The 258,427-nt window shown below is 40.5% G+C and overlaps 2 protein-coding genes and 1 long non-coding RNA gene across 3 annotated transcripts; 1 reads left to right on the top strand and 2 right to left on the bottom strand.

The window, feature by feature from the left end:
• Positions 25,140–201,268, bottom strand: SPEF2 (sperm flagellar 2). The gene is given in 38 exon segments (NM_001044561.1): positions 25,140–25,229; positions 32,065–32,187; positions 32,972–33,211; positions 34,589–34,768; positions 40,093–40,185; positions 47,121–47,303; positions 47,987–48,093; positions 60,793–61,022; positions 64,319–64,377; positions 64,380–64,456; positions 67,532–67,657; positions 69,541–69,688; positions 76,897–77,077; positions 80,845–80,996; positions 87,558–87,695; positions 92,100–92,238; positions 92,322–92,449; positions 97,307–97,455; positions 105,413–105,487; positions 110,552–110,725; positions 115,676–115,833; positions 117,387–117,495; positions 124,999–125,255; positions 128,078–128,181; positions 129,166–129,221; positions 130,529–130,589; positions 132,037–132,191; positions 133,693–133,912; positions 153,404–153,572; positions 158,987–159,174; positions 164,934–165,122; positions 169,481–169,667; positions 174,581–174,645; positions 176,345–176,485; positions 178,421–178,591; positions 181,170–181,422; positions 187,880–187,982; positions 201,211–201,268. Coding segments are annotated over 38 exon segments (5,436 nt in total).
• LOC106508146 lies at positions 49,039–51,456 on the bottom strand. The gene is made up of 4 exons (XM_021076632.1): positions 51,163–51,456; positions 50,837–51,045; positions 50,617–50,740; positions 49,039–50,526 (listed from the first exon to the last, which is right to left on the bottom strand). The coding sequence occupies exons 1-4, from the start codon at positions 51,447–51,449 to the stop codon at positions 50,172–50,174; spliced, it is 975 nt and encodes a 324-aa protein (XP_020932291.1). The 5' UTR covers positions 51,450–51,456; the 3' UTR covers positions 49,039–50,171.
• On the top strand, positions 201,506–233,388 carry LOC106508148. Its single transcript, XR_001304735.2, has 3 exons — positions 201,506–201,608; positions 223,652–223,749; positions 232,984–233,388. It is a non-coding gene; the product is annotated as an uncharacterized LOC106508148 (long non-coding RNA).

The following is a 258,427-nucleotide window of genomic DNA, read 5'->3' as shown; positions in this document are numbered from 1 at the left end:
GGTAGATGAATTAGGAAGTTACCTAAAATTAGTTTGGTTCTGCGAGAGCTTCTGTTAAACAGGAGATTCCTGAAGAGGTCCTGTGAGTCCTAAATGCCCAGCCCCTTCTGCTATAACTTGCCTTTGTTCCTGTCCATGCAGAGACTGCACTCTGTTTTTCTATCCACAGAGAATGCTTTGACTTTCAAGAGATGTGATCCTCCATTTCTGTAACTCAATTTTTTTACCTTGAGACCTCTGTCTACCGATAGTGAAAAACTTGACCCTGCCAATTCAGAATACAATCCGTATGTTGAAATGACAGTTAGGTTCCAGGCTTAACAGTGATCTGAGTTTCAGGAGATGGACATATCTTAAAAAAAAAAAAAAAAAAAGTAAATCTGAGAAAGGCAAGAGATTTGTTTAAAGCAAGGAGATCTGTAGGTTTCCCTGAATTCCCAAGAAGTCTGTAACCAAGAAGATGTTAAGAACAACTGCCTGTGTGGCTTAAAGTGGATGGTGGGAGGTTGAACACAAGGAAGTCAGGTCAAGGGCTCAACCTGCCACAATTTCTTCTGACCCCCCTGACTCTAGGATTTCCTTTTTTAGTGGTTTTCAATCCTGGCTGAGCATTGAACTCACCTGTGGTACATGTAAGACTTAGGCAGCCCAGTCTTACCCTAGACCTGTGCCTCAACTTCTGCTAGAATGGAGCTGGGGAGTCTACTGGAGATTCTGGCTACAGGGATGATGGAGAGCCACTGCCTTTCTCTTTTTCCACTGGCTCCTTCAAACAAGCTGAGCTGTGGTTGAAGCTTTGACCCTTGATCTTGAATGCTGGTGCTTCTGGCCACTCTTTACTCTTTCTTCTTTTCTTTTTTTTTCTTTTTTTTTTTTCCTGGCTGTGCTCATCTGTAGCATGCTTCTATCCAGGCTAGGGATTGAACCTGCACCACAGCAGTGATGACACCAAATCCTTAGCCTCTAGGCCACCAGGGAATTCCATGCTTCTAATCTCTTTCTCTCAGTTTAGTAGAATTGGACTTTTTAAAAGGGATCTTAAGTGGGAAATTTTTTTAAGGGGTTTAGGGAGCATAGTTTTCTTTTCCTTATTTAGATTTCCTAATGAAGCCTAATGAACAATTGACTAATAGTCACACAACTCAAATTGCTTACCCTTGCCTCCATCAGTCCTGACTGGCAAACTCCCCCCCCTCCCCCCGTGTCCTGGAAGGTCATTCCTACCAGCTTTCATTTCCTCTGGTAATGACCAAAGCTCTCCCCACTCCACTCTCCAAATAAATTCTGAAGAAGAATTGGGGCATCTACTTCCCCTCAGTATTTCCAGGTACCTGAGCCCCCTGGACCAATGATGCAGGGCTGGTCCACCCCCATCCTGGATGCTGTGCTGTCCTGCTCTTTCCTCCATCCTTCATCACATGCTCTCATGTGCAACCTTGTCACAGACATGTGACAAAGAGAGAAGGCCCTCTCTGAATCAGAATTTCCAACTAAATCAGCCTGCCTAATGTGATACTTTCTCTAGGGAGGGTCATGGAAATATTTCCACAGCTTAGTTGGAGAACATCTGTGTGTTCTTTGCTACTGGTAAGCATCTTGTATCCTCTCACCCACTTTCATCCATCCCCCTTTCCCTCTCCTCTCTCACCACCGCCCCCCTCCAGGCCAGGCTGGTGGCAGCCTTTGTTTCTCTTACTGAAAAGTCTTATTGGTGGAGACTCAGCATATACCAGCAGTCCCAAAGTTCTCCTCACCATTTCTCTAGGGAGAATTCTACCACATACCAAATGAAAAAGAATACAATCTTTGGCATATGTATATACAGTCTTTGGAAAGTCTATTTGTTGCAAATACTTTTCTTTCATTTGTCTTGGCACTCTTGCCTGAAATCAATTTTTTTATAAATATAAGCTTATTTTTTACGCTCTCAATTCTATTCCATTAATATATATATTTATCTTTGAACCAGTACTACTTTCTCTGTATTACTACAGCTTTGTGGTAAGTTTTGAAATCAGTAAGTGTGAGTCCTCTAGCTTTGTTCTTTTTTTTTTCTTTTTCTTTTCTTTTTTTTTTTTTTGGCTATTTTGGAGCCCTTGCATTTCTGTGTGAATTTTAGAATCAATTGGCTAATATCTACAAACAAGGAGGCTGGACTCTGATAGGATTACACTGACTCAAAAGTCTATTTGGAGAGTATTGGCATCTTAACAATATGAGGTCTTCCGGTACATTAATAAAAGGAGTTTTTCCTTTTTAATGTTTTCTTTCATTTCTCTCAAGAATGTTTTATAGTTTTCAGTGTAAAAGTCTTACACTCTTTTTTGGTATATTCCAAAGTCTCAATCTTTTTGATGGACTTGTCTTCTTAATTTCCCTTTCAAATTGTTACTTGCTTGCATAAAAATGCAGTTGCTTTCAGAATATTGATTGTACATCCTGCAGTGTTTTTGGACACATTAGTTCTAATAGTTATTTTTTTTTCCCTGTGGATTTTTAAGGATTTTCTCCATAAAAAAATCATGTCATTTGTAAATAGATGGTTTTACTTTTCTCTTCCCAATCGGTAATACTTTCATTTCTTTTACTTGACTAATTGCTTTGGTAGGATATCCAATACAAAAATAAATAGAACTGGAGAGAGTGGACATCCTTGCCCTGTTTCTAATCGTAGGAGGAAATCATTCAGTCTCTCATCATTAAACATGACTTTAGCTATGGATTTTTCTTGGATAACTTTTATCAGGTTGAGTAATTTCCTTCCAATTCCTACTATGTTGAGTATTTTAATCATGAAAGCATGTTGTATTTTGCCAAATGCTTTTTCCTGACTCTATTGAGGTGATTATGTGTGTTTTGTCCTTTATTTTACTAATTTGAATTATTACTGTTATTAATTTTCCAATGTTAAACCAAACTTCCATTCCTTGGTCATGGTCTTATTTTGTTGTTGGATTCAAGTCTGCTAGTATTTTGCTGAGGATTTTTACATCTATATTCGTACAGAACATTGATCTGTAGTTTTCTTTCAATGTCTTTGGTTTTGGTGTGGAGTAATGTTGGCATCATAGAATAAATTGGAAAGCCTTCCATCTTCTATTTTTTGGAATAATTTGTGAAGAACTAACATTAAATCTTTGGTGGAATTTCTCCTAGTAATGGTGAAGCCATCTAGGCCAGGGCTTTTCATTGTGGGACATTTTAAAATTACTAATTCATTATCTTTACTTGTCTGGGGTTAATCAGATTTTCTGTTTCTTCTTGAGTCAGTTTTGGTAGTTTACATCTTTCCAGGAATTTGTCCACCATCTCGGTTATCTAATTTATGGGCATACAGCTGTTTATAGAATTCCTTTACAATCTTTTTTTTTTTTTTAATTTTAAGACCAATAGTTTCTTCTTCCATTCCTGATTTTAGTAATTTGAATCTTCACTCTGTTTTCTTGGTCTAGTTAACAGTCTGTGTAAATTTTGGTTGATCTTTTCAAATGTCTTTCTATTTACATAAATAGTTTTCTTTCTTTTTTTTTTAAGAGAATAGTTAGCAGGAGAAAAGAAGGGAGTGCAATATCTTTGTGAGACTCTCCCTTAAAGTCCCATTCTGATATCTGGGGAAATTGTTACCAACAAAAGAGTCATATTTTAATATTCCAGTGTGATTAGCTAGAATCACAACACAAATACAGGAAGAGATGAATCATGGTTCAGATGATGTGATTTGGAGAATTATATGTTGTTTATGCGACTCCAGTGAAACTGATTGAAAAATCTCTCGTTGATTTTTAAGTGATAAGCTCACAGAGGTGCACAGGGGATGGTGATCTCCCTTCTTTGTTACTGTGAGTTTTTGTTTTTTTCCGTGGTAGCTACAAGCATGGCGGAAAGCATTTTGGACTAATAGAACACTGAGCTGCTCTCTTTGGGTCTGAGAAACCGGACAAAACTAGTGTGTGGCTGAAGGAATGGTGGCTGACTCTCCAGGGGCTTTGTCAGAGGCACAGTGATCATGTGAGGCTGAAAACCAGGTGTTAGTATTACTGGACAGCTGGCTCTCTCTCTTTTACTTAAGAGAAGAAATGGCTACTCTGTGTATGTGGGGGGAAATATGGGCATGGATGTGGAGAGCTTGTGTAGCCAGAGAAGAGAAGGGATTAGGGGAAGAAGGAGAAAGAGACACACTGAGCTGATGTGGAATTGCCATATGGCACAGACTTGGATAAATTTTGTCTTATGCTATGTAATGGTGTGTTGTAGCATATAATTGTTCTGCTCCAAATTCCCAGGAAAATTTATATATTGGTTATTGATAGGTTCCCAGGAGGATGGAGACAGACCCCCACCCCCCAAATGTGGCTGTTCACCTTGGAGACCTGCTGTGGACACGGGTAAGGCCCAGCACAAGGTTTACACTCTTTCCCAGAATGTGGGGCTCAAGTTGGGGAGCAAGAAACCATGGTCTGTGGAAAACAACTGCCTGCATAGATTAGCCACCTACAGGGATTAACTGCCCTCTGTCATGGGACTTAACCCCTCCCTTGATCATCCCCTCCTTCTTCATCATTCCCACCACAAATTACCGCCGTGAACTCCAGCCACAGATCCTTTGTAAGCCTAGCACCTCCTCACAGTCAGAGCTGGCGCCATCTTGATTTCAGCCCCCCCACCCCCACCCCCACCCCCCAATGCCTTAATAAATCTCTCTTGCTTTACCAATTTGGCCTTGTACATTCCTCCCTTGGCAAACCTAGCAATTACCAGTGTCTGTTCCCTGTGTGTGTGTGTTTAATTTGATTAGTTGTAGACTGGCTCTTTGGCAGGAAGAGGGTTATGAAATGTGTTTGATGGTTTTTGCAGAGCTCTAAGCTTCTGTAGAGGTCCTCGGGGGACAGTGGGAGAGCGTGGCAATAACACCACCTGCTTTCTCTATAATTAGTACAAGTCCCTTATTAATTTTTTTAATATATTGCAATTCCTTTTAAAATTACCCTTTGAAGAGAAAATTTTCACTCTTAAAAACTTTTGACTGAAAAATATGGAACTAGATGATCTCCAAATTCATTGCTGTGGCATTGTGGAATAAATGTGAATATATGAACGAAGGAAAGCAGAAGGTACATCCAAGCTTTTGAATTTTCTGGTAGTTTCCTTATTAGCAATAGTAAGGGAGAAACAGATGGGGGCAGTGAACACTCAAGGGTGATAATTAAAAGTCTTAAAGAGGTAAAGTTTACTTCTGCAACTTATCCGTTCCCTCCACTTTTTGGACCCTCTTCTTGGTCTTCTAGAAGCGTTGGCACTGCCTGTATCTTCCCATCTGCCTTCCTTTGCATTTCCTCTTGATATTTGATGTGAAAATCAGAAGGTACGGCAGTATCTGAAACCTGGTAAACTGATCCAAGAAGGTAAAACTTGGCTGTATTCTCTTCTTCTTCTTCTTCTTCTTCTTCTCCTCCTCCTCCTCCTAACCCTAACCCTCCCCCTCCTCCTCTTCTCCTCCTCCTCCTCCTCCTCCTCCTCCTTCTTCTGCCACTCCCATGGCACAGGGAAGTTCCCAGGCCAAGGATTGAATCCAAGCCACAGCTATGACCTTTGCCACAGCCACAGTAATGCCAGATCTGTAACCCACTGGGCCACAGCAGGAACTCCCTGTCTTCTCCTCTTTTTTTTTTTTTTTTTTTGTCTTTTTGCTATTTCTTTGGGGCCGCTTCCACGGCATATGGAGGTTCCCAGGCTAGGGGTCTAATCGGAGCTGTAGCCACCGGCCTACGCCAGAGCCACAGCAATGCGGGATCCGAGCCACGTCTGCAACCTACACCACAGCTCACGGCAACGCCGGATCCTTAACCCACTGAGCAAGGGCAGGGACCGAACCCGCAACCTCATGGTTCCTAGTCGGATTCGTTAACCACTGTGCCACGACGGGAACTCCTGTCTTCTCCTCTTTTGACTCTAGTCTTTGATACATTCTCTCCTAGGCTGTGTGCAAAGAGAAAGAATAGATAGTAATAACAGCCTTGTATAACAGATGCTTTCCATAACTGACTCTTCAGGTTAACCAGTGGTTTCTGTCTTCTCTGTAAACACAATATTTAGGGCACACTGACCATTCCAGATGCATTGCTTTGACCAGTGGATTTGTTTACTGAAGATAAATTTTACTTGTTGCCACCTTGATTGTGCCAAATGTATTTGTTACACCTGTTAATTACATACTATATGAACTAATGAACTACTAATATAATATACACGTTGTTATTTCTATAAAAAGACATTTGAATTGTTTGAAAAAGAAATTGATTCACTCATTGCACCGAAATATTACGATCAAATTAGGTGTGAGACAATTGTTAACGATCGTCAGGGAAAATCATAAACCTCTAAGCACATTTTTCACATAGTTTCACAAATGTCACTAGTTTACTAGTTCTTCTCCAAATTGAGACAGGACTACTTCCCATTTCAGCAGAAAGTAGTCAGAGCAGTCATTGCCACATTCCCAGAAATATTTACGGAAGGTCGAAATAAGAGTGGGGATTGAAACCAAGTCCCCTAAAACTGAGTTCTTCTGCAAAGTTTATGATTATCCTCTCCACCCACAATGTTATTCCACTTCTTGTTCAACATCTGTTCTCCTGAAGATGGAGGAGTAGCAAAGAAAAGGGGGGGGGGGCGGCAATTGAAACCCAGTGGGAACTTGAGGGGCCCTCCTGGGTACAAAAATCTTTCTGTGTCCCTCATTTCTTATTTGTAGGGGAAAGGCTTCAGCCTCCTAGAACTTCCCTGAGTTCAAAAGGGCAGATTTCAAATTGTGAATAATTAGGGAAGTGAGGGAATGCAGAAACAGGAGAAGGAGTCCAACAACAGTGCAATGGTAAAGCTGAGTCCTAGTTCCTCCTCCAGGAATGTACACAACAATATATCTTCGAGTTGTTGTGCAGGAACTAAAGTCCCCACCCACGTGGAAGATAGTAACTGAGACCCCAAACTGGGTTAAACAAGAAGGCCGAAGATTGAGCTTCCTGGATCACCATGCTGTTATCTCACCACCAACTAACTGGAAGAAAGTCTTACCCCCTACAGCTCTGACTTCAAATTTTGCTCATAAACACCCTTCCCTGAAAACCAGTGGGGATTTTGGGTTTTTTGAGCAGGAGCCACCTGTTGTCCTTGGTTGGCCTTGCAATACATCTTTTTCCTTTCCACACACTGATGTTTGACAAGAGATGCAGGCTTTGAGCAGTGTCTCCAAACCTGGCCCCACGAGGTTAGAGAAGGTGGGTATCTGGGGAAGAAGGAACAAAGCTGTTTACCCTCCGGAGTGACTTTGAAAAGTCAGCTTTCTGCCAGAAGGAGAGTATTAAGTAAGCTGTCTTCAGTACAGGCATTTATGTCAACACTTCATGGTAGACACACATTCCCTACATGAGTTTTTATTTGCCCTTCATTTGGTAAAAAAAATTTTTTTTTTTCGGTTGTCAGATTGTCAGTTTTCCTGAACATAGATATATTTCCCCCTCCTCTCTTGTGTTCACATAAATTTTGGCTCACTGTTGTGCTGTTATCGTCCTTTTTGGTCATCAAGATGATAATTCATAGTTCATCACTGTGTTTCACATTCACAAATGAACTGAGAAAGAAGAATCCAAAAGTGTATTTCACTATGTTGAAAGTTAACATTGCTCAGAAATTTTACACTTCATCACTTGGAAAATTTAACCAAAAATTTATTCAAGATAATAAAAAAGAATGTTGGACGTGTGTACTTAACACCAGCCACTAACTCCAGACCAAGACTTCATCAACTTGAATAGTCTCATTTCTTCAAACGATTAGTCATAAGGCATCACTTTCAGTCTTTCTCTGATTAACTCTGAAAAGAGAAACCAGTGTCACTACACTTTTCCCTCAACTTTCTAGGTAGATGTTTTGCAATTACAAGAAATGTTTGTTTACGAAGTTGTTAAGGGTTGACGGTGATGAAAAATAAGAATCCATTATGAATGCCTCAGGCCATTAGGAATTGCTAAGACGATAACAGAGGGTGAGGAGTCCTGAGTACGTTCATCAAAAGAAAAGTCTCAATGTTCTGAAAGGTAAGTCAGTGGAAAGAACCTCAGGCAGGAGAGAGAAATACAGCTCACAAGTAGGAAAGCTACCCAGGAAAAAGCAGTTTCGGGAAGGGCTGCGCTGCTCTGAGAGAAGGGCAAATCTTGACAGCCTTCCAATTAGCAATGGCTCCTAAAAGAGCCCAGTGAGCAGGTGTGTATATTCTGGGCTCACTATCCTATATCCTTATTGTCATCATTTTCTTTTTCACGAAAAGAAACATGAACTTTATTTAAACTTCCCCAAAAACTGAAAACATACTGCTATTCAGAGTATAAAACACTATATTTAAATTTTCTGTTTCTAGGTACCCTTAATATGAGCTAAATAAATTCAAGACTGTGCTGGCTTGGTAAAATCCATTTCACTGTTTCAGTTATCTACACAATCATACAAGTGTAAACGTGGTCATCTATTAACATTTTTTAAAAATGTACTCCTTAGGATCATTCCCCCTCATTGCTAATAAGGGCTGGGCACCTCGCTATATCTGTTTAATTATTACACCCTCATTTAGTAGGGAACTGAGACTTTTGAGATGTTCAATAACTTCCCAGGACCACACGGCCGTTTTAAGGAGAATGCAGATCTGTGTGGTTCTAAACCCATCCTCTTAACTGTTCTACTGATCTGCCCCAAAGAACACAGTCTAGCGAGGATCTATACCTTGGATTGAGCCAAACTCTAAAAGTTAGTTTGGACCTAGAGAGACTCTCAAAACCAGTAAGAGAAAGCGGAATTCCGTCTCAGAGAAAGAGAGTCCATCAACTATTCTGACTCCCAGGCGAGACCATCCTCCTGCGCGGTCTCTTCAGTTGTCCCTCTGCTGAATTCCCATTGCCTGCTGAGTGCTCACGGTACAGGTGAGGAATGACCTGTTTATTCCTCAGTGCCCTTCCCTAAGTCAGGAGTTCCTGAAAAAAACAAACACACAACAAACAAAACAAAGAGACAAACCAAATTTGATGTCTTGTCCACTTCTATATCACAGTCATAGTACCCGGTGCATGACTGGTACTCAATAAGTATTGAGAAAACGAATGCATGGGTGAGTATTTGTAGTATCGGTTGTGAAGTAGGAGTCACAGAATCATAACCAATAGGGAACTGCATTGGATGGAGGTCTGCCCGTTCAACACCTCGTGAACGTTTGCTGAATAAAGAAAGCTTGAAAATTAAGCAAATTCCTTGCTGCCGTAGTTTAGGCTCATTTTCTCTTGTTAAGCTCCGTAAACATCAAGACTGGCTAGGCACTGATTTTTCAGAGGAACCTTCACATACATGAAGAACATAACCAAATTATGTGCAAATCTCAAAATCCTTTGTTTTTTTTTACTGCTGCATCATCTTCCAGCCCCAGCCACCGTGTTAAGGAGAATGCAGGTCTGTATGGTTCTAAACCCATCCTCTTACCTGTTCTAGCCCCAGCTACCTGAATGGTTTTTCAATGTCTCTCCCATTTCTTCTGTCCCTGCTTAGTTTAAGATCTCAGATTAGAAAGTGGAATGCTAGCAAATGCATGTCAGCGCACTAACTCTTTTGAGAGTCCTATGGTAATTACTACAATCTGAAAAAAATACTTCTGTACCTTTCACAGGGGCAAATGCATTATTGTTGATATTATTTTAGTGGGCAAGGTAGCTTCTGGTGTAAAGATTTTGCATATGAAAGTAAATGGGTTGATATCGAGTTTAAAAAGAATTTTGACATGCATCAACCTGATGTCAAAATGTCCTCTCATTCTTATTTCAATTCATGAAAGCAAGTCATAGTCTTAAATGCATTTTTGTCCCTCTTTCTTCCTCTTTGGCCCCTTCCCTTTTTCTGTTACAGACAATACACAGTTGGCTCAGGTCTGATTGGCTACAACTATTCCTGTCTGGTTATCTTGCTATGGTTACTGTGCTTTACTATGTCAAAGAAGCAATATTTTAACCACTGCAGGCAGCCTCTTGATTTACCAGCATGCTTGCTGAACAACAACAAAAGGTGTTCAGGTAGGAAACTTTAGAGAGATTAGGTTTTCCTGTTTACGTAGTTTAGACAACAGTTCTGTCTTGACACACTGGCTTTTATTTGTGCGATAAAAATTCATTTGGGTTTAGCTACTTTGAAACAGGTGTATGCCATGAGACTGAGTTCATACGTATAGTATTTGATCTTGTTTTCCAGGGATTAAAACCAATAAATATCAAGCCAATTTTGAAATTAAAAGGAGCCCCTATACTTCACTTCTGCTTAGTCTTTGAAGGCCAGTGAATCCTTAACACTTTATTTCTATAGTCTCGCTATTTTTTTGAGCTGTTAGCCAGCATCGACCTCAGCACTTTGGGCCAGAACGATGTTGCTGTCAGTTTTTGCTTACGGATACAAATTGTTCTTGAACAAACTACGGGAACAAAGAGTTTGTTTAATCTGACACTCTGCTTGTGGTTTATAGGTGTCAAAAACATTCTCCCCAATAAGGGAACACCCCAAATGTAATTAGCACTTTGGCAATTATATAATAAAAATGAATGGATGGATGGTTTATCTGGGTAATTCTAGAACTTACAAAGACTAGACTTATAAAGACCAAAAGCTTATCTAGTGCCATTTTGAGTTATATTTCCATTTCTTAAAGAGATAATATTTTATGTGCATCAGTGTTCAGCGAAAAAGTGATAGCCAAGCAGTGTTTTACGTGATACTAAAAAAGAAAACAAAACAAAACAACCTTGCCAGATAATTTGACCCAGTCCTGCAAACAGTTTTTTAATTCAGGGATTAAAAAAATTCATTCACCTATGAGTCATCATTCTAGAAAGATGAATTAAGCCGGTCACTTAAGAGGAGGTAAGAGTTGACTAAAGGAGAATCTGGTTCTTAAGAATGACTCTTAATGAACCATTAAGAACACAGCAGGAGGAAAAAGAGGAACACCCAGAAGATGTTGCCATCTCAACAGCAGAGTAGAAGAGGCTTTTGTAGCTTCTGTCATTTTGCTCCTGTTTGATTGAAGGGGCAATTCCATAATGGTTTTAATTCATCCTCCCTCTCAATAAACGTTTCAGAGAAGCCCTATATAATTGGAAAGAGGTGCCAGTGTTGGTAAGTGATCCGCAATCATGCAACCCATTCCCATCCAAGTAGGTCAGGCCAGTATCCTATAAAGCATAATTCTACTTGTGTAAAGAGCTCAGGTCTTGCAGTAAAAAATCTATGTAGGAGCCCATTGTGGCGCAGCGGAAGCAATTCCGAAAAGGAACCATGAGGTTTTGGGTTGCGTCCCTGGCCTTGTTCAGTGGATTAAGGATCCACTGTTGCCCGTGTGCTGTGGTGAAAGTCGCAGATGCAGCTCCGATCTGATCTGGCATTGCTGTGGCTGTGGCATAGGTTGGCAGCTGTTGCTCCAATTTGACCCCTAGCCTGGGAACCTCCGTACGCCTGGGGTGCGGCCCTAAAAGGCAAAACAAAAACAAAACCCACAGAATCTATGTAAAATTGAAAACAAAGAGGAATAAAATTCGGGTTATATAGCTAGCTCTTCTTTCAAAGGGATGCAGTGTGAGTTGCAATCCATCCAATCAATTGGGTAGAGTGACAAGCCCAGCCATTCAGGCTTCAAGCCAAGACAGAAACAGATAGACAAAAATGGTACCAGTAAATATTACCTTTAAAGAAAAATATCTTTAGTGTGGCACCAAATACTTCAGAAGGCTGGTAAATTAGATAACCCGGAGGGATTTTAATTAGGTACTACCAATACAGAAAATATTTCCTAGGTCAACACGTTAAAAAAAAATGAAAAAACCTGAGATGATTTTGAGAACAGTGTATTTTATGAGTGCTAATAATTCCTTTAGAACAAAAAACACTGACACGTGAATTTCGTATTATTTACTATAATTCACAAAATCTAGATGACATTAATTTTAAGGCTCATTCCAATTTCAGAGATGTTAACTTGTGGGGGAAAAAAAAGTTAATTGTATGAAAACTGTCTTTTGCTCAGGAAGCACTTTTGTCACCCTAGTTCTTGTAAATTTATGTTTTCCATATGTGTAAATACCAGGAGTTCTCTTGTGGTTTGATGGGTTAAGGATCTAGCATAGTCACCGCAATGGCTCAGGTTGGTACCATAATGCGGGTTTGATCCCTGGCCCAGGAACTTCCAAATGCTGCCGGCGTGGCCAAAAAATTTTTGTAAAAAATAGAATTGTATTGCTTAGAGAACATGATCTTGCTTATTCTTGTCCTTAGTTCCGAAAGAACGCCCTACTACATCATGCTATGTACCATCATTCCTATGTACCAGGCTATGAAGTTACTAGACAGGGAGCACTCCAGTTCAAAGCACATGGCTTGTGTGTGCACCACATCTGATGTCTTACTGTGGGATGTCCTTCCTCATCCATGGATCACCTTCTATTCCCCGGCAATACCATTTGGCTACATTTCCAGGAAACAGCAACAGGTTTAGAACTGCAAATTCTCAAATAACCTTAATGCTCTTAGGGTGCTGGGGAAGAGTCAGAGTGGGACTTTGTCTTCCTGGTATCTTCTCTACCTTTCAAGGCTAATGCTTTGTCGGGGAGGAGTGGTCCTGGATACCTACTGCATAGGGGCTGTTCAGTTTGGCTGGAAAGAGAAGTTATGATGGTTGAGAGGCTGTGGTTCTTCCAGTTGCCTTGGTGATGGCTCCCATCATCTTATTCAGACAGGCTTGGGGATTCTTGCGGTACCTGATGTTTCCCACAGATGGAGAGAGTTATTTGCCAAGGAAGACAAAATGCTTTCACCTAGTAGGCATCTGAAGCCCTCAGAACATCAACTTTTACAGATTTGCCTTAGCAAACCATGAGTAAACTGTATGCTACCCATCAACATGATTGTGAGAAAAACTAATGCAGGGACAAGAAAAATGAAGTGAGGAAGACTATTGTGTCCTAATCTTTGACTAGAACTTTGCTTTATGAAGGAAACTTCTCAGAAAAGAAGGAAGCAGAGAGCAGATGTTTCATGTTTGGGATGTCTGGGTGTCTTAGTACGTTTTAATTTGCCATAACAATACATGGTTTGGGTGATAATAACTGGATTATTAGTGTACATATTTGTTTAGGGTAGCTAATTTGTTTAGCGTCGGCATTGAAATCAAAGCCAAACCTGTTCTGCATTTCAGACGGAGAAAGCTAGCAACCTATATCTTGCTCAATGTTTGAAATGGTTAAAGCATTGCCCTGGACTATAAAACCAGGACTGTGGCTTGGAAACAATCTTTGATATTATCTGAAAATCTTCAAAACAAAATGCAAGTGTGGCCCTATTTTTTTTCTCTAGCTGATCTGCCATACGTGTGTTTTAGGTGTCTGCCTGATTGATTGTGCTCAGATGTGGCTAAGTGGTGGGGAGGAAAAAATACTGTTTCTTAACTCTGCGGATGAAAAGACTTGAAATTACGTGCGCTTCACATAGTTTGGTAACCTGCCCCACATTCTACATCGTGATGGGGATGGATGCTGCTAATTTGGTGTTTATGTCTTTGGGGGACAACAAGCTTTGAAAAAAGTGCTGTTATAGACAGGTGGCAACTGTGAGCTATAGGAAGAGAAACTGATGAGACTGCTCAAGGAAGACCTCAAGGCTTTAATCAGCTGTGGTGCCTACTATTATGAGCAACCGATTTGGGGACACTCAAATCTTGTCCTCTCTGACCACTATTGAGATAATCTTCATGACTATCTGCCTTTTTTTTTTTTTTTTCTGCTGAAAGCAGCGTAACTGAGAGGTACCACATAAGTACCAATGAGCTAAGAAAGGCCTCTCAAACATTCATACCAAAGCCATCGTACGGCAATTAAGAAGAGGAAGACCATGTTAGAAGCACATCAAAGGCTCATGTTTTATCTTGAAACATATGCATAGTTTATTCCTTCTGAGCTTGAGCCTCAGAACAGGATTGCTGGGTTGAAGACTTTCAGATTTTTAACTCTAATAAATATTGTGAGATTACCTTCCAAAAAGCATTTGTTCACATTCACGTTTCTACCAGGCTGTAGTAGAGTCAATACAATGTTCTAAATATTGCTATTCAAGGTGTGATCCGTGGACCAGCCGCCTTGGCATCACCTACAAGCTTGTTAGAAGTGCAGAAACTTAGCCTCACTCAAGACTGACTCAATCAGAACCTGCATTTTTAATAAGATCCCTGGGTGATTCACACATAATTTACCATGTGAAAAATCACTGTTTTTAATCACTTGCAATCTGTGTTAAATTGAGAGGGCTGATATTTATCAAATATCTTCTCTGGAAGGATAATTAAGAAATCACTAACGCTGGTTGACTCCTGGGTGGAGCATTGTGGGACTGGCAGATGGAGGTGGAAACTTGCTTTCAACATACATTCTTATAAGCTGTGAACTTTTCCACGCATGCATGATCTGGTTTTTTTTTTTTTTAAATTATGAGCAGCTTCTTGCAAATATAACGATTACTTTCCACCCACAAATCTCCAGGGAGATGGCAGCCGTGTGCGTCCAGGCATTCTCATCAGATTACCGCTGACTCTGTCATGTTAATATGCTCTGGTTTAAGAAGCATGGCAGAAAAGGAAAACCTTCCAAGCCACACAACTCGCTTTTTGAGGATATGAAAATCTAATGATGTCAGTGAGGGTTTATCTGATGGGGGAACATTTGACGGGGCAGACTGAGTGAGTCAGTGTCATAGGGCACTTTGAATTTTTCCTGTAACATCCCCATAGTTTGAGCTGTGATCACCATCCCAGTGTTTGTTTTGCAATAACATGCAAATCTCCAACGCCAGAAAATTACATTGAAGATGTTACCGCTGATCCAACTGCTTGAAATACAAGAGTTCTCGGGGTTTTTTGTGAATCAGATAGCTGGCTATTAGGTTTGGGACATCTCAGTTTTAGAGTCCACACTGGATCTGCTGCCCCCCCTCCCCGGGTGGGGTCAAGGGTCAAGGACTAGAGGAGGTGCAAGCATCCTCACCCTGTTTGTCCCCAGAAGTTGTCCCAGACAAGAATCCCCTTCTCCTGCAACGAGCCATTGTACAGAGTACAAGTTGCTCTTAGGAAATGTTTCATGCTGGCTAAACTGAAAGGACATGGAAGTGCCGAACAGGTTCCGAAGATTAAAATATGTGAATCTTCTAAATCTAATTTCTCCAGATGTCGCCACCTAAGTGGCTTTATAGTAAGAACACTAGCTTGACCTTCTCTGCCCTTGAACCCACCTACTCTCTCAGGACCGCCAGCCTCTTGAAAAATGTTGCCCAAATATTCTGGGGAATATTTGGGAGGGTGGAGGTGGCTCCTACCTGTGTTCATAAGCAAATGAGGAGAGCCACCAAAAATCTGCCATCCTCTACTTTTTATAGATTTTGGCCCCTTCCTCTGAGCATTACCACAATAGTCAGGAATTCTTTTTCCTTTCTTTTTTTCTTTTTGCAGGTTGTTTTCTTTCTCCTAGTGGGCATCTGTCTCTAGCTGCATCTGGGGCACCGGCACCCTAGCGTGTGTGGAGGGGATCCAGGCTGCAGGGTTTCTTCTGGATGGAAGGAAAGAACTTGGTCTTCTTTTGATGTCATTCTTTTTTAGAGGCGCTGTGTCACAGGGTTTTAGTGAAACAGCCCTTTTAGTATTTACTTTCAGTCCACAGTGTTTTAAGTCCATGGCTGTCACATTATTACTGAATCTAGCTGCTCTAGCTCCTTCTATGCTCAAGATTTTGTCTTCTGCAAAGAGTCTTCTGAGTCCCATAAGCCCCAAGTTTATGTTGGGGTATAAACAGCAGAAACTCTAGGTACCTGATAAATAATGGTTTATTGCCTAGACCTCTCTGGGCCCTAAGACCAGAATAAGAGGGTCCCCTGGCTAAGCAGAAACCACCTCCTTATCTCTCAAGGTGCTTCCTGGGGCAGGGGGCCCAGCCAGCTGTTCAGTCTCTGGCTCCATGGCAAGGCCAGCCCTACCTAATCTTCAGCCGCTTCTCTTGCCCTCTCTACCCTGGAAATGCAGATCTGTCCCACCCTGTTTGGGAAAGAGCAGCCCCATCGCCTGGTGGGGGAAGTTCTAGGAGGGGAGACTGCCCTCCATCCTCAGGGCCTACGATGCCTCAGAGCTGCTGTTGTGTATGGCTCAACAGAGGGGATGCTTGGTGTCCGTGGGTGGGTGTGCTGGGACCGAGGTGGGGAACCAGAGGGTGGGAGGAGAATGGGGGTGGGGGTGCCTTCGCCCAGAGGACCCCTCGCGTCTGTAACAAGGCTTTTCAAAAGCTGTATTTTATTTTCATAAAGTATCATTTTATTTCTCCAAAGAATCGCGGTGCTGGGATGCGGGCAGTGAAAGGGGATGGGGTGATGGGAGCGCGCCATGGTAAACACATCTCCTGACCATATTCTTCTGTCTCTGGGAATTTCTGTGAAGGGAGCGGGGTGCCTTACAAAGCAGTCAGTTTGGAGAGAGATCCACCAGCTGTGGTTTTCCGGATCGATGGTGTGAGCACAAGTGATATGTGGGTTGTTAGTAATCACCACTTAGGTAACCTTGCCTGTTCCCAGTCCTAGGGGGAGGGGTGGCTACAGGAAGCCATGCTGGCTTTTCCATTTCAATTTCATCTTGCAGGTAAAACTGAGAGTTAGGTTAAGAGGTGCAGCTAAGCAACCTCCTCCTCACAGGAACATGCGGGCAGTTGCCAGGACAGATGAAGGGAGGCGTCTGTGTCTCTTCAAGGCTCAGCCTAGTCTCTCTCAAGCATATTGTTTCTTACTCTCCTGTGTCTAGCATGGATGGAAGATGCAGGTGATGAGAAAATGGGCTGCAGAGAGGGCTGTACCTCTGAGCTTGGTCTAGCTGTGCACTCCTAGCCCCCCGCAGGGTGGGATGTCTGAAGGCCAGGAATGGCAGAAGAAAGCTGGAGAACCCTGGTCACTGACTGCCTTCCTTCTTCAGATTATTTTATTTTTTCATCCACCTGGTTTGAGTGTCCAGGTGTGCTGGGAGGGGCCAAGTCAAGGCTGTTGTGCACGGTTGGGCGGTTTGGGCACTGCGAAAATGTAGCCGCTTGAGAGGAGGGTGGGGACTGGACTCTATTAGCCCTGAGCTAGATTTGTCTTGCCCCACCAGGGTGCTCTATCAGCCTGCGGTGCCTTGTGGAGAGTCACACGGAGGTGAAGGTGCCGTTTGAGCTGGTGGTGGCCCTGGGCATGAGGTTTCATTTAAACCATGAAGCCTTGGGTTTGACAGCCTCTGCTTCTGCTGCCACTACCAACCCTCTAACTTGCTTGGAGCGGCCCCTTTGGGAAACTGCTGGTGGAACTGATAGGGCCACACACAAGGCCCATGGATGTAATCATTTGGCTTATACAGAGTTGGTCCACACAGCCTTTTAAACTATTGGAGTTGATGGTCAATATTTACAACTTAAGAGATTTTGCATAAGGAGCAGAATTTCTTGCCTCCCACTGTACCGTCAGGTACCACTGGATCGCAAACAATTAGCGTGTGGACAGTTCTTACAGCCCTGTGGTTTCTCCAGCACTGAGGATGAGGGTTAATTGCCATTTATCACAGTACTAGAGCTCTGTTTCCTTGTAGTAAATTTAAAAGAAAAGTGAAATCTATCTTTTGCTGTCTTGAAAAAGCAGGAAAAATAAGGATTTTTATAAAAAATCTGACCTGCTCTGTATTTTAAAAATTGCTGCCATGTCCTTCCTGAATTTGTGTCTGTAGCCAGTGAAATGAAATCGTCTCATAAGCACGCCGTCGAGGAAACTGGAGAAATTCACCAAGAGCCCAGGTTCCTTCATTTGGCTGTTAAATGAAGCTACTAGGCTGATAGGAGCAGCTTGGTTTATCACGACCCCCCTGCCGTTGAGGGCTTAGCTTGGGAGGTGTGTTCTGGGGGCTTATTTGTCACTTTGTTTCCAGTCTAAAGGGTTTGTCAGGACAGAGGGTTTAAACTCTTCCTACTGAGCCAGGGCGCTGGCTGGTGAGTGGACCACGTGTGGTCAGATCAAGGGCCAGACAGAGGGATACTGTGATCAAACGTACGGAAAGATCGGAACGGGAGGGAGGAAGGACAGCGAAGCTGGGAACCCGGGTCAGACAAGCCAGGTGGCCCCCAAAGTGTCAGGTATGTAGGGCAATGGCATCATATGTCATAAGCCATGGTGCTGATGGCAAAGTTGGGTCCGTGGGGAGGCAATGCTCAAAGGGCAGAGGGTTGAAGAGACCAGTCCTTAACTGAGGAGAATTATTGGGAATTTTACACATGCAGTTCCACCCGTGATGCCTCTACCTGACCCTCATAGGACAGAAAAGCAGCCCGTTCAAGGGTCAAGGGCAAAGACTCTGGAAACAGATCCCATTCGTCCAGGGAGCCATCCTCACCTCTTGCTGGCTGTGCAAGTGAGGTGAGCTCCTCACCCCTTTCATGTCTCAGCTTCCTTTGCTTTAGAAAAAGGATAGTACTATACCTGCCTTATAAGGTTGCCTGTAGTTGAGAATTAACTGAGTTAATTCTTAGAAAGTACTTAGAATAGTGGCTGGCCCACGTCAAACACCCCAGCAGTATTTAATACAACCTACTTGCTACCTGTCCCACCTCCCTTAGGAAAAGGCAATATTTAGAAACATGCTTATCAGCTTGGAGGAAGTGGCCCTCTGAAATAACAGCAGCATATTTTTAGGGTAGCAACATTCAGAAGTTGCGAAGTTCTTCTGGAGCACGAAAAACCCAAGAGATGTCTTCCAGTCCAGTGCACTCTTCCTGCAGACACTTTTGCCAGGAGCACTGTGGCAAAGGTGCTCCCTGATTTAGAGGAACTTGACCATGAAAGGGGCTCAAACGGCGGCGACACGGGTGGGAGAAGAGTCGGCCCTCGCCTTCGGGAGTGCATGGCGCAGTCTGCCGAACCAGAGCAGAAGGATGTTGTGGTTTCAGCCTGGTTTGTGGGGGCACAGTGGGGTGAGGCTGCTTCAGACAGTGTTCGGAGTCGCTGTCTCCCTGCGGTTAGCATGAAGTGAGCAAAGACACAACAGTGTTTGCTTGGAGCTCAAGTGCTGGGGTGCTGCTCTGAGCCCTGTGCGGCCCTTCTGGGGCTTTCAACTGCGGCCACGAGACGCGGGTGGCATCTCTTTCCAGATTTGTTTTGACATACTCTTGAAAACAAAATTTCACTCCGTCCTTCTGCTAAGAGTCTGACTGTGAATGTGCTTTTAGATTTGTTTGATGCTAGCTCAACAGAAGCTTTGGTGATGCCTCGAGTCACAGGAGATGCCTGCTAAGTCTGTGTCAGAGAACGTGGCAGAAAAGCCATTGAAGGAGGAAGGAGCTCTTCCAATAGGCAACACACATTTTTTGAATTGTCAAACATGCCAGCAAAATACGAGAAGTGATAGAATGAGTTTCAAAACGTGCTGAGGGGCAGAGTTAAGACAACTTTTGTCTTTTTTTTTTTTTTTTTTTGGTCTTTGGAGGGTCACACCCACGGCACATGGAGGTTCCCAGGCTAGGGGTCAAATTGGAGCTGTAGCAGCCGGCCTATACCACAGCCACAGCCACACCAGATCCGAGCTGCATCTGTGACCTACACCAGAGCTCATGGCAATGCCGGATCCTTAACCCACTAAGAAAGGCCAGGGATCGAAACTGAAACCTCATGGTTCCTAGTTGGATTCGTTTCTGCTGCGCCACAACGGGAACTCCACAGCTTTTGTTTAGACTAGAAAAGGATAGGCAGGGGGGAGGGCAGCCCAGATACTGGGGCGGGGTGACCCGGCTGACCTGTTTAGGGTTAGACCAGGCTCCCAGTCCTGAAAGAAACTGAGAAGGCAAGGACACAGCCCCAGTCCCAAGAGTGCGAGACTAAGAACCACAGGTGTTGCCATTAGTACAGATGGGAGGTTGGCGGGAGGAGCTCAGGAGAACCTCAGAAATGGATGGGGCTACACAGTCATCCAGCTGACTGCTGTGTCCACTGTCTGTATCCCCTCTGCTCCCATTGAATCTTTCCTTAGGGAGCCCCAAGCTGGCAGGTGTGGCTGGAGTATGGTACTGGATGCCATGGGTAGGAAATCTAGTGAGATTTTGGGGTGCTCAAACAGTGGGATGGGTCTGGTCAAAGTGCTAAAGAAAGATGAGAGCCATTCGTGACAAAGACCAAGCTGAAAGAGCCCTTTGGGGTGGTGGAAATTGGGGTAGAAGAGCAGGGGAGCTGCTCCAGTAGAGGTAGAAACAGAACAGGACAAAGGGGTAAAGTTCTAGGTCCCTGTCATAGCCACCAGCTTCCCTGTCGTCTGGGACCTTGCATCTGGCAGAATGCTTCTGGCAACAGGGAGTTTGCAGCTTCTCCGGGTCAGCTGAAATCCACCATGCTGGAGTGTTCACCACCAGTGATGGTTCGTCCCCAAGCAACATAGAAAAGCACTTCATCTGGACGGCTCTTCAAATGGTTGCAGATGCTTTCTTTGTCCCTTATTTTGGAAACATCTCTACTCAAGGCTAAGGCTAAGGGGTTTTTTGAGTTACCTCCCTTCTGAATATATATGTCAGTTCCTCTACAGATACACATTGTGCATATGTTCAAGTGTGTGGCCATGAACTACACCCAGAATTGCAGGTGAGTTCTACCCACCACAGGTCAGAGAAAAATCAGCACCCGCCCTGCCTTCCTACATTGATGCTCTGAGGACACTAGATTCCTTATGGAGTCACATCACCCAGCAAATTAGGTTCCATTTATTTTTAGTAAAACCATTTGTTTTTATTTTTCAACACTGCTAAGTCATACTTCCTCTCTCCTGGTCTTGTGCAATTGGATATTTGTACTCAAGGTGAGCAAATTGGGAAAGAAGACGATGTGGGGGTGGGGGGGTTCGTATTGGATTCCCAGCCTATGCCTATAATTTACCAGTTGCATGACTTTGGGCAAGTTATGCAATCTTTCTAGTTGTCATTTTCACTTTGTGTAAATGGGAATCTTAAGAGCACTTACTTCACAGAGTTGTGAGACTAATGCCTGTAAAGCTCTCAGCACAATGTCCTGAAAGTACCACGAATAACCCTGTGAAATGCCACACTGACATCAGAGGAGAGCAGCTACGTTTAGATTCAGATCCTTCGCAAAGATGCAGTAGCAAAGATGCATAGTAATATTCAGTGCAAAAAAGGCAAAGAAAAGAGGAGATGGAGTGAACAGTGGGAGATGCTGAAGAGGGTGGCAATTTGGCGGGTGAGCTTATTGAGGATGGAGAGAAAGTGGGCACATGGCTGGCAGGCATGTCCAATGGGCCAAGGTTACATTGGGAGGACATGACTCTGGAAGTAGCTCTTTCAGGCAGTCCATGCTGACACTTCCTTGACCTATGATTTCGAAGAAAGGGTGGTCTCCTTTTGGGCTTCCCCATGAATTAACCTAAAATATCAATAGTCTTTGCTGGAGTTCCCGTCAGGGTGCAGTGGAAACGAATCCGACTAGGTACCATGAGGTTTCAGGTTCAATCCCTGGCCTCGCTCAGTGAGTTAAGGATCTGGCATTGCTGTGAGCTGTGGCCAGCAGCAACATCTCCGATTGGACCCCTAGCCTGGGAACCTCCAGGCGCCGCTAGTGTGGCCCTAAAAAAGGACAAAAGACCAAAAAAAAAAATAGTCTTCTTTAAAGAGGAAGAAATGAATCTTTGAAATAAGTGGACGTTGATAGCCAGGCAGATGGGAGGAGGAGATCTAGTCAGGGGAAGTAGGAGAAAAGAAATTCATGGCAATGTAGTGAACTTTCCAGCTTAGATGCAGGAACCATGGCAAGTAGTAAAGGAGGCTTTTTTTTTTTTTTTTTTTGCTTATACCATATAGGAATGGACATTCTGCTTTTCTTGACCATCTTTTATTCAGGTAATCTCTTTGTTGACATTTTATTGACACATCACTAGTGTTATATTTATTTTAGAAGAAAAACAGCATCAGCTTCCTTTTCTTTTCATAGGAAAAATATCCTATACTATTCTTTTTTGGACAGTTTTCGAATGCAATCTGGGTGATCCCCAAATCTTGTAATCTAACATATACAAGCGCAACAGCATCCATCAGAACCATTGCCTGGCAGAAGGGTTGGCCCAGCTGTTCATCATGGGACATGATGGCCTCTTGAGGACTGGCTTTTCAAGACTGGTATTCAAGTTGAAGGTGCAGCCTTCTTTGGGAGATTTAAAATCAGATTAACTCTTCAGTTTTAAATTAGATGAGGACTTCAGGGGAGCACAGGTGCTACCTCAGGGGAAGGTAGATGGTTTGAGGCCCCAGGAGTTTTTCAGGAGGGACAGTGAGGAGCCAGCCTCTCCCGGGACCCTGGGACAGGGACAGCTATGCTGCCATGTAAGTGGATGGTACACAGGTACTGGATGGTGGAATTGGATTATAAATTGTCCATTAACACCATGACACTAGAATACAAGAACATATTTGAAAGATGAATTTAATAGGCCTGTGTGTAAATACCTGTACTTTAATTTTTTTTTTTTTTTAGTGGAAACTATTCAGTGGAAATGTGGTTGAACTAAAGCCCACGAAATACTCAGAGGTTTTAACTATTTGTACGTTTAATATAAGTCATCAGTTTCTTCTGGTCACCATGGACTCCTCAAAATCTGCAGGTGTGTGTGTGTGTGTGTGTGTGTGTGTGTGTGTGTGTGTGTGCACATGCACACGTGCACAACGGCTCTGAAATCCTAGGCTGCATTAAGAGAGGTATCTTGATGGTGTATCCAGAGGAGAACAACTAGGATAAGAGACTTCAGACCCAGCTCACAAAAGCACCAGCAGGAGGACATGGTAACAGGTAGGGCAAAAGAATGATCTGAAGATGGCTGGGCATTCACTGGACTTCTAAGACTTGAAAGGCCCTCGGGGAGTTGAGCTTCTAGGGCATTCTTTCTCTCTCTGGCAGAATCCCATGCAGCCTCTGGTTTCAGTGTGAAATTCCACCCTGGCCGACTCCAGAACCTGCAGTGCCAGAGCTCTCTCTGTCTCTGGGTCATGCTCCACCACCAGCTCAGCTCAATCTGATGATGATTAAGAGACTGACATGGTGGCCAATACCCGCCAGGGAGACCTTTGGTGTGGTGGTTGCCCTCCTCCTGTTTAGATGAGTTCACAGGCCTAGGAGGGAAATTCTGTAGTTTCCTTCTTTGGCAGCGCTGTGCAAGAACATCACTACAGCAAGGAATTACAGGGAAATACAAGGAATTATTACAGAGCTGTTCTTTCCTCTTTTCATTTTATTCCCATTGCAATGTAATGTTGCCTTGTCTTATTCAGTCCTTAATAAAATGTGCGTTGGTTCACTGCCTGTGTCCTTACCGTGATATCTGATTTATTTGAATTCTTTTTTGTCTCTTTATCTTTTCTAGGGCCGATCCCATGGCATACGGAGGTTCCCAGGCTAAGGGTCCAATCGGAGCTGTAGCCGCTGGCCTACACCACAGCTCACGGCAACGCGGATCCCTAACGCACTGAGCAAGACCAAGGATCGAACCCGCAACCTCGTGGTTCCTAGTCGGATTCGTTAACCACTGAGCCAAGATAGGAACTCCTTATTTATTTGAATTCTATTTTCAGGTGTCCTCTGCTCCCCTCTCTAGAATAACTAGAATTACATGAGAATCAGCTAAGCTGAAACTGTGAAATCACTGGCTGAGTTTCTTCTCCATCTCCTAAGCCTCTTACTTCATGCAACTTAGAACCTAGTGGAGTGACAGGCAAAACAAAACAAAGCAGAAGGTAAGCATGCAATTCGTCAGAAGTTGATAAGTTCAAAAGAACAAAAACATTAAAGTTGGGCTGAGATATGTGGGCATGATGGATTATTTCTATTTTGAATTATGTATTGAAGGAAGACCTTAGTAACAAAGTATTATTTGCACACAGACCTGAAGGAAGTTGGGGGGCAAGCCATGCAGATATTTGGGAGAAAAGCATTCCAGGCAGTGAGAAAAGCAAGTGCAAAGGCCCTGAGGTAGGGGGTGGGTCTTGCATGTTCCAGGATCAACAATGCAGATTTGTCACGTAAGCAGAACGGGCTGGGGGAGAAGAGCAGGAAATGAGAGCAGAGGTAGCAAGCATAGGATCAAGGAGAGAACCTGAACCAGACTCTGCCTGAGACGGATACCAACTGAGGGGGGGAGCAGAGGGTGACATGAAGGCCACCCTCTCTCTGACTTGGACATGTAGTCTGTTGCGCTGATGAGCCATCCACGTGACAATAAACTGGCCAGGAAGAGAGAAGTTTGGTCTTCTGAGGAAGATGGGAATAGACATTTCAACTTTGGCCCCACAGAGTCACAGAAACAGAGGGCTCATCTGGATTGACTGTGGTCAGGGAAGGCTGAGCAGAAGAGGAGGGGCCAGCAAAGGGGACCCAGAGGGGTGTTTCGAAGAGGCCCAGCCACTGAGGATACATTACTGCTCACTTACAACAACAACACACAGCCACAAAACAAAAGTACCACTTTCAGTATCACTGAATTTGAGTCATTAATCTCTACAAGAAACATATATATTCTCTTAAGAACGAATTCTGAAATAGATGACAGGCTCAGGACTGCAGCAGGAGGGGATAACACGGCCTTCTCCTTGGCTGGTGAGACACACCTCAGATTGTGCAGAGCAGGGATTACAAAATGTATGCAGCCATGCTGCCCTGATGTGGAGCTTTGGGGGGCTTTTCACTGCATCTGCTAATGAAGACACTTCTCACAGGGACTGTTCACGACTGATGTGCAGATTTATTTTCGAATGTATTGTTCTGGTGCCTTCTATTTTCAGAATCACTTTAACATGCATTCCTCCTGACTTTGAATTTTTGCTCTGAAATTTAAGGTTTATTGCAGGCTATTCTCTGAGTTAAGGAAGACTCCCTTTTCAGTGACCTCATGGCCCAGCAGGGGTCATTTTTATACTCACACCAATCATATACTCAGAAAACGTCATGTCTACATTTGACATTTGGAAGATTCACTGCCACTCTCATTCTCATTTCTTTTCCTCGGTAAGTCTTGAAGGGGAACTCTCTCCATCACTTCCTTGGATGTGCTCACTCCTTTGCAGAACTACTTTAATATCCTGAGAGAAGAGATTCGAAGAGAAGTTACTAAGTGACTTAGAAGTAATGATCAGCTAACGTGTGGTGATGATTAAACAGTAAGTCGGTTTTATTTTTATTTTCTTCCTTTGAGAAAATTGTTCTCTCTGTGGTCTGAACCCTTCCCTGCAACTCACTGGTTTCGTCCTTGGAAAGATATTGAAGATCTTGGAGTCTCCATCTCCTCATCTAATAATGGAGTTGTCACATCAGATTAAATAACATTTGTAAAAGCAATTACACAGAGCTTGACACAGAATGGGCAGGGCAAACATTAAATAATCAATGAAAAAATAATATTCACCTTATATGTTAAAGGAAAATTCCAATGCCAAATTAATTATGTCTACAAATTTGTAGAATTTTAGAAGGGCAGCTCATTTTGGGGAGGTGCTGATTTTCTCATTTCTTCATTTTTTTTTTTTTTTTTTTTTGCATTTTCTAGGGCTGCACCCGTGGCATATGGAGGTTCCCAGGCCAGGGTCTAATCGGAGCTGTAGCCGCCAGCCTATGCCACAGCCACAGGAACACGGGATCTGCTTCATGTTTTTTAATACTAGGGAGAGAAGGATCTATTTTTTTGTCCACTTAAAATACCCAGCTATGTTACATTTTAAATCACAGGTATTTTTAAATAAATTGGAAATATTATCACAATGTAGAAAGGGTACAAACACATGAAAATGGAGAATTATGTTTGTGCAATTTCTAGTTTTTTTTTTTTTCCTTTTTTTAAGGGGAGTACTTTAAGAGTATAGGTTTCTTTTCTTCAGAGCTGAGTTCCAAAGGTTTCAATTTGACTTCAGTTATTTTACACACAAAGACATGAGTTAGTTCACTCTCTGAACCAACTCCTGCCATGTGACACACACATCGCTGTATCAGTCACTGCCAGGAATCCTAGTGAATCATTTTCTTGAGGGAGGTTGTTCTTTGAAAATACAGATCTTCTACAGCTCAAAGGTCAATCTTTTTTTTTTTTTTTTTTTTTTGTCTTTTTGACTTTTCTAGAGCCGCACCCGCGGCATATGGAGGTTCCCAGGCTAGGGGTCGAATCGGGGCTGTAGCCACCAGCCTACACCACAGCTCACAGCAACACTGGATCCCCAACCCACTGAGCAAGGCCAGGGATCGAACCCGCAACTTCATGGTTCCTAGTCGGATTCGTTAACCACTGAGCCACGACAGGAACTCCCCAAAGGTCAATCTTGAGTGAACTAAGTGAAAGAGAAGAGCTGCTTGCCATTGACCTTTCTGGTTCTACCCCTCACAGCTCTTAATAACTCACCTTCTTTGCATAGTGTATTTATAATTAATTGCTAATGCTGACTCTCGGGTGTTAACTTGGGGATTAAGGGATGAGATGACCTGTGGTCATTTGACACTCCATAGCATGGGGGGAAATTATAAGCTCCAGATATTTAAATCTGCCTTGGCTAAATTAATAGCTGAAATCAAGAGCCATAATTGTTAGTAGCAGTTAGTGAAGAAAAGCCTGTGAGAGCCTAGAAATGTTTGACATGGTTGTTTGGAAACACAAAACACTGAAGCAGCCATTGTATTTTGTTATAAACATACAGGGGATGGAAAAGTCAGATACCTTGAAAACTTTACCGTGGGATAAAAGTCCTTTCAAGTCACATTTTTATTTACAGGCAGTTCTTATTTGTTTCTAAGACATTCTCCTGTGACATTTGGATTGTAAAACTAAAAGATTTACTATTATCTCCTGAATGGAAAGAATGGAACCCTTCATTTTAAAGATATACGCTCAACTTCTAGGCGTGTTAAAGGAAATTCACATTTATTCAGCATATGCTCACAAGAATAGTTTCTTTGTTGGGCTGGTATGGAAAAATCCAATGTGCCCTTACATGTGTAAAGCTATTTATCAGAGGAAATTGACTTTCCTCACTAACCATCCAGGTACTGTGTCCTCATTGGTCTTATCATTTAGCCAAGGCATTTAAAAAAAAAAAAAAAGTAGGGGAGTTCCCATCGTGGCTCAGTGGTTAACAAATCTCACTAGGAACCATGAGGTTGCGAGTTCGATCCCTGGTCTTGCTCAGTGGGTTAAGGATCCGGTGTTGCCGTGAGCTGCAGTGTAGGTCACAGACGTGGCTTGGATCCCACGTTGCTGTGGCTGTGGTGTAGGCTGGTGGCTACAGCTCGGATCAGACCGCTAGCCTGGGAACCTCCATATGCAGTGGGTGTGGCCCTAGAAAAGTTAAAAAAAAAAAAGAAATTAGGAGCATTCCTTGAAAATAACCTCTCTGTAAAAGGGCTGTGAAAGGAGAAGTTGAATAATTGAGTGTAAACTGATTTACTATAAAATTCAACTCAAAATCTGGATCTCCCATGGGAACTGACAACACAGGGCTTCTTGTGGTCGATGTTTGGACCCTCTGCCATTGCAGCACTGCACCAGTGAAAGCCTCCTTTCTTTCCAAAAAGCAGACACCTGCTTTAAGAGATGAAATGCCAGCTTTTCAGTACATCCAGGTATAATTTTGCCTGGCTCAGAAATATTTCCTATGCACTGCAACCACCAACAGTCCAGCAGTAATAATAATTATTATCATGTATTGAATGCTTTCTCTCTGCCAACCACAGAGCTATGCACTTTATATGGATTAAGTCATTCAAGCCACCCAAAGACCCTGTGAGGCTTGTTTAATAATTACTGCCGTTTTTCAGATGGGGAAACCAAGGCACCATGAGGTCGCATGGTTAGTAGTTGTGAACCCAATCAGTGTGGGTCCTGAGCCCACTCTCCTAACCACAAAGCCAGGCCACCCCCCAGCAGGAGCAAAAATAAAACATATCGAAGCAATTCTGCATCCTCGATTTTTTTTTTTTTGCAAATATGTATTTTAAAATGTTTACTGCTTCCCAACACAAACCTTGTAAACCCAGAGCTGTTAGGCAACAACCCTCACTTCCCACTGTTTATAACAGCAAACAACATTTTAACCTGAAAAACCACACTCTAGTTTTTGCTCTACTTATCTTGACAGATCTTCAAATAACATCGCTGTGGTTAAAGTTCATTTTAAAAATGTGATCTATTTACTTGTACATGGATATCTGGAGCAAAAAAATGATGACAGGACAGGACCAGGTCGCACTGGTAACTGAGGCCTCAGAGATTTTTTTTTTTTTTTCTTTCTTGGCCTTTCTTTCTTTTCTTGATTTGCTTAGTGAAAATGAGACTAGAGCACCTTACTGGAAAGGGGACCTCTTTCATTTGTGAACGTCAGAACTTAGGCTTTTCAGGTCAAAGGCTCAGTCTCCTGGGGTCACGGTCAGACAAATGCGTCTGGATGATGGTGGGTGATTTTCCTCTAGAGCGACAGGGAGGAGAGGTGAGGGACGAGGACGGGGAGGGTTGAAGAAGCTGACTTGGCAGAGGCACTCAGGCAGTGAAGGAACGGACTGTCGGACTGACAGACAGACGGACCGACCAACTCCCGTTCTGCGGTTAGAGTGTCGGCGGTACCAGCGCTATGAAGCCTGTTCGTGTGACACCCTCCAGCTGGGGAGGTCTCAGCCAGAGGGGGCTGTGCACCAGGGAGGTTTGGGGAACGTGGAGAGGCTGTTTTGGTCATCAGTGCATCCAGGTGCTCCTGGAACATAGCAGGCCTGTCTCCAGAACATTCGACATCCTGCCATGCCTGTGTCGGGCCTGTGTTGTTAAAATGCCAGGAGTGCTTCAGCCGAGGTGCATGTTGGAAGATGAAATTCCCTCCAAGATGAGGGAAATATGAAAACTAAAAAGAGCCCCGTGGACTCCAGCTTTCCCTGCAAGTTGGAATGCATCTTCAGGAGACGGACCTTTGAAGGCATTCAGTCATCTGTTGGCTGGCTTCTTTTTTCGGGAAAAATGCCAAGAAGACTCTTCTCTGCAGGTCCATCATACATAGTCATTCTGGCCAGAAAGACTATTCCCCCAATTGTCCTGCCTTTGTAGGGAGTTCTCGTCCCATTATAGGAATAACGGTGGCATTGTTTTTGGTTCCTAGTTGTTCTTGGTAATATAAGACAAATCCTTTTATATGTAGTTCTGGTTTAAAATAAGAGGGTTGTTCTTTGAGACGTGGAACAGAATGTGTTGGATGAAATGCAGTCTTAAGTGATGGGCTCTGGAATCCACCCCACACGGATGATGTTTGCCTGGAGGAAAGCAAAAGTGGGGAGACCACCCCCCCCCCGCATGTGACACCCACTCACCCACTTCTGTCCACCCCTTTGTCTAGTTCTGTCCCTACTAATTCCAGGGTCACACTGACTTATCCCCCTCCCCATCCCAAGTGGGGAAGAAAGCTGGTCTTTATTTATTTATTTATTTGTCTTTTTGCCTTTTCTGGGGCCGCTCCTGCGGCACATGGAGGTTCCCAGGCTAGGGGTCTAATCGGAGCTGTAGCCACTGGTCTACACCAGAGCCACAGCAACACCAGATCTGAGCCGCATCTGCGACCTACACCACAGCTCACGGCAATGCCGGATGCTTAACCACTGAGCAAGGCCAGGGATCGAACCCACAACCTCATGGTTCCTAGTCGGATTTGTTAACCACTGCACCACGACGGGAACTCCAAAAGCTAGTCTTTATGAGTGAAAGTATGGAGTAGAAGATGCCAGGAAGGAACCTGTAACAAATGGGTCTCTGCGAGACTAGTAAATGTTTGTGGGACATAGGAGTACAATGCCTTGGAGTATTAATAACATTTCTGCATATTTTGGGTCTGTGTAGATAAAGAGTCACAGATGGTTTAAAAATGAGGAATGTTAAAGGTTGAGATTTACTGATAATGATACACTTAAGAGGCAAAGAAACACTTAAGGGTGAAGAAATTAACATTGCAACATGCCCCTCTCAGAAGCCTCAGCCACTCTCCATTGTTTTTCAAATGGAATCTAAACTTCCCTGTGTGACATCTGGGTTCTTTGCTCTCTGGCCTGATCTTCCTAATTCATCACAGTCACTTTGAGCCCTTCAGAGCCTGTTCTCGGGAGTGCTGGGCTGCACCACCAAGCAGCCCTGCTCCTATGCCTGTGCCCAGGCCTCTCCTTCTACCCAGGATGCAGCCTCCTCTCCACCTAAAAAACACATAGGACTTCTCTCCCCTCCCTGACTTTCTTAAACCCCAGCCATCTTTGAAGTCTTAGCTTCTGGCACAATAAAGTCCAACATTTCTGAATTTCGGTCATTTTGTGCTTGGGTGGTTTACCTTCTGTCATTCTATGGTAAATCCTGTGTGGTAAGTATTATCTTGCAAACAGAAATGGAATTCGCTTGGGAGCAGCAACTGAGTTTGGTGCTAGTGTTTCCGTCTCCCCTGGAAACGTATGCTGGTAGCCTCAATTGTAAGTGCTCCGTGTTGAGTAGTTATCCTCACAGCCATCATTTCAGGAGCACTTGTCATGTGTCAGATACCGGGCCAAGTGATTTAGAGGCACCATCTCCTTCAGTCTCCCCTGCTCCCCTCCACCAGCCCTTTGACTAGGAATGGATGTTAATCCCATGTAACAGATGATAAAGTCAAGATCAAGGGAAAGTTAAGGTCAGGTATCTAATGAGGGATGGACCCGAGATTCAGTCCCATGACTTTCTGATTCCATAGACTATGTTCTTAATGCTATCATCGCACCTCACTATTGGAAGTGCTGAGTGTCTGCTAGCTGGTTAGAAATCAATTTCAGTTATTACCATAGAAGTAATAAAATAGCAAAAGGGTCATCAAGTCAGAATAGACAAATTTAGGTATAAAATAGTTAAGTCTGGATAGTCTCATTTCTAGGCATAAGAAGACTGCTGAGAAGTCAAGAGAAATGCATCTTAGGTCACCAGCATTTTATCAAAGTGAAAGTGCTTTCATCTTAAACTCAGCAAACTCTTTGTAGTCTAATAAGCAACTAACAGGAGCCAAACAGGGAGACTTGATGCTGTTAAGGGTTTGCACTATGTGAGAGGGTTGCAGCGAACTGCCACACTCTGCAAGGGTCACCGCCGCCTTCTGTAGCCTTGCTGCTGGGGACGCAGGGCTTGCTTGGTGGGTGTATGTTCAGGGTGTGTAGCTGAGACGTGCATGGTCATGGTTGGTGTGAGCTATGAGATGAAGCTCTTCCTCTCTTCCTTCCTTTCTTCTGCTGGCTTGGTCCAGTCTCTATGGGCTTTGTCCTCAGTTTCCCCAGCTCAAATGGCTTCTCTGATGAAACTGGCATCCATGCTTTCATAAGCACTGTCACTGCAAGCACGACCCAAATGATGTATGCTGTGATTTGAGGACGGTGAAACATCGGCCCTTGGCTGGGACCACGGTCTCCTTGGTTCTCTTTGGTTGGGGGTGCGGGAGTATGAAGACTATTCTCCATACTCTTCAGTCCTAGGCTAGGGTCACTAGATGGCTGGAATAATGCAGGACACAAATCCGGCCACCCAGCCATAGACCTCTAGCCTTCTGTGGTAGACCCAAGTCCTCAGTCCAGTGGGGCAGCTCCATGCATGGAGAGTACCCTCCCTAGGACTGATGGTCCTACTCACAGTACTGAGCCTGATATCCTCATACGGAGAGTCTTATCTGCCATGGTATCAACGGAGCCACCTCGGCCCTGCCTGATCTTACTGCTCTTTGGGTATTGCGGGCCGGCCTTTCTGGCCTAACGCTGTTACCAGCTTAGTGTCCCCAGACCCTGTTCTGGTCCAGGGCAGCTTCTTCCCTCCTTCTGCTCCTCCACATTTGAGATATCCCATCGAGCCCTGAACCTGAACTCAACTGAATTGGGACTATATTAGGACTTTTGGGTAATACTCACAGGAATTTTGTAGTCTGGATAACTCCGAATCAAGTCTTGAATAAAAGGATGCTTCAGAAGAACAGCAACTTCAATGGGCTCCAGGTTCTTGGAACCTAGGTCTTGAAATACTTTTATGAAATTCTTCAAAGGAAAAAAAAAAGGAATGAAGTTAATTAACTTTACAATCCTGATGATGTTAAAAATGGTTTTATTAAGAACGTATGTGTATGGTTTCCTTTGCTGTGCAGAAACTTTTAAGTTTAATTAGGTCCTATTTGTTTATTTCTGCGTGTATTGTCATTAGTAGGAGGTGGATCTGAGGAGATATTGCTGTGGTTTATGTCGGAGAGTTGTTTGGCCAATGTCTTCCTCTAAGGGTTTATAGTATCTGGTCTTATATTTAGGTCTTTAATCAATTTTGAATTTATTTTTGCGTATGGTGTTAGGAAGTGTTCTAATTTCATCCTTTGACATGTAGCTGTCCAGTTTGCCCAGCACCCCTTATTGAAGGGACTGTCTTTTCTTCATTGCACATTCTTGCCTCAGACTTTGAAAAACTTGTGGTTTTCAAAGGAGACAGGTTGGGGGCGGAGGGGGATGGGCTAGGGGTTTGGGATGAAACTGCTATAAAATTTGGTTGTGATGATCATTGTACAACTATAAATGTAATAAAATTCAGTGAGAAAAAAAAGAATGTATGTGTATGGATAACTAAAGCACTTTGCTGTGCAGTAGAAATTAATACAGTGTTGTAAATCAACCATACTTCCATAAAATAAACTTTTTAAAAGCGGTTTGTTTACTCAAGGAATCACCATAATTTCTATACAATGATACATTTGGGGAGAAATGCCATGAATGCTCAAAATTGAGGGAAGCTTTTCTTAGGTAGGAGCTGCCCCTTTTCTAAAATAATCTAACCAACCTCTGAATATATGCTCTCTGTCTTTGGGTAGCTGGCAAATCTGTTTGTGTCCTGTGGTTCGTTTCCCCCTCGGAACACTTTGAGCAGTGTTTCCATGGAAATCATTTCCGTGTTGGCATTTTCAGGGATGTCTTCTTCCTTTTCCTCCCCTTCCTCTTGTAATTCCCTTTCTTCACTAATAAAATTGTCCTCAGGCTCAGGATACTCCTCAGTAGGGCTCATATCAATAAAAGAGGAGGTCTGTGCAATTAAAAGAAGAGAATATGAAGTCTTTCCAGCACGAGAGGTATTTAGAAAATACCAATTTTGTCCCTCGCTTTTTAAGCCCTGCAGTGATAGTGCCACCAACTAACTAAATAAACTCTAGGAAGAGAAAAATGCTAGCTGTTCTGGAAATCACCTCAAACTCCCAGACCTGTTCCGCAGCAAGCTGACAGAAGCCTCAGTGTGGGCTGTGTCTTATTCTTCTTTATTTAGGCTTCTGCTTACGACCCCTGCCCTCGCTCCCATTCCTCGCACTCCCAATAAAAGGACATGGAAATGAATTCATGTAATCTCCATCAGACGTCTACACCATAATGTAGATTTTTAACAGGACTTGCTTTGGAAAGTGCCTGCAGTCAAGAGATTACAACAAGTTAATTACTCAAGTTGACAGATTCTAAGAGCTTCTAGAATGTTTGTTTGGCTACTGGAGGTTAAACCTGACTAAACGTTCAGAAGATAAAATAGAAAATAAACTGAATACAAACAGATTGGGATTCTTATTGCTGCTCTTTGAAACTTGGCCAGGAGCCATGAATTTAAGACACTGGCTTTCTGAGTGTGGGAAAGAGTATATGGTTTCCGATGTAATTTCTTCTCTATTAAAAGCCTGAAAAATATGTCTACCCTTTGATGTAGTAATTATTGATCTAGGAATTTATTCTAAAGAAATATCATGCACACAAAGACTTTTGTATATGGATGTTCATTCACCCTTACAGCAAAAATAGAAAAATGATTCCAAAAATGGTGACATAAATTACAGTATCAGTCCACCTTAGGATACCACACTTCCGTGAACATTTTGGTTTGGAAGGCTATCCAGCGCCAAGAGAAAATATTCATGGGATAAGTGCAAAAAGGAAACAGAACACAAGGTTATAAACACTCCAGGGTCCTCATTGTCTTATGTATTTATTCTTATTAATGAAAGAAAAAGAAACAGATGCATTAAAGAATCGACAGTGGTTACCTCCGACTAGTGAAAGGGGTCATTTGTTTTTCACTTTGTTTTGTACTTTCCAAATTCTCAACAGTAGATTTGTATTTATTACATTTACTGCAAATACAAATTAAAGGCTTTCCTTTACAGAGCAAATTTTGATTCCATCAAGAAACTTTGAGCCAATTTGGGATTTTACTACAAAAGCATTTTTTTGGATCGAGAGTCCCTAGTTCTTAATTCAGCTGAGTAAGGCTTTATCAAAGACCTAGTAGAGCAGCATTGTGTGAGGAACCTGGGAAAATATAGAGATGAAAAAAAAAAAAAAATCGTCTCTGCTCTCAGAAGTTTAGGGTCTTCTGGAATCCCCTCTAGAGCCCAGTGCCAGTCCATTTCTGGAGGACAGTTACCTTTTCTGCAACAAGAACAGGCGTTTCGATTGGTTGGAAGACATGAGACCCAGTGGCCACACTGAGGGCCCTGTAGACCCCTTCCATACCATCTGGATGGCAAGCAAAGTAAAGAAGCATCTCTGTGTAGTCGAGCCGGGGTGGATCTTTGTCGTGGTCTGCAAATAGCCTAAAGAAAAACTGTCACACACAAAGAATTTCAGACAGAGATAAAACACGTCCACTCGGGTAGTCAGTAGGTGGACAGGCAATGGAGAATCCTTTCGGGAGCTTTGAAATAAGGTCGCTTTCTGAGGACTGAATGATTAAAACCAAGGTACAAGGAGTAGTCTTAACTGAAGCGTATGCTAAGGTGAAAAAACATATATAAAAAGGAGGGTTAAAAAATGCAGCTATTAAAGAAAATCATCTGCTAATCAATAGTACCAACAGACTTGGGAACAAATGTGCTAAATAAGGTGGCGGGATGGCATGTTAAGTGGGAAAAGGGAGCCACGAGAACAAGGTCCTCGCTATCCGTCCTCAGCTCCATCCTGACAAACTGGCCCTGGCTCCCGACCATGAAGCCTCTGGTCCATCCCTCTCTGTGGGGACTGTGCAGAGCGGAGGGCACGACGCCCAAAGCCACTGGGACTAGCGCCATTAGAGTCTTTCCACCCGCCCAGCTTGCTCCGAACCTCCCCAGGGCGGACTCATCACTGAACAGCAGATCGCTTGGCAAGTCCCTCCCGTCTCCTGAATGACGGATTGCCAGTCAGCTCTATTCTTGAGGAGTTGGTACCTGGGAATCTCAGATCCTCTGCGGCCCTTCAAAGTCGAGGCCATACCCTGGGACCCACAGGCCACACTTAAGCACCTATGCGGGCCTGTTTAGGGAGGCAACTGACGCTTCTCAAATGTGCATTCAGTGACCTGGAGAATCTTTTCACTTTTTTTTTTTTTTTTTTTTTGTCTTTTTAGGGCCACACTCGTGGCAATGCTGGATCCTTAACCCACTGAATGAGGCCAGGGATGGAACCTGAGTTCTCATGGATACTAGTCAGATTCGTTACAGCTGAGCCACAGTGGGCATGCCTGGAGAATCTTTTAAAAATGTGGATTCTTATTAAGTAGATGGTCCTGGAGCCACCTAGTGTCCTGTATGTTTAACAAGCTCCTACTGATCCTGGTCTACACTTTGAGAAGCAAGTGCCTAGACCCAGAGACACCGTGTGAGTCTCTCTTACCAGCAATCCTTACAACTATGAGCAAATTTCAGTAGATGTCCATGAAATAACAGTTGGAAAAGTAAATTTCTGATTTTGGACAAATCTAAAAAAAATGTAAATAAAATCACTTTGATAGGAAAATACATAAAGTCTGTTACACTATGAATCAGAAAAGAATCTTAGAGGCCAGTGGGCTCTGCAGGTTCTTGCATTCAGCCACACTTTTACTGAGTGTCTGCTGTAAATGGGCACAGAGTTGGGCTAGATGCTTCAGAATGCTCGTTGACGGTAAAGCAGCCTTAGGTTTTTCAGGCGTCATGACCCAGCTGGTGGCTTCCTTTAGGACCTTGTATTTTCTTCTTCTTCCCACTTGTCTTTGAGTTGCCGCAGGGATTTCCAGCAGGACTACGAACAGATAACCAGGGCATTGTCCTTTCATGCTTATCTTCCATTTGCTTTACACGAATCCTTGAACTTTAGTATTATTTCCATTGAAATGCTCTTAAAAATGCTATGAAGGTGTGCAACCCATTTCCATTAACAAAGAGGCTGAATCTGATATACGAAGGATGATGTGCACAAATCAAATAAGCTGATGTGTGGACTCTTTCTGTAACGACACAGGCTTTATTTTATTTTATTTTATTTGTCTTTTTAGGGGTGCACCTGTGGCATATGGGAGTTCCCAGGCTGGGGGTTGAATCAGAGCTGCAAATGTTGGCCTATGCCACAGCTGCAGCAACGCCAGATCCTAGCTGCTTCTGCAAACTACACTGCAGCTATAGCAACATAGGCTCTTTAACCCACTTAGTGAGGCCAGGGATTGAATTGAACCTGCATCCTATGGACACTAATCGGGTTCTTTTTTTGCTTTTTAGGGCTGCACCTTCAGGACATGTACATTCCCAGGCTAGGGGGCAAATTGGAGCTATAGCTGCTGGCCTAGGCCACAGCCATAGCAATGTAGGATCCTAGCTGCATCTTCGACTTACACCACAGCTCATGGCAATGCTGGATCCCCGACCTGCTGAGCGAGGGCCAGGGATCGAACCTGCATCCTCATGGGTACTAGTTGGGTTCATGACCACCAAGCCACAAGGGGAACTCCTGAATTGATTTTCTTGATTTTTGGGAAATGACTACTGGGGCATTCAGAGGGAGATGCCCAACAGACAGCTGCCTCCAGCAGCCTAGCGTTTGGAAGAGAGGTCTGGGGTGGAAATTGACCTTTGGAATTTGTATTTCAAACCACGAGCCTGGCTTCAACAAGTATTAACAGCCTGATGTAACAGAAGGATTTCACATGGACAGAAACTGTGGCAAAGAGATTAAGACAAAAACCTATGCATTTGAATATGATGAAATTAAACTGCCCTTTTAAAGGGAATCTCTAAGGATTTTAAAAATACTGAAATAGTTGCTCTTGGTGTTGTGTGGAAAGCTGGGAAAAAGGACATGGTTGAACCTTGTCAGGTATACGGAAGTGCGTTGTCACTGTCAGGGGACAATGATGCGATTATAACCCAACCCTGTCTCAGGGTGCCTTTTGTGGATGCAACTGGACCTTTTACGCGCTGCCTGGGATTCTGAGGCCATCCGAGCCCGTGGACAGTGGTAATGGCCTGTCTCTGGGAGCTCTGCCGACACTGGATTGTAGAGAATGCAGGCGACAAAGCAGGGGGGCTGCGTGGAGTTAGGGTGTAGGGCAACGCCTCTCTTAGGAGGATGCAGAGGCCCCGGGAGGGGAAGGTCCCTGCTCAAGGTCCTGCAGCGAATCATGTCAGAAATGGGAACAGAGCCCAAGTTCAAAATCACGGGGTGATTTTTCTCCAGATTTCGTCTTTCCTATCCTAATTACAGACCAAAAAGGAAACTTCTTGTGTTGTTTGGTTTTCCCTTTGTGCTCCTTTAGTTAGCATGTTAACCATTAACAGTTGTTTCACCATGTAGCGTAGTAGAGTTGGCTTCTGTTTAGTGACATGTCCATATGCGCCCGTCACTGTTCCACAAGTACCACAGGAGAGTTCCCGTTGTGGCTCAGTGGTAAAGAACCTGACTAGTATCCATGAGGACTCGGGTTTGACCCCTGGCCTCGCTCAGTGGCTTAAGGATCTGGTGTTGCTGTGAGCTGTGGTTTAGGTTGCAGATACAGCTTGGATCTGGTGTGGCTGTGGCTGTGGCTGGCAGCTACAGCTCCAATTTGACCACTAGCTTGGGAACTTCCATATGCTCTGAGTGTGGCCCTAAAAATAGAATAGAATAGAATAGAATAGAATAGAATAGAATAGAATAGAATAGAATAGAATAGAATAAAATAAGGAATTCCTGTCGTGGCTCAGTGGTTAACAAACTCAACTAGTATCCATGAGGACTTAGGTTCGATCCCCGGCCTTGCTCAGTGGGTTAAGGCTCTAGTGTTGTCGTGAGCTGTGCTATAGGTTGCAGACATGGTTCAGATCCCACATTGCTGTGGCTGTGGCATAGGCCGGCAGCTATAGCTTCGATTCAACCCCTAGCCTGGGAACTTCCACATGCCTCAGGTGTGGCCCTGGAAAAAAAAAAAAAAAAAAAAAAAGACAAGAAAAAAGATAAATAAAATAAAATAATAAAAGTATAATAAAAGTACCACACATATAAATTCACTCTGGACAACAACCCCATCAGAGACGGATAAACATCAGCGCTGGCAGAGAAAGATTAAGCAACTCCGACGAGACCTCATAGCTTATCAGACGTGGCATGTGTGCATTTAATCCCAGTTGAAGAGCATTTAGACTTCTGTAACAGGGAGCATCCAGTCCTTGAGGCAGAGAGGGATGGAGACACCACTCTCTTCTGTCCCCTGGGCATCTCTCTCTCTCTCACGCGTGCGCACACACACACACACACACACATACACACACACACGCACACGCACACGCACACGCACACGCACACACACACACACACACACACAGCCCTCTCAGCTATCCTTTGCCCCATAAGAGCGCTTCTTTCACAGGCTTCACGGTCCTGCCTCCCCCCTCACTTTGTTCCTTTCCTCCGGGTCATTTTCCAGCACTTTGTGCAGCAGCAAATGGGAGCCACACCCTTCCCTGGTGCCTGAAGGCCCTTCCCAGCCACACTGTCTCTCAGGCCTCAGGGCTGACCATTCCCCGCTGCCTCCAGCCTTTAGGAGCTTCTTGAGCAACTGAAAGGCTCTGCTCTGACGGGACACCCCTCAACACTGCTGGTTGAAAAGGCAAGTGCCTTTCACTTGACATCCTATTTGGACCGCTGACTTCTTCCTGAGGAAGAAAGGATCAATTTACGTTGTTGGCAGATCTGTTCACAAAAATCACATAGAGACGCCTTCCAAAGTTTTACAGGAGAACAGATCTCAGCCTTCCAATTTCACATTATAGAATAACCGACAACAACCAATACAAAAAAGCACCCCTGCAACTGGCTGCCTCGTGTCTTGGACCTAATGGGTAACTCTCAGATCCTTTTCTTTTATCTGCTCTTCTGCTAGCATCTAGCAGACGTGCTCCAAGAACAGGCGTCCAGTTGAAGGAACTGCTCACTTTCAGGTTATACCTGGAGTCATGTTCAATTTTGCCTTGCAATTTTGCACTGATGGCTGGCTGGAAACTGATCAGTCAGTACACAGTTTGCTGTGATGTCTTAATCTACCGTTCGACTCTTCTCATATGAGTTTGGCTTTGTTAGGTGTAGTTTTATATTTTAAACATTTATCCTGAAGTCAGAGTGGTTTGCAGATTTTAAAGTCTTGCCTTCTACTGTGGCCTCAGGGATAAGAAGGTAACAATAATAACACAACGATATTTTTGATCGTCATAATAATCTGATGGGTGGTGGGCAATATTGATGCAAACTCTTGGAATATCATACAAGTTAGTAAAAAAAAAATCAAAGGGAAACGAGCAAAGACATATATTGGTGAAAGGCGGTTCTTATCAAAAGCTTTTACAATTGGAAGGGCATTTAGAGAAAAATGTCTTCAGTAATAGATTATTTGCCAGATGAGAAAAGTGAAACCCAGTGAGCTTACAGATCTTGTCGAAGATCACGTGGAGAGTTAAAGGGACTTGGTCAAAGACTGTGGCCTCTGCCTCATCTCTAGACTCCTCTACGCTGTCACATCAGTGAGGATTACACTCTGCACTTTGGGGAGATGGTAAAGGAACCTGGGGTAGGGGTGGGCTCTAAAACTTCATGACACAAGTGGAAGAAAAGACACAGAAATTGATCAGTGGTTTGGTACTACATTTTTAAAAAGATCTCAGGAATTACCTCTATAAGATGCTCTTGCCTATTGAATGGCAGAGGTTCAAGAGGATTTGCTGGAATTTTTATATCTTTGTCTCCCGTAAACCACAGACCAGCCTAGACAAAAAACAGAAATGAGAATCATTAAAGTTCGGCTGAGATATAATTATTCCTCTAAAAGCCACAAAAATTACATTCGTCTTTGCAGGTGTCTACGGCAGTGGTCCCCAAAGTAGGGTGAGGAGACCGTAGGGGTGCAGGGGAAAACACTAGAGCTTCCATTTGCATATATATATCTTTCTTTCTTTTTTGGGCCACACCCGAGGCATATGGAAGTTCCCAGACCAGGGGTTGAATCGAAGCTGTAGCTGCCAGCTTACACCACAGTCACAGCAACGAGGGATCCAGGCTGCATCTGTGACCTACACCACAGCTCATGGCAATGCCAGATCCTTAACCCACTGAGCGAGGCCAGGGATCAAACCTGCGTCCTCATGGACACTAGTCAGATTAGTTCTGCTGAGCCATGACAGGAACTCCCATTTGCATATATTTCATTTCATCCTTTTGTAATTTTTATTTTTAAAAATTTGATAATATCTAGAATGCATTTGGGGAGGAGTACACATGAATACTTTATAAGCGAAAACCCACACACTGGAGGGCTAACTATATTTTGACTGTCGGAGCATGAAGAGAAGCTTGGAGGTACCTGCCCATGGTGCTGCTTGCATAGCAGCACTTTGGCGGGGTCTGCGCCCTCCACCAGCTCACACTGCACACACCCTGGTCCTGCTGCTCTCTATCCTTGGAGCCTAGTGCAGTGCGGGAATTGGAAATCTTTGCTGAGCGACGAACTGACACAAGAGTTCAGTGGCTTTTTTTTTTTTTTTTTTTTTTTTTTTTTTTTGGTCTTTCTGTCTTTTTATGGCCCTGCCCATGGTATATGGAGGTTCCCAGGCTAGGGATCCAATCAGAACTGTAGTCGCCGGCCTGCGCCACGGCCAGGGCAACACGGGATCCAAACCGCTTCTGTGACCTACTCCACAGCTCACAGCAACACTGGATCCTTAACCCACTGAGCGAGGCCAGGGATTGAACCTGCATCCTCATGGATGCTAGTCACGTTCACTAACCACTGAGTCATGACGGGAACTCCTCAGGGGCCTATTTTTTAATGACAACCCTCACTCTCAGCCCATGTCTGATGATACCAGTTACCAAATCCCACTCAGCGATGCCTCTCCCTCTCTCCCTTCGTTCTGAGCCCACTGTTGCCCGCTGCTACAGAGCCTCATTGTCTCCATCACAAGCCACTTGAGTAACCTCGAAGCTGTATTCTCCAGTCTCCCTCTTATTTATGTCCGCTTGTATGATGCAACCATATCAATTTTCTCAAAACTTTGATCTTGTCATATTATTTTCTGCTCAGAACCATTTCCTACTCTTTTTCTTTTGCTCACATCATTACTCTTACTTGGGGTGACTTCCTGTCCACCAGTGTGAACATACTTATCTTTCCTGACCCGGTTTTGATCACACCTCCTCAGGGAGGCCCTCCTTGATTTCTCCTTTAAACTCCATTTGACTTGTTTATACCTCACATTTGCCACATTTGACTTGTTTATACCTCACATTTGCCACTCCAGTCCTTTGGGCGTTCTCATTTGTGTCTGCTGTTGAACGTCAGGTAATTTTCCCTGGGTTCAAAGAATGTGTCTTGCCAAGCTTGACTTTCATCCATGGCAAGCACTTCATAGATGTCAGCATTCTGTGCCTAGGTCTTGCTCCCTTACCATCTTCCAGAGTGACAACCTGCCCTTGGCACTGCCAAGAACGATTGGCTGGCCTCACCTGACTCTGGCCTATGTTCTGTGCCTCCTTTCATCCCAACAATCACCTGTGCTCTGAGAGAACGATGAAATGGCACTGGGCAGCTTGTAAGGGGATGCAGCCCCCAGAGGTGAGGACTGGGTTTTTTTCATTTAAAGCAGAGCAGCGCTGGTGGCAGACACTTGCCATGAGAAACCTGTAAGGGAGAAGACCCAGAAGGAGCTAAGGTCTGGCATGGGCTTGGGCTTTGAGTGTAAGTGCATTTGCACTGACCAGGAAGAGCCCTTGACCAATGGCTAATTTATGGATGGTTAAGTACCACTCTGTGGCAAATAGGAGATAGGAACACAGGTAAGATTTATGTGTCAGGCCATGACAGAGCAACAAGGCTCAGAATTACCCTCCTTCCTTAAACAATAAGGAGAGTGAACAACAGGGAACACAAGACAGTAATTCCTGAAATAAGGACAGCATATGAGGAGCCTAACTGTTGTTCAAGCTACAGTGCTTGGAAAGGCATCCAAATGGAATCTGGAAGTCTTGCTGAGTCGAGAAGATAGATGTGGAGTTGAGGAGGACTAGAGTTTGCAGGGCAGAATAACTAGAGATGCACTGAAAGAGGGGAGGAGCCCAAGGGATCTACTGAAAGATCCCCTTAAGTCTTGACTGAAAGTCAACCTGTGGATGTGTGTACGGAAACCACCTGAAGGTGGACAAAGAATCACAGAAAGGATTAAACTGAACAATTCCTGAGACTCGCCCAGGGCTGGGACTATGCTACCACCAGGGAAAATGTTACCACCAGGCAGCGTGAGATGACCTCCTGATACACAGGCATGGGTGGAGCCTCAGGAGGATACTGCCTTAGTAGTGAGGCCAGATTAGCCCTGCACTAGAGGCTGCTCTGGACCCATCCTTACCAATCTGGATGTAACCTTGAAAGAATAAAACTGATTGCAAATAACATTACGGCTTGCTGGACAATATTTAAAGGTACATAAAATTGGGCACCCAATAATATAAAATTTATAACATCTGGCATTCTATATAAAGGCATGCAAAAAAGAAGCCAGAAAATATAACCCACATGTCAGAAGAAATATCAATCAATAGAAGCTAACACAGACTTATAAGGAGTGCCCATTGTAGCGCAGCAGAAATGAATCTGACGAGTATCCATGAGGATATGGGTTCAATCCCTGGCCTAAATCAGTGGGTTGGAGATCTGGCATTGCCATGAGCTGTGGTGTAGTTTGCAGATGAGGCTAAGATCCCACATTGCTGTGGCTATGGTGTACGCTGGCAGCCGCAGCTCTGATTCGATCCCTAGCATGGGTACTTCCATATGCTGCAGGTATGGCCCTAAAAAAAAAAAAAAAAAGAAAAAAGAAAGAGGAAGAAGCTAACATAGATTTATACAGATGATAGAATGAACTGGCAAGGATATTCCTTTAGCTATTCTAAATCTATTTCATTTGTTCAAGGAGATAGAGAAAAATGCATATACTGAAGAGAGAAATGAAGGATACAAAAAAGACCCAACTTAAACTTCGAGATAAAAAAATATAATATTTGAAATAAGACCACACTAGATTGTATTAATAACAGATTGGATTCTGTAAAAGAAATGACTGGTTAACTGGAGGACACAGAAGTGGAAATGAGTCCAAAATGAAGGACAGAGGGAAGAAAAACACTGGAAAAAAAATGAATCCAGCATCAGCTACCTGTGGGACACACATGTGACTGGATTTTAAGAAGGGATAGAAAAAAATATTTGGGGAAAAAACCCCCAAACTTTCCAAATTTGACAAAAACTACAATCTCACAGTCAAGAAGCTCAGTGAACCCCAAGCAAAAGAAATATGAAAAAAAAAAACAAAACACAGTGAGGAATACAGTAATCAAATTGCTGAAAACTGATGATAAGGAGGAACTATTAAAAGAAACTAAAGGAAATAAAGAAAAGAGATGGGATTCCTACTCCTCCCCCGTTTCTCAACAACTGCTCATTCCACAGCCAGTTGTTTCAGTGCAAGGAATTTTCCCTGTTTCTTTAAACTAAGAGGTCATGAATATTAGTTTCTTTTTTTAAATAGATGATATTTTATAGATTAGGAAACTGCCTCAAAGTGTTTCACAAACAAGAGGACCATATGGGAAAGAAAAAAGAACCTAACGAGAGAAGAGCTTATGTTTTTGAAAATAGTCATCTGTGAAAATTTCTGCCGTGTAAAAGGTTAAACGTGAACCGAAGGGTTGGGTTTAAAATGATAGAGCAAAAAGGTTCAGTCAACCACATCCTGCCCTGCTGGATAATCAGGTGATTTCTCCTGAAAATGTGGAAATGTCCTTTGTACACGTTTGTTAAAATATGGCCAGAGAACTTCAAGTGAGTTTACTTTTCTTTGGAGACTAAGTGCCGTGCCATTTGGATCTGAGCGCATCTGACTCATTAAGCCTATAATAATGCCCATTCTCACCGCCAGAGGATGAGTCGTGAGTTCAACATCAAAGAATTCTGCCTGAGTGTGACTAAACATCCACAGGCGACAGGGGCCAGCGTGTGACGGCTGCAGTAGGACTGGAACAAAGGCAGATGCACGTTTCTGCTCACATTGCTCAGCTGAGGCACACAGCCCCACCAGCTTCGCAAACATTGTACCTGATTCCCTTTAAGAAGCTGGGGGACTTGGCACACTCTTAAGTGGTAGTTGCGGTGAACTTGCAATTAGTCAAAAGAAAAGAAAAAAGGACAAAATAAAAAGCAGAGTAGAGAACCCCGCCCTCCCCTTTTCCTCAGAGAACTTCATTTCAGCAGTGCAGTTGTACTATTTTACTCTACTAAGGTGGCATTTTCTACAAATCATAAATGTTTGCCCTAGCCACCGTGTTGATATTCCCATCAAAGAACTCTGTGTGTGGAGTTCCTGACGTGGCTCAGCGGAAATGAATCTGACTAGTATCCATGAGGTCCCGGGTTCAGTCCCTGGCCTTGTTCAGTGGGTTGGGAATTTGGTGTTGCCATGAGCTGTGGTGTAGGTCGCAGACACGGCTCGGTTCGGATCTGGCATTGCTGTGGCTGTGGTGTAGATTGGCAGCTGCAGCCCTGATTTGACCCCTAGCCTGGGAATTTCCATTTGCTGTGGGTACAGCCCTTAAAAAAAAAAAAGGAAAAAAAGAAAAAAAAAGTTAAAAACAAAACAAACAAAACCCCCTCTGTGTGTGTGATCTGGCCAGTGCTGGAAATCTGTAGTCACGTTGGGAGGTCAAGTGGGCCTTTCCAAATGGCCTCCTTGTCCCAGACTCCTACGTAGTGGACATTGGGTGTCTTTTTTTTTTCCTTTTGACTAATTGCAAGTTCACCACAACTACCGCTTAGGAGTGTGCTGATTCCCCCAGCTTCTTAAAGGGAATCAGAGCTCAGAAATTCTCCTGCTCCCAAAACCCAGGTGCTGTTCTCTTAGGTATTTCTGATTTTCTATTTAATGCATTAGCCAACTTTCTCTAAGAAATTCACACTTTTGGTGAGGGAGCTTTTCTGGTTTTGCTCAGCACCTTGGTACACATTACTAACACCTAAGTTTGTCTCCTGTTTGTGCAAAAAGATGTTTAAATTGATATCCTGTGTTAATTGGCACATACCATAAACAGTGAAGGTTGGTACTTTCACAGGTGCCCAGTTTTTAAAAATCTGAAGCCACGAAGATAATAGAGTCAGACGTGCTCTGCTATTTACGTTTTTAAACAAAATCATCTTTACAAGTTTTAAGTCCAGGTCCAGGGCAGTGAACGAATTCACACATTGCTCTCACTTGGGAAGTAAATCAGAGCCCAATCAGCTAAGCACCCTTCTTGTTCACCTTGAAGGTCCTCAGTGTATAAAGGACATTTCCTCTGGCTCAGTTTCCTGGGAACTGCAGGGCTGTCTCTGAGCATGTCTTCCTTTAATCAAGGAAGAAAAGAGAAATAAGAAGGGATGTCATCTCTCAATGGTGAAATATATATGAGAAACGGGGACATAGAGATGATCGCCCTGTTTCAAAATTGGCACCTCATACATGTTGCTACTTTTCGTGTCTACCAGCAACGTGAGATGATGAGCACTGGCGCGAATTCAATTAGTAGACAGAACGTCAAGTCGCCCAGGCCCTTCTTAGTTATAGCATTTCCCTCCCACTCCTTCCTTACTCAAACTTCTTAAAAATGCATCGAGGGGATTCCCTTCATGGCTCAGTGGTTCACGAACCCAACTAGCATCCATGAGGATGTGGTTTCCATCCCTGGCCTTGCTTAGTGGGTTGAGGATCTGGCGGTGCCATGAGCTGTGATGTAGGTCTCAGATGCAGCTCGGATCCCGAGTTGCTGCGGCTGTGGCAGAGGCCAGTGGCTACAGCTTCAATTAGACCCCTAGCCTGGGAACCTCCATATGCCACAGGTGCGGCCCTAGAAAGACAAAAAGACAAAAAAAAAAAAAAAAAAAAAAAAAAAAGAATTGACGGTTCTCATCTTCACCTCCTATTCATTTCACTAACCCTCTGCAATCTGGCTTCTGTATTCCACCCAAATTGTTCTGGTGAAGGTCACCAGGTACATCCTACCCGCAAGTCCAATGGTCGGGTTACGTTATTGGACTATCCATCCGTTTACACATCTCCCTCGGGTGATCTCGTCCATTCATAAATTCAACAGCCGCCTATATCATGGCGACTTTCTTCCGCATCCGCCACATCAGATGGGACGTTTCTGTCTGCATTTCCCACAGACATTCCAAACTCAACTTGTCAAAAGCCATCTCATCATGCACCATGTTCATGACCAAAAGAAAAAGAAAAAAAAAAAAAAAACCCTGTCCCTTTCCCCGTGTTCATTGTAACTGTTGTGGCTACTCTGAGAGTACTGGGTATTGGGTTTATTAAAAGCTCTGCAGGCGACTTTAACATACAGCCAAGGTTGAGAACCACTGGGTGAGAGCTCAGGAGGACATGAGGTTCCTGTGACTTCTTTCAGAATCCTTTGCTCTCCAAGCAGTTCTGACTTTTTCAGACCCTTCCCTGGGGTGGAAGGCAGACTTCTGCCTGAGACTTGGACAGTGCCTGTGCTGCTTCTGGGTGCTAGACAGGGACCATGAGAGCCGGCCTTGTGACATCAGAGTGTAACACATGGCTTAGGTTACAAGTACACTGGTAGGATGTATGCCACCGGGTGCTGGTAGTGACCTGCAGATACTGCTCGAAAGTGACTGTGCCCAACTGCTCCTCATCCACGGCCTTGAACCGCTGCAGGGTCTCCAGGAGCTCCTCCTCCAGAGGGATGGGCCATGGCAGCGCGGCCACTAATAAGAATTTCCGCCAGTCCACCAACTCCGAGTTGATTACCAGTAATGACGCTAACTCCTGCAGCTGGAAGAAAACAGGAAATGCCACTGGAACATCTGTATGCCTCCCTCCTGTCACTCTATCTGCTCACGCTTCTCAGTGAGGAAGGAAGCAAGATTCGAGCCTTGGCAGATAGAGCCACTTCTGATTTTTGTGCCCTCAGAATCTACCAACCTGTCCACACCAGATAGAACCTAGAGAGTGTTTCCATGCTTGCTTGCTTGACATTTGCGGTTTTTTGCTGACTATTATACAATGAATTAACACTGGTGACTACAGGACATTTTGTATCTTTCAACAAAGGAATAAAGATGACAGTTATGAATGTGGGAGGGCTCTACAGCTTGTAGGGAAATACTCCTTGTGTTTTCTGATGCATTTTTCAGGAGCAGAATATGATGAAAAGCAAGCACTGCCAGAATCATCGGCTATTACTAGCTAGGATCACTCCATCTGGTAGTAATAGATACAAACTCACTGGCTGAGCCTCAGGGTCTCTATGACATTTTGTTGACTGTCAGCATCATCACTCATTTTCAAATCCTGAGCATGAATGTGCCATGTATCTTAACTTGCAGTTCATTCATTAAGGTTTTTACTGGCTGCCTACTAAGACACTATGCAAGTATTGATGATTTTAAAATTACTGATTTACTGATCAAAGAAGGATTCGCAAAGCTTGAAACCCACACAAAATCAAAGCTTACTTCAGGTTGAGTGAGGTGCATCCAACTACTAGGAAAGTTGTTTGTTCCAAGGTTCAAGGTTACCAAGTCCAGCAGAATGTCAGCAAATGCTTTATTTCCTATGACGCCTACAACACAGTGAGAAGCATTTTTTGGTTTTTTAATGTGAAAGGGCCTTGTTTCTTTGGCTAAAATAGAATAAATAATGAATATCTGTATAATTACTTCAGTCATTTAAACTCTAACCCTTAGAGAAACAGAAGACATTTTGAAAATACAAAAATGTTTCAAATTTCCTGATGCTCTCCCATTAGTTTCTCAGCTAAGTCACACGTCTTTTTTTTTTTTTTTTTTTTGGGCTGAGTAATAAATCATTCAAGATTAGGCGAAAATACTGAAACTTTATGTTTTACTTTGAAATCTTCTTTAACCTTTTTCTTTGATTGGGTTGAATTTTCAAAAAATTCTCCGAGGGTTCCAGTTATACAGTAGGGCTCAAAAGTAAAATGTTTTGGTAGATGTGGGATGAAGATGTGTCAAATGCATGCACATAACCACTGATATCAAGGTAGCATACTTATCCTATTTTCTTTTTATTTCACTGCATCTGCAGCATACCGACATTCCTGGGCTGGGGACTGAACCTGCGCCACAGCAGCAACTCGAGCCACTGCAGTGACAATGCTGGATACTTAACCTTCTGAAGCACATGGAAACTCCCTCATTTTGCTTTTCTAGGTCAGAATAAATTTGTTTTTGTAAACCTAGGGAAATTTGAATGATTCTATTACTGGGTTGGAAGTGCTAATATAATCAGCCAGTAGGCTCAAATATTCTGACATATTTTATAAAAGATCACTAAACTTTTAAGCACTCTGCTCTTCAACACTAATCTACTTTACCTTGTCCAAAAGAGATTGCTATTTAGGCTGTTGCTAATTGCATGCACATGCATTAAAGAAAAAAAAAAAGAACTAAGAAAGCACAATAAATGAATCTAACTCCCACAGCAGAGATACCTTCTAGAGCTAGAAAACACTGCAACATGTATTCGGGTATCTTTCAGGTCCAGAGCTGAAAGAAGCTATTCTTCTTTGTTCAGGAATAAAATGAGTAAAACCTAGACGTAGAATCTCAAATGGTTCTTCTCATAGCTAAGTTTTTAGTGTTTCTAAAGTCCAACATAAACTTTGCCATTTCCTCTAACCCTTGGGAAAGCACAATAATCCTTTTAAAATTTCAAACGGTCAAACCAAATATACACGTTTAAGAGCTGGAAGGTAATGTTTCATGTAGCAAGAGCAGAACATTCCTTTCTTTGCTATGATTGGTCATCCAGCAGGTTGTTCAGAAGTAAATGCTCTGTCCTTTTTGATCAAACCTGAGCATCCAGTTTGAGAGCGATGAGGACACTTTCCTAGGTAGTGGAATTTTTGGCAAAATGATCTTTATGTGATACCATAGTGATTTTCAGGTAAGTTAGAAATAAATCAGTCATGTTCCTCAAGATCAAATCGTAAATAAACTCAACTGAAACCACGGAGAGGCTCAAAGCATTTAAAAATTCTGGTAGATATGTAAAATATGTCTACCGTCTCTAATAGCTAGGGTACAAGCAAAGCATTGTAAGAAACTACTGTCAGTTTACAGAGAAATTGTTTATCTGGGGACTTTGGTATGAAATGCGAAAATTATTTTAAGACTCGGCCTTGTTACTTAAATGACCAAGGCCTGTAATAATATGGCCTTCACGTAGAATGCAGTAACAGAAAGAGGTACGCTTACACATTTTATGGATCAAAAAAAAAGTTCTCTTTCAATTCGGTCTTAAGTTAGCTATCTAATACAACTGTCATTTGGAATTACCCAGAAAATATAGTTAATTGTAAGCCGGGTTTAAAGGAACTCAAATCATAATTATAGTCTGGAAACACTTAGGAATAACTCTCAGAAAGATGATGTCAAAATAGTACTACTGCTTGGAAGTACACACCTCCCCCAAAGAACGTGAACGAACGTGTGACTATAGAAGCAGAATTAGAAAGAGAGGACAATCACACTTTGACATTTTTGCTTTGTATGTCTGGAAGATGCCAAAAGCCTTTTGTGCTTGATGTGAAAACTGGTGACTTCTACTTTTAAATTTCAGGGTTTTGACAATAGGTTTTTTTGGCTACGATCCACGGTGAGGTCAACACTTGTCACGCTAGTAATCACTTTCGTCGGGGCTTTCTGAGCGGGATGAGCAATCCGAATTAGGTCTTGTGTCACCAGGTGAAGATGGTGTTCTTGTATTCCATAAATGAATGGCTTTCCTGGGGTCAAAGTTCTTAATGTCTGGAGAATTCAACTGAATTATCAGGAGATCCGTCATGTCATCAGCCTTGACCTTGGCGTGCACTTGGGAGTTGGTGCGCTCCATCTGACTGAAGCCGCGTTCTGCCTCAGCGGAACTGGCGGGGAGGCTCAGCACCAGGTCCACCAGGGTCAGGATGTTTGGATACTTGTGCAAATAAACAGAATTCACAAAATCCCAGGTCAGTTTGCGGATATTCTGAAATCTAGGAGGAGAAATGAAAAATGTAAACGTTGGCGACGCCTCAGTGTTACCAGATACGTGTTACGTGTCAACGGGGGCTGCTCAGGCTCACCTAGCGTAAATCTCTAATTTCAACATGCTCCATTCTGTGTCCACTTCGTCAATTTTCACCTGAGCAGCTTCCAATATTGGTTCGTAATGTGCAGTCAGGATGGACACCTCTTTTTCTCCAAATTCTGCCATCAACACACAAAAGGGAAAGTCACATTTCTGAAAGACGCTCTATGGACGATCAAGGAAGCAGAGGCTCTGAGCCCGTGCTTATAGGTTACCTTGCTTTATCTTTGCAGGCCACAGTTTAAAGCTTCCAATCGTGGTTGCCTTCACCACATCTTGGCTGGCATCTCTGAAACAGCCTTGCAGCCTCTCGATAAGATGAGTTAAAACCATGTTTCTCACGTCAGAAATGTTTCCCCTTCCTCCGAGGCAGTTACCATGAAAGTGTGTGACGGATTCCACCCGACGTTCTTTTGGCCCTGGTCTGGGTGGGAAAACAAATCCCCCCCCAAGAGACAATTAAATGCAAAAGCACCTGGCAAATGATTTCCCAAGTTGAACTGTCTAGTTCGACAGACCCTCCGCGTCCCTGACTCCTCACCTTGTTTGATATATTCTGAGCATTTCCAGTGTGGACTCTAAGGTGGCAAATATATCAGCAATTGAAGAATTTCTGTTCTGAATGACGTGGGACAGAAGGCTTAGGACGTTAATGACATCCACCAAGAAGTGGACAAATTTAACAATGTCTGCTTGGAGAAGGACATCTAGAAGTTCTTTGGCTTTCTGATGACTCGTGTCACTTCCGCCTTCATCGGTCTGTAACCAGGGGTTGGGAATAAAAGAGGGGTTTCTCTTTCTCACAGTTATGATGTCAAATTGCTCCATAAAAGGATTTTCTTTATTCTGAAAAACTAAAATAGTAAGGCGTTTCAAAATTACTTACCGAGAGCAGGTGCTGGACAATTGCTGGATACCCTTTGAGAAAGTTCTGGAGGGCAGCCTGTAATCCCCGAAGCCACCTCCGGCCATCTACTGGAGATGGCGTCCCAGGTCGAAGGGGAAGGCTTTTGAAGGCAGTTATCAGAGAACTCGTGGGAACGGGAGAATTGTGATGGAAGCGGTGAAGGCTGTGGAGAAGGCGCGTGACATCGTTGTACAGGGGAACGCTCTGGAACACCGCCTTGTAAGACAGCTCAAGATGATGGGCAAAGCAATAGACGGCCAGCACACGTGGCTGGAGGTCTCTTAAAAGCAGGGCCACCCTGCGACTCTTCTCTCCCTCCGGGCCAGGGGCACCGTCACTTCCGAAACCAACCAGTTTCTTTGCCCAGTCTTGGTTCGCCAGCCGAAGTTGAAGATTTCTCTCCAGGGTTTTCTCGATGGCCTTTTTGATCCCCGGGGGGTCCTTCTCTTCCACCGTCTGTACCCCAACGATTTGGCAGTGCACCTGCCCTGCGCGTGCGAACTGCACGTACACGAGTTCAGCCTCCTCAACTGAACTGTCTGTCATCCCGTCCCTGATGATGGAGAAGAACTTACTCGTCTGTAATTTCTCTCTCAGAGTTCTCCGTTCTACTTCAGCGATAAAATATGTAAATGTTCTGGCCGATGTGTTAGTTCTGAATACCGGCCCAAGATCCACGCCCTTCATGTCATCCAACGTGCACATCCAGATGAAATCTTCGAGGGGCCGTCCGGTCTTGGCGATGGCGTGGCAGGATCGGAACAAGTTCTCCACCCTCCCCAGGGTGACCTTGCTCATGGCCCTCACCATCAGCTCCGTGGGAGCTCTGCTCCCTGGAGAACCGCTTGTCGCTTCCGTGAGCGAAGCCTTGGCGTGAGCCTCGCTGAGATGATGCGCGTTGAGAAATTCAGCCCTGAAGTTGTCGGTGCCGTAAAAAAAGCTCACTTGATTTCCCTTCGACCTCACTCCATGCTTACGACACAGGCCGCAGAACATGATATTCAGAATCTCATCATATACAAGCCATGGATATTTTTTAAGCCAGATTTTCAAAAATTGATTGTTCCTCTTTGGAAGGTAGTGGTCAAGCGTCCGAGGCCTTTTCTGCTTTTTGGTGACTCGACGCCCGCCGTCTGGAGGATCCCTGTCTTTAAAATAACTCAGTGTTGTTATTTTAAGTAATCACCCCTACTGACCTGCAGTGTTGCTTAATCCCTGTCCCTCCACGTTTGCTCATCAATTCTGGGAAAATTCTAGCGAATGCCCACTACTTATCAGGTCAGTGCTTTATAGCTCTTAACCCTCAGGTTCCAGTATCTCGATTTTATAGCTAAAAAAGTGGACCAATTCCTAGGAACAATCACCATTTTGTGGATTAAAAAAAAAAAAAAACCCTAGGGCACAGAGAGGTTAATTAACGTGTCCAGTGTCACAGCGGCCATCCATGGGGAGTGGGGGTTCACCAGTAGGCAGTCTCACCCAGCCCCCCATATTTACACACTTCACAGGACAGGTTTCTCCTGTGGCAAAGGCTGCCATGGTCTCCTCTCCTCTAGAATCTGTTACTCTGCTCAGGAGAGGGACCCTTTGGCTGTCATTTCCTTCCCATGGTGAGAAGAAAGAGTCACAGGCGGGCCGTGCAGGGCAGTGTGTCTGCTGGGTTTGCTCTGACACCTCATCCCTCCCACCTCAGCCCCACCTTTAGTGGCGGTGGCAGAATCAACTTGCTACCAACAGGCGGTCCTTTCTGGGTGTTTTTGTAAAGGATGCCTCACGCCTCATCTTTTGCTTTTCCCTAAAGATCTCAGTTTTGATACTCATTGGATTATGTGTCAGAGAGAAGAATATTGATTTATCTGGATGGATGAAAGGACAAAATAATTACACTTACACAAAATGACATCCTAAAATCCCAGTTTCTCCCTGAAGGCAGGGAGCCTAGACCATCAATTTCCCTTCTCCTACAGCTTCGGTGAGACTCCTCATCAGTAGATGACACAGTACCTATTTCACAGCACAGTGCAGCTGGGAATGTGTGTTTGTGCAACGTTATATTAAAGCAGCTCATCTGGACACACACACTTGGTGTTTCGCTTCACTTCACTGCTTTAGGGTCTCAGGCTTTCACTCCTTGACTGGATTTTAAGCTCTTCTTCTTTTTTTTTTTTTTTTTTTGCTATTTCTTGGGCCACTCTCGCGGCATATGGAGGTTCCCAGGCTAGGGGTTGAATCGGAGCTGTAGCCACCGGCCTACGCCAGAGCCACAGCAACGCAGGATCTGAGCCGCGTCTGCAACCTATACCACAGCTCACGGCAACGCCGGATCGTTAACCCACTGAGCAAGGGCAGGGACCGAACCCGCAACCTCACGGTTCCTAGTCGGATTTGTTAACCACTGCGCCACGATGGGAACTCCGATTTTAAGCTCTTCTGACAGAACCACACTTGCTTCTTATTTGCTCCATCATGTGTGGGATGACCTCTGGTCACTAGGTGGTTGTTTAAGAAAATAAATCTCCTTTCCGAATTGATTTTTTTTTTTTTTTTCATTTTAGGCCCACACCTGTGGCATATGGAAGTTCCCAGGCTAGGGGTTGAATTGGAGCTGTAGCTGCTGGCCTACACCATAGCCACAGCAATGCCAGATCCGAGGTGCATCTGCGACCTACACTGCAACTTATGGCAATTCGAGATCCCTAACCCACTGAGCAAGGCCAGGGATCAAACCTACAACCTCATGGACACCGTGTCAGGTTCTTAACCCACTGAGCCACAACAGGAACTCCTGAATTGATTTTCTTGATTTTGTATCTCTCAATATCTTTGAATTGAAAATTTTGCTATTAGTTAATCTGCCTCTGCTTTTCTTAGCCTACTTGCATCTAACTTTCAGCTTGCCATTTACCTAGTCCTTTTATAGTTGTTGTTAAAACAAAGCCCTGTTTTTGTTTTTTTCGCAACTCCTAAGTATTGCTGTTTTCATTTAAACCAAGCCTCTTTGTGGTTGGTACCCACTGCCTCCATTGTCTCACCTCCACTTCGGGTACTTTTCTTTTCTTTCTTTTTTTTTTCCTTTTTTTGGTCTTTGTAGGGCCTCATCTGTGGCATATGGAGGTTTCCAGGCTAGGGGTCTAATCAGAGCTGTAGCCGCTGGCCTACACCACAGCCACAGCCAGCACCAGATCCGAGGCACGTCCGTGACCTACACCATAGCTCACGGATCCTTAACCCACTGAATGAGGCCAGGGATCGAACCTGCAACCTCATGGGTCCTAGTAGGATTCATTAACCACTGAGCCATGACAGGAACTCCTCGTTGGGTAATTTTTAAGCCTCTCAGCATCAGGCCTTTTGGGCCATGCCTGGTGCCCATACTGCACACAGGAACTCTGGTGGATCCATGAACAGATGCATGACCAAAGCAGACTCTTGTTGCTAAAGGAGCTTTCACTACTGATCTAGCTAGCTTTTATGTTTTTAGTTTTATGGGCAGAATTGTCCAAAGGATGCTCCCTTGAATTCTGAGCACACACTTTCATTTGCCTAAGGTGAATTCTCTGGCTTCATAAGAATATGTTTCCTCCTGAAGAGACAAGAGACACATAAAACTGCCCAGTCTTACTAGGTCCAAAGGCTTCTAGATCTGCTACTGCATTTCTGTGATCTGAACCCGAGCCAGCAGGAGGAGTCCACCCGCTGAGAGAACCACAGGGTGCCTGGAGGCCACACTCCTTTTTGCTCTAATTCCTAGATTTTGCCACCTAGCGAGATATACCTGTTACTAACATCGATCCATCTCTATTAGACCTTTTCTAAGAACTCTTTCTGCATTTCTTGATTTGTATAAACATCAGATTAATTTAATTTCTTTTTCAGATCAAATTAGGGGGCTTTTTTTACCTGCAAATAAATAGTATCATAGTTTGAAAATTTTCTCAGAGATACTGAGCCTAGGAAAACCTACAGAACTTTCTAATTACTCTTTTCAGGCAATGACCCAGGTGCCTCACCCCTGCCCCTTGCTTAGTTGAGGTTTTGGGTGGAGATGGTAGCACCTGATACTCTGAGATACAAATACAGAATATCCTCCTTCTAATCCAATTTCCACATCCTTTGGCCCTTAACGCCTTTGATGATTCTCTCCTGGAAGTCCTTTGGGTGCCACCTGAGTCTTAACATCTTGGCCACAAGATCTTTGTGGCCCTCATTTCCTGCTGCCCACCCTGACTGTCTGTTGTCTGTTCCCTAAATATGTCATGCAACCATAAAACCTCAATGTCAATTCCAATTTCCCCCATGCCTGGAATCCCCTGCCTCTGCTGCGCTTCCTGGAAGGTTCTGTCCGAAAGTTTCCTATGGGCTAAACCGTGTGCTGATCTCCACAGGCAGCAACAACTACTTCCTCCTTGAATTCCTGTAAAAACCATATTGCTGGGTGATCTAGTTTGGCCACTATAGCCTAAAGTTCCTGAGTCTATTCCCTTTGTCTCTGATACCAGTTACTGAGTCTAAACATCGCTAAGAGGGGTTTGAAGGAGGGATTTTTGTCAGCTTTTAGAGCAAAGTTACAGGCCATGAAACAACTACACACTGCTTCTCTTGAAGAAGGAGTGAAGGTATAGAATTTTCTGGATTGTGTTTTCTCCAGCTAGCTTCTCAGCAGAAGCCCAATAGCTAAGAACTGAATCTCTACAGACATTACATGGAGTACTGATGAGCTTACAGGGAAAAGGAGTTCTTATGGTTTAAGTGGGGAGATTGGAACTAAAGTGTTCTGGTTTCAACAGACTCCAAATTGCTTTCACTGGTGAAGGGCTGTCTTGCTGATGTGCTTGGTAGTTGATGTTTGGGACAAGATGTACCTGCCCGGAGATGACTGTGGTACACACACACAAAATGCTTTTGTTTTGGATGCTTACAGTCCCCAGGGAGCTATGTAGCTCATGGTTCAAGTTCCATGAGGTGTTGTGGTTTTTTTCTGGGATTGTTCTAGGGTAACACTGCAGGTGCCTCTTAGGATATGGGTAGCTTCAGGATACAGAGCTAACGTTTTGGATAATAAGAAGCATGGTTCATACCAATATTGTACAGTGTTACTTATGACATTATAATGTAATATGGCTGTTAATTATGTAATTAAGGGATGTGGTTTATATCACACTAAAATTTCACATTCTATGTGCCAGGCACTTTTAAAGCCCTTCAATTTTTAAAGCCTGTAATTGCTTTGATGCTTCAAACAACCTCATGAAATATCCCATTTTCTAGATGAGAAAAATGTGACAAAAAGAGATTAAATAACTTGCTCAAGATTATATCCCAGTCTTTGACAAGAGGTGGGTTTGAAAAGAGCCATCTGACTCTCCTCCCCATGGACGGGTCGTCTTCCTCATCCAGCCACGGGCAAGAATAAACACGGAAATGCTAGATGGGGGCTGACCCCATGTCAATATCCGCTATTGCAATTTCGAAAATACTCCCTAAATCCCTTCTGGGCTGGGGAGTATGCTCATGAGAATGACTCCTGGGAGAGTTAGGTGCAAAGAACGTCTTGGTGATTCAGGCTGTCTCTTACTTAAGCTGCTCCTAAAATTCCAAAGTATAGATCTTTGCTGGGTGGCAAGAAAAATGCTAGCATGACACGTTGTTTTATTACATTTTGCACGATCTTGTATGATTATCACCTGCAAGGTCATTTTTTTCTGGCACATTCGTGACAATCAACAAATAGTATTTCATGTCTAATCACTACCTTTACCAAAAGAGATTTAGAGTGATCACAAGTGGTAGGAGAGGAGTGATGAATATGAACATGGTCGAATATGATGCATTTTCAATTTTACATGATTTTCAGTAAGGACTGTCTTAATGAAGACTTAATTTTCATGTGGGTTAACCAATGCTCAGCAAAACTCTTAAGCTTTAGTTCTTTCCATTAGTGCCCTGATACTAGTTACTCAAAAGCATTATCCAGTCACTTGTTTTAATGAAAGATTATCCATTTCCCTCAATAATTTTATTCATGTAGCAAGGTTAAAAGTTACAAAAGGTAACTTAATGACATTACCACTGGTAAAATAGCTAAAATATCTTGCTGTAGCTATAGCAACATGTTGGCTGTATGTGCAAATATGTGTTTTTCCCTAGAAAAAATTCACTTACTCATCATATTTTAATATATTTTAGTGAAGTTTGCATTTTAGATATCATAAGTTGCATAGGCATATATGAAATACTATAAGAAAATGCTCATATTTCTCGGCTTAGAAATAGCAGCAATTTTCAAGGTCAAGCAGGAAGTTTTGAAGGATTACACATTTAGAAATGTACCATTTTCAGCCAGTTGCTCTCCACTTTCGAAACTGCTATCACTTCAACTAAGACTGCCGTTTGAAATTATAGATTTCTAGGGTAATTACCAAAAATTGTTTTCCAATTCTTGGAAGAAATATGACAAAATCTTCACGTGAAAGATGGATTGGTGTGTATTCTTTAAGGCAGTGGACAACAATCACAAGAACGAGGAAGAAAGACCAAAGCCAGAGGATGCTGTTGGGGCCAGGGGAATGGGGAAAAGGATGGGAGGTAATTTTGGGGCTTCCTCGGGGAGGAGCAACGCCCACGTTCACTGCCTGACATCTAAGATGTCATCAGAGAACCTCTAATTCTGTGACTCTGGGATGCAGAAAATGGAATGATTATGATGATGCCTTCCCTTTATACATTAGCCAATTCCCAACAATGAATACTACTTCTATGGACAGACTGCACAAAACTGTGCTAAGTATTTCACAAAAGGCACCATATGCAATATATACTCCTTTTTTTTTCAAATAGTATAATTGAGCTAATAACAAAGAAAAGGGTTTAAACTCTCTGCCTGTAGATTGTAACTCATTTTGAACCATCAAGATCCTCCAATTCCATTATTATTATATAACTTTGTAAGTTCTGTATTAATTACAACTGTGCTTCTTAAATCTGGGTTAATCCTCCAGCTTGGGTGGGCAAAGGTGGTTCCCCGGACAGAGAGGCCTCCTCGTCTGCTTTCCTACAGTTTATGCAGTTGGGGAAGGAGAAGCAGAGCAGTCCCCAACCTTCCCTTGAACATCCATACTCAGGCCTCCTATCTACTCATTTTCTAGCAGCTGTTCCTCCAACTTCAAATATCCCCTGTGTCCTTGCTGTCAAATCACTCTTTCCTTCTTTTAATTCCTCCCTCCAAGGTATTTTTCCACAATATTTTCCTGACAACCTCATGGCACACCGATTCTCCTTTGTATTCTTGAGCACTTTGATCAAGTTCAGATTCTATTCCAGAAAGAACCTAAATGAAAGTTTATATCTTCTTCTTCTTTGCCTGCTTTTTCAAATTACACTTGAACTCCCTAGGGCAAGTGGTTTTCCTTTTACATCTACTTTTCAATATGTATATATATATAACTATCTCCCTCCTCCTCTCCTTCCCTTTCTTTCTTTCCCCTTCCTTCCTCTTCCTACCATACTTTGAAAACTGTTGTATTCTACCATACCCTGAAAATAGATAAATGTATCAGTTGTCATCTTTTAGTCCCAACGGTTTCTAGGGCTACTCTTCTAAGACACACACATGTCAAGTTATAGCTGATATTTGCAATTTATTTTTAAACTTTTAGTTGAAATGTATATTCCAATTTTGAGACTGGACCTACGAATATACTGAGCCTATCGTCATGAATACCAAAGATCCCTTTTGAAAGGGTTATGTGTGGTCCATCATTTTCCACCTACTCAAATGCTCCCAAAACACTTTGAATTTTGACTTGCTTCCAGTCACCCTAGTTTAGGATTAAAGCAAATTATATTTCATGTTTTGAATTTTTATAGCTCTCTTATTATCTGTAAAAAATAGTATGGATAAAAGAAGAGCAAAAGCAGCTCTGAAGAAGGAAATATGTAATAAAAAGACATTGTGACGCCCACACAATGGAAAAGAGGATGGAATCTGCCTGACTGAAGGACTGGGGGGATCTCATGCTCTGGCTTTATAAAACTGAAATTTTTCTGTACCTGCTGATGGCGTTTTTTGTTTGTTTGCTTGTTTTTTTACCTGCTGCTTCCTTCCCAAATGCTGTCAACCTGAGTTGGTTACACCCACCACTGTAGTGTGTGTCTTTCTGTCTTGGAGGTATAGACCCACCCAAGCTGATGAACTGAGCTGACAAGTGCCAAGGTAAGGGTCTATCCAGGGACATATGGTTACCCCTATTTTACCCATTGGGCTTAGCAAGGAAGTCTCAGGCTTAAAGCCAAGTTTAGACTAATGAGATCTCATGTGGTTTTCTGGAAATTCTGAATTTTAAAAATCAAGTGAAATACAACCATGATGAAATTGGAATTGTGTTAGAACTAGACTATTGGTAGTTGATAATTCTCTAGGGAAACCTAATGATTTTTTTTCCAGTAAGTAGAAGATGTTGGAAGATAAACCTCTCTATGAGAGGCAACTTAGTTCAGTGAGAAGAGGCATGACCTTTGAACCTGAAGAGTCCTGAGTGATATGTGACCGTAGGCAAGTTCTCATGTGCTCCGTGACTCTATCCTGACCTACAAAGTGGAGATGATTACCCCACACGTTCTGTCTGAATTACTTGTGCTATCAATTGATGGAATTCATTGATGAATATCTGTGAGTAGAAGGATCCTGATTTTTTTAAAAAAAGCCTATGCAGATGCTACAGAGCCATAATGATAAAATACAAAGGGAATAAAGAATTTGTGTGCAGAAAATAACATGTACACTTACATGTGAACAGATTTAATCAATTAAGCAAATAGGTGTTAGGAAGTGTTCTGCTCCTGGTCAATGAGATATTGAAGGAAAAGGAAAATATAAAAGCGAAATTCCCTACTCTCTGGTCTCCCTGGACCAGTGCAGGAGAGAGAAACACAAAGTCATAATCTCAGTAAAAAACCTAAACTAGAAGTATGCACGGAGACTGTCTCTCAATGCCAGATGGAGACATTCTAAAATTTACAAAGCAGCCTGCGGTGGGGGTGGGGAGCAGGAGAGGAGAATGACCAGGACTAAGGACCACCATCCTGCCAAAGTAATAACCACTGGTTTTCTTGAGTTAATTCAGGTCTATGTTGTATGATGCGAACATGAGATGGACTAGAATGAAGCAAGAGCTTATATTAGTGCCACACAACCGTGCTGTTTGCCATCTTGGTTAATCTTAACCTTTTTTTTTGTGCTCTTTTCATAACAATTACTTCTCCTACCTTTAGGCGCTATATCTAAGAACTGATCTCGAAGGTTGTCAAGCTGCTCGATGGTCAGGGTGCCATTCTCCTCCTTTTCTACAGGTGGAGGACGAACAGGAGGAGGCGGGTCTGGAAAGACCTTGATATTGCCGTTAATGAAGAAGTCTTCTTGATCCAAATAAAGCTCATTCTGAATTTTGGTAGATGTTTCAATGTGATAGCGAGCTACCTCAGTTAATTTTTCCACACTGAAAGTGGAAAAAGGAACAGGGTGATCCCCACTAAAGATACTGTCAGATTATTAGACATACACACGGAGTTAACACATAACATAACTAAGTTAGAAAATCAATTAGCATGTTTAAAAATTCTAATTTAATCAGTATGGAGATACCTTAGAAATCTATACATAGAACTACCGTATGACCCAGCAATCCCACTCTTGGGCATATATCTGGACAAAACTTTCCTTAAAAAAGACACATGCACCCGCATGTTCATTGCAGCACTATTCACAATAGCCAAGACAGGGAAACAACCCAAATGTCCATCGATAGACGACTGGATTAGGAAGATGTGATATATGTACACAATGGAATACTACTCAGCCATAAAAAAGAATGACATAATGCCATCTGCAGCAACATGGATGGAGCTAGAGACTCACATACTGAGTGAAGTAAGTCAGAAAGAGAAAGACAAATACTATATGATATCATTTGTATCTGGAATCTAATATAAGGCACAAATGAACCTTGCCACAGAAAAGAAAATCACAGACTTGGAGAATAGACTTGTGGTTGCCAAGGGGGGAGGGGGAGGGAGTGGGGTGGTTGGGGAGCTTGGGGTTAACAGATACAAACTATTGCCTTTGGAATGACTTAGCAATGAGATCCTGCTGTGTAGCACTGGGAACTATGCCTAGTCACTTATGATGGAACCTGATAATGTGCAAAAATAGAATGTGTACATGTATGTGTAACTGGGTCACCATGCTGTACAGTAGGAAAAAAAAATTGTATTGGGGAAATAACTATTAAAAAATAAACAGAATAATAATAACAAAAAATTTCTAATTTCTCAAGTCCATTTGTAAAAAGGTAAATAAATGTAAATTAGGAACAAAATATATGCTTCCATTACAAGGCTAATAGTCACACATTTTATATAAAGCTCAACAAAAAGAGATTTCACTAAGATGGTTTCACTAGTATTAGAACATATTTTACTATAATAAGCAAGATTTTTTCAAGAGATAAATATATCATTCTAAGTATTAACTGAAATAAGGTTATACAACAGAAAAACCTGTAAAATATGGTTGTTAGAATAACACATGTATTTGGAATCAGGACAAATTATATGTAAAGTCAGTTAAATTTGATAATGGGTTTCTAGAAAAGTGGCTTTTCTCTGACTTTACATCAAAGAGCTTGATGCTACCTAGGATACACCTGACAGAATGGACTGACGAGGTAGTCCATTGACAGTGCTTTGCTACCTTCTTGGAGAATAACAGTGCCCAGCTACATCGTGTGGTATGAGCAGCAGTAGTTCAGAACCACTGTGCTATGGTGGGGAGACGCATAGAAGCTGAACTCCCATTCCAGACCCCTCTTCAGCCAGGGGTCCTTGGGTGTGTGACTCAAGCTGACTTCCTCATCTTTGCAATAGAGCCAGTAACACACAACTGCATACCTATGGTTATTAATGTGAAATCACACAGGGCATGGATTGAGGCTCTACTGGGGATTACAGTAATGGCCCTAATTAAAGGGCACTTTAAAGGCCAGAGAAGTTTTATACATGATCATAAATACAATATCATTGTGTTATAGAAAGAATCTTCTTTATATCTTGCAATCAAGTTTGAACATGGCAGAAAAAAAATGCCTATTTAATCTGCTCATATAGTTTAGGGATGCCAAATATTCATACACTGCAAACTTTAAAAAATAGTATGAGTTGTTTTCTTTCAAGAGACTATCTTGATGTCCACGCCAATATTCTGTATTTGTGAATGTCCACATAGTATGTTTGATCTAGGTAGTTTTGCTTGATGGTGTTTGTGTGCAGAGGAGAGGGGCACTGGGTAGCTGTTGAGTTTACAACCCTGAGTGAGGAGGGACCCAGCCACAACCAGAATATCAAAATAAGTGCGCCATCTAGTGGAAGGTAACCAAGAGAACCTCAAAAAGGGCTAGGGAAAAAAAATGCCAGGAAAATGAAAAGTGGAATTATAAATTCAAAGGATCTTCCTTTTCTTTTTTTTCTTATCGCTGGAGAATTTTTGCAAGAACCAGAACAGAAAGCATAACTGAACGGTTCTAGGTTTTAACTTCCTGTGGCCACATTCAGATGTCAGAGAGATAGCTACACGCAAAATAAATCTGAGAAACATGAGTCTCTCTGATAAAAAAAAGAAGCATTTAAACTCGACCACCACATAGATGGGCGCTGCGAATCCTAAGGAAGGAAGGAAGATATGTTTTCGCTTGCAAGCGACAGGCAGAGAACAGAACTGAGCATCACGGCTCCACGATGCTGATGAGTAACTGACCTGGCTCTTCTAGGAGTCAAATCATTTTAGGCATTACTGCAGCGAGGGCACCAGGCTGAGGGGTGTGTGTGCATGTGTGTGATTGCGTTTTCCTCTAGGGCAACAGATATAAACAACTAGGCTGAGGATTTTAGAATAGAACTTTCATTATGAGACCGGGATGGAGAAAACAAACCACAAGGACCTTCTTCAAGCTGGCCATTGTTGCTTCTGAGAATACTTGTCATTTGCATCCTAGGTTATGCAGCAGCTTCCAAATTTTCAGTCAATGTTTATTGCTAACTGTAGTGTAGCACAGAATCTAGATCTAGTAGAAACCTCTAAAATAGTCTGGTTGGAGTGTTTTCTTTCGTAGATGAGGCCCTGTGGGGCCCAAAGCAGTTATGCATGCTGTCATTTGTGGACAAGGACAGAATCCCCATCTGTCTCCTGACTCTCTGATGAGAGCTCTTTCTGCCCTGTTGACCTGCCTCTTTCAGGGGAGAATGAAGAGGATGAGACTCACTGCCCGTCACTAGCAAAGAGAGTCTGGAAAGCCTTTGGAACCCGACAGAAGAGCAGAACTGGCTGTCACAAGAGAAGCAGCCTCATGGGTCAGACATTCCAGTGAATGACTTCATCTCTCATTAACTGGCCCTGGCTAACAATACATCTTGCAGTAGCAAGGTGTGGTACATTACACTAGTCCTAAAAATTCTTTTTTAGTTACCAATAATCTCACCTTGCAAACCAAGGTCCTCACTGAGCAGTGTGAAAACCAAACTCATAAATCATGTGCAAAACCAGACATTGCAGCAGCACCCTTTGATACATGATTTACTAAAAAGACTCAATAGAAATGCAGATATGGTTTGCCAAAAGGTCAACATTTCTATCTGTGAATATAATTCACATTTGTAAACACCTTAAAAAATCTTCTCAACTTTGGTCTTCGGGAATTAACAAAGTAAACATTTTTAAAAAGTTAAGTCACATGTCCTTTACCTGGCCATTTCATTCAAGTACCTCTCACCGAGCCACTTTTCCATGAGTTTGTATACATCACCGCCTTCGTTACTAAATCTTCCAGGAATGCCAACGCTTTTGTCTTTATCAGCTCAAGTCGGAACTGTGTGGCTCTCTCTATTTAGAGAGGGAAATAAGGATTTTTAAAATTGTATTATAAGTCATGCATTTTCTGATGAACCAAATTCAACTTTGAACCAATTATGCTTTAATTGGTGAAGTGTTAGGCACACATTTAACACACCAACACGGATGACTAATACCCTATCCCACTCAGAAGCAAAACAAGTTGTGGTAGAGTCACTTGCCAGTTTATTTAAACTAAAATTATAACTCCGCTCCACATGTATTGACTTTAGAGCAATATACCCTTTGGTAAATTGGAATGGTAAAGCACAAACAGATCATTTCTGAATTTCAAAGAGGGGAACGCTACTGAGTCTCTTGATTTCCCTTCTTACAACCTTGGGAAGGTGATGCTATTGTATTTCTCAGCACTGCGTAGAGGAGCGTGAAGCCCATGGTCCCAGGGCTCATTGCTGTTCTGGGCACACAGCGAGGTCTGCAGATTTTCCTCTAAAACACGTCTGATCTTTCCTCTCTGCTTTTTCTTTTTTCTTTTTTTTTTTTTTTCTTTTTTTTGTCTTTTTTGTCTTTTGTTGTTGTTGTTGCTGCTATTTCTTGGGCCGCTCCTGCGGCATATGGAGGTTCCCAGGCTAGGAGTTGAATCGGAGCTGTAGCCACCGGCCTACGCCAGAGCCACAGCAACACTGGATCCGAGCCGCGTCTGCAACCTACACCACAGCTCACGGCAACGCCGGATCGTTAACCCACTGAGCAAGGGCAGGGACCGAACCCGCAACCTCATGGTTCCTAGTCGGATTCGTTAACCACTGCGCCACGACGGGAACTCCCCTCTCTGCTTTTTCTAGTGCCACGTTTGGGCACAGATTTATGTCTCACCTCGGCTACAGCAGTGGCTTCCATCCTGTTCGCATTCAGTTCTCTTCCCCACCTCAAATCCAAATCCACCTCCACCCACCCTAGAGTAACCTGTCTCACCTGCACGTGTGCTCACAGTTGCTTTCTGCTCAGAAGGCTTTGCTAGCTCCCAGAAGCCATAAGAGGGGGAATGCAACTTTCTTGGCAGGGCCTCTGTGACCCTCAGCCTGCCTAATCACTCACCCCTTCCCAGGATGGCCTCCAACTCCAGACCGGCTCCTTGGTGGTCACCGAGTTCTTCTCCCATCCCTGCCCCATTCCCCACGTCCTTCCAGTTCAGCTCGAGCATGAATTCACCTGCTAGAAAGCCCCCCCCCTTTTTTTGTCTTTTTGCTATTTCTTTGGGCCACTCCCGCGGCATATGGAGGTTCCCAGGCTAGGGGTCGAATCGGAGCTGTAGCCACCGGCCTACGCCAGAGCCACAGCAACGCAGGATCCGAGCCGCGTCTGCAGCCTACACCACAGCTCACGGCAACGCCTGATCGTCAACCCACTGAGCAAGGGCAGGGACCGAACCCGCAACCTCATGGTTCCCAGTCGGATTCGTTAACCACTGCGCCAAGACGGGAACTCCTAGAAAGCCTTTCTTGACTCCTTCTATGTTCCCTTTGTCCTGTCTGCCCACATCCAATGTCACAACATAGCATAAGTGCTTGTTTGTATTTCTCTTCCTCTAGATTGGGTTTTAGTTTTGTGTGCGTGTTTTGGTTTGTGTATTTATGAGTATATTTATTTCAGCTACTATAGGACCTGACACATACTGGAAACTCAGTAAACATTTACTGTGTGAACAAATGAAGTTAGCCACACTAGGAACCATGTACAGAATGAACTGAAGAGTGAAGTAGGCTTGGCTACTGAAAGCAGATGTGGCAAGGGGCAATGGGGACAAGTAAGTCCATAAGATGAAACCCAGTATCAAGAATTTGAAACAAAGTAGCTTGTGTGGAAGGAACAGAAAGAAAATGTTGGTAGTTTGGCTCGGGAAGTATTAGAGCAGCATATTGAATTGTTATACAAATTTTTGATGTGCTGTTTCAATTTTCAGCAGCAAATAAATGTGTGCATAGAGGATCTTATTAAAACTTGAGGCTTTAGAGTACTTTTAAAAAATGGGGAAGTCTGACTTCCTGTGTTCAACATCCTTCAGATTTTGCTCTTGGGATTATGAAAGCAGGTGGTAGGAGGATGGGGAGAGGGGGCAAAGGAGAGACTCAAGGGGTGGATAGGATTCTCAGTGGTCAATTGTCATTGAGTAGTTCATGGGTTCGAGTTTACCCAAAGCTGCCGTTTTCTGGTTTTGTCCTCTAGCATATGGACCACGGTTTCTTTCCAATTAGGATACTTTGTCTCAGTTTTTTTATCGTTTCAAATTCCATTTTGAATTGTATTATGAGACAGCAGGAAGAGCCAGAAGGAGACTATGTCTTGTAAAATTGTTGCTCTCTATAGAGAAAGAAGTCCTTGAACACTGTTGATCCATGACTGGCTCTTCCACGGTCACTTTCAGGATTTGTGAGCCATTAGTCAGGACTTATTTTCCTGATGAGAGGCCTAAATTATTATAATAGAGAACCAGCTCCTTAGGCAGCCCCAAACCTTCTTTCAGCCTGTAAAATCGTACCAACTCTAAAATATTCCTTTTGTTTCTATTCTCTGAGATTCGAATGACTGCTGGTGTTCTCTGAGACTCTTCTCAAATTCTGTTTTTGCGTTCCCAGCAGCCAATCATACAACAGCCAGGTCTAGTCTTTATATGGTCATATGAAAATAGCCAACTGAGTGTTATACCTTTTAGTTGGTTGGCTTTGTGTCCTCGTAAACACAGTTTGAGCCAGTTATGGGCTGTTTGCCTCCTGGTCTCTTTTATACCAAAAAATTTCATCTGGAGTTCCCTTCATGGCTCAGTGGTTAGCAAATCCAACTAGCATCCATGAGGACATAGGTTCGATCCCTGGCCTTGCTCAGTGGATTAAGGACCCTAACATTGCTGTGAGCTGCGGTGTAGATTGCAGATGCTGCTTGGATCCCACATTGCTGTGGCTGTGGCGTAGGCCGGTGGCTACAGCTCCAATTGGACCCCTAGCCTGAGAACCTCTACATGATGCCAGTATGGCCCTAAAAAGACCAAAAAAAAAAAAAAAAAAAAAAAGAAAGAAAAGTATCATCCTAGTCCTTTCCAATTGCTACCTTCAAATTGCAGGGCAGCGAGATGTTCTTCCTTTATTCTGAGCCTCAGTTCGTTTTTTCTTTCCATTTCGGCAATCTCCTCTACTGTTATTACAGGAGCAGATTCTGCCATAGGCGGGGATTTACCTGAAAGGGCAAGGAAACGTGTTGAGTTACGCGCCAACGTACAGGTATGCACAGGGAGACTTGGATAAAACGAGTACAAAGTGGAGTGTGCGGAGCTCTGTATGTGTAGTGACTTGGAAAGAAGAGACCCGGGTCCAGACAGTGTGAGTGAAGAAATATTGGTAATCTTTCCTTGAGAATTCTCCAGGCGGTATCTGGCTGGGCACACTATAAAAACACCCCATTCGTATAGCAGCATGGAAAAATGAGGCGGGTGGCTAATGCGGGCATGGTGACATGAGGGTGCAACTCAGAATCTGGGGAGAGGAATGAGCGATCCCCAGCATTCCATTAGCCACCTGGAGAAGCACTGCTCCAAAGGGATACCTGCACTGACCCAGTGTTTCCCAGGTCCTCATCTAGGAAAGGCCAGAGAACAACCTCAGATATGGCGCAAATGCAGCTGATGGTCAAGCATTTGTCATCTACTTCATTAACTTTTAACTAGTACTTAACTACAAGTGCTGCACTGATTACATAAGAGAATTGGAAAATAAGAGTTTGTCAGTGTTTGTCTGAGAATTTGCCCATAAGAAATAGTGGTGTGATTCTTTTGCAGGCCCAGCTTACACGATTCTACTTAGTTCGATACATCTTTCTCAAAGGTCTGATCTCTAGGGATGCAAATTTTGGGAAGAAGATACAAACTTTATATAAACAAAGAACTTATAAGAATATGTGTTCATTGCAATTGTGGAAGCAAGAGTAAGTTACCGAGGAGAGAGCTGTTAACCTCTCTGGGTTTCTGCTTTAACATCTGTAAAATTAAGAGATGGGACCCAGTTGATTATTTCATTAAAGTAAATGGAAGCATTACCTTCCAATGCTGCTTATTTCCTTTCTGTTTACCATCTGAGATGGACCAAATTCACCTGTTTTTTTATTGTGGTGCTACTCTCTCCTCTGCTTTAGGAGCCACCACTGCTCCTACCCGCGTCCTCAGGGCTTTGTCTGAACCCTACTCTGGCTGCTGGCGTGGACTGCATCTGGGAAGAATTTCCTCCCCTCCTTAGATGGTGACTGTGCTCTCCAGGGATCTGTACCTCCCCTGCTAAAGAATCATGATTGGTCCCTTGTCTGCCTCTGTTGTTAGACTCCAGCTCCGTCAGGGCAGGGACCACAGGGTTTTTTTGAAGTTCACCATGGTGAGTCGACACCCATTTTCATGGTGAGGGTAGCTAATAGACACATCATGAGCAATTGATTCATGGAGTGACTTTTGCTCATATGCTTGCATCTCTTCCTCACTGGCTTCAGGTCACCACTATGAGCAGAAACATTCAGAGGGAGGGTAATGTTTGCGGTAGAGCTCACTCCTAGGGTTCTTGGGAGGTCTCCCCCAACCTAAGGTTTCTTTCCTCTAGATGTTCCTGGCTGCCTCTGAGGCAGAGTTTCAGGCAGGAAGCCTCCAGGAGATAAAGCCTTGTTTGAATTAAACCTGAGACCTGAATTTAAACCTTGACTTAAACCTGAAACTCACCTACATAGAATTAGCTTTTAACCTTCCCCCGGCTACACTGCAGCTGATGTCAGGCCCCCTTGCACACACTGTTCAGATGACATGATATCATTTTAGAGATTTTTTTTTTATATATGTGTAAAACTGTCTTTCGGTTTAATTTATCCTGGATATACTTGGCTATTTGGATAAACAAATTCGAAGGGACTGGTATGCAGTATGATTTGCCAGCTAACACTGTGGCTCACAGAAGCCAGCGTCTCTAAGTATAGCCTAATGAGCAGCGCTCTAGTAGCTCAGAGGCTCTCGTGCCTGGTTAAATGCTTGTTTTCTACCAAGGAGAGGTTTAGGCAACCAGCTTTCTGGATATCAAAGACGTGAATACCTTTTCCTTTTTTGTCCTCTCTTTTTTTCTTGGGTGGCTCCTTTTTCACTTTTTTATTTGCAGCCGTCTGAGGAGGTTTTTCTTTTGTGTCTGCCGGCTGGTTTTCCTTTTCTTCTTCCATGAGCCTCTGATGAATTTCAGCAGCCACCTGGTTGTATAAGAGCAATATTTCAGTTAGTGCAACCTTTATGAAAGATGATAACCATTCGGATTTAGCATCATCCAATTCTACTGAAACCTCATTCCACTGTGAACAATCATGCTACGTACTCAATCTTTACAGGACACACTTGGATGTTTTACTTAAATGGAAACCCGTCTCTGTCCCAAGACATGATGTCCCCAAGGCATTTCCTTTTACTCTCAGACACTATGAATTTAATACTATTTTTCCAATTTCCTATTATCTCTTGGCCTTCAGTCTGGGGCATTCCACCACATCAGTGTTTCTCAATCTTTTTTTTTTTTCTTTATTGGTTGTTTTTAAGTCAGTTTCTCCTAATCACATTCTGTGCCAGGGAACATTAATACTGCAGAGGTGTACCTGCCTATGCATTTTATGTCTGCCTGTGCTTTATACATAAAATTGGTAAGAATGTTTCATGCCTTCCAACCAAGTTTGGGGAGTACACGCCCTGTATTAATTGGGCTCACAGACACTTGAATCCTGGGCTTCCCTTTTATTCTAACATCCCCCCAGGAAGGTGCCGTGTTTAGGAGGACGACCTGTCCCACAAGCTAAATGCATTGCTGGTTCTTAACTGAAAGTCCTCCCCATCTCAGCAACCCCATCCTTTCACTCTCAAAGGTTTCCTGGTAGGAGAGATTAGCTGTGTGGTCACTACACAAGAGCTGATGAATGGGGGTCAGGGGTGGGGGACATGCTGCTGGGATCCCTCCATCTGGCCTGTGAGGCTGCCTCTGTGCTACAGGCAGCAGGAAGACCTAGTCTTAGGGCTCCAGCTGGGCCTGCAGTTAGAAAGGCTGGACCTGCTGAAATAAGTCCAGCTTCCCCTCCCCCTGTCGCAAGAGGCGAAGGGTGTGTAGGGGTATAAATCTGAGAAAGGAGGGCTGAGAGAAGACTCTCCAAAGGAAGAAAGAAAACACACAACACACCATGGGGGGAGTAGCTACATATAGCTGAAAACTTAAAATCTCAGTCAGGCAACTGGTGAGGCATTGGAGGTCCATGGTCAGTTATTTATTTATTAGAGCATTTACTGTGTCCAAGTCTGAGGTTATTTCTGGGGAGAACTAGATGAGGGGCTGGAGGAGAAAGAGGAAGTTGGATAGAGGTGAACAGAAAGGTGAATAGGGGAGTTCCCATTGTGGCTCAGTGGTAACGAATCCCACTAGTGTCCATGAGGATGTGGGTTTGGTCCCTGGCCTCGCTCAGTGGGTTAAGGATCCGGAGTTGTGGTGAGCTGTGGTGCAGGTTGCAGATGATGCTCGATCCTGCGTTGCTGTGGCTGTGGTGTAGGCCAGCAGCCACAGCTCTGATTTGACCCGTAGCCTGGGAACTTCCTTAAAAAGCCAAAAAAAAAAAAAAAAAAAAAAAAAAACACTTGCAGTGTGTTGGGGGTGAGGGGCTGCGATGGACCAGCCAATTCCCACCCTCCCCAGCCTATCACACTTCCTACCCCGTGGCTTAGCATGTCACTGTCGCCAGTGGTTAACTTAACTGAGCATGAAATCTCAATGCCAATCTCCAAGTGGAGACCATGCTCCTGAGAGCTGAGCCAGCCCTGCTGCTTGGTTTTCTCCAAAGCTTTTAGCATCTGTGCTAGGCTCATAGAAGATACCTAGGAAATGCCCATGTTCTTTTAAAATAATCATGTGCCACAGAATTCACCCACAGCTGCTTCAGTATCAGCAGGACCTTGGAGGGATATAGAAAAGTTTCAGAGAGCAAGCCAGTTTCGCGCGTGTGCGTGTGTGTGTGTGTGTGTGTGTGTGTGTTTACCAGGTGCACTTTTGATAAAAATGGATTTCATGGCATATGCTGTACTTTGAAATTCCCGGTAAAGCTGAAAGCAGACTTATTAACATTCTCCCCTAAATTGCAAGCAATTCATTTTTTAATCTGTTCCTGCGAAAGCACAGTAAGTTAGCAATTTCCTTTAAAATTGGATTTTTCTCCGGTGTAAACAACCTTGTGATGATGATGATGATGATGATAATTATTATCCTCCACTTTTCTGGCCCACTTCCCTCAAATGTCTCTGAGTCTCTTTCCAAAATTAACATAATTCACCGTACACCCAGCAACCTAGCTGGTAAGGCTGAAGAAACTCTAGAAATCAGGTTTTGACATTGTGGGTATTAAACAGGACTTGTTTTCTGTGAAATCTTTGCAAACCTGTTAATTAGAAGAAAGTTTTGCTAAAAACTGACATAACATATGAAGTGGCTAGCTCTTGGTAAAATGCCTGTGTAGAAAACGGCTCATGTTAAACTGCTCTCGTTTCAATTGCCCTGATCTCAGCTGGTCCTGTTCTCCCTGTAACCATTCCCTGAATCAGGCCTGTCTCGTGTAAAACTTAAAGTTCCGCTAAGATCATGTAACATCAAAGTCAATTCAGGAACATAAAATCAGGATTCAAATGTAACTATTAGGAATATTAATTACTAAATAATCCTTCCTCCTATGCTTTCTAAATGGTTTTTAAAAGTCTACAAGCAAAGTGATATAATTCTGGATACATTTCTTTTTTTTTTTTTTTTTGTCTTTTTGCCTTTTCTAGGGCCGCACCACAGCATATGGAGGTTCCCAGGCCAGGGGTCTAATCGGAGCTGTAGCTGCCAGCCTACACCACAGCCACAGCAACATCAGATCTGAGCCAAATCTGTGACCTACACCACAGCTCACAGCAATGCTGGATCCTGAACCCACTGAGCAAGGCCAGGGATCAAACCCTAAACCTCACGGTTCCTAGTCGGATTCGTTAGCCACTGAGCCACAATGGGAACTCCTGAATACATTTCTTAACATAAAGATCTATTATAGTTAGTTTCTAAAAACTTGTATATGTACTATTTCACTGGATCTTTTCAACCATTCAAGGAAGGAAGGATAGGTAGAATGTCTCCCTTGTTACATATAAGGTATTGAAGACTCGAGAGAGGTTGAGTGATTTTCCTCAAATCACACTGCCTAATCAAGAGATGTGCCAATGTCCCTTGTGCTGTATGATAGTTTCTTTCTAATAATCTAATATTTAAAATCTCATTTCCCCAGGTAATTTTTTTTTCTTGCCTTTTTAGGGCTCTATCTGTGGCATATGGAGGTTCCCAGGCTAGGGGTCGAATCAGAGCTGCAGCTGCTGGCCTACGCCACAGCCACATCAATGCAGGATACAAACAGCATCTGCGACCTACACCACAGCTCACAGCAATGCCAGATCCTTAACCCACTGATCGAGACCAGGGATTGATCTCGCATCCTCATGGATACTAGTTGGGCTTGTTATCTCTGAGCCACAGTGGGAACTCCTTCCCAGGTACTTTTTAATGGGACTTATAAGACTGGTAAATTCTGTTTATGTTCAAGTAAGAGTAAGAATAGTAATTCTTTTTTTTTTTTTTAAGAACTTCTAGATCTGGTTTCCTACTCTCTGGTGCTTAGTAGTTGTGTGTGTGTGTGTTTTCCAGCTCTACCCAGAGCATACAGAAGTTGCTAGGCCAGGGATCGAATCCATCTGTGACCCACGCCGCAGCGAAGGCAACACCAGATCCTTAACCCACTGCACCACAGAGGGAATTCCCTGTAGGGATCCTCATTGCCATTGCCATCGCCATCACCATTAATAAGAACATCCCTGTCACCAGTACAGTAGCAGCAGCATCTCAACAATGTACTGAGGACCCAGTATTATGTTAGATGTGGGCATCATGCTAGGTGCAGTGTATACAAAACATTTTAGAATCTAATAAGTATTCAGGAAAACACTAATGAGATAACAAGTAGAAATGGTAACCTAGATACTAAAAGCCAAGAGTGGGAGAGACAATAACTGCTATGAGGATTGGAGGCGCACGTCATCATGGAAGGCTAGTGCTTCGGGCAGGTAGGAACTAGGTCTGAAGACTTGAAGAAAGTAGAGGATTGAAGCAATTGGAAGGAGGAGCTGATTTTAAGAAGGGGAAATGACATCAGCCAAGGGCGCTGGAGTGGCATCTGGGGGGGGGGGGAGGGGGATTGGGGTGGCGAGGGGAAGCTGATTCAATATGGAATAAGGAAAAAAAAAAAAAAAAAAAAAAAAAAAAAAAAAAAAAAAAAAAAAAAAAGGGAAAATGACTCAGCCAAGGCACTGAGATTGGCAAAGCCTTGGAATGTGTAGAAAGCAATATCTAGTCAGTTTATAAGAGGGTTTGACAAGTTGGTGCCAGCTAAGATTTGGAGCTCAAGTCAAGGGTTCAAGATTCCACGGTGGCTATGGAGGTCATCTCACGACCCCATTCTCCTCTCAGGCCAATAATGGAAAATCATCTCTGTATGCTTATAAGCATCTAGGCTTTAACGAAACAATCCTTTTCCTTTATCTGGATTATTCTGTCCTTTTAAATTTAATGTAGATATATTTGGGGTATAAAACTACCATCCTATTTTGTGCCTTTTATTTTGTTGCTCGACATGAATCTTTTTCTGTCTTCCTATTCTTTTCTTATTTTGGATTGATTAGTTAAAATTATTTCATTTTTTTCTTACATTAATTTGGAAGTAACACCCACTAATTCACTTAATGGTTACTCTAGGAATAATACCATGAATTATTGACTATAATATTTCAGACTCTGATGACTTAATAATTCACGATGTAATTCCTAGGGTAGTTACTAAGAGAATAGTAATGGAATGTGTTGTTTCCAAACTTACAAGGGGGAGAAAAAGAGCAAGAAATAAAAGATATAGAAAGTATTAAAACATATATAATATATAAATGATATCTAAAAGTATAATTCCCAAAGCATTATAGATAAAGATTATCCCATAATAAGAAAATGTTCAATTCACCAGAAAGATTTAACAATTTAAAATTTGTTTATACTCAATTTCATGGCCTCAAACATACAAAAAGCAAAAACTGATAAAACTGTAGAGAGAAATGAATAATACACTCTCACAGTAATTTTATCATACCTCTTTTAACAATTCAAGGAGAAATTTCATGAGGACAAAGAAGATTTATGTATTTATTTTTATATATTTTAAAGTATAAATATATAATAAATTAGATTATATGCATAAAATAGTATATATTTATAATGTTAAAATATAAAATATAATGCATATGTATTTTAAGAACACACAGAAAACATTTCCAAAATTTACCATGGAGCAAATTTCAAAAAATTTCAATGAGGAGTTCCCATTGCGGTGCAGCGGAAGCAAATCCAACTAGTATATTTGAGGACGCAGGTTCCATCCCTGGCCTTCTCAGTGGGTTAAGGATCTGGCATTGCCATGAGCTGTGATGTAGATTGCAGGCACAACTTAGATCCTGGTTGCTGTGGCTGTGGTGTAGGCCAGCACCTGCAGCTCCGATTCAACCCCTAGCCTGGGAACTTCCATATACTGTGAGTGTGGCCCTAAAAAGGAAAAATAAATAAATAAATAAATAAATAAATAAACAATTCAATGACAGTGTGATCTCTGATTAAAATATAAGTAAGCTTAAAATCACCATACAATTTTGAAAATTAAAAATATACTTCTAAAATGCTTTGAAGTGGATGATAATGAAAGTAACATTATTCAAACTTCTGAGATGGAGTTAAAGCAAGTCACAGAGGGAACTTTATAGCAACAAATGTATATATTAAAAAAGACTGGAAATTCACAAACTATCATCCATCTCAAAGCTCTAGAGAAGAATGACAGAAGAAACCCAGAGAAAATAAGCAGGAACCAAAAAAATTAAGGGAAAACCCACAGTAAAATAAATCAATGAGGTTTAAAGTTAGTTCTATGAGTGATAAGCAATGCCATCCTGCTGTGTAGCACTGGGAACTATATCTAGTCACTTGTGATGGAGCATGATAATGTGAGAAAAAAGAATGTATACCTGAATGTGTGACTGGGTCACTTTGCTGTACAGTAGAAAATTGATAGAACACTGTAAACTAGGTATAATGGAAAAAATCAAAATCGCTATAAAAATTTTTGAATGGATAAGCAATGAGGTCCTACTGTACAGCACAGGGAACTATAGCCAGTCTCTTGGGATAGAACCTGATGAAGATAAGAGGGGGAATGTACATATATGTATGACTGGGTCACTTTGCTGAACTGCAGAATTATTGCAACATTGTAAATCAATTATACTTCAATAAAAAATTTAAAAAATTAGTTCTGTAAAATGACAGATGTGATGAATAAACTTCTGGCTAAGCTAAGTAAGGAAGGCCAAAAAGCACTAAAACTCAATATCAGAATCTGCAAAGGGGGGCAACAAATATATACTGTAAATATTAAGACAAAAATAAGAGGATATTTTAAGCAACTGCATGTCAATAAATTTGATTAGAAACAGAAAATAAAAATTATGGAAACCAACTCAAGTAGGAACAGAAAATAGTAAGTGGTCATACTGGGCCCCATTCTTTTTTTTTTTTTTTTTTTGTCTTTTTAGGGTCTCACTCACGGCGCATGGATTCCCAGGCTAGGAGTCAAATCAGAGCTGTAGCCTATGACCTACACCACAGCCACAGCAACGCCAGATCCGAGCTGTGTCTGCGACCTGCACCACAGCTCATGGCAACGCCAGATCCTTAACCCACTGAGCGAGGCCAGGGATCGAACCCACATCTCATGGATACTGGTCGGGGACATTAACTGCTGAGCCACGACGGGAATTCCCTGGGCCCTATTCTTGGGCTCTATTCTTAAATGGCAGAGTCGGCTAGGGTGGAGAAGCAGATACCTCTCTAGATAGGGGTGCTACTTCACTTGACCACAGCCCTGTTTCTCCCCATTGCTTATTCTTGACCTACATTTGACTGACATTTCCTGCTTGGCCCTTCAGAGCCCTGTACTTGGAACCCTGGTCCTGCAGAGAAAATAATCCAAATATTGATTCACTCCTTTCTTGACCCCAGTGAACTCTTTTACCTGCTATCTCAAAAAAAAAAAAAAAAAAAAAAACAAAAAAAAAAAACCAAAAAACCAAAAAAACAAACCAAAAAAAACCCCAACAACAACAAAAAAAACCCCAAAACAAAAACCCCAAACCTTCTTGGAGGTATACATTTATGATGTGAATACTGTGTACATTTTCTACTCATAGCATATTACCAACTTTGGAGTTTAATGAATGGGTATTATTGAAAGGCAATGTAGTAACAGGCATTGCTTACCATGTGAGATACTGCTAAGGAAGCCTGCTGCCATGTGTCCATCACCACCTTCTCATCAGCCTCAAAGTTCAACTCGACATTTTCCAGTGAGTAATCAATGTTGCCCTTCAGCAGGGCTTTTATTTTGGGTTTGGATAGAGCTGACTCTGGAGAAATGGACCTTCGAGGAACTAGGGGAATCCTTGGGAAAACAAAAAAAAAAAAAAAGGAAATTTGAAGATTTGATTTAACAGGATTCTATTTTTATGACCATGTTACTTTGTGAATTTTGTTGTCTTGCTTTGATTGCAACTTTCAAAGTTTTCTTGGAAGAACTCTTCACATGGAGACAAGACTATGAAAAGTCTGTATTCAAAGTTTGATGGCCTAGAAAGTCTTATGAACAAGAGAGAACTAGAGACAAGCAATGCTAAAACATAATGTTTTGGTTTAATTCTCAGTCATTGTGAAGAGGGGGATCAAACAATGGTAATTGTGAAGAAATGCAATTTTGAAATGTATCCAGGGCACAAACTTCTGACAAGAAATACATGTCATGAAAAAGCAAACCGAATAGAACTGGGAATCACTTCTTTCAGGTGATCAGTGCTTGGCTTCCAGAAGCAGAGAGTTAATAAGGAGGGTATGATAGATGTGAGGTCTGCCAGGAGCTGGCCTGTAGAGGCAAGGAGAGCTCCAGTGGCCTCCCCAGCCTCGTGTATGAATGATGAAGGCTGTTTTCTGTTTTGTAAAGTGCTGTGGGAACAGAGAGTTAAGCTCTCTCTCCCCCTACTCTCAACTATATGGCTGCTCCTTTGCAGAGATTTTAGAGCTGACCCTGGGAATGTTCTATCCCTGAAGGATCCTGGGACCTCAGAAGCTAGCTGCAGGGAGAGATCCACGGAGCGGAATGGGATCCCGCTCAGTGACAGAACGTAGGAAGAGCTTTCAGTCTGGGCAAGGAATGGGCCGAGAGGAGCTCCAAGATGCCTTTGCTGAAACTTGAGAAGGAGCAAGCATTTGGCTTAGCAGACTCAAGTTGCTGGGGAACAGAGTGGTGACACAGTAATCTGGCTGTGAACCCCAGCAAACAATTGGTGTGACCTTGTTTTGAAGCATCAGATGAGGTTTTCTGAACTTGGCTTTTTGATGCTTACAGTGCTTGGATTTCTGACAGTGCACGGTGCCTATTAAGGCAATGTGTTGAGGGTTTACTACTCGGGATCCGTCTGCCCACAAGGACAGTTGGCATTTTAATAAGTAAGTAATGCTCAGTCTCAGTCACTGAGATACTTGAGATTCATGTGCTTAATAGGTTAAGGTAAAGGCTGTGTGATCATCTCTAGATGTTGAACATGGGACAGCAGGCATTTCCTAATACCTTGCTTTGGATGTCAGCAGTGGTGGTGTATCATTTAGAAAAGGAATCTGGGTTTAGAATTCATTTACTAGGGAAAATTCTGGTCTAGCTCTCTCTCTATGGGTAGGTATGAACTCGGGTATGGCACCTGACTTTCTGAGTCTCCATTCCTCCTGGAATAATACAAGTATAATAATGATAGTTGTAGTACTATCATTATTACAAATTATTGATTATTAGTGAATCCCATCATTATTATCATTACTGAGTTGTTGGAAGAATAAAATAGATAAGCTGTGTGAAAATGCTTAACACTGTGCTCGCCTCCCTGTACGTGTTAAAGAGACTGGTTGATTGGTTGGTTGGCTGATGCATCGATTGGCTGTGAGTTCCAGGAGAGTTTGCAGTGATTCGAGGTTGAGATTGGTGCAGAACTGTTTTGCAGAAAATAAGAACTGGCTGTTCTTTTGCCTGTTTCATTCCACTACCCAACATGAATAGCCTTCCCATTATCCCCAACTTGCGATTTTGTGCTAAGAACAGAATGTACTGCTGCTATAGACATTGAAACTTGGCCTCTTTTGATGGCTCTGATGGTTCCTATGCTTTGGGAAGTTTGTATTGTGTTTAATTCCAAAGTTCTCTTTCAGCTGTTTGCTGAGTTAAACATTTCTCTTGTATTTGTATCAAGAAGAGAGTACAGACTTTCCTTCTTGTGTTTTCTTGCTCATACATGGTCCAGACGGGACATGACGGGACCAGCTGGAAGAAGCCTAGAGAGAAATGGGCCTCAGATCACTGTGGAATCCTACTGTGTTCATTCCTTTTTTTTTTTTTTTTTTTGGAATAAGGGAATGTAAAACAAGCAAAACAAGAACATGTGATACAATTAAAACAGTGTATGTAAGGACAGTGTGTTGTCACATGATGCAATAATACAATAGTCACCACTTATTAAGAATTATTGGGACTAAGTCTCAAGCTTTCTGGCTCCCAGATGGGGAGCTACATGTTTGAAGGATTTCATTTCTGTTATCTTCTCAACCCTACTTTAGAGATAAGGGAAGGAAAGCTTAAGAGAGTTGGGGTGGCTTTTCCAAACAAATACACTATTTTAAATTACTTACATATAACTAATAAATAATAGACTGAGGATTGAAACTGAATCTATCTGACTCTAACACCTATTTACATTTAATTTGTGCAATTCCTGCTAGCTGCATTGACTGAGCAAACTACTAAAATAAAGTATGTACACTACTTTCAGTCTACAATATGTAACTCATCTCCTTGGAGATTTAAATTGAAGGTTCAGTGCCTGTATATTAATATTTTAAATCTAACGTCTTTCTTTCTTCCCCTTCTTTACATCTACGGTTTCTCATTTTCTCCTGACCTGCTTACTGGTCACTAAAAATATCACTTTAATTCTTGGTTCTATCTTATTAATTTATTTTTAATTAGTCCATTTAATTTTTAAGGATTTGAGATTTTATTACTTTATTTTAAAAATTCTTACTCTTTGCTCTCTTTAAAGGTTTTATCCTTGGGAACCATATCACAAGAGTGACCATCACTTCCCCCTGCCCCCTATTTCTTAAAGATAATTTTCTATCTAGTCATTGCTTCTCAAGGTTTGGAGTCTTACCCCTCCCCTGCCCTACCCATTGGGTTTATAAAAGAAATGATTTACTGGTAGTTTGGGGTTAGTAGATGCAAACAATTACATTTAGAATGGATAAGCAATGAGGGAACATATGGATAGCACAGGGAACTATATCCCATCACCTGTGATAGAACATGATGGAAGATAATATAAGAAAGGGAATGTATTTATATATGTATACATATATATATATACACATTCTGGGTCACTTTCCTGTACAGAAGAAATTGGCACGACATTGTAAATCAACTATACTTCAATACAAAATTTTAAAATTATTTACAAACTTTTGTCTTGCACGGGAATGTTTGGCTAAAAATATAATTTTCTTCCACCCTTACCACCAAGTTTATTTTCTTGCTGGCAGGAATTTAATGTTGGACCATTAATAAGTTTCAGTTTCACAAAGTCATAAACATATATGACTGAGTCTTTATGGTTTCTCAATTTCCTGACCTGTAAAAGAAGATTCATAATGCCTTCTATTTTCGTTTATATAAGTCATACACACACACACACACACACACACACACACACACACACACAAACACACACATACACACAGAACAGCTTGGGATCTTTCATAAAAGTGATGGAGGGTCATGATCCCTTGTCAGAAACTCTTGTGGTCAAAAATGTTCAGAATTCAGAATCTATATGCGTATATTCCCCGAGATCCCCAGCAGTCTATTGGAAGAACTCCATAACAAAACATACTATATCTCCTGCAGCAAAAATGAGTTAATATTCACTATAAGTGGGATAAATAATGCATATCAATTGTCTTAAGTCAAAATTAGAAAAAAAGTTTTAGTTTTTAGAGGTTTTTGTGGATTTTGGATTAGCAGATACAGGAGTGTGGTTTTTATTAGTGGTATTCAATTTAAAATCATAAAACTTTAAGTTCAGACCAATTACAATGCAACATGATAGCCTGCCTTACCTAAGCTGGAATTCCAGAGTATCTTTATTATCCAGTTGGACCAATGGGACGCGAGTAAGTCTCTTAGTGTCATCTGTTGGGATTTTACATTCCATTCCCCTGTAATAATCTTGAAGGAGTCTCTTTGTGTCTTGGAAACGGTTCAGTTCTGCCTTTAATAGCAAATGGGAATGTTAATACTCAAAAAAGAACAAGCTGATCTGTACATGTTTTCCATATAAGCTCTGTAAGTACTATTTTAAAACATTTAGGTTGAAATCAGTTTTCTGGAAATTAAGAAAGAGAATTGGCTTCAAGTATATGTCTAAAATTTCATAAAAACTAAAGAAAATTGGCAAGTTTACATTTTATGTCCTTATTGAGCATGATTCCACTTAATAAAAAGATGACATTTCCATGCCTTTTTTTTTTTCTTGTGTCTTTTGTCTTTTTAGGGCTGTACCCTCAGCATATGTAGATTCCTAGGCTAGGGGTCTAATGGTTGCTGCCGGCCTATGCCAGAGCCACAGCAACACCAGATCTGAGCTGCATCTGCAACCTACACGACAGATCCCAGCAACACCAGATCCTTAACCCACTGAGTGAGGCCAGGGATCGAACCCACAACCTCATGGTTTCTAGTTGGATTCATTTTCACTGTGCCACCACAGGAACTCCCCTCCATGCCTCTTTATATTGTGGCAGAAGATTACATGATGTCTGAAGTGGTGTATCTTATTCTTTATTATTATTATTATTATTTTGCTTTTTAGGGCCAAACTTGGGGCATTTGGAAGCTTCCAGCCTAAGAGTCTAACTGGAGGTGCAGCTGCCAATTTATACCACAGCCACAGCAACACAGGATCTGAGCTGCGTCTGTGACCTATACCATAGCTCACGGCAACATGGATTCTTAACCCACTGAGTGAGGCCAGGGACTGAACCCACGTCCTCATGGATACTAGAAAGATTCATTACCACTGAGCCACAACAGGAACTGTCTTATTCATTATTTTGACATCAGGCATTTTCCTGTCCTATACTCAATCAACCAATACAATAACAAACATTTGAGTGTCTTCTGTCATAGGCAACACATTGGTTGATTTGGGAGATACAAAAAATATTATACATACAAATACATAATACAGATACAAAAAAATGCAATACAAAATAAGACTAGGTTTTGGTCCTATGGGATTATGTAATGTAGTTGTGTAATGTAATAACAAATGGTGAGGTAGAGTGAAAATAAAGAGCTCTCTTTTCACAGTTTCTATTCTTGCTCAGCATTGAAAAGAAGGGAGATCACTCCTCCCTGCTCACAGCGAAACCCCTTTGCTGGCTTTGCAGTAGGCATCTTGAGGGAAACAGAGAAGCACAGAGGAGCATCAGTTATTCGTAAGTGACTCCCTACCAGCCAGGTTGCTTCCATTTGCAGTAACAATGACATGCGTGCACAGTGAGACCCTGTGACCTGCTCTCCCAATAGGTGTCAGGTCAGTTGCCATAACTGTGGTTCTCTCCGGTGGAGGAAACATGACCTCCATCCTTTGCCTAAGTTAGTGGGGCTACTTAAACCAGTATCTGAGGCTTTAAAGATGAAAGCTTTTATGCAGATCTATCCCAGGACAGTTAGTTATAGAAAGCATCTTTTCTAAAAAGAACAAAACCGAGCTGGTGTTCAAAGCCCTGTGCTGAACATAACCCAGGATATTGAAGAGACCCCTATATTCATCAAACAGTTAATGTTGCCATTTACTTAATAAAACATCAAGAATAGTCTTAAACTGATAATGTTTTCAGTTTGGAATAAATAAATATCTGCTGTGCATGGTAGTCTATGACAGAAGACAAGGGCAGTTTCAATAAATTTGGAGCTTTCTGTCTTTTTTTTGGGGGGGGGTGTTGTTTATAGCATGTGGAAATTTCTGGGCCAGGGATCAAACCGGCACCACAGCAATGACCCAAGCCATGAAGTGACAACATCTATTCCTTAACCTGCTGCACCACCAGAGAACTTCTCAATAGGTTTGTTTTTGATATGGAAAAGGGTACACCAAATTGCTCCCGCAAAGCTATTCTCTAAAGCTATTCTATTCTTTAGCTAAACTTTTCTACCTAAAAGACTGAAACAGGAAAATATTCATTTGGTTAATCTGAATCTGTGTTATAAATAAAATTACCAATCATATATTGTCTTAAATTATAAAACATGTTTTAAGCATTTGGCTTTTAAACACAGATATATGTTTAGGTAACTTTTCAAACTAGCATTTTGAAATGATTAGGAAAATGAAACATTTTTCTCTCTCCCTGCAGACACACCAAACTAGCTCTTAAATATTCACATATGAACTAATCATGTAGCTTGATAATACATATTTACAACTTCATGTTTAGATTTGATAAAACAGTAGAGAGAAAATGATTCTTGCAAACTATACTCAAGAGAGTCTGCACAATACCACATTCACAATACGTAGCATGCAAATATAAACCCAATTTGTACAAATTGGGTATTGATAAATAACTTTGGGGAATTGAAGAGAAGGTTTGTGAGGCTATAAAAAGTTATTAGTCATCAAGTCATGGCATTGCATTATTTGGTAAAGATATTTAGAAGTCAGAAAATTATCTTGACTTAAAGAACTGAACTCTTTAATTATAATTAAGTTTATTACATCCTATTTTATACAATTGGTATTTGAGACAGTACTGGTATCTATACCTTAGGCTAACCCTGTTATATGATTTTATGTAAAATGTTCATTTATTTGGGGGGACCTAATTTGATTCATTGTATAGCTAACTATGAATAAGATGCCACTATATATCCAGTACTCTCATATAAGCAGAATTGATCAAGATTCCGCTCACATTTATAACTAGTAAATAATGCTTTCTTACTGTTTCTCTTATCACAGATTCTCACTTTTGAAAGAAATCTTAGAAATCATCTAGCATAGCATTTTACGAAATTTATTTTGTAGAAACTTTGTCCTGTAGGCTGTTAATGAGCACCACGCTGGGGATAAAACAGACAAAAACTTTGCAAAGTCAAATAGTTTCAGAAATGCTGGGTTAACACACTGAAAGAGTTTCTTTATTGCAGAGCATCTTAATGTCTTAATATATCAATATGCTTGTTGGTCTCCCAGGGTGAGGGAAGGGGAGTAGCGTTTTACAAAGTCTTTTGGTTTCAAGTCTTTGTTTTATGAAACATCTTGTAGGACTGATGTTCCGTGGAATCCCCTTTGGGACCACTTATTTAGGCACAAACCCTTTATTAAACTGAAATCTACTACTCTCCTGTACTTTACAGCTTTGATTTTTTTATAGGATCCTGTCAATCAGTACAGAACAAGACTTTTTCTGCTTATATGTGAGCAATGAAAAGAAAACTCAGGTCAATGAAATCTCAGGTCATCTTCTCTAAAGAAGACAACAGATGGCTGAAAAACACATGAAAAGATGCTCAACATCACTAATTATTAGAGAAATGCAAATCAAAACTATTCTGAGGTACCACCTTACACCAGCCAGAATGGCCATCATGAAAAAGTCCACAAACAATAAATACTAGAGAGGGTGTGGAGAAAAGAGAACACTCTTACACTGCCAGTGGGAATGTAAATTGGTGCAACCCCTATGGAAAACAGTACGGAGGTTCCTCAAAAAAAAAATTAAAAATAGAACTACCATATGATCCAGAAATCCCACTCCTGGGCATCTATCCTGACAAAACCATTATTTGAAAAGATATATGCACCTCAATGTTCATTGTAGCACTATTTACAACAGCCAAGACAGGCAAGCGACCTAAATGTCATTGACAGATGAATGGATAAAGAAGATGTGATATGTATATACAATGAAGTACTACTCAGCCATAAAAAAGAATGAAATAATGCCATTTACAGCAATATGGATGGACCTAGAAATGATCATACTAAGTGAAGTTAGACAGTGAAAGACAAACATAATATGCTATCACTTAAATGTTGAATCCAAAAAAAAGGATACAAATGAACTTATCTGCAAAACAGAAACAGACTCATAGACTTTGAAAAACTAATGGTTACCAAAGGGGACAGGTGGGGGGTGGAGGGTTGGACTTGGGGTTTGGGATTGGCATATACTCACTGAGCTATATGGAATAATTGGCCAATGGGGACCTGCTGTATAGCACAGAGAACTCTACCCAATATCCTGTGATAATCTATGTGGGAAAAGAAGCTGAAAGAGAATGGATATATGTACATGTATAGCTGGATCACTTTGTTGTACAGCAGAAATTATCACAAACTTGTAAATCAACTATACTTCAATAAAACTTTAAAAAATAAAAAAGAAAAGAAAGCTTAGGGTTTTATCTAAGTCTAACCCAGATCAGGGGTTAAACTTCCTTGGTTCAAATCCCAGCTCTCCCACTTACTAGCGTGTGGCCCTGGGTAAACCACTGCATCTGTGTTTACCTGTTTCCTCATCTCCCAAATGAGGATTTGATAGAATTTACAGCCTAAGGTTGCTGGGAGGTTTTAATGTGTTGTACATGAAGAGTCCTTAGAACAGTGCCTGATGAGTACAGAGTAAGAACTTAATATTAAGAACTTCATAAATATTAGCCTTTGTTTGCAGCCCTTTCTTTACCCTCTTTTTTCCTAGTTGGTTGTACATGTGGGTTCTGTTTCTCAGGGTGAGGGCCTGAAATATCAGTACTATGCGGTGTAGAGTTATATGGTTTCCAAAAGAGGCCCATATTGCCTGGACTAATGAGAACGATTCACGAAAACTCTCTAATCCCTTTGCCTTCACTATTGGATTTCAGTGATTTCTACCATAAGGTTTTTGACACACCCGTTTCAGCGGTCAATCTCTGCTTATCCAAACTGATGTTGAGGATGTTACCCAGGTGGATTTAAGCTGCTGGGTGTCTCACCTTGACCCTCTGCACAACCCATGCTTTGTAGCTCCCACCCGGATCCCAGAGCTAGCAATTAAAGAGGCTGCTCCCGCCTCCCAGGTCTCTGCCTCCTGTGATCCAGCCTGTCCCTCAACCAGGGCCTTGCCCCTTTGAAGGATGGAAATACATTGACCCCACCCCTGCAATTTTTGCTGTACAGAGAAGTGACTCAGTTACACACACACCACACACACACACACACACTCACATATACGTACATACATATAAATACACATTCATGATTTTCAATCATGGTCTATCCCAGGAAATTGGATATAGCTCCCTGTGCTACACAGTAGGACCTCATTGCTCATCCATTTTAAAGGTAAGAGTTTGCATCTACTAACCCCAGACTCTCAGTCCATTCCACTCCCTCTCCCTGCTCCCTTGGCAACCACAAGTCTGTTCTCCATGTCTATGAGTCTGTTTCTGTTGTGTAGATAGGTTCATTTGTGCCCTATTTGAGATTCCATGTATAAGTGATATCCTATGGTATTTGCCTTTCTCTTCCTGACTTACTTCATGTAGTAGGATAATCCCTAGTTGCATCCACGTTGTTGTGAATGGCATTATTTCATTCTTTTTATGGCTGAGTAGTACTCCATTGTATATGTATACCACATTTTCTTATGGTGATGAACTTTGTTGAGCAAGGATTTATTGAACACCTACTATAAGCTAGCTCTGGTGATTGTCAGCTAAATACTCTCATTTTCTGCAGTAACGCCTCCTGAAAGCTGATCAGTTCAAGACCAGAAATGTAACATTTTTACTCTATCCTTACTGCTTTTTTCTTAGGAGAAAATACTCACGTAGACACAGCTGAGCTAAGACAATGTTCATATTCCCTCAGTGTGACTAAACTACAGACAGATTTCTTCCTAACTCCAGGCTTCTGAACCCCCCATTTCTTAGAGTATTTACTTTAGGAAACTTGTCTTTGCAAGTTCCTTCTCTGTCTCTTTGAGATGTAAATCTTTTCAAAATCTTCCTGTGGGTTTTAGAAACCAGAACGGTCTTCTCAAGGACCCAGGAAGCTTCTCTTTGAAATGTAAGCATATGAAGTGAAAATAAATGGCACCCTTATGTCCAGGTCTTCTGGGAGGAGAGGAGCGTGATTTGGAAGACGCCCTGCTCCAAGTTGTAAAACTACCTGTGTTGAGAAAGTTTACCTTTCCTTAGGTGAGGCCAACCAAGAGAGCATGACACCCACCCCGCCCCTGGAGAGTTTAGAAACTCTCCAGCCCTTATTCTTGGCAGAGCTGGGTATTCAGATTTGGTTCGTGATTTCTCCCCTATTGTTACCGGTATCTTGGGATAAAATCAATGTCGTCTCTTTAACTTGTCCAGTGCAATTCTTTATTGTAACAGGCTGCAAAAATAAGTTGATTGGGTGTTCTGACAAACGGTCTGTTTTTCCAACCTGGACACAACTTTTCAGGAATCAAGTGCCCACTGAGTCTGATCAGCCCAAGCTTTCATCAGGGCTCCTTCCCGGGTCACTTTGGCTGTCCATGACCCTCTCTGCTGCCCCCTCCATAGCTCGAGGCCACCTGGAAACAGCTGGTGAGCTGCTGCTTGGGATGCTCTCAGTTCTGGTGCTTGCTTGGCGGGGAGTTTATTTCAGCTAACTTCCTTGGAAGGCCGGAGCTCAGGCTGGGCAGAGTTCTGGGGGTAAAAGGAGCCCTGAATGGTCCCTCACGCTCCCAGAGGAGCGGTTCCAGGAGTGGCTGTAGGGGGAAGAGTCATCGTGACCGGCCGCTCTTACCTGCATTAGGGAGAAGAAATGGTTCATCGCTATTCCTGTTGAGTCCTGCAACCAGCTCTCATTAATGATGTCCAGACGCTCCTGCTCCGCCTCTTCCTTGCGGGCATCACAGATGTCCCACAGGCGGTCCCGTAAATCCTGAACAGAGAGAAACAGCGCTGGGAGGCTTTAGCCTCACAGCTCAGAGGACCTCCGTGAAGTAAAACTAAAATCCTTTGCCTATCCGAAAAATGTTCCTGAAGAAAATGTAGACCTAAAGCACTCATGTATTTTCTTCCTTTGCTCAACAAATACTCACTTTGCGTCTACTCTAGGTCAAGTCCTCCCTTCCTAAGACCCCCACGCCCATGTCCACCACAAACCCACTGCAGTTCATGTCATTCGTGGTGCTATGTTTCATGTCTTCCAATCCTTCCTCACAAGATTTGTTTGGTCCCAAAAGATTGTTCAGGGAGTTTTTGAAGAAATGGGGATCTGGGTGGTGGGAGAAATATGCAGCTTTATTGAGTCCAAGGGCATGGCTTGTTAATTGATCATGAGTGGAACATGTCTTGCACCAAGAAATGGTGTCTGAGCTTGACGGGATTGTCTGAAAATAAGCTTTGTACTACAAAGCTAGCAGTTAAACAAACAAACAAACAAACTTTTAAACATCCAGCCCTGCCACTTACCAGAGTCTGAGCCATAATGATTAGAATACCTTTGTATGTGTGTCAATGTGTCAGAATAAAAATTAACTACACTTACATTGACTCATCTAATGCTTCACCAAAACCTTAGGCATTATTATTATCTTCATTTAGCAGATGAGGATACTGAGTCACAGAGAAGTTATTTTTCCTAGAGCCACCCAGTGAGTGGGCAGCGGAGCCAGGATGTGAGCCTGTGGTCTTGACTTAATAGGCACCACTAGATTAGGGCTTAGTTCCTTTATTATAAAATGGGAATATTACTTACCCTTTGGTGGTGTTACAGTTAGCCTAAGCATGTAAAACAGCACAGTATTTAGCACACAATCATTCCTCAACGATGAAAACTATCATAATCTTATTCATAGTGATAAAATATCTGTTTAATAAAAATCCCATGAATAGGAGTTCCCACTGTGGCAGAGAGGTTTAAAAATCTGCCTGCGGTGGCTCAGGTTACTGAGGAGGCTCGAGTTTGATCCTAGGCCTGGCTCAGTGGGTTCAAAGTTCTGGCATTGCTGTAGTTGTGGTGTAGGTTGAAGCTGTGGTTCAGATTCGACCTCTGACACAGGAACTTCCATATGCTGCAAGTGTGGCCGTAAAAAAATAAAAATCCCATTAATAAAATAGAGGTAGTCCAGTAAAACTTGACAGTTTTCATAATCATCATAATTTGCTGAATTTACTATGCATTGGGCATTGTGATTACCTCACTAATCACCATTAATAACCAAGAGGTAAGTTTGTGAGAAGAAATGTGATGCCCAGAGAGGTTAAATCATTGCCTATGGTTTCAGTGTGGTAGAGACAGGAATTTGAACATATGTAGTTTGATTCCAGTGCCTGTAGTAGATTGTATTTCTGCGATGCCGTGTTAATGGAACACTTCGTGTTTTGGTTTGTTATCTTGTGGGGGCTGTGCAGGAAAGGAAAACATCCCAGCCATTTGCATAGCTGTATGCTAAGTATCAGAACTATACACCATTATTTTAGAGCTGATCTTGAGAGCGCCACGGTCTTTCCACATATGCTGTCTCAGACATTCAGTGAGTACTGGCTTGTGCTTATCAAATATTTATACATTTTAAAAAGATGAGGGGGGAATGCAGCAGAGGAGAAACTACAGAAGCAGGAGCCTGGGGCTTTGTTTCTAGTTCTCATTCTTCTCCTAACCCACTGTGAGGGCCTAGCAAGGGCCAGTGTCTCTGTGGCTTGGTTTCCTAACAGTAAAATGAGGACACACAATAGCAGAACCTCTCCAATAACTCTTAGGATTGAACTCAAGCCAAGAACAAGGACCGTGCCCAGGAATAAAGAGGCTAACTATTGGCAAATGGGATTATGGATTTGTCATGTTAAATTTGCTTCTTTTAAATATCCAATTGAAATACATAAACAGGTGGTGCTTTTAGAATGAGCAAAAAAATCACATAAGATATTTTAAAATCTAAAAACCTTCCCATTCTACCAAAAAGCACCTGACCATTATGGGGAAGGGGTTTACAGGAGGGCTGGCATTAAGAATAGGGAAGAAGAGTTCCCATCATGGCACAGCGGAAACAAATCCAACTAGGAACCATGATGTTGCATGGTTGCAGCCTGGCCTTGCTCAGCGCATTAAGGATCGGGGTTGCTGTGAGCTGTAGCGTAGGTCGCAGATGTGGCTTGGATCCTGTGTTGCTGTGGCTGTGGTGTGGGCCGGCAGCTGTAGCTCTGATTTGACCCCTGGCCTGGGAACCTCCATATGCCGTGGTATGGCCCTAAAAAGCAAAAGAAAAAAAAATAGGGGATAAAGAGACAGAAAAGGCAGATATATTTAAGGATTCCTGTTTGGGGAATGTCTAAGAACAGGTAAAATTCTTCAGTTTCCTAGGACATTTGTTAATGCGATATCTCCTAGATTAAACCTGCCAGCACCCGCTCATCCACGTCACCATAACCCCTTTGCTTCATTTCAACAGCTTCGCAGCTGTTGAATGCTCTCCAGCTATTCTGTTTGTTTGTTTTATTTTGTTTTACAGACAGATTCTTTTTAAACTAGAAGCAAGCCTTCAACTCTCATTCAGGTGGACACCAATATCCCGATAATGACCTCCAAGGCATCGGGTAATCTGGTCCCCTAGGACCTCTCTGACTTCATCACCAACCACTCTGGCCTGTGCTGACTCGGCTCCAGCCACACCAGGCTCTTTGCTGTTCCTCACACAGACCAAGCATCCTTCCCCCTTCAGTGCCTTTGCTCTTCCCTATGCCTGATACACTCTTCCTTCCCCGATCTGCATGGCTCAAGCAATCACTCCTGTCCTGAGTTTGCTCAAATATCACCTTCTTGGCGTTCCTGTCGTGGCTCAGAGGAAAATGAATATGACTAGCATCCATGAGGACGCAGGTTCGATCCCTGGCCTTGCTCAGTGGGTTAAGGATCCAGTGTTGCCGTGAACTGTGGTGTAGGTCACAGATGCGGCTTGGATCCTGCTTTGCTGTGGCTGTGGGCCAGCGGCTACAGCTCCGATTCGACCCCTAGCCTGGGAACCTCCATATGCCATGGGTGCAGCCCTGAAAAAGACAAAAAAATAAAAAAATAAAAAGTCACCTTCTCCTTGGGCCTTTCCCCAATCACCATATAAAGTAGGCCAGTGTTCTTTTCCCACCAGCCCTACCTTCCTTCTTCACATGCTCTTATTGCCAATGACACCTCACGATATGTTTACCTCTTTATTGCTTATTCTTTGGCTTCTGGCTTCCAAACATTAACATCATGAGGTAGAGTCTTTTTGTTCACTGTTGCACCCAGAAGCCTGAGCAGTGCTAGGACCATGATAGATGCTCAGTAAATATTGACAGAACAGATAAATGGGGCATGGGATAGAGATGGCAATTTTTTGGTTGTACAAATAAATATTGAGATTATAATCAGATTTGGCTACTAGTGCCTACACTTAAGGTTAGTGAGTGGCAAGGGAAAGAATTCCCCTGACAGGATAGGGGGCTCTGCAAATCTACGCCAGAAAGATAAAAGGTAAGAGACTGAAATCAGCTTCTAGAACATCAGAGGACCTTTTATTTTCTCTTTAATTTTTTCCTTTTTATAGCCATACCTGTGGTGTAAGGGAGTTCCTGGGCTAGGGGTCGAATCGGAGCTGCCGCTGCCAGCCTACACCATAGCCACAGCAAGGTGGAATCTGAGATGCATCTGTGACCTACACCACAGCTCAGGGCAACACTGGATCCTCAACCCACCGAGTGAGGCCAGGGATCTAACCTGCATCCGCAGAGATTATGCTGGGTTCTTAACCCATTGGGGAACTCCAGAGGACCTTTTCTAAAGCATCAGGGTAATATACTCCATTTATGAATTTATAAAATAATCCAGGCACTCTGCTTGCTGGAGATAACAAAGATGTCTGTACAAGATTTGGTACCTTCCCTCAAGGGATCTAGTCAATGGAGGCAACACCTTAGACTTTGTGTGATGTTCCTCATTCCCTTGCTCCCTGACATCAACCAACCATAAAGCTGCCTCAAAGATACTTAATACCAGCCCTGGACACCCTTACATGACCCAACAAAGGGGTAAGGAGTCCACACAACAGGTGCCTAGAATGCTCCTGTGCTGGCCTTGGCTCCTTCCAGAACATGGGCATTGGAATAGGATGGCATCGGCCACCATATTCCCATTTGGAACTCAAAGTGCAGAAGAGCCATTGCTCTTGAAAGTTGGCAGGTAAGTGTTCAAACCATTTCCCTCCTCATCCTCCCACCCCAAGAGATAAGAAGGGGATGGATTAGGCTTTTTCACTACAAGATATGAGAGTGTGGCGACCCTGGCCCAGCAGGTTACAGATTCCCTTACATTCACTCTTTGGTGCAGTTCCGCCTTCGTTTCCTCATCTTCCCACAGGTCATCAGGAAGAGAGTTGAAATCAGCCTGCCACTGAGACACAAAATTTTGCTTGTGGTCCGGACGCCTTAGAAATTGCTGGAAACCTGTTCTGTAAGGGATTTGGAGAATGAGATGGAGCTTCCACGTCACATCTGACAACAACGCAATTGTAACTTTGGAAATGTGACTTACCTGGTATCATATAAGTAAGCAAGCACGGTGTGCTGGCCTTCTCTCAGGTGCCTGAGTACTGTTTTGATGGAATTTATATAGGAATTTTCTATCAGTTTCCAGTAAGGTACTAAAAATAAGGGTATTTCCTGTTAAATGGTAAAGCACAAAAATCATAATTTCAAAGTGAAAATTCTTCTGAATAATTGAGTCAAAAGGGCACTACAAAGCGAGAAGATCAAGATGGAACTGCAGCTACTGAAAGCATTTCTGTGAAACTTCTTTCTCCTCCTTCCTCCTGCTCCCCCAGCTAAATCCTATTCCAAATCATTCTTCAGGTCCCAGCCCAGACACAATTCTTCCAGAAATCCTGCCCTGATCCAACAAGCCTGTAAGGACATCCTCTGAAGTTCTGAAGTTCCATTTTTGCACCCTGTACTTCTCCCATTAGAGTATCGATGACATTAATTGTAATTGCTTATTTATTTGTCTATGTTCACCTCTAGAATAGCAGTCTCATAAAACCAGGAAGAACGGTTGTCTAATTCACCACTATTCAGTTTTTCCTATAATTCCCACAGGGTCTGGGAAATATTTATTGAATGAATGAATTGAATGGTCACAGATGTCACACTCTGCCTCACTGAGTGAGGCCAGGGATCATGCTGGTGCCCTCATGGATACTAGTCAGATTCGTTTCCACTGAGCCATGACGGAACTCCAAAATCTGGGCTAACTTCCTCTCTAACTAAGAAATGCTAAGAGATCCAGAGAAGATTAGCCATTCTCTCTGTGGACCTCACTCATGCATCGAGCATGGCATTTCAAGGCAACCCCCTCCAGGGTCACACAACCTGGGTTAGTGGAAAATTCTTTCTCGTTGAGCAGAACTCTGCCTTCCTGCAGTTTCCATGTATAAGCCCTAGCTGTGCCCCTTGGAGAGGAACAGGCTACATTCGGGCTGTCTTCCCTATGACAGCCTGCTAAGTATTTGAAGACATTAGTGAGGAGAGGTAGGCTGGAATTCAGGATGAAACTTGCTTATTTTCATATTCCCAGCATCTATTACAGCATTGGCAAAGAACAGGTACTCAACAAATGTGAATATGGGTGTGTGTAGACTCATTTGAACCTGATTTTATCATCGGTTACATTTTTAGATGGAATGGCTCCATCAAATTCTAAAGACTCATGATTTTACATCCAACCATCTTCAAGTATTCATTCATCTAAATTAAAAATTTACAATTCCTGGAGTTCCCATCATGGCTCAGAGGAAACGAACCAGACTAGTATCCAGGAGGATGCAGGTTCAATCCCTGGCCTCGCTTGTGGCTTAAGGATCCGGTGTTGCCATGAGCTGTGTGTAGGTTGCAGATATGGCTCGGATCTGGTGTTACTTGGCTGTAGTGTAGGCCAGCAGCTACAGCTCCTATTCAACTCCTAGCCTGGGAACTTCCATATGCTGTGGGTGTGGCCCTAAAAAGACCAAAAAAAAAAAAAATTACAATTCCTTTAATGCTCCTCTGACATTAATACCTTAAAAAACAAACAAACAAACAAAAAAACCCAAACAAACCTAGATTTCCCCTCTGGTTTCAAGTTTTTCATCATCTCTGTACAAAATGTATATCCAGAGTGATGCCAAGATCATTTTAGTAGGCCCTCTACTAAGCCTCCATCCCCGTGACTTCAAGCCATTAATTTACACCCTGTGTGGGGGAGTTACCACTGAAGAATGGACCTTATTGACTTAACATCCTGCTGTCAGCTTCATTTATCTGCAAGAATTTCACTGAGAAATACTATTTTGAATTCAAGATATACTCTGTTTATGGTACTTTCCTGCCCCGACTTTGCTAACAAGGAAAAGGAAGAGGCCAGTTCAGCAAGGCTTAGCCTAGGGGACCTGTCTGAGCTCTGAGGGATCGTTTTGTATTTTGTAAGTGCTCAGAAGGCATGTGTTTAATCATTTCCTTCAGATTTTGTCAGGGATTAATGTCTAGATCACTGGTCTTAAATGCTACTAAATCCCATCCACCTTCTATTCAACATTTAGGCATTTGCCCACATCTGGGCTTCCAGATTCTCCTGGATCCTCTGTGATTTCTATGATTTATTGATGACTTCATAGCTATAGGTTCTTTCAGTCTCTGGGATATAATGTTTCTGTGTCTGGGGATTCGAACTTTATGCGATGTGACTAGATGTTCAGACCTATCCTTTCCAATGAAATAGTCTTCCGTTCTTTGGAGAAGACTGAGCATAAAAGGAAATTGGTAGCCAAAGCAAATACACTCCCAAGCTTCAGAAGCTGGAAAGCAAAGATCTCTCACATGATTGCCTCCTTGGTTTTCTCTGCACCTTCCCTGGTGGCCAGAAAAGGGAGAAGGTCCCAGGCTCTCCTTGAACTTGGCTGCTGACTCCACCTGAGAGAGCCAGGTATGGGAGCAATTTCTCTATCTCTCTTTCCCTCTGTCTCCTCCCAAAGGCCGACTGAGGTAAGGAACATCTGGGGCCCCTGGAGGGCCTGGACCTGGGATTACCAGGTAAGGTATAGGATGCCCACACACACCACACACACACACATAATGTATACATAATATATATACATTTTTTCATTGATTATCTGAAATTTGAATTTATTTAACTAGGTACCTGCCTTCCCCCTCCCTTGCCACATAAGCTCTGCAGCTCAAGTGTGAGAAGCTTAGAGGAAAAGGGCTAGAGTAGAGCCTGTGGTTTGCTTTGTTTCCAGGTTCTAGGCTCCTTCTAGTTGTAGCAAAAGGTGTTCTCTATATGGTTTCACTTGTGTAACTAGCGATCCAGGCTGTGTACCTTCCCATCGTCCCTCCAAACCAATTTCCCATCCTTCATTCTTTATCCTACTCAGCTCCTGGGAGGCTAACTTACTGAACTACTTCAGGAAACTCCCTTGCCCTCCACCTTCTGGGCAAGAGATGTGAGAGCAGAGAGGGCATGAAGTCTGGTTATGTGCTTCCCTGCTCCTCTATGCTGGGCCATTGTGGGTGGCTGGATCCTCTGGGAAGGCCACAGCCCCTGGCAGATAGCCCTCTCCATACACAGGCACACAGGCTTTCTTGAGGTCCCAGAATCTGCTCCAGGTCGGTCCTTGCCTTCTCAAGACTAGGGGCCATAATAGTTCCTGGCTATCCCTTGTTTGGGGGTAATAACCTCATCCTTGTAGGTTTCGTTATTTATTGCCCATCTGTATATGGATACATAGTCCTTTATTGAAATATATATACACACACATATATATTCAACTCCCCTTAAGTTGTCATCTGTTTTCTGCCAGGTCCTGACTGCTAGAAGATCTGCAATGGAAGCTGGTACCCTATCTCAGCGTGAATCTTTATTTTTCACTCATGTTCTCTATTTTCCTCTTGTCCTCTATGAATTTATTTCTCTCAAGCGCTTTAAGGTTTGGAGTTAAGGATTAGATTTTAATATTTTTGCCCCTTACTCTACAAGTCCTGCCAAATAATATCATTTTAATTTCAACTCCTTCCCAAGAAACACTTCTGTATTCTGTATTTTATATCTATATAAATTTATATATATATATATATATATATATATCTCTAATTTTTTAAAGTAGCTGCTCTTTGGCTGAGTGCTATTAATTACACACACCCATAATTACATCATGTAATGGTCTCACTTTTAAATATTTTCTGTTCTAATTTCACCCTCAGTGCTAATGAATTCATCAGAACCCTGTCAAGAATCGCTAATATTCTCTTCACTGCATTCGATTCTGTGTTGAATACAGGGAATTATCCCACATGTTCCTATCCTCACCCAAAGAGCTTATAATTTAATCAGGGAGATAAGTGAGACATTACCCTAGGAACATACAATGATAACTGCAATTCATGATTGGGTCTCAAATGCCTGGCACAGATGGTCAGGGCTGAGAGTTTATAAGAATAAGAAACCACAGAGGACTGAAATTAAGAAGATAGAGACTGTCTTTTTTTAAAAAAAAAATCTTTGTCTTTTAAAAAGTCTAAAAGAAAGACTGTTCTGTGTGAGGTTTCCAAGGTGATTTTATCTATTTAAGCAGCCAGATTGGCCTGGGGGCATCCGAGCTTTGCAGCTGTCAGAGAAGAAGGAACTGAATGGAACTTCCAAGGCTCACCTGGGCATCTCCTTGCCTGACACTTGGGGACCCATTTAAAGAGCTCAGACCAGACAGCTCTCTGTTCCTTTATTCGTTTAGTTAGCATCAAAATTTTCCTTCTGGAGTTCCCGTCGTGGCGCAGTGGTTAACGAATCCGACTAGGAACCATGAGGTTGCGGGTTCGGTCCCTGCCCTTGCTCAGTGGGTTAACGATCCGGCGTTGCCGTGAGCTGTGGTGTAGGTTGCAGACGCGGCTCGGATCCTGTGTTGCTGTGGCTCTGGCGTAGGCCGGGGGCTACAGCTCCGATTGGACCCCTAGCCTGGGAACCTTCATATGCCGCGGGAGCGGCCCAAGAAATAGCAAAAAGACAAAACAAAAAAACAAAACAAAAAAAAATTTTCCTTCTATTGCAGAAAGGTCAGGGGTTAAACTTCATTTGAAAGCATTATGATGTGGGTATGAGGACTGGCTGGAGGGCTGTAATTTGCTGAATATGTGTTCTCAGGGAGTCATTCTTCCAGGAACCTGCATCTCTGCTTGTCCTTGGGAACAAAAATTGGTCCTCACAAAACCCATTTGTTCCTCTGACTGCAGCACTCACAGCCGCTCAAAGCATGACTCAGAAACTCCATGGAATAGAGAAAGCATGGGACGTGCCTCAATGAATATTCTCAAAAGATCATCTCAGATATATATGTGTGTGTGTGTGTGTGTGTGTGTGTGTGTGTGTATGTGTGTGTGTGTATTTATATGTAAAACAAGCTATGACAGGCCTTTTGGATGGTGCAAATGATGGTGTAAATCACTACAAAGAGGACAAAGAATAGATTCTATTAGCTGGACTCGAAACTGCCATACCTCAGGAATTGGTTCATTCACGAACACCCACTCTTCTGATCCTGGCTTAGATGGGGGTGGCACTGCGGGAACAGGTGACACATCTGTGGAGTCAGCGGGTGATTTCTTTACTGGCGCCTTCCCACCTGGCGATTTTCCTCTAGGAGAACCTTAAACATGCAGAGTAAACCATTCCATTACAAGGAGATGAATGGGGCCAGATTCTGGTGGATGAATAAATCTATGACTGCCAGGGAATTCAGGCAATCCATTAACTACTTTTTAAGCAACTTTGGGCAATCTTATCAAATAAAAAAAAATCTCATTCTCTACAGACCCCAAATTAACCAAACAATACCCATAGCAGCTACTTTTTCTTTTTCTTTTTAGGGCTGCACCTGAAGCATATGGAGGTTCCCAGGCTAGGAGTGGAATCAGAGCTACAGCTGCCAGCCTACACCACAGCTCACAGCAACGCCAGATCCTTAACCCACTGAGTGAGGCCAGGGATCAAACCGAAACCTCATGGTTCCTAGTGGGATTCATTTTCACTGTGCCAGGACTGGAACTCCCCAATAGCAGTTTTTTTTTTTTTTAAAGCAATACTTCTCTTGTCAAATTAGCTATGGAACTTGATATTTTATGTTCATCTCTGTCCTTGCTTTCACAAGGAACACATGATTTTTTACAAAGTTTAGAGTCCAGAGAAAAGGATATTTCATTTCCTACTGCAAAGACTGGCAAATGAAACTTTCACCCTGAATAAGAAAGAGGGTAGCTATAACAGGAGCGGTGCTCTTGGGTGTTCCTTGAAACCCAGGGGAGGAGCAGGGAGAAAGGACCCTATTGTAAGAGTCAGCTGGAGTCAGTAAGGGCTGGAGGGGAGGGGAGGGGTGTTGCAGCTCCTGCACATTCCCACATATATCCCCACGTTCCCTGGATGAGACACAGGGTTTCTGAGCAGGCAGCTATGTTTCTTGCTACAGTCAGGGTGTGTATGGATGAAGGCAACTGCTTTGCTATAAGTTTGACTGAATTAAGGCATGAGAGACAGAGAGAAGGGGTGGGGGGAGAAGAGGAGAGAAAGGAAAGAGAGAGGAGGGAGGAGGAAGAAGTGGGAGAGGGAGGTGGGGAAAGAGGATGAGAAAGAGGCTTCATTTCAGTTCAGAATCCAGAGGGGACATGTGCTCCACTATCCGGAGAACATCAAGAGGGGAATCCAGACCAGTGAAGTGGTACCCTCATGGTCTGAAAGATCTTGCAACCAATCAAAGTACCTAAACTCAGGAAGCACCAATATTTCCTCAGAGATCCCCTTGTGGCTCAGCGAGTTAAGGATCAGACATTGTCTCTATGAGGATGCGGGTTTGATCTCTGGCCTCACTCAGTGGGTTAAGGATCCAGTGTTGCTGCAAGCTGCAGCGTGGGTCCCGGAGGCACCTCGGATCTGGTATTGCCATGGCTGTGGAGCAGGCCCCAGCTGCAGCTCTGGCCCAGGAACTTCCATATGCCCCAGGTTCTCCCGGAAAAAGAAAAGAAGAAGAAAGCACCAATATCTCCTTAAAGGATCAAAGTTATTATAGTTTAGAAATTCATTCAGTTTAAATCCCCTCACTCTCAGATTACTTATGAAGCTTTCAGATACAGTTTATAGATGCCTATGGAATTTGCAGCACTTTCTTTCCTCCAAATATATTTCTTTTTATGAGTATTAATGAATGATAATGCTGTTTAGAAAAATAAATAATCTTCCACATTTAGACTAGTTAAAACATATGTATTATAAGTAGGGGGAGAATTCTCAATTATGCCTTGTGGACAGCTTAGGTGACTTCTACTTATACATTTAAACAGTTTTGTTGTCTACTGTTTAAAGCTGTTTAAAGCTGTATCCAGATTTTATTTTTATTTTATTTTATTTTTTGTTATTATTATTTTTTAAATAGTTTTTTCCCCAATACATTTTTTTTCTACTGTACAGCATGGTGACCCAGTTACACACACATGTACACATTCTATTTTGCACATTATCATGCTCCATCATAAGTGACTAGACACAGAACTTCTTTGTTCAGGCAATAAACCAAAAATGTTCATAATTTGATATATTTTTCTATGCAATAATTTTTTATTCTCTGACCTGAATCTCTGGTGAAATAAAAGTGATAACTCTATAGCCACTTCAAAATGAATTATCCTAAGGAGGATTTCTAGGGAGATGTTGTAATTATAAATGTGAGATTGGAATGAAATTCTCCTTTTCTTACCTATCATGACCATTCAGTGAAAACTAAGAGAGCCAGAGAATAAATTTGGAGTATGTGCTTTGGTTTCATTTAATTTTATATAATTTTTAACAATGAAAATGCTAAGGGAAAAAGATTTGAATGAATAAAAATGTATCCATGTCACAGTGAGGGAAAATAGATGTCACTTTTGAATAAAACCTATCAACATCTCTTTTGTCTTTTTTTTTTTAGGGCCACACCTGCAGCATATGGGGAGGTTCCCAGGCTAGGGGTTGAATCAGAGCTGTAGCTGCCGGTCTATGCCGCAGCCACAGCAACGTGGGATCTGAGCCACATCTTCAACCTACACCACAGCTCATGGCAACACCAGATCCTTAACCCACTAAGCAAGGCCAGGGGTCGAACCTGCGTGCTCATGGATACTAGTCAGATTCGTTTCTGCTGAGCCACGATGGGAATTCCTCTACCAATATCTTAAATGTCACAAACCTATTCAACCATATGAAGGCTTCGGTTTCTAATAAGATATTTGTTTTCATTTGGAAGTTGGATTTTTGAGTCCTTAGTGTCCTTATTCTTCATGCATAAAAAGAATGGAGGATAATCTATGCTTAGCACATGGTAGTGATATATTTTAGCCATTTTTTTTTTTTTTGGTCCAGATATAAGAACCTAATGGTATCACACAGAAGCACATGGAACTAGAGCAAGTACAAATAAAATAAGGTCAAAAGAAAAAGTGCAATTTTAGGACATGGGGTTGATTTAATGATGTTATCTGTCAAAGCTGAAACGACCAAACTACAGGTTTCAGCAAAGAAAATAACATAGGAACTCAGTAAAGATAAGAATAAAGTTCATCAATTGATGAGAGGACATTAAGAAAACTACAGCACTTTCAGATTAAGTTGGCCCTTAAGAGTATAGGAAGAGAAGATGAGAAGATTGTAGGAAGGAGGAAAAGATATGGAATGTCTTCTGATTTTTTTTTTTAAAGAAAGGCATTATTATTACTTTTCAGTCCTAAAATATTTCCTACTAGTATCTGATTTAATTAAGAGCTTCACTAGGTAGATGCTAGAAGATTGGTTAACAATGATGGCTTTATTCCTGCTTTGATTCAGAAAAACAAACAAACAAAATCAACTCCACATCCAGCCAAAGAACAAAAAACAGGCTCTTTGTTATTAACACATGGTGGTAATGGCCATCTGGCTGCAAACAGTGACAAAGGAAGTAGTGACTCAGGATGCCTTGGATAAGATGAAAATTTTAGCTCTGAAGCAACGTGGCCAGGAAGAAAAGGGAGTCAGTGTCAAGTAAGAAGCCAGTGATGGAACATGAATCAGCTCATTCTCTAAATCTCTACTGAGAAGCTATTTGGGGAATATTTCCTCTGCTCTGTGTCCTAGCATTCATGTTGTTACTCTCTGGGGAGCTGGAGATGATGGGAAATGTGGACAACTATAAAGTAATGAGGACTGATGATCTGGGATTGCCTATCGGAACTGATTTTAGTGTAACTATATACTAAAGAACAATTTTAGTATGATTATACAGTGGAAAGCTTTGGGAAGTCCTTAAGCAAACTTTGCTATGGATTCCCCATTCTGCCCACAGTCTTTAATAATTTGGTCTGGAGCCAAAAAGTTATACTCCATATGTATTCACTCTGAGCCAGATCCTGTTCCATCTACTTTTTGTATATTTACTTATTCCTTGCAATAGCCACAGAGGAGTTACTTTTTTTTTTTTTTTTTTTTTTTTTTTTAGGGCCACAGGGTGGCATATGGAAGTTTCCAGGCTAGGGGTTGAATTGGAGCTGCAGTTGTCCACCTATGCCACAGCCACAGCAACGCCAGATCCGAGCCTCATCTGTAACCTACACTGTAGCTCACAGCAATGCCAGATCCTTAACCTACTGAGTGGGGCCAGAAATCGAACCTGTATCCTCATGGATAGTAATTGCGTTCATTACCTGCTAAGCCACAATGGGAACTTGTGAGAAGTTACCTTTATTACTTTTATGGCCTCGTTTTACATGTGAGGTTGCTGAGGCCTGCTAATGTCAAGTGACCTGCCCTAAGTCACTCAGATGGTAAATGGCAGAGTGAGAATTTCATCCAGGCAGGCTGGCTCCAGAGCCCATGCACCTGACGGTCACACTTTATTGACTTAGTGTCTATTGATGATTCATATTCAAAAGTGTTCATTAGATTGATACTTGGAAATCTCTATGCTTAGAGCAGTTCTTTTAATACTATTGACTTGGCTCATAAGTTCATTTTAAGACTGTATTCCATGCACACTGCATTGCAATTAAATTACAATTTAATTTTTCTACTCAGGATGACAAATTGATTAAAAACTATTGTCTGAGAAATCACTTTATTGAAAGACTTATACTTAAGAGTACAAAATAATATTATTTAATTCATTTAAATCAGGTAATGGTATTAAGGCAAAATCAAGGGGAGCGATAGTGCTGAGAGTTAACACAGCGGGTAGATTCAAAGTGTGAAGATGCTCTAGCTTTTCCTTTTCATAGGTTAATGATTACTATTAACAAAACACTACCTTATCTATTTTGACTCTCAGCTCCCTCATTTTGAAGCAGGAAATGATCATTTCTACTTCAGAGGTGATTATGAGCATTTAGTGAGATTATAGATGAAAACTATCTTGTATAGTGCCTGGCACAGGGTAGGTACTATGTAGTGTGTTGTTAAAATTATAAATTATATTATTTTATTATGATTATAAATTATATTATAAAATTGTTGAGTTTTGCTATCTGAACCATGATCGTAAATTAATCATCAACTTCCTGATGCCTAGCATCAATTTTCAGATGAAAGACATTTTGCATTTGCTATAAAATCTACTCAGACCTTGTACATGGTACCACATACTGTCAAGGCCCTAGGTGATAAAAAAATGTACCTTAGAAATTAATCTTAGAATATCTCTGGGCTTTTTATATCTATTTCAAGGTATTGTTATATACCTGTTGTGTTCTAAATTATTATCCAACTTAAATATTTTGGGGAAGAGGGTGTATTATAAATAATGCATTGGAAATAGCAATGTTTCAGATAGTCCAATGGCTAGCATAGTGCAATAAGCCTTTGGTTCCAGAACTATACTAGTTCTTCTTCAACTTTAGTGATCAGCGGAATTCCATAGAGGGCTTATTAAAACACAAACTGCTGGGGCCCTCCAGGAGTTTCGGATTCAGTAGGTCTGGGGTAGGACCAAGTATTTGTATTATTTGTATTTCTAATAAGTTCCCAGGTGATGCAGGTACTGCTGGTTCAGGACTGCACTTTAAGAGCCACTGCTTTAGTAGTTGCATCTAGGTATTTCAATTTCATTTCACTTTCATCTTTTTTTTTTTTCTCTGTTCTTCCAAGTCCTTCCAATTAAATATCTTTAACATATATAACATTGACATTGCATCTATTGCTAAGTGGCCTGATAGCACCTAAAATGTAAGTCATATCAGGAGGCTAGCACTAGAACAGCACCGATGCTAATATACAGGCAGGCCACAGAACTGAAGAGGACATGATTTCCAAACATTTGTTCCACAGAACTCTAGTCCTAAGGTCCACTCCCCCAAGAGAGGATGCTGCAGCCACAATGTCTGGGGATGTTCCACAGTCTCCCATGGCCTTAGAGAGACACATGGAAAGATCTATAGATATGTATCTCCTGTAATTAGAAATATTTTAATTTGGTATAACACAGCATTTTCTGAAATTGATTGATTAAAGAAAACTCTCCGTTTAGCTCCTAATTAACACCTTATAGGTAAGGTCACAGAGTTGAAAAGCCCTTATTTAATGAAGGAATAAAATGGGACGGTGGCAAATGTTGAAGATAGTAAGAAATATTTAAAGTATAAATAAATAGAGTTGTAAATGGCATTTCAGCGTCAATATTTTTGGGGAGAAAGGATAGGATTGAACTAATATGCAAAGAAAAATAGAAATGAGTCAAAGGTGCCAACAGCAGGAAATAATAAGTTTGAAAGAAGGGAAAAGGAGATGGTTATTCAAACCATAAGACATGCTTTTAAAATAATTGGCACCAAAGAGCCTATGAAGTAAACAGACAACCGATCGATGGTGTTCACCACAATGGTGTTCCAAATATTAAGAATTAAAATCATTTAGACTTCCTCTTGATGAAGGAAATTCTGCTATACACTCCAAAACAACAACAGCATGTTTACGTAACAGACTTTTAAAACTTGATTGAAAGTTCACCAATTTCAAATAGTTTTAAACACAACAGAAAATGAATTTATGGAAATAGAAACAATAATAAAAGCAAAAAAATGCTTTAAAGTCCTTTTAGTTACTTAAATTGAGCTAACCGCATGACTTCAATGAACATATATTTCACTGATTGATCTTGTTTTTGCTCATGGTTTCTTGGAGTGCGTATACTTTTATCTAAGGACACTCTTAAAACATGCACATTATTATGTAACTTGATGATTCGTACCCTAATATGCATGGTTATATTTAATTCCTATTTTTGATGATTCTATGTTGATTTTTCCTTTGCTTTTGCTGATCACAATAAGAAAGCAACACATGCATAATGTAAATGTGAAAATTATTCTCCTGCTTGTAAACAGGTGAGAACAGAACATAAATTATAGCCAAAATTTTAGCTAAAATTTTCAACTCAGTGTTAACTCACCAAATGACACTAGTTATATAAAACTATAAGGTCATACAATAAGAGAATAGTGAGATTCTTTGAGAATCATGGTTCTGTATCTTTGGAATGCCAACATAAAGATCCTTTTTAGCCATCGTTTCGTGAACATTGCACACTCTAGGACTGCTACTTTAATTGGTAATTTGTAATGAAAAATTAAACAAGGTATATACTTCATGACAGCTCTATTTCCACGGACCCTGGAAAAGTCAGCTGTATGTGTCCATAATTGCATTCCAATCCTCTCTTAATTGGCTGCTATTTGCAGCTTCAACATACAATATACCATTCAATCTAATACGCTTTTTAGAGCCTGGTATTTTCTTCTACCAACTATCAATTATTTAAAGAACTTTTATCCCCCTTATTTCAGAGAAATAGTTAAAATAAAAATAGGAAAAAAAAAAAAAACCACTGGAAATGAATTCTGGGTCAGGAAAAATACAATCTGACGTAGAAGGTCAAAACCAGGAGAGGAATTAGAAAGCACTGATGTCCTTGCCGAGATACTAAAATCTGAGATATTAATTTGGTTTTGAACTTCTAGACAGCCAAAATAGAAAAGGAATTGCTATCACCTCGAGGTGCTAATTATCTAGCCGCTCAGAGCAAGAACGATTTTCCAGTCCCTGGAAAATTCTGAATGAAATTTCCCACCTAGGATTTCACATAGGGGCCACTGAATGATGTCATGGGCATAGTATCCCTTCAGAAAATAAAATATCCTGTTATTATGGTATAAAGAAAGCTTCACCTCCACTGCTATGTTAGATTGGGAGCTTTACATCAAAGTGCTTATCAGTGAAAGCAATTCCATGGGTGGGGGGCAAGAAATATAGTTTAGTACGTAGATTTCTGATGGCATAGCTTAACTCAAGGATAGCACCTATACTATCTATAATGAATTCTGTATATTAGATATTTTCTAAATGATTCCCACAAGCTTCAGTTTTCTCAGGAGACTTTTGCTAAGAGCCAGGGTGCAGGAAGACTGAGGTTCTGTTTTTTTTTTTTTTTGTCAAGGGCTGATGTACAAATATCCGAGAGGAGTAGTCAATGCATATTACTACACAAATCTAGCTATTTTCAACTGAGAGTTATACAGTGCAGAATTATATTTAATCACATCTATCTTGATCTGTACCTTTTCTTTTGGGTGAAGTTTCACTTTTCTTCCCTTTTCCTTCCTGAGGAGATTCTCGATTACCATGGGGGGGTTCTAAACAAAATTCAATACATAAATATCTTTGATGAGTTTCTTCAATACCCTGGGCTATGATTTTAAGCAATCAAATGTTATTTCTCAAACAGTTGTATTTGTGACCTGCGTTAAATGGCTCAGGTCTTTACTGTGAGTTAAAATCGATCTGAAGGCAGGCTACGGATTGAAACTCTTGAATCACAACCCTGATAGTACTCTTCTATTCTGTCACACTGAGAGGTTGAGTCCTCAGTTTACTATCAACATTTGGGAGTAAATTTGATTGTAAACTCTTTAATGCAAAATAGCTGAGGAGTGTTAACAGTTAGTCATAAGTCCATTTGGATATAATTTACTGGAATGATCCTTATACAATGAGACAACTGGATCTGTAATAAAAATGATACCAAATCACCTTGAAGAAGCATTAAATAACCACATTGTTTTGATCTGGTGCATCCTTGAACTTCTCTTGACCCCATGTTTGGTTGCCTTGGGACTTCTACATTCCATTGTGCATTGACTTCAACTTGTAATGCAGGAGTTCCCGTGGTGACTCAGTGGTTAACGAATCCGACTGGGAGCCATGAGGTTGCAGGTTCGATCCCTGGCCTTGCTCAGTGCGTTAAGGATCCGGCATTGCTGTGAACTGTGGTGTAGGTTGCAGATGTGGCTTGGATCCCGCGTTGCTGTGGCTCTGGCATAGACCGGCAGCTACAGCTCCGATTCAACCCCTAGCCTTGGAACCTCCATATGCCATGGGAGCAGCCCTAGAAATGGCAAAAAGACAAACAAACAAACAAACAAACAAACAAAAAAAAACAAAAAACTTGTAAAGGATGGTTTGGGTGTGTGTATATATATATGTTGGATTCCCCAGAATCTAGTTAAAAACACAGTGGAAAGGGGAAAATGGGAAACTGATAACCTAAGGGTCAATAAGATGTCCCAAATAATAGTTCTTTGAAAATATCATTACATCCCACATAATTCACCAAATAAATTCAATCTCTTTGTCCTGGGCTATATTTGTTTGTTTGTTTTCCTTCATTGGAAGAATGCACATATGGGGTAATTTAAACGCCTGTGATGGAAAGACTGTCTGACCTATTCTTTGTATTTAGAAGTGATAGTTATAAGAATGTGTAAATGCATAGCTCACATCACTTACATTTAAACATCTCAGATCCAAAAACCAAGATTCCATTGAAATAAGTGAAGGAAAGAATCAATCTTGAAACTTTGTTAACCTCTATAAAAAGAACTTTTAAACATCCAAATAGTCCAACACCAAACTCATTCATAAATAAATAAATAAAATCTTTTCGTTGCTTTTTTTTTTTTTTTTTTTTTAGAAATAGGCTTAATAAAAAGTCTAGATATACTCTTAGTTGTTTTAATGACAATATTCTGGGTAAAAACTATTTTTTTAATGGTAGTTTTTAATGGAATGATCTTTTTCTGCTTTTTTCTATTTTTTGGCTGTGCCCAAGGGACTGAGCTTGAGCCACAGCAGTGACACTGCCAAATCCTAAGCTGCTAGGTCACCAGGGAACTCCCTGGGTAACCAACTATTAAACTAGCTCTAAACTGTAGCAAAAGGCAACAGAAAAGGTAAAAACAGACACCTAAGACACTGAACTTATAAAGTATTGTGAGCAAGCCCGATTTCTGCTGGGGGTAGTATGTACTCTGACTATTTTTAAAAATTGTTTCCAAAAATTTATTCTGAAATGTCAAAATATATTCTTTTTTTTTGTCTTTTTAGGGCCACACCCGTGGCATATGGAGGTTCCCAGGCTAGGGGTCCAATCGGAGCTGTAGCTGCCGGCCTACACCACAGCCTTGGCAACACCAGATCCGAGCCATGTCTGCGACCTACACCACAGCTCATGCAACACTGGATCCTTTACCCACTAAGCGAGACCAGGGATTGAACCCAAAACCTCATGTTTCCTAGTCGGATTCGTTTCTGCTGTGCCACAACAGGAACTCCCCAATTCTGCCATTTAAATTAAATTTGACATTAGTACTTGGTCATTAACCCTTTAATGGAACATAACTGAAGCTTTCCAAATTTAATCTCAACTGCATCTGAAGCAGATATAAAATGCAGAACTGTAGAACATTAATAAACAGAAACCACAATTATAGAGTTTGGAGACCAGAATGGGGAGCTCTTAGGCCCTAAGAGGATAGCATTGTCTATACAGGGGGAAGAAAGACTCTTTTTTTCTTGGCAAGAACTCAGCCAATGAAAAGCACCATTTACTTTGTCCCCTCAACTTCCTTTTCACTCTATAAAAGCATTCCCCTTCCCTGGCCATACAGGGACTTGTACATGGCTCCTCATGATTGCAGACCCTGCAGTACAATTCTCTGCTATTTTATTTTATTTTTTGCTTTTTAGGGTTGCACTTGCAGTACATGGAAGTTCCCAGGCTAGGGGTTGAATCAGAGCTGTAGTTGCCAGCCTACCCGACAAGCAATGCAGCATCTGAGCCACGTCTGTGATCTACAGCGAAGCTCACAGCAATGCCAGATCCCTAAGCCGCTGAGTCAGGCCAGGGATGGAACCCGCATCCTCATGGATACTAGTCAGGTTCATTACTGCTGAGCCACAAAGGGAACTTCCAATTCTCTTCTAATTCTAAATAAACCTATCTTTTTGGAAGAAATATCTGACAGTCTGTTTCAGGTCAAAGACCCAGATACAATGTACAACTATATTTGCACAAAATGACTGTTAGTACTCAGTATACTATGCCTCCTTCTTCACCCTAGTTCTCCTCTTTTTGTTTTTTTAGTAAAAAATTTTTCTCTTCTTTTTTTCTCTGCTTTTAAAGAAGATGATTGGGTATTTGCATTGGACTTGTTCAGAAGCCTCAGGGTTTCAATTCTGAAAATATGTTCTTTGGAAAAAAATTGTTATTCATGCTAAAATAACTAATCCAAGCTTCCCTAAGCTGTAAGGGCAGCACAGCCTGCTCTGTTGCCCCATCAATGGCTCCCTGTGCCAAGATCACCTTCCAATATGTGCTGCAGATGGAAGGCAGTAATTGGGCTTCTGGGTGGGGATTAACTCTGCACATTTTAAAAGATCAGGCACTAGCCCTGCCCTTGGTGGGAAAAAAGAGACGGATACAACCACTCTTTGAAGCAACAATAGCTTTATTATTCCTCCAGTGCATAGCATTCAAAACACAATTTTAAATTCACAGGCAAACTTAAGAAACTTAAAGACTGAACTGTGTTGTAACCAGAAAAGCTAAAGATCTGTTTCAGGGAATGGCTCAAATACACAGACACTCCTGATGTTGAGGCCAAGGAGAGAAAAGGGAGGGGAGGCCAAAGCCTAGTTGGGTAATTCCAGGCTCCCTTTGAGCCTCTGTGAAAACTGTCTTCCCAGTTCTAAACAGCATTTTATTTGCTTTTGTTTTTGTTTGTTATCTTTTTAGGGCTGCACCCACGACATATGAAAGTTACCAGGCTAGTGGTCAAATCAGAGCTGTAGCTGCAGGCCTACACCACAGCTACAGAATCTCGGGATCCAAGCCGAGTCTGTCATCTACACCACAGTGCACGGCAATGCCAGATTCTTAACCCACTGATCGAGGCCAGGATAGAACCCAAGTCCTCATAGATAATAGTCGGGTTCATACCTGCTGAACCACCAGGGGAACTCCTAAACAGCATTTTTAAGTTTTGCATTTGTCCTCCAGACCTCTGACTTTTTTTTTTTTTTTTTTTTTTTTTTGTATATCTGTCTTTTCTAGGGCTGCACCCTTGGCATATAGAGGTTCCCAGGCTAGGGTTCTAATGGGAGCTATAGCTGCCAGCCTACACCACAGCCATAGCAATGCGGGATCCGAGCTGTGTCTTCAACCTTCACCACAGCTTACGGCAACGCCAGATCCTTAACCCACTGAGCGAGGTCAGGTATCGAACCCGCAACTTTGTGGTTCCTAGTCGGATTCGTTAACCACTGAGCCAAGATGGGAACTCCCCTAATTTTTTTTTTTTTTTTAAACAGGAAAAGTGTGTATGTTTAGTTAATTGTTTTAAGGTTTATTGTTCATACGATAATTTTTTTTTTTTTTTTAGAATTTGTACATTTTGCCTTTAGTTAAGCCCAGTTTTATTGGAATACAATGGTCTTTAATGGACCACAATATATACAGTAAAGTTTTCAAATGTATTTGTTTAATATAAATAAATTTAATTAAAAATTCAGACCCATCTCGAATCTCCATGAAGCAGAAAGATTATGGAGTTTAGAAATGCATTCCAAATCAAGAACACCTAGGTAGTCTTGTGTAACTGCACAACCAGCTACTTACAAAGCTAACCGGACCCTACAGCCACATTTGTTTCCTATATATAGCACCAAACTGAACCTGGCATTCTTCCGCTATCATACATTTCAACAATTGAGCATTTTACCTTTGTCATTATATTGTCTGCTACCTAATGGTCCTTAGTGGTTAAGGGTCTAGAAAGAACAAGCTAAAATGCAGTCTCTACACAAACTCCATCTGTGTCTGTTATATACTATAAATGTACACGGTTACTGAGGTGGCAGGTGCTTGTTTCCAGCTGATGACAATCACACAGCACTGAAGATTAACAGTACATGCAAATTCTAGTCTCCAATGAATTCTATTGATTTGTACCATTCTTCTTATGGACAGCTGGCTATGCTAAATCTCATTTTCTTAAGATGGTCTCACTCTTCACATAAATTCAAATGTACTGCTCAGCCAAGAGATGTCTGTCCTCTTGATCTGCTCTAAGCTCCTTCTGCTTATGCTCTGTGCCTCCCTCCTCTCATCTGTGGTCTTGTTCTAATCAGCAGATCTGGGTGTGAGGACTCTGGCTTCCCACCCACACAGTCAGGTACCTGTGCTTTGTGCCAGCCCTGCTCTCAGCCACTACCGCTTTCCCCTCCATCTGAGCTTTCCTGTGATTGAAGGCACTCTAAGCCTGAATCTAGACATATGGACTGCTACTATAATTAAGAATTCTTTTCTAAGTGAAAATAAGAAACGAGCAAACAGGATTATAAACCATTCGGTCAATCACCTGATGCGGGCTTCCCTTTCGCAGTGGGAGTTTTGGACCGCTCATGCGGAGGATGGGCTTCCTTCTCTTTTTCTGGTTCGGAAGGAGGAGGGGCAGGTGGTGTGGGAGGTGTAGCCTCAGGCAGAGAAAATTCTTCTTTTTTCTCAGCTTCCTTTTCTTCTGATTTTTTTTTCGCTTCAAAAGGATAATAATAAGGGCCTTTATTAGCGACTCCAGACAACTACTATTTCACTTGAACGAAGATAAACCTAAATTAATATAAAATTGCTTTTACTCAGTTAAGGCTAAATTCATGTTTTAGGGCTTTCCTTTCAACCATCCAGTCCCTAAAGCTAAGATCTGAAGTCTTCTCTGCTGAGTTAGAAATGCTTTTTCCCCTGCCTCTGATGGTGATGATGATGATGACAATGACAATGATGATGATGACAATGATGATGACAATGATAATGATGATGACAATGATGATGATGATGATAACAATGATGATGATGATGATGATGATGCTGACAATGATGATGACAATGATAATGATGATAACAATGATGATGATGATGATGATGCTGACAATGATGATGACAATGATAATGATGATGACAATGATGATGATGATGATGATGTTGTTGATGATGTTGATGATGATGATGATGTTTGTGTGTGTATGTAGTTGGTAGAAAGGCTTGTTAAGGGGGGGTGCCAAATGTAAAACTAACAGTCTAGAAGTAGCTGATATCTTGGAATAGGAAAATAAAGAATTATTTCAAAACTTTCAGTGGAACAACAAAGTGAAAAAAGCATAAAGACAAGGTGAAGAGCAATGTGACAGAAGAGGTGGGGGTACGGAGGAAACGACAGGGAAAAGAAATGTGGGACACCAACTTGTAGGAGCACATACACATGAGCCATTTAGAATGGTGCTCAGGGCTCAATTCAGTCCTAGCGATTCACTCCTTCATGCAACAACTACTTATTGAATCTGAATTGTGATGCGAAGGAAAAGAAGAGCTATAGCAACAAGGTAAAACTACTACCAATACTGTCAATAAAATAATAATAATAATAATAATAATAATAATAATAATAATAATAATATAAACAACACCAGGCAGAGTTCTGGTTGCCAGAGATACAAAGGTAAAACAAAAGAGAAAAATCACTGCCTTGTGAAACTTGTGTTTTTAGTGGTGGGAGACTCACTGTAAATATGATCATCAAATTAATTCATATAAGAAGTTGGAGGGTGGTAAGTGTTAGAAGAAAATAAATAGAACAGAGTAAAGGGGATCAGGAGTGCCATGGGGCAGGTTTTAAACAGAGTGTTTTGCAGGGTAGGGCCACTGAGAAGGTGACATCCAGCCAAGACTTGAAGAGATTCAGGGAGTGAGTGTTCCGGGGTCGGCGTGAGGCTCATTCCTGATTGTCTAGCCTCCCATTTTTGTTTTGGCCCTTTGTCTTTCAGGGCTCAGGCTCACCCTTCCTGGAACACCCTCCTGCCCTCCCCACTTCCCAGGGCTCCATCCTAGAAATGGCCGCAACTTGACCACTGTACCACTGACAACCAATACTTGCACCCTTGTATGGCTATTTTCTTTCATACAGACTCCCTTTGCCCTCGGATTATTCTTTTCAATTCAGCAAGCCAAGGAGGCTTCTTTCTGCAACTGAACAGGGGCCTGTGGGGCTCCGGGGCACAAAAAGCCTTTGTGTCCCTCATTTCTTGCCTTTAGGAAATGTGCCTCCTTAAGCCTCCATAGACTTCCCTAAGTTCCAACGTTCAGACAGGTTCAAACAGTTGCTGGTCAGGGAAGGGAGGGGATGCAAAGACAGGGGAGGAACAGTCAAGCAACAACAGTGCAGCCTTGGGGCAGATCCTGGATCCCCAAGGAATACACATAATAATATAGGCATCTTACACACCTAACAGAAAAGTTATATTCCTTATGCTTCTTTTAGAAATGAATATTTTAAAATGGAACAGCTTAGAGTCCTTCCTTGTTCTTCTTCCTGACTTAAGTGCACCCTGAATACAATCACTTGTAAGCTAAAGATTAGGAACCCTGAGCATAATTGCCTGTGGGTTAAAGATTACTAGCACATAACCTTTCTCAGGAACTTTCCTAGTTTGTTCTAATCTCTGATCAATACGCCCTTTTCGAAAGTACTGTTATTCCAGGCAATAATCCAGGAGACCAGCAGCAGGATGGTGCCGAGATCTCCTGACTCCAGCTTTGACGACTAAGACTCACCCGCCAAAGAAAGAAGAATGTATGTTCACCCCAAACGTGATTCCTATTTGAAAACCAAACCTGTTTTTCTCCTTTTTACTGTAAAACGTCCTGCAATTCTTCCCAATGGAGGGCACAGTCTTTAAGGCATTAGCCGGCTGTGGCCTCTTTTGCCTGGCAAAGCAATAAAAGCTATCTTTTTCTCCTTCACCTAAAACTCTGTCTCTGCATTTCTATTCGGCACCAGCAGACAGAGGCCAAGTTTCGGCAACAATCCTATTCGATGTTTTTCCGAAGTGGAAATTAAGGTTTTTTTTTTTTTTCTGATTATAAAAGTAATACATAATTATTAGTAGTATTTATTTATTTATTTATTTTTGTCTTTTTGCCATTTCTAGGGCAGCTCCCTTGGCATATGGAGGTTCCCAGGCTAGGGATCAAATCAGAGCTGTAGCCGCCGGCCTACGCCAGAGCCACAGCAACGGGGGATCCAAGCCATGTCTGCGACCTGCACCACAGCTCACGGCAACGCCGGATCCTTAACCCATTGAGCAAGGTCAGGGATCGAACCCGCAGCCTCATGATTCCTAGTCAGATTTGTTAACCACTGAGCCATGACGGGAACTCCCGCAGTATTTTTTTAAATCCAACAATTTAGACAAGTAAGCAGAAAGGGAAATTTCCCGTTGTCTCTTTGTTCTTTTCCCTCTCGCACCCTAAAGGGTTGTATTATCAAAGAGAAAACCACAGGCCTATAATGGTGTTGCTGCTGTTAAAGAAAGCCCATGATACCAAACCTGGACTTACTATCTGCTTCAACATCAGTTCCTCTTTTCTCCAGAAACATCATCTTAATCACCCAGTTTGGAACCTTCTGGTCAGCACCAATGAGGTAATCTATCATGTGGGGCCTCTCTTGATCCCTTTCCCCTCCTACGCCACCCCCACAACTGCACCCCAAAAGAAGAAAAGGCACTTGCAAGGTAAAGACCCCCGTAGTTCCCTTCCTCGCAAAAAGAAGATGTTCTGGGCCCAAATAACTTTTTTTTTGGCCTTTTCCTTTTTTTAAATTTTTTTATTTTTTTGTCTTTTTGTCTTTTTAGGGCTGCGCCGGTGGCATATGGAGGTTCCCAGGCTAGGGGTCGAATCAGAGCTACAGCTGCCGGCCTATGCCAGAGCCACAGCAATGCAGGATCCGAGCCACATCTGCGACCTACGCCACAGCTCACGGCAACGCCGGATCCTTAATCCACTGAGCAAGGCCAGGAATTGAACCCGCAACCTCATGGTTCCTAGTCGGATTCGTTTCCGCTGCCTCACAAGGGGAACTCCTTCTCTTGCTTTTGTTAATGACATCCCTGGCCCACCCTCCCCTTTGTACTGCTCCTTGGAGAGACAGGATGGGGGGTTTGATGGGATGGTGGCCAGTTTAGGAACAGCGGAATAAGGCCAGTTAGAGCTTCAAATGTACTGGGCTGAATTTTGTTTTTCAGGAGGACACGCTGTCAGACTCTTCTCTGTGCCCATTTTCTACTTAACAGCATGCTAGGATCATTTTGAAACAGCAGGCTATACCTAGAAGTACTGTATGCTTTTTTAAATTTTATTTTTAACTTAATCAGGATGTGTAATACACAGTACTAGGTTAGGCAAATGTTTGTTATTTTAATTATAAAATATTTGTTAAAACAATTCCCTGATTGGAATGTAAGTCTGAAACAAGGGGCAGTTGAGCTTGTTAATACAGTGTGATTAGAATGTAAAAGCTTTAGGAAAATGTTGATGTGAGTCTGACAGCCGGCAAAGGCACTGATTCTGATCTGTAGATGTTTGACGCTACAGCTTTAAATCCGTTTGTTTTTGCCTCCCAAAATTAAGACTAAGATTTCTGTGGGAGGTTTCCTCTCTCCTCTCAGCCTAATGTCTGTCAAATAACACGTTAAGCCTCTTATATAATATAGGGTTGGTTTTTGTTTTGTCTGAAAGCTTCGCATAGGTGTTCTGGGAAATAGACACTTAGATGGGAAGCTTGTCTTTCTGAGTGTGAGCTCCTGGGTCCCCAAGGTGACTGCGGCTTATACGTATGTGCTACTTTGGTGTCAGTTCACTGAAGTGTTACAGCAGTTAGGTCATCAATCTAAGCATGGGAGACAACATACTCACAAGGCAGTTTTAGAATCTTTGTGAGATTATTAGTTCTGGTGATGTTTTATTACACCAAGAAACTGTAGTTAGCATTGTAGTTGGGGTGACTGAAAAACAAAAGGGAAATATTTATTTCTGAAATCACTTCTCCAAGGTAAGATCTCAACTGAAGTCTGGCATTGGCCACGTATAAGCCTAAGATCTTGTTCAGTAATAAATTCCGATAATACTATGAAAAGTTAATGGGCAATTACTATTGGTTGAATAAAGGGGGAAGGAGGTCAGGATGGCTTAATGTGGGTAAAATACACCCCAGAAGTAGACTAATAAATAGTCAATAGTAAATTCATACCAAAACAAGAAGATTTGGGGGAAATACTCTGCCTAGTATTTTCAACCTAGAAAGATAGTTCACTCAATGTTTCCTTCTAATGTTGAGGTCAACAGATTTAAATCTTTACCCTTCTCTAGAAAATCCTTAGTTTTAACTCTGCTTTTTTTTTTTTTTTCCCAAATGAAAACAAACTTTTAGCAAGGTAACCTCTTTTGATTAGATTAAATTAAAATGAAGAGAGCAAAATCTTTTATTTAGAAACATTTCCATTGGAAAGCTAAAATCAGAGGTAGAAGACACTGGTAGATGGTATAACCCAAAAAGAAGACAGAAATGTGCAATCACACATTCATTTCCTCCTCAACTCACTAAAACCACACATTTTTGTTATGTAAGCTCAAAATTATAAAGAACTGTAATTACCTTTATTCTCTTTTTTCATTATTTCTGCCATAAACATTTCCTTTACTTTTTGGCATAGGGACTGTTCATCTACTTCAGCGTTCATTTTTATCAAAATGTTTTCTGGCTCTGTAAACCATTGCTCCAATGAAGGCCAGTGGTCCCAGAAGCCTATAATTCTGCAAAATCCAAATATTATATGACTAGCACATACTGAGTGAAATATTAGAGTAACATTAAGCATGATTTATCTAATTACATGATGAAAAAGTAAGCTGCCAATATAGTTAAATCTGAAAAGTCAACTTCAAGAAATCTACAGGCGATGAAATATGATCCACTTTAAATGAGAAATCGTTAATGCCATCAAGCCATAGATTTTGAGATACATGAAAGAGTAAAAGAAGATTTGAAAGTTCTACCATTTCAGGAAATCTTTGGTGTGGGTTCACTTCTCTAAGTGGGAAGCTAAGGAAACAACCTCTACACCTCATAGTAGACAAATTCTGAGCATCCTTCTGATGGTAGGCCATACAGTCTGGGCCACTGAGGTCATCTCTAAAGTTGAAGAGAATTTTGAGTAAATGTAGATGATTCTGACTTACTTGCTTTACTCAAATATACTCTTGGAATGATTTTTGAAACTTTCCTGTTTCTGAAAGTAGATAGGCTTAATGTAGCTCAAATTCCTCTTCCCTGGCTTACTTCATATTTTCTGAGTTCTCAAAGTTTCAGTAAACGAAGTTTTCTTTTCCAGTGAACAAAGTGCTTACAACATAAATAAGGCCTTTTTTTTTAAAAGGATGACTTCATTTTAGTAAAACATAAGCACTAAACCACTATAATCTGATGTATATATAATTTATATACATAATTTATAATCAGATTATATAATCTATATAATCTGAGGTAAAGAATCTATATAATCTATAATCTGATGTAGAAACACTATAATCTGATGTATATAATCTATGTAATCTATAATCTGATGCATAGCTCTTTGAAAGTCCATGATCTTCACTGGTATTTGTTGAATGGGGGCTGAATTTGGATTCCATATAACAAACTTGTAAATTCATGTAGCTATAAAGGGAAGTGTTGCCTGATTTAATTCTCTTCTTCTCAAACTAAGATGACTTGTGCTCTCAGCATAAAAACTAGCACAGGAGTTCCCTGGTGGCTTAGTGGTTAAGGACCTGGCATTGTCATTGCTACAGCTCCTATCACTGATGTAGCATGGGTTTGATCCCTGGTCTGGGATGGCCCAGGAATGGCCAAAAAAAAAAAAAAAAAAAATCTCACCTTTGGAGTTCCCGTTGTGGTTCAGTGGATTAAGGACCTGACAGAGTGTCCATGAGGATGCAGTGTCAATCCCTGGCCTCACTGAGTGGGTTAAAGATCCAGTGTTGCCACAAGCTGTGACATTGGTCACAGATGTGGCTAGGATCCAGTGTTGCTGTGGCTCTGGTGCAGGCTGGAGCTGCAGCTCTGATTCCCCCTCTAGTCTGGGAACTTCCATATGCTAGAGGTGCAGCTGTAAAAAGGGGGGAAAAACATCAGCACATAAATATTTCACTCAACATCAAAGCTACTTAGTTTTCTTTTACCTGTAAAAGACTGAATGCTAGGAAATACATTTTTTTTCCCTGGATCTGATGATTCTAGAGTGACTAGCTGTCAGTCTATTCAAAGGATAAGAAACAAGAAGCAGGGCATTGAGCTTTAAACTAACCTGTGCTGTATTTGGTCTCTTAAATTCTGGTCTTCATCCATATCTTGGTTTTCAGCAGCTACACGTTGATTGATATTTTCATGAGGAGTTTCACTTAAAAATGCTTCAGCTATGATATGGAAATGACTTCATTAGATAATCTGCTCAAGAGTCAAAATTGCAGTGGCACTGCTAAAATGTACTGATTCAAGAAAGCCAAACAGATATGGTCCCACCATTGGTCTGATATTAATTAAAATGCTTAACAAGATGTTGCAAAAGTACAGTTTGGGGATCAGGATTCAAATTTACCTTGGCAATTGGGGAAAATGGGGTGAAGTACAACACTATAGAGAGGAACTATAATTTCAAGCTAAAAGGATCCCCTATGAATTGATTAGGAGGAGATGAGAATTAAAAATGATGGTTCATTATGAATAACAAACTAGGAAACAATTAGAAAATCAACACTATGATGTAAAACTAAGAATGAAATAACAGAATGGCCATAAAGTCAACTATGCATGCAAGTTATTTGCCAATAGTTTATTACAATAAGATAAAATAATTTCTTTCTAACTTGGTTTTTCCCCATAGAACAGACATAAAAGAGACCAATGGAGTTCCCTTCGTGGTGCAGTGGTTAACGAATCTGACTAGGAACCATGAGGTTGTGGGTTCGATCCCTGCCCATGCTCAGTGGGTTAAGGATCTGGCATTGCCGTGAGCTGTGGTGTAGATCGCAGACGCGGCTCGGATCCTGCGTTGCTGTAGCTCTGGTGTAGGCCGGTGGCTACAGCTTCAAACGGACCCCTAGCCTGGGAACTTCCATGTGCCGCGGGAGCAGCCCTAGAAAAGGCAAAAAGACAAAAAAAAAAAAAAAAAAAAAAAAGAGCGAGAGAGAGAGAGAGAGAGAGAGAGAGAGAGAGAGAGAGAGAGAGAGACCAAAACCAAAAACAATCTCAACTCCTCTGGCTGAGTCTTATTCAGGATTAATGTACAAAGTCCAGAAACTCACAAATTCAGGATAAATGGAAAATCGTAAAGAGGAAAAGAAAGACTTGACCTGGATTAAAAAGAACTAGAATTAATCAATACAAGAGGACATTGAAGAGTGAGTTAATAGTGTTCAAGAAAATGAAGGACCTTCACAAGATATGACAATCAATTGTTCTCCATCTACATTCACGGTAGAAAAAGAGGAAATTAATTTAGGACACAGAATATGCTTATAGGTTATTCATAAAACCCAAAGACCACTGACAGTAATGGGTGATTGACGACAACTGTGGGAGTGCATCTCAGGAGACGTCATCATGCACAATCCCATGGTCACTATCTCATGTCTGTCAAGGACTCCAGCGCAGGGATCAGCATCCTGTCTCCTCAAACCATACCCAAGCACTGGCCCCTTCCCCTCCTCTCTGCCTCCAGCCCTCACTACCATGGCCACGTCCTGGATTCTGTGATCCCTTGCAATGGCTCCATCTCTGCTATTTTAGTGACTTACACTCCTTTTATTTGTCTTCCCAGCACTCCTGTATAGCTGATGAACCTCTATGGGATCATCCAGCCCCCCAAATTCCTATATCCTTTCCCCCAAATTGACCAGCATTATCGTGACTTCACTTTATTTCATAACAAATCTGAGTTGCATGGCTGAACAGTTCAACTTCTCTCCGTCATCTGACAACTTCAGTTTGTGTCCTTCAGCTACACCAGCCTTAGATGACATTCAAATCTCTTTCTGGGGCTACACTTATACTGTAGACTTCTTTGAAGATAAATACACAATCTTTAGAGTTGTAATCTCAGTAATTCTCTGGCTCAAAAATCAGGTGAACTCTTTATATGCACACTTTGCTAAAGTATAGAGAGAGTGAGACAGAGACACACACACAGAGAGAGAGAGAGAGAGAGAGAGAGAGAGACAGAGACAGAGAGAGAGACAGAGAGAGAAAGGATGTTAATAATGATGAGAAATATCCTGTTGCCATGGCACTTTCTTTCAGAGACGAGCTTCTTGAGAGCTATCTCCACTCACACTCCACCTCCTCTCCTCCCATTCACACCTCCTTCCAGTGCAGTCCATGCTTCCCTGTCTCCTACTCCATTGAAAAAGCTCTTATTCTGGTTTCCAAAGATGTCAAAGCCAATGGACATGTTTCCGTGTTTATCTTATTTGATATCTCTGTCACATTTACGAGTAATATTTAGCACATAGTTCTTGAATGTTTTTACACATATAGTCAGTCCTCCATCCATGGATTCAACCAAACACGAATTGAAAATACTTGGGGAAAAAATTCCAGAACATTCCAGAAAGCAAAACTTGATTTTGCCATGTGCTGACAAGTATTTACATGGTATCTACACTGTGTTTGCAACTATTTACGTAACATTTACATTGTATTAGTCATTATAAGCAATCTAGAGATGATTTAAAGCATAAGAGAGGATGTGCATAGGTTACATACAGACACTACACAATTTCATGTCAGGGACTCGAGCATCCACAGATTTTGGTTCTGCAGGGATCTGGAACTAATCCCCTCTGAAAACTGAGGGATGACTGTATTACATTGTTTTATATTCACAACAAAACTTGTGAAGTAGGATTGTGATTCTATAACTGGTCCAAATTACATAGTTCACAAACCACAGAGAAAGCATTCGATTCCAGTCAATCTGATTCCAGGCTCTGAACTTCTTTTTAACTGTTAAATTGTTTATTGAACCACAACTGCCAAAAAGAACACACACATGAATATATAGCTCAGTGACCTCACCAAATGAATGCAGCATCCAGATCGAGAAACAAACATTACCACCTCATGTTTCTGTTCAGTCACTATACACGACGAAAGTTAGCCAGTAGCCAGGCAGAGCTTGAACTCAAAACCTCTCGGTATCTCTTATCATCTTATGAACACTGCTGTTCCCTCTCAGGCTGACCAATGGCTCAAGGCACTGGCCAAGAACCAGGCAGCTACTTACTCTTCCATTCTGACAGAGGCTTTTATGCTCCTACATTGACTATTTCCTCTCCTTAGGTCTCCTGGTCTCCTGCCTGCTGACTCCATTTCTCTCTGCCTAGCCTTGGCTGGACTGATGTTCAGCCTCTGAGCCCCCCCGACTTTGGCTGTAAGATGCTTCCCAGTGATGATGTTCTTTAGGCTTCTTCACAGACCCCAAGCATTGCAGGGCCACATGCTACAGCCAACCCTAGTGACTGGGCTCCCACACCCCAGCCAGACCTCAGGACCCCACTGGTCTGACACCCTTATTTTGAAAATCTGTCCTCCCTTGGCTTATGCGATATTAATCCCCTGGCTTTCTTCTTTTCGTTCTAGCTGCTGCTTTTAAACACTTCTTCCTTTGCTCTCCCTGTTAATCTGAAGGTTTCTTGGCTGTCATCCTGGATATTTTTTAAAATGTTTTTTTCTTCCTAGATGATTTGTCTTACCTTCGAATCCTTAACTTTAGTGCATGCTTCTCTCCTGACATCTAGGACCATTTATAGAACTGGTCTCTGAACATCATAGCTTAAAAGTCCCATAGGTGCTAGGTACTTCAAGTTCAACATGACCCTAAAAAATTTCCATGTTCTCTAAGTGAATGGTATCATCATTCGAAAAGTTGTGCAACTCCAAAACTTGAAGTCATCCTGTTCTCTCTGTACTAACACATCCCCCAAGCCAACAGTTCTATAGTTGTCCCCTCAAATACCACTCGGAGCTGACTCTTCCTACTCACTTCTCTAGCTGTCTTCATGCCTCTGTTGCTTTTCAGATGGTAATAGTCTTAACAACTCATTTCATTGCTTGCAGTCTCACTCCTCCACACTCCAGTTAGAGTGACCACTATGAAGAGTATATCCAAGTGCATTAAATCTCAGCTTTAATAGGATTTAGTGACTTCACACCGCTTCAGGATTAAGTTCAAACACCTCAACCCAGGACAAGACTCTTCAGCTGATCCCTGCCTGCCCTCCAGGCTCATTTCTGCCACTCCTCCACCCCTGCTGCCTCTCAGTCCTACTGATAATTCTGCTGTTCTCTAGATGGACCACGCTCACTTGCCCAGCCTTGCACACGCATTTCCCTCCACCTTCCTCCTGATCTTCACCTGGTAAATATTTTCCCATGCTGGGCTCACCTACTGTAGCTCATAAATGATGATATTACAATAATCAGTTTATTTTTGTTTCTTCTCCCTCTATATTGTCAACTATGTGAGGATAGGGACTTGCCCTTCATTTCTCTATCATCAGTTCCTGGCATATTATAAATGTTAGATCAATATTGACTAGTGGCACCATTTTAGCTCCCATCACTCTATACCAATGTTATCCAAAAGAACTTTCTGAGATAATGGAAATATTCTATTTCAGTTCTGTCCAGTATGGTAGCCACCAGACACACTCGTACATGAAATGTGGCCAGTGTAACTAAGGAGATGATTTTTTTTTTTTTTTGGTCTTTTTAGGGCTGCACCCATAGCATAGGAGGTTCCTAGGCTTAGGGGTCCAATAGGCTGCCAGCCTAGCCAGAGCCACGGCAACACCAGATCCGAGCTGTGTCTGTGACCTATATATACTACAGCTCACAGCAACGCCAGATCCTTAACCCACTGAGCGAGGCCAGGGAGCAAACCCACAACCCCACGGTTCCTAGTCGGATTGGTTTCTGCTGGGCCACGATGGGAACTCCCTGAATTTTTAACTTATCAATTCTAAATTGCTTAAATAGCCACATGTGGCTATTGGCTGCTATGTTGGACATAACTCGATTCTGTAATTCCTTGGTTCCTTATCTACAATTTCCACTAAACTCTTTGAAGACAGGATCCATTTCTTTATCATTCTATCACCAGTGCCCATCACAGTGTCTAGCATTTAGCAAGCAGGCAATATATAATAAGGGAAAGTTTGGATGAACAAGATACATAGAGGGATACAAGTTTCATCTGTCTAGAAGAGTTTGGGTGGGGTCTTGCTCAAGATGAGGAAAGTAAGTTGGCAAAATGATCTTTCAATGGCCATTCAAATTTTATATTCTAAGAAGGAAAAATTTAAGGGATGATTTTCTTAATTTAAAATACCTGAGTATAAAACTGCAGATACATTTTTCAAAGTTGTGGACATATTTAGTCTGCTTAGTTCTGACCAAAACAAGTAAGAACTATAAAATCAATGAGACAATACTCAAAATTCTATTGAAAGGATATTCAATAATCTTTTGTTCATTGCCAAGTCTTCCATTTTTCCTGAATCAGTCTCATGTGCCAGATTCTATCCTGAATATTCAACATTTATCTCATTTAATACCTTTGATATTGTGATATAAGAAGAAATATACGGAGTTCTAGTTGTGGTGCAGTGGAAACAAATCTGACTAGTATCCATGAGGATGCGTGTTCAGTCTCTGGCCTTGCTCAGTGGGTTAAAGGATCTGGCATTGCCGTGAGCTGTGGTGTAGTTTGCAGACATGGCTTGGATCTGATGTTACTGTGGCTGTGGTGTAAACTGGCGGCTGCAGCTCCAATTTGATCCCTGGCCTGGGAACTTCCATAGGCTGCAGGTATGGGCCTAAAAAAAAAAAAAAAAAAAAGGAAGAAATATATATTTTGTCTTTGTCTCTGGCTCTTGACACAGAGCTTTGAAAACCCTTGCAATTTCCTGAGTATAAAAGTAAAAGGAACATTTTTTTGTTATTCATAGTAAGTCCCTTTCAACCTTATCTGATTTCACGCCACAGAGGTGACTCTTAGAGGGTGGAGCCTTGTTGCCTGAGAAACCAAGTGACTAGTGGGCTGGAACTTGTGGTCCTTCCCCCCCCCACCCCCGCCAATCTCTAGGGAGGGGAAGGTGCTGAAGACTGCTCACCAGCACTCAGTGATTTAGTCAATCATGCCTACATGATGAAACCACCATGAAAACTCTACAGAGGGAGTTCAGAGAGCTTGTGGGTTGGTGAAAGCATCCACATGCCAGGAGTCTGGCACACCCCAAACTCCACGGGGACAGAGGCTCTTGAGCTCAAGCCTCTTCCAGACCCCACACTGTGTACTTCTTCATCTGTCTGTTCATTTGTATCTTTTATGGTATCCTTTAGAATAAAACAGTAAGAATAAGTCAAGTGTTGCCCTGAGCTGTGAGTCATTATAGAAAATTATTCGTTCTGAGGAAAGGTCCTGGAAACCTTGAATCTGTAGTCAAATCAGAAAGAAGTCACTACCTGAGACTGGCATCTGAAGAGGGGAGAAGTCCTGTGGGACTAAGCCCTTAACCTGTGAAAATCTGTGATAGCTCTGGGCAGTTAGTGCCAGAGTTGAATTAAATCATAGGATACCTAGTTTTCCAAGAATTAAAGAATCAGGTGATGTGGAAAAACTACACCTTTGGTATCAGAAGCATTGTATGTAAAGAAACAGTTTTCCAGAGTTCCCATCGTGGCTCAGTGGTTAACAAATCCGACTAGGAACCATGAGGTTGCGTGTTCAGTCCCTGGCCTTGCTCAGTGGGTTAAGGATCTGGTGTTGCCGTGAGCTGTGGTGTAGGTTGCTGATGTGGCTCGGATCCCTCGTTGCTGTGGCTCTGGCGTAGGCCGGTGGCTACAGCTCCGATTAGACCCCTAGCCTGGGAACCTCCATATGCTGCAGGAGCAGCTCTGGAAATGGCAAAAAGACAAAAAAACAAAAAAACAAACCCCCCCCCCCAAAAAAAAACCCAGTTTTCCTTTAAGATCCATAAAAATACCATATAAGCTGAGGTTTAGAAAAATGAGGTTTCTTTTCCAAGGTCATATACCTCATAACTTGGAAAGTCATATTTCAAGACTATGTGATTTTATTCACAACTTCTTAATTTGTGGAATAAAGTAATACTTTTCAACAATGAAAAGTGGTTAAATTTAACCCATGGACTTTGGCAGGACTGTTCAACCCACTGTGTGAGGACTTGAGTCGACTGATGCCCACTCCCCAGTGAACACACAATCCAAGGAAGGATGTTACCAGATCCTTGCTCCCACCCATGCAGCTTATGAACTTCATTAGGGTGACACACAAAGATGTACTACGTAGCCACAAGAAGCTCCTTCATGCATGCGAGTCTCTAAAAGGGCACCTGTGTGCCAGAGGAGCTGCCAAGTGGATGGAAGGGGTCAGTGAGGTGCCTATAGTAGGGATGGAATTCTCCGCCAACTCTGGGCTGGGCATAGGCTACAGTGCTAAAACTGAGAGAGCCGTGGGCAAATGAGCTATCCTGGATCATTCTTGTTTTCGGAGGGGGGTGTACCTGCAGCACACAGAAGTTCCCAGGCTAGGGGTCAAATCATTACAGCTGCAGCTGCCGGCCTGTGCCACAGCCACAGCAATGCTGGATCCTTAACCTGCTGAGCGGGGCCAGGGATCAAACCCGCATCCTTGTGTATATTAGTCGGGTTCATTACCACTGAGCCACAGTAGGAAATCCAGGTGCTGGATAATCCTTTGGAAATCCAAAATGGGTTCTTTATTACCCACTGGTAATTGTAAATTGGAATAGTCACCATTTCAGTCAAAGAAAAATGAACAGTTTTGAATTATCAAAAGCATGTTTTAAAAAAGGGACAAAATGTATGCAACTTACCCATGATGTCATTCATGCGATTCAGTGAGGTATTATCTGAAATATCTAATAACATGACAAAATCAAATGCAGAAGGGGGAAGAGGCACTTCTCTGGAAGCTGTGGGATCAACAGCCAACGTGGATATTTGTGACTTCTTTCCCTCCAGTTCTATGAGGTTTCTGTTGAAGCCTGTGAGAGCTTCTTCCAGAAGCTTTGCTTGGTTTAATGTCATTGGAAAGCCATCAAGGATCCAGCCTTTGTATATAGGTATTTGACTAAATTAGGAAAAGCCAAACCATCAACATTTTGATTACAATGAATCTTGCCTTTATCTTTCAATTCCATAGTAACCTCTTTCTGCGTGAATTTTACTTTTTTTTATCGTTAAAATTAGGTTTGCTAATGTACCACAATCACTCCCTTGTTTAACTTCCTTCTGTGGGTCCTTGCTATGGTCCAAATCTCTTCCAGAAACCACAACATGGTATTTAAAACGAATTGGCCTGGGAGTCTGGGGTTAATAGATGCAAACTATTGCATTTGGAGTGAGTAAGCAATGAGATCCTGCTCTATAGCACAAGGAACTGTATCTAGTCACTTATGATGGAACATGATGGAGGATAATGTGAGAAAAAGAATGTGTGGGTCACTTTGCTGTATAGTAGAAATTGAAAGAACACTGTAAACAAACTATAATGGAAAAAAAATCATTATACAAAAATAAAATAAAATAAAATGAACTGGCCACAACTTACGTCCCTATAACTTCTTCTCTCTGACAGTTTTGAACCATTTCACTTTGAACACACCAATCACCTCACTGTTAAAGTGAGTATAAATTGCACTTTCTGTGTTCATAGGCTGTTCTTCTTTGGAACCTCAATTTCCTCACCTACACAGCAGGATAATGTAACATACATCACAAGGTGCCTGTGAGGATGAACTGAAACGATGTATTTTAAGAACCCAGCACAGAGTTAGCATGTGGTGGATACCCCTCTACTAACCTGGAGAGTTCTTCCTACCGCACCCAATGGAGTCATAACAGCCTGATCTGAACTCCTCCAGACCCTCATTTAATTCACCATACAATTGAAAATTCTTATATTTCTTGACTTAGAAAAAATTCAATTAGATTATATGTTGCTGAAGGGCAAGGACCATTTCTTTAGGTTTTGTATTTAGCGCAGCATCCTCTACACAGAATTGGTGCTCCAAGAGTTATGATTTTAGTTCTTTGCATTGGAAAACAACTTTAACTTTGCTCTTCCAAAACCCTTAAATTATGCAAAATTGAGATTTTTATTTTTGCATGAAAAGTTATGATTTCATTGCTTTTTCTGTTAGCATGCATATGAAACAATTAGAATCCCCTTTCCAAAGGTTTGTCAGTCTGCTTTGGTGCCTGTACATGACAGTTGGCAAGGAAGGAGTGGGGGGGGGGGCGGAAACTGAAGTTCAGAGAGATTTTTATTACTTGCTCAAAGTCACAAAACTGCAAATGACCCCAATGCCAGTGATCCTTCCACAGTATCAAGCTATCTTCAGGTCACTGTCTATTTCTCCCATTAGTCTACAAGGAGCAGCGAAAGCCTGCATTTTGCTTTTATAACTTGTCCAGAGCTTGGTAAAGTATTCTGTACAGAATGGGTTTGTTGCTCTTAGATGGAGAAGAGAGATTTCTCGAGAACTTTGCCAGCTCTGGGGGACCCCCTTCTCCCATCTCTGGTCTCAGCAGCTACTTCAGATGGGGGAGGAGGTCAGGGCCGCACTTGCCCAGCTGTAGCATAAAGACACCAGATGACTGGGATTGAGGGGACCTGGGCTTTGGCTCTGGCTATGTCACTAACTAGATACATGACCGGCTTGCCTCACTGAGCTGCCATGTGCCTTCCTTTCCTTGTTCAAAAAGGATGCCTTTGGACTAAGTGAAAAGATGGCAAACTGATGACAGTTCTCTATGGGGGCCTCAGGGTCAAAAGGGATGATGGCAGTGGTGGCGGTGGTGGGAGGGGAGAGGGATCCTGAGTGTGGGGTGTAAATGCTCCAACTTCACCGAAACCAAAGCTAAAATCTGCTTTATAGCTGATATTTTTCATGTACGGCTTTCTTTGAATGAGGAGTCCCCCAGCTGGAACATGCTTTACACCAGTTCTGAAAAAGGTTGCAACTATTAGAGTGAGATCCTGCCCAGCTCTGAGGAAAGCATCCCTGTGGCCCAGGTTTTTCGGTGTTGTGTTCAAAGACAATCAGCCCAGGACACATCACAACTGAGAGGCAACTGAAATCTTTAATGAGATCTCTTAGGAAAACTCTAAAGGGGGGAGTCCATGCCAGACTCACAGTAAACCGTCTCTAAAAGCTCCTCTCCTCACATCTCTCGGTCTGAATGTTTCCCACACAGCACAGCTACCCAATTTCCTCACTTGCCTTAAGCTCTGCAAAACTCTTTCCCAGTAGCCAACCTACGCCCTATGGCCTCTTTTAATTTCTCTCTTCTCTGTATGGTAAAAGAGAGCGGAGGAGAATCCTTTATTCGTAGAAAGGAGGAAAGGAGAGGCTACAAAATTACAGCTCATTTAAATTTTTCCTTTACCCTCCGTTGCACATCATCTCTGTGCTCTGCATATATGCTATTCCTTGACTGGGCAAACTTTGCTTTCTCATCACCTTCCTCCCCAGCACTGCCCAGCCTTTGGCTCTCAGGGCGGGGGTGGGGGGGTCACTCCATCTTCCCGAAACACAAAATGAGGAAGCATGCTGGCCTGTGGCCATGCAGTTAGGGTCTCTCCTCTCATAATCTGTTCCTTGGCTTTTCCAAGTATGTAATTTCTCCTTGAATTCCTCACAGAGAATAGAAATTAACCTGAATTCACTTCTGGGTGAAGGAAGTCAGGGTTGGTGGAAGGTAAGAAAGTGAGATATGGGTGTGTAAATCACACGCTATCTGTATCTTGCTGTATATTTTTTCAAGTAGGTGAGTGAGTGGTATTCATTAGACATTAAAAATAAAAATTACTTCTATATCATTTTTATGCCTCTCTATCTGATAAAGAACCTATTAAACAGATACAAGAAAGAAAAGCCCGATACATACTTAATAGCATTTACCACAATGCTGACTAGCAACGTATCAGATATGCTCTTTCCTTTCTTCAGCAGCTTTTCTGATTTTGCGCCAAGCTGTGCACGCGTAGTGAGCTGTGAAAACAAGCAATGCATAGTAGAGAAAGGCTAATTTAACTATGTACAATTTCCTGGGATAGACCATGATGGAAAATAATATGAAAAAAGGGTGTGAATGTATATATATATACATATATGTATATATATGACTGAGTCACTTTGCTGTACAGCAGAAATTGGCCCCATGGAAATCAAATATACTTTAATAAAATATTTTTTAAAAATTAAAAAAATACTTGTAGCCTTTCTGCTATTTTATATTTCAAATACACAGAGTAAAAATTATAAGTCCCCCTTTATCACTATGTCTACACCTACTTCTCTCCCCATAGATCATCGTGTTTGCAGTTTGGTGTATATTCTTCCAAAACCTTTGCCATCTTTAAGCAGTTTTGAGATCTAAAATATAATATTTTTTTCTTGTTGAAATACATAATAAAAGGAATCAAATATACTTTTATTTATTTACCCTATTTTTAGTTAATAAAATCTCACTTGATTAACCTGACCATTCTATTTGATGACCAAAAAAAGTTTCCATCTACACAGTAAAGCAATACTATATTTGGAAATGTTAATTTCCATTAGAAGCAATAGTCTGTATATTGTTGGAAACATTTTTTCAAGGACTAGTGAAAAATTCTGCAATGTCACCAATAAGTCTAAGGATAAATTCTGGGAAATCTTTAAAGGTAAAGAGATTGTGAAAAGAAAGTCACAAATTAAGGGATAAAGAAAAACACAGAGATATCAATTTGGCATAACTCTAAAATTTTTAAAAGCATGTGTTTACTTTCTTACTTGGCAAAACTGAAAGCAATTTCCACTGCTTCAGATATAAAGACTATTAAGAATACAAAAATATCAAGTAAACACATGATTAGCTAATATTTCACCATCAGATTTATTATAAACCCAAGAGCACACTGCCGCTTCATTTCATTTGAAGATACACCAAAAGTCTAGAATCATAACGCAAAATTAGATTATAGTACTTACTTCAGAAAGACTAGCACTTGCTATAACTTCTTCGGCTTTTGGTGTTTTTTTGGTACCTGGCAATAGGAAAAGTGAGAACATATTCCGGTATTTACAAGCAACAGCCCTGTTAGTATTTGACTGACTACGGTTTTGGACATGTGGGTTATTGGATCCAGCTCTGCCTGAGATTCTCAGAGGAAGGAAGTACAAGTGTCAGCAGAGCTTGGCATTTATCTTCATTCCACAACATTAAGGTCCTGGCCATCGCGTGGCTTGGTGTTTTCTACTTCCTTCCTTCCAGTATGACTCACTCATAACAAGGTCATTAGAAATACTTGAATACAGCTTGGGTTTTCTTTTCGGAAAACAGGCCAAGCTCTCAAGAGCAGTTGTTAAGATGTCAATTCACGACATTTTTACTTTCCTGGATTATCACGCTAGAGGTAATAAACGTGTCTGAAAGTGGAGGATTTCAGAAGACAGAGAGTTTTTGAGTTAAAATTCTAATGGAAAAAAAAAGTTCTCAGAGTCCGTTTGTAATTAACTCAACTTTCATTGTAGAATATGTCACAAAATACTTATGATAGTTTAAAAAAAATCAATTAAAATTAGCTTGCAAGAAATAACTGAAACAAGGGGCAAGCTATATCTTTTTAAAGATGGGACACTTGACTCCTCTGAGAGAGTTGCCTGTTCATGATAAATGCACACATTGTCTAGTGGTGATGGATAGGAGCAACCAAATTTTATGCTAGACTATAAGGCCAGGTATTGAAAATGGCAAAGCCTTGCTAGCACAAAGAGGAAAGATATTGAAGACTTAAGACTGTTTTCTTTCGGTGGTTCTACCAAGGAGCTGAAGCACTAAAACCCAGATCCTAAGGGAGATAACTTTTTGTTGGTTTGGGAAGCTTGGTTGTATTTGCTTTTTCCAAGGCTAGAAACAGACCTACTATCTAAGGGACCGCTGTTCTGGTGGGTGGAAGAGACAGACCCACAGCCTCCGAAAGCATAGTGAACACAGCAGCAGCTGCAGAGAGCACCCCGAACTGCACGGGTAAGAAGAAACAATAAACCACTGGCTCCCTACAAGGCCAGGAAGAGTGACGGTGATTTAGCCTGGCTGTTTCTAAAACCACAACAAACCTGAGCAACTACTTGAAGGGGTGTGAGTAGATTCCTTTGAAATTCTCATCTCTCGCCCCCACTTGCAGATAGTAGTTAGGGACGGCTGTGATTATCTTGCTTTCTCTGTCACGTGACCATGTAGACACCGTGTAAACCGTCCCCTCTTTCTTTCCTTGAAAGCTTGGTGCTCACATCCCTGTGCTCTATCTGGCCCTCTTATGTAAATGATGGATGATGTGTTTTGATATCTTACTTAGTCTGGTTTCATCTTCTGTTTCTGGTGTTCCTTCAGCTGACAGTACATTGTGCAGATTCTTTGGGGAGAAAACACATGTGCACACACACACACACACAGAGAAATGTTAAAGTTGCCACATTTTAACAACATTCTTAATTTTATTTCTATAAGTAAGGTAAAAAATAGACTATTTTGTCCAAAACATTAATGATATTAAGAACTCAAAGTGTTCTGCATACAAACAAAATTGGATGGTAACTGCACTTGGAGAAACACACAGTAACCTGTGGTGTAATATGTCTTTCAATGGGCCTTCAGTTTCTACATAAAATACAGCAACTGCCATTTTGAAAAAATAATGGGGGTTGAGAAAGAGGTAGAGTTTATGGAAAACCATCTTAGAAAGAGCAATCGTAAGGTGTCAGTCTTAGCTATAAGGCATATAAAGAAAAAAAATGTCCATTTTCTATCACCCTAGAGGCAGCCCACAACGAAGACAAATTCTCCCAGTTATTTTCAGAATTCAACGGTAAAATGGCCTTATTTTGCAGCCTATACGAGTGGCCTGGATTTGTTTGTCTGCAAATGTATTCCATTCAGAGATAGCAGGAGGTAGGGAAAAGAGTACTGATTTCAGAATCTGGGATCCTAATCAAGGTCTAGCCATCGACAAGCCTCCAATCCCAAGCCAATCAGTTCATGTTAAGGGTCTCTACGAAGAGGGGTTTGGATCACATCACGATTCTCAAGGTGGGGCCATAGTGTCCCAGTTCCTACTCTAGAATCTGTGCAATAATGTAGCCAGACACCACACTCATGGGAATAGGATGCACGTAAACCATACAGAGACCTTCTCCCAGTCGTCTGCCCCTAAAACTGAGATGTATGAGTCTGTAACAGAGGTCTGCAAACTACAGTCCGCAGACCAAACTGGACAGGTGGCTGTTTTCACATGGTGTTTGGGCATTGTTCCACGGAGCAGTGTGAGAACCATGCCAGGCATTCCCCCCTTGGCTCCTGTCTGCTCCTCTTCAGCACCCACCTTGGCTGCTGCCTGGGACTGGTGTCGGGTGGCATCGACATGGTGGGGATGTGCTGTTGGCTACTGCCAGGCTCTCAGTAGTGGAATTCCACTCTGGAAGTCGGTGAACTTGTCCTAAACACCACTCTACCCCTCTCTAACCCCTCACGCTTTAGCCCCCCACCTCCCTGTGTCCCCAGCCTTACCAGCTGGTGGCTCTTTCCTCAGGCGAGGAAAGATCAGCCCAACACCCTGGATGACCCACCCAGGCAAACTGGAGCGTGTGTGTCTGGTGGAGGGGTGGGGATTGGAATTTTCTCTCTTGTTATGTAAGTACCCATATGTAATATCCTTGATGTTGCCTCTGGGCCCATAAAACTTAAAATATTTACTCTCTGGCCCTTCACAGAAAAGTTTGCCAACTTCGGGATCTCTTACATGCCATCCAGCTGTCAATCTTTAATACACAAGGTGCAGAAAAGAAAACTGAAATCATACTTGCCTGGCTCCTATCACCAGACTCCTGCCTAACTGGTGAAGCCTTTTCTTCAGCTGCTTTTTGAAGCTGTAGGGCCCCACTGACCTTTTCATTGTTGTGAAATGCCTGGATAGCTTCTTGGACAAGAGTGTCAATAGAAAGTACCTCAATAGGAAAGTCTAAAACACAAAAGACAATTTTCTTAACAGCTTTTCATTTAGGATATTGACATCATTGTCCTGTGCTGGCTTCACCCTTAGAACACTCTCTACTCTCTTTAGGGTCCCTTAAAAATGTCTTTGGAAGCAAGCATTTTCTTTTTCTTTTCTTTTCTTTTTTTTTTACCACTGTGGTAAAATTCACCGTAAAATGAAGCATTTTAACTATTCTAAGGCACACAATTCAATAATATTTAGGTCATTCACAATTTTGGCCAACCATTACCACTATCTTTTTCCAGGAAAGTTCCATCACCCCGAAGGAAATCTTGTACCTATTAAGAAGTCACTCCCTATTTCTCCAATCCTGATCCTGGCAACAACTAATGTGCTTTCCGTCTGTGGCTTTGCCTGTTCTAAATAGTTCATAACCAGACTTCTTTCACTTCGCGTAATGTTTCCAAAGTTCATCCATGTTGCAGCACATGAGAGAACTTTCCTCCTTTTATGGCTGAATATTGCTGCTGTGTATAGATAGACCACATTTTGTCATCAATTCATCACATTTGGATCATTTCCACCTTTAGTCTATTATTAATAGTGTTGGTATGAATCGTGCTATACAAAGTGTTTTTCTGAACACTTGTTTTCAGTCTTTTCAGGTATATACTAGTGGTGGGAATGCTGGGGTCATATGGTAATTATTCATTTAACCTATTGAGGAATCACTAACTACCTTTCGTAGTGGCTACATCATTCTATATTCCTCCAGCAATGTATTACATACAACTTCTCTATTTATCATCACCAACACTTGCTATTTTCCATTAAAAAAATTTATACCCCTCCTAGTGGGTATGTTGCCGTATCTCATTGTATTTTTATTAGGCTGCTTCCCAAGACGGTCTTTTTAGCATCTCAACAATGACCTACTCTTCTCTATTTCGAACTTTAACAAGACAGATGGGTCTCAGGGCAAATTTTGAGTTTCCCAGTGAAAACAGTAATAGGTAAATATTATTGAAGAAAAACTAATTAAACAGAAAGAAACCTGTTATTTTACTTCTAAATGAAAGCGCTTCTACAGAAAAAGCCAACAGATCATTAAAGAGGGAGAAAATCAATGTGAAGAATTAAAACAGTTAGAATTTTAAGTGGATTTCTTTTGTATTTGTGACAAGTTATTATTTGCCTATCTCATCTATTGGTAAAGTAAATAAAATCTATGATGAAAAGGATAAGACTTTTTAAGTATAAAGAGATGCATAGCAGTGCATCATCATCACATAGCATGCTTATGTATCCCACTTCCCCTGGGACCATGCCAGTTTGTGACTCTATACCCTAAAAATGTCTGTCTTGGACAATAAATTATATGATCATTCTATTATAAAGTTCTTGATGACATAATTTCCCAAAACATTAGCAGACCCTTGTGTATGTTTTCTACAGGCATAGCTGTTTATAGATAATCCGTGTAAATAGAATCCAATAAATGAAAAAAAAAAAAAAGAAATTTTACATTTTTGTAGAAACTTTAGAGCAGTAGTTTTTCCACTAAACGTTTTCCCCAACAAGCACCCTTTTATAGCAAATGAAGGTAACTCAGGTGCTGTTGATTCAACTTGAGGAGGAAGAGAATGTTCAATTAATCTGTGAATTACATGGCCCAATATACGATTATCGGAAGGTGGTATATTATCAACCATTTCTTCTGGTAAGGCCCATTCTCCAACCATGTTCTGCAAAAATAATAATGAAAGAAACAAAGTAGAAATATTATTATGAGACTGACACACTACCTATTGCACTAATGAGGCACCCTAGAAATATTATTAAAAAGTGGAATTACACAAGTAGGGACTATGAAAATTGAAAGTAAATACAAATTATAGCAAAAGCAAGTCAATACTCTAAAATGATTATATTACATAAATGAGTAATATGAACAACGCTTTTATGTTAGAAATGAAAAATGAGCTTCCTACTTAAAAGTAAAAAAGAAAAAACTCTAAAATAGTTAACAATTTATGAAAATAGTTATATTGAGTTAATTAAGACAAACTGTAATCCAAGTTGAGCATTAAAACACTAAAGTTGATATTATCATTAGTAGATAGATGAAAGACAATGACAGTTATTCAGCTATCCTAAGTAACTACTAAGCTTATTTTAAAATATTTTAAAGAGAGAGAAATGAGAATTTTCATGCCCAGTATGTTGTTCTCTAAGTCTAGTATGTTTGGCTCCCAGTTTCTCCAACTTTCTTCCTTAAATGATCAATCGGTGGGAAAGAAAAAAACACACTGTACAGACCACATTCTCTGACTTCTGTGTAATAAAACTAGAAACCAATTTTACTTTTAAATATTAAAAACATTCCTTTTGAATGATTCTTGGATTAAATAAGAAATAAAAACTGTAAGTGTCTATAAATAATACATTAAAACAAAAGAGTAAAATAATTCGTTAAAAACAATAGAATGGGATCAAACTGTACTCAGAGGAAAATTCACAGTCCTTTAGTCCAAAATGCTTTGCTCTAAAATAAAAGAAGAAAAATAAATGAACTAAAAAGGGAAAAAAATTTAAAATAAATTAAAAAGAACAAGGAGGAAGAAACTCATAACAATGGAAGATGATATATTAGAGAGCAAAACTATTGAGATACTTCTATTGATATATTTATATAACTTATCCATACTAATCATAATGAAGTTTCTACTGGAGTTCTCATCATGGCTCAGCAGAAACAAATCTGGCTAGTATCCATGAGGACGCAGGTTTGATCCCTAGCCTTGCTCGGTGGGTTAAGGATCTGGCATTGCCATGAGCTGTGGTGTAGTCAGCAGACGTGGCTCAGATCTGGTGTTGCTGTGGCTGTGGTGTAGGCAAGTAGCTACAGTTCTGATTTGACCCCTAGCCTGGGAACCTCCATATGCTGTGAGTGCAGCCCTAAAAAGACAAAAAAAAAAAAAAAAAAAAAAAGAAAGGAAAGAAAAAATTGCTACCAGTTCTGAACAAAGGTAAAGAATAGCAACTATCAATTTTGTAACATAATAGGAAATAAGGTAACAACAGATTTTTAAGGAGACTTAAAAACCCTTAAGAAAATATTACATTTATATTATATAACTGATTCACTTTGCTGTACACATGAAACTAATATAATATTGTAAGTGAACTACAGTCCAATAAAATTTTTTAAAAAAGAAAATATTATGTAAAACTCTATTATAATACATTTGAATTTATTAATATGGTAAAAATGTGTATTCTAAGAAAATACAAATAATCAACATTAATTTAAATGGAATATCTGTAAAGATGAAAGTAATGAAAATGTCAAAGAACTATACCTAGGAAACTTGAAGGCACTGATTTAACAGAAAAATTTTTATTCCTTATTTAAATACAAATTTGAATGCTGTTTAAAGATCTCTGGGAAAAAACATAAATGTCTATTGACAGATTAATGGATTAAGAAGATGTGGTACATATACACAATGATATACTACTCAGCCATAAAAAAGAGAGAAATGATGTCATTTTCAGTGACATGGATGCAACTAGAGATTCTCATATTAAGTTAAGTAAGTCAGAAAGAGAAAGACAAATACCCATATGATATCACTTATATGTGGAATCTAAAATAGGGGAACCTATCTACAAAAGAGAAACAGACTCACAGACATGGAGAACAGACTTGTGGTTGCCAAGGGGAAGGGAGGAGGGAGTGGGATGGACTGGGAGTTTGGGGTTAGTAGATGCAAACTATTACATTTAGAATGGATAAGCAAGGTGGTCCTACTGTATAGTGCAGGGAACTATATCCAGTCTTTTGGGATAGAACATGATAAAAGATATTATGAGAAAAAGAATATATATATTCTTATATATATATGACTGGGTCACTATGCTATATATTAGAAATTGGCACAATACTGTAAATCAACTATACTTTAATAAAAAAAAGTTTTCTGAAATCTGGAAGAAGATAGAAAGCTTTCCAGTTCACTTGGCAAGACTCACATAACCCTGATACCAAAAAGATGTCAAAGATAATTGACAAAAACAGATCCAAAAAGAAAGTGACAAGCCAACCTTATTTGGAAATACATTGCAAGAGTCATGCATACAATATTGAAAAAAATCATTACTATATTGAGACTGACATTAATTGACATTTATTACACACTCACTATATTCACTGTTATTTTCATGAATTACGTCAATGAGTTTCACACAACTGTTACTTAAATATTATTATTTCCCAATTTTGCAGAAGAAAAATCTGACAACTACAGAGGCTGAGTTATTTGTCCATAGTCACAATAAATAATAATGGTAGAGCCTAAATTAGAATCCAGACAGATTCTAGAACATGTGCTCATAACTCTATGCTATATTGAAGTTGTCTCACCATGACCGAAAAAGAATTATTTCACGAATACAACAAAGGTTAAATATTAGAAAACCTATGATTATATCACTTAGTACATTAAAGTTAAAAAATAAAAAGATATGATCATTTTGAGCAAGAAGCATCTGATAAAAATCAAAATTCACTTCTGATAGGAAAAATGTAAATGAAACAAATTTCTTAATATGCTATGAATTGAAGATGACTTGCCTAACATTTTTACTTATTTTGCCAATGAACAATGCATTTTTTCCAATAAAGGCAGGAATAAGAAAAAGATGCTTATCATTAACATGAATAGCCACGTTACTCTGGAAGTTCCAGCCAGGCTAATAGGATAAAGAAAGAAGTCATAGGTTCCCTAGAAATAACAGAGGCTGCTGTAGAGCAGAGGGAGCTGCTGCAAGCTGAACTTCCAGTGCTCTGCGGTGGTGACAATTTTGAGAATATTCCATCAGATCTTGCTGTGATGGTTCTGATCATTTTCTTTGGAAGTTTAGCCTTAAGCCTAGTTCTCAAATCTACCTACTGATGCACTCAACTACCCAACATGTTTTGCATACTTTTTTCTGCTTACTCATCATGTCAACTTTTTTGCTTACAATTAAAAACTTTGACAAAATCATGGAACTGACAAGACATATTGGGAGAGCTTACACATAGAAAGCCTCATAATTCTACTGAGGAGTATACAAAAAATGTCTTAAATAATGGGAAAGTCAAAAAGATCCAAAATAACAAGCTTTTTTTTTTTTTTTTTTTTTTTTGTCTTCCCCTGTGGCATGCAGAAGTTCCTGGGCCAGGAATCTAACCCTCACCCCACAGCAGTGACAATGCTGGATCCTTAACCTGCTGAGCCACGAAGGAACTCCATTATAAGCCATTTAATTCTTCCCTAAATTAATCCGATTTAGTGTAATGAAACAAAAGTGCTAGTGTCACTTTTTTTAATAGGGTGATATCACAAATGGTTCTAAAATTGAAGCTGAAGAAACATAACAAATAAAAATATTCATTTAAAAACTTTAAAAGGATAATAATGAGGGAGTGCTCCCTTACCAGACATTAAAGCACTTAAAAACATAATAATGAAAAGAAAGAGTTGCAGAAAAAAGAGTATTCAGTGGAAAAAAAAATAAATTCTAGAAATAGATCTAAGTACATGAAGAATTTAGTACCTAATAAGCTTTCTATGTCATATTAGCAGTTTAAGAACAGATTCTTTTATGTTAGTATTGTTTGGGTTGGTCCCAGAATTTCTGATATGACAATATAAGAGATAAATACTTTTTGGAACAAATAAACAAACAAAAAAGTATTTATAATAGGTTTTTCTTTTCAATTAGTAGAATTTATTAGTATATACATAGTTATATTTAACTGTCACTTCTGTACAAACTATCTTTTATTTGCAAAATTTATTTTGTTTTAGTCTAACGCCATGGTTTTTTTAACTGTGCATAATAATTACATGTGTTGTTCAAAATTAGGCAAATACTGGGTTGATTTGCATAATTATTGAGTGCATTATAATTGATTACTTATTTCTGCTTTCATTCATTGAAACCATTTATACTTGTTTTTTCTTTTAGGGCCACATTCACAGCATATGGAAGTTCCCATGGTAGGGGTCAAATCCGAGCTGCAGCTGCCAGACTACACCACAGCCCAAGGCAATGCTGGATCTCCAACCCACTGAGCAAGGCCCAGGATTGAATCCACGTCCTCATAGATACTACTCAGATTGTAACCGCTGAGCCAAGACGGGAATTCCAGAAACCATTTACACTTCTAACTAGACAAGTGATCGTTATATCATGTGACCAACCAGAAAATAATACAATAAAAACAGAAATAAGAGAAACTGTATTATTTTAAAATAAAAAAGGCTGTAAGTTCAAGACCAAGTTTAAGTGGAAAGTTTCCAGTATTCTAATGATTTTGTGATATGCAGTCATTTAATCTGGTCTGAAGGAAACAGTCTAGGACTTATATCAATTGACCTGGGTTCCCATAATAGTTCTCCTACCTGTTTTGTACCCTGTCAATTCCCCCCTCTTCATATGATGATAATATCTATCTCACTGGGTGTTGTCAAGATTGAATGAAATGTTTGTGTGAGTAGCCTATGTATAAATGTTTGACTAGAAGTTCTCAGGCTGCTGCTGGAGGCAAGTGAGAGTGCCCTATATGAGGGCTGACAGCCTCCACACTTCTACCCAACAAGAGAAACCACATCCAGCTGGCGTCACAATCAGAAAGGCATGCTCCCTCACAAGGGGTCAGAATAAACGGCCTTCCATTACTGAATTAGCTGTAGAATGTGGCCAAACACAATGGAATAGAATGTTGACCACGGTGAGAACTGAATGCTAAGGTCAGGGGAAGGACTGAAGCCTGACCAGTGGAGATAAGCAGGTCGAGGATTTGGTAGAATACATTTTACAGAATGAAAACTGCACTTAAAAAGGCCAAATAAAGACCAAAAGTTAAAGGGTTAGTAAAGGGAAACATGTCACGTTCATTCAACTACGATGAACTAGAGATTATACTAGTTCATTAGTGAAGAGGAGCCAGAACTTTTTACCAGATCCCTATATCATATGCTTTTTATATATAATTACATAAATTGTGTGATAAAATTCTAAAATATGTAATTCTTACTCCTTCAGATATTGTTAGAAATAGACATGTGACTATTAGTTTCAAAGTCTAATAGAATGGGCACCACCAGGTTAAGTACCAACTGGTCTAAACTCTCGTAAGACCCTTTTCCGTGTAGAAGTGCTCCATGACACCAGCACTTGCCATGCATATGTAACAACTAATTATTATCTATTTATTTTAATATTAATATTTTACTATGCCTGCATCTGTATGCATTTTTGAGAATGAATAAATGCAAGACTCAAGATCCACCACCACGTAGAGAGTCCACCTGTCTTTGTGAATTCTTGCCTTCCTGCACACAGAGATCATGAAATACAACAAAGAGTAAACAGCCTCTGCTCTTGGCCACAATCTGTTCACCAGCACTGTTTTTATTGATTTACCTACACTGAATTTTCTGGAGACTGACTCGAATCCCTAAGACCATGGTATCCACCCATCTCCCCATCTTCATAGACTATGTGGACCTGACACTCTGCTTTCTAGGCTGGACCCACTACACGCACATGCTTCCCTATATTGTCTTGTAGGCACCTCATGGTTACCTAGCCTTCTGATTCTGCTTGCTTCCAGTATGTCATATTCTTTTTGTTGCGTATGGCCAATGTGTCAGTATATTTGGTCCCCTTGGACCATGGCTAAGGCACCATGAGCACTTACAGACAGCATCTGCTTGGAAACGATGAGCTTGAATGTGGGCTGAAGTGAACACTTTAAGGGCAAGCTAAGATCTTCCATGTGTTAAGTCCACTAGATTCCTCCTCGACTGTAACACTGCCCAAGTGTGCTGCACTGTTTTTTCGACAGATTCTGTTTATTTCTCTGCACATGATCATCCTTGGACCAAGGCAAATGCACCTCATTCTCATTTCTTGCCACTTCTAAAGACCCAAACTGGGAATACGGCTCCCCCATCTACCCCCCTCCTTTTTTTTTTTTTGGTCTTTTTGTCTTTTCTAGGACTGCTCCCGCGGGATATGGAGGTTCCCAGGCTAGGGGTCTAATTGGAGCTGTAGCTGCTGACCTATGCCAGATCCATAGCAACGTGGGATCCAAGCTGCATCTGCGACCTACACCACAGCTCAAGGCAATGCCGGATCCTTAACCCACTGAGCAAGGCCAGGGATCGAACATGCAACCTCATGGTTCCTAGTCGGATTCGTTAACCACTGAGCCACGACAGGAACTCCCCTCATCTACCCTTTTAAAGAGGGAGGAGACATGCTCCTCCTTGATTAACTTAAATAAACAGAATCTGGGCCTTGGGAGATATCCATCAGTCCATAAAGCCTGAGTGCCATTAGCACCACATTCAACAAACAACAACATTGAGTTATGCCAATGATACTTAGCAGTGACATTTGAGTGTGGCTTTTGTAGAGTGGTGGTATTGATTTGAAAGTACGCACAATCTAGAATTTGTCCTCATAGATTGCTAGAATTTATCAACATCTGCATGGCCTGTAGTGCCCCAGATATTTCTAGTTTGGTGGACTCCAAATGTCTCATAATTCAATTATTGATGTGCTCAGAACAAAAAAACAGGGAGTTCTCATGGTGGTGCAGTGGATTAATGATCCAGCTCATCTCTGTGGCCTTGCTGCTTCAATCCCCAGCCCAGCACAGTGGGTTAAGGACCCGGTGTTGAACCAGCTACAGTCAGTTGCAGATGTAGCTTGGATCAAAAAAAGAAGACAAAAACAAAACAAAACAGACAAATGCCTTTTCTCTTAAGACAGAGAAAAACCTCCTACAAGATACAACAGATCGTTTTTGACATCTGCTCCCTAGGCTTTCCTGAAATGCAGTCTTTTTACTTATATATAATAAAACCTAACAAGAGATTATCTTGATACAGTGACCAAAGGACTCAGAGTGAAAGCTTCTGATAAACCGACTTCAAGAAATAACACAGGTAGCAATTGAACAAAATGAGGCTTTGCCTTTTTTTAAAATACAGATTACTAAGACATTCAAGCTGCGTTAATTCTGCTTCTATGATGGGTGGATTGCTCTTGGCACAGCACTCTGCAGGCAGGGAGGAAGAGATAAACATCTGTGATCCAAAAATACAACTAGGGCTCCTACTGGCAACCTACAATGGTTGTTGTAGCCATTATAGCGCTCAAGTTCCAGGGATATTACACTTAACATTCATGGTCACGGACTTCTCTTTAGCCATTTAAAGCTTCTGCGTCAACCAGTTCACCACATTTTCCCATTTTTATTGGTCTGAACCTCTGGGAGCACTCCTCAACCTGCCCAGCTTCTCCTATTGAGTGATAACCTCTTGTACTACATCTTCTAAGACTTTTTCCAAGACCTTCCATAAGAATACATTTTTGCACTGTTACCTAGTACTTGTGTACAGGTATATATAGAATAGGAAAAAAATTTTTGTGAAATGCTTATCCTCACTGCTGGGTGACATGCTTTATTTTCTATTGCATTGCATACTGTATTTCTCTTATTTGTTGTGTTTCCATTTTAAAAAAAATAAATAATAAATAATGATTGTGGTCCATAAATTAATTTCATATTCTAGCCTCTATCCACTGTATGAAAAACAAAAAATAAAGAATATTTTATTCAACAAGACATCAGGAATCCTCAGTTCTGATCTCATGTCTTTAAGTTATCATCTTGGATTCATCTCATTGATAAATCTGCAAATAGGAAGAGTAAATGCCTAACTTTAACTTGAAGCAGAGACTTACAGAGTAGATATTTACTTATCAAGCATACTTTTAAAATAATATGATTCTCAGAAATTTCTCAGAATTGGTAATAATTAAAGAGCCAGATCACTCACATTTGTAGATCTTATTTGTGTGTTTTGAGATATTAATTTTGGGTTGCTTATTTTATAGTATCTTAGAAAATAGTTTTTTCTTTTTTCTTTCTTTCTTTTTTTTTGTCTTTTTTTTGCCATTTCTTGGGCCACTCTGGTGGCATATGGAGCTTCCCAGGCTAGGGGTCGAATCGGAGCTGTAGCTGCCAGCCTACGCCAGAGCCACAGCAACGCAGGATCCGAGCTGCGTCTGCGACCTACACCACAGCTCACGGCAACGCCGGATCGTTAACCCACTGAGCATGGGCAGGGATCGAACCCGCAACCTCATGGTTCCTAGTCGGATTCGTTAACCACTGCGCCACGACGGAAACTCCAAAATAGTTTTTTCGTACAATTCCTGGTTTTGATTTTTTTTCCATAATTTAAGTCTTTAAAAACTATTATCAATTCTTACTATTACTCCAAATGCAATAAAATTTAGGTCTTTTGGAAGACAGACCAACTTATTAAATTGTATCCAAGAAAAAGTTTCATGAGTGGGAGATGAGATGATTTCTTAACTCACATCCAAAAAGTCAGGAAATGATGTCTAAAGCAGGTATAACTCAATTTCCCATTTATAATATTCTAATTCACCAAGCAATCAACGTATTTCTCCTTAAAGTTCTTTGGACATACCCAAGATGATATCTTCAGCAGTTACTGAAAAATTCTGATGGGGCAAGGGACTCATAGTTAGGACATCCAAAATACATCCTCAGTTTACTTTGGTTTACATGCTTGAAATTAAATGAAATCATGGAGAAAATGCAAAGATAGGGAAAGTATATGTACAAGCTCACAGTTCACAGGATTAGGTCACTATTGAGTTAATACCTTTAAACCTATTGGCATCTACTCATATTTCACAATTCAGTAGAAACTCATTCCTTCTAATGAACCCCCCCCCCCCAATAGCCTCCCATGCTTATCCTAACTTAACAGCACACTCTGGAATGGTTTTTCTCTCATCTCCACTAAAGAGTGAGACCAAGAGGGGAGGATCTCTACCTTCATCACATTATATCCACAATTCCTAAAACAGTGCTGGCACATACTAGGCATTCAATATTTATTTACTGAATTAGTCAATCAGTAGTATAAGCTCAATATAGTAAACTGAATAATAATGAATGAATGAATGAATACAACACTATAGTAACTTTAGTATAAGGATGATTTAGTTACCCAAATAAGATTGGTAGACACAACCCAACTCCACATCTGGGAACAAGGTCAGAGACTGTTATCCTCACAGAGAGAAATGAGCAAGAATCATGTGTATGAAATTAGTTAACCCTGGAAGCATTTCTAGAAGTAACAGCTCGTTACTGTTACTAAATCAAGGCATCCTTTTTTAATGGCAGCAAAATGCATCTCAGTTACATTGGACTAAATTATAAATAATTTATAAATTGGGACTTTACATAAGAAGTTCTGCCAGGGATTGTAATACGATCCCCGCGGGGTAAGGAGCAGCCTTTGTGAATGGATGGATGAGGTCTGCTCTATGGTGAGCTGTTTGTGACCTGGTCAATTTCATATTCCTAACTGGCCATTTGTCTTGGGTCTCCTAAATTAGACTGAGCCAATGGTGTACCCAAGACTGGCAGGTAATAAAAATAAGCTGCAGGCATTCCAGCTGTTTGTGGCAACTGCCCTGGGCCTCCTCACTTAGCTTTGTTCTGTCCCAGTACTGCCTTGCTTCCAAACTGCTGGCTTCGTTCTCATTTTCCAGTCTGGTTCTCACCCAATCTCAGCTTTGATCATTGGCCTATACTTCTGCCTCTTCCTGTTTCTGGCTACTTCAGGTAAATTAACTTGAGCACCTTAGTTCCAGCTCTGAACTTAATCCCTGCACTAGTTCTCCTGGCTGACCTTCTGTTGGGGGGCTGTTCCATCTCCTGCTAGGGAGAGGGAATCAGATGTTATAAAAACATATCCATTATTACGGCAACATGGAAAGTCTAGTGGCTATATTCCAGTTACCATGCCTGGGGAATCTAGCACTCAGAAAAATACCATACTCCACAGGGAAGACCTGAGATAAAACTTGGTAGCTTTCACAGCCTCTGTTCTTTGCCTTCCCTTCCCAGACTTTGACTCCTCCAACCACCCAACCAACACAAGAGTGGCCGGATATCCAGCCTGATGGGGAGTGGAGCTCCTGTAACCTGGCAGCCCTACAGGGCTTCCTGACCACTGTGTGGGTCCTGATGTTGAGGCAGGTTCCGGGGGAAAGGATGGGTGCGCCCCTGTGCCACCTTTGACAGGAGGAAGAGAGGGGGACCCTTAGCAGATGTGACTCAGTTCTGACTTCTCATCAGGAGCTGTCATGGAACAGGCTCCGTGTCAGGGCGCTGGCCTGTTTCAGCGCTGGCCCTGCAGAGTGAATCTGGCAGCCTTCCTAAGTCACCCGACCTCCAGACAGGTCAGAGTAGGGTCAGCTGGCTGGCCACACCCTCCTGCCAGACAGTCTGGCCTTCAGGTCCCAGAGGAGGCAGGGCCCTGGTGATGTACGGTGCTCACACACTGGCAGGCTGGGTGCATCTCTGTATAGAAAGTGTGCCTCCATGCCCCTCTGTGCCAGAGTGCTCAGTCTGGACCACATCTTCTCTCCCATGGTAACGAGGGAAAGGCAAACGTTAAAGCTACTTCACCTGCCATGCTCAGTGGAAGACTGTTCTGGCTAGAAGCAGAATTGTGAGTAGCCAATGCTTTTCTATCAGTGGATCCTATGGTCAATTCTGGCTCACCGGGAAATCTGAAGAACTAGTCCTCATCCATTAACAGCTTTGACTCAGAAGCCTGATCACTTCGATCCCAGCAGTAGCCTTCCCCAGTCTACCCTGACTTAATGCCACAGAAACAGACATGCTTGATTCTAGTCTGTCACAAAAGATGATGCAGGACAACAGCCTCCAGCTGCTGTATGATTACTTTTGGAGGGAAATTCAAATTGGTCATCGGCTAGAATGTGGCAAAGATCACTGTCAAAGCCTACCAGCTCACATTTGAGGGAGCCTGGCACCTCCCCAGGCCATCCAGTAACTCTAGCTTCTAACAAGTCCACAAGCTCAGAAAATTCAGTACTCGTGAGTGGTGGCAGGCTTCTTCTTCCCAAACTCTGATCTACCGATTATTTTTAAGTCAGGCAGCCAGAGTCGCCAAGCTGATATTTTGTCTTACAGGTTTGATTACCAGGTGTAACTGAGACTAAGCCCCTCTGAAAGATGCTCTGTCCTGAAAGCTTTTGTTTCAGTGTTTCTGAAATTCAAGGACAAATCAGAGGCAAACAATGGGTAGCAGCTTCTGCTGAGCATTCCCATTTGATACACTCAAAGTGACTCACTGATATACCATCAGTGGAAGAGTAGCTTATTTGCCCCCAAATGACAGATTCCTACCCTGCTTCTGGTTCTCTGTTCTGGCAACCCACATGGCACACTGGGAGTTACAGCAGCTATGTGGCTAGCCCAGCTTTTCAAAACACAATTGCCTGGGTCTAAAACAAATTCAGATTAAGGCTACTGCATTTCTCCTGACCCTCAAAGTCAGGACTTTCTCCCATGTCCCCCTTGGGACAGCAGCACCCTAGACTTTACATCAGATCTCTTCTTGTGCCACGGCCACCAAATAATTCTGGTGCTAGAGGGAATCTTTAGGAAAACAGTAATTGTCATTCCTTAGTTGCACAAATTAGCCTTTGTCCAACATCAGGAGGTAGCGGTCTCCCTCAAGATCAATTTCATACAAATTTCTATGGTCTTGGTATTCAAAGAGCTTTTTCTATATCCAGATTCACCTGTCTGCTGCCACTGCCCAACCAGGCACAGTCAGACAGGCTTGGTTAGAATTTTTCTGATGTTACAAAACATGGAGACACCATGCCTTGACCATCTTGTCACTGCAAAATTCACACAATTTTTCCACGCAGAATACCCTTTCTCAGAGTAATGATCATTGTCACTCCCTCCATTTTCTTTGTTTCACTGCTAAGGTTGATACTTCAAAGAGCTATAGACTACCCTGGACTAGCTTAGAAATGGCACCGACCAAAGTAGGAAAGACCACTTATTCTGGGTCCAACGTACTAACAAATATAGCTGACAAACCCTGGGTAGTGGACAGGATTGGTGGGGTGAAGAGTCTTTCAGATGGGAGTTTCTCTAGTTCTCAGCCCAATGCATCTGCCCAACACCAAAATTCAAAGACTTTCTTGGATCTGTTCATGTGTCTTGAGCTTACCAACCCCACTGTGTTCTTGCTACATTTATCTACCAAGACACAGCTTTAATGTTCAGATCCTTAGAGCTGGCTCTAAGATACTAGATGGGAAATCTGAGCAATTGATTGAAAAGCAGCCGGGCATGATGCATAGAAGCCGGCTCCTACAGCTGTCAAGTAGGTTAAGGAGGAACCAGAAAATCAGTGGCAGGGAGCCCAGAGGAGACTCGCCTATCTCCGTCTTGCCCGGCCCCAAACAAGAGGGAGCCTGGGAGAGGAGTGGATTCTCCCTAGTCTACATGATTTAGAGCAAATACAAGTGAGTGGTAGACATTCCCCCTAGTCTTGTTCCTATCAGTCATCCAGGACGCTTCTCTTTGGCTATATCCTTCTCACTCCTCTTTCCATTCCACTTCTATGTGGGTGCCATTTCTTTAGCTTTGCAAACCATTTCTCAATTCAGGTCTAATGCCTTGAACTTGATGTCTTAATTCAACTATCCCTACCATGGTTTTCTAATGAACTTAGATTGTCTCACATTCGAAGAAATTTTTTTTTTTTTTTTTTTTTTTTTGGTCTTTTTGCCTTCTCTAGGGCCGCTCCTGCAGCATATAGAGGTTCCCAGGCTAGGGGTCTAATTGGAGCTGTAACCGCTGGCCTACACCAGAGCCACAGCAACTCAGGATCTGAGCTGCATCTGCGACCTACACCACAGCTCACGTCAATGCCGGATCCCCAACCCACTGGGCAAGGCCAGGGATCGAACCCGCAACCTCATGGTTCCTAGTCGGATTTGTTAACCACTGAGCCACGACGGGAACTCCACATTCGAGAAATTTGAAGCCAAATATCCTTCCTATGACCCAAGCTTCCCTTTCCTTACACAGAAAACATACCCCATAGGCACAGTCCCAGCCCTCTGCCAAGCCTGTTCCAGCACTCTGAAGTCTATGGCCCACAACTGTTAGAAAGTTTTGTTTCTTGGGAACCACAGACAGACCTAGGGCAACTGTAGCTCCATTTGAAAACAAATACATAATATTTTGCTTTGTAAGTTAGTATCATTATGCTTGATTATCATTCTTATTCTAGGGAATAACTGTCATCCCACCAAGACACAGTCAGACAATAAAGCCTGGTCTCAGAAAGCCAGCCAGAGTGCCTTACCATTACAGCAGGAATTTAAAGAGTTGTAGGTAAAACTCTAAGCAAAAGGAGAGGAAAATTATAGTTATGAAATGCATAAACCTGAACTTAGACAAACCCGGAAACATTCCTTTCAGTACCAAACTTCTTTCTTAGCTCCTGTTTTGGAGGCTGATCATGGCCCTTGTGACCTGTCTTGGGACATGTGTTACTGTAGCAGCTGCCTCTGATGTCTCCATCCATGCCTTTACCCCACATGATAATGTGGGGCATCAGGTACATGGGCAGGCAGAATTGCTAAAGCGGAATCGCCTGGTTGAAAAACTCAACCACTATCATGTAAGTAAACTGTGTAGCCTACCTACTTAAAAGTCACATATATCCCTGCATATCTGAAAATAAAAGATATAATCATCATATCCTTATAGTCAAAAGGTGAGTCATTAAGACATTCTCAGCAGGGCACACAAAAGAGGCCATGAAACAAGCAATTTCATTTGAAATTAAGGGTTCTGTAATTAGAGTTTGTACTTGGAGACATTGAAATATGTCTCTCCAAAAGGGAACCCTCCTGCACTGCTGGTGGGAATGTAAACTGGTACAGCCACTATGGAGAACAGTTTGGAGATATCTTAGAAATCTATACATAGAACTTCCATATGACCCTGCAATCCCACTCTTGGGCATCTATCCGGACAAAACTCTACTTAAAAGAGACACATGCACCTGCATGTTCATTGCAGCACTATTCACAATAGCCAGGACATGGAAACAACCCAAATGTCCATCGGACAGATGATTGGATTCAGAAGATGTGGTATATATACACAATGGAATACTACTCAGCCATAAAAAAGAATGACATAATGCCATTTGCAGCAACATGAATGGAATTAGAGAATCTCATCCTGAGTGAAATGAGCCAGAAAGACAAAGACAAAGACAAATACCATATGATATCACTTATAACTGGAATCTAATATCCAGCACAAATGAATATCTCCTCAGAAAAGAAAATCATGGACTTGGAGAAGAGACTTGTGGTTGCCTGATGGGAGGGGGAGGGAGTGGGAGGGATCGGGAGCTTGGGCTTATCAGACACAACTTCGAATAGATTTACAAGGAGATCCTGCTGAATAGCATTGAGAACTATGTCTAGATACTCATGTTGCAACAGAACAAAGGGTGGGAAGAAAAAAATGTAATTTTAATGTATACATGTAAGGATAACTTGATCCCCTTGCTGTACAGTGGGAAAATAAAAAAAAAAAAAAAGAAATATGTCTCTTCAAAATTCACATGGTGTGACCCCAACACAACCCCCATTATGATGCTATTTGGAGGTGAGGTTCTAGGGAGATAGTTAGGTTTGGATGAGTTATAAGCGTGAAGGCCCATGATGGGATTAGTGTCCTTTTAAGAAGAAGAGGGACCAACATTCTCCCTCTCTCTTCTTCACGTGAGGACATGACAAGAAGGTGGCTGTCTATAATTCAGGGAGAGAGTCCTTACCAGGGAACTGCATCAGCCGGATCTTGATCTTGGATTCCCTAGAACTGTGAGAAATAAATTCCTATTGTTTAAGCCACCCAATCTACACTATTTTCTTAAGGCAGCCTGAGTTAATAATATACTGGATATCTTTAAGTATACACATACAACGACAACAACAATAAAAAAGAGGAATGATCTATTCACAAGACTTTAAGACTCGTCTACTAAAATCTATCACTATGCTTGAGTCAGTTACCCAGTGGCATTACTTGAGCGGTACAGGCTCCAAAGTGATCTGCCCATAGGGAACTGATTAAATACTAAATCATGAAGATTTGGATTATTTACTGGGAAGCCAGGGAGTAAGGCAAGAGCTAAGCTGGAGATGTCAGATGTCAAATCTAAAAAGGCACTGGATCAACACCAAAGGCTGGAATTGGAGAGTAAGAACAAAACAGTGTCTGGAGCCTTTGGGTCAAACAAGTCAGATGAGACTTACATACGAAGACATACGACCCTGTGGCCCATTTAGTCCCACATATACCTATTTCCCAGTGGAAAAAGATCCAGTAATAGTAAATGTCATAATATAAATAACTCTGGGGATGGGTATGTATACATCTGCTTTAGTGACAAGAGTATGAATGTTAAACCATAACATATACAATTACAATTACAACGTATACAGGTTAATGCAGAATCATAAGCCAAAAGTGCTATTAATAAAAACACGCATTACAGCACACTCTGTAGGGTTAACCCAACAACCACAACAAACTCAAGTGACTATTAACCTAGCTGTTTTCATTAAAAACAAAAATAGCAGCAATTAAAAACTATGACTAGTCTTAGACAACACGGATGATGTGCTAGACACAAAACATCCTTCCTCCAAACTGTAGGAATTACAGCTATGCCGTGCTTGTGGGCATGCACAGGAGAGCCCTGCAAACTGCCAAGTGCTTTGTAACAGAGACTTCTTAGAAAAATCTGCTTCTGCAGGAAACCATGGCCATGAGCTAATTTTAGTTTATGAATACCCAATTTTAGTAACTCAAACTTATTCAGTAGATAACTGCTAATAAGCAGCTTATGTAAATATGAAATGTTATGGAACTGTAAGTCATTTGCCAGTAAGAACCATGAAAAGTACTTGCATTTGGGGGAGTCTGGGGTTTACCAGGAGGAGTTCACAGCGTAAGCAAGAACCACTGGCTGCTATGTGGGGGCTGTGCTGTCAGTTGAGTTGTAGCAGCTGGGCTCCTGGCTTAGCCGGATGCCCATGGTCCATAGAATTTGGGGGTTCCTCCCTACTCTCTACTAAATAACTTGCTATCCTACGGCAGTTGCCTGGGAATCCCAGTAGGGTCTGGCTGCTTCATGATGCTGCTCCTGCCTCCTTCTTAGGAGAGACAACTGACACTTTTGGCCACATCGTTCCTGGACCAGAGCTCTCTCACATGTAGCCATTCTATAAAGAGAGTATAATGACGGGGAAACAATGTGAAAAAAGAAGAGTCAAATTTTTGGCAGCTCTCTATGACATGCATATGAACAAAAATTTGTTTTTATGCTAATTTCTAGGTGTAACATTTAAAATTTTTAAACATGATAGCTTACTCTAACAGAGCTTTAGAAGTATGAGCTCAGGAGTTCCTGCTGTGGTGCAGTGGGTTAATGATCTGGCTTATCTCTGCGGCGTTGCCGGTTTGATTTCTGGCCCAGTGCAGTGAGTTAAGGATCTGGCATTGTTGCAGCTGTGGTGTAGGTCACAGATGCGGCTTGGATTCAAAAATATGAGCTCAAAACCAGGAAATATCAGTTCTATTAAGGATGGTGGCTATGAACATTAATAAGGTATGATAAGGATGTAAATGTTTTAAAGATTAACTTCTAAAGTATGTGTTTGAAGGATTAAAAATCCTGAGCAGTTAGCAATGACAAATGTGGGCAACTATTCTATAGTTATTAAGTCAGATGTGTAGTTAAGCCAGATTTGTTGACCGTCTGCCTCCTGTGAAAGCCTCCTTGAGCCATATAACATATTTTACAAGTTGAAATATCCATTTTTTACTTATGTGCAGGAGCATTTAACAAATATCTGAAGAGACAAAGGCTCTAATAGTAGGGAATGATAATAGGATAGTTTGCAGTCTATCCTAATACCTGTACATGGTATATTTTCCATCACAGAATCAAAAAGAACACAGCATATAAACACATTGTAAGAAAGCCTAGGAGTTTCTGTCATGGCACAGCAGAAACGAATCCAACTAGGAACCGTGAGGTTGTGGATTCAATCCCTGGCCTCGCTCAGTGGATTAAGGATCCAGAGATGCTGTGAGCTGTGGTGTGGGTTGCAGACGCGGCTTGGATCTGGCATTGCTTGCTGTGGCTGTGGTGTAGGCCGGCAGCTACAGCTCCAATTAGACCCCTAGCCCGGGAACCCCCATATGCCGTGGGTACTGCCCTAAAAAGACAAAAGGAAAAAAAAAAAGAAAGCCTAAGGTAATATTCATTTCTAGGAAAACAGCAAAGGCCATAAACAAAATAAATTGCATTACCAGACGTTCACACACTCCTAACAAATGTTTACAATTTCCTGCAAAAGAAACATACCGGCTGCTTCAGGATGTGGGTGAGACAAGCATGTTTCTGTGGTAACAATTTCCCAAACAAGAAAAAAATTAAAAAGACAAATCTTTGCTAAGCTGCAGACAACCAGGTCTCCTGATATATGAAAGCGACAAGAATATAGTAGATAGAGATGGTTAAGAAACAACTTAGAAATAAATATTTCATGAATCAGCAAAAGCTGTCAAAGAAAATGACTTGTAACTCACAATAGAAAGAAATATCTTCACAAAGTTTGATATTGTCAAAGCCTCTTATTATGTAGCATGGTTCTTTAGGCTGACCTACTAGATCTGGTATATTTACAGTTACACAAAATAAATATGCACATATATCTTGTAAGGTTCTGGTCAATCCTTAATAAATAATAATTATTTTAGTGATACAAATATAGATTCATCCAATTAAAATATGGTGTACATTTAATCTCATTTTCTTTCCTTATCTTTTTATCATAAGCTCATCTTCTTTCAATATTTACACATTAGTGTTATTTTACCCTTTGCCTCAAAGTTCATTGTCATCCATTCATTTTCTTTGTGCATCCTTTCAACAAACACTTGTTGAGTATTTGCTAAATACCAACAAATGATTGGGTCCAATCATCTTTTCTTTTTTTCAGGTTGCACTTGCTACCCTTCTGGAACTCTCTCAATAACATTTCTAATAATAAAAAGCCTCATCCTTTACTTCATTGCTAAGGAATTACCTGGGACTCCTCTCCAATCGCTATTCATTTCACATCTTTCCTACTAAAGGTGAAATGAAGTGGGATAGGGATGGCAGAGTGGTGAGGAAAGAAAGGAATACATATTATTTGCATCCAACATGCAGTGCACTTGACTAAGTGTTTAATGCATATTATCTTAAGTTTCATAATAGTAAAATAACACAGTCATATTATTATCCCCATTTCATAAATTGTGAGACCAATTCTCTTAGCACTTAAAATACTGGTCTTAAGGTCTCACAGTTAGCAGTTAGCATATTCCAGGAATGGGACCTTGGTCTGTTTATCCCTAGTTTTTAGTGATTCTTCTTCTTCTTCTTCTTTTTTTTTTTTGTCTTTTGTCTTTTTAGGGCCACACCCTTGGCGTATGGAAGTTCCCAGGCTAGGGCTTGAATCGGAGTTGTAGCCACTGGCCAACACCACAGCCATAGCAATGCGAGATCTGAGCTGTGTTCATGACTTACACCACAGCTCACAGGCAACGCCAGATCCTTAAGCCACTGAGCAAGGCCAGGGATGAACCCACGTCCTCATGAATACTAGGTACGTTTGTTAACCTCTGAGCCACAACGGGAACTCCCTCAGTGGCTCTTCTAAGAAGCATGGTTGGCACCCCATACTTTTTAAAAATTGTTGAATAAAATTTTGTTTTCATCTATGCTACTCAGAAAATTCGAACTTCCTTCTCTTCCATTTGCCTCCAATAACAAGATGCTATTTAGATAAATTACTAGAGAAATACATTAAACCAGGGGTTCTAAAGCAAAGGTAGCAGCTTACACAAAGAAAATTGCTAATTGAGAAATTAAAACCTGTTTAAAATTCTGAAATCTACCTACCCAGACAATGTACTACATTTGGCTTTTTTCAGACCACTCTTTAATATTCCTGGAAGTAGCAGATAATAGATTATGAATAGGTTAGGCCTTTAAAAGTTAGCACTATAAATACAAATTAAACCAAGGGAAGATGCAAATATAAAATGCCCAGTTTTATTAATATGGATGAAAAATAATATCACAAAATTAATGCTAAAGAAACATTTATTCTTTGCCTTCTAATTATTTCATATATACCTTATATTCTTCATAATCATTGTTATCTAGCAAGTCCCTTTTCTCCAGTTCTATGAGCTGTTCTGTAGAGGGTTTAGCTGATAGATGTTTAAGAGAGGCTTGCTCATATATGGGCATTCCATTAAAAAACAATTCCTTCCAATCGTGCATCAACTTATATGGAATCAGGCTATATAGCAAGGGAAAAAAAAAGGTAGAGATGAATCAGTGGTTAGTTAAATATACATCTTAAATCTCAGTCTATTACTATGTTCATTCCCTGTGGTCTAGTGTTTAAGGTTAGAGGCTCCACTTACTATGACATTCCTAAAGCCAGGAAAATGGCAGAAGCTTAGTAGGTGTGAATAGATGAATAAAAGCCACTGGTTCTTCAAACTTTCTTGGATTGTGCACTAAAAGCAAAAAAAAAAAAAAAAAAAAAAAAAAAAAAAAAAAAAAAAAAAAAAAAATCCCAAGACCTAAAAATAATGAGCACTATCACAAAACTTCGGTCCTTTGATTTCCAGCTGTGATACTGAATGGCTCGGTAACGTTTGGAAATCATTTAAATGCTCCAGTACCAGTCTCCACCTATGCAAAATGAACAGACCTTCCAAGGTCCCTTGAAGATGACAGTTGATTTATATATTTGCAGATAATTTGTGACAGAAAAATCTAATGTATGGTGGTCTTATTGGCACTGCACATCTGATAACCTTTACAATTATTATTATTTTTTTTTTTTGTCTTTTTGCTATTTCTTGGGCCGCTCCTGCGGCATATGGAGGTTCCCAGGCTAGGGGTCGAATTGGAGCTGTAGCCACTGACCTACGCCAGGGCCACAGCAACGCAGGATCCGAGCCGCGTCTGCAACCTACATCACAGCTCACGGCAACGCCGGATCGTTAACCCACTGAGCAAGGGCAGGGACCGAACCCGAAACCTCATGGTTCCTAGTCGGATTCGTTAACCACTGCGCCGCGATGGGAACTCCACCTTTACAATTATTTTTTAGTAACTTTTCTATTTAAGTCAGATGAATGACTTGGAAGTAACAGGATGCAGAGATGGGAAAACAGTTCCAAGAGGAACAAAATGTGCAAAGGAAGGAAAGCACTTGACATGATTCAGATGCAGTTCTCTAAAAATAGTAGGGCTGCAGCTTGAAATTACAACCTAAAAAGCAGCATTTCATTTCATTCTAATAAACCTTGAAGACAGTACACTAAATGAAATAAGCCAGACACAAAAGGATAAATTTTGTATGACTCCACTTACATGAGGGACTTAAAACAGACAAATTCATAGAGACAAAAAGCAGACTAGAGGTTACCAGGGGCTGGAAGGCAAGGGAAGGGGGAGTTATTTAATAGATACAGCATTTCAGATTGAGATGATTGAAAAAGTTCTGGAGAGGGATGGTGGGGTGGTTGCAAAATAGTGTGACTGTACCTAATGCCACTGAACTTACACATGGTTAAAAACCACGAAAATAGTTTAAATGATGAATCTCACAGTATGTATGTTTCTCCATGATGAAGTAGTATTTCAATTAAATGTAAACTTCACATATAATTATGTTTTCTTTTAATAAAATATTTATATTTGCTAAAAATTATTTTATAAAACTATGGAAGTTTAGAAGTTAATACGCTCAGGCATAGAAAAATTATAAATCAGAATTATTGAAATGGCATTGACTCCTGCAGTGAAGTAAACAGTGAACAGCTTGTATATTGTCCAAAACTTGATGTTGCAATTACTGAATTAATATCCTATGATCCGAATATTGAGAATTTTGTTAGGAAGCAATCTTAACAAAGGTCAGTTCATGTAAGTAAGCTGATACCAAAAATATTATTGGGCTTTAGAAAAAAAATAACATCTTGTTTAGGGAAGTACATAGGAGATTAACATGAGTTTATTTGGCTGTTAGTAGTGCAGTCTAAAAAGATCTTATTAACATATGTAATTGTATTCCGTCTCAAATAAAAGACACAAGTTAATGATATCAATACCTCTGGAACTTTAAAATTCTATATGCTTTTTCATTAAAATAAAAATGCCTTCATATAACCAATATATTTTCTGTATTAATTTTCATGAGGCAGGATTTACAGAGTAATAAAAGACAGACGAGGGTATGCTTCTGTGAAATATTCCAATAATCAAAATAAAAAATCCTCAGTGTGCTAAGTTGTGCTGTGTAACTTGATTTTTAAGACACCTATTCCACATACAAATAATATTTTTTGGGCGAAAAGGAAACTCTAGGTTGCCTCAAGGACAGGTGGTTACATCTGGTTCCTTGCATGCTGGCCCCCAGCCAGAGCTCTTGGGACTATTTCTACAACCTCTCCCAACAGAGGCGCTCACAGAAATGCGGTTCGATGAAACTTTTCCCACAGTCTTCTTTGCAGGCAGGCTCTTTGTCATTCTCTGACTGGCAGCTGTGTGACCTTCTATCTTTGCAGGCACATGGCATTCTCCCTATGTGTCTCCACTTCTTATACGGACACCAGTCATATTTAATTAAGGTCCCTCCCTACACAAGCGGACCTCATCTTAACCAATCAATTGGCAATGACTCTTTCCAAATAAGCTTATACTCTGAGGTTAAGGGGGTAGAACTTTAACATATACTTTCTTTTTGGGGAGACACAATTTCAACCTCTCTATAGGAATCTACATATTGCCTTTTGAGACAATTCAAATTTCCAAATAAAAGCCCACTTAAAATGTATGATATCAACACCTCTAGAACTTTAATTTTACATATTCAGTATTTACATTCAGTTTGAGCTCTCCCTGGTTCTTTTTTTTTTTTTTTTTTTTGTCTTTTTGCCTTTTCTAGGGCCACTCCCTCAGCATATGGAGGTTCCCAGGTTAGGGGTCTAATTGGAGGTGTAGCCGCCGGCCTACACCACAGCCATAGCAATGCCAGATCTGAAACGCATCTTCGACCTACACCACAGCTCACAGCAACGCTGGATCCTTAACCCACTGAGCAAGGCCAGGGATCGAACCCTCAACCTCATGGTTCCTAGTCGGATTCGTTAACCACTGTGCCACGAGGGGAACTCCCCTGAGCTCTCCCTGGTTCTTGGTATGACTCCTTTTTCACTGAGTAACATTTTTGGATTCTGTTGTATGACTCCAGATCTTGTGTAAACCTTCTGTTTTAGCCGGGTTTTGTCATTGCTCAGGCAGGGGAGAGAGAAGGAGCCATTCTGTTACTGACAGGTCCGGAGGCTCCCACTTGGCCTTCCTTGCCACCAGGGGGAGGGCATCCTCTCTACTGCTGGAGAAGGTGGCAATTCTGGCTTCCGTGTTGGTCTCCACTGAGGTGACGGCTGGGCAGTGGTGAAAGTCCTGACCCTCCCTAGGCTCCTGTAACACCCACTCCCAGGGGGAGGGGAGAGTGGCCAATACATGCTTTCTACTTGGCCTCTGGGACACCACACTGGTGGGGGTGATGGAGTCCCACATTACTGCTTTGTGAGGGTGGAAGGTAGGCTCCCTCCTTGGTCTTTTCTTGCATGGGTGGGAGGGGGGCTATAGTTTTGTGTGTGTGGTATTTGGAGAAGGGCAGTTATTTTTATTATTATTATTTGTCTTTTTAGCGCCACATCCACTGCATATGGAAGTTCCCAGGCTAGGGGTTGAATCAGAGCTAGAGCTGCCAGCCACAGCCATGGCAACAGGGGATCTAAGCGGCATCTGCAACCTACTAAGAAGCTTGCGGCAACACGGGATCCTTAACCCACTGAGCAAGGCCAGGGATCAAACCCGCAACCTCAGGGATACTAGTTAGGTTCTCAACATGCTAAGCTATGATGGAACTCCTGATTACTGTTTAAAAGCTTTCCATCCTGCTAGGGTGCTCCTTAACTTGTTCTTTGACTGAAGATAGACAGTGGGTTTTCACTGGGGCTATTTTTTTGTCGGCACCATTGGGATTTCTGGCAACAGAGGCATTCTGTTGTCAGAGTATTCAGTTCCAATTTGGGACGAGTGAGGCAAAAAGACCATCCAGGGAGCTCACTCCTGTGTCGTTCCGCAAGTCCTGAGGTCACCAGCCAGTCTGACTTCTTCTGTTCACCTTCAGAGTCTTCTTAGGTTTGATTCATATACAATGTCCAGGGCTTTTCATTGGGGGAGGAGCAGGGAAGAATGCATCTCTCCCTTTTCCCAGAGCAGAATGGGATTGGCATTTACATCTTAATTTTGAGTTATGAGCCTTTATTTGTTTAGGGAAATCAATCTGTACTTTGCTCCCCTGTGAACCATCATATACCATGTTTTTACATTTACTACATTGACCGTTTGCAATTTTGTCTACTTTCTACCATTAGAATATGCTGTTATCACCTTTCCTTTTTAACCTTTTGTCATTTACCTTCCTCATTATTTTGTTCTTATGATTGCTAAACTTTCTAATTTCTATTAATCTAAAAAGTACTGTTAAACATTTTTTTCCTTAATTCCTTTCACTCTGCAGTGTTATTTTCTTTTTCTCAAATGTACCCTTAGAGCTTTATCTTCAAAATGGCCTCATCATGGTGTCATTTCGTTTAGCAGTTTCTATAAGGCAGTCGGGGAGAGAGCTATGGAGAAAGCACCCATCAAGTCCAAGGTGATTAGATGCTTTTCCTCCCTTCTGTCTGACCCTGAAGATCATCTGACTTTCCTTCTTTTCACTGTGGGTTCTCAATCAGATCTCAGTCTGGGTAACATTAGAGGTGCACAAATTGAAGTGGGGTGCCTTATGCTTGACCTCGTGGAACTGCTTTCACTGAGATCCACTGTGATGCCATTCTCCACCTTTCAGCAAAGGACATCACAAGAAATAGGTCCCCGAAGCCACATCCATATTTGCTTTAGAGTCATTGCTGCGGTCATTCTCTACTAGAGCTACTGTGCTACTCAGGTATACCTCATGTGAGGCCACATGAGAAAACTATTATTATGAACTGAGGACCAAGAAGACTTTTGTATCTGTAAAGAATTAGAATGGAACAGGACATCATCAAAGTGTTTCCCTTTTTGTTCCATCCACCTGGAAGCTCCAATAAAATTTGCAGCTCCATTGTAGTAACTGGCAAATATACTGCTACATGTATAACTGTGTTTAAATAATCCTAGCTTTCTAGTTCATTTGGATTTTCCTCTGTTCTTATTTTGGCCTGTTCATAATATTTTTTGCATTATTGAATGTTTCCTTACAAATAGGTTGACTTCTTTTAGAAGGAAAGTGCAATGAAAATAGATTTAACAATTAGTAAAATAATCTTTAAGTAATTCCAGTCTTCTAGGAGGTTCCTAAGGTTTGAAATAGATTATCATAATTTATTGTCTGTAAATTATAGAGGCTTTAGATACAAAGTTTAAATGTTAAAGACATACAAACACACCTTAAATAAGGCTAGCCAGTGGGTGAATTATGTCAGTAATCAAGGTATCCTAGACTCCACTTCCTGGTCTTCCTTTTATAAAATATTGTTGCCTCTTTTACTTATCAACTTAGCATCTATCTACAATCTTATCCTTTTCTCATTCTCTGTGGTGCCTTTATTGTATGAACTATTCAAAACTAACACTTACTTATTTGTCAACATTCGATAGTCTGCCACTTTAGTGGACAAATCAAGTATTTGATCCAAAATTTCTGCACATATTGAATAATGCTTTTTGTAACGAGCTTGCACTCTTTCCGCAGCAATCTGCTCATGCATTTCCTTCTCTCTGAGAGCTTGTTCTTCATAATCAATCTTGGCTTGTTTGGCCAAAGCCTAAGAAGACAAAGACATATTTTTAAGTCACCATCACTGTGCAACGATTCAAGTAAAAAACAATGTCATCATTTCAATAGCAAAAAAAAAAAAAAAAAAATTCTAAAAAGGATGAATCTCCTTATAGCAGGAATAAAAATAAATCATGAGAGAGTACTTTCTCCTGAATACATTAAGTACAGAATATGATGACAAAGACAGTATTGAAAACACCAGCAAAACATAGTACAGAGAAAAGTGTACTCTCCGGATGTACAATAAATTGGATCTTAAGTATTTAAAAATAAGTCCTAAGTTCTAGGCTCACAGAGAACCAGGTAAGCTTGTGCAGGACCCAAGATGCTCCTTTGTGCCCATTTGCAGAAGCCTTAACTCGACACACCTGCTCTGGCCCCACCCTTTGTCTTTTAGTGGGAGACTACTGATTTATACTCAGGAAATTGTTTGGAGAGTCCCCAAGTATTCTGGCTTGAGCCTATCACACATTTGCCAGCAAATGTTAAATGTGTTTAGACAACAAAACCTTCTGCTGTTAGGGCCTTAAGAAGTGGATAACATCCATTCTGCAGAAAGGAAGGAAATACTGAAACTGTTTGGCATCACCATCTGCCTGGTTTGCACTATTATTTTGTTTAGGGAATGCTTTCTTCGTGCAAAGTGCAAAGGTCAAACTCAGCATGGCCAAATGTCTCTTTTCAAACAGTTGTGCCAGCTCCTTGAAAATTCTATCCTGGGTGAACATGCTCCAGAAACAAGACTTGCCTCCTGGAATTTACCAGCAGGGTAAAATGGAGGTCACCTTGGGTCTGGAGGAGTTGTAGTCAAATACAAGCCTCAGCCTGTCAAGAAGTCAAATACTTGCTGCGGTGCCTCCTTGGCCAATCGGCGCCTCCCTATGTCTCCACTTCCTCAATATGAAGCGAGGATAGTGAAGGCTTGGCATTAACAGAAAAACTGTCAGAGCGAATCCCTCTTATCATGAAACTATTCACGAGTGACTAAATGAACAATGCCGGGCTGCTAGCGTCCACTGAACTGAGTGGAAGGTCCATTTCTTTTGTTACTTTTTTTTTTTTTTAATTTTGTTGTTTTCTTTGCGCTGCAAGGGGAGTTAGGCTGAGTGACCTCTAAGGTCAATACTGTACTTTTGGCTGGTTCAGGATTATACAATTATTGTATTGTTTTGGAGGCCCTGTTTTCATGCACAAAGTATAGAGTTTAAATACAGAGCTTTATGGCTTGCTTCTTAAAGTGTGAAGAGTTCAGAGGGAAGAGGAATCTAAAGAGTAGAAGCAGTTAGAGGAGAATTTACATAAAACATAAGATGGGTTTGGGGCCTGGGTTTACCAGAGTTCCTGTAAAGCATGTGGGGATATTTAGGATGCGATGAAATCAACACCTTGAAGTGAGCCTTGACCTGCAGCTGCAGGAATATAGCAGCCTTCTCCCTGCTCTTCACACCAGGACCTTCTTCTCTCTTTCTAGCCATTCAGGCTGCTACTTCTACCCACTCCGTGCCCCCTGCTAAACCCACCACAATTTCCGGTCCCATTACAGCAAAGTGAGTTGCAGCCCTAAATAAAGAAAGAAAGAAAAAGGAAAAAGGAAGTCTGTGGGAGGCAGTAAATCTCAGCGGTGATGAGCCTGGACTCTGGAGTCTGAGTGCCGCTGTGTTTCCGGCTACACCACCGACAAGCTGTGTGACTCTGAGCTTTCTGAGTTTCATTTTCCTGACATGTCAGATGTAGAAAAGGAAGGACACGGTCCACTGCAAGTGGCCGTTATAAACATGCATGTAAGCATCACAGCCCCGTGCTGGACTCAAAGTGAATGCTCACCAATTCCTTACTGCAACGAATTATTGCTAATAATAGTAGGTGGCAGTGAAATTTTGAAATTGGGAACTGTTTTAATGAATATAGAATAGCTGTCCAATTGCTCTCAAAGATCAGCAGGTTTAACCTAAAAACAAAACAAAAACTCCAGATGGGGAAAAACACTAAGTTCTCTCTCTCTCTTTCTCCTTCCTGTCCCTCCCCTCCTCTTCCTCTCTCTTTCTTTCAATGTACCAGACATTGGCCCAAGCCCTGGGGAAACAGCGATGGGCAGAAGCAAACACAGCCCTGGTCCTCAGGGGCCTTACACCCGGAGGGAGAGGTGGTCAAAAAGCACACAAATACAGGTATAGTTACACACCCCGACAAGAGTCACTAGGAAGAGACGGGGCATGGGTGTGACACAATAGGAGGCTGGACTGGACCTAGACGAGGAGTGGCGTGGGCATGGTATGGGCAGGAGCTCTGCAGGATGGGTGTCACCTGGGGCAAGGCATGCGGGAAGAAGCCAAAGGCGGGAAAAATGACTTGTTTGGGGATGTGAGAGCAGAATAGTGTGGCCAGAGTCAAGGGGACGGAGGGGACAGTTTATGAGCAGAGATCTGGAAGCCAGGGATGGGTTTCTGAGTAAGAGGGCAGTGATCAAATCTGAGAGTCTGGCTGCAGAGTGGAGAATGGTTGGGGAGACGAGAGTAGGGTGGACATTTTGGATAAGTTATATAGATATAGATAGATATAGATATGGATATGGATATGGATATAGATAGATGTCTACCTTTCCCCTTTCATCATTTTAACAGCTAGACAGAGGCCCTCGTTCCCTCCTGCTTCAGGGACTTTCTGCAGGATGCAAAAGCAGAAACTAGTGGAGGCTCCTGCTTCACATTAAAAGGCTAAATTCAAAGGCAAATTGACCCAGGTCACTTAAAAACAGAAGGGAAGGTTTGACCAAAGAGGAAGAGATGGGCAGCCCACTCGCTAGCAGCTCGTGGGGAGCAGCAAAGCCGCAAAGGGGGCATACAGGGACGGATGACAAAGGCGGGATTGTGCCACAGACGGAGTGTGTGGCTGGAAGCTGGGCTGCCTGATGCCTGGAGTGTCTCCCTGATGACTTGGGTCTATGAACTGGGCCCCCAGCAGCTGGGGGCAGAGGTGGGTAGTCAGAGATCAGCACAGGTTGATTTAAAAGACAAAGAACGTTAGGTGCTTGCACACCGCACCTGTGGTTGCCACTAAAAATGGATGAAGGAGACCAAAGCGGCAGTGGTAGCAGAGACTAGGTAGTGGTTAGACATGGAGAAAAACGGACAAACTGAAGAGCTATTTAGTACATGAAACTGATAGAACTTTGTGATGTTTTGCATCTGGAGGAACGAGGGTAAAGCTGGCGTCAAGTGGACGCTGAGGTTTTGGACGAGTCCAGCTGAATACATGGTGATGCCATTTGTTGAAATACAGAAACTTGAGAAAGTCCAGTTTATTCATAAGGGTTTTAAATCTGGCTTAACATGTTGAATTTGTACTTCCTCTGAGATCTAGGAGCAGCGATATCAAGATGGCAGTTGAACGTATGGATCCACACTCAGAGGCAGAGACATAAGCATTTGAGATGCCCAGCTCTTGCAGTAATTACATCCCCCTGGTTGTAGGTAAGAAGGTTTTCTGAGGAAATAACATAGAGGAGAAGAGAAGGAGCCCTAGGACTAAGCTTTAAGGAACTCTGACATTAAATGCTTTGGTGTTTGAGGAAAATAAGTCTACAAAGAAGGCGGAGAAGGAGCAGCCAGGGGAGGAGGAAACCAGGAAAGTCTTTTCCACAGCAGAACTCAGCAGAAAGTAGCAAGCCAATACTGTTAATATTAATAATAATATGAAATATTATTCTTAGCTTGTGAGGATCATGGACAAACCTTAAAAATCTCAATTAATTTAAGATTACTTCTAGAATGTTCCCCCTTCTCCCAGCACAAACAATAATCAAAGCTACAAGAATAATAACAATGAAAAATTCACAGCAATTTAAAAAATGTCTTTCTTAAAAAAAAATAAAGCAGCAGAATCACAATGCTGTAGGTAGTAAGATTTATTTATTTGGCGCCTACTTAGGCACCAGCCACTCCTGCTGGAGGAGGTGATACATTCAAATTGAAATCAAGCCTCCTCGAAGGAAGAGGTGGGGGGGATGCTGGAGAAGCTGATCCCTCAGCTTTGAGAAAAGGTAATCATAGAAGAGGCAGGGATGCATTTTTTTTCAGGGACTTTGGAGCCTCACAACTCTGGCCTCTGAAGCTCTAGCAGATGGAGTGTCCCAATCTCTGAAGTCAGCGCGAGCCCAGCTGAAGCAAGAACAGGTCGTGTTTCTGATCACAGTGAGACCAGTCCTACTGTAGAGACCAGTGCCCTGCTATTCTGCACTGAATTAACCGGATTTGCAAAGCAAACATATTTAGCAAGTAGGCACTTATTTCTACTGTAGGCAAATGCCACTCAGTCCACTCCAAGTTTACTCTTGTAAAAAAGGAGGGGTGAAACAATTATTCAGCTAATTCAGCTCTTGAGGACACTTGAGATCCTGCTGCTCAAATCCATGGGGTATGGCTCCCTGTCCTACTCCTCATGTTTCGGCTATGTCTGTTCTGCAAAGGTAAAAGCACCATTTTCCAGACTCTGGAGATGCCGGTACTTTCCAAATGACATTTTCTGAAAATTGCATAATTTTAGCAAAAACTGTATTTCATTTTCTGGACTATCACAGTGGAAACTATGAAGCTGATAAATAAAGCATTGCCTTGCTATTTGCTGTAAGCTTTTCTCTTCTCCTCAGCTTGGTTTTATGAATTTTTTATGACAGTAAAGACAGGCCATCTAAAATGCCACTCACATGAGTTTTATATTTCTTCAATCAAACCTGGACTAATAGATTGAATAAATTTGAAACAACCGCAATAGGAAATAGACAAGGACAGATCCCTATACATCCCATGATAAAACAAATGTATTGTGGTGAAGGGACATATGTAAAGATAAGGGAAAATGTTAATGTATTAAATAATTAAAAGATTGGTTATTTTGATCTTTAGAACCATAAGAGGCCCAGACACAATGATGTTATGGTGGCCCAGAGGGCATACCTGGCCCCAAATCTTATCTTCTAGAAATAGAATGACCACAGTACTCTAGATAAATGGCTTATTCTAGTTCTAAGGAAGGAATAATACAAATAGGGCCAGGGAAATGTTGTTTGATCAGAAAGCAAGGAATTGCTTACTAAAGACTAACGGTGTCTAATTAAAAGGGGGCAGCTTAAAATTCTTCTCACTATTCACCTAGAACACTATTCTCTGAGTCACCTAGAATAAGGAACACCAATAACATTCCAGGAAACTTAGTGGACTTAAAAGTCTTTTATGCATCTAGAAAAAAGAGTAATGACTCAAGGAAACAAAAATTAGATTACCATTAATCTTTCTTAGAGCAACACTTTACACCTGAGGAAAGTAGAATAATGTAATTAAGATGTTCCAGGAAAGGACATGTGAACTCAGTATTTTCCATACAGCAAACCAAATATAAAAGGTACATGCTTTTCTCAATGTACAAGCATTCAGGGAATATTGTTTCCATGGGTCCTTCTTGAGGAATATACTGGAAAGTTTCAGATACACACAATGCCAGAGATGTGGACCTAAGGACTAGCGGTGAAAATTAAATGTGTGTAGAATCAAGACAAAAGGGAGAGGGTACAGTATGCAGACGCTACATGCGCATTGTCAGGGCAGTTGCTCAAAAGTAGAGGCCATGAAAGATCACACAAAAAATTAACGCATTAAATGCTTGGCAACAAAATGCAGCCTTGCTTACCCTGACTTGGTAGAAAGGATCAAAAGTAACCTTAGAAAGATTTTTAAGGGAGGTCTTGTTTACCGCTTCTCGATCGAGAGCATCCTGGAAATCTTTGAGCCGTCTTTCCTCATACTGTTTTTCTCTGAAAATTCTGTTTTGCCATAGAACTTCCTTTTCATGACGGACATGCATGAGCTGCACGGCGATCCTGCGCTCCTGCTGGGACTGCCGCATCAGCCGGCTGACCAGCTGCTCCTCCCGATAGGCCTCCTGGAAACACCAGCAGAGCCAAGTCTTCGTTAGGGCAACAGATACCCACATTCCCCACCCAGCTAAGAAGCCTTTACATCAATCATGTGTAAAAGGCATGGTATTCACCAGCATCAATTTCTGCCACTTGATTTACATTTGAACACAGCAGAAATCAAGCTATAGAAACGAAAACTTCAAAAAGGTGGTGTAATTCTGATATCCAGAAGCATAGGGTCTTGCAAATCAGTTTTTCAAAGTGAATTATCACTTCCTTTAAAATCGGACCAAATATAAACTGGGCAATTTTGTTCAAGGTGTTATAAACAAAGGGTGGTAATTCTCAATTTATAAGCATGTTTTCAGGATTTGGAATTGTGCTATATGTCCTCTTAACATAAACACTAGCTGGAAAAACAAATGTGGGTGTTGTCTGGCTGAAGCCAGCAGATCTAATCAGTTCCCAGTGGGGGCATCTCAATACCCAGGTGATAGAATAGGGAGCTTGGAGAAGAGGCTAAAGAAAAGTGCCCTCCTGCTTATCTTAGAAAACAGAGCAACTATAATCTGAGAGAGAAATGAGATGCCTTCTCTTGGCTTCCCTGGATATTTTAAGAGAACAGAATGGGAATCAGTAAGTAAACAGTGAAGAAGCGTTAAACTGGGGATGAGGGAACCTGGCCACTGCAGCCCTAGTTGCACCATTACTTGGCTGTGTGGCTGTGGGCAAGCGATTTGCTTTTGCAGGGCCGATCTCTGGACAGGTGAAATGAGTGGTTTAGGTGGAAGAGGATCTCCAAGACATCGTCAGCCTCTCTCACTCTGTCTAAACAGAGACATCATGTGGAAGGAGGGGGTATTAAAGTTCTCAAGAGGAAGACTTGGAGGAATTTGTAAACGTTAAGAGTCGTCCATTTAACACTCCCCAATCCAATTGCTTAGGAAGAAAATGTGGCATCATTAGCGATACTGTTTCAGATTATGGGAGAAACACTGTAAATATATTTTCAGAATCAAGATACAATAACAATAGTGCTCTGTCGTAAAGGCCACAACCTGAACCTGGGAATTAGATGAAAATGTGGATGAAATAACAGTTCAATTGAAAATAGATATGAAATTTTTTCTGTTAGTAACATATATCAGATAAAAAATAAAATCACAAACAACTTCAAAAGATATGTCTCATCTAGTTATAACAGTCTCGAGGCTTTAATGTTAATCATTTGTTTCCTCTGAGATCCAGTAACAGAGGTGAAGCCGAATGTCAAAGTGCCACAAGTCCTTCGGTTTTCTTCACCCACAGCCTTGCAATGCTACCCTGCAGATATTCCCAACAAAAGCACTAGAATCTATTTCTCCACTCCTTAAATATGGGTATGGGGGGGACCTCTGACCTGAATTGACCAATGGGATTGTAGCCAAAACAAAACACTTTGGGTCTGACTTTCTTAATTCTCTTGTGACCTTTGCCACTGCCACATTTTCTGCTCAGCTGGACAATGAAAAACTGTAGAGAGGCAGAGACACCAGCCTTCTCAGCCAGAGTTGATGAAACTCTCGCCTCATCTGGCTTCAGCCGACTCACCAACTGACCTAGACACCTGCGGGAAGCCAGGTGGGACCAGCAAAAGGCACAGAGCTGAGCCCAGCCCAAACGGTCTACCATATTTTGGGGTGCTTTGGGATACACAGGCACAGTCACAACCATATTTTTTAAAAGTACAGCCTTGATTTACCATTCCAACTGAGTTCTATATTTAGTATGGGGTATATTCTACATTTGGCTGTGTTTATACAGCAAGGCAATCTGGCTGCTGAGATGAGAGCCGGTCGTTCTTATCCTTATGAAGAAATGGACAGGTAGGATATGTTTTGGCGAGTGCTTAGATGACAACACATTGTGATTAAATAGGAAAAGAACAGGAAATTACGGTGGAATGGCCGAGTCAGTACTATGTTTATGAAGTTTCAGTATGAAGAGCCATCAAGTGTATTAAGGCCCGCACCCACAAGTTTAGTGGAAAAAATATTTGTTTTTGTTCCATTGTACAACAATTTCATGTTTAGAAATAGACTTTTCCCCAAAGTTTTATTAGAATTTAGGATCTATTTTCTCAGAGAAAGAAAAATATGTTATGGTTAGGTGCTCAGGGCAGCCCACAGATGTCTGTTTAACCCATAATATAGATGAAATAAAATAGAAATGATGAATATATGCACTGAATAAAACAGAAAATAATAGAAGTTACAGTTCTCTTTTAATTATATTTAATCTTATTTGGGAAAGACACAGATACATAATCCCAAACATGCTCAATGTGATTGCCAAGACCTCTGCCTCGCCCATGAGTTGGAGCTAAGAGCTTACTCTGGTCTATACCGCTGCTTAATTCTCCAAAGATGCCCATGCAGCTCTCCTGGAAGAACAGGGCACTGCAGGAATGACCTGGAAGCTTCAAGCATCTTTTAGTTAAAAGACAGGAGAGGGGCCTGTTGTCCGAATGCCAGTTCCAAGGACATGATCCAGAAAAGATTCTGGGAAGGTAGAGATACTTGGAGCAAATCCCAAGAACTAGCCAAGATGCTGGCCAAAGGATCACAGTACCAGTTGGGAGCCAAAAACGACTTGGCAGTCTGAAAATCTCCACTGAAATGCCTATGGAATACTTGAAACTCAGCAAGCCCTAAACTAAACTTATTAACTCCCCTTTCAGACCTGGTCCTCCCCTGTATGTATTTCCCTATCTCCATTGATGACCCTATAAACCTATGACTCTGTGACCTAAAATGTCAGGGCCATCCTAAGTTCATTCCTCTTGTCACTCCTAATACAACTCTTGAAAGAGTAGTCTATTTTGCCTCCTATTTTTTTTTTTTTTTCTTTTTATGTCCAGGGATTGAACCTGCATCCTCACAGAGACCACATTGGGTCCTTAACTCGCTGAGCCACAATGGGAACTCCCTATGTTTTTAAAGCACTGCCTGCCTACTCCATTCTGTCTCCACTGACACTACCCCTCCACGGCACATCAGCCTCTTACCAGGCCTTCCCCCCAACCCCTCTCCAATCCTCTGAGAATATGAAAGTGATCTTTCGGACTTTATATCTCATCATTTCATCCACATAATACATTTCTTTATGGATAATTAGGCAAGATAGCAACCTGAGCCCAGGTCTCTGGGTCTCTCTTCACAAGCCCAACTAAAACAAGGGTCTAGAAACTCCAGGAGGAAACCATGGCAACCTGGAAGCAAGAGCAGACATTACGAGGCATTTCTGATAGATCCGGCACAAATGGCACCAGAATAAGAATATCCAGCAGTGACATGAGATGATGTTATGCTCCTGAAAAGCAGCAGGTACTGAGGGAAGCAGAGGAAATCCTTGCCCCGACGAAGCCCATTTTCCCTTTGGAGGAGAGGAAGATGGACGGAAAAGCAACCCTGTGGCACATTCCACCTCTGTGGAGCAGGGGCCCTTGGGGTCTGCAGCACAGGGAGGTGGGGACACTCCATTTAATGGGAAGGAGGCGTCTTGAGAAGAGGTCCCTTTGCTCAGGGCCCCAGGCTGGTTCCAGGGATGGCAGTGTTCCAGACACAGAGAAAAAGCAGCACAGAGATAGCGTTCCCTTGCTGGAAATAGCCAGAGCATTGACTCCCTTTAATGGTCCTTAGGATGCTGGATCCCTGAACAGATCTCCAGCTAGAGCCTAAAAAATTGAAGCTACGAGCATCTTGGTGGAAAGTGAGGAAAGCCGGAAAGAATCCATTCACCCCATTTTCTGGGTACATATCAGGCCTGGAGTATAAGCAGAAAAATAGAAAGAAAAAGCCTAGCAGCCAACACACATGGATGTTTTGTAATATAAATGGAAGGATGTTCAAAAGTCCATTGCTAGTTAAGGCAACTTGAAATAGACAGTTATTTTAAAATCTACCTTTTAATCATCTAAGTTTCATAATTTGTCATTCCTCTAATTAAAAGAGTGACTCTCAAGCTGACTGAGTAAGGAGACATGTGAATCTGAAGAAAGAAATAGCCTTTGGGCACAAAGTAAAGACAGTCATTCTTTGATTTTTCACTAAGAAAGGAGTGACCCCAGGATAAACAGTTTCACTTCTTCATGCTTATAGGAAGCCTGGATTTCCCTTTGGTTCACAGAACCACCAGTACAACTATCGCCAGATTTTAGTTGCTTTAGCAAATGTTTTATGTAGATTTTTTCTGAGTGCATTTGCTATTTTGATGTGATAATGTGACATTGCTTCAGAGTAGCACATAATCCATACATAAGATACACATATGTGCATATAAAAGACTACATTTTATACAAATCTTCCAGCACTATTATTTAACCGACAACTAAGTATCTTACCTCTTGGGCTTCATGGGCTATTAACTGGTCCATTAAGAGTCTCCTCCGTCTTTTCTCCCTCTGCTCTCGTGCAAAAGCATCTTCTTCGAGGCGCTTTTGGATTTTTTTAATGTATTCATCATCCGAATAAGTGTTTAACAAATCAGTAGTTGTCTGGCCTGCTGCATCTAAAGAAGTCTTGGATGCACTAAAGACAATAGTTTTTATTTAGATTTAAAAAAAATAACTCAATCATAGGCCACTACCTGTGACTGTGGAGGGAGACCTCAGGAGATGGCTCCCTTGTGTGCTCTGTTCATTTATTGACACAAGCATTAGAGCAAATGTTGGAACTTCAGTGTGAGACCCTGCTTAACAATGGATTCCATTCGCCTCACCCCATTTCTGGACTGTGTGAGGTCTTCAGCAAAGCCTTCTTTCTAAGCTCAGTACCTACTTGTGCTTTTACTTCTCATGACCTTCACCCTGCCCTAGGCCCAGAGATACTGCTTTTTTCTCCCTCTTCTTCCTGCTGGCTCTTGACCTCCTGCCTCCTCTGCTTTGAGTCAAGACTAGGGCAATACTGATAACCCAGGTGTCAGGGAGGGGCATCCACTACAAAATTCAGCCAGGTACACTCATGCCAGGACCCTGAGAGGACATCTATGGATGGATCTGTCCACTACAGCTCTTCCCCCACCCGTGTGTGTACAAGTTGCTCAGTGAACTCCCAGGAACTTCCCAGTTCCTCAGGGCAGCAGCCCAGCTCTTGCTGGAAGCCCAGCAGTGGAAAGTTGACTTGCTCACCATGCCAAGCACAGGTGTGATCTAGCCTCTCACCCAAGCCCTGGAGACCCAAGTGAGATCTACCTCAGGGTTTGTGTCCTACCTCGTGTCCAAAACAAAAGGATCAGGAAGAGCAGGGGGCCTCACCAACAGAAAGCAAACACACTCAACCTAGACACATGGTGGCTCAGTACAGAATTTATAGATTCATTCAAAAGTTGTCTTTCACAGTAAAAGATACATTTTATGTATATAAGGATCAAATAATCAGTTCTCACCTGCATGCTCTTTCAAAAGCAAACAGAATACAATGGCGTAAGATATGGAGCCTGATAATGTGAGAAAAAAGAATGTGTACATGTATGTGTAACTGGGTCACTATGCTGTACGGTATAAAATTGACAGAACACTGTAAACCAGCTATAATGGAAAAAAAAGTCATTATATATATATATATATATATATATATATAAGATATGTCATGATGCTACTTGCCAAGAAACAATGAATTTTAATATTATGCATAATTATGTTTAATGGCATTATAATTACTGATATGTTCAGTTTAAAATATAACTTACAATCTTTTTCAAAAGACAAGGACACATTATTATGGAATGCAGGGATTAAGTAGTCATCAATTCTCAGGTAGATGGAAGTACTTATAAAAGCATTGCTAATTCATGTTCAATGGAGTAATAATCACAAGTGCTTTTTTTTAAATCTAGGGCTACGCAGTTTCATTAAATCAGAGATCCAAGTAATATACACAGTTGAATTAAAAGTCTTAAGTTACAATTAGTTCTGTTTAATAATCACATATTTACAGTGCAGGTCACATCGTATTATAGTTCACTATTGGTGGATGTGCTGCTTCCAGCTGAACTCTGAGCTCATAAGAAAAGCATCCCATTTTACTCTTCGGTTATACTGTGCCTCATAGTTCTGACATGCAGCTGATGTCTGCTAACTTTCACATGACATCCTATGAAGCACTATAAAAGTGTAATATAATTTTTAAAGTCACACAATGAAATTTTGGTTATCTCATCAGCAGGAGCCCAATCTTCCATGGTATTCTGTTATCAAGAGTCATGGAGCAGAAATTGTGTAACTAAAAAAGCCTCAGTAAGGTCAAAAACAAAGCAGGTTGAACCCTATTTATTTGTTAAGACTTAGTACAATTAAGTATTTGGGAAAATTGTGCGGCATAACTTTTTGAGATTCTTCATCAAGATTCTTACTATGTTTTTACTGAAATGTGTTGTTTAAAAGAGTTTGCCTTGGATTGAGCATGGGTTAATAGCTTTCTCAACACTATATTGATGCTGCCAACAAAATACTTAAGACATTGCTTCTCCTTTGTTTATCAGTCAGTTCATCCAACCTTTCATACAGATACCCATCTGCTGTCTTAGGCCAATTAAGGCCTGAAGAAAGCAACATGATACTAACTCGAATAAATATTCATTCTACAAGAAGTGGGTTTCTTAAGGACAATAATTCTGTTTTCATTATATCTGTTTACTTGCCAAGCCTCCACAGAATTAATATTTGTACATGTATGAATTATTAGTGCTAGGAGCAGCCTAAGGTAAATCTATGAATTGAAATGTCAAATAACATTAGCCAGCAGCCTCAGCTAAAGAAATAAAAAGTAAATGGCATTTGTTATTTGTCTTAAAAAATGAAGAAATAGTACATGTGGGGAAAAAGCAGCAATGGTTGTTCTTGCATTGCTCTTGCTGAGACTTCATTCCATTCTTTCACAAAAGAAAAAAGACTTTGAGGTGACATCTTTGAGAAAATGTTTTAGGAGCGGGCTGTGAAAGAGGCAGATGCAGAAATTGCTCCTAAGCTTAACCTAAGAGACGATTCTAATGCTTTCTGGCATCGAGTAGTATAAAGTTCCTTGAAAAGCCCAGAATATGCTTGGTTGTAAATTAAGAATTCAGAATGATTAATAACAAGGACTAAGACAGCCATACTCTATTACAACTTTGTTTTTTTTTTTTCCCCTTTAAAAGTTAGCTCTAGGGAGTTCCCGTTGGTGCAGCAGTAAGAATCCAACCAGGAACCATGTGGTTTTGGGTTCAATCCCTGGCCTCGCTCAGTGGATTAAGGATCCGGTGTTGCTGTGAACTACGGTGTAGGATGCAGATGTGGCTTGGATCCCGAGTTGCTATGGCTATGGAGTAGGTGGCAGCTACAACTTCGATTCGACCCCTACCCTGGAAACCTCCATATGCCACAGGTACGGCCCTAAAAAAACAAAAAAGACTTAAAAAAAAAAAAAAAAGTTAGCTCTAGACTATTGCTTTCCAAAATTTTTTTTATTTGGGTCCCTCAGAAGATATACTCTCTGCAAAGTGCACTGGAAGGGATTTGGAGTCCCAGATGGGGCTGCTTACAGCCAGAGGTGACTGGTCCAGGGACTCCAGCTGTCCCAGGGCCTATCCTGCTACTCTGAGAAGAGAGGATTCTCAATATTGCGGGCCCTCCAATGGTAAATCTCTGGCAAGACCAAGAAGCTTCTGCAGAGAAAGGACCTGCCACGGACACTGATGTTTCCCTCCTTTTCTCTCAAAACAGAGCTTAGTTTCACACAGGAAAACCGCTAAAGACTACAATTCCCAGCCTCCCATTCTGCTAGGCGAGGCCAGGTGACTGAATTCTGGCCAATAGGGTGTAAGCAGAAATGTTACATGGGACTTCTGGGAAGGCTTGCCTGGGGAGCTAGTTCAGATTGGAGATAGTCACTTTTTGCCTATCCTCCTTCTTGATGTTGGAACATGGGCCAAATGGCCAGAGCCCCAGAAGCTATCTTGTATTGTGAATGTGACCTTGAGGTCAAAGACCACAATCAGGACAGTGGAGCTAAAGGGATGACCTTGGAACAGCAACACACATTCTGGCTGATGTTCTGATTTCTGTTGTGGGAGAGAGAGGTAAATGTCCATCTCATTTAACCCATTCTTGTTTTGGGTTTTCTAAGCTAAGTAATAGAAAGGCTTAGGTTCCGGTTGGGTTGGGAAGGCAACGAGGATCAGCTTGAATGTTTGTACAGGGAGGATATTTAAAATATTTATCCACTGACATGGCAAGGACACTAATACAAATGGATGCTGGTGCAAGGACTGGAAGGGTGCTGCTGTTCTTGGTGTTAATTCTGGTTGCTGAAGTGCGTGGAACACAAGGGGTCCCAGGAAAGGGGCTGGCTATGCAGCTACAAGAATACCATGCACTAAAAGTATCAAAGTAGTTCATTATTTCCAGACAGTCCTTCTAGTGGACACCATCTGCTTATTACTCCAGCACATGTGGCTGGTGAGATGAGTGAAAGAGTGGGAGTGGTTTTTATGGGACAAGGTCAGGGCGGGTGTGCTGGCGTTCAGGTGGCAGTTGCATGGGTGAGTAGCGTTGGACGGTGGTTATTTTAGGAGTTGAGGAAGCACTGATAAATGTGGGCCAGGCTCAGAGTAGGGCAACTGGGGGCCCTGCAGGGGTGGGAGGAAAGGCAGTTCATGTATGTATTGTTCGTTCTGCTTCATTTTCCTTTCACACCTGCCTTCTTAACCATTTCTAGTTTTCTTATTCCTCCTCATTTGACTCTGCTCCCTTGCCTCAAATATGTTAATATGGAGCTGAAGTACATAATATGTGTTTATTTTTCTTCTTTAATAGTGATTTCATATTTTATAAAACATAAATGAATAGAGTTTGGATAGTTTCCCTGAAAAATGCAGAAAAATGCAAGTTGCTCCTTCGCATATATATAGCCCCTAATCAATTGTTTTCTGTGATTCAATGGCCCCTAATAGGAAACAAGAGGGGAGAAAATCTTTATCTTTAGGCAAAGGAGGCCCATTAATTTATCAGGCACTTTTTGTAAAGGACTCACTGAACTGCCTTAGTGACATTCAGTCAACAAACTCATTCCACAACTTTTTATTGCCAAATGCTGAGGATGCAACATGGGAGAAACTAAACTAGAGTCTAATAAAGGATTAATTGTGACAAATATAAGTTAACCATAACAGAATGTTTAAAATATATGTGTGAACTTAGAAGAGGAAGTATAGCATAGAAAAAAATAAATTAACCTCACATCTCAAAATAGCAATTAACCCTCCTGCCTTAAACAATTAAAACTTGTTAATGAATGATTCATCTGAATTTTAGCTCATTTATCTTCCTTATTATATTCTCTTAATGAAGATTCTACAGGTGAAAACATCTTTGGAAGAGCTATTTCAGGCACACTATTTCTAAATAGTCAAAAGTTAAGTAGACCAGAATGCAGTTTTATGATTATTAAAGTAATTTGCAACCCACCTTTCTTTTGCCTGGAGATCCTTTTTTATTAAAGCTTCAAACTTCTTAATCTCATTGGCCACATCCTTTAAAGAAAATTCATTATCAGTTTTTTATCTCTAAAGAACTTTAAAAATTTTCATTGACCACATTCATTCAAATTTATAAAGTGACACACACTGCTAACTCAAGCTGATTAGGAGACAGGGGCTGAAAAGCAGCATTCTAGAATATTTTTCTGTTTTGACTTGTTACTTTCAGACTAGGCTAAATATACCTAAAATAAGTTGAAAACTGCCTGACCTGAATCATTCAGTTCACAATTCTAACTCTGATAGTACATCAAAGGGCATTTAATGAGAATCAAGATTATCAAAGAGCCAGGACATGCATTTTTAACTATAATTCTCTTAAAGGAGAATAAGCATTTGTTTAGATATAAATATTTCTTTTAAAATTAAATTGGGTGTTTGAAACATTTCTTGTTACACCTTATTTATGCTATGAATTTGCTCCCTGAAAATTAATTTTAGCTGATCCTCTGCCTACTGCAAATCCTAATTAATAGACTTTAATCAAACCAGGGAAACATAAGAATTAAATACTTTTATTAAAATGGGGTCAGAAAAAAGCCTCTGTGGGTAGTATTTTTTAGAATCTAACTAAAGGATTTTTTTTTTTTTTTTTTAACTTCTGCACCAACAGCATATGGAAGTTCCTGGCTAGGGGTTGAATCAGAGCTGCATCTGAGGCCTATGTTGCAACTTGTGGCAATGCCAGATCCTCAAACCCACTGAGTGAGGCCAAGGATGGAACCCACATCCTCACAGAGACAACACTGGGTTCTTAACCCACTGAGCCACAATAGGGACTCTGGAATTTTTAATACTAAAAAAAGAAATTGTGAATTAATAAAAATATAATGGATTTTTGAAATCAAAGAGACCTGTCACTCTCAGCATTGTGAACTTGGGTAATACTTGTCAGTTTTCTGAGTCTAAGTTATCTACCAGATGGGGAAAATAATGCCTTACTTAGAAAGTTATCTATAAATTAAAGATAATGTGAATTGCCCAACCCATAGGCTGACATGTAACAGAAGATCAATAAATGGTAGATATTAATCTCTTTTCTTAAGTCATAGGAGAGAATATCACTAATAATCACTGCATCACTGTGCAGCATAGATTGCAAGAACTAGTATCAAAATGTAGTACTGCTCCCTTGTGATATATAATCAGATTGCATCTATTGGAATGATGGACAGTTGGTACTATCTAGTAAAATACCACCAGTGTAGGTATTTTAAATTTAGATATACTGATAGCAAGCAAATCAATGAACATTTCTAGGATGCCTAGAAAGATAGTGCAGCATGGTGAGGAGGAATTGAGTAGAAGCAAAGAGTGGGAATGGCACATACATGGTATGGGTACCTGGACTGGCCCCTACCATGCCCATGGGTGTCATGACCCATCATGACAGCACCCACTCTGCCTTAGCTTGTCAGTGACCATAGAATCCATCACAGGCGTTCACACAGATACTGTCATTTAATGGGAATTTTCCATCCTTGTCTTAAAGCTGTATTCTCTGTTTCTAAACAATATAAAATGGATTTGATACGCAAACAGTGGAGGAGTTTTGAATAAGAAGGGACAACATCAGAGATAAGCTGAAAAGGAAGTAGGGAGTTTGGGGAAGTCCCTCTATATGTTTTAGGAAAATAGCATCCTTTCATTAAGATAAACACAACACAGTAGGTAGTAAAGGATTATTATTTACCTCTGCCTCTTTTTTCTTTTTCATCATTTTTTGGGCATCGAGTGCTTTCAGAGTACGATTTGATGCAGGCTTAGGAATCTGTATGATGGCTGCTTGGATTTGGGCCATTATTTCATTTTGTCGTCTTCTGCTCAAGCGTTGCTGAATATCCCATATACGTTAGTTATTCAGTTTGTCAAATAATACACAATGTTATATACTCACAGGTACACATATATGCAAATTTTCCATTGAAATTTTCCAAATTCAGCCATTAACCAATGGATTAGATGTGTTACAACTGTGTAACATTAGGAAGGAGGTACCAATATAACTTAATTTGAAAAGTATGATATTAAGACAATTTTGGAATCCTGAAATTAGGCCAATCAAATGTGTGTCTTTTCATTCCAGGTAGTGACACAAAAAGGATAATAAAGGTGTCCCCAGTACAAAGAAGAGTGTGATTCTTTCCTAGTTCCAACTTCATGACCTGCCCAATAATGGGAAGAGAAAACTCTGTCTCTGAAGAAGGTCTGAAGAAAAAATTCAATCTAGGACATGATCTCTAGGAGGAATCCCAGGGAACCCAACAGAAATGACAAGCTCTCCCCAAACTCAGTTACATTTACAGCAATGAGTTCAGAGGCTACCTCAAATCTTGGATTAACACTATTGTTACCATTATTGGATCATCTCTTCTCTATGTAGGCAGTAATTATTTTAAGAAGAATATAAGCAGGGGAGTGCAGCTGAAGGGAAAAAAAATCCAGTAAAAGTTACATAAAACATTTTAAAAATAAATGACTTAAGAGGTAACGTGAAACGAATCATGACTTTGCTATGAATGCATTAGACAGAATTAATAAGATCAATAGTTCTATGTCTACAGATAAGAAACTTCAATTTACCACTAAAAGAACAGAAATTGTAAATAATTAAAAATGCTTCTTCATTTCATTCCCAAAAATATGGCATCTTTAAGTGCCATATGTTTTATCTCTTTTTCTTAGGAAAGCTGGGAAGACATAGGCTCTACCTTTTGTCCTATTTGCTTCCTATCATATTTTATTTCAGAATATTTAGGGGGGTCATTCTTCCTTCTACCCAACTTTCTGCAGAGACTTTCTACATTTGATGTGGCACTTCAAAGTCAGACAGGCCAGTTCCATAAAAGGAGAGCCCCAGTACTTGGTATGGACTTAAGCATTGCCTTATGAGTTGAGTGCCTTGTCTCTCTCACATGCGACGCTGGGGGAAGCCTAGGGCTCAATCCACTTTCTGGCAAGTAATGGGATCAGAAGGTCTTCCATAGTTGGTCTCTCATCTTTCCCTCCCTCCCCAAAAGTCACCGACTTCATTCAAGATAGGTTCATTGCTTAGCATTCCAAATATGTGAATTTAAAAAGTGCTTTACCATGCAATTAGAAGAACTATAATTCGTTGGCCTGTAGTTTACACATTCCATACACACAGCTGCCTGAAAGTCTCCTAAAAGTTTTTGATGATTCCGCATATCACTGTCCTCTCCTATACTTAAAGGCACAGGAGATCACTAAAGATTTTCAAAGGAATCTGGGAAGCAGCAGGGAGTTAGTCAAAGCAAGAAGCAAGAGTCAGGGAAATGCTAAGTGATGCTGAAGGGGATTAGAACATTGTCAGAAAGACAGAAGTGGAGCAGGATGGGAAGACCTAGGGGTTGCAAAGAGGAAAACAAGACAAGGAAAGATCCATTCTGTATCCTTTGGTAGTGACAATGGCCATGAGCCTTCATTGGAGTAGCTTGTAGCTGCCCCCATCACTACACCATGTGAAGCATTCATTTCCACTAGACAGCTTAAAAAGGGATCAAGTTGCCCTACTATTCCAGAGAAGGCAGTTCTTGTTTTAGCCCCAAGGAGAGACGACAGCAAGAGTGGAGATGGAGAAAGGGAAAATTGAAGGGAGAGGAAGGTAAGAGCAGGCCGAACTGAGTCATGCATCAGGAACCTGCAACTCATGCTGGATTCATGCTTATGCAATGTGTACTACAGGCAGAAGTTGCAAACAGTATACTATGCAGTTAACGAGTTTCTCAAAAAAATTGTTCTATAAAACCTTTTCGATATTAAAAGATCTCTGTTCTTCCTGGAGTTTTTGAAAATTTTCAAGTTTCTTCAAATGCGTGTGGACAAGATCTTCGTCCTTGTATTTATACTTTTCTTGAAACCTGTGTGAAACCCGCATCAGACTGACATCAGTTTGACGTGGTATCAGGTTTCTAAGTCTCTAAATGAAGAAAGCATTTCAAAAAGATTCCATTACTAGAGGATAGAGACTATAATGTTGTTATAAGCACACATAAAATTTCAATGAATTACTTCAAAATAAAATTTCTATGAATTACTATTGTTGATAGTTAAAGTAAATTCAAGCCCTGTACCAATCACTCATATCCTTAACTGAGTTAAGGACAACAAAAATGCATGATTTGAATTCCTTCTTACAAAGAGTCTCACATATACTTTAATTCTAATTTATAAAATTAAACATTTTGCCAAGTTTAATTTTCAATGAATGGCTTTTTTTTTTTTTTTTTTTTTTTTTTTTTTGCTTTTTAGAGCCGCACATGGAAGTTCCCAGGCTAGGGGTCAAATTGGAGCGACAACTGCTGGCCTATGCCACAGCCGCAGCAACGCAGGATCAGGATCCGAGCCGCATCTGTGACCTACACCACAGCTCATGGCCACGTCAGATCCTTAACCCACTGAGTGAGTCCAGGGATTGAACCCACAACCTCATGGTTCCTAGTCGGATTTGTTTCCGCTGAGCTACAATGGGAACTCCATCAATGAATGGTATTTGTATCTTCAGAAATACATTATCATAAAAATCATTGATAAAACCAATTTCAACACATAGAGATAATATAAGAAGCTAGATTCTTTCCATTATGTAAGCCGCTTCCTAGTAAAAAGTGAAGAGGCAATGAAAACTTCCAAGCCACCGGAAATGAGGGTGCAACAGTACAAGAAAATGAATTCTCAGAGATGATCATAAAATGGGACACAGAGAAACACGGCTAAGGTATTTCACTAAAACTTTGCTATCCAAAAGTAATCTAGGAGTTCCCGTTGTGGCACAGTGGTTAACGAATCCGACTAGGAACCATGAGATTGCGGGTTCGGTCCCTGCCCTTGCTCAGTGGGTTAATGATCTGGCATTGCCATGAACTGTGGTGTAGGTCGCAGATGCGGCTCAGATCCTGAGTTGCTATGGCTGTGGCGTAGGCTGGTGGCTACAGCTCCGATTAGACCCCTAGCCTGGGAACCTCCATATGCTGCGGGAGCAGCCCAAAGAAATAGCAAAAAGACAAAAACAAAACAAAACAAAACAAAAAAACAAAAGTAATCTAATTAGAAGCTGATGACTTACCAAAAACAATTTTTTTAATGGCACCATTGCCCAAACCACTCTAGGTTCTCCTTTTCTAAAGCTCCCTTAGTAGAAACCTGAACTTAGAAGAATATTTAAGGTCCTTCAAGCTGACTTGATGTACTTAAACATCCCCCTGCTCCTTTCATTGCTAAAAATGGCCTGGTCTCTGTCTTCACAGTGGCAATGAAATTGTAAGGTCCTTGAACATGCTACGTCTCCACCTTAACACATACCTATATCTTCAACTTAATTCTTATTTCCTCCCCAGCTCAGGAAATATCTGTTGAGCTGAGTTTATTCTGCTACCAGGCTCACAGGATGTCCATCAAGAACACACAAATCTGAAAGTGAAGGCAGCCCTCAATACCTATTGTCATTGTTGCCTCACAAATTAAGTTTTATTATCTCCATTGCTAATTAGTGTGTTTCATCAGTACAGTACTCATTACCCTATAGGCCTGGAAAAGTTAACGCCCTTCACTTATGAAAAGGAAATAGCACAGGAATTACAGAGATCTGTCAACTAAAAAGTTATGTTAAATAATCAAAAGACATTTAGCGAGCACTTGCAATGTTCAAAGCATTGTACTAGGTATATATCTTGAACTGGAGGAACTAAAAAATCTTGTGAGGCTATATGACAAATAATGAAAGTCAGTCAATAATATCAGCAGAAGCAAGTTAACCCCAAAGAGGAAGAATTACTTGTGCCCTAGGAGTCCTACAGAAAGAGTCCCAGTGTACTGGGAAGGTTGGACAGAGCAGATGGAGGAAAGTTTGGGGGAAGAGGAGACAGAAGGGTGAGCTTGGGTGGAAGAGCAGAAATTTGCAAGTCCTATTCAAGGACAGGCTGCTGCTCAATGTAGAAGAACAACTTTATGCTGAGGGTTATGAAGAAATCAGGTTAGAAAGACAGGATGAGAACGTTTAATGAGAGAACTTGAATGCAGGTTGAATTGAGGGATGAGATATATGTAAAATAGGTTTTTGAGCAGAAGAAACCCACAAAAGTGGAGGTGAGGGCAGATTTATCTAGCAGTTGATTAACCTCTAGAAGAAAGCCTGAAGATGGGGAGATGGGTTGGTAGGTTGCTGAGTAGTTCAGCAGGAGATCTGAGCAAATAACGATGGGGTTAGAAATGGAAAGAGAGGAACAGGCATAGGTATGGGACTGGCACTAGGTATTAGGCACTAGGTATTAGGGACAACAGAATTTGGTTAGTTATTGATGGATCAGAGAGAGGGATGCATCAACAATGGATAAGAGAATTGAAAATGTCCATATGAAACAAAACCCAAATATGGCCTATAACATACATCAGGGACAAATATGCTCAATGGGGCTTCTTTGAGAATGCAATATCACTGTCATGCCTCTTTATCAGGTTTTATAATGTGATTTGCTTATGACATTACTTTATGTACTCACATCTCGAAAAGCCTCACTTTTCATGTTCTGAAGTTTTGTGTTTGTCAGGGGTTGCATGGTTTGCAATTCCACGCCAGTCAGTCCACTCTTCTTCTTTCTCTGAAGAGCAATGTATAATTGATATAAGAGTTTCATGGCCACCCCAGGCTTTTCTGTGATGATATCATGGGCCACATTCTGATCAAACTGCACACCCAGAAGGTGAAGTGTTGGCTCCAAGCGAGAAAAATTATTAAGTTTGGCACTTGAAATCCTAGGCATTAAAATATTTTACATAATTAGACACTTATTTAAAATATCAGAGGTATTATCATAATCCAATATTATCAATTATCCTATATTCTTTTAAATATACCATTCCTTCCTAAAACCACTCAGTCATGTAGATACATTGAGATTTTGTCAATTATCCTCTCAACTCCATGCATTTATTTCTCTTGAATGGCTAAACTAAAACTCATTAATTTCATCTATTTTTCTACTTAAAGAAGTGCTAGAATTTCTACAAAAACATAACTAAATACCTTCTTCTAAATGGAAAAACTAAATATTTACTCAGAAGGCAAAATTGCAATTTAAATGTCCATTTCTTTAGATGATATTATGACTGGATCCTGGAAATAACTCTATTTTCAGTTGCAGTGTCAATTTTCACAATAATCCTCTCAGGTACTGACAGAAATATTTAATTAAATAATATTACCTTTACAATTGAACTAGTTATGTAATCTTCACTGTACATTTTTATTACTTCAAGAATCACTAAAGATTTTCCAAGTTATATGTATTACTGAATTACCTGTTATCAAATTAGGCTCAGATTTCAGAAGAAATTCATGAATTCATTTGCTAATTTAGTCTCTCACTTCTTCCAAGAATTTATTTATTAAATTTATTAAATTTTTATAAATTAATTAAAGTCTTACAAAGATGCATAAGACACCCTGACCTTTATGAGTTCATAGTGGGAAAAATAGATGAATAACAAGTAGTAATAGACTGCTATAACTGTTGTAATTAACATTTCAAGTGGCCTGTTAATAAGCTTATGAATCCAGAGACAGAAAGAAGGCAAAAGATGTTAGATGCATTTTCAACTTTTGTGCCTCTCTATGATCAAACTGGATGCAAATATCAATTTTAACCTATTTTCTCCATACTTTAACTTCCAAACATTCAGTGACATTCTTTAATGGAAAAAAATACACTGAATATATATATTGTACTGACTTAACTTGAATATAAGTCCTATCCCCCCTCTGGAAAAAAAAAAAAACACCTTAGAACAGAAGGAGTTGGCAGAGTTTCTAATATTATAGGGTTACTCACTCCACACTTTATTTTGGACTATAAAATTATCTGGGGAAGATACAACGACCTTTAATGACTTTAACTGAACTTTTAGAAGCTGATAAAGATCCCTTAGCTCTTCTTAAACTTTATATACTGTACCTAGTATACTATTTATCAAGAGATTTCTCTCAAGCAGTGGCTATAAATCTTTTTTTTTTTTCTAGTCATAGATACCATTCTTTGGAAATCTGATGAGAGCTATGGAACCTTTTTTACAGGAAAGAAAACATACATCCATGCACCTACACAAAATGTATAAAATGTGCATACCATTTTGGAATGTTTGTGAACCTCCTAAAATCTAGCCAAAAAAGTGCCTATCAACTGCAAATAGATGGGGCTGGAGAAATATATGAATGATTTCTAAATAGAAATAAGGAGCCAGCGTATCATGGGAAGGCCAACGTCAACAAATATTAGTGACACAAGACACTGAAGTCCTTCGCCAGTTGTGTGGTGCAACTTAGTGTCCTATGTGGCAAACTGCATCAACCAAATCTGGAATAAAATATTTTAAATTGAGAAAAGATAAATGCCCACAGAGGGGATCAGTTGAGAGAAGGAATGCTACAAGGCAATCTTATCAGCCACAACAGGTAAACATTTTTTTGTAGGTCTTCTCATGTCACGTCCAGTTTTGCAATGTGTTCGTCCACAAATGACCTTATGGTTTGAGGTAACAAACACTGGCCTAAAATGATTAGGGTAGAGCACACCATGTTTTGAAGAGTGTGCTTGTGAAAGACGATGATCAATGAGTCGTGTTCACTTTCCCTGGAAAGGACCTGACACTCCTTTTCGATCTTCCATGGGAGTTAATCCTGCCTATCCTAGGAGTCCTGTATGCCTTGTCCACTGCACTTATTTGGAAAGATATGTCCCGAGAGCCACTTTGCAAAGGTTTTGCCAGAGTCAGAACCTTGGGCTACATGGGTTAGAGGCACTGTAATTCAGGAGGGGGAATCCAAAAGCAAACACTATTTATTTCCAAATGGTATCAAACTTTAGCCCTGTGCCCAATAACAGTGAAGAACATTTCTCCTCCTCTTACTTCTATTAATGACCCCCAGAAGGTAGCATAAGCCGGGTAGTAACACTAGGGTTCAGTGACACAGCAGGTTTTAAAATTTATGGTCTGGCCAAGGTATCCAGGTGTGATAGTACTTCTCACTGGAAGTTTTTAACATATATTCTGTATTTCCAACCAAAGTTATGGAAATACAACTGGTGCAGCAACTGGTGAAAGTCCATTCTTGTTACAGTATGAGTTTAATTGGTATAGCATGATAATCAACAGTTGTTTTTGAACACCGAGAAACCACTGGGACATCTGTGCTCTGGAGACAGAACATATGATGTAAATGATGACCCCTGAGGGAATAAGGGATGTGTTCGGGGAAGAACCTCCTCCCTCCCTACTGCTGTCCTTATTTGCCAAGGGATTACCTATCTCCTCCCCTCCTTGCCACCTGCTGAGGGAATACAGTTCACAAGGTAATTAGAAGCTGCCCTCCCAAGGGATAGCCATGCTCCTTATTTTATTCTTTTAACTAATCTGCTCATTTTTCACCTTCTGTGACAGACTAAAGACATCCTGAGACAGAATTCTTTCAGAGTTAGGTGAGTCATTCTTAGGATTAAGGAATTCCCAAAGCAAATAACTTCAAATTATTAGCAACATAGATTTAGTTTACTGTTTGCATTTAGACTAAAGAAACTAAAAAATATTACATAAGAATCCCCAACTCATGAGCTCTGGCACTAGAGAGCTGTCTAAAAAAAGAGACTTGACTTTTCCCCACTGAATACATTATGACAAAGTTCAGATCATCGGATTCACTGATTCTTGCCTTCTTTATTTTATTATTATTATTATTATTATTTGTCTTTTTGCCTTGTCTAGGGCCGCTCCCGTGGCATATGGAGGTTCCCAGGCTGGGGGTCTAATTGGAGCTGTAGCTGCCGACCTACACCAGAGCCACAGCAACTCGGGATCCAAGACGCGTCTGCAACCTACACCACAGCTCACGGCAACGCTGGATCCTCAACCCACTGAGCGATGCCAGGGATCAAACCCACAACCTCACGTTCCTAGTTGGATTCGTTAACCACTGCGCCACGACGGGAACTCCCTTGCCTTCTTTATTTTATTTTTTATTTTTTTAAAGATTTCTTTTTTTTTTTTTTTTTTTTGTCTTTTTTTGTTGTTGTTGTTGTTATTGTTGCTATTTCTTGGGCCGCTCCCGCAGCATATGGAGGTTCCCAGGCTAGGGGTTGAATCGGAGCTGTAGCCACCGGCCTACGCCAGAGCCACAGCAACGCGGGATCAGAGCCTCGTCTGCAACCTACACCACAGCTCACGGCAACGCCGAATCGTTAACCCACTGAGCAAGGCCAGGGATGGAACCCGCAACCTCATGGTTCCTAGTCGGATTCGTTAACCACTGCGCCACGACGGGAACTCCACCCTTGCCTTCTTTAAAATACCATGTTCCCTGGACAAAAACTGCATTCTTCCAGGAACTAAAGATGGATAGTATTTGGTTATCAGGACAAGCGGGTCCCTCTCCCAATGTCAAGAAATGTGATGACTCCCAGTGGAACAGAAATTTAGTCCTCGGCAATGAGCACAAGGCAGGGCCACTGCACACAATGATGTCCAGGGCACACACCTGTCCAGGCGAGGCAAGAGTGTGAAATCTATTCTGTGCCCAGCTTGCCAAGCCCTGCCTGAATCTAGCATGAGGCTGCTTCATCCAAGAAGGGGCTTCTTTTTCTTTGCACAAAGGCCTCTCTGTCCACTAAGACCTGTGTCTTCACAGTTGCGTCCATCCATATGGAGTCCCTTTTTCCGTTACACACCAAGGCCTTCTATGGCCCCGCTAACAAGAGACAGTTTGGTGCCCCTGAAATACCGCATGCATGATCTGATCAGTATGGTCTCTTAAGTTTTCTAAACTAACCAGGTACACTTTCTGAAATCATTCATTCACTCAACAGAGAAACATTATTGTGTGCCTGCTATGGGCCAGGGGCAATGCCTGTTCATACACTGACCTCTGTTCATTGGCTCTGTTCACTAAGCTAACAAAGCAGTCCTTAGTTGCTGTACGTAATAAGGAATACAGACTTTCCAGAATCAATGCGGGATAGTAATTAAACAAACAAAAATACGCAGCAGCAGCAACAAACAACAAACAGCAACAACGACTAACCCTGGGGAGGTGGGTCAATCTGAGTTAACTCATTATACTATTTTGAATGTCTATTTTCAATAAGTATGAGACATACAGAGAAACAGGAAGGTATGGTTGATACACAGGGGGAAAAAGTCAGTAGAAACCTCTGAGGAAGCCAAGACATCACATTTATTAGACAAAGACCTTAAATGAGCTATTATAAATGTTAAAAAAAAAACAAAAAAAAAACTAGGGAGTTCCATTGCAGCTTAGGGGGTTAAGAATCTGATCGGTGTCCATGAAAATGTGAGTTCAATTCCTGGCCTTGCCCCATGGGTTAAGGATCTAGCATCACCATGAGCTGTGGGGCAGATCACAGACTCAGCTAGGATCTGGTATTGCTGTGGCTGTAGCATAGGCTGGCAGCTAGAGCTCTGATTCAATCCCTAGCCTGGGAAATTCCATACGCCACAGGTACAGCCCTAAAAAAAAGAGAGAAAAAAGAAAAAAAAAAAAAAAAACTAAAAGAACCCATTTTTTTGAAAATTAAAAAAGAAAGCATGAGAACAAATATTTCAACAAAAAAATAATATCAATAAAGAAATAAAAATTATAGGAGTTCCCATTGTGGCTGAGTGGGTTAAGAACCCAGCTGGTATCCATGAGAATGCAGATTTGAGCCCTGGCCTCACTCAGTGAGTTAAGGATCAGGCATTGCCGCAAGCTGTGGCATAGATTGCAAATGTGGCTCAGATCCGGCATTGCTGTGGCTGTGGTGTAGGCCAACACCTGCAGCTCCTATTTGACCCTTACCCTGGGAAATTCTATATGCCATGGGTGCGGCCCTAAAAAGAAAAAAAAAATAAGTAAATAAATAAAAATTATAAAAATAAGAACCAACTTTCTAAAGTTGAAAAGTACAATACCTGAAATGTAAAATTCACTAGAATAGCTCAACAGGAGGTCTGAATTGGCAGAAGAAAGAATCAGTAAACTCAAAGATAGATCAATTGAAATTATTCACAGGAGAAACAGAAAGGAAAAAGAACAAAGAAAAATGCGAAGAATTTCAAAACATAGAAACTCATTCCAGTCATGAGGAAAACATCAGACAAATTCTAACTGAGGGACTATGTACAAAGAACCTGACCAGTTTTTAATTCTCCAAAACTGTACAGGTTATCAAAAACAAGGAAAGTCTAAGAATCACAGCCAAGAAGAGTCTTAGGAGACATGACTATAAAATGTAAGGTGCTATCCTAATGGGTCACTGGCATGAAAAAGACATTAGGTAAAAATTATAGCAAATCTTTGATCCAAAATGTGCCACACCAATATAAGATGCTAATAGTAGGGGGAAACTAGGTGTGAACAATATGGGAACTCTCTGTACTCTCTTTGCAATTTTTTTCCATAAATCTAAAACTGTTCTAAAATAAGAAGTTTATTTTTATTTATTTTTTATTTTTTATTTTTTTTGTCTTTTTGCTATTTCTTGGGCCGCTCCCGCGGCATATGGAGGTTCCCAGGCTAGGGGTCGAATCAGAGCTGTAGCCACCAGCCTACGCCAGAGCCACAGCAACGCGGGATCCGAGCCACGTCTGCAGCCTACACCACAGCTCACGGCAACGCCGGATCGTTAACCCACTGAGCAAGGGCAGGGACCGAACCCGCAACCTCATGGTTCCTAGTCGGATTCGTTAACCACTGCGCCACAACGGGAACTCCAAGAAGTTTATTTTTAAAAAAATCAACAGAGATCTGTGGGATATCATCTAGGAGACCAACATACACATAATGGGAGTTCCAGAAGGAGAAGAGAGAAAGAAATGGGCAAAAGAACTTTTGGAGAAGTGATGGGTGAACACTTGACAAACTTAATAAAACACAGGACTGCAGGGAATACAGAGATATTAAAATGGGGCCCATCTAGAGATGAGAGCTTGCTGCAATCATATAACTTTCTCTCCTATAAATCATATAACTTTCTCCCACAGAAAATGAAGTATGTATATGTGAGGAAGCCACAATTTCCATACCCAGTGGTGGGCTTGCCTGCTATAAGTTTGGAAGAATCTTGTGATAAATGATTCTTTAATGTTAACTCTGGAGGCTAAAACCATCCAAATGGCAAAGGAATTGACCTTTTTTTTTTAAGTGAGGAAGAATCTCACTAACCTCTTTTCTGAAAATTCTGCAAAATCATCCTGAAGTTCATACTTGTGCAAAACTTCTCCAATTAGATAGCCACTGGAAAATGCCTTTGCAAATGATTTGGGACCTGAATTTTAAAAACATAGAGATGAAGTCAATATAATACTGTACGTGGAGCTTCTATATTTTCATTGTATATACATAGAGTAAAACTCCCTAATTTAAGTTGAACTTATGATGCATGAAAATACTTCTAAAAACATCTTTTAATAACCAAATGAAAATACTGAAGTTTAACATCAGAAATAAAGATTCCTGAATAAATGTAAGTCAGTACTTGATAACATATGACACTTTGAAGGAAAATACAATTTTTGATCAAAGCAAACTAACCAATCAATAAAATGTATAACTTAGATCTAAAAACAAACTTTGGGTACATTTTATAAAATTATACTCTAATATCTCAGTTATCGAGACAACCTGTGGATGACAATCACATATTTTGGCCAAGTGAGGCACAATCTAATCTCTTTTAAGCCTCAAAACCTAATTTTAACCTTTCCACACTGGAAATTTTACAAAAATCATCTGCACATCTTTTTTTATTTGTTTTTTTCCTTTTTACAGCCACACCTGCAGCACATGGAAGTTTCCAGGCTAGGGGTCAAATTGGAGTGGCAGCTGAAGGCCTGCACCACAGCCAAGGCAACGCTGCATCTGAGCCACATCTGCAAGCGACGCCACCACATATTGTGACAGCACCGGATCCTTAACCGACCGTGCGAGACCAGGGATTGAACCCACATCCTCACAGACACTATATCGGGTTCTTAACCCGCTGAGCTATAACAGGAACTCCTGTACCTTCTTAAATAAAGTCCGCTGAACACGCTCGAGCTTTTGCTTGGTGGTTGAGTTTACTCCAGTCTAGCTGCTGCTCCATGCAATGGTGGAGACAGCCCAGAGGAAGACAGATTTTGGAGCCAGAGTTACCTATGCCGGAATCTTGGTTCTGTCCTTCACTAGCTGTGTAACTTCTGCCAAGCTGCATAACCTTCCTGAGTTCTTGTCCCCTCATCATATCTGAATCTATCTCAGAGAGCTATACTAAAGATTAGAGGTAATATATGAAAGTTCCTCGGGACCATGCCTGACATATAGTATACACATAATTCTGAGCGCAGAAAAAAAAAATCAGTGTTAAATAGAATTTGCTTTCTTTAAAAATATCCTTAGTTTGAAGGTCACTGTATTTTTTTTATGAAGTGAAGCATATAGGGTTACATGATATTCAAGAACGATATACAAAATGATACCTAAAATAAATTAGATTCTCTTGGAGTTCCCATTGTGGCACAGTGGTTAATGAATCCGACTAGGAGCCATGAGGTTGTGGGTTTGATCCCTGGCCTTGCTCTGTGGGTTAAGGATCCGGCGTCACTGTGAGCTGTGATGTAGGTCGAAGACATGGCTCAGATCCTGCCTTGCTGTGGCTGTGGTATAGGCCGGTGGCTACAGCTCCGACTGGACCCCTAGCCTGGGAACCTCCATATGCCGCGGGAGTGGCCCTAGGAAAGGCAAAAAAAGACACAAGAAAAAAGAAAAAAAAAAAGAAAAAAAATTAGATTCTCACAGGAAAAAGCCATCATCTCTCAAATGATTTCAAAATCCTCCAGAAAGCTTCAACATCATTTAATAGGGGTCCTTTAGACAACAGCAATTGAAGGACTGTATGTTATCACAGTGTCACAAACTCATTCATACCATATTATCCTCTCTTATCAATGACTAACAATAAATGGGTAATTGAAAATGAAGAAAGAACAAGTTTTTCATGATTTGTAGAACTGATGTTTGGTGTATGGTTGCAGGGGGGGGTGTTGAGGTGTGTTGTTCCATAAAGGCCACTGCACAGAGACCTTACTCAGATGACTTCACATTATCATAAGACTCTTGCATAGATGACACCAGCCTGTAATTATGCCCAAAGCTTTCTTAATGTCTGTTTGCAAAATATTTTATACTCTTCATAAAACTAAGATTCTTAAGTTAAATCAATATAAGTAATCAAGTAGTTTAAATAGATGTCAAGTATTCTCACTGATTCTGTTTAGCCAGGGTGAGCTCCTGAATTGTCCAGCACTAGACCTACTGACTATGCCTTCTGGCATCATACAGCAGTGATCATTGAAGCAAATGAAATTGAACAGCTCCTTCTGCCTCCAAAAGGCAGAGGGGTGCCATCTCCTCTTGCTGAGTCAATGTTGCTTTCTCCTTTCCTCAAAGACCCACCACTGCTGGCCTGCAACACTGTTCCCTGGGTCTCGTCTGCCCTCAATGCCCTCACTGTGCTATCTGGGCGGCTCTGGCTGTGCCTTACACCTCTCCTGCCTGTTGCTTTCTTCTTTCTGCTGCTATCCTTTCTTTCTTCTATAGCCCGTCTATATTCTTCTTTTCTGAAGAGCCACTGGACACACAGTCAATGTCAGACTATGGATTCCTAATAATAGCCTACAGGCTATAACTCCGTATCCAGGAAATGCCTCTATGTTGCCTTCAGGTGCTCACGTCCCCTCCCTCTGGATTTTGTACTTTGCCTACTGTTCTTGTTGACTAAAGACCAGAAATCTAGTCTGTGAATAATTGGGGAAGAACTGTGTCCTGTTCTATGACTCTCAACTTACAGGCAAATGGTCTGTGGCAAACTCTTTGCTACATAAGGTCACTGGAATAACCAAATCATAATCCACTCCCTTTGAAATGGCAAAGCTTAATTAATAAGGCAATACTGATATGGATAAAATAGAGGTATTTTGGATAGAAAAGTCAAAGAAGAGTGAGCACTTAGTAGTATACTATAAATAAGCAAGTTAAAAAACATGTCTGGGGCTCTGTGTGCACAAGACACTTCAGGTTTACCTTGTGCTATAGGAGCATAAAAGTGAAGGACCAGAGCAAAGGCAAAAGCAACAGAGTGAAAACATGTAGAAAACAGGAAAGAGGAGAAAAAAGAATACATGCAAGAGATTAGATGAAGAAAAGGATGAAAAAGCATATAAGCCAGGGATATGTACCCTGCAAAGTATGAGAAGAAAGATAAGAAGCCAGAGAGAGAAAGAGAAAAAAAAGGGAAATGGAGAGAAGTGGGGGGAGAAACATAGGAAGAAAGAAAAAGCAAAGAAAAGCTCATTTTCCCATCTTTGGTTTATCAAAGTTTTCTTTCCAGTAAAGGTTCCAAAATAGCCAGACAAACTGCATGACAGCCATCTCTATGAGTTAATTTGCATTTACAGCTGGAATTTCCTAGAGGAGCGAAGAGGTGGGCTGATTCTAGGACAAGAACAATGAAGGCCATGAGAGGTAAATGAACCGTGGGAGCCCAATGATGATCTTCACCCTAAGCTCTAAAATTATCTACACCTGAAAAAATGTTCAGCAACCACTCAGCCAAGCCTCCAGTCTTCCAAATCCACATGTCTGATCCCTGTGGCTAAAATTTTCATTTGCTGAAAACTCTGATGCAAGCCTTTGTGCATGATCTTCATTAGGCTGGAAAGCGGGTGGAAGGGTCTACGTGCTTCTCCACTAGGATGGCCCTGAGCTGGCTGGAGAAAGCACAGAAGAAGATAAGCCTTCTACATTCCAAATGGTAACAGGGAGAGCACAGGCTCTGGAGAGATAGTCTTGGGTTTGATTCCTTGACCCACTTATATGTTCCTGGACTTTGGAGAATTTTACAGCCTCAGTTTCTTGTCTTTAAAAGACAGGGAGTGGTGGATTCCACCTCCTAAGAGTTGGTTTGAAAATTAAATGAGATAATCACATGCAAAGTGTTAAGCATAACTCTGGGTATAGAGTAAGAGCTCAGTGATCATTTTATTATTATTACTGCCTCCAATTTAAGACAATAGTTTATACAATTCATAAGCTCAGTCGGAGACCCTTAATGACTACAGTACAAACATCCTTATTTACAGGTAAGTCAATCCTGAGAGAGCAAATATTCGATCCTGTCTTTAAAATTCAGACACAGGCCTACCATTGGGGCCAGATAAGCTATAACATGCTCACTAATCAAGGAAACACAGGTAATCAAACACAGTTGATTTTTATGGTACAAAAAATGTTGAGTGGGACAAATAAAGGCTAAACATAGCCTCACAGCATTTCTGGTCAAGTTTTGCTATTAAATGACTAAGGAAATGTGGGGATTTGAGAACGGCAGATAAGGCAGTATAGACCCATACATTCTATCCTAAGTGGCCTTTGCTCCTCCTTTACCAGAAGAAGATAAGCCTTCTACATTCCAAATGGTAACAGGGAGAGCACAGGCTCTGGAGAGATAGTCTTGGGTTTGATTCCTTGACCCACTTATATGTTCCTGGACTTTGGAGAATTTTACAGCCTCAGTTTCTTGTCTTTAAAAGACAGGGAGTGGTGGATTCCACCTCCTAAGAGTTGGTTTGAAAATTAAATGAGATAATCACATGCAAAGTGTTAAGCATAACTCTGGGTATAGAGTAAGAGCTCAGTGATCATTTTATTATTATTACTGCCTCCAATTTAAGACAATAGTTTATACAATTCATAAGCTCAGTCGGAGACCCTTAATGACTACAGTACAAACATCCTTATTTACAGGTAAGTCAATCCTGAGAGAGCAAATATTCGATCCTGTCTTTAAAATTCAGACACAGGCCTACCATTGGGGCCAGATAAGCTATAACATGCTCACTAATCAAGGAAACACAGGTAATCAAACACAGTTGATTTTTATGGTACAAAAAATGTTGAGTGGGACAAATAAAGGCTAAACATAGCCTCACAGCATTTCTGGTCAAGTTTTGCTATTAAATGACTAAGGAAATGTGGGGATTTGAGAACGGCAGATAAGGCAGTATAGACCCATACATTCTATCCTAAGTGGCCTTTGCTCCTCCTTTACCAGAAGAGCAAAGACCTAGCACCCAGGTTATCAACCACATTTAAAAAGCCAAGCAAATTTACTTCATTTGAGAGAGACAGAAGCAGCTGCTGGGCCTGGGCACTGGCCTGACCCCATTATGCCCTGGTGTTCCTAGGAGCTGACCCAGCCTCCACAGCTAGACCTTGGCCTTTTTCCTGCTAAACACAATCATTTTCATACCACATCAACACCAAACAAGGCTATTCAGTGAGCTTAATGAATCAGGACAAAAATGAAATCCCTCTGTAATCATATCTGAACTCAGACCAGAACAATATTGCCCAAACACAAAAATGACCAAATATCACCTCCCTATTCTGACTCATATGAGTGGTTGCTGCTTTTTTTCCCCCTTGCTTTGTTTCCCCACTTCTTGATATGATTTATTTAAGATAAACAGCCATGGAATTGCCTATGTTTCTTTATAGGAGCCAATTCAGAGCAAAGCACTGCTTCCTGGAGCTCCACTCCCAAAACGCCTACCTGAGGCAGACAGAGGAAATCTGTCTGCCCAAATGCTATAAATCTTTTCTAATATCCTCTTACTGAGATGCCCACAGTTCCCCATGGTACGTGTTGCAACAAATCAATGAACTCAATTTTGTTCAACTACAGGTGTAACCTGTGCTCTTTGGCTGGAAGACATGGGAAATTTCTTTTCTTCCAGTATAAGAATAAGATGATCAGCTTTGACAATGTTCTCCTTTGAAGACTCTATCATAATTCGCAAGATTTACTACCTAAAACAAAAATCTCAATTACTATATTATAGACTTCTTTAATGGTTAAAATATTGAGTGGGATTCTTTTCTTCGGACTGCATATCTTAAAAATTTTGACAGTGATTTATACAACAGCCTTCTGCTATTAGATTTGCTGTCTCAATTTCTAGTCAACAGAAGCCAAGTTTCAATCAAGGAAAATGCTGCTGAGCTAAATCAGGAAATAGCAAAAAATCTGTTGCATTACATGACAAGCCATATATTTCCTAACGACCCCGAAGTATGAGAAAATGTTTGATTTAATGATACTTGGGAAAAAGAGGAGTGAACTGAAAGTCAGCAGACCCAGAATCTACTACTAACTTGACATGATCTAGTTGTATAACCCTAAAAAAAAAATATCTAAATATATCTGATTTACTTTCCTCATATGCCAAAGAAGAATTAAGTGATGCCTAAGTTTCTTTTTCAGATCTAAAATTTTATTTTATTTTTTATTTATTTATTTATTTATTTTTTGTCTTTTTAGGGCTGCACTGATGGCATATGGAGGTTCCCAGGCTAGGGGTCTAATCGGAGCTGTAGCTGCCAGCTTACACCACAGCCACAGCAACACCAGATCGGAACCACATTTGTGACCTACACAACAGCTCATGGCAACGCTGGATCCTTAACCCACTGAGTGAAGCCAGGGATCAAACCCTGAACCTCACGGTTTCTATTCGGATTCATTAACCACTGAGCCATGACGGGAACTCCCAAGATCTAAAATTTTAAATCTCTATAATATGGTAAGGTCACAGGCCCTCCAAGGTCACCACAATACATTATATAATATTGAATATAAATAAATACACAATAGGATTTTTAATATCTCTACTCTTTTCTTAAAATAAAATTCGACACTTTTGAAAAAGTGTGGACATAAGACCTATTCAACAAAGTACAGTTAGTGCACAAAGGGAACTCAAATTAAGGGTGCCCATAAAATTTGGGACAACATAAAAAACATCATGCTCTAAAACAAAAACTACAATGATTTAATACAAAAGGACCAAATTAGCCACCTATGGAAACCCACTAATTAAAAAAAAAAAAAAGCTCGGAGTTCCCATCGTAGCACAGTGGTTAATGAATCTAACTAGGAACCATGAGGTTGCAGGTTTGATCCCTGGCCTTGCTCAGTGGGTTAACGATCCGGCGTTGCCGTGACCTGTGGTGTAGGTTGCAGATGCGGCTCGGATCCCACGTTGCCATGGCTCTGGAGTATGTCGGTGGCTACAGCTCCAATTAGACCCCTAGCCTGGGAACCTCTACATTCCACGGGAGCGGCCCAAGAAATGGCAAAAAGACAAAAAAAAAAAAAAAAAAAAGCCCAATTAACAAGGAACATGGAATATCTCTTAAAAACTCACAATAATTTATCTGTTTAAATTTTTTACACATCATGTAAATAACCTCAACATATGTATTAATTTATTCAGACGAGAGATATGCCACAGTAGAAGAAGAATATACAAATATCATGATTTCGTAGTAACGGTGACACTGAAAAACATCACTGAACCCTATGCTTTCCCCAGGCAAGGGATAAGAAGAAGAGGAGGGAATATGACTTTAACCTAACCTGACTCATCTAACCACTCACTGATATCAAGATAAAGCATCTCTAGAAAAGTGAAACACAGCAAATATTAGCTTGATTTGGGGGTTCTTTTGGTAATATGTAATTTCTAATTGTCAAGGAGCAACCTAATCTATAAATTTGGTCTTCTCCTGAGTGTACCAGCTCACCAGCATGTGCATCAGGCTCCATTGCCATATAGGTTATTCTCCTATTCTTCTCCACATGATGGTTCTGTGGCTTTTGTGCGTGTGTGTGTGTGTGTGTGTGTGTGTGTGTGTGTGTGATCATTCTAGGGCCGCTCCCACGGCATATGGAGGTTCCCAGGCTAGGGGTCAAATCAGAGCTGTAGCCGCCGTCCTATGCCACAGCCACAGCAACGTGGGATCTGAGCCGTGTTTGCAACCTACACCACAGCTCATGGCAATGCCAGATCCTTAACCCATTGAGCAAGGCCAGGGATCGAACCTGCAACCTCATGGTTCCTAGGCAGATTCGTTAACCACTGCACCACAACGGGAACTCCTCTGTGGCTTATAAAATCAGCAGAGTGCAATTTCAGTGAGCATGTGACAATTCCTAAGATGTTGCTTAAAGTAATACAGCAGAGCTTCTGAAACCACTAAGATGAGGATCAAAGTACCCAGGGTGAACTTCTTGAGATGAACAAATCCATAAGGTTCAGCCTAAAACAATATTTTACCTTACTTGTGCCTCACTCATACATTCTCATGTAATAAACAAAAAAACAGGCATTCCTCTAAAGTGAGAGACAGAAAAGTAGTTGAAAAAATATTTATGGAGTATCTAGACCTGGTACAAATGAGAGACACAGTGGTAGATATTTTCCATTTGCCATCTCAGTTGAAGCCCCCCCCCACATAAACCATTATTATTATTACTACTTTTCAGGATATGAAATTAGGATTTAAGATTTTTAGGTCCAATCTGGACACTACAAAGTCAAGATTTAGGGATACTAAACTGTCTCATCCCAGTTTTCTCTTCATTGGTTCTTCGTTTCTATTGATAACAATGTTTGTTTCTATTGATAACAATGTTTAAGACTATTGAAGCAATAAAAATATTTATAAATATGTATATATTTTCAATACAGCCCTACCCAGAAGCCAAAAGAATATGGACTGTCTTGCACATCCATCTTTACAAAGAATCTGATCTGTACAGAATATGGAGTTCAAATGCTTCCACTCATTTATGGAGAATGTTCAGCTATGATATTCTGATACTAGTTTCCTCTTATGGACAATTCATAGGAGTTTTTTTTTTTTTTTTTTTTTTTTTTTAAACATAGGCAATGCTTATCCTTGAAAATAACTGAGAGTTCACAAAGAATTTTACAGCTAATCTTTTAGTAACATTACATTGCTTATATTTTATTATAAAAATAATTGCTTGAATTTCAGATATAATTTTGTGTTGAACAACTTCTTGCATTCTAAGACGTTTCATTAACATATACCTCTAAGCATTATCTTCCAGGACAGATAGTCTAGTTAAATTTAAGTCACTGGAGATTTTTAGTTTTAGTGATCTTTATCTGAATCTTCATATATTGACACTAATCAGGCCTCTGGTGATTCCCAGAAACCTCATTAAATGGAGGGAGACTATTCTCAACTGAGGGTCACTGGAATTCATTTTCTTACTGCTGACATTCAGGGTAGTCCAGGCAACACAAAATCCAATATTATAAGCTTTAACCAAATCAGTTGAAAACCAATAAAGAGAAAACTTTTACCTTTCAGAAAAATCCAGAAATCAATCAGCTTTGGCCGTCTCTCCAATGACTAAGTCATTATTGAGCCTCACCATGGCAGCAAATGAATTCACTTGGCATTTTCATTGTTTTCTTTGTCCCAGCAAGTAACACATGGACTGAATTTTGTATATTCCCTAATTTTTATAATACATAATACAGTGCCTAAGAGCACTAGTCAAAGATCTAGCCTCAAATTCTAGCTCTAGAACTTACTAGGTGGTTCACCCTGATAAATTACTAAGTTCAGAGTTTCCATCATGGCTTAGCAGTTAATGAACCCGACTAGCATCCATGAGGACGCAGGTTCAATCCCTGACCTCACTCAGTGGGTTAAGGATTCGGCGTTGCCATGAGCTGTGGTGTAGGTCGCAGATGTGGCTTGGATCCCGCATTGCTGTGGCTGTGGCATAGGCTGGTGGCTGCAGCACCAATTGGACCCAGGACAAATAGGAAAACTTAGGTAAAAGGTTTAGCACAGGGTCTAGTGTAAGTGTCTACGTCCTCAACAAGGGATTACATTTATTATTGTTTTTCCTTCATTTATAAACTTAATTTGAGTAAATAACTCTTATATATCACCTCCACAATATTTTAAGATGCTTACTATAGTTCAACTATGGTGTTAAAACGCCTATTTTGTCATGTGAAGTCTGATCTTTTCTTTTTTGTTTGTAAGGCTATATCGAATTTTCCTTTCAATTTATGAAGACAATAAAAGCAAAAAGCAAAATAACACAGATGTATACCGAAGAGCCAATAATCTTCTCCTTTCCCAAGGTAACCAATACCAAGACACTGGTTTATATCCTTCCACACTTTTCTCTATGCTCACACAAATCACAAAATGAAGAGTCTTATGTGTGTGTGTGTGTGTGTGCGCATAACTGAATCACTTTGTTGTACAGCAGAGATTATCACAACATTGTAAATCAACTATATGTCAATAAAACTTATGTAATAAACTATATGTCAATAAAATTTCCCCATGAACTGTGGGTTTTTTTTTTTAAGTTTTATTGCACGCACACACACAAGACTCTTCACTTTGTGGTTTGTGTGAGCATAGAGAAAAGTGTGGAAGGATATAAACCAGTGTCTTGGTATTGGTTACCTTGGGAAAGGAGAAGATTGTTGGCTCTTCCGTATACATCTGTGTTATTTTGCTTTTTGTTTTTATTGCCTTCATAAATTGAAAGGAAAATTCAATATAGCCTTACAAACAAACAAAAAACAGTTCAGTATCTGCCTCTCCACACATTCCTCTCACGCAAAAATGGAATTAAACTAGTCCCAACAGGCTAAAACTTGTTTTTATTTTATTTTATTATTTATTTATTTATTTATTTTTTGTCTTTTCTAGGGCACTCCCGCTGCATATGGAGGTTCCCAGGCTAGGGGTTGAATCGGAGCTGTAGCCACCGGCCTACGCCAGAGCCACAGCAACGCGGGATCCGAGCCGCATCTGTGACCTACACCACAGCTCAGGGCAATGGCGGATCATTAACCCACTGAGCAAGGGCAGGGATCGAACCCACAACCTCATGGTTCCTAGTTGGATTCGTTAACCACTGTGCCATGACGGGAACTCCTAAAACTTGTTCTTTATTTGACTAAAATAGATGAACATCCTTTTAGGTCAAAAGTTACAGTAACTAACTCATTCTAACAACGGCATAACAATCCATAACACGAACACAGCATCCTTTACTCAAGTATTCTACTATTGAAGGGTATTCAAATTGTTTCCATTTTTTTTTCCCTCTGCAATTCATGTGGCAATAAAAATCTTTGTTCAAATGTCCTTATGCATTGGTGATTTTATTTTTGTATAATAGTTTCTGAAAAGTGAGATTTGGCATTGGCTATGTCCTATAGGCTATTTTAAATGCTTTACATTGATTATGCCACGTAATCTTGACACAACTCAATGAAGTATTAGTATATCCCTATTTTGGGTATGGCATAATTTAGGTAAATAAATTTGCCTCAGGTCATTAGCTAGTAAGTGTGGGTAAGGGATTTCAACCTAAAGAATCTGGCCTTCAAATCCTTGCTCTTAGTTCTTACGCAGAAATTGCCTAATTACTCTCCCCAGAGGCTGTACCCACTTACAATCTTTCCATAACAGTTCCCTATAAACCATGCAAAAGCCCTCCATTCTGCATCACAGAGTGGCTTATCTAATGATAGAAATCAAATGGCAGTGTGCTTCTTTGGGGCGCAGATCCTATCTTGGTTGTTTTTAAACACAGTTGAGTATGTTTCTTGTAGTCTGAAAGGCTTTTCAATATGGGATACAGTTACGTCAGGGACTGTCTCTCTCTTTAGATTCCCCTTAGCAGTTGGGATTAAGAAATGAACATGTATTGCTAGTGAGTGGGATGCAGAATACTGCAGCTGTCTCTGCTAACAGCTTCCAGATTTATACTCGGCAAAACAGACATCAGGAATTTTCCATTCATAGTTTACGCTGTTAAAATTCTTATTTAAAAAATCCCCAGTCTTTTAATTCCCACAGAATGAAGGAATTCCTCCTCCTCCTCTCAAAACCAAAATTCCAAAAACTGATTGCAATTAGAATAGCATACTACTGTTTTTCTATTTCTTTTCTTTTTTTTTTTTTTTGGTCTTTTTGTCTTTGTTGTTGTTGTTGTTGTTGCTATTTCTTGGGCCGCTCCCGCGGCATATGGAGGTTCCCAGGCTAGGGGTTGAATCAGAGCTGTAGCCACCGGCCTACGCCAGAGCCACAGCAACACGGGATCCGAGCCGCGTCTGCAACCTACACCACAGCTCACGGCAACGCCGGATCGTTAACCCACTGAGCAAGGGCAGGGATCGAACCCGCAACCTCATGGTTCCTAGTCGGATTCGTTAACCACTGCGCCACGACGGGAACTCCTGTTTTTCTATTTCTTATTAATTTTATTTACTTTTCTCAAAAGTGTTTCAATAAGGGTCTTAGGGACTGGAGCAAAAGATGTAGTTTTTACAAAACAAGTAAATGAACCAAATTAAAGCCAGTATTCTGTAATTGATTGTCTTTGGAAGAGTATAACTTAGGGGCATGATATAACATTTTGGCTCCTAGGGCAAGAAAGGAATAAGGAAAGAAAAGTGTTATACACCATCCTGAGATTGGCATCATATTTTAGGTGAGGAACAGTCAGAGACACATGGGATGATCATAGAATCCTGAGAAAAATATATTGCAGTTTCCAGGAAGAGTATAGGTGGTGGTCTGGCAAAGAGAAAATCCTGGTTTTATGTCTCAAGAAAGGCAACTGGAGGTGCTCCAAAGTTAAAGATTCTAAAGCTGATAGCAAATATTTTGCTGCTGCAGGAATATTACTGGTCTAGCAAATTCTGTGGTTGACCTAAGCTTGAGTTGGCACCATTGCCCCTCTGGTAGCAAGGTGGCATTATGCAAACATGCTTCTGGAAAAACAGACTTAAATGATTTGCCTGAAAACCTCTTGCCTTGAGCAAAAACCATATCAAGTGGAAAATGAGTTCTTATTTAAGAAAAACAGAAAGAAGTGGAGATGGGCTAAAGAGTTATGGTGGAATCACTTGGCTGTCATAGAAGTTGTCGGCTTGTAAAACTCCCTCTGTGACGGTGAAATTTAGAAATTTTGGGTGGCAATATCATGGCTGGGATAAAATCAGGTTAGGAATAAGGTCACCTGTGGGCAAGAGTGAAAAGTTGTCAGAAGTAATTAACGTGTACCTTTTGAGCTCAAACTGCTGAAATTTGTAAATAAACATATTCTGCATTTAACTCATTTCACACACACTTCTCTCCGCTGGGCAGTTAGGTATGGCAGGTATGATTGGATCTATTTTGTACTGGAAGAAACACACTCTAAGAAGGTCTTGTTAACTTGTCCAGGGGCACACAGCTAGTAGTGTGGAAGCTGGCCTTAAGGCTTCATATTTCCATGGTTTGCCAGCACACTTCTGAGAGTGTGAAAGGAGCAAAGTCAGGGCCAGACTAGAGAGTCCAGAAAATTCTCTCCATAGGAGCAAGGGAGACCTAAGGCCTGTGATTACACAGAAGCGCAGTAGGTTAGAACCCGCAGGGTTGGTCCCACCGTGCGGGACGGAGTAGTGGAGTGGAGATGGGAGAAGCCCTTTGGTGGTTGAGGTGAGTCAGAGAGGGCATCTCGAGCCTCCCCCACCGCCTTCCATCAGTTGCCGCGCTCCCGGATCCGCGCCCCGCTCGCCCCCGGCCAGCTCTCCCCGGGTTGTGTCACTCACTCACGGTCTGGGACACTTTCAACTCCTGGTTGAGCCAGTGGCACAGGATCTCCGACATGGTTCGGCCTGCGCCTCCCACCGCAGGCAGGCCCCAGGAATGCGCGGGAAACCCGGCCCGCCTGCCCGCGTCCTCCTGTTGCCAAGGGCAACCCGTTGCTAAGGAAGCGTATCCAGACTAGAGTTCGCGGAATGGCTGGGAGAAGAGGGGCGCCGGAGCCCGGCCAGGAGGACAGAAAACAGTGGCTTGCCCCCTGCTGGCGGGTAAGACTGGGATGTGCGCAGGCGCAGTGGGCTTCAAAGGGCTGGAGGCGGCAGTGCGGCGGGAGTGCTCAGTAGTCAGCGAAGAACGGTGTGCAGAGGGGGCGAGGAAGCTTCTGGACTGAGCAGGGAGTTCTTGGGTGAGCAGAAAGAGAAAGACTCTTGCTTGAAGGGGAGTTGTTTTCTTCCTGTTTGTCCTTTGAAGAAACCTTTGGAAGTTCTTGCGCTAATGACAGCGGTTTTGTCATTAGCTTACAAATTGCTAGTTTTAAGTGCTGTGTAGTGTGGTCTACTCAGGCAGGGACAGAATGTGTCTTACTCATCTTTTAGTCCCAGAACTGGTATAGGTCCTGACCCCCGGCAAGTATTCAGTAAGTTTTGTTCGTGTTGGTGGCGGAACTGACATTTAGGATAATTCGTGTTATCGTAAATACGATATTGTTTTGAGATTGTTTTGGTAGTATTTCAAGAGGTGAATATTTAATGTATTTCTTTTCTGGTCAGTTTTCCCTTCCAGGTAATTCTTTTTCCTTTTTTTTTTTGCCATTTCTTGGGCCGCTCCCTCGGCATATGGAGGTTCCCAGGCTAGGGGTCGAATCTGAGCTGTAGCCACCGGCCTATGCCAGAGCCACAGCAATGCCAGATCCTTAACCCAATGAGCAAGGCCCAGGATGGAACCCGCAACCTCATGGTTCCTAGTCTGATTTGTTAACCACTGAGCCAAGACGGGAACTCCTCCCTTCCAGGTAATTCTTTAAAATTGTATTTTGAGAAAGATTCCCACCTTGACCAAACCTAAGTCCTCTGAGTCCACTTCTCCCACAGGCTTCACCTTGAACTCTGTCCTTGGCCCTTGTCAAGTTTTAGCAAAAATCCTGCTGGTTCAGTTGAGTGAAAACCCCCCCACCAGCCATACCTGATCCAGTTCCTCACACCTCACCCTTGATAATCTGATCATCCTGGCCTGTCTTCAGCAAGAATCCTTCAAATCAGTTTAGTCCTTATCCCTGATACTTCCATTGACTTCCAGCCCTGCTCCTTGGCTATAAATCCCTGCTTCTCTTTGTGTATTAAGAATTGAGCCCCAACTCAATAAAGTCCCTCGAATAAAGTCTTCCTTATGCTTTAACAAGGGAAAGAACATTTTTCCTTTAATAATTTCTAAAAGTTTAGATAGAATAATAGGAAAAACTATATACATATAATAGTATATATATATTTATGTCACAAATATAAAAAAATCTCCCCCAAATCCTAGACACATCAAATTATGATTCTTTTAAACCGTAAGAAATACCTGGAATCTAAAATATGGCACAAACGAACCTATCTACAGAACAGAAACAGATCCACAGACATGGAGAACAGACTTATGTTTACCAAGGTAGAGGGGGAACAAGGCACTGGGAATTTGGGGTTAGTAAATGCAAAATGTTACATTTAGAATGAATAAGCAATGAGGTCCTAATATATAGCACAGGGACCTATATCCAATCTCTTGGTATAGACTATGATGGAAGATGATATGAGAAAAATAATATATATATGTATGACTGGGTTGCTATGTTGTGCAGCGGAAATTGGCACAACATTCTAAGTCAACTATACTTTAATATTTTTTAAGTTACTAAACGACAAAAATAATAACAGTAATGTCTTAGTAGAAGAAATATCTGTTAAGATTAATCTGAAATTGATCTGTGTGTGTGTCCTGTTTGGCTAAAAGTTCAGTCCCATTTTACGTTGGCTTAATTTTCAAATATCCCATCCCATGAGTTTCCCCACACCCAACACAGCAGGGGTAACTACAGTGGGAATTCTCAGGGAGATTTATTGTCAATAGAATTGGAGTCTGATACATTTGATATGTCTCACCTTAGAGTTAGCCAGATGTGGAAGAGTTTAAGATTCTGAACATCCTCTATAGCTTGGGGAATAGGTCTAATAAACCCTTATCCATTGGGAACATGTCATCCCTGAAAATGCTTCTAAGGGATGAATACCTGCCAAGAAGTAGCTTCCAAGACACTCCTGCTTGTTGTCATCCCAGTAGTATTTAAATTGATGACTAGCGCTATGTTTAGTAAGAGGTTCCAAGCTTTAATTTCAGTCTGTAGAGCCTGGGGGATAGAAACCAATGTTTTCTAGATTGCTGAGAAAATTGCTTTTGGGGAGGGCTGTAGAAGAGAGTGCATCTGATTCCCCAGCTGCACCAGAAGAGAATGCCTGAGCTCCTAAACCACCCATAGATATGTGTTGTTATCCCCACATCAAACATAATATTTCTGTGCCTATCCATAGGAGATGTTTGGTTATTTGTTGTTTGTTTCAAAGGGTTATTTGTAGTATTTATCTTTGGAACCCAGCTCCAAATAACATAATCTGCCAAAGTGGTGTTTTGGAAAGGAGGTTTAAATATAGGATTTAGATAAATGAAGATACGGATACTCTACAAAATTAAGGCATAGTCTTTCATTTCACAAAAAAAGCATGATGATTCTTTTACTTCCCTCAGCATCCAACTTAAAAATGGACATTAAAAGATTAATTATAATGTTGAGCTGTTACTGAAATACATGCATTTTACTGTGTGTTTTTTCTTAAAGTACTAGTTTAGATATTAGCCCAAGTTTACCATTAAATCTGTTGCCTTCCCATTGAAATCTCAGCTCTGGGTAGAGTTTCTCGCACTGTCCATATTGGTATTTTATGTTAATTTGGTAAGAAGATTTGTTTATTCCCTCATGTGGAATCACTTGGAAGAGGAGGCAATTAAATAAATGGACAGTTTCCCATCTGTTCCTGAGATGGCATCCTTATTGCTTTTTAATTAAAATGTTTATGGATGGTCCCATCGTGGCTCAGGGGAAATGAATCCAACTAGGAACCATGATGTTGCGGGTTCGATCTCTGTCCTCACTCAGTGGGTTGAGGATCTGGCTTTGCTGTGAGTTGTGGTGTAGGTAGCAGACGTGGCTCGGATCCTGTGTTGCTGTGGCTGTGGTGCACGCCACAGTTGGACCCTAGCCTGGGAACCTCTAGAACCCCTAAAAAAAAAAAGCAAAAATAAATAAGTAAATTAATAAAATGTTTAGAGTATGTGGGTGCTGCATTTAATTGTAACTATCACATCAATTTTAAAACAAAATTAAAAAATTATTTGTTAAAACATTACCTGTCATTTAATTATAAATATTTCTCCTTTGTAAATAGTCTAGGGTGGATTGTATATTTTGAGATCACAAGTTGGATTGAGAAGTCTTGCCTGTACTGAAATGAAATCTACCTTATTCTTTTTAAAAAAATTGTAACTTTTTTTTCATAAATGGAGTTTTACATTTTCAACCAAGCCCAAGCTTTGGAAGCAGACACCCCTAAGTCTGGACATCTGCTTTTGATCCAACTAGCTCTTCGACTTTGGCAAAACTATTTAACCTCTCTGAGGCTCAGTTCCTTATCTGTAAAGACAGAACTATTTGTTTGACAGAGTTGTGAGAATTAAATGATAAATTGCACATATTAGTGCCTGGCTCACAGTTTCTTTCCTTTTCTCCCGAGGCTATATGAATTTTTCCATTGCATGCTGGTAGGCATAGTTTTAAGGTGCTTAGATTTGCTCAAAATATTTCAAAAAGTTTTGAGACATTTATTTCTTAAATCTACCTTGATTTTACTTATGAATATTTTAATATTTTACATACATAATTACACTTACATAGATAGATCTTTAGAAAACCATATTTGGTCCCCTACATATCTCTTGCATGCATTTTTTCATTTCCCTCTCCCATCATCTTTGATCATTCTCTCATTTCCTCTCCTCAGCATTTTTTGCAATAGACTTGCTCACTTTATATTGATTAATTCAACAAATATTTCCCCTAGTGTTCAGTAAACATCCAAGCTGGATTTTCCCATCTCTTCCCCTCTAGTCACTCTGTGCAGCCAGTCCAGTTCCTATTCCTCAACTCAGACACTTGCATGAATTTCACTAGAGCAACATTTACTGACTGTGGATTTTGACCTCTTAGCAGAATATGCTATTCCTATAGTGGATCATGCCAGAATTCTTTATAAATGAAACAGTGAAGAATAAAATGGAATAGAAAATATCAGAGGCATATCATGTAGAAAGGGTAAATATGGAGTGGGGGTGGGAACATGTTTGAAGCTACTGTCCTGGAAGATAAAGACCCCATTGGAGGTTCTTTACCATCTGGCCTCAGTTTAACCTTCACTGTAAGCCACACATCCCTTTGCACAACTTGCTCACATTTCTTTCTTAGGTCCCACTCTTCCCATCTCTACATCCTCCCTTTGCAAAAAAGGCAACTTCGTGTCTCAGCCAGTCCTACCTGTCTTCAGGATTCATTCCATATGTTACCACTTTCACGAAACCTCCTATTCTCTCTATCTTCCCAACCCCTTCTCTCTTCTGAAACCTCAAAATAAGTGCTTTCCTTTTAACTTTCATCCAAGACACCTAACTCCAACAACCCACATGTTGGCCAACAACTTAGTTTTACAATCTTCTAATGTCTTTCTCAACACATTTTCAAATAAGTGTGGATTTAGGTTCCATATATTGTTTGTGGAAAATAACAATAATGCAGTAGGTTACAGATCCAGCATTGCCACAAGCTGTGGCATAGCTCACAGATGTGGCTTGGATCCAGCATTGCTGTGGCTGTGGTGTAGGCCTGCAGTTGCAGCCCCAGACTGACCCTAGCCTGGGAACTTCCATACGCCATAGATGTGGCTATAAAAATCAAAATAAAAAAAAAATAAAACTGCAAAAACTAACCTTTTCCTATTAAGAGTATAGGCCAGACTTTTCAGACACTCCCCAATCTCTAATTCTACACATTCTATTATGAATAACAACATACTATTCTAATTTCTGGCTCTATTCTTCCTAACCAATTTCACCAAAGCCTACTCTTTCATTCAAGTGGGATTTTTTTCCCTAAAATTATTATAGACAGCCCTAATTGGCAACCTTTCCTCAATTCCAGTGGGCTAAGAGGTACCAGTAGCATCCTGAGTATCTGAATACATGAACTGCTTTTTATTTTCACACATCCAGAACCTAGGACAAATTTTCACAAACCCAAACCTAGAAGTGTCAGAAATGCTCAAAAAATGTGGCATGCATCTATGTATTCCCACAGGATGTTTGACCTGTACCACTCATTTTAGCACCTGTTTATCATGTTGTATAATTTGTTGTCTTTTCGTGTCATAGGCTCAGTCCTACTCCTCTGTACTCTCTGGACAGTGATGATCACAAAGAGACACATGAAATTGCTTCTTCCCATACTCTCCATCTGGTTATGGCCATGATGGAATAAAGAATATCACACTTCCCCTCCACTGTAATCAATTATAAAACTGGAACCATATATTAAGCAAAATTTAAGGCACTGGACATATCATGCACATTCACTCTGCTCCAGATTTCTTCCTGATGGAATTTTCCTGACTGTGACTTAAAGAAATAAACACCAAACAGAGAGCGAATGTCTCACTGGAGAAAGAAAACAAAGATTGGAATTTTGGGATGAAGAAGCAGCTGGGATTTATGGGATGGAGTAATGGAGAAGAAGAAACCATGTAGAACAAGAGCTCTGGAGATTAGCTTGCTGTTTCTTTGAATCTGGTGAAAAAAACAAGTCTTCCCAGGAGATTGGGAGCTGATTGGACCTACTGGAGGTTGCACACTTCTAGAAATAACTGGAGTTTTATTCAGCCAAGGCAGAGAAACCTCACTAAAGACTCAGAACCTTAGGGTGAGAACCCAGAAAGAAGAGATATTTTTTATTGTAGAGATATTTTAACGATTTTTAACCATAACATAAGAGCTAACGAACCTAAAAAGAAAGTCTAGTAAGATAATGTTGATTATCTCATATATTAACTGCCAGCCAGGGAAAAAATCTTCTTCTTCACAGGAAGATAATGAATTTTAGAATCTCAGCAATGTAGCATCCGTGATGTCAAGCACACAATCAAGAAGTAGAAAAATATAACCCGTAACTATGGAGAAAACAATAAAAAGTAACAGATGTAGCTGTTGGAATTAGTGGGCAATGGTGATAAGCACCTATACAAAACATTATAAATATTTTAAGGATATAAATGAAATTATGGATGTAATATGTAAACAAATATGGAAGCTAAGCAGTGCAATGGAAACCATTTTTAAAAATAGGAGGAAGGTCTGTATCAGGAAAAACTTTTGTCTAAAATATGGAATGCATTGAATGGACTTAACAATAGATTGGAGACTTTAGAAGAAAATATAAATGAACTTGAAGTAGGACACTAAAAACTATCCAAGTAAGATAAAGTGTAAAAAGTCTCAAAAAAATAAACAAAATTCCAGTGACCTGTGGAACAATATCAAATGGTCTACTACGTTTGACTGAAGAGTCAAAAAAAAGGAAAAAAAAAGAGGCAAGAGATATTGGTGCAGAAAAAAATCTTTGAACACACAATGGCCAAACAGTTTCTGAAGTTGATTAAAAATATATGTATGTATTTTAGTGTGTATTTTTCCCACAAAAGAAAACATAAAAACTACACAAAATCTTATTGTCAAATTTCTAATGTCAAATTGCCACACTGTCAAATTGTATAAAATTAAAGATTAAGAGAAAATCCTAAAAGTACACAGGAGAAAAATATTACATATAGCAGAGGAAAGCAAGGACAAGAATGGCAACTGATGGCATAAAAAGCAACGCAAATCAGGAGACAATAGAATATCCTTAGATTATTGAAAGGAAAAATCTTTAACGCATAATTCTATATCCAGCAAAAATAATCCCTCAACAGTGAAGGCAAAATAAAGACATTTTCAGATGACAAAGTCTGAGGAAATATGGTATCAGTAAACCTACATTGTGAGGATGGTCAAGTAAATTCTTCAGATTTAAGGAAAACAATATTGGAAGGAAACTCATAGCTACATAAAGGAAGGAAGAACACGGGAAAAGGGAAATGCATGGGTTAATGTGAAAGAATTTTTTTCTTGTCTCCTAGGTTTTTTTTTTTTTTTTTTTTTAATTTTTGACTCTTTGCCTTTTCTAGGGCTACTTCCCGCGGCATATGGAGGTTTCCAGGCTAGGAGTCTAATCGGAGCTGTTGCCGCCGGCCTAGGCCACCACCACAGCAAGGCCACCACCGCAGCAATGCCAGATCCAAGCTGTATCTGTGACCACAGCTCACGGCAACACTGGATCCTCAACCCACTGAGCAAGGCCAGGGATCGAACCCGCACCCTCATGGTTCCTAGTCAGATTTGTTAACCACTGCGCCAGGACGGGAGCTCCATTGTCTGCTAGTTTTTAAAGGCAATCAATGAATGCATGTATAAACAAAATGTATTTTGGTGTTTTTAACATAAGTAGAAGTAAATATGTATGCAGAGTGAACAAGAGGGGAGTGAGTAGAATTATGTTGTTGTAAAGTACTTGCATTAACTTAAGGCACTGTATAATATTAAGGTATATATTAACCTGGCTACATAAAACAATACACCTAACAATATGTATTCAATGCCCATTTGGAAAGGAGGCAGCCATCGAAGGCTGATTAACTACACCGTAGTACAACTAGAAATAGAGATAGTATAGATTGGGTTGACTCTTTAATAACTTCAAAAATCATATGGAGAAAGTTGCTTTTTATTTTTCTTCCTGTTATGAATCTGTATTGTCTTCATAATGCATTAGGTTCTGCACAGTTAAGCTCTCACTGATTTTTTCAAACTTTGCTTATTCACATTTTTCTTGGTACTTTTTACCAAGAAATATGTTATCAAAAATATGTTATCAAAAAATACTATTTCATAATCATTTCTCTAGATTACTACAAGAAAAGTGTATTGAATTATGTGATACTTTTACTTCAAGGGAAATTGCAATACAAACTTTATAGGAAATATGAGATTAGAGGGGAAGAAATATGTTATTTGGCATCATTTCAGTCATATATGTACTTCATGAAATAGGATATAACCATACTATAGTTACATTCCCTCTTGATTATTTATTTACTTTTTAGCATGTTTTTGGTTGTTTTTTGTTTTTTGTGGATGAGGTGGAGGGAACTTCTCTGGCCAGAGCAATAACGTAAAACTAAATTGATTTGGAATGGCTTAGAAAACCAGAAAATTCCCTTTCATCCTGCAGGAATGAATGAAATATGTGTGCTCCATGCTCCAAGTTTGATAGCACTTTCCAGACTCTTGGATTTTACCAGCTGGTCGCATTTCAAAAACAAATTTGAAAGCCAATGTAAGGTTGCCAGTTTTTTTTCCTCTCTCTCTTTTTTAAAAGTAAGAACAGAAAAACAAACACCATATTGTTTCTGGCCATCATTTCACATAGGAAAGAACATTTTATACCAAAAGAAGTGGGAATCACAAAATTTGAGAGTGAAGAACCATACGTTAAACTGAATATGCTTTATGAAAAGCCCACAGTATGTCATAACAGACTCGTGAAAGTCTTTCTAGATTGGACCTATTGTTGCCAAACTCTGTCCCAGAATCTGATACGAGGTACCACTTAAATATGGTTTCCCAGTCTCCGTGGTGTTTGCAACCTTTCCACATTGGAATGTTGGAGAGTTTGAAAGGGTGTGAGTGTACATGTTGAAGGCAAAGTATCTGTGGATACTTTTTTCAGCCTAAGCCAGTTTCTTCTTTTTTGTCTTTTTGCCATTTCTCGGGTGGCTCCCGCGGCATATGGAGGTTCCCAGGCTAGGGGTCCAATCGGAGCTGTAGCCACCGGTCTACACCAGAGCCACAGCAACGCAGGATCCGAGCCACATCTGCAACCTACACCACAGGTCACAGCAACCCCGGATCCTTAACCCACTGAGCAAGGGCAGGGATCGAACCTGCAACATCATGGTTCCTAGTTGGATTCGTTAACCACTGAGCCACGACGGGAACTCCTAAGCCAGCTTCTTTTTTAGGCTGTTGTCTATCTTCCTATATCCTCTGAAAGAAGAAATACAGTGTAAGGTGGTGGGGGTGTATTTTTAAGACCTACATGGAGATTACAAACTTTCGTAGAATTTGAACATCTTCTATTGGTTCTGTAGACTCCACACCCACAGTCTTTACGTGAGAAATCCACAGTATAGGAGACAATTGCTTTAATAAGTCAAATCCCCAAGGAGAAAACATTTGCCTTCAGATTGTGTGCCCCCTGTGGGACTGCTGGATTCTTGTGGTACTAATCTGGATGCTTTAAATCATGCTATTTTGAATTGCAGAAGGAAGTCCAGTCCAAAGTAAGCTCTATATGTGCCCTGGCTACTAGCAATTTTATACTGTATTCGTACATATCTGATCTCAGCATGTGGTTAAATTGTCAAATCCTCTAAAAGTTTGAGAAGATCGGATAGAGCTGTACCAAAGAGACCCAGACATTTAAGTGAAGCATGAAGTTAACTTCACTTTTCTTCTTAGTTATCATCTATGGTATTTCACCAAGTTAATAACAGGTCTTCAAAAACTGTATTCATTCCAAACCACTCAGTTGTGAGGAAAGCAACCTGTGATGAGACTGTAATGAAAATGCATATATATTTGTTAAGAAACTTAATTTTTATGCCTCATTAGCGTTTGAGAAGTGGAACTCATTGTTCAAGTACTGTTAATTTGATATATTTACCAGATGGATATCTTCTTATGTTAAATTCCTCCTGGCTGACCAACTAATTCTCATTAAAGATGCTTGGGGCATCTCCAAAGACAACACAGAATTTTAACAGCTATCAGGAAATTAATGATTATAATGTATGCTAAAATAGTGGTTATGTGATGACCAAGAATTATATTAAGTTGCATTGCTCTGAAAGTCTCATTATTTCATTAGTGAAGATGGAATTTTTCTTCTGACAAAAGGTTCATGAGAACAAATTTACTGCATATGAATTTAAATTATTTGTCAGTTGAAAATGGAAATATCCTGTATCAGGAAGTCATATCCAAAGAACAGATTCTATTTTTGTTTTTTCATACTAATCACTAGCAATTTCCATGCTATATTCTTTGGTATGTGTATAAATACACACACATATTTTTATATATACATGCGTGTTATATGCATTTATAAAGCCCTGCATAAAAAGTGGAGAGAAAGGAAATCACTGTGCTTATTTCTAGCACGGGTTGTAGCATGGGATAGGCTGCAATTACACAAGAAGCCTTTTAAATTATAAACCCAATGTCTGTCATATAATTCTAAAATCTGCCTGTCTTAAAGTGTTTAAAGCTATTGCAAATCAAGGGCCCTCTATTAACTGGAAGGCCATTGGAGAGTTAAGGGATCACATCTCATACCTTATGCCGTTACACCATAGTTTTATGTTAATTTCTTAAAAGAGATTTGCAGGAAAGGGAGACGGGAAGTTGCAGGACCTGAGTAGGATGAAAGGGATTATAATCCTGGAAATGGAAGAGGGGCTGATGAAGGGAAAAAGAGTACAAATTTTTATCAACTTTTATTCATTGTAAAATTTACAAAAGGTTGAGTTTGATCTTTAGGGTGAAATCTGGGGTCAAGAGATGTTATATAATGGGAAAATCAAAGAAGTTTTGAGTGCCGTATAATACTGAGACTCCCAGAATTGATATCCATGCTGAATTGTCATGAATGACCACACGCAGTGTGGGGTGGTAGTGAAAGATGTGGCAAGAGAGGTAAAAGTCAAGAATCAGATGGAGGAAAAAACACTTCGATTTTTTTTTTTAATTCACCCAATTACAATTGGATGTTGACTTGGTATTTTTCTCAGTTGTTTTATTGATATTATGGAAATAGCTAATGAGGGGAAAGACCAAAGATGGAAAATTGTTGATATGGTGATTTTCATTTGCTAATCATGTGATTATAATCAACAAGAGAACATGACAGGTGACTGAATTCCTTTATAGAATGTGAATTCTTGCAACTGCTCAATTTTTCTTAGTGAATATTTCATCTGCCCATGCCTTCCCCGTCAAACCTATAAATCCATTGGCAGTTTTGCAACCAGACGTGACTAAGTTGATTTCATGTCTGGGCTTAACAAAATTTGGGGTTCTAAAGCTTCTGCTAAGTGGAAGAACTGAATCGAGCCCCTGACATAAAGCCAGGAGCATCAAAGTATGCCCTCATAGGAAGGTAATGGAAACATCTTTTATCTACTTAGGGTCTGGAGATGTTGTGTCTTTTGTGGTGATTCCCTTCACTCTTCTGGACCTCGTTTACTTAGTAATGCAAGATGAAGCATTTGGAGGAAAAGTCACACCCAGCTCTTTCTGGATTCTACTTGTCCAGGGCCTTTGTTGAGGCAACACCTTTTGTAATGTAAAATTCAGGTTATAGACAATTGTTTTCGTATAGACCCCTGGCGCCTTTTTGGGAATCTGGAAACTGTGAAATGGTGAGTTATATCTCTATAGTGCACAATAGTACTATTTTGATTGGCAGTACTAGTCGTGGTGATAGTGGTAGTAATGTCTAATTTATAGTAAACCTGAGTCTCTGGCTACTCTTATTTCCTTTGGGTGTGGTTCTAACTAAATTTTCTAAATTAGTCTGTGCACTTAATTATTCTTAACTAAATTTCAGCACTAAAACCAAAAGCCTCTCTTAACAATAGTTCTGATAAAATTTATAACTCTCTTCCAAGACATGTTATAGAAGTTCCAAGCTGTTGCTAAGTGTTCCTAGGACAAACCGACTGACAGTTTTCTTGTTAAATCCGTATCATGTTCACTTATTCAAAGAGATTCTGGTCTTGAAAAAAAAAAAAAAATCTGGCAGGCTCTTTCATTTCTCTTCAAAGCAGAATAAAATAAAAATCTTTCTTTTTCAAAGTTAGGGAAAAAAATCACAGTGCATTTTTGCTCATAATGTATAGGAAGGCTCCCTTCACTTTCTCTTGCTCTTTCCATTTTGCCACATTGTCAAAAGGATGAATGGCAGGCTGCGAACAGAATACCAGGGGACCCACTTTTTCTCTCTCGAAATCAGTGGTTCTCAAAGTGTCATCAGAGACCTTTCCAGGGGGTCAGTAAAGTCAAGACTGTTTCCCTAATAATGCTAAGACGTTATTTGCCTCTTTCACTCTTATTCTCCCCTGAGTGTACCACAGAGTTTTCCAGAACTTTATGGCATGTGATGTCACAGCATATTGAATATGGAAGCAGATATGAGAATCTTGCTATCTAATCTTTGTTTAATACCAAAGGTTAAAAACATTTGCAACAATGCAAACAATGTCATTCTTCCCACAGAATATTTCTGGCTCTGAACATATATTGTTCACAAAGACATGTTATTTATGTTAATATGTCAAGGGTTTATTATTATATTATACATTAATGGATTATACATAATTTTAATATATTAGGCATCTATTATATAATTATATTTAAAGTAAATAACTATAATTATGTGCAGTTATGAATTATATAGTCATACATATATACCCTGAAATATATTAATAACTAATATATATGTTAAGTGAATACTTAAAAATTCTCCGTTCTAATTTCAAAGGTGGTAAATATTAATAGATACAAGCCACATGAACAAAAGCTCTTTATAAAGAGTGTAAAGAATTCCTGAGATCAAAAATCTGAGAACCACTGCTTTGAGTAAATCCTTCTGTAAGCAAAGAGGAAAAATAGGAAATAAGTGAACCTAAAATCCAGAGAAAAGGATAAGAAGCACTTAGATGCTGAGCTAACCCCAAAGATGAGAATAAAACCCTTGGAAAATCTCTCCCAACCTCCATAGTGGTTTAGACTCAATACTAGTAACAAATGGCTCTTCAAAAGCATGTATGACATTAGACTGGGAAAAATAAAACAAAGGAACAGTTAAGGATAAGTGGGCAAGGAATCAAACTGGATTCTAGATTTTTAATGCTTCATAAAGTGCTCTGACTGTTTATCTTAAACGATAGTATTTGGTTCATGCTCCATGAATTTATGTGTCTTAAATGTTTGGGTTGTCATATATCTGGCATCATGTGTATGGCTTAAACTTGACTGTTTGGAACATGTCCTGTCCTCCAGTCCTGGATGGGAATGGCGGTATAACCTGGAAATGTTCAGAGCAGAGATTCTGGATCAGGCTGCCTGTGAACCCTAGTCTTTCAAGTTTCTTAATGTCTTCATCTATCATATGGGCTTGATAACAACAGCAACTCTGCCGGAGGGTTGCCATCATGATAAAATGAGTTGATATTTGTTAGTACTTGGTAAGTGTTTAGCACAGGGCCCAGCTTACAGTGTGTGCCATGTGCGTGTTGAGTTAGCAAATAAGTAAAACCAGAGCTGCCCAGGTGAGACTCCAGGAAAAAGCAAGGGCCTGGATTGTGAAACACAAAATAGGGAGCAGGTCAGAGTGAGGTGCTAAGGAGGAAAAATGGACAGCAGCCTTTGGGGTTAGAATGAGTGTGTATGGACCGATCCCACAGCAAGTTGTCAAACCTCAAGGAGCCAAAGAGGCTTTAAGTAAGGGGGTGGGGGTGGGGGGCTAGAGTTGGTCCAGATGCACTTTCATGAGAAATGTTTCACAGAGATTGAACATCCTGCGAAGGGCTGAAGGAGGCTTTGCATGCCCTAGCCGACTTCCTCAAGGCCAGAGGCACAACCCTCCAGACCCAAACAGCTACTCCTCTAGTTATAAACAATTGGCACCACCGCTTGATGGCAGTAAATTCAAATCACACACATAATACCATTTTCTGTTACTAGATCATTTCCAAATGCTCTACCAAGGCACTGAGAAAAAATATGATTGAAATATTTTGAGATCAAAAGAAGGAAGAGAATTTTTTTTTAAATCATGCCAAATTTTTTTTTTTTCCTGGGGAAATTTAATTAAGTTTTGAAAAAAACTTTTATTTACTCTGGTGTTTATATTAATCTATTCTAATCTCATTAATCCAAATGCTTTTGAAAGCACCCTTGTTGAGTACTTTATAATAGTTTGATTTTAATTAAATGTCTTATTTATTTAACTAATCTTTTTCAGAAAATAAGGCCTTGCTAACATATGTTAAATGTGTAATTCATAGTTTGACACATATGGTTGTGTTTTTTTTTAAACAACAAAGACTTTAAACCATTGTGTATTCAGAAGTAAATAATGGGCTTATATTTTAAGTCAGTCACATTTTAATTTCCTATAATTAAATGTCACAATAGCTAAACTTCAGAGTTGCAATGGAAATTCCTTTGTCTCTCTGAAGCTTTAGATAGTTGAAGTAAAAGGAATTATTCTCTGACTGCAAAGTGCCTATTTTCTTTTCCACCCAAATACAAGATCAAGTCACCATTTTAAAGCTTATTATGAGAGTTCCCGTTGTGGCTCAGCAGTAACAAACCTGTTTAGCATCCGTGAGGATGCGGGTTTGATCCCTGGCCTTACTCAGTGGGTTAAGAATCCAGCATTGCCATGAGCCATGGTGTAGGTTGCAGACATGGCTGGGATCCTGCGTCGACTCCTAGCCTGGGAAGTTCCATATGTCGCAGTTCCTGTGGCTCTTAAGAAAAAAAAAAAAAAAGTTTATTATATAACTCCAGGATTTCAGGAGTAAACTTTTGGAGAAAGATTAACTTTCTAGTCATGTAGTAGGAACCCAGGAAATGTATAGATAATGATTTATAATGGGCACTCTTCTTCTAGAAGCAAAGTAGAGGAGCACAGCCTTTCAAAAGTTCCAAACCAATTTCTTCTCAGTGGTATTATATAAACGAACACTGACGCCAGGTACTGGGGTGTGGCTTGTCTTCCTTTTCTTCCTCTTTTAAGAACAGTGGGGAAAAGTAAACAGACACATTTGCTTTTGTTGGGAGACTGACTTGAATGGAATACTTGTACTTCTAAAGTGGCATCTCTGCTGAGAGCTTGTGAAACATTTTGCATGTATAAATGTTTAAGCAGCTTCTGGAATAAATTGTAAGAAATACAAGGATTATGCATGTTATGGATATGCCCCCGATTCTTTCAAGAGAAAACTTTTATAGAGAGCTTAATAATGAATTCATAACCCCTGAAGACAAAGTTAGGTTTTTTCCCCTTATTTTTCATTTTATGACATATGGAAGTTCCCAGGCCAGAACTTCCTGCCAGCCACAGCTGTGGCAATGCAGGATCCTTTAACCCACCACAATGAGGATCGAACCAGAGCCTCTGCTGTGACCAGAGCTGCTGCAGTTGGGTTCTTAACCCACTGCATCACAGTGGGAACTCCAAAGTTAAATTTATTTTTAAAGGAAGCTTTGAAAAAGGAGGTGTCTGAGGAGAACATTGTAGATCTTCCTTCCCATTCCTTTCTATTCCTTGCGTGCCCTTTCACCTATCTCCTTACCTAAGGGGTATTAATTCATCTATTCAACAAACATTTGTTGGGTGCCTATTCTATGGCCACCACTCTTTTAGACACTGGCTGACAGTGTTGAACTTTACCTGGGCCCTGAAAACAGGCTTTTCCCTGTCAACTTAAACATATGCACAAGTTAGGAGTTCCCGTCATGGCTCAGTGGTTAACGAATCCGACTAGGAACCATGAGGTTGCAGGTTTGATCCCTGGCCTTACTCAGTGGGTTAAGGATCCGGCGTTGCCGTGAGCTGTGGTGTAGGTCCAGACACGGCTCGGATCTGGCATTGCTGTGACTGTGGTGTAGGCCGGCGGCTACAGCTCCGATTGGACCCCTAGCCTGGGAACCCCTATATGCCGCCAGAGCAACCCTAGAAATGGCATAAAAGACCAAAAAAAAAAAATGCACAAATTAAAAGTTGAGAGTTAAGTTTTATTGGGGGCAAAATGAGGACCATAGTTTGGGAGGTGGCATTTCACATAGCTCTGAGATACCACTCCTAAGAGGCAAGGGGGGAATTCAGTATATATGTGATTTTGGTGAAGTGGGGAAGTGCATGCAACTAAGCACACATTTTACAGGTCACGGCTAGTCTCATGAAGGTTATACTAGTCACGAGGAGAAGACGTCACTGTGAAGGGTTTTATTGCTTTTCTAGGCATGAAGAAATGCAGTAATTGGGCTCATAAAATCTTCTCCTGCAAATATCTATCCGAAAACCTGCTCTGCCAGTTTTCCCAGAGCACAGAGGGCCTCACTCCTGATCTCCACCCTGAGCTCCTTCCAGAGGGCCAGCAGCTGCAGTGGCTCATGATTCAATCTGTGTCAAGAAAGATGGCTAAGTGCCAGTCGCCTGTTCATACCCCGGACCACAGTGAGGATTACTGAAGAGAAGGCCCTGACATATGTGGTGAGACCTAAGGAGTCAGATTCTTGTCTTCAGGCCCAGGAGTAGTGAAATGAGTCCTCCTGAAACTGAATTCCTCTGCCAAGTTTTTGACTAAGCTCTCTATCCAAAACTTTATTCCCTTTCTTGTCTAACCCCTGAACCTCTTAGGATTGAAGGGTATTAAGAAAAAGGAAGAATAGACACTAAGTAAGATTCTATGGGCTCCTCCTGGTATATAGTGCCTTTGTATCTTCCATTTCATGCTTGTAGAAAAAGACACAAGTCTCCTAGTCCTTGCTTGACTTTCAAAGAGCAGACTCAAGCAGTTACTAATTAGGGAAGTGGAGGAATGCTGAAAGAAAAGAAAATCAGTCAAGCAAGTGAGAAATAAAATATTGCCTGCCATATCAGGAAACAAAGGATGTCACAGTCATTAGCAATTGCAGCCACCTGCAATGGTGAGCTCTGGGGAAGCTCAGGTTGTGAAAACAGAGAATACTGGCAGAAGAGAGCTGAGGTGCATATCAATGGAATGATTTCAGTGAGCCCAGCCTCTTGCATCTTCTCATATAGAATTGCATTAAATTCCTTAACCTGAGACATCTAGTTTTCTTTTATTAACAGAAATCTACAGTCATCTTTTGTTTTGACTACCTCCCCTTTGTTGCAAAACTCCTATATATCCTAGCTTCCCCCTTGCCTCCTGTGAGCAGTTTTCTCAGGGTTGCTTGAGATGCTGCCTCCCAAGCTTGAAGCCGTAAGAATGTCCATCGAATAAAACATAGCTCTCAACATTTAGGTTGTGCATGTTTCTTCTTTAGTTGACGCTGGTGTCAGTAAACTGGCTTTGCTGAGTGACAGGCAAGCAGACCCAATTTCGGTTCGGTGATGTTGCAGCCCTCAAGAGTGGGCTCTTGTCTAACACTGGGAAATGAACTGTCTGAGGAGACGCACATGCTGATGAAGCAAAAGACTTTATTAGGTAGGGATGTCTGGGTGGAGAGCAGTAGGGTAAGGGAACCCAGGAGGACTGCTCTGCCAAGTGGTTCACGGTCTCAGATTTTATGGGAACGGGGTTAGTTTCCTGGTTGTCTCTGGCCAGTCGTCTTGCTCAGCCCATATTTGCTCTCAGGGTCCTTCTTGGTGGCAAACACACCTCTCAGCCAAGATGGATTCCAGTGCCAAGGATCCTGGAAGGTTGGTTGTTTTCTCCCCTCTATTGGTTCCTCCCAAATTCTCCCTTTTGGGAGCACCAGGGACCTCCTGTTGTGAGACAACTCATGCAAGTGTCTAATATCATGCCTGGCCAAGGTGGGCAGATTTAGTCAATGCTCCCCTAACAGCACCAATAATACAAAGCCAAGGTTTTTGACTTGCAAGGGCTTGAAATTATATAACTTGACCACAAATGCTAGGCTGGAAAGAAGATAAGTGAGAGGTTAGACGGTTTTGCCACCACAGTCTAGATAAAGGCCTCCTAGCTTGAGAGAAGATGGCAAATGAATAAGGGAACACAAACAGAAGAGTCCCTGCACTTGCCCCTCTTTCTCTTGCCACAGGGTTGAGGCCCTGTGTGTGAGTGTGAGAGATGATAAAACCTTTACATGGGTTTGGGACTCTGTGATCAGAGGCTACTTCATTTCTTGTGTGAAGCCTAGAGAGATTGTGGACATTTTGGAGTTAGCCTCTCGTTGTAGGAAGTCCTGATTTCACTGAATTCATTCTGGAAACAATGGAAGCAAAATCCATTTACCCTGAATCAATCAGACTAGATTTTATGCTATCAGATGAAACACAATCTTAAACAGAGATTAAGCTGAGTATGTGGTCTGAAATATCAACTAGTTCCATTATTTCATAGTATTATTTTACTTAGTATTAATAAGTAGCGAAGCCATCCCAAAGTGTAGTGCTGTTTTTCTGATTCTATATTTTGTTTCTCAGTACCTAGCTCTTTATTTTGGGCATTTAGTAAACATCTCCTTGTTTGGCTGTTAGTCTTTTTGTTTCTTCCTCTTGAAAATTCCGTATGGGTATCCCCTCATTTAGCCTCTGTCTGCTAGTCAAGAACTACCATTTGATCCGGCAATCCCACTCCTGGGCATCTATCCAGAGAAAACCATGACTCGCAAAGACTCATGTATTCCGATGTTCATTGCAGCACTATTTGCAATAGCCAAGACATGGAAACAACCTAAATGTCCATCAACAGAGGAGTGAATCAAGAAGATGTGGTACATATACACAATGGAATATTACTCAGCCATTAAAAGGAACAAAATACCAGCATTTTTAGCAACACGGATGGACCTAGAAATTATCATGCTAAGTGAAGTCAGCCATACAATGAGATACCAACATCAAATGCCTTCACTGACATATGGAATCTGAAAAAAGGACAGACTGAACTTCTTTGCAGAACAGATGCTGACTCGCAGACATTGAAAAACCTATGGTCTCCTGAGGAGACAGTTTGAGGGGTGGGGGGATGTACTTTGGTCGTGGGATGGAAATCCTGTGAGATTGGATTGTTATGATCATAATACAACTACAGATGTGATAAATTCATTTGAGTAATTAAAAAAAAAAGAAAAATTCAATAATATCACTTGTGTCATTTCACTACACAACTCCAGGGGGTGACACTTCCATTGATGCTATGTAAATGTCCCTTTTTTGAGTTGTGGAGTGAGAATTGCACCACTCTTTAATGACCAGGGCATATTCCCTTCCACCCAGCCTTTTTATATGCCTGCTTTACACTCTTTGTAAATACTTATTTTAATCCTTGTATAATAATTTGAATATAGAGGCCTTAACATAATTTATTTTTAGACAATTATTTTGTTTGTTGGATTTTGCTACTAAAATACATGGATAATCATTCTCGTGTACAGTTATTTCTTCACATTTTGAGTTGTTGCTTTATAGACTAAATTCTCAGAAACAGGTCAAAGAGTATGGACATTCTCAAGGCTCTTAACACTCAACTAAAAATTGTTTTCTAAGAATATTGTTCTGATTTACTCCTCCATTAACTAACTGTGTACGAGAATGGCCTTTTCGCAGCAACTTTGCCAGCATGAGAAGTCTCATTTATCAAATGGTAAATTGGCAGAAGTTAAGATAGTGAGTGACCCACAGGGAATAAAATTTTGTACATTTCAGGAGAATAATTTGTCATTATCTTTCTGAAAGGATGTGTGCAAGGAGGCTAAAAACCTATATACACCATTTGAACTAGTTATGCCAATCACCAGACTTTTTCCTAAGAAAAAATGGACAGCATGTGAAAAAAAATGAACACTTAAAATATTAATTATGCCTTTGGGCCAATAAAGGCACAGACTTCTCTAAAAATAAGTAAATAAAATAAAATGTTGATTGCGATGTTGCAAAATAGTGAAAGATAAAAGCAACTTATACAGTGTTTTGTTTTGTTTTTGTTTTGTTTTTTTGCTTTTTGGTGCTGAACCCAAAGCATGTGGAAGTTCTCAGCCTAGGGGTCAAATTGGAGCTGTAGCTGCCGGCCTACACCACAGCCATAGCAACGCAAGATCCAAGCCACCTCTGTGAACACCACAGCTAACCACAATGCTGGATCCTTAACTCACTGAGCGAGGCCAGGAATTGAACCCACAACCTCATGGATCCTAGTGGGGTTCATTCCTGCTGAACCACAGTGAGAACTCCTATAGTGATTATTAAATAAATTATGAAATAACTGCATAATAAAACATTATGAATCTACTAAACATGTAGAAAAATACTTAGCATGGAATGTTAATAGGGTACTAAGCAGAAAAACGATCATCTAACCTATCTGTAAAAAAAAAATTTAAAAATTAAAAAAAGCCATATGTTGATTATTTTTAAAAAGTATGGGAGTTCCCGTCGTGGCGCAGTGGTTAGCGAATCCGACTAGGAACCATGAGGTTGCGGGTTCGGTCCCTGCCCTTGCTCAGTGGGTTAATGATCCGGCGTTGCCGTGAGCTGTGGTGTAGGTTGCAGACGCGGCTCGGATCCCGCGTTGCTGTGGCTCTGGCGTAGGCCGGTGGCTACAGCTCCGATTCGACCCCTAGCCTGGGAACCTCCATATGCCGCGGGAGCGGCCCAAGAAATAGCAACAACAACAACAACAACAACTACAACAACAACAACAACAACAACAAAAGACAAAAAAAAAAAAAAAAGTATGGAGATACCAAAATGTTAACAATGGTTTTGGGCTGTTTTTGTTTTCTTCATTTTTGTCTGTCTCTTTCATTATGCTTTGCTTTACATTTCCTCTTTGTAGAATACATATTTTAAAGGAAAGACATGTAAAGATAAAATCCTTATTTCTATGTCTGTAAAACAAACATTGGTCCAGAAACTTGCCAAAATCCATTATAATTAATACTAGCATTTTAAATACTGTTATTTTCAATATCAGTCAAAGCCAGGTATTGTAATCAGTTTGTTTTTATTGTCGGGAAAATGGATTTTCTTCCTCAGAGCTACTAATGTGTTGAATTATTTTTTTTATTGTGCATTTAACTGCAATTATGAGTGAATGCAATGCTTTATACTGCACCTAATTTGTTTCATTAAAACTCATTAATGAAGTTCCTATTGCCGCACAGCAGAAACGAATCTGAGTATCCATGAGGTTGCGAGTTTGATCTCTGGCCTCACTCAGTGGGTTGGGGATCCAGCATTGCAGTGAGTGTAGGTCAGACGTGGCTCAGATCCCACATTGATCCTGCGTTGCTGTGGCTGTGGTATAGGCCAGCAGCTGTAGCTCTGATTTGACCCCTAGCCTGGGAACTTCCATATGCTGTGAACTTCCTAAAGAGCAAGCAAACAAACAAACCAAAAACTCATAAAGCCTGACAGTATTTCCATATATGAGTATTTATACATATTTTACTATTAATAAAGATTAATTGGCTCTTTAAGAATCAAACATTTAAGATTATTTATTTATTTATTTATTTATTTATTTTCTTTTTGCTTTTTAGGGTCACACCTGTGGCATATGGAGGTTCCCAGGCTAGGGGTCTAATCAGAGCTGTAGCCGCTGCCTGCCTATGCCACAGCCATAGCAACGCCAGATCTAAGCTGCATCTGTGACCTACACCACAGCTCATGCAGCTCACAGCAACGCCAGATCCTTAACCCACTAAGTGAGGCCAAGGATCAAACCTGAAACCTCATGGTTCCTAGTCGGATGCATTTCCACTGTGCCACAACCGGAACTCTGAGATTTTTAAATATTTTAATATGCGTTGCTCTTGGCAGTCCATCTAAACAAGGAGCAAGTCTCTGCCAGTTCTCTTGCCCAATGTCTCCTTCCCAGTCAAATTCAAATCTAATTATTGCTATTTCAATGTACCTCTATGATGCTCCACATGTGGTCTGTTAACCAGTGGAATGGACATCTCCTGGGAGTTTTCGAAAATGCAAAATCTCTAGCCCTATTCAGGACCTACTATTTGAGAATCCGTGTGTTAAGTTCTCCAAATGATTCCTATGCACGTTAACATTTGAGAAGCAACTGGCCAGGAGTGATGAGAATAAACTCTTTGTCTTTTTTGTTTTGTTTTGTTTTTGACTTGTTGAACCCTGTTTAAGCCTGACTTTGAAGGTAAAAACAACTATTATAGTACTTTTCTGCCCAGCCTGAAACAATCCTTTTTTTTTTTTTTTTCTTTCTTTGACTGACCTGGGGCAAATGCCACTGCATGATTTCAAACCAAACAAAGCTGAAGTTTCCCTGGAAAATTCAAACGTGGGGAAAAAAATTGCAAAAAGACAATCATTTAAGTCTACCTGTTGAAACTATATATATATATAGTTGTTGAAACTAGATATATTTTTGAAGTGATTAGATTCCTTCTTTCTATCCACAGATCTTATCAAACAAAAAACAGAGTCCTATATGTAAGCAACTGCTGTATCACACTTTATGGATGACATTTTCTGCTGGCAGGACTTCTTTTTGATGAAGGTGAGTTATTTCAAAAATATGTTTTAAAACATGAATATTTCACCTAAAACAATTCAGAAAAACAACATGACACTACTTGACCGCTTACACTAAACACATCTGGTGGAAAATAATATCCCTGGTGTGAAAGAGCAGATGGAAAATTTTCTCCTGGAAATCAATGTGAATAAAACAATCTTTTCAAACTTTCCAAGAATTTCATTGTGTGTACACCTATAAACAGCGTAGCAAAGAGAAAAAAGATTATTTTTTTTCCTATGATCCCAGTGGAAATAATCATTCTACTCAAGCTATAAGGAGTAGATAGGTAAATGAAAGTCTCTGAAACAAATTCTTCCAAGGATTGTATCTTTTCTGAAGAGGATTCATCTCAGCATTCTGACAGGCTGGATTTTAGGTAGCTAATTGACCAATTGGGGGCAGATTAAAATGTCATAAATTCTTTGACACTCCTTTTTTCAAATAGTGAGGTCTTATGTCTCTCTCTTGGCAGCTGGGGTGACCTTGTAACCAATAGACTTGAGGGAAAATGACACTGTTCCATCCAGTGCTGGATCAGAAGAAACCACCCAGCTCCTGCCTTGCCCCTTAGAACCTGGGCCGTCTAGATCCTTCCCAAAGGGTCTCCCCTCTCAAGACTCAGGCCACATTGCAAGAAGCCCAGTATACAAAAAGGCCTTGTTCCATTGCTCTGAGTGACAGCCCCAGCTGAGACCTGAGGTTCTATCATTTTGACGTCCTTAACAGTCAGATGTTCAGATGTTCAGATGACCAGAACTCCAGCCAGCATCTGACCACGCATGCCGTTACGCGGCCACAAGTGAGAACCACCCGCTGAGCTCTTCCTGAATTCTTGACCACAAAATTTTGGGCCAAATGAAATGTTTATTATGAGATGCTAAATGTTGAGGGAATGTCTTTTATAGCGATAGGTGGAAATATTAACAAATGGTCATGATCCTCGTGTGCAGAGACCTGGGTTTCCTTTCCTTGCTCCATATCTCCTACAACATTGACTATTTCTTTAGCACTAATATTAACCTAGCTTTGTCTGCTCATGAATAATTTGATGATCTCGGGTTGCTAAAATATCATGTGCCTAATTTCATTTTGTGTTTCAAAACTTAATAAACTGAGTTAAATGATGGCAAAAATAAATGTAGAGAACATTGTTGCTCTTGCTAGAATTGGATGGTAGAATGAAGGTAATAACTATGGGTACCTGGACCCATAAAAGGTCTAGGTACAGGCTAAAAAGGATTATCTAAGAGGTAAGCAAAAGCTATTAAATGAAAGAATAAAAACACTGTTGGCTACTTTTGCAGAAGACTTTTCTAAATACGATGTTCCGTAATTTGTTCTAGAGCAAAAGTGTTTTCCCAAGAACTTTAACATTTATTTTTCTGGAAGCAGGCCAACTATTTTCAAGAACTAAATTCTGTTCATTTCTAATGCATAGAAAAATGAATTTCAAATTTGAAATTAAAGTTTGTTACTTAAGTGGCAGGTTAGTTTAAGGCTACAGCTTGGCCTTCTTGACTTAAGCCATAACTGAATGAAATATTAAAAATAAAGACCTCAATCATTTTATGCAATTTTAAACCAGAGACTATTTTTCCGGCCCCTGAAGGCCAGCGAATCCATCTACTCTGATATCTAAATACAGAATGTACTAGAAGCTTATCATCTAAAATTGTTTCTTCTTTTGCTACTCACCTGGACTATGTTTTGGTATATTTGACCTTGGCAATCAATGGGGTGACAGATGTCAAGCCTGTTCACATCCTGTTTTGGCATATTCAAATAGGGCATAGGAATCCCAAATATTGGCTGTAGCTCTCTATATATCTCTTTTTAGAGCTGTGGAGTGAGGGGAATTCAAGATGTTATTATGGCCAGGAGATCCAGAAGTAACTCGTTTCTACTGTGGCGTGTCATGCCTTCTCTCTAGGAGGGACCTGTGGGATTTATACACTCAGAGGGACAGTGACAAATGGGAAATCAACTCATCACTTTACTCTGAACTAGACTACTTCCTGATACCATAATATAAGAATCCCTCATAAAGTTGGAAGATGCAACTTAGGTTTAAGGCCCAAATATCTCCCTCTTTTCCTTCTAGGCCCTTAGGTCTACTGTCAATCCTAAAGTATTACAAGCTCCCCAGGGTCCAAGCAATGTTTAAAAAGAGCAAAGAGGAAATATGACTAGGTCCTTAGGATAACTCATCCATCCTATTTCATGTAAGCAAGAAAGCAGAGAGAATCAGAGTGAGAACAAGATTCAGGTCCAGGAGTTCCCGTCGTGGCGCAGTGGTTAACGAATCCGACTAGGAACCATGAGGTTGCGGGTTCGATCCCTGCCCTTGCTCAGTGGGTTAACCATCCGGCGTTGCCATGAGCTGTGGTGTAGGTTGCAGACGCGGCTTGGATCACGTGTTGCTGTGGCTCTGGCTCTGGCATAGGCTGGCGGCTGCAGCTCTGATTAAAACCCCTAGCCTGGGAACCTCCATATGCCGCGGGAGCGGCCCAAGAAATAGCAACAACAAAAGACAAAAAAAAAAAAAAAAAAAAAAAAAAGATTCAGGTCCATACCAACTTAATGAGCACATAGAAGCTGGAGGTTAAAGGCCGTGAGCTACCACCACTTAGGCACTCACAGTAGCCATGCCAACTGGAAAATAGGAAAAGAGAAGCTTTCTTACTTTAACCCATGGCAGGAAAGTTTTTCTTCCTTCTAATCTTGTGAAGAAAGAGCCGGTGTTATGTACTGATCCTCATCCTCATCTGAGAAATACAGTTAAGAAAATCTGTATGGCATAGCTGTGAAAATTAGCTTTGTTAGGGGCATTTCTGTCTATGACTATTTAAACTTCAGATATAGTTTGTCTTCTGTTTTTTACTCACAGTTATGACTTATTATAGCAAAGGCTATAGATTAGGATAAGCCAAAGGAAGACACACATAGGTCAGAAACTGATGGGTTTCAAACACAAAGTTTTCATTTCCTGTTGCCTAGGAGTCAGGACTAGTTGTCCTCCTGGTGTTGACATGTGACAGCACATACAGAGTATTGGCAACCAGAGAAGCTCACCCAAGCTTCAATATCCAGAGTTTTTATTGGGACTTTGTTCATTGGCATGATTGATTGATTGCCCATGAGGATGAACTCAGTCCCGAGGTCAAGTAATAACTATGTGACCCAACACCCCCCTACTTACTCATGTGGTTGGTCTTTTTTTATTTTATTAATTTTTGTTTTATATTGGAGCATAACTGATTTATAATATTACATTAGTTTTAGGTATACACCAAAGTGATTCAAATACACACACACACACACACACACACACACACACACACACACATATGCTTTTTCAAATTATTTTCTCATGTAGGTCAGTACAAAATATTGAATAGCGTTCCCTGTGCTATAAAGTAGGTCCTTGTTGATTATATATTTTATATATAGTAGTGTGTATATGTTAATCCCAAACTCCTAATTTATCTCTCCCCACCTTTCCTCTTAGGTAAACATAAGGTTGTTTTCTATGTCTGTAAGTCTGTTTCTGTTTTGTAAAAAAGTAAATTTGTATCATTTTTTTAAGATTCCATATATAAGTGATATCATATGATGTTTATCTTTTACTCTCTGACTTACTTCACTTACCATGATAATCTCTAGGTCCATCCTTGCTGCTGCAAATGGCATTATTTCATTCTTTTTTATGGTTGAGTAATATTCCACTGTATATATGTACCACATCTTCTTTATTCATTCTTATGTCAGACATTTAGGTTGCTTTCATATCTTGGCTATTGTAAATAGTACTGCAGTGAACATTGGAGTGCATGTATCTTTTCAAATTTTGGTTATCTCTGGATATATGCCCAGGAGTGGGATTGCTGGATCAATATGGTAGCTCTATTTTCAGCTTTTTTTAGGAACCTCCATACTTTTCTCCATAGAGGCTATGCCAATTTACATTCTCACCAATGAAAGGGAACAGAGAGTTCCCTTTTTCTACACCCTCTCTAGCATTAATTATTTGTAGACTTTTTGATGAGAGTCATTCTAACCAGTATGAGCTGATACTTCATTGCAGTTTTGATTTGCATTTCTCTAGTAATTAGCGACATTGCCTCTCTTTTCATGAGCTTTTTGGCCATCTGTCTGTCTTCTTTGGAGAAATGTCCATTTAGATCTTCTGCCCATTTTTTGACTGAGGGTTTTGTTTTTTTTTTTTTTTTTTTTTTTTGGATAATGAGCTGCCTGAGCTATTTGTATGCTCTAGAGATTAATCCCTTGTCAGCTGCACCATTTGCAAATATTTTCTCCAATTTTGTGGGTTGTCTTTTTGTTTTGTTTATGGTTCCCTTTGCTGTGCAAAAGGTTTTAAGTTTAATTAGGTCCCATTTGTTTATTTTTGTTTTTATTTTTATTACTTTATGAAGTGGATCCAAAAAATATTGCTGCAGTTTACATACGTTCTTTGATTAAAATATTGATCCAATGGTAAAATTAAATGATACTTTTAAAACTGTTTTTAAAAGTAAGTACTTAATAAATGAGTAATTTTTGTTATGGGTGGTTATGCTGATCATATAAACATTAGATGGCTGGCCTTCCTAATGGGATGTGATGTGTGATGTAGAGACCACAGATTTGTCTGTGTTTTCACTTGTCCCTTAATACCTTTGACTTTGCAATTAAGTATTACTTAATGTTCGATTTTGTCACTTTTATTACTTTTTACTTTGTTAAATTTTATATGAGCATATAAGATCATAGTGGGATGAAGGACAAAAGGAGTTTAATTTTATGACTTTGACCGAGGTCTTTGATTTGTTTCAAAATTCTTTTTCTTGTTTTTAATATATAAAACAAGGGGCAAGCTTCTTGGCTACCCCTTGCCTGTATCTCTCCTCATCAAAATGAGAAGGAAAAAGCTCATCATTCTGAAAATATTTATCTAAGAATTATTGCAATATTTCAATGAGACCATCTAAGGCAAGTTCAGTGTCAGGATGCTGAAAAGGTAGTACATTTGTCTTGGAATCTATGATGCTAGCAAAGATATGCAAACAAAAATATGTTGTTCTCAAGATTCCATGCAAGGAAATATAATAGAATGCAGAATTTCTTCCTTGTTATATGTTTTAATACAAAATTTCTTATGGTGAAGAACAGCTATAAAATTTTAAAATTGTATGCATTTATTTTGTTTACCTGCTTACTCATTGTCCATTAATTATTAACCCATTCTACGTCTGAAAAGAATTTAAAGTTGTTTAAAATAAAAACAAACGCACAATAGGAGAATACCAAATAAAAACTGAAAGACCAGAATCAACACAGTGGTAAGAAACTTAGTTTTAGTTAAAAGTTGAAGAAATCATATAAACACTGGGTGAAACTGAATCATTGCTTGATAGAATCAACAAAACTTGCCCAAATATTTACAGTTTGGTCCATGTCTTAAAAGCAGATGACCTTGCTTTTTTATCTCATGGAAAAAATGGAAACCACCAGAGGAAAATGTCCCTGTCTGCCCAGATTATATCTGAACCCATGATCTACTTTTCTTTGTGTTTCCCTGGGCAATCTGTCCCTCTCATTTAAGGGCACTCACTCTTCTAGTTCTCTGGATTCCATATATTCCTTTCATTTAGTGAAGGACCTAGTCTCTGCAGTTATCAAGTGCAGCCAAGTCTCTAAAGTTCAAGAGCTGTTGGAGGGAAGCCCTGGCAGTAGGGGGAGATGGCCACATTTCCCAGAAGGAATTGTCATCACAATTCTTACCTGCGCTAAGAGCAGAACCTGAGCTAGACACACCTGAGCAACATCTTTAGCAGGGACAGAGGCCAGTGCCCAAGAGCCGGCTAGAGAAAGCAGAGAGTTGACACCTTCTCCAGAGCAGGTAATATATATTTTCTCTATACCAAGAAACCATCTTATGAAAAAAGGCAGGGTGGTCACTTCTTGAGACAGGCAGCAGTAGTTTTCATAAGGAGTCTGAACTTTGAATGAACTTCATAAGGACTTTAACTAAACATTTACTTGAAAAATGTCTTTAAACTAGAAGAGATTGAGTTACATAGTTTATTATATTAAAGTCCATTCAACTATTATGGAATAATAGGTATTAAAGAACAAGTCAGCTCATTTATATGATGTAGAGCTACTCTTCTGTACATTTTGTAGACATATATTCTGAGCTCTCTGTAACTGTATATACCTCCTAAGTGGATGCTGAGCTGAAGCTATTCTCCTCTATGTGAAGTTTTGTTTCAGAAAGTAATGCTATTCTTTGCTAATCACACTGCTTCACTTTTATATCCAATTTCTACAGCTGAGAAGTTATAACATCTAAAACATAACCACAGGTTTAATTAATGAGAAAAGGCACAAGAAATACAACTTTTAGCAGAAAATGATTCACACATGAAAATGTGGTACCCCTGAAATTGTTCACAAATGGCATTTTTAGTATCACGGCTTCAACTCTTTATTTAGGAATCTAACAAGAGAACATGAGGATTTTGGCAGGAATTTAGACACGTCCTCATTATGACTAACATTATGACTAACAGGATCAGATATCTCCCATTAAGGGGGAGAGACTTGTCGTGGACCTAGTGCAAGTAGGAAGAAGAATTTCCAGACTCATAGCGAGGTGAAGAGAAAGGAGAGTTTATTGAATTAAGAAATGCTGTTAACAGAGCAGGGCAACTTTCTGATGGTCAGGGAACACTGACCCTGGTGGAAGTTGGCTGCTTCTTTTTATAGCCAGAGGGTAAGGGAAAGGGTGGTGGGGCTTTGCTGGGGGTCTTAAACTCTCCTTATCCTAATAAGCATTCTCTTTACAGAGAGACAGAGAGCTTGCTGGGGCAGGCTACTTCCTTATCAGAAGAGAGCCAGGTCTGTCGTGAGCGTCAGCTCCAGGTTTTGTGTTTGAACTGATACCCTGCTGCTTCAATTCTACACTTACTTGTGAACCTCTTTTCCCACATGGACAGTTATTCTGGATTTATATCACATGGGAGCAACTAATAAGTGCTCACTGTATCCTTGTTGTTTGGGGAGAAGTGTTGATTTTCTCATGAACAATGCTGCTGCTTTGCCCAGGATTAGCCTTGGGAATAATTGGATTGGATCCCACAGAAGAAAGGTTAAAAGTAAAGGCATTGCCCTGTAGGGCATTGAAGGCAAAGGGACTCCCAGAATCATGACTTATAGCAATGCGCTATAGTTACTAATAACCAGGAGGTTGCAGCACTTTTGAACAAAGTGGGGGAAAAGACATACCCAATTAAGATACCATCTTTATATCAGTTAGTCGGAGCTAAAATTGCAGAGTGAACTCAAAATGTAGGTAATGAGGGTATTGAACATGTGACAAAAACTTTCCATTCACAGTTATCTTAAGTTTAGATGCCAGGTCACTTGTTTTTGAATATGACTACCCATAAAACAATAATGCAAAGGAATGCAAGAAGCAATGTAATAGAATACTAAAATAATTCAATTGTATATATTTGTTTTAGTTCCTTGATATTCCTAATACAAATAATAATCTCTAAATATTCTATTTTATGTTGTCATAAAATAAAATTCTGATTTTGGCATTTGTTGATGTGATGTTAAATGCTGCAAATGGGTAGGATCTATGATAACGTGTACTTTAGAGAAGCAGAGTAATGAATTTTTCCTCTCTTTTAAGGACACAGACATATCTGCTTCATTTTAGATGACTCATAGGCCCACTTCTGCTTAGGATCAATTTGTCCATTTGATCTTGACAACTGTTCTAACTGTTCCTTGTAAGCACTCCTACTTGAGCTTATTCATTGAACCATTCTATTCTTCAGTATGTCTATGACTTGATCTTGCCCATAGCATGTTCAAAGAATGAAAATCTTCACCTGAAACGGGGGAGAATTTGTCTTCAGTAATCATATCATTCACATTTGACAACCTGGCTGCCTCTTTTGTCCCTGAAGCTGTTAAGTGCTATCTTGGTTCATAGAAAGCCGCTGTAGAAGGTGATTGGAACATATCTCCTGAATTTATATCACAAATTAGGGGTGATCATGTCCCTTGAAGGTAGCTATGCGCCCAACCACAGAAAAACTGAGGGAAAGGGAAGTATGGGCAGTAAGTTTGCTTGTTTTTTTCTAATGCAGTGCTGGGGGTTGAGATGGGAAAAGGCCAAGAGTCTAAGCAGATGGGACAAATGTAATTCAGTGTATCTGCATTTCAGGTTTGTAGGACTCCAAAATGTATGTTGCGAATGATATAGACTTTTTATAAAATTTCTTATTTAGGAACAAGTTACAATATGATACAGGGAAAGAGTTCATAAAACATTAGGGTGCTTATTTTTAGATCCAGGCTCAAGTCCTGGCTCTGCCATTCATAAGCTCTAACTTTGGGTTATTATTATGAATGGGTAAATAGGTAAAGCCATTTGTTTTTGGACTCCTGTTTGCTCACTTGTTAAGGTGCAACCAGGGCTCTCCACCTCTGCTTCTATTCGGCTATTGTCAAGGTATGTTTTTTGGAAATGGCTGAGCTTCTCCTTTGCTCCAAAGAACAGTTGGATTTGTTCTGATGAGATCATGGTAATTGAATACCTCTTGCTGGAGATCATTTTGGAAATGGACATGTTATCCATTTATGGCCAAGAAAGTATAAAGAAGGTTAGCGTGGGAGAATTATAAGGACATTTTCCTTGCTCTTGAGATCCATGGGCATAAATAACCCCTTTCGCTAATGCTCATCACTGTAATAGGGTGTGATTTTTTTAAACAGTGGAAATCACCTTGTGGGCAGAGGATCAAGCTAGAACAACCAAAGTCTACAGGTGAAGGATGGCAGAAGAAAGTGGTGCCAACACTGTGGCCCCTGGGAGCCCCTGAGTTACTGTATTAACAGAGCTTGAGACTTCTTCTAGGAAAAACCTCCTCTTAAAATATATATCAGTTGAATAAATACAAATATATCAGTTGTATAAATCAGTTGAATTAGGTTTTCTGTGGGACTTGATACCAAGTCCTTTTAACAGATATACCAGTTCTATAAAATGGGAATTTGAATACCTATATCACCGTTTTTCAAGAAAAGAGCATGAAATGTATGTGTAGCATTTCATACAGTGTTTGTCATGTGCTTGGTAAATGTCACCATCCTTATAATAAACAGCACTATTATTATTATCTCAATATTTTGTAGGTATGGAAAATGTTCTCCGTCTTTCCTTCTGGGTTTTTTGGCTGCCTTCACCAGGCATACCTTGGAAATACTCAAGTTTGGTTTTGGACCATCACAATAAAGCAAATTTGCCATAAGGTGAGTCACACAAATTTTTGGTTTTCCAGTGCATATAAAAGTTGTGTTTACACTATACCGTAGTATAGTACGTGTACAATAGCATGATGTCTGAAAAAAACAATGTACATTCCTTAATTTGAAAATGCTTTATTACTAAAAGTGCTAACCATCACCTAAGTCTTCCGTGAATTGTAATCTTTTTGTTGGTGGATGGTCTTGCCTTGATGTTGATGGTCACTGACTGATGAGCGTGGTGGGTGTTGAAGACTGAGGTGGCTGGGGCAGTTTCTTAATATAAGACAACAATGAAGTTTTCTGCATCAATTAATGCTTTCATGAACAATTTCTCTGGAACAAGAGATGCTATTTGATGATATTTACCCACAGTAAAACTTCTGTAAAAATTAGAGTCAATTTTCTGAAACCCTGCTTTGCTTTATCAACTAAGTTCATGTAATATTCCAAACCTTTTGTTGTCATTTCAACAATCTTCATATGAAACCACTTTCGTCGCTCTGTAAGAAGCAACTCCTCATCCAGTAAGCTTTATCTTGAGATTGCAGCTGTTCAGTCACATCTTCAGGCTCCACTTCTAATTCTAGTTCTCTTGCTATTTTCACCACATCTGTAGTTATTTCCTCCACTGAAGTCTTGAACCTCTCAAAGTCAACCACAAAGGTTGGGATCAAATTCTTCCAACTCCTGTTAATGTTGATATTTTGACCTCTTCCCATGAATCATGAATGTTTTTAATGTTATCTAGAATACTGAATCCTTTCCAGAAGTTTTTTCAGTTGACTTTGCTGAGAACCATCAGAGGAATCACTATCTATAGCAGCTTTAGCCTTACAAAATATATTTCTTGAATAATAAAACATGAATGTCAAAATGGCTCCTTGGTCTGTGGGCTGCAGAATGGGTGTTGTGTTAGTAGGCATGAAAACAACATTAATTTTGTTGTGCATGGAGTTCCCGTTGTGGCTCAGTGGTTAATGAATCCGACTAGGAACCATGAGGTTGCGGGTTTGATCCCTGGCCTTGCTCTGTGGGTTAAGGATTCGGCGTTTCCATGAGCTGTGGTGTAGGTTGCAGACATGGCTTGGATCCCGCATTGCTGTGGCTCTGGCGTAGACTGGTGGCTACAGCTCTGATTGGACCCCTAATCTGGGAACCTCCATATGCCACAAGAAGTGGCCCTAGAAAAAAGGCAAAAAGACAAAAAAAAAATTTTGTCGTGCATCCCCATCAGCACTCTTAGGTGACCAGATGTATTGTCATTGAGCAGTAATATTTTGCAATAGGTCTCAATAGTGGGCTCGAAATATTCCATAGCCATGTTTTAAATGGATGTGCTATCATCCAGACTTTGTTGTTCCATTTATAGAACAAAGATAGAGTAGAGTTAGCCTCATTCTTAAGGGCTCTAGGATTTTCAGAATAGTAAATAAGCATTGGGTTCAATGTGAAGTCACCAGTTGCATTGGCCCCCAAAAAGAGAGTCAGCCTGTCTTTGGAAGTTAGGCTTCTCTCTAGCTATAGAAGCCCTAGATGGCATCTTCTTTCAATAGAAGACAGTTTTGTCTGCATTGAAAATTTCTTGTTGATTGTAGCCATCTTCATTCATGACCTTGGATCTTCTGGATAACTTGCTGCAGCTTCTACATCAACCCTTGCTGCTTCACCTTGCACTCTGATGTTATGGAGATACCTTCTTTCCTTCAACCTCATGAACCAACCTCTGATAGCTTCAAACTTTTCTTTTGCAGCTTCCTCACCTCTCTTAGTCTTCACGTAATTGAAAACAATTAGGGACTTGCTCTGGATTAGGCTTTGGTTTAAGGGATATTGTGCCTAGTCTGATTCTTTATTTAGACCACTAATACTTTCTCCATATCAGCAATAAGTCTTTTTCACTTTCTTATCATTTATATGTTCACTGGAGAAACACTTCATTTTCTTCAAGAACTTTTTCTTTGCATTCACAACTTGGCTAATTATTTGGTGTAAGAAGACTAGATTTTGGCCTATCTCAGACTTTCAACATGCCTCCCTCACTGGCTTAATCATTTCTGGCTTTTGATAGAAAGTGAGAGGCATGCAACCCTTCCTTTAGTAAAAGGCCATTATACAGTTCTTAACTGGCCCAATTTCAATAGTCTGTGTCTTGGGGAATAGAGAGGCCTGAACAGAGGGAGAGAGATAGGCAAACGGTTGTCAATGAAACAGTCAGAACACAATCAATGCTTACTGATTAAGTTTGTCATCTTATACATGCGCAGTTCATGGCATCCCGAAAACAATTACAATAGTAACATCAAAGATCATTGATCACCATAACAATTAGAATAATAATTTAAAAGTTTGAAATACTGTGAGGATTACCAAAATGCAACACAGAGATAGGAAGTGAGCAAATGCCGTTGGCGAAATCTTGTCAGTAGACTTGCTAGATATAGGGTTGCCATAAACCCTCAACTGGTAAAAACAAGCCAATATTTACAAAGTGCAAGAACACAAAGCACAATAGAATGAGCTATCCCTGTAATTAAATTGACATAAGACAGAGTAACAGGAGAAAAGCAATTCAATTCCATATGTATGGGAGCCTTATAAAAAAAAAATATGAGACTCAAAGTAATGAGCAAAGCAGCAAGTTTTTATACCTTTTAGACAAAGAAGCAATACACTTGTGAAAAATTGATAGGATGAAGACATTAGTTACGAATGCCTGTTATATAGCCTTCCTGGCCCTAAATTCCCTGTTTCTGGTGATTAGGAAGCTGGTACAGGGAGGGTTCCTTTCGCATCTGAGAGTTACTTCCTGCTCTCAGGGAAAAGTAAAGGAGGGTCGGAGTGTTCTTCTTGCACTGCATGGTTCTAGTTTCATATAATCAATATGCCAAAATAGCATATTTTGGGGGTGGACTCTTCTGTCCCCCTTCGATTTCAAGTTAAGGAAGTTCAAACCAGAGAGGTTAAGTGACTCTCAGTAGTAAGGCAAGAGACAGATTCAAATTTCTAATCTCCCACCAGACATTATGCTTTGCACCTCCTCACGAGGCTGCCTGTGTCAGAAAAGTATTTCTATCAAGTCACAATCACCTTTAAGAACCCCCAATTGTATAGAATTTCTTTTCCACTCTCGAAAATCATGGAACATCAGCCAGTATTTCGTCTTGGGAGACATTTGTTTTACAAATCCTCACATTCACCTTTGTCATTGCTGCTGAGGAAGTGGTAACACAAAATAACCCCCCCCCCAAAAAAAACACTCTATTTTAAGAGCTGGAAAATTGAAAGCAAAAAAGAGTGAAGGCTGTATGTTTTGTTTTGTTTTTTTTTTCAGATAATAAATATTCTGTCTTCCTAGCTGTCAATTCACTTCCTTTTTCATTTCACTGTGTTTTCTTACAATGAGAAGAGAACCAGAAAGTGTGCAGCTATGCCCTAAGAGGAGAGCTTGGAAAATGGGAAGGCATAATTCAGAAAATATTAGGGAAGAAACCATCCCATTTTTCACCCCCACTTGCTCTAATTTCCTAACTTCTCCACAAATTGAAGCGACAAGATACTTTTTATTATTCCTGGTGATGTCACAGATGTCTGGAAAAACTTATTTCACATGAGTTTTGTTCATAATAGATTGAGTTGCTTTGATTTTTATGTTTTGTCCTGACCTTTTGATTTAAGGACGAGACTCGTTAAATCTCACAGTATTTCCTAGCAGATCTGTGCTCTGCAAAGAAATGAAGCTTTCTTTGTCAACTCTGTGTCATTGTGCAGTGGAAATCATGAAATGTGGTATTATTCTTTGGTAGAGTCATCTCCCAGAGAAGTCATGTTCTCCCATTTAAATCTGAAAAATTACTTTAGAGGCTTAGGGCATTGGAACTGCCTAAGAATTAGAGAAGCTGGAAAAATACTGTTTCTCTAAGATTACCAAGAGCTTTTTCAGTTAAATAAGTTAATGCGTCCTCATCCTCATTCCTGGCAATTTCAGATTCAGGGTGGGGGAATCAACACAGGAATTGACTTGCCAGGAAACCATGGGAAGAATAAAATCCTCCTACAGAGCTGAGCACATCCATTGATTTTTGGCAGTGGTTTGAATGATTGATTCTTACAAATCATTCCATCTCCGACACATAGGCTAAGGTAATATTAGTCATGCTATTTTCCTTACTGGTGGTTGGTCTAGACATGGATATATGATGATGTTAATGAGGCAGGAAGGGAAGTCAGGGGGAGGTGGGGGGTGGTTCTGGGATGAACAGAGATATTGAGATTGGATCTTAGACTGTGTTCTCTAAAGAAGAGCCTGAGACGTGGATTTACTGACACAGGTTAAGGCATTTATGGACAGTGTGGTCTCTGGAGAAGAGGTATGAGGGAAACAGAAGAGGCTGTAGAAAGCAGCGAGGTAAGAATATCTTCTCAGTTGGTGGAGGACTTCAGTCCGGTCCTTGGGTAAAATCTGGAGCTAAATTGTTCCATGGAGTTGCTCCTGCTTTGAGGCAAAGGGTGAAGGGAAACAAGCTTGGAGAGATAGTCAGGGGTCAGATGGTGGAAGGCTTTGCTTGCCCAGCCAAAGTGTTTGTGTGTTATTTTGTAGTTGATGGGAAGCCACTGAAGATTTAAACAGGTCACATATAGCTACTAAGTAACTACTCTGTTGCAAATAGAATGGATTTAAGGGGACATGTGCAGAGTCAGACAGATACAGTTAGAAGACATTTTATTGTACAGGTTTGAATTCATAAAACACTGACTCAGAACATGGCCTGAGGAGTAATGAGGGAGAGAAAGATTTGAGGCACAGCTCAGAAGCGAAATCAGAAAAACATAGTGATTGACTAGAGTGGGCTTAAGTGAAAAAGAAGAAACAAGTAACATCCCAAGTTTTCTAGCTAGAGACCGTCGGTGGCCACTGATGAGCCAATACCAATAAGAGATGGAAGTGACAAGCAGAGGTGATACATTCAGTTAGAGATACCCTGAGTTTATGGTATCTATGGGGCATTTAAGAAGAAATAGACACCAAAACATTTCACTCTGGAAGTCTGAAGATCCATGAAGATAAATTTGTGCTGAAGATGCCTGTGCAGTTGTCATCAGAGTATTTATTGTAGGTGGCAGGCAATAGATTCTAGAAGAGGTTGTGAGACTATTATAGACAAATAATGGTCCCCTATAAGTGTCCATGTCATAATCCCTGGAATGTGTGAATATGTTACCTCAGATGGCAAAAGAGACTTTGCAGTCATGATTAAATTAAGGATCTTGAGATGGGGAGACTATTCTGGATTATCCAGGTGAGCCCAAAGTAATCTCAAAGACCCTAATAAGACGAAAGCAGGAAGGTCAGAGTCAGGGGAGGATAGAGGTCAGAGAGAAAGAGAGAGCCGGGAAAATGCTATCCTATTGGCTTTGAGAGTGGAGTATGGGGAAACTAGCCAAGGAAGGCAGGCAGTAACTAGAAGCTGAGCAAGACAAGAAAGAAAATCCTCCCCTCAGGTCCTCCAGAAGACATCAGCCCTGCCAATGCCTTGTTTTGAGCCCTTTGGGACTGATTCTGGATTTCTGCCCTCTAGAACTGTAAGACAGTAAATTTGTGATGACTTAAGCCACTCCATTGTGGCAGCAGCAGGAGACTATGACAGCAACCTTGTGTGAGTCAGTTGACCTCTAGAGATGGCAGTTAATTCTGCTCTTCCAAAAGTACATACCAAAAGCTACTCTGTGCCAATATGTAGTCTTTGGCAACCGACATACTAGTGGAAGAGAAACAGAAACAAATAATTGTAAATACAGTGTGAGAAGGGCTGAGATAAATGGAGCTTTGTAAGGGACCCATGAGGTCGAAAAAGTGGAGGGATCAAGTCTCTTAAGGATAAGGAAGGCTCCACCGAGGTGGTGAAACTTAGCTGAATCCCAAGGGATGCCATCAAAATTACAAGACGATCTCTGAGACTCCCCAAAAAGGCAAAACAGAACTCATTTTAAATAGAGTGGTTGGAGTTCCCGTCGTGGTGCAGTGGTTGACGAATCCGACTAGGAACCATGAGGTTGCGGGTTCGGTCCCTGCCCTTGCTCGGTGGGTTGACGATCCGGCGTTGCCGTGAGCTGTGGTGTAGGTTGCAGACGCGGCTCGGATCCCGCGTTGCTGTGGCTCTGGCATAGGCTGGTGGCTACAGCTCCGATTCGACCCCTAGCCTGGGAACCTCCATATGCCGCGGGAGCGGCCCAAGAAATAGCAACAACAAGACAAAAACAAAACAAACAAAAAAAAACAAATAGAGTGGTTGATTGCAAGCCATCTCGGGAGGTAGGCAACCATTGTGGACTGCATAACTGATTTCCTCAGTTACCCTATCTGAACTTCTCTGATGAGCAAGACTCACACTTCTGTTCTCCAGATGATCCCTTTGGATAGTGACATTTGATATAGACTGGCATTCCTAAAAACCCAAATAAGTAGAATTTATTGTACTTGTCTGTCTAGTTGTTTGTGTTTCTTTATTTATTAACGTATTAGTTTCCTACCAAAAAAACTGGATGCCCCAAAACAACAGTATTTATTTTTGGTCTCACAATCCTAGAGCCCAAGAAATCCCACTCAAGGTGTTGTCAGGGCCATGCTCCCTCTGAGGGGTCCTGGGGGGATTCCTTCCTTGCCTCCTCCAGCTTCCGGTGCTTGCTGGGAAGCTGTGGCATTCCTGGGCTTGTAGATACACTGTTTTCTCACACAAACAACTTTTTCCTTCACTTTTTTTCCTCTGTGTCCAAACTTCCCTTTTAATAAGGACCCAGTCACAAGGGATTTGAGCCCACTTTAATGACCTTCTTTTAAAAATTTGATTATTTCTATAAACATCCGCTCTCCAAATAAGGCACATTTTGTGGAACTGGGGCTTAGGACTCAACATATTTTTGAGAGGGGACACAATTCAACCCATCACAATTGATGGCCTTAATTCATTTTATACTTGTCAATGGATTAGGAAGAGCTACAATATTAAAAAGCCACTTTGTTATTTCCTATGCAGAGGAGAAAACTTAGGATAGAAATTTGGTATATTAAATAAGATTAAGAACGGGAAACAAGAGTCAGAAAAAACATGCAAATAGTGACAGAATAATTATGTTTTGTTTTTAAATTCATATTAAGCTTTCTGTTTAAATATTAAATATCAATTTCTATTTAAATAGAATTTTAAAGTTCTACTTAAATATTAAATTTTCTATTTAAATAGTAAAACAATTTGTTAAACTCTTTTAGAAAATGATTTGTGATATCACCCAAGATATTTATAAGTAGGAGTTATTTCATAAAGTAATCTGAATATGAAATCAAACTAAAAGAAATAACAGACGAGTGCAGAATTTTCTCTTATATAAAGAAAGAAAAAGTTCATCATGAGGTTGGGAAGTTAGAGAAGGAAAATAGGAGGAGATGATCAGTAACATCAGGTTATTCTGCTGCTTTTCTTCCCCTAGGTTTTCCCACAAGAATTCAGAAAGAAGGTAACTTAAAAAATTTTTTGTTTGTTTGTTTTTGTTTTTTGCCTTTTAGAGCTGCACCTATGGCATGTGGAAGTTCCTGGGCTAGGGGTTAAATTAGAGCTGCAGGTGCCAGCCTACGCCACAGTCACAGCAACTCGGGATCCAAGCCGAGTCTGCACCCTACACCACAGCTCACAGCAGCACCAGATCCCCTATGCACTGAGCGAGGCCAGGGATCAAACCCACATCCTCATAGATACTAGTCAGGCTCATAAGCCACTGAGCCACAAGAGGAACTCCCAGGAAACTAAACTTTTAAAGAATGTACTTTTTCATCAGGAAGTTATTAAAGAGGCTACCAATATGACACCCTATAGTAAACTGGCCACCATCACAGGTGCAAGGAACTCTGAGGGGACTGCTAATCAGGGGTGCTTCTCAGGCACTGGACCACCCTGCATCATCAGAGCATGACCAAGAAAAGAACAGCAGCTCGAAGGACATCAAATACAAGTTCCAGGCCTATGCTGATCAAGTGTGCTTTAGGTAGGAGTTAAAATGAGATAAGAAGAGTTAGCCATCAAAGACAAAGATGCTTATGTTTTAGTTTTCTTCTTCCAATCTGTTCTCTAGAGTTACTCATTTTCACTATTCAAAGGGTATACCTTCCTTTGTAATAAAGGAAAATATGGAGCCAACTTCAAAAAGTATCAGACTATTTAACAGATGATTTCCATCACCAGAGCCTCTTCTCACTTCTGTTAACAGAATTATCAGAAGAGTAACACATGGTTTTTTGAATATTTATTTGTTTCCTATGGCTTCTGGCATTTCCTGCCTTGTGGCCACATTGCTGAGACATATGCCTCCATTTTCACATTTCCTTCTGTCTGTGTCTAATCCCCTCTACCTCTCTTTTATAAGGATACATGTGATTGCATTTAGACCCCTTTTGGATAATCTGGGATTAACTCTTTTATCTCAAAATCCTTTACTTAATTACATCTGTGAAATCCCTTTTTCCATATAAGGTCACATTTACAGGTTCCAGGATTAGGATCTGATGTCTCTAGAAGACATAATTCAGACTATTACAAATACAGGGCTTACAAAGCTAAAAATATTGCTCAATGATAGTAAACATGCGGGAGTTCCCATTGTGGCTCAGTGGCTTACAAACCTGACTAGTGTCTATGAGGATGCAGATTCCATCCCTGGCCTCACTCAGTGGGTTAAGGATCCAGCCTTGCCATGAGCTATGGTGTAGGTTGCAGATGTGGCTCAGATCTTGAGTTGCTGTGTCTGTGGCATAGGCTGGCACCTGCAGCTCCAATTTGACCATTAGCCTAGGAACTTCCATATGCTGCAGGTGCACCTCTAAAAAACAACAACAAAAAGACGGTAAACATGCAGGGTAGTATAAGGTCCATTCTAGAATCATCCAGACTTGGGTTCATCCCCATTTTGCATCTACCACCTGTGTGACTTTGAGCAAATGATTTAACATTTCTTTATACCTCACTGCCCTTATCTGTAAAGTGGGGCCAGTACCACCCCCATAGAAAGATTGTGGGAGGAATAAATATGGTAAATGTCCACAAAACATTTAGCAGGTGATTTGCACATAGCAAGCTTTCAATAGCTGTTGAAAAAAACTAGCAAAAAATAGAGGTGGAAAAGCAGAACTCAGTAAAGTGGCCAATTATGTTCTTTAATATTTAAAATTACTTCATCTTGGAGTTCCCTTAATCCATTGGTTAAGGATTTGGCATTGTCACTGCCATGGTGCAGGTTTGATCCCTGGCCTAGGAATTTCCACATGCCATGGGCGTGGCCAAAGAAATAAAATAAAAACTTCTCGAATCTCAGGAAAAGGGAGAGATTAGCTGAATAGTTTTACTCTAAGGAAAAGACATTAAAATAACCTTTATAAAATAATGAAATTTATATATTGGGAGCAAAACATGCCACGAACTGAAATACTGAATACAAACAAATGGGAACTTTGATCTAAATCATTTGCTTCATAGCAATACAAATACAGAATCGATCTTCAAGAAAAAGCACAAAGCAAATAGCAGAAAAGCTTTTCAACTGGTAGACATTAATTGCTTAAATGATGACTAAAGGAGAAGCCATACTTTTGGACTTAAAGAGATTGAAATGGATATGATTATTAGTCTAAGGAGCAGTTTTTAGTGCCCACAGTCATTATGTTTTTTTTTTTTTCAAAACAATTTAAAAAATAATATGATGGGAGATAAAGATCCTGTAGAATTCTGTCTCTTTTTTAAGACAGCAATTTATGATGAGAAAATGGTCCATTTCACATAAGCTGTAAATGTGATTTTGGAGGGGGGGGGTGAAGTTCCGGGTAGATTATAAATGAGATCTATTTTAGGGCAGAAATTCTCCAGGACCACTAAATGACCAAATCAGCTGAGGATCTCTCCCTGTCAACCTTACATACAAAAGGGTTGCATTCAACAAAGTCCAGTTTTTCTCGCTGAAATGATGTGCGAATAGCAAAGTTTTTCTGGGAACTGGATCTATACGTGAAGCTTTACTTCCTCCTTGCTTATGCAGGAAGGAATACCTCAGCAGTCCTTTTCCAGCCTTGTCTTTAGCAGTTCTTATCAATTTCCTTGTTATTCTCAATCTATCACAACCATTTCTCTGACACCAAATTTTAATAAGATTCTTCTTGTTGCTTCCCTATACCTGAGTTATAAAACGCCTCTGGTTCTGACCATCAGCACACCTTTTATTATGGTCCACATTATTATTCATTCCAACAGAGGAGGCCAGGTTGCGAAAACCTTGTAATAACTTCCCATGGTGGGAGAATCTGATTCAATAGATTTGTCCTAGGCTCGGGAATCTGGATTTCTTAAAATCTCTTCAGTAGCTATATTTACAAGATGTTTTCTGGTCATTTAAGTAAATCAATGTACAGGTTAGTTTAAGTACCTTCTGTCTAGAAGCATGACATGGACTATTTTGCTCCTTGTGGCTTCTGGTGCTCTAGACATGGTAATGTTTATACCGTGTGTGTGTGTGTGTGCATGCATGTGTGAACATGTGTTTATTTTAGAATGTATATAATAACACCTATTTATTTCCAAACATTTGGAGAAATCTTGACTTAGACTATTTAGTGGAAATGAGAAAGCAAAAAATTAGCCCCTTAGTAACTCAAAACCACTAAAATCAGTCAAAAATAGATTATATTTCCAGTGACAAAGATAGATACTAAAGATGCAATCAAAATGTGAGTGATTAGTCTAGAATAACAAAACTATCCATATTCTTTTTTTTTTTTTTCCTGCATTTTTAGGACTGCACCCAAGGCATATGGAAGTTCCCAGACTAGGGATCGAACCAGAGCTGTAGCTGCCAGCCTGCACCACAGCCACAGCAACTCCAGATCCGAGCCGCATCTGTGACCACAGCTCACAGTAATGCCAGGTCCTTAACCCACTGAGCAAGGCCAGGGATCAAACCTGCATCCTTATGGATGCTAGTCAGATTTATTTCTGCTGAGCCACAGCGGGAACTCTCACTACCCATTTCTTAATCTTTTTCATTTCCTTCTAATTAAGACTCTTATTCTATGAACTTTATGCATCTTTGCAGCACTTTTACATATTTTTGAGCAAATTTGCCAATAACTAACAATAACAGTAATAACAATTCTAGCAACAACCAACATTCATTTAAAATTTGTTAACTTGCAGGCAAGATAACAAGCTCTTTGCATGTAGTTTAAGTTCACAACTAGCTTATCAGAAGGATATTATTACTCTTCCTGTTTTACGGATGAGAAAAAAGTTAAGTCACACAAATGGAAAGTAGACGACCTAGAATCACCCAAGAAATCTGATTCCAAAACTTAGCACTTCATTAAATAAACAAAACCATTCATATTTAAGGAAGTGGCATTTTAGAGCACAGGTTTATTTGCAACTTTGCAGAGTTTTGTCTCAGGACCTAAGTCACTGAGACTAGATTTTCATTACTTCTTTCATTATTCATACTCTGTCTGCTTCCCACGGGTATTTGAATTGGCTTACAAGAGTAGACACATACACACTGGACTGAAACAATCCAGAAACCAGAAGCTCTAACGACGGGAGGGAGCAGGAAGAGTTCCCACCAGAAGGCCTAGTTGAAATGAAGCCACTGATTCAAAACAAAGTCTTGCAACTGAGGCACAGAAACAAACAGCATGTGTTTGCAGATCAGCTTTTTTTTTGGTTTGTTTTCCTGAGTGGAGTGGGAAGAGTTCTTGTTTGTTTGTTTGTTTTTTCTGTTTTTTTTTTTCAATGAATTTATTACATTTATAGTTGTGGAGGAGTTCTTGAGATAGTAATCCTAGAGATTTTTTTTTTCTTTCTGCCTTTCAAATTTTTTTTCCTTGTCAGTCTGAGATATGCTTCCACCCATGGCTTTGAAGAAACGGGGGTTGTTGCAAGATAAATGTAAAGAGAGAAAATTATTTTCAGTAATTATTTAAATTCCCACACTGGGCTTTTGAGAATCAAGAGGGAAGTCTGACAGGAGAATTTTTGCTACTGAAATGATTAGGAAGAAAAGAGAATTGCGTCCCATCTCCGGGAAATTTCCCAAGGGCCTTCGTCTCGGGGATGGGCATCATGAACTTAGAGGAGGCCAGGAGTCTAAGGGGACAGAGCCTGGTGGGAGCCTGGCCACTTGCCTCTGCTCCTGAGCAAAGGAGCCACGTCCACTCTCTTCAAAACCCTTTGGGTGAGGGCCTTCCATCCATATGGCTGCCTACATGTCTTCTATAGCCCGTCCAGCCAAAGGACCCCTGCCTGTGCCACAGGAGACTTGCCCCATGAAAACAATAACCTAGGACAAGATGTGTCCTCAATCCTTGGAGGGGTTGGGAGTGCTATGGCATTAAAAGCCTTAACATAAGAATCAAGGGAAGAGTTTCCTTCATAACTCAGCGGTTAACAAACTGGACTAGGATCCAAAGGATAGTGATTTGATCCCTGGCCTAGCTCAGTGGGTTCAGGATCCGGCGTTGCTGTGAGATGAGATCCCAACTTGGATCTGGTGTTGCTGTAGCTCCTATTCGACCCCTAGCCTGGGGACTTCCATATGCCATGGGTGATGCTCTAAAAAGCTGAAAAAAAAAAAAAAAAAAAAAAAAAAAGAACTAAGGGAAACCAATCCTACACTATCACTGACACAGGAGAAGCTTAGTGTTTCAATACACACACACCACACACACACAGTGATTTTTTTTTTTAAAAGACATTGGACATTGCCATAAAATACATCCTTTTATGTTGCATTTTTCACCTAAAAATACTTTCATGTAGGGCTTGAATAGTGTAATAGAAGGCTTAAAGATGCAGAAACATTTTTCAATAAATAATTTATCAGTCCCCGTTGTATATTGTAGTTCACCGGAGGCCTTTGTATAATAAGTTAAATCAGTGCAGTTCACATATGTTTCTTTCAGGCTACTGGATTTAATAAGAAGTTATTGCTTAGGGTAGTGATTGCGCATCGGAATCTCCTGGAAGGCTTGTGAAAACCCTGATTGATGGGCCCTGCCTCCAGATTCAGTAGGTCTGGGATAAGACTGGAAAATTTACATTTCTAATAAGTACCCTGGTGTTGTTGCTGCCGCTGGTAGTCTGTGATCATATTTTGGACTTGGGGAATTTAGAAACTTGCATATGTAGCATTTCCTTTAAGGTTTATCTCAAATACCAATGGCCTCACTTTGAGTGGGTATTTTACAAGGGTTGAGATTAAGTAAATGTTTAAGTACTTCCTCTGGGTCAGGCGATGATAGCCCATGACTAGCCAATATTTAGATTGGCCAAGATTTTTTTTTTTTCTGCAGAACAATATGCAAGAAAATTCTAGGGCAATTAGGGAAATGTGACCAATCATATTGTCCCAGGACAAACTGAATATCATGAACAAAGTCAATTAAAACTCACACTCATATTTTGGAGGGCTCGTGGGGATACCATTCATTTATTCACCACTCTTCAATAACTTGAAGACATATATCCAATAGTCTAGAAATAAGATTAAATTAAAATCATGAATAAAGAATGAGTATTTTTAATACGATACCTTTTAAAAATTGCACCTCACAAAATCAAATACCTCGGAATACACCTGACCAAGGAGGTAAAGGACCTATATGCCGAGAACTATAAAACTTTAATCAAAGAAATCAAAGAATATGTAAAGAAATGGAAAGATATTCCATGTTCCTGGATTGGAAAAAAATCAGTATTGTAAAAATGGCCATACTACCCAAAGCAATCTACAGATTCAATGCAATCCCTGTCAAATTACCCATGACATTTTTCACAGAACTAGAACAAACAATCCAAACATTTATATGGAACCACAAAAGACCCAGAATAGCCAAAGCAATCCTGAGAAACAAAAACCAAGCAGAAGGCATAACTCTCCCAGACTTCAAGAAATACTACAAAGCCACAGTCATCAAAACAGTGTGGTACTGGTATCAAAACAGACAGACAGACCAATAGAACAGAATAGAGAATCCGGAAATAAACCCTGACACCTATGGTTAATTACTCTTTGACAAGGGAGGCAAGAACATAAAATGGGAAAAGGAAAGTCTATTCAGCAAGCATTGCTGGGAAACCTGGACAGCTGCATGCAAAGCAATAAAACTAGAATACACCCTCACACCATGCACAAAAATAAACTCAAAATGGCTGAAAGACTTAAATATACGACAGGACACCATCAAACTCCTAGAAGAAAACATAGGCAAAACAGTCTCTGACATCAACATCATGAATATTTTCTCAGGTCAATCTCCCAAAGCAATAGAAATAAGAGCAAAAATAAACCCATGGGACCTCATCAAACTGAAAAGCTTTTGCACAGCAAAGGAAACCAAAAAGAAAACAAAAAGACAACTTACAGAATGGGAGAAAATAGTTTCAAATGATGCAACCAACAAGGGCTTAATCTCTAGAATATATAAACAACTTATACAACTCAACAGCAAAAAAGCCAATCAATCAATGGAAAAATGGGCAAAAGACCTGAATAGACATTTCTCCAAGGAAGATATACAGATGGCCAGCAAACACATGAAAAAATGCTCAACATCGCTGATTATAAGAGAAATGCAAATCAAAACTACCATGAGATACCACCTCATACCAGTCAGAATGACCATCATTAATAAGTCCACAAAGAACAAGTGCTGGAGGGGGTGTGGAGAAAAGGGAACCCTCCTGCACTGTTGGTGGGAATGTAAACTGGTACAGCCACTATGGAGAACAGTTTGGAGATACCTTAGAAATCTATACATAGAACTTCCATATGACCCCGCAATCCCACTCTTGGGCATCTATCCGGACAAAACTCTACTTAAAAGAGACACGTGCACCCGCATGTTCATTGCAGCACTATTCACAATAGCCAGGACATGGAAACAACCCAAATGTCCATCGACAGATGATTGGATTCGGAAGAGGTGGTATATATACACAACGGAATACTAATCAGCCATAAAAAAGAATGACATAATGCCATTTGCAGCAACATGGATGGAACTAGAGAATCTCATACTGAGTGAAATGAGCCAGAAAGACAAAGACAAATACCATATGATATCACTTATAACTGGAATCTAATATCCAGCACAAATGAACATCTCCTCAGAAAAGAAAATCATGGACTTGGAGAAGAGACTTGTGGCTGCCTGATGGGAGGGGGAGGGAGTGGGAGGGGTCAGGAGCTTGGGCTTATCAGACACAACTTAGAATAGATTTACAAGGTGATCCTGCTGAATAGCATTGAGAACTTTGTCTAGATACTCATGTTGCAACAGAAGAAAGGGTGGGGAAAAAATGTAATTGTAATGTATACATGTAAGGATAACTTGATCCCCTTGCTGTACAGTGGGAAAATTAAAAAAAAAAAGAAAGAGTATTTTAAGAGGAAGAGTATAAAACACTAAAACTAATGTTTTATTAAAAATCTGGTTTTTTCTCTGCCATTTGTAACAACAAGGATGGACTTGGAGGGCTTTATGCTAAATGAAATAAGTCAGGCAGAGAAAGACAAATGCTGTATGACATCACTTATACATGGAATCTAAAAAAATACAACAAACATGAATACAACAGAAAAGAAGACTCATAGATGCAGAGAACAAACTAGTGGTTACCAGTGAGGAGAGAGAAGGGAGGAGGGGCAATATACTGGTGGAGTATTAAGAGGTGCACACTCCTAGGTATAAAATAAATAAGCTACAAGGATATATTGTGTAATACAGGGAATATAGCTAATATTTTATAATAACAATAAATGGAGTGTAACTTTTAAAAATTGTGAATCACTATGTCATATGTCTGTGACATATAATATTGTACATCATCTATATTCAACAAAAAAGAAAACATTGAATTATTTTAATATGTATGCATGGTTCAATGGAAATTGCAAAATTTATTAATTAAGGAAATGTAGCAATTTCTCTATAAGTAATATATTCCAAAGAAATGAATGTGCATTTGTGAAAATACATAGCTAACAAAATGTTAAAGATCTATATATCATGTTAAAAAATAAAATATACATCCACCAATAGGAAAAATAATTAAATCCATTATGATGTATGGCACTATGATATGATAAAGTTCTTAGACAGTCAACTAGAAAAATACTTGACAGAATGGGGAAGTGTACAAAATATATTTTAGTGGAAAAAAAGCTACTTTAAAACTGCAGGCATAAAGGAACCAGTTTTGTGAAGATATGCCTATTTGTGAGTAAAAGGGTACTGATTTTCCACCAATGAGCTTTTCTTCTAAGACTTCAGAAAATCTTTGTTCTTTTTCTCCTTCATCAGACCAAGGATACGGATTTTTCTTGCTTTTTTCTTTCTTTTTTTTTTTTTTGTCTTTTTGCCATTTCTAGGGCTGCTCCCCCGGCATATGGAGTTTCCCAGGCTAGGGGTCTAATCGGAGCTGTAGCCACCGGCCTACACCACAGCCACAGCAACTCGGGATCTGAGCCGCATCTGCAGCCTGCACCACAGCTCACAGCAACGCCGGATCCTTAACCCACTGAGCAAGGCCAGGGATTGAACCTGCAACCTCATGGTTCCTAGTTGGATTCGTTAACCACTGCGCCATGATGGGAACTCCTCTTTTTTCCCTTTTTGATTTTTGTAGGAGTTAGATTCCATTCTCAGATTTGTATCTAGTGGCAAAGATATAGACAAGTCCCAGCACGGCTACCAATTTTTGTCTAACAATCTTTTTTTTTTTTTTTTCAGTTTTGTCTTATTCTGCTTTTTTCATGAATGATTGTTTGATAGTCTGAACAATTGAAATAGATGAAACATGATGTAGAGTTACTGGCTGTTTTTCCTGTCATTACCCGAATGTATCAATTTTTATACCCGGAAACTATGCTAAATTTTGAGTTGCTGCACTTAAATGGACCTAGAATAAAGGAGTGGAGGCAAGACACATTTCTCTCTTGGTATCCTAAGGAGGAAAGCCTTTGTGGACAAGGAACTAATGCCACCCCTGTCATGGTGTTAACATCCTGCGGTGGAATAAATGGCTTGATTATCTTAAAGAATGGATGACACATAGTGCACATTTCTCCTTCTCTTCTTTTTCTTTTTCTTTGAATACCGCAATACAGACAGTCTCCAACTTAGATGTTTCAGTTTAGTATATTTTGACTTCCCAATAGTGCAAAAACAATATGCATTCAGTAGAAATCGTGCTTTGAATTTTGAATTTGATCTTTTCCAGGGTTAGTGACATGCAGTGTGGCACTCTCTCGTGATGCTGGGCAGCTGAGCTCCCAGTCACCCGTGCCATCATGAGGGCAAGCAACTGATACACTTACAACCCTTCTGAACCCATGCTACCCCTCTGTTTTCACTTCCACTGTGGTGTTCAATACATCACATTAGATATTTGACACTCTATTATAAAACAAGCTTTGTGTTATATGATCTGCCCAACTGTAAGTGAATTGTAAGTGCTCTTAGCACATCTAAGGCAGGCTAGGCTAAGTTGTGATGTTCAGTATGTTAGGTGTGTACATGAAATGCACCTTGACTCTCAATATTTTCAATTTATGATGGGTTTACTGGGATGTAGCTCCATCATTAATCAAGGAATATCTGTACAACATGGAGATTTTTTTTTTATCATTAAGGTAAGAATCTAAATTCTAGCACACAATTTTTTCCCCAATGGATTAATGAACGTTCTGACGTGAAGAATTCCTGTGCCCATCCACCAAAGAAAATCTGTCAGTAATAATTCATGTTGTTTACTCACCGTGTGAGTTCTACCAGGTAGGTTCCTCATCTTAGAAAATGTATTTCTGACATTTAAAGACAGCATCTTATGTCTGTTTATACACCATTACCTTTTATTATTAAGGAAATAAAACAGTACACTAGGAAGGAAACAGCTATTGGTAGTTTGAAGATAGAACCATAAAATCATAGACACACTCACCCAGTTGAAGTCAGGGGTGAGATTTAATCTCTGGAGAGTTTAAAGGGAAGTGAGACAACATGGTGATTGTAAATGTTCTTAAATCTAAATGTGAGTAAAATGAATCTTACATCAGAGCTGTTGGTTAAAAGCTTGAGGAGAAGAATGACATTCTTTAAATTTAAGGAGAAAACTACTACTTGTAAATAGAGGCACTTAAAATTGGCAAGTAAGACAGTGCATTGGCAAAAAGGTCATGTGTCTATATTCTGAGTTTAAGAACTTTTGCAGATTTTTTTTTCTTTTTTAATGGAAAGGTTTAGTCTGTTCCTATATTCTGCCTGTTATCTCCTTGAATTATTCAGGCTGCAGTTACCTCCAGCCACAGGGCAGTCAGTACCTTAGGAGAAAATGACTCTGTAATAATACATCACTTCCATAAAGTCAAACATTTTACCCTCTAACTGCTATAAGTTCTAGTTTCCCTGTTGGGTCCTAGATATACATCTCTAGAGAATGGAGTCTCCTAACTTAATTTGAGTCAGCTATTTTCTCTTCAACTAATCTACTGTGGCAACATGTGCAGGGCGCTAAGGGTTGGGGTGAGGGGGTCACACTATATTAAAATGGGTGCCATCAACTATGTAAGTGAAAGGAGGAGGAGGAGGAAGGGAGGAATTTCACAAAAGGGGTCTCAGAACCCAGGAAAAGACGAATTTGGATATAAAACAAAATTTCCACTATAGCATAACATTCTTTGAAATATCTGAAGATAATTATCAGGCTTCCTAGGAGTCTTCCTTTTCCCAATTTTCACACCTTTAGATATTTTTAACATCCCTGTACAATTTTTGCTCTCTTCTCTTTTTTATTCTCTTCAAAATTTGCGAATATTAGATATAATGTACAGTAAGATAAACAATTAGCACAATACGTAATTCTATACATCGACCTAACCACTGCTCAAGGCAAGAAGCCTTATTTTGCTTTAGAAGATGGCTTGATCTCATCTAGTAAAGCTAAAGATATGTATACCCTATGACACAGCACCCTTTGGTCTTAAGTATATAGCCTGGAAAAACACTTCTGGTTTATACCCCCTACCCCTGGCAGGATCTGAGAGTTCCTCTTGCTTCACATTCTCACTGTGACTTAGTTATCAGCACATTTTCAGCCTCTTTGTGGTTATAGTTTACAGGTGTTCCCCAGCTTAAGTTATGATGCTTGAAATTATGCCCAGTGTTTTAGTTGTGATCTAATTACATCAATAGTGAACTTGTCTAAACCCTGAAGTCTTTTGTTGGTAAATCATGCCTCTCTCATATTATTTTTTTGCAGATAATTTTTTTCAATCTTACCTCAACTCTTCATACTTGTTTTTCTTCATCTTATCAGATAGGAACTCTGATTCTAGTTATTAAAATCATTTAAGATAATGGCTCTGTCACCAAAAATACTCCCTGTCTTGAAGTTTCAAGCAAGTTATATGTAATTTATGCCTCTATCTTGATGTAAGTCAGTGGTATGTTGAGAAGAACAGGGTCTAGAAGAGTGTCTTGGAAAATGCACAGAAAATTTTCCCCAGGTTACATCCTACCCACTATCCAGCACTCTCACAATTTGGTTCATTAACATCCCTATTATTTTATTATCTGGGAGATTTCCTTTATACCTATAATTCATTAAATTTGGGCTTCAATCCTTTTCTTATTCTTGTTTTATAGGTAAAAAAGAGCAATTTGTGTGTGTGTGTGTGTGTGTGTGTAAACTTTTCTTTCTTGGTGTTTTTCTAAACTACTGTAATATCTTCTGACATTTCCCTTTGGATATAGGCTCCTATTTTTATCTTACACGCAAGTCCTTTAAAATTTGAAATCATCAGGGAGTTCTCCTGTGGTGCATCAGGTTAAAGATCTGGCATTGTCACTGCAGAGGCTTGGGTCTCTGCTGTGGAGCAGGTTTAATTCCTGGCCCAGAAACTTCCACATGCTGCGGGCACACCAAAAAAATTTTTTTGAACTCATCTGGGGGGAGGTGGTTTATCATATACCCACCCTCATTTTCTCACTTCTAATTATGAAATCAGAATTCAATTTTCAAGAACTTTGCAGCTCTTTAAAATTGACTTTACATGGTTTCATAGATTCATGTCATAAAGTCCTATCAACCTTTTCTCTGATTTTTTTTTTTATTGCCCATCTTTCTAAAATCTAACACATACCTTTCATTGGCTCTTATGAACTGTGAAGCGAATGAAGGTCTTTTCCCAGGCCTTAGCATTTCTTCTTTGGTATTTAAATAAATTGTTCCTCATTGGCAGGACCAGTTTCATGCGGCCTGAGACCTGTGTTTTTGCACAGAATTCAGTGCTCAGAAGGGCCCCACACTTTTCCTAATGCTCCGCTGTCATCATCTTGAAATTCTTAGTAAATTCTGAACAAAGGACCCACATTTTCATTTTGTGTGGGACTCTGAAAATTGAATAGCTGGTCCTGCTGTTGATCTGCATTCATGATAGGAAATCATCAATCTTCTGATTCCATTTCTTAGACGATAAAGTTGACTATAAGCCAAGTTAGGGCATTTTTAGGTTTTTGTCACTTAACAGTACTCTCAGAGATGTTCACTCTGTTTAACAACTTACTCGCAAAACCATACCTCAGAGCTCTTGATCAAGAACCATGTCCAAAATATTTCCTTAAAGAAAAAATCGAAATTCCTTCCAACATGTTTTTTTGGGGACTGGAAGACATTTCCACAATCCATAAACAAACAGGTCTAATATTTTATTAATTTTCTAATGATCCAGCTTCTAACATAATTATGATTATTCAGCATCTACCAAATATTGTAAATTAATAATTTCAGTGGTATCATTTTATTACAAATAGACGTATGCTCAATTAAAAAAAAAACTAAATCCAGACTACCAAAGATATTTTAAAAAGTTGAAAGATTTCCCTAAGACTCTTCCACTCAGAAATAGCAACTCTGGCATTTGGAAAGTTTTTCCTATACTCTTTTTTTTTTTTTTTTTTAATCTCTGCAGATTTTTAAACAGATGAAATCATGTTGTGTAACTGATTTCTAAGCAAATAACTATTCACAAATAATAAATCTAAAAGCATTGGAAAGGGGCTCAGTAATGAATTTATACCCTTCACAGAAAACCTACCCTTCAGTATTCAGCTTCCTAAGCTATTCCTGTCCCCTTTGCTTTCTTACTAATTTACCTCTAACTCACTTTTTTGATCACATGCTGTTGCTACTTGCATCTAGTGGGTAGAAACCACGAAAGCTGCTAAATATTCTACAATGGACAGAACAAGCCTTTCCTCCTTCCATAGTAAAGACTATCCAGCCCAAATGTGAATAGCGCTAAAGTTGAGAAACTAAGGTTCAGTATAATTCTGTGTGCACTGCTCATTAGAATTTGAAAGGAGAAAGAAACAAGAATTATAACTATTGGAAAGAAGACACTTATTTTTGCAGGTGTTCTAGTCAACCCAAGGAAGTCTTTTAAAACACTGTTCATTATAATACATAATAGAAAAAGAAATCCTACTGAAATAGTCCTAAAAAGTAATGTGCATTATAACTTGTGATATTTTAAGATACCAACTGCAAACTAGATGTGTATAAATAATAAGAAAATGTAAACATTTTGTTTCTTTTTATAACTTGTTTCTTTCTGTGCTTGCAAAATTTAATTTTTAATCAACTGTGTTTTTTTGTTAACAAATGTGATTTGGAATTGAAGTTTTCTGCAGGAATATTCTCTCATGATGAAGCTACAATAATAAGAAAATATTCTGAAGTAATTACCCATATTAAGAAGCTGTGCTAGCATGTAAATCAACATAACTGCTTCCTTTATGAAGAAAGTCTTGCTGTGAAAAGCATCAGCTGACGTAAATATTGCACCAACTGAAGCATTGAAAACTATGAATTACAGAAGGGCTAATGCATTAACTTTGAGTTTATTCTCCTTATTTACCATATGAGTTGGCCATAAACAACTGCTACTGCATACTCACATTCAAGGGTTATCAAGGGGGACGATTCTGTCAAAAATGTTTGAGCTATGGAAAAATGTCTTAGTGGATTTGGTCCTAACATTTTTTTTTTTTTTTGTCTTTTTGCTATTTCTTTGGGCCGCTCCCGCGGCACATGGAGGTTCCCAGGCTAGGGGTCCAATCGGAGCTGTAGCCCCCGGCCTACGCCAGAGCCACAGCAACGCGGGATCGGAGCCGCGTCTGCAACCTACACCACAGCTCATGGCAACGCCAGATCATTAACCCACTGAGCAAGGGCAGGGACCAAACCCGCAACCTCATGGTTCCTAGTCGGATTCGTTAACCACTGTGCCACGATGGGAACTCCTGGTCCTAACATTTTAAAAAGCAAAAGAGACATCCAGGCTTACTTTATTTTTAACAAGTTCTGTACCTTCTGCCTTTTCAACAACTTTAATACTTCCATGCAAGAAAAGAAGGCGACATGTTTTTCAGTGACAGTTAAAATAACAGAGCAAAAATGAAAACTAAAAGCTTGGAAGAATAGTTTCCACCGACCATTGTGACGTTTTCCGCAATTTAACAATTAACCATGAACTAGGTGACGATTTGAATATTGCTCACTTACAAGAAGTAATCACTGAAAACTTTTCAAATTTAATAGGAGGTTTTGCCTTTTATTTTCTGTTCAAAGAAGATTTATCCTAGGGAATTCACAGTTTTTAATTCATTTCTGTCATCAAAAGACATTATCAATTTATAACCTTAAAGAATAGTTTTGGAACTTTATATTTATGAAGAATTGACAATAGATTTTGAATATACAGCTTCTTTTTCTTCATTTTGGGAAACAGTTATAAATTAATATTGTAAAGTTGATGAAATTCAATTCCCATCAACATACCTCTGAGGGTTGTATTGCTCTACTATGACTGTTATAAAGTTTGGATATATCTATCCCTCTGTGAGTAGCATTACTGTCAATCCAACCCAGAGAAGATACAATGAAGAAGCAAGTTGATTAGTCATATTCAAAACATTAAGAATTGATATATGCAGTGTTCATTTAAAGTTTTGTATAGTTATTTCATGTGGGATATAAACGGTGGTGAAGGACTAGATTTTTTTCTATTTTAATGAAGCCCTGATCCAATAATTCTCTAAAAGAGTAAAAATTAAGAAAATTATTCAAGAGGTTTTCTCTCAAAATGTACTAGGACCAGTACAGTTTTCAGATGAGTTCTTTTCAATTCTTAAAACACATTTTAAAAATTGATGTGATGTTTAAATAGTTCTAGAGCATAGAGAGAAAGAAGCCATGCCAATTCTTCTTATGAGATCATCATAACCCTGATATAAAAACCTAACAAGACAAAATAGAAAATTTCATCTAAAAGTTATGCAAAAATCACACATGATATGGATTATAGGCACATATTAAAACAACTCCACTGTGTAAGGATAATTCAATAATAGGAAAACTATTAATACCAGTAATATAATTAGCGTATCATATTAATAGGTTAAAGGAAAAAATAAGAATTAGAGTAGATGTCCAAAAGACATTTGACAATGTTGAACATCCAAACATGTTTAAAAATTATGAAATAAGGATAAATGAATAAATTTAAGTGTACATATTAACAGGGAATCAGACACACGACACACATACATACACACACACACACACACACACACACACACACCCCTCAAAAGCCAGCATCATGCTGAAGAACAAAATGCTAAAAATGTTCTCATTAACCTGGAACAAATAAATCAAGATCTTCTGTCACCGTTATTGTTTTAATATTTCCATAAATATCTCTTAGATGTATTTGAAACTATGTATATAATACTGTGGTAAACTGAACAGTGAGTCCCCAAAGTTTTCTTTGCTTTAATCCCTAGAAGCTTTGAAGATATTATGTTTCATGACAAAGGGGAATTTGCAGATGTTATTAAGATTACAGACCATAAATCAGGAGATTATCCTGAGTTGTATAGGTGGTGCAATCTAATTACATAATCCCCTAAAACACAGAACAAGAAGTCAGAGAGATTTCCAGTGTGAGAAGGATTTGAATCACCATCGCTGTCTCTCAGACAGGGGCAAGATGCTAGGGTGGCTCCCAAATGACAGCCGCTAGGAAACAGGGAACTCCAACTGCAGGAACTGGATTCTGCCAACAACACAAATGAACTGGGAAGCAGATACTTCCCACAGATTCTCATTAAAAATCCAGAGAATGAAAACTTGATTTCAGCTTTGTGAAACCTGGAGCAGAGAAACCCACTGAGATTTCTGAGATAATAAGTTTGTATTGTTTTAAACTGATAAAGAACAGAAACAGACTCAAAGACTTTGAAAACAAACTTATTGTTACCAAAGGGTGGGAGGGATGGATGGACTGGGGGTTTGAGATTGGCACATGCACAGTGAGATACATGGAATGACTGGCCAATGAGGACTGGCTGCATAGCATAGGGAAGTCTACCCAGTATTCTGGGATAACCTACATGGGAAAAGAATCTGAAAAAGAATGGATGTGTGTACATATGTAACTGAATGACATTATATAGCAGAAATTAACACAACACTGAAAGTCAATGATACTGCAACAAAATTTTAAAAAGGAAAAATATGTGTTATCTCAGTGTCATGGACTGAATTGTGTCTCCCCAAAAGTCATATGTCAAAGCCCTAATTCTTAAAGTGGCTGTATTTGAAGATAGAATCCTATAGGACTAGTGTTCTGATAAGAGGAAGAAACTCCAGAGATCTCTCTCTTTCCACGCATGCACAGAGAACAGGCCATGTGAGGACAAGCAAGAAAGCAGTCATCTGCAAAGCAAGGAGAAAGAACTCAGCAGAAGTCAGCTTCGCTGGCACCTTGATCTTGTACTTCCAGCTTCAAGAATTGGGAGAAAATTAATTCCCCGGTGGTATTCTATTATGGCAGCCCTCGCCGACTAAAACAGGGAACAACAGAAGACTAACATTGTTTGAGAGTCAAGAGGGGACTGACCCTGGCAATGTGAAGTATCTGGGTTTCTTGTTTGTTTACTTATACTTAGTTGACAGTATAGATTTGCAATCAAGTATTATTCATGTGATCAAGTTTATCAGTCGTTGATGGCATCTGGATTTTGCATCTTGCTTAGAAAGGACTTCAAATCTCTCTACCCACCCTTGACTCACTCTAGAAATTTTTTTTTTTTTTTTTCATTTTTGGATGCCCTGTGACATATGGAGCTCACAGGCCAGGGATCAGATCTGAGCTGCAGTTGTGACCTAAGCTGCAGCCATGACTT

This window comes from Sus scrofa, chromosome 16 (assembly GCF_000003025.6).
Source record: "Sus scrofa isolate TJ Tabasco breed Duroc chromosome 16, Sscrofa11.1, whole genome shotgun sequence".
NCBI lineage: Eukaryota > Metazoa > Chordata > Mammalia > Artiodactyla > Suidae > Sus > Sus scrofa.
The sequence above is the reverse complement of the archived record's forward strand: the minus strand, read 5'-3'. Positions and strand labels throughout refer to the sequence as shown.

Coding starts and splice junctions, on each gene's coding strand:
- LOC106508146 (XM_021076632.1), bottom strand. CDS start 51,449: ATGGAGCAATTTGACATCATAACTGTGAGAAAGAGAAACCCCTCTTTT. Junction 51,046..51,162: donor CTCAGAATATATCAAACAAG/GTGAGGAGTCAG, acceptor TTTCCCACCCAG/ACCAGGGCCAAAAGAACGTC. Junction 50,741..50,836: donor GCCTGCAAAGATAAAGCAAG/GTAACCTATAAG, acceptor TGTTGATGGCAG/AATTTGGAGAAAAAGAGGTG.